Genomic DNA, 285,778 nt, shown 5'->3' on the forward strand with positions numbered 1-285,778 from the left:
AAAAATGTACATGCACTGAGTTGTATGTATGCATAAAATCCACAAGCTTAGAGTGTATTTCTTTATTTTACCTCCAGTGAAAGAGGCAGTCACACACCTCTGTTTTACTTAGAATGCTTTTTACTGAAGTCATTTCTCTCTTCAGGATCATATTAAAGCCTGTATTTCCAAACTCTTGACCTAAGTAAAAAAGCATTAGCTGCTTGCCACAGTTACCAATCTCACTGAAATGCTTGAGATCTGGGAATAAAAGGCCTCAACACAGCTGTGGTGAAAACAGCACAGTGGCTTTTTCAAAGGGCTTCACCTGCAAAACTGGTGCTCTCGTGACCTCTGAGATCTGGCTGCTATTTACTGAGTTCAACTCAAGGTTTTTTATGTTGTTCCTAAAAGGTTTTAGTAATACAGGGTCTGATCCTCAGTTTTGTTCTCCTTTTGCACTGTATAACAAGAGAGGCTCTGAAGAACAGGATGCCCTGGGAGGGGGAGGCTGTGACCTGCAAGATGACAATCGATGGCACCTGACAGTCAGCTGGGGCCCCAAGTCCCTTGGGTGACTTGCTGTCACTGGTGAGGCTCCAGCCTCAGATTTCCTACCCAGGACCTCTCTAGTCAAAATGCTACTCACCTCATTTAATCACCAAATCCCACTGCCATGCTGCTGATGTGGGTAAAGCAAAAGGAGTTTATTTATGTGCTTGGAGGTAGTTTTTGCCTAGTTTGAAGACTGTGGCTTTCTTTCCCAGGAATCACTAAGGAGTTTTGAGAAATAAGTTTTAAAATGCCTGTTGATATTTCAAGGATGTTTGCGCTACACTGATGCTGAGTTTCTGCTTAACATAAAACTCTGTGTTAATACCTTGTGACTTCTGAAATGTGGTAAATCTGCCACCTGGAGAAACCATTCTGTCGCTGTTCCTGTTGGTGTCATTAGGTGAGCTCAGCGGGGCGGGTGACACCCAGTGGCGCTTGGTGTTTCCCAAGTGAGAACCTGATGGAACATGCTGTCAGGCAGGAGGCAGCGTCAGGGCGAGCATTAGGCAATGAGATGTGACAGTGGCTGTAATGCCAGGATATCCCTGTGCTGGGCACTGGGCTGACAGCCTGACCTGACCAGTGGTCTGTTTCCTGACAGCCTTTCTCTGCATACATAAAAAAAGCTTCAATGTAAATAGGCAGGAGCAGAGCTTTCTCAAAAACTTTCACAAATTTTAATGCCAGTGGGTTTTTTTTTCAATCTTCTCTCACTCTTCAGTAAGTTCCAGGGTTGATTTGTCTTTTGATCAATCAGAAGAGACAAGGGAACAAAATTAATAATTAAAAAACCTGTGGAAAGTACCTTGACATTGTAAGTAAAGGGGAAACATGATTGCAAGCTATCTCCCAATTCTAAGACTCCCCCTAAAGAAAATAAAAAATCTTTATTTGCAAATTTAGGATACTTGGAAGCTCTGCAGATGTTGCAAAGAATGGTGAAGAAAACAGCAGTACTGTCCAGCAGGATTCTTTTGCACCTTTTAATTGCCTGACATAATGTGGATAGCAGACACTGCTGCTCAGGGAAGCATCTCTTGCACATCCACAGTTTCCTCCCTGTTTGCCTGACTGTGTGTGGGAGGGGGGATTAGTGCACGGCCATATGGGAGGGAGCTCATGCAGAGCAGTTTCTTACTGAGCCCTGCTGCAGGAGCCATGGAGAGCAAAAGGAGCAGGAAATGATGGAGGAGGGGACAAGGCTCCAATGGCACTTAATGGAAGGGATGCAGGAATCCCCTGAGGAGATGAAGGGCTGAGGACATGGAGGCTTTGACCCTTCCATATGCCTCACAGACCGCAACTGGAGAGGCAGCCTAAGTAATTTATCAATGTGAACTGCTTTTTTCTACTCCATGGGATTTTCCACTGGACATGAAGGAGAAGTATGTGTATTACTTAATAGGAAACTGAAATAAAGGTTTATGGTTAATAGTTCTTGTGTAAATCAGTAGGCTGGATCACAGCTTTATGTTCATAAAGTATTAAAGTGGGGAATCAGCTACTTTTAACAACATCGATCCTCCTTCCTGGGTACCAAGAGCCTGGAAACTCCAAATATGAAGGGTCGGGGAGGGGGTGGGTTGTGTGGGAGCAAGCCACAGCAGGACTTTATACTCTCCTTGTTTCATTTATCCAGAATCAAATCCTCTTCCACATTTCTGAGGCAACCGCAGACTTACTGACCTTGCATTTAAACAGTGACCCATCAGTACTGCTAGCTTTAAGAGAGCTGTCCTTAAATCAGCATTCATCCTTCTGGCCAAAACTTCCCCATGGAAAAACCCCAATGCTCGAATGAGCCCCAGCTTTTCATCTATAGAAGGAAATCTCAGAGAATTCTTCAGATTGTCTCAGATCAACAAGAGAGAGAGGTCCTGCTGAAATCTGACATATCCTCTGGGATCTGTGGGAGTGAAGGACAGTTTTCCCCAGGCAGGCAGCTTTTCCAGCCAGCTCCCTAGCTGCATGGTCTTTCTCTGAGACACTACATGGGAACTGTGCAGAAGAGATAATATGGTCCTCTGCCAGTTAATTTTTCCTGGCATGTTTCCATGGGCCTGAAGAGCAGAAAAGATGTGAAGAAGTAGGAGGGAAGATCTGGCCCTGTGTATTTTCCTGAAAAGCTAGCTCTGTTCCACACAGCTGCTAGTGGTTCTCCCCCTTTATATCCTTCCTAATACAAAGAGAAGCATAAAGTTACTAAATTATTTCCCTAAGGATGTTTTCTGAGCTATTATGCATATTTTGTTATAGCTTTGCAAGTCTTGCCTGTTTTATCACACAGTGGCATTTTTATTCCTTTTATTCTCAAGGGTCAGTAGACCAGCTAGGAAGTCAAGTTGCCCTCATTCTGTTCTGCTTACCAAGATAAGAGCTGGGAACTGGGTAATATCTTCCAGTGTACTCCTGCAAGCATCCTTCCAGCCTGCTGCCTTTCCTCATGGCTCATTGTGCAGCAATTGCTTTAAATACCTGTCTCCAGTTACTTAATAGAAAGAAACCAGCAGATGAGATTTATTGAATTGAAAGGGAAAAGTCTTGAACGATGTTTCCTACCTGTAGGGATCCAAATAAGCTGTTAACTCAAATGGGATTAGAGGATTCAGTGGAGAAACAGATGACCTTTTTTCTAAGATCCTGTCTTAATGTTCTTTTTCCAAATATGCAGTGACATAAATTTCACATATGCACGTGCTTATTCCCTCTGCCTCCAAGCAAAACTGATGCAGTCTGACTTTTTAATAATCTTTTATAAATAATGGGTGATAAAAACCCCAGCTAGAAGAACCAAGGCATAATGAGCCTGAACTTTATGCAAAATAGATAAAGGAGAGAAATTTCTCTAGTGAGGGATCAGTTTATGCTGTGAAGTATCACCAGCAGTAAGGCTTGCACTGTCAGCACATTGTTATTATACATGTATGTGTCAAGCCATTATAAAAATCTTCCGAGCTCTCTGTTTCCTTTGCTGAACTATTTGTTCTCTGGCACACAGTCCCAGAGCCAATGTTGCATTAATATGCAACTAAAGAGACTAGAAACTGTCACTACCTGCAGATGTGTGTACCTATAAGTGCATTGGCCTCCTGGTGTCACTGGAGGATGATGATGATAATGGAGGGAAGAAATTTGTCTCTTATTCTCAGTAACATCAATAGAACAAAGCAGTTGAACACACTATTTCTAGTTTCTCTTGTTTTACAGTCTTCACTTATAGCTCTTTTAAATTTTTCTTCATAATCCTCTTTTATTTTTTGATATGGATTTTAAGCCAGAAGGCAGAATGCAAAATAGTGTTTAAGGTAAGGATCTATTGCTAAAAATATTATCACATTTTTTATGTTTTCCATATGCTCTGTTTAATTATATAGTACTTGTATCCTATTCAATTTTTATTGTCATATGACCATAATTAAGCAAACTGCTTGATTTTAAGTTCATCTTCTAAAATCTGCTCCCAACACCAAACCTATATTATCTCATACTTCTCTTATCTCCACAAACCCCACCTGAGCTGTTGTTCATTGAGGCAGAGGTTTCCAAATTCAGTTTGTTTGAACAGTATTCAGAAGTCCAGAAAAATAGTCCTTATGAAGGACCATTGGAAAACTCTAATTTCTGATTCATGTTCAGGATGTGCTTCTTCAATCTTATCTTCTCTACTGAAAACTAAGGGTATGTTGAGGTACATCTAAAACACAAAGCACTGCAAAACAGTGTAGCTTATTTACCCTTCTCCTCCAGGGAGAACAAGACAATAAATTGGTCCAATTTTAGTTGCTATTCATAACATGCTGAAAAGTGTTCAGATCACATGTTGACAAAAGCCATGTCATAAACTGTGGTATAGAATAAACTACTCTAGTCCCACATTATGTCAGAATAATTGGTGGGAAAGTATTTTCTCCTGCAGCTCTCAAAGAATAATTTATAATGAATGTCTAGTTTTTCAGGGTGTAACAATGCTCCTTTGAGTCTCAGGTATGTGTTTTTTCTAATATTACATGACATACAGAAGAAGCTGGAGAGGACATTTTAAAGTAATGAACTTAGATTGTAGTAGTGTTGAATGTTTACTTCTAATGTATTTGTAGAAAGTATTAACCACAAACTGTCAGAAACTCTCTTTTCAAATCAGTATAATGGATTAGGTTCCTTGTCCTCATGATGGATGGGTCCTCTCTTGAAAAGTAAAAGAAAACTGGAAACAGACATTTCATCCTCTTACAGAGTTAGCATGTGTCTTGTTTAGGTTTGTAAGACTCAGATTTCTGTATTTAAATAAATCTTTTCATCTTTCCAAGGATTGCAGCGGGAAAGGATTATATGCAAATGATAATTATACATGTCAGGTTTGGCCACAGACTCAGACTGCAGTAAAACTTTAAGGTGAACACCAGCTAAAGTACAGCCATTGTATTTTTGAAATTTGCTTGCTGAGTGTACTTTGAAGCCTTTCCAGAGTATACAGGAAAAATCTCTTCAAAATTTCAGAAGTTCAGACACCATCTCCAGCTGAGTCACATTTATAAACACTGGACCATCTAGTCCAAGTGCTCCAGGTCAGATTTTTCTCAAGAAACAGGCCTTGTTTCCATACACACTGACTTATTTACTTTAAAAATATATTTATTGGTGTGGTTTTTTCATCTATCAGAAGCTATTCTGACGAATGTTAAAGTGACTTTTCAGCATGGGTATTATAAGAATGTGACAATGTCATTATTATCCTTTCTATTTAAAATGAAATTTTGAAAACTCTCTACTTTCCCCATAGTATTTGTATTGGTAACAAAAGTCTTTCATGCCTTAACACAGAATTTGGATCTAGAAAACTAGATTAATTTTATACATGGATTTCTTAGTTTGGGTGGAGAATACTGAAACCTTATGCAGGTGTTTTCCTAAATGTTTTCTTTTCCTTTTAATGTAAATTGTCTAGAACAGTGTTTGCAAAATCCTAACATTCAACATTTTCCCCATGTCCTGACTCTTTAACTGAACCCAGTCATCCTGACATTACCTGAGAGACTCAGGAAAAAATGCAGTATTTGGAGTAGCTGAGGCATTACTTTTTTTGTTCGTTTGAAAATGAATTAGTATACTGTAACTTGGCTTTCTAACTTTCACTGAGGCAGGTATGGAGCAAAACATCATCCATCCACCTAAAAACAACATTCACTGAATTCCAGCTGCCAGCAAAGCCCTGGGGCACACAGCAGCACAGTACCAAACGGATTACCAGCAGCTCAGACTTACAGACAAGATGCACAGACTGCAGCAGATAATGGCTGGCTGCTCTGCTCATCCCAAAGGCATTCCCAAGACAATTGTGTAAGTTACTCTAAAAATGCTGGCTGTAAAACAATGTGGGGCTTGTCTATTTTAGTAATTTAAGCAATGGTGTTTATTGAATCTAAAGCTGAACTGCCTGAACTCTCCACATCTTTCATAGCAAAGCCCTCCAGTAGTGCATGGCAAGGCCTTTAATGGAGCTGCACCTAGTTATTTATACCAGCAGAAATTATAGGCCTAGATTTTCAGACAAGAATTATTACCTGTGGATAAAAAGCCACGGTAAATTTGCCTTGTTACACATTATTTCTGAAAATACTTCACAATGTTTTACAAACAGTACAAAAAAATCTGGTTTCCCATCTTTGCAAGCAGTAACAATTATAATGGTAGGGGATAGAAGCAGCAGAGTAAACCAGCCAAAGGAGAAAAGACTGAAAAGCAGAGGTACCAAGTCCAGTTACTTCCTATAAAGCTCAAGGGAATGATTAGGTGATATCCATAATTTATTCTATATAGGAGAAAGCAACAGCCCAAGAAAATAAAATAAAGTTTGACAAAATTCTTAGAGAAGGGATGAGGCAATTTTTTAGTATGACAGTATTGTCATTGCATCAAGCCTCTCCTGTAACAAGATGCTCAGTGCATCTCTAATGCCTTCCAAGGATTTTCAGGCTCCAAATAAACACTAAGAGATGGATTATGACTGCCCATTCTATGGCTACAGAGGGTGATGGATGCAGAGCAGAGTGCTCCCCTAATTAATGTGGCCCACATGAGGACCAGCAGGCTGCAGTCTTGCCCAGGAGGCAGGAGCACAGGATCTGTGGAATTGCTCTTCTTTGGTCCTTCTCACACAGAGAGGAAAGCGAGCTGCAGCTCTGTCCTTCCTGCTCCTCCATGTCTGGACAAGGAGAGGTAAGTACAAAGCACATCTCAAAGGAACACAACTATCAAGGCTTCCCACAGTGCAAATAAAGAATTCTAGGAAGTTTCCTTCTTTTTAAAGAAAAATGCTTCCTGATCTCCCCATGTAACATTACCTCTCAGTGACAATTTACCTAATTAACTGAATGGTAGTTTAATCTGCTCCAAATTTATTACATTCCATAACAAAACTATCTTCATCTATGGCTGCAGTGTTTCCTGTTGTACAATGAGATGTAAAGATTCCTGGAAACTTCACCAGACCATCTCACTAGTAACATTTCTAACGACAGAAAACAATTGAGACCCAAAGGGGTTGTAGGTTTGGTTTTCCAGTTTTTTTTCAGTTGTTAAACATTTTGCTCAAAAATTGAAAAATACTGTTTTTCTTTTCCAGATAGTTGTTTAATCACTGCTTTAGGGTGAAAAGAAGTGCATAGGAGCAGATGGCAAGAACACAGGATTTAAGGAGGGGACAGATGTAACCGTATTAGGGAGCCTGGAAGATAAATCTCTTGAAATCTTGTGGCAGACATGATCATTACTTTGTTTGCATAGATGAAATATTACTTGTTTCAATTAGCAGTTGCTGTTGACCATATTTGGTATCTTTCCCCTTCAGATGGTCATTAAAACCTGTTGTAAATCATCGTGTTTGTGCTACTTCCATACTGTGCATAAATCATGTAGGCATCTCAGCATCTCCATACTTTTTGGAAAATGTGAAGATAGATATTTATACAACATAAAAATGGTGCTTGCTTCCTTTTAAGCAGTCTACCAGTAGTGATGTCTGTCTCTGGTGATGTAGCAGGGAAGCAGAAAAAGAAGGACATCTGCATTCAGCCTCTATGCTGCCAATCTGGGCTTTGCCTCTGGCTCCCTCCCCGGCGCTGCCAGCAGCGTCCCTGTCGCAAACGGCTCAAACAGAAAGCACGGTTTGAGTTCCTACATCTGCAGCGTGGGAAGGCAGCACAGACAGAACAGCCTTCTCTTTCTGCGGAAAAATCCATAGGTTGTGTGAGAGACAGTGAGGAAATAACATGTTATCCGTGGGCAGCTTCCTCGCTGCCGAGACGGGTGCAAGAGCCTTTGCTGACCTCGGGAAAAGAATGATTTGCAGATGTAGAGGAAGTCCTCTTAAAGCAGCTGCGAGTATATACTGATTTTACACGTAAATATATATATATATATTTACATGTATGCTTGGGCGAGTTCAGAAGCTGCTCCTTGGATACACTCTTTTTAAAGTTGTGATTTTTAAAATATTGAGAAAAACCCCAAGCTGGTTCAGAGTGCTCTTGTGTTGTTCTAATTCCAGCTCCTCACTTCATGGTGTGGGAAATGAGAAACAAGCAGAGGTGTAAGCCTAAGGTGGTGTTCTAGCGTTAATCACAACACCTTTGGGAACAAATATCAGCATATCAACTGAAGACACTGAGTGAGAGGAGCTGTGAAACATCCATCTACTCTCCAGAATAGCATTCCTAGTAATATTTTTCTCCCCCAGCTCTAAACTCTAAATACATAGGGTGTCTAGTGTCTATTTGAACCAGATTTCTCTGGTACAGACATTTTTATCAATAAAAATATTTTTTTATGCTTGGTTTCAAATTTAACTGAATGGACTGAAAATTTCATTTGGTTATGATTGAAGCAAGAAGATCATCCTCTTTATAGAGGGGTAGAAGCTAATATATGTGTATTATGTATTAAGCAAAAAACATCCTCCAAAAGGAAAGAGGAAGAAGGTGGTAGTTACAGCAATGTTATATTTATCCAATTCTGACTCCTATTTTCTCTGTAATGAAGACAAGGACATCACACAGGATCATAGATCAAAAAGTAGGAGTATGTAGGTGTAAATGTCACAGATTGTGCGCCTTACTAGAACCTGGATATTAATTACACAATTAATATTAATGGCACTGCATTTATAAATGACCTGTATAGGTAAGCACCCTAAAATAAGGAAATAACAGAATTAAGGTGGCAGATACCAGAACTGTGGTGCAATTGTTAGAAATTATTACGCAGTTTCAACAAAAAATTAAACCATTTTCTTTTCATAGGTTGACAAGTAAATTTAGCAATATTTTGCATTTCTTTAGTGTTTCTCACCCTGATGTACTTGTGTGAATTAAGTGCAGTCAGACTCACGGAATAACTTAGTCTAAGAGTAAGAATAGGAAATAACATTCACTGGTTATATAAATAAAGTATTTTCTACTATATTCTCATTTCTTAGGGAACTAAATACTTTTGCAGACATCCAGCTGGGACATCTTATACCAAATTGATTTTAAATGATGATTTTTTATGACAGTAACTATGTTTCTAGATTCAGGCAATGATAGAAGAACTTTACTTAGTACCAAGCAATTAGTAATTAATTAACCAAAATGTAAGATATACTATTTCAACTCATTTGTTACAAGATTAAAAAGGTACTTCCTAAGTACTTTTCTGCAGTGCTGAGGAAGCTTGGATGAAAGGCAGCAAAATTGATTTGATTTTTTATGAATGTATAGTTTTAATCCCAGAGCATGGTATGTGCACCCATAATAAAGTACTATTTCTCCTCTTTTCTTAAATGGTGGAGAAAAATCTGCATTATAACTTATACTAGTAAAGCCGATTACATTCAAGTAACTTACATTAGGAATGTTCTATTCTAAATTGCTTATGCTACCTTTTGTTAATGAAAAAGTATAATAAACTATACTCTGCTGGCATTTTTATAGACTTAAAATTTACATCAACAAGTGCCCTGGATTGCAACGTCAACATTTCAGTACAGCCACTCCTGCAGGCACATTGCAGTTTGTGTGTAAAAGCACACGCCTTCAGTGCTGCCTAATGGAAAAATGGTTTTCATGTGTGAAATTAAAAATAGATAAATTTCCTCCTCTCATTTGGAAGATTATGTTGAAGATGCAAGATATTGCTTTCAAAAGGAAATGTTATATCCTTTATAATTTGGGAGGGTTGGATACAGTGAAGTCTTGTAGGGAGATGCAGCTTGTTGGGCAGTGAATTATAAAAATAATCATTCCTAATAAAATCTAGAACACATATGTCCAAAAAAGAACCTATGAGATCCATAGTAAATAATTATTTTCTACTAGAAGAATACTGCAAGCTGGCCAGACAAATACCATCCCTAAATTTGCTTTCTTGGGTGAGGGTTGGCTATGGCAAGTGTGGCATCCTGTGGGCTGTAAGATTTCCAGCTGTGTTCACTGGGAGCAATTCCCATGGCTGTGTTGGATCAGGTTTGGCCTCTGCACCCATTCCCTCACAAGCTGCCAGTCACAAGGGACACTGGTTTCCTGTTATTTTTGACAGCAGCTTTCTTCATTATAACTGACTATTTTGCCACATATTTTCATCTAGTCATTTCCTCCTTTCACTGCTTCTTGTGATTTGAACATCTAACAGCACAGCTGCAACATTCAGCTAATAATGTATTTAAAATGGATTATTTAAGGAAATGGGGAAGATCTGTACCTGTAAGTAAGGAACATCAGCTGTGTGTATAGAGTTGGCAAGTGAGTATTGGAAGGTGGTTTCTTGGAAAAGATTCTGGAATTGTAGGTGAAAAGCAGCTAAATGTGGGGCTCTGGTGTAAAACTTGAGTGGAATTGGGCATTTCAGTTTCACAGTCTAATGTACATTCTCCTCCCTGCTCATTCTCTAAAACTTTTTTATATGAAACGATGGTAAGACAGACAACATTTTCTTGTTTTCTCATTTTATCTCTTGATGTGTTGTGTGCATGACTGTGTTCATAAACTGAGGAGAGATTTCTACTGAAGCACTGCCTAGGATGCCTGACCATTTCTTAAACTATTTCCTTTGGTTTGGACCCCTCTGTGATGCCTACTCAGAATTCTTTCCTCCAGTATCCACTGCATTGTACTGATGATTATTTATCAATATTGAACGTCACTATATTTTCTTCCTACACAGCTGGGTCACTCCAAGTATCTTCACCATCTGCCCCAAAATTCAGAGTAATGTTGTGTCTCCTATAAATGTTATCTCCTTCTGTACCACTTTTTTCCAGATTATTTTAAGGGTATTTACAACAAAATTAAAAACACCTTACTCTTTTGGATTTTCATCACAATTATGAATGACTACATGTTCAATCTCTGTTAATTTGGGGTCTATGACATTGATTTTTTTCCTCACAACCCACTATGCTTTTTTTTTTTTTTTCTGGAAGCATTTTAGTGAGAGGATTGTAAAATGTCTTTGAAAATTTGTCACCTAATCCATATATATACCCCTAAGCTTGTTCTACAAGATAGTTTGTCTCCTGCTTTAGTGAAGGAGAATAGCTTACCAAAAATATCCCATTGTTTCCTCCTTCTGAGGTGTTTTTACTACTACTTCTTTTCTCTTATTCCTCGATTATTTTAGAGCTCTTTTTCAATCTAAACGATTCTATGATTTTCTATGATTCTATGATTTTCCTAATATTTTCTTATTTCTACATTACAGATTGTTGTGTTTCCAAATGTGGTGAAATATTCTTTGCATCCACTGACTCACCATGTTGAAAATCTTGCAGCAGGATGGCATTTGGCATTTTATTTTCCTTTCATTTATTCTGTTTCAGAATGAATTTGATACTGTGCTAGATTACCATGGCAAAAAAAAAAAAAAAAAAAAAAAAGAAAAAAAAAAGGAAAAAAAAAGGAAAAAACCCCAAAACAAGAGAAAATAGTGTGAACGGTGTTCTCATTCTAGGCACAAAGCTTTTAAAAACTGGGGAAATGGCACTTTACCTAAAAGTAATGCTGTTTTTTGCTTATTGTCAAATTTGTGCCTGTAGTTTCACAAATCCTGCCTGCCTTATTCCCCTGTCACAGATTTAAAACCTGGTACCCTCTTTCCAGCCTGCTGGACTTGTTTAATCTGTATCATAGTACCTGTATTCTCACCAGACTAAAAGTCTAATAAAAATCAGGCATTCTGCATAGCAGGTGGCTCTATGTTTCATTAAAACCCATAGCAGGGGGCATAGATCCAATGGCAGCAGTTCCCGTATAGGAGCAAACTTCCAACTCCATCTCCCATGGATGTGAAGGAAGCAGTGACTGTCATAAAACTCCACAACAGGATGAAAACAAGTCAATTCCCAATTTAACGAGATTAGGCATTGCTTTCAAAGCACTCAGAATACATATAAATGTTAGCTATTAATTATTGCAATAACTCACTGGGGCTGCAGACTGCCTGGCTGTGAATGGGAAGGTGGTGATGCCAGCTCCTGTCCCCACGACGGTAGCACTGCCAGCTCTGCTGATTGTAGAGCAGCTCTTGCAAAACCTTGTGGTTTTCTGAGGGTTTTCACTCCAGAAATTATGCCAACACCTTGAAGGCCTTGTTTTCCCCTCATAAACTGATTATTCCCTAACGACTGTGAGAGTAGAGAAGGAAATCATAAAACTCATTGCACTGCATCCCTTCAGAACGGAGCTCTTGTCAATGTCATAGTTTTTATTTTGGGACCAACTCCTTTCTTTGCCCCCCGGTCTCTTTTCACTCGTTAGGGAGCGACGCCTCACGGAGAGATCAGCCTAGATTACAGGAGCTTCAGGAGGAGACTTCTCGCTCTCCAAGGGCCCTCGCAGGAGCGGGGCCAGGTGGGGTCGGGCTCTGCTCCCAGGGCACAAGGGACAGGACGAGGGGGAATGGTGCTGAGCTGCGCCAGGGGAGGTTTGGGTTGGACAGCAGCAGAATTTCCCCCACAGAAAGGGCGACGATGTATATATAAATTAACTTTGCAGCGAGAGTGGCAGACCACTGAACAGCTGCCCAGGGAAGGCGTGGAGCCTCCCTTCTAGGAGACATTCCAAACCCGCCTGGACGCGTTCCTGTGTCACCTGCTCCGCCGGGCTGGATAACGTCCAGAGGTCCCTTCCAACCTCAACAACACTAGGATTCTGTAATCAGATGCCCAGGGAGGCGACGGAGTCACGGTCCCTGCAGGTGTTTCGGGACGTGGCAGGGCAAACCCTGCTGTGGTTTGACACCGCGGTGCCGCTCACAGCCGGGCCTCGCTGTTCTTTCCCAGACCCACCGATGCCATGAGGGAGCGAGCGCGCATCTCCCCGCCCTCAGCACCGGCTGGGGGCGGCACGGGAGGCGCTGAGGCGGCGCGTGCGCAGCCTGCGCGCGGCGCCGGCAGGAGGCGGGCCGGGGGGGTGTCTACGCGCATGCGCAGGCGGGGTGGACGCCCCCCCCCCCCCCCCACCACCCCACGCCGTGTGTCTGTATGTGTGTGAGTGTGAGTGAGAGTGTGTGAGTGAGTGCGTGAGTGAGTGCGTGTGTGTGGGGCACTGTGGCCGCGGCCGCCCCGCGCCTGCGGAGCCGGCGGCGCGCAGGGACCCGCGCAGACACCGCAGCCCCTCCGAGCGGCCGCCCCGCCGTCATCCATTCCCCCTCTCGCAGGTGAGCTGCGCTGTCGCGGCGGGGAGTAGGAGTAGGAGGAGGAGAAGGGAGCCGGCGCCCGCCTCCGCGGGGCTCATTGTCCGGCTCCTCTGAGGAGGAGGAGGAGAAAAGAAAGGAGGCTTCACCTCGGCTCGCACGCCGGGCCTTGCAGGGCTGTTGCCGGCCGGGGATTGGAGGCGCTCCGTCCCCTCCCAGATCCGGGGAGGGTCCCGGCCCCTCGGGGCTCCGCCGCCCACCTGCCGCCCTCTCCTCATCCTCCTCCTCCGCCTCACGCGGGGGGGGCGAGGAGTGGAGCCTCCTCTGGCCGGTGTGTACGCGGCGGGGCACCAGCCTGGCTGCGGGACGGAGGGTTGCGGGGCTTCGGGAGAGATGTTCGCCCCCCCCGGTGCCTGCTTGCGGGGCTGAAGAGTGGGTTATAACGTGGACACCCCACCCTTGCTGTCTGTGGAGCCCTCAGGGACGGGGTTGTTGGTGCGTGGGGACGGGCAGAGCCGCGTCCGCATGTGGGGCACCGCGGCGGCCGGAGGGTGGCCGGGGCGGAGCGGAGCGGAGGCTGTGGCGGAGAGATACCGCTATCCATCGGTGCTGCCCCAGGGATGGGCCCCGCGACCGGGACACGAGGAACGGGGCAGCACGAAGGGATGGGGACACAAGGAACGGGGCAGCACGAAGGGATGGGGACACAAGGAACGGGGCAGCACGAAGGGACGGGGATACGAGGGACGGGGCAGCGCACAGGGCTGCGGACACGAGCGACAGGGCAGTGCCCAGGGATGGGGATACGACAGACAACGTGGACAGCCGCTGTAAGCAGGGGATGAACACCACGTCGCACCACTTTCATGTAAACCAGGGTCATTTCAGAGCATGTTACCTTCCAGTAGACGGGAATGTGCTTTAGAGAATGGACAAATAGATGCTGTTTATTAGACGTGAGGCGTGTTTAGCGTTATGTCTTTCCTGGCAGCAGATGCTGGAAAGGCAGTTCTGTAGATATATTTCAAACCACGATGAGTGGTGATGACAGGTAATATTTTGGAGTTACTTGCCCTGTGGGTTTAATAGTAGTTGCAGGCCTGGTGAAATTCTGCGGATGTGTATCTCTATTTGCAGGTTTCCTATACTGACACTACTGGAGTGATTTCTCTACTGAAAAAAGGTGCTTTTGCACAGGTCTTATTCCTGCACCCCTCCTTCTGTGCCTTTGCTGAATTAAAGAGCTTGGCAATCACAGATAGCTAGAAGAGGTGGAGTCTGTTTATATTCCAATAGGATCGGTAGATAACCAGGCAATCAAATGTTTGATAGTCCTACAGCTTTTTGGGTTTTCTCAGGATTGGAAAATATGGGATGCACAATGATTATTTCCTATTTTTCTTTAATCACTGCTTGCTTCTGCAGCTGACTTCATTTTAGTTGTACTATGGTGGTGTTTAGTTCTATACAAAATGGTTATAACATTCTGTTCATGCCACCTGGTGGTTTGAGACCCTTTTTGGTATATAGATCTATTGCATGTTTTATTGGTTGTGCATAATTTTATTTAATGAACTTCAACTTATCAGGTGTTTGTTTTAAAACATTATTAACTCTCAACAGGGCAATAGAAATAATACATGGACCAAAGCATGAGAACTACTCATGCATTTTTTTTGTGTATTATTGTAAGGAGTAGTATCTGATAGCAGAGTCAAAGGATTTCCATAGGCACTTCTGCATAAGCTGTACTGCCTTGGACCCTGCTTTTGGGAGCTGATATGACCTACATGGTTTCCAAAACAGCTGGACTGAGTTGGCACCATCAACTGGTACAGCATAATGTTGTACAGAAGTTGATAATAGTGATTTTTTTCTAGCAATGTCTCTGATTATTCTGGAAAATTTTATGCTTGTGGCCACATAAGTAATTTTTTTTTTTTTTTACTTTCGATTAATTTAATTTCGGCGGGCTTTTTTTAAAGGGAATTCCTTGTAGAAGCAGAATTATTCCTGCTTTCCACAGCCTCTGCACATCCCTGCTTGTGGGCTGTCTGTAGTCCTGCTCAGAAGTTGGCTGAAGCTGGGTCACTGGAATTGAGAGGGTGCCCTCTGGTGACATCTGTGTTTGGAGTTTGGGCTGCATGTAAAGGAGCGCTCCGGCTAGTCTGGAATGAAACATTCCTCCCAGCACAGCTGTTGTGGCTTGGCTGAGATGGGGGACGAGCACTTGGGAATCCGTGTGGAGGATGTACAGCAGTCCCTTGGTGTCTGGGAGCCCCCTTGGGAAATATTCTACCTTGTCATTTATTTTTCTGCATTTTAATATGAAATGTTTAACTCAGTCCAGTGGAGACAAGCCCCCCCCCCCCCCAGAAAAAAACCTTTCATTAGGTTATCCTGTTTACTCACCAGTGGGTTTTGTTTGGGTTTTTTTTTTTTTTTCCCTGTAGAATTCTGGGAGTTTTCCTGCAGAATTTTGAAGCTATCTTTTCCTTTTTAAACTTCTATCTTGCCTTGTGGCTGTAGATTAAAAATGTCAGTGTTTAGATGTTTTATTGATCTTTATGCTGCTCAGCACTAAGGAACAAGAATAAAGATACAGGGCTAACTTTAACTACAACCACTTGTGTAAACTTTGTTTTTTGAAATTGACTGTGATTTTTGAATGACTGGAATTTTTTTTGAAATTGACTGAAATTGACAAGATTACTTTTGTACAGAAAAGTAATGCAGTCATAGTGTGCTAATGTTCTGCTAGATGTCTTTGAATATTAAAAGATCTGAATTGACAAGCCACACCTCCATCTTAATCAGTTTGTTCCACTATTTATTTTTTTCATTGAGATTAGGGGTTAATCTTTTCCTTTTTATTTGCTTGAAGCTGAGTCATTTGAGCTCCTCCTTTCATTCAATAACTAAAGCTGAGTTGAAAATATTCTTTGGGGTGGGGAGTGTAATTGGTTGCATTTTTTCAAAGTGTAAGCCACCAAAGGCATGATATATTTCTCTTCTAAGTATTGGTTTACAGCTCTTGTTAGAAAACAGACTTAGAAATGTATTTTCAAAATAATGAAAGATTTCTGTTAAAAATCTTTGCATTTATATACCTGGAACTGCTGCAGTAGGAATCATCTTTTAATATAAGTGTATGTGTCATAGTTACTGCATGAAGCTTTGTGGGCTTCATGTTTGGTCTGTTTATGAATTAATCACCTTAAAAGACTGCTGAAGTGAGTGTGTCTTAATGCTGCAGTTGGGCATTTTAAGTAGATTCTCTGTATGCTCAGTCCCCTGGAATGTATGGATGTGTGACTGCAACTCCTTTTGTTTTTCAAAGATCCATAAAAGCCTTGTAGGATTCCAGGGAGAATGGCATTGGAGTCCTAGCTGTGGGCAAGCTGGTCCCATCTGGGCTTCTGCCCAGCAGGATGGGGCCATCCGAGATGGGAGCTGGAGCAGGGAAGGATGGGAGGGCTCCCAGTGCTGACTCTGCAGTCAGGAGAAGGTGGGGAGCAGGGAGAGGGTGGCCCAAAGTCAGGGAGGGTGTATCCTGCATCGTGGTGTGTTGTGAGCACTGGAGCTGCTGGCTGTGACTCAGGAGTTAGAATGGCACAAATGATGGGCATTGGAGCTGCTTGTGGCCAAGGGAGGCTGTTCCCAGTCTGTGTTTCAGTTTATAGGAGAATTGTCTCAAAAGGGACCTGTTTGGTAAATCTTACAGTACAGCATATAAAACACTGGGACGTCTAGTGAGTCACCGTAAAGTATTTTAAAATGCAGTGTTCCTGACCTGCATATAAGGTTGATCTTTACTCTCTTGGACTCACTGCTGTGAGGTGTGCCACTCTCAGCTGGAGTTTTCAGAACTCCCCAGGGGCTTCCAGATGGGTTGTAGACTGTCATGTGGCACTAGTGGTGTCTGCCTTGAACCCATGGAGATCCCCTGAGTTTGCTCACAGAGTGCTTCCTACCCCAGCCTTATTGTCACTGTAACATTTTACATGTCAGTAACTTCAGCGCAGACAAACAACAGCTGGGTGGTAAGGTGTACTTTTCCATAACGGTAGGATTCCCTTTCTCTTCCCATGGCTTTGTTGTCCTGCAGTCCTGACTTACAAGAATGACAGTTTAGGTAAAACTGGGAAAAAAAGCAGCTGTGTACCTTGCAGGGCCTAGAGGCTTTGCTGTTATTTCAGTAGGTCTGCATTGTTTAGGTGTGTTTTGGCTCTTTGTATCAACAGCATCAGCAAGTCAAGGTTTCCTTCCCCAGAAACTCCCTGGCTGTGCTTCAGGCACACCTTTGGCTGGCACTGAGAAGTTCTAGAGCTGCTTGGTCAGAATATCAAGAAACTCTCTTATCAGCCCCTCCTGAGCATCATATTTGTGGTTTAAAAACCTGCCTGTTTCTCAGTGGTAAAGAGCAGCCTCCTGTGTTAAAGATTAAGGCTGTAACATGGCAGTTGATTTGATGCCAGACTTGAGAGAATAACACATCCATTGCTGCTTCGTGGTCAAGGGGAAGCCTTTTCCTTTTCTCTTCTGCAGCCTGATGCTGCTTGCGGTCCCCTGTGTTAGGACAGATCTTGATTCAAACTGCTAAGAATAGTTTTTTATTCTGTTTCTTTGAGATGCAGGACTTGTGGCCTGTTCTCCATGCGTGTTTCAGAATTCCATTTGTATTTAAAGGTACACATACATTCTGTAGGCACAGGAAGCTTGAGCTGGCGTGTGAACATGTGCCTGCCCTATTTTCCCTGGTCTGTCTGAGGAGACTGTGAGTCTGTCCCATGTATTTCAAGTGTGACCACAACAGTTAATGTAGCTCAGTGCCTCATCAGTTTGTAGTTGAGATTTGAACATGGATTAGAACAAGCTGGCTGAAGTTCAATCCAGATAAAATATACATGATGATGTGGATGTAATTATCAGCCTCCCTAATTGAAGGGCTGCATTTGCCATTTGGTAGAAGCATTAATACCCTCTGGTGACTCACGTTTATTACTTGTTCTTAGCAGTCATATTGAAGCAGTAAAATCAGGCTTTTTTAAGTCTTTGACTAGAAGACTGAGACTCCCCTCCCCCAGCTGATTTGACCTGGAAAGTTTGACTGGAAGTTGTCTTTGCCCTTCCTCCCATAGGTTTTAGATTGTAGTGTAGTTCCTAGTGTAAGTAAGGAACTGTAACAAGCCTGGGTCAGTTAAGGAGTTGAAACCAGCATGGCCAAGGCATAAGCAGAACTACCAGCGAGGGAATTTGATTGTGGGGCTTGCTATGAGCTCCTCTGCCAAAAAGTGGTTGGCCCAATTTATTAATTTCTTGGAGGTCTTGAATCTCTTGACTTACACTGCTTGTCCTGATTGTCCATCAGCTGTCTGAGGGCTGAAGTGCTCAGAGCAGAAATGGGTAACAGGCTTTGCAGAGGAGAATCTTGAGGTACCCTGGCTCTCAGGCTGTAATTCCATTTTAAAGCAATTTGGATGCAGAAGGCTTTGCTAGCTTTGGAGCTGCCTCAGTGGCACTTGGGCTTTGGGATATGTATGTGTCACCTCTTTTCCTCTTTAATGGAGCTGTGCTATTGGCAGCAATCAATTAAGTCTGAAGTGACCTAGGTCTGGTTGTCCATGCTCTGACCATTGCTGTAGTAGTGTGGCATTAAAAGTTGTTTGATTTGTGCCTCCCTCATTATTCATTAAGGGGCAGCTTGGAGACTGTAATCAGCTCTCATTGAAATGGGCTCAGATTGATTGTGCTGGGGAAGAAGGATATTGATCTTTTTCAGAAGCTGAAGGTGTATTTCTTAGATAATAGTGGCTAGATAAAACTGGCAGAGATCCTGAAAAAAGTGATCTTAATGCAGTTTGTAAATTGGATTGCTTTTATCACATTATTAATGTGCCCAGGGTTTGGGATAATTGTCTAGACTCTAGTATTATATTTTCATTTAGATCTAGAATTAGTGGTATAGTGTCACAGAGTGACTGGACTCAGACTCAGACTAATAAGTGAATAAACAGGAGTAGTCCAAAACACATTTTCTGCTGTGATACATAATTTTCAGATTAATGTGTAGGCAGGCAGAAGCCTCCAGTGAAAAGCTGAAGGTCTCATCTCTACTGTTTTTCTTTATTAGCTTCATATATTATTTTTTTTGAGGAGGTGTGTAAGCACAGATAGACTTGTGAGTTCTGTGAAAAACTCAAATCTATAAACTCTGTAAATTGTTGTTTCTAGTCCACTTGTTTTATTGCCAGGTTGTTTGTGTAATCTTCTAATTGCTCTGAATTTCTGTTGCTTGCTTGATAACTTTGGGGTCCTCCACAGCTGTAACTCATCTAAGTTGGTTTGTAATTGAGCTAGGTTGTGACCCCATGTGCAGTGAGACAGCTAATTTATTGACTACTCACTTCTCTCCCTGTATTGGCAGAAATAGATAATACAGCAGAGAGAACTGCAGGAAACTTACCCAGCTAAGAAATTAAGCTTTCCCCCCCACCCTTGTCTTGTTTTTCAGTTTGATCTTCCCCCAAACTGTTCACTTCAGCTATGCAAACTCTTGGGCTAATGTCACGGCAGAGAAAGGAACATGAAAAAGCATTAGTGCTGGAGATGACTGGCAGGTATAAAATCAAGTTCCCATAAACCAGCTGAAATCAAAAGTGGATCAAATGTCAGTTGTTTATTAGCTGAACTTGTGGAGTGGTTGTCTTGAATCCCTAGCTGGGTGTGCAAATCTGGGAGCTTGAAATAAAGTTGAAACTTTGTTTCAGATTTTATGCAGGAAAATTTGAGGCACTTAAGGATCCTGGTGGCACTTCTGAAAATCCATTTTGCATAGAGCTAAACTCTACCATTGTTGCATCTTTTACAGTAGGCTGGTGAAGTGAGTTGGCAGTGATGATAGTATTGGTGGAAATTTGGTCATGTAGCTGATCATGTCCAGAGGTCTGTAAAGTATTTTGGGCATCCCAAAAGCATCTGCAGTTAGCAGATGTGAGGTGTTAGAATGCTGGAAGCATTGCATAGTTTCCTACGTGTTTGTTGTGGGTTTCAAAATGCACATAAATTCTAAGTGCCAGACCAGTAAAAGATAAAAAGGTCCAAAGTTTCAAGCTGCTCACTTTCCCATTACTGCATCACTGTTTTGTGCTGTCACTAATTAATAACTTCAGTATTATGAAGTGTATTGATAAAGCACAGAGTTACCTGGATGACTCATAATTGTTGTTCTTCCTCTCCCACAGTAGTGTAATTAACTTTCCCTGTGTGGTTAAAGGGCACCTGAACAGTGCTGCTGTTGCTGGCAGGTCCAGACCACTCTGCCAACAGCCACTTTTCCCATGTGCTTTATTGGTAAGCCTACCTGAGAAGGGGCAGCTATCTCGTGTATTTTTAGAATATTAGTCATGTACTTTTAGACTGACCAGTTTGTTTAGGCATTAGTCATCAGGCTTGTCTGGTAAGTGCCTCTAAAGAATTTTGATAGAATTATTGATCAGACTTTTACAGAACTATGCCAACAGGCATTTTGGAAAAGAATAATGTGTAAGAGTAGAATCCATCGACTTCAGTCCTTCTATGCAGCTGAAGTGATTTGTAAGTATTTTCTGGAGCTCAGAGTGCAAAATTACTGAAGTACTAGCAAGATTTCTGCTTAGCTACACATGAACCCTCTGCTTCTGAGAGACATGAGTGTGGTGGACAGTGAGCAGCCTGAAACTTGGGGCATTTGTTAGGGTGGGTAAAACCTGGCCCTTGCAGGTCTGCCTCAAGATAAGATGAGGTTAAACATTACCTAGCTATGAGGCTTTATTATTATTACCTTTTAATATGTCATTCACTGATGGTGTCAGGTGGGTGGTTTCTTAGGAAACTGTTTCCTGTGTTCTTTATATCAGAGCAAATGTCCCTCTGTGGCAGAAATGTTTTTGCTACTTCGTGTTTGAAAAAGGCTTTGCTCACCACTCATTCCTGGTTGTTTGCTCTGTTGATGATACGTAATTTCTTATAATCCTCCTTTGGGGATTTTTTTCCCTCCTAGGCTGGGCATATTTTGCATTTATTTTGAACAGATTTTGCCAGGTAGCTCTTTGATAATAGATTTTGGTATTCGCAGTGATATGCCTTGCTGTGTTTTTAATGGTGCTTTAAACAAGTGCATATTGTGTTACATTGGACAAAGGAAAGTAGCAGTACCAAATCTAATCACAGTGTGAAACTGTGATTCTTTGATTATCTTTTGTACCCTTAGGTAGCTGTAGGTATGCTGGCAAAAGATGATTTTGTTTGTGGAGGTTGTTCAGCTCTACTGCCAATATCTATTAAAATGGCTGAGCGTCCCCCTGGAATAATTTAAAGGAATTTAGAGAGGAAAATGATGTTAACCAAATTGTAGTCAGGAGATGAAACAAAAAAGCAAGCTTGGTAAGTTTTCACTATTGATGTGTGCCAGAGGTACTGTGTTTTATAAAGCTGAAGGCCCATTAAAGCAATATGAAGTAAAATAAGCTACTCTTGAGGTACAGTATTTCTATACCTTTGAGGAATGGCACGTAAACAGATGGAGTGCTCTAGGACCTGCTTCTGAGCAGCTTCATCAGTGCCTGCATGTAATGACTTGCCCTTGTACCTAATTAACTCACTGGCTTTTTTTTTTTTAATGTGGATAGGGTCTATGTGATGACAGAACTTGAACTGTATTTCATGCTGTGACTTGCCTTTAATACTTCTGAAAAGTCAATCTTAACTCTTTCTGAAGCTGTCTTGGTGGGAAGGCTTCTTCAATTAGGACCTAGTTCATGTTTCAGATAAGGCAATTTAATTTATCTTCAAAGAGGTATTTCTATAGCTGTGTATAAGCTGGTATTCAGGGACATGGGTTTGTTAAGAAGAGAGGTCTAAAACTGTTCAAGACCAGCAGCTGGAGCTGTTTTAATTTCTTCTGGTTTTGGTCATGAATGCCATGTGACTGGGAGGGAAAGGGGAAAGAAATATCCACGTATGTGTTGTTGCATGTAGCTTTTTTTTTTTTGTATGTACAATGGAAAGTTTTAAAGTATTTAAGGTGACATTATGTCATATTGTGTTATAGAAAAACTTAGCAAGTGTATAAAACAGGTATGAAATTTTTGAGCATGTTTAGACTGAAAGCAGTTGACAATATGCACTATTGATTTGAGGCTGATGCAGTTTTGTTGAAGAATAATTCTTGATCTGAATTGTATCACTCATAAGACAGTAAAGATGTTCATTGAAAGGACATTGTTGAGGCCAAAATCATTTATAAAGGGTAGGTTTGGAAGATGTGAAATCTGTTGTGCAGATCTGTGTGTTGATACAATTCAGAGGTGTGTTGTAGTTGTGTTGCACTGTTAGACAGACATAGAAATCCAGCTGGCATCTGTTAAGTGATACTGCTAAAAAGGGAAGATAGCTCTTTGCATTATTTATCAGACAAACATAAGAGATGTCTTGCTAAGCTATGGCACCCACAAAACTTCTGTTAAATCCCTCATTTGTAAACAAAGATGTATTGTAGAACAGTTTAGACCTTTACTTCAGCTGTACCTGGGAGTTTTTTTAAAGGTAGCTCTTATTTTCCTGACTTAGGAAATGAATTTTACTTACTTTTTCTTCAGCTGTTTTTATGAGGTAATAATCTTAAATGGAAAACAGAATCCAGCCGTGGCAGAGTTAAAGGACACAGACAGAGGTGAGATCTCTGCAGGGACCAGGAAAAGACAGGCTTCCCTTGCTGCCTTGGGATTTGCCCAAGTTCTGTGCTGCTTTCTTTCAGGTGTCAGATTTCTGTGTCTGGTACTGAATGTCATGGATATCTTCTTGATTTTACTTGAAGTGAGGGAGGGAAGATGAGGAGAAGTGATGGACTTCAGCAACTGAAGTTTTTGTTGCTTGTCTCTTTCTCTGGTGTCATCTTTCCCTATTATGTTCCAGCCTGTTAATGGAATTGGATATCTTTTTTTCCCCCAGGGTAGTAGGGTGTGTTTCTATGATCTTATCATTAGACTTGCTGATCACTGTTTCTTTGTTGCTTTTTCTGTATTTCAGATTCTCCTAAAGTTGGTAGAAGTGCTTTGCTTACAGGAAAAAAATTGCTGTCTTTTGGAATTCATAATCAGCATCTTCTCAGATGATGATGAGGCTGATGATTTTTAATGTAACAATACTTAAAATCAGAGAACATATCATGGAAGAGGTAAAGGAGTCTTGCCTAGGTTGGAAATGCCACTTGGGAATTGTGTTCTCTTTTGGGTATGGGGCTTTTGGGCATGTGCTTGGGTCCCAGGATGAGCTGATGTTGAATTGGCTTCATTTGTCAGTGAGAGGGGCTGGTTTATGCAGCAGTCTCTGGTAGAGCAGCCCTGCTGTCTGATGGTTGCCAGCTCTGTCAGATTAATGGTGTTTATTAGCCGCACACAACTCTCCTGGAAAGCCCTGCTCTCTTGTTTGTGAACAAACTAGATTCATCTGTCAGAAAGACCCTGTAAATCTCTATATGAATATTGCATTTAAGTTAGTAGTTGTGATGCCTGTTTTTGCTTAGCTAGTTTTTGTTGGCTGACTCAGAGGTAGTGAAAGATAAATTTGTATAGGTCATTAAAATTGTTTTGCTTTTAAGTGATAAAGCTGTTTCAAAAGTATCACCTGCCAAAACACACTAACCGTGTTGTGGCTGGTGACTTCAGGGTATTTCAACAGTAAGGTACTAACACCCTATTTATGATGTGGCCGGTTCTCTTTTATGTTTAAATAACATCAGGACCAGCATGAACCTCCCCTACTTGGCAAGCTGAACATGAAACTAAAAGATTAAAGTGTTTTCAAAGGGCAGCCAAGGTATTGACTTTTTCAGCCATTCTTTCAGCAGGTAAGAGGCAACTTGCTTCCTGCTAGTTTAGAATGGGGAAATGCATTACTAATTTGTGTTTTGCTTTGGTTTTTTAGTTTAATGATATGGATGATCTTAACTTTGAGATAATACTGAAAGCTCTTAATTAGTTTAGTTTATATATACACACACATGCACACACACATATATTTAATTGGGTTCCCTGTTGAGCTCTCCCAGCTGAGTTTGTTTCTCAGCACAGCTTTCTCTTCACTGCAGCTTTTTTTGTTGCTCAGGCAAGGCTGCTCCCTCTTTCATGTGCAGCATCCACTCATCCTTCTAATGTTAACAGATTTCCTTGTACCTCCAGAACAAGGACAGTTTAATGACAGTAATGACAAAGCAGTATCAAATCCTTGTCCAAGCTGTAACTTGGGCTACTCATTCCAAATACTTAGAACCAATTGCTCAGACCCTTTCAGTTCTCTGTGTTAGTCATGGGCATTTCTTTCATGTTTTTTCCTCCTGTTCAAGGTGAATCTTGCATGAGAGCAAAAATGCTTGTCTTAGCTAAGCTACATGTTTAGGTGACTGGATTTTTGTTTGAAGGCAGCAATGCAGGGCATGGCAGGGCTCAAAGAAATGCTGTATTTTCATTTAGATGAGGTGAAGAATTAGCTTCTATTGGTTTGTCCACAATGACCAATGTCTGTTGCTTTAGAAAAAGCCAGTGTTGTTGGTTATTCTGGGCCAGAGGATGTCCTCTCTGCAGAAGGGGAAAAAAATGTTTGTGCAAAATATAGGTCAGAATTCCTGCAGGATTCCTGCCAGAAATTGACACGGAATCCTTACCTGGTAGATGTCTTAGGATCTGAGGATCTTTGTTTTAGTTCTAATTGTGGTTTCCCTGAGCTTTGTGCTGCTTTATTGCTGTGATGGTTTTGGTGAACCTAGAAAGGAAGCAAAGCAATTTCCAATAATTTTCCTAAGATCAGAGATTTTGGCTATTAGTATTAGTGAAGTAGCAGATAGGGGGTTCTTTTGGAAGGTTCTCGTCTGTGAGCTTTTTAAAGATAAAGTTACCATCACCTCGTGGTCCCATGACAATGGGTTTTATATCCCTACTTGTGATAGCTTGCTCTGTCATGCCATGTACTTTCTTGCATTATGGCATTCTAGTTTTACTTTTATCAGTTAAAAGATTAACAAAAAGCTGGATATAATTATCTTTTTAGTTAAATGAAATGTTAAATGGCATGGTTTCCTTAAAAGCAAAGTGTTATCTGCTGTAAATCAGTAGTTTACATTCAAAACACCATTTTCCTTCAAATCCATCATAACTATATTGTGTACAGAGTACCTCTGTCATTACTCTTGGACCCAAGTTTCCAGCTTGCACAGATGTGCACTTAAATCAATCTTTAATGTCTGCTTTCATTGATTTGGCAGAAATGGACACAGCTGTGTTTCATAAGCTTAAGGATATGTTTGAGTGATAATTATCCAGTCATCCACCGAATAGCTCAAATATCCAAGTAGCTGGGTAGGATATCACTTGTGAACATACTGTGCTGGATTCATAGTGCTAGAATAATCTTAAAAATCCTTCTTGACAGTCTGTATCGAAGGCATGTCATTAATCTTACCCCTGCAGTGTCTTTCTCTTGGTTTTGTAACAAGAATTTAAGGCTTGCCTTTACAGCCCTTAGAGGTATACAAATGATTCTGTATAGCTGGTTCTTACTCTTTGCCAGCTGGGATCTTCAAATTAATGCTTGTGCTGCTACATCTCAGTGTCTTTTTGGTGTCTTCTGGAAAGCATTGTATTCTACATCAGTTACACAAGTTCTGTAGATATTTATTATGTCATTCCCTCTTTAGGGCACATCCTTTCATCAATAATGTAGATAGATGGCTTAGAAATGGCTCCAGCAGGGCTCTTGTTTATAATGCCCATTTTCCTGAAATCACATTGAGATTTTTCTGGTGACTGGAGGGTTGTTGTTAGTGAACAGACAATAAATGGGTTTACCAGAATTTCAGGCCTTCAAATAAATTCCTGTCTATCTTGAGTGTCTAAAGAGACACCCTGTGGCTACTATAAGTTTCTATTTTGGTAACAAGAAAAAAGTCTGATACCATCTTAAAAATACATTGTCCTCCTTCATGAAAACATTTACTCTGAATTAGTTGAAGCAAACATATTCTTGGTCAATAGTTTCAAGCACTTTGAGTGGGTCACTGATAAATGGTCAGGCCATCTGACTGTTGGAGTCCTGTACTTGAATTAACTTGGTTTCTAGGTTTCTGTGTAACTTGGTTTCTGTCATGTTTTATTAGGCTAATGCTTTGGTGGTCACTGGTTGCTGACTGGTCTTGGGTGGAGAAAGGTATTTAACTTTAAGTGATGGGTATTTGGCCCTTTATCTCTTCTCTCCTGAGTTGGCTGATTTACTGAGGCCTTTCCAAAGGGAGGTAGAAATATGGAAAAGAGGTGAATGGGATGCTTAGGTTGATAAATAACTGGTTTGTGTGTTGTTTGCTTGTTGAAATTGTCTACCCTGGGCTTGACACACTTCCATAGATGAATGCAGGGGATGGTGACACAGGCAGAAAATCCAGCTCTCTTCCCAAATGCCTGTGGTAGTTTCCCATAGCAGTCATCATACCAAACAGGAAATTCATAGGCTGATAGATTTTCTCCTGTTAGCACCATTTCTATAGCAACAGTGCATATCAATTCATGATGTTCAGAAAGGAATAATTATAGAGAACATGGCTGACACGTTGCTGTCCCAGGTTTTACTGATAAAGGCTGTACTCATCTCTCCAAAAGCTGAATTTCAAACCAGACTAAGATATTGTGTCCTCTTTGAGAAAGGTCCTAAGTGTTTATTAGTGGCTTAATAAAGAAATACAGTAAAATGTTCTCTCAACAGTATTTTCTTCTTAGTGAAAAACTCAGGTGTTCAACAGGGGAGGAGTTTTGACTTTTTTTCCTTTTTTGCCTTACTGTAGAAACCAAGGGTGCATCCAAGGCTGGTGGATGTACCAAGTCCTTAATTCTGTGGATTTGGAAGCTGTTATTCAGCAACAGTTGGGACTTTCTCATTTCTCTCTTGTTAAAAATCTGTCCTAGGATGGTTTGATCATCTTAATTTTGGTTTGGCTGTTTGCAGTTTTTGCCTCCAGGAGCAGGCATGGAAATTTGAGTTTTCTTGACATCCCTGTGTGATGTGTAGGTTTACACAGGAAATTCGGTGTGGATCCTCGGGCTTAGATTATGTCACGTTTTTTCGTACATGTGCTTTTGGCATGTGAGGCTGGTGACTCCTGGTGTCAGAGTTCCTGAAGTCTGTTTGCAGTAACAAAACTCAGGCTGTCAGTTGTCATTCCTGTACATAAAATTATTTTCAAGTGTTTTTCCCAAATCTTCTTCCTTCTGAGAGAAGGCATGCCACTTGCATGGATCCATTTGCAGATCATTACAATAATTTTCTTCGCATCTGCCTATTGCTGAAATTTTTTGTGCTGCCTTATTGAAAATAATAATAAAGAAGCTAGGAATACAGAAGGCAGTTCTAGAGACTGTTCACTGTGAGATGTGATATTTTTGCTGATGCACAGTCCTAATAATTCTTCCCCATTTGTGTGTTACTTGTATTATCCTCAAACAAAGCAAAACTGGATCTAACTACCTCTGAAAAGAGGTTTTGGATCCTGAAGTCCATGTTAGCAGCATTCAGTGCTCCACTGTTACATGCTCTCAAGTATGATATCCCTGTTCACAAGGGTGTCCACAGGTGTGTTCTTCATTAATTCTACTGATGTTGTGCCTGCACTTCTTAGTCAGAATAACACTTTGCAAACTGAGCATCACTTAATCAAGGGGACATTAATCATTAACTGCTCCTCTTGTTTGCAAACAAAACTGACAACTGTATGGCTAAGTGGTGGAGGTCTTGAAAATCCAATTGGGGAAAGATTATCATCTTACAGAACTGCCTAATTAATTAAAGATATTTACTTCTAGTTTAAATCCTATTTATTTTCTTTGCAATCTTTTTACTTCTTATTCTTGAAAATAAATATTTCCTTCAGAAATGTCTCTAGGTTATGTTTTCTCCTGTTGTGTCTTTGGGGCAAGGATGGATTCTCCTCCAGTTCCTTACTGAGCAAACCTGGATTTCTTCTTCAGGATGAAAACAAATTTTGCTCCAGGAGGTTAAACTTTGGGTTGGCTTTAGTTCTGGGAGGGAGGTGAGGAAGGTAGAACCTTACACTCTTGATGTACTTTCTGTGCTAAAAGAATTCCCTGCTGCTTACTCTTTTGGCATATGGGAGGGAAAACAATGTCTCATAAATTCAGGAGTTTCACTCTTCTGGTAACAATTGCAAAGAAAAAAAAATTGCAGATCCAAAGAAATAAAGCTTTGTTCTATGCTCTTTGTTCAAGAACTATAAACAGAGACTTCTTGGTGATCTCTGAAGGAAGAAGTGCCAGGGACCTGATGATTTGAAAGCAGTTTGTGAGCAGAAAGTTCTTCAGGTTTTGTGCAGTTATTGTCTTAGTGTGCCTACATTTTGTCTGTTGACACTCAGACACTGCTGGAGAGACCTTTTGGTAGCAGAAGGCCAACCTCTTAGGACCTCAGGCTAAGCCTAAATAGCATGTACACGTGTTCACATTTTTGGCTTATTCCATTTGTTGCCTGCAGTGATCCTTTTCCTTCTGCTTGATTCGTGCCTTTGTGAGGGCCCAGATCTGCCACTGCTTGCAGCTGTGTACCAGTTCTCATACTCAAATTTGTTGCCTTCTGCTAGAATATCTCCCATTTAAGTCTTGGCCCTGAGTCAGTCCACTGAGGAAAGCTGCTTTTGAGTGGTGGAAGTCAGAGTGGTAAGAATCTCCTTCCTATTTGTGTGTAACTAACGTGGAAAAGTTTCCATTTTGAGCTGAACCTCTTGATTGTTGTTGCAAGTTGATGACAGACTGAGATAATGGTTTGATTTTTGTAATAGGATTTGGTAAATGACTAACTTGTGCCCTGGAGAAGGATATTCTGGCTTTCAGTTTTGGTTTTTCTTTCTTTATCTCATCCAAGGACATGGGAGCTACAAGTTGTACCAGTTTTTGAGATTAAGAAGGGAGAGCATGGGTACTGGAGAACCATGGAGAAGAGGCCTAGATAGCTGGAAACCAAGATATGAATGAGACAGAGCCTTGTTGTTACCTTGCTGTAATCTCTCTCTCTTTCTTTATTTCTCCCCCAGCCTCCTTCCATTCCCTAAGTTGGGGGATGAGGTGCATAAAGGAAGCAATAGGATTTATTCAGAACAAATTATAGTGAAAGTGCTCAGTGAATAGTGTCTTAAAGAGTAATAATTTTATCTAATTGACAGCTAAAGCCTTTTTCTAAGGTAGAAAAAGAGACTCTAAATTTAAATGAACATATTTAAATGAAGCTTCTTTTTTATTTAAAACTTCAGTGTCAAACCTAATGAAAGAACTTTTTGTTCCCTTTCTTGCTATTCCATGGATTCTAATTTCATCTGTCTTGGAGCTTAACCAGCTGATACTGCTGTGACTGTTGGGCAACAGATGCTTGGGGAAAGAATGTGTGTGTGACAGAGGTGAGCTGTGTGAGCACAGAAGTGCTTTGAGTTTCCAGCAGGAGTCTGTGTCACTGGGTCAGCTGTGCTGCTCCTCAGCACCGTGTGACAGTTTCTGTCAGGAGGGAGTCCAGCATGAACTTAAGCAGCTGTGAGATATTTGCTGTTAGTGGTGGTATCTGAAAACTGTTCAAGAACCCAGTTGCTGTTACTGAGATTTTGAGCATAAATTTGCATTTTATTCTTCTGGTTTATCTGCTTTATATACTTCTGGTTTATCTTCCTGATAGTTAAATATGGCAAGTGTGTCCTCGTGCAGATCTCAGTTTCATACCATAAGCAAGCTGAGGTCTCGTGGGTTCCACTTAGGAAAGAAGTTTCACTGCCTTCAGAATATCTGGAAGCCCTTCTGTGCGTGCATTTCATGGAAAAAAATTTTTGGGAACAAGGTGACCAGAACTACATAGAGTACAGCATCAGTGTCCCTTTTGCAATGTTTTGCAGGTAGTGTTGGTTCATAACTAATGTAAATATCTGGGTCTCATGTGGCTTCTTCATGCTTACAGCTTTAGTGGCATAATTTCCAGCTGAAATTCACAGCAGAAATTTTACAGGAGTCAGCTACAAGAGTCCTTTAATGATTGACTTTGTTTTCTTTTCAGTCTTCTGTCCCTCAGATAGTTTTATTTCTCCTTTATTACATTGCTTTCCTGTATTTCTAAATGTTTTTTGTTATAATATTTGAAGTGGTACTGTGTATTTAATAACTCTTAGTAATCTGGTTTTTTAATATTATGCTGCCCTATCTCGTTTTGTCATGTCTCTACCCAGCGTGTGTCTTCTCTCTTTTATCTCAGTCTTCACTAGTGGTAAATTAGGCAGTGCTTTGCTAAGATTCACATGTCTGGGGATTTCATAGTGTGTTAGATTTTAGGTCTGGGATTTTATTATTTTCAGTGATGATAATACAACTGCATTCTCCTGCAGGAAATTTAAGTTGCTTGAGCTTTTATTTTATGTCTTTTATGGAAGTTACTATTTTTATCAGTTTTACTATCTTAATATCATCCTGCCTACTGAAAACTGAATTAAAGCATGGCCTTAAGTGATTTTCATTTCTCTTCTTTAAGGATATTTACATACTGTCTTTATTTGTACAGTGCAGTAACTTGGGCGGGTTTCTGCCTTGGTGGCTGGAATGTAAAATGAGGGATATAGTTTGGAAGGTGCAGTTTGTTTTTTTTCTTTGTTGTTCTTTGCCTGTTCCTTGGTGACTCTGCTTCATTGTGGGGCTTTTATGTTCGTTAGGTCTTCTCATTTTGGTGTGGAGTGTGTGCTTTGGTTTTTTTTAGTGTGTTTGCTTTCTTAGTTTTTTTCGTTTTGGGTTATGTTGGTTCTTAGCAGTTGTCTCAGCTTTTACCTTTTAGACCAAAAGTTTTCCTGCGCTCTCTAGTTTCCACAAGATCAGGAGCTCAGGTTCATTGTGTCTGGAACAGATTTTTTTGGTCCCTAAAGTCTTGGGTAGTGACTCTGCATTTGTAGTTAATGATGATCCGTGCAAGGCACTTTTGTTTTCTTCATGGGCTCTGTGATCCAAACAAATGACACTTTGTACTCACATTATGCATAAGAATAAAGAGGATATTGGTCATCTTGACTCTTGAGCTATTCCTAAAACTTCAGTGTTTGTTTTCTCAAAGCTTTTGTAAGTTCTGGGCAGGAAGTTTCAAATGTAATTTTAGGGTTGTCTTTTAATATGCTGTTTATACAGTATTTTGGGGACAGTTTGACCCAAACTGAGCCAAGAACGTCTGCTGTGGAAGGGAGTCAAGCGTCAGTGTTCTGTTAGACGTCTCTGAGAGTCCAGTACTCTCTGCTCAGGTTCTGTCAGATATTCCATGGAAGGTGTAATGCTTAATGCTAGATTAACCATTGCATATAGCTGATTTCTGATTTAGCAGTGTGATACAAAATACACTGAAATCGCGATACAAATGCAAGTTCCACTTAGCAAACTCTAGCAGTTGCAGTGTACAGATTCAACACAATGCTGGTGAGATCCCCATGTGTGATCTGGAGTGTGCTCACTGTCACGATGCTGGTGACAGCAGGAAAGAGTGCGTGGGTTGAAGCCAGCTGAAGCTCTCTGAAATTCCTTGGTTCTGTGGTTTTGTAGAGACACGTCTCGGCTGCCCCATGAGAAGCATTTCCAGCACCAGTTGATTAACTCAGCTGGGATGCAGTCCGTGGGTCTGACAGAGCTGTTTGTCTGAAGCAAAGGGCACTCTCTGCTCCCCTTGGTGCTGAGATCAGGTCGGCTCTGCAGCAGCTGTGCTCGGGCACACCCTGCTGCTGCCCTTGCTTATAGCTGCCTTCCCTTTGGGGGGATCTGCAGGTCAGTCCCTGCGTGGGAATGAGCACCAGCACAGCCTTGCGTGAATTTACAGAAAAACTTACTGAAGGCAATAGACCCTGCTTAGCTGTGCTGGCTTTGGCTGGGATAAAGTTCATTTTCTCTGCAGTATCTGGTGTGGGGCTGTGTTTTGGATTTGTGCTGAGAATAGTGTTGATACCACAGCAATATTTTGGTTACTCTGAGCAGGGCTTACACAGAGTCAAGGCATTTTCTGCTTCTCATCCCACCAGCAAAGAAGCTGAGGTGCACAACAAATTGGGATGGGGTTTAGCCAGGACAGCTGACCTCAACAGGGTTATTCTACGTCATATATATATATATATAATAATATAAATCTTGAGGACAAAGATGGAAGGGATGACATTTGGAGTGGCTTTTGCCTCTCCAAGTCACTGTTACACAGGATGGAGCCCTGCTTTCCTGGGGCTGGCTGAACACCTGCCTGCTTATGGGAAGCAGTGAATTAATTCCTTGCTATGCTTGAGCACACAGGTCTTGCTTTCCCTACTGAACAGTCTTAGTCTCAACCCTTGAGATTTTTCGCTTCTATTCTGCTGATTCTCTCCCCCATCCACTGTGGGGGAGTGACTGAGTGGCTGCATGGGACTGAATTGCTGGCTGGGGATAAACCACAACAATAGTCTAGATATTTTCATTGTTTGGGTGTGATGAACATTTGTATCAGTATTTTTAGTTGACTGTACAGTATGAACAGCATGGTAGGAAGATACCACACAGTGTGTCAAGGCTTCAAGCTGGCATAAATGCTTAGGTGTTTATGCATCGTAGGAAAAACTCTCAGTTCCACATGTAATTCATTTCTGAGCACAAAGGCATTTATTGAATTGGAGAGGAGAAACTGACTGGAAGTTCAAATTACTCAGTGTAATTCAGTTTTGGTAATTGGATATAGAAGGTAAGCAGTGAACACTGTGACTCACTATAGCAGTGTGGTGACAGTCATTCCACAGACCCAGCTGTGCTGCTCTGAACTTCTCTGCTCTTGATCACTTTCTGATATTGCTGTTCACAGATTATTTGGGTTTTGAGCAGAAGGATAGTATAGGCAGCAAATTATTTAGTTATTCCAGTGTGAGGATTTTTTCAATATTTGTCTCAAGTGGTATATTGTCCAAAACTCTTGCTGTGACTGTTCCTGTTATGGGAGTGGTGATGTACTTTTGAAAGCTGTTAGACATGAGAACATTGTGAATGTTGCCAATTCTGGAACTTTAAGGTTGATAAATAAATATTTATAGCAGTTCAGTACTAATTTAGCTCCTTAGTGTATCCATGAAGTGTAAAAAAGTATAAATGTATTCAGGCATACCCTAGTAATGCAGCAATGGACACAAAATTATCATTGTGTGGACAGCTTTGTTAGGATACAGCTTGATGGCAGATGCTATATTTTGTAAACTCCATTTCCTTTGCATGGAGGGTTTTTTCCTAAATGATTTTCTGCTTATTAAAAAAATAAATTGAGAAAACCAATGTTTGTGTGCTTCATAGAAGTCACTTCTCAGCATAGTGGCCCACACCTAAGAGACAGAATTCTCTCAGCTCCCATCACAGTAACCAGGTAGAAGAGGAAAACCTGGATCAGTGAGCAGCACTGCTGTCCCTTCCAGGCAGATCCTGTGAGGTGGACAGTCTGTCAGGAAATATGGGGAGGAAGTTCCTGTGAGTGGCTGTGGGTTGTGTGAGAGGAGTCATTGGGGAAACTGGGCTTGAACATTTGCTGATAGAGGAATTAATTTGCTCTTGTTGATGTGAGGCTGAGCTGCCAACTCCATAGACTTCTATGACAGCTGTAATTCTTTTAATTAGCACCATCCAAATACTGCCACAAAAAGCTCTTAGAGCTCAGGTTTTTATTTTTCCTTGCACAGAAGGACATCCCTAATTCCTTCTTTTTTGCCTTCCATTGATATGGGGAAGGGGAACAGTTGAAGCTGATGTGAGCCAAAGGTCAAATATGTAACCTTTATTTAAGATTACACAATTTCCTCATACTCTCCATAACTATATCATACAAAGCCAAAGTGCCAACTTTCCTTAAAATTTTTTAAACCCAAATTTTTAAAGGATAGAGTTTTATTTTTCTTAGCAGAGGAGATTACTTTGGGATAAATGTACCATTTTGAGCATGTGGGGGGCCTGCAGCTGGTGTTGAAGATGTGATACCTCTGTCCTCTACTGTCACTACATAAGTGAAACTTGTAGCACATCAGAGTTTTATTTCTGTGCTTTTCCCTTCTGTAAAGGGAACAAGCTGTTGGAGAGAGGCTTTGGGAAGCTGTGCATTTGGCAATATTCCACAAGACAATCTGAAGGGTAATTGAGATGAGGAAGGACAGGACAGCAGTGACACTCAGAAGCCAGAGATGAGATTTTTTCCTTTATGTGGTCTGTCATTTAAAGCTTAAGTGCAGTTGAATGCATTTTTAGTGGAGGAATCAGTGTTAATTAAAGCACATGCACTGGGAATATAACATTAAAGTGGAATGTAGCATCCTCTCTCCTGTGAATGAGAGAGTTGTGTCAGTTTTCCCAAAACAACAAAGGGTAAAATGTGGGTGGCTGTCCTGGAAGCTGTAGTGTTTGACTGACATTTGCCACATTGCTCTCTTTCATTGCTTTCCTTTCTGGATTGCATTCTTATGGTGACACTTTAAAATTTGAGGATATTTTATTGCTTAAATATTGCTTTTTTTTTAAATGATATTTTCTTATTTAAGTATTGCAGTTTCTTGCTTTCCAAGGTTGTCTGTCTGACATACTTGGTTTAGGTCACTTGGAGATACAGCTTTTCAGATTATTTTATTGCATTCCTTAGAGGCATTAAGTATGAGCTGCTGTAAAACTGTTTTGTCATGTGGAATTACCCAGTTACCTGTCACTGTCCATTTGTTTTCAGAGCATGCAATAGCTCTGAATTAAACTACAAACCAAAAGTGAATTTAATAAACAGCAGCAACTTTGGAAGCAGTCACCTGTGCTATAGACATAGATCCATGGAAGCTGATTTATAATAGTTTTCACACTAGAGGGCACTAACAGCTCATTAATTTAAGCACAAACCAATTTTTACTCTGTAACACTGTGGTTGGGTAGTCTTACTGTTTTTATAGTGGGATGCCAAAGGGTTCCATTTCTTTGCAGCCTTTTCTCTGCAGAAATGAAAGTCATAGTATTCATGCAAGGATGAATTAAAAGTCAGTGTGTGGAGTTTTCCTTTGTGTGTTTTTCTGTTTGGGTTTTTTTGGGTTTTGTTTGTTTGTTTTTTTTACTAACAAATAGTTTGGGTAGTTTGTGGAGAAAAGTATAAATTCCATTCTGACTTTTTATTGCTTTCAATGTAATAATTTTTGCTTAAAGCTAGTGAAGAGTCCTATAAGACAGGAAGTGATAATCCTTAAAGTTACCTAATAGAGTTAACATACATACTGGAATACACTTTTTAAAGCTGCTAATAAAAGGAAGAACAGAGTATTTGAACTGATCTTGCAGACCTCAATTTGTTAGGGCTACTGCATATATTTACATATTGATTCTGGCATAGAGAAAACAATAGGGGAAAAGAGTATGGTAAGTCAATGCTGCCAGAGACTGATGGATCTTAATGGAACCTTCAGTATATGTTGGTTTTAAGTATGTTGGTAATCTTAAAATGTGGCTTAGAATCCAAAGTCTGGACCTCAGAGTTGTGTAGCCATTTTGGAAGTAGTTTATTTTTGTTAAAGATTTTGGGCACTGCATCTTGATGAAAACCCCTGCAGAAAGTGGTTTCTGACACCTCTTTGCTCTTTGTAGGAATGGTTATTGGGTTGCCTTGGAGATGATCCTGCTGCTGTAAATGTAGGGCTGAAGATTAATGGTGTGGGCAGTATGGAGCTAATGAACGGACAGTCCAGTGGTGTTAACATTGCAGCTACTGCTTCAGAGGTAAGGACTGGAAACCTCAGTTACTGGCTAACTATGTTCTCAATTTTTGCTTTTAAGTGCACTAAAATGTGAGTTTTTCTTTTAACAGCTGTCATCCAACAGATTCTTGTTCTATCTGCTGGTTTCATACACTCCGGTTTAGTGTGAATAAAATGTAAAGTCCTGAACTTGGCATACCAAAATAGAGCATGAACCTGCATATACCATAGCCAAAGCTGACTTTTTCCATGTTCTCTTCCATCACATCTAGACAAGGAAGCTTTTCTTTTCAAGTTTTAACAAGAATTGACCCTCTTAGCACATTAAGCTGGCTTGGCAAGGCTGGTGGGAAATGTTCTTTTCTTTGACAGGTACTTGTGTGTGTGTACTGAGGGGCAGTCTGACACAGCAGCAGTGGAATAAAGTTGTTCCCTTTGTCTCTTGGACTATATTCTGGCATAGGTGGGGGTCCCTCCTGCCCATCAAACCTTCTGCCCTCTAGAAATGAACAGCTTATGAGCTGAGTGTGTGCATCAGCCAAGCAATGGAGATTGGCCTCATCTGCTGATGCCTCTTAGTTTGAAGTGAATGTAGTTTTCCATTTGTCATCTGCTTCTTAAGGAAGAGGCTTGGGCTGAAATTAGAACACTACAAAGTCAAAAGGGAGGAAAGCCACAAAATCCTGACTGAACTTGCTTCCTTCCATGAATCTCTGCACTGTAGCAAAGATGTTTTATTTATGTATTTACAGATGAGTTTCGATAGCAGCCATGTGTGTATGCACTTACCTATGGAAATGGGGAGTACCACAAATAAGAGGAAAGGAAAATTGGAGTCTTGTGTTACCAAAAGGAACCAAATAATCTCCACCACAATTTCACAACTATTGTCAGCAAAGCCGGATATCGGTCTCCAAGACCGTTGTTTGTTTTTATGTAGATCTTGTACTCCCCTTATAATTGCTTCATGAATCATTGACTGTTTTTTGGCATGCACCTGAAAAATTTTCTTGGAGGAAAGCAACCTTTTTACTCAGCAAAATAGTCTTGAATGTTTATGTGATGTCTGATAAAATTGAGTAAAATATATTTTGGCAAAATTACATGAATTTACTTTAAGCAAGTGGTTTTTTTTTTCTAACTTGACTAAGAAGTAGAGAAGAGGACTTGTAACTGAAATGTTTCTGTAAGCATACTGGTTACTGAAAATGTATGTCTGGTTTGGAGTTTTTGTTGGTGTTTTCAAAGGCAGATTTTTCAGAGAGATTATAATGTCAGAATCTAATTAAACGTGGACATTGTTATTAAATAAGCATTTTCTTTATAATGTGGCCTTACAACAAAAGTGCTTGAAAATGGCCATGAATTTATTTCAACTGGCTGAATTCTTAAGGACCCATGTCCAAAAGCTTGCAATGGTAGCAGTAAAATGGCACAGGGTGTCGCAAAGAGCCTTGGTTGTGTTGGCCACCCCAGCAATCCCATCCTGTGCATCCCTGGGAGCAGTGTCCAAACCCTCCTGGAGCTCTGGCAGCCATAGGGCTGTGCCCATTCCCTGGGCAGCCTGGGCAGTGCCCAGCACCCTCTGAAGGAGGAACCTTTCCCTGATACCCAAGCCTGACTTCCCCTGGCACAGCTTCAGGGATGAATAAATAGAATGTAGGTCTGCATCTCTGTGCTAGAGTAAGTGATTGCTCATAACACAGATGTATTGCTTTAATGTGAAAACTGTATGAAACATATGAAACCAATATGAAGTGTTTATTTTTTGAGCCACATTTATATTTTGCAGGGAAGGAAAATAGTTATTTTGTAGGTAAATGTTCATAGAATGATATCCTAGGATCTGGTTTTTTGCAAATGTGAATTACTGTAATTTTAAAACACCAGTAAAATTCCTTCTGCTAAATGTCTTCAACAGGAACACATGAAGCTCAGTGTCATTTTTGTAAGCTTCCTTGTTTTTAAGAGAAAGAGAATTAATAACTATTCCCTTGAGGCAGACCCTTTTTCCTTATCTTTGTGATATTCTTTCTGTTTGAAATTCAGTGTGATTGTATTGCTTTTATTGATATAGTTGCTCTTATTACCTTTCTTGTCAATAAAAATGGAATTTAATTATTAATTGAAATATAACTGTTGTGTATTGAAGAATTCCTTTGAAATCATAGAATTATTGGGATTGGAAGGGATGGTAAAGCCCATGCAGTGTCCCATGCAGGGTCATCTTCCACTATCCCAGGTTGCCCCAAGCCCCATCCAGCCTGGCCTTGGACACTTCCAGGGATCCAGGGGCAGCCACAGCTTCTCTGGGCATCCTGTGCCAGGGCCTGCCCACCCTCACAGGGAAGAACTTCTTCCTAATATCTAATCTAACCCTGCCCTCCTTCAGCTAGAAGGAAATCCATAGAAATCCAGATGTTACTTTGAGGGTCTGATTTTTTGCAGTCCACATCAGGAAAAAGTCTATTCTGTGACTGAATTTGAATTGATAATTTACCCAATGGAAAAATTATGTGAACAATTACATTTGGACAGAAATTTTGCTTTTGGAAGTGTAAAAAAGGGGAAGACAAGAAGAAGAGGACAGGTCCAAAACATCCTCAGTGGTTTTTTTGTTTCTGCAGAAGAGTAGCAGCTCCGAGTCCTTGAGTGACAAGGGTTCAGCTGAACTGAAGAAGAGCTTTGATGCAGTGGTATTTGATGTTCTAAAGGTCACACCAGAGGAATATGCGGTAAGCAAGTCCAGGAATTCTAATTACTTTGTGTGTGACTCTCCTTTGCAGCTTTTCCTCTGCTTCTCTATTGCTGCACTTTCTTTGCCTAATTTCTGTCATCCATGGATTTTAAAAACAGATCCTGTTCTTTAGTTCTTCATTGTCTTTATTCTGTTTGAAATTTGAATTGAAATTATTTATCTTTTTGGACTCTGCTGTCCAGGTTTTTTTCATACTCTTATATGTAGCATAGACCAAAGATTGTTCATTTATGTGATGCAGTTTAATTCTGACATGCGTTTTTTAGTTGCAAGGCTATACTTGATCTGTACTTGGGATTTTTTCTTGAGCTGGTTTAATTCTTAACTCTTCTAGTTCTTGCTCTTGGAAGCTTTTCTAATTTTCTTCTTTTGGCTGCACAGAATAATGAGATGTTTAACCAAAACGTTGGGTGATTGTTTTGTTTTGTTTTTACTCCCTGTGGAGGTGAGAACAACAGATGGTCCCTCTAAGTGATTCAAGTATGTTGCTAGAAAGATTGCTAAGCTCTTAATGTATTTCCAGTTCAAGTGATGAGATTCATGAGGAGTTGTCCTGGGGAGATTATTGATATGGAGTAATAAATGTCACAGAATTTTCCCATTTAGTTTGTTCTGGTTTGTAATTGTTAATAACTATTTCAGTTAATTATTAATGGCACAATTGATTTTAATGAGAACACTGAAAATTTAAAGCAGCTGGATTATGAAGTGGTACTTACACATTAAATTCTTCTTGGCTAAGGATCGTAATTAATTATGGGATTTATTCCTCACTGAGGCTCAAGTCATGTGGTTTGGGCCTCTTTTTGCACTGTTGTCAGGAACAGCTGGGCAATGCATCACCTACTTTCCATGAGAAGATATTTTTTCTTCCAGTTTTATCTTATGATTCCTGTGCATAAAGTAAAGCTAACTTAGGGAATCTGGGGCTAGGGACATGAATTCCAGTGGAATTATGCATTCAGGCCAGAATGAGTTTGTTGAATTGCTTTACTATTTACCAGTGGTAGATGCTGTTGGGCAGCAGAATAGATCAGTCAGTCTCTGTGGAGTTGCTGTCACTCCCTTGGACAGCAGAATATACAGAGGTGCCTTGTCACAGAATCACATTTCATAATTCTTTTGCTCCACCATCAAATCCTTCTTCTCTCAAATGCAGCAACCTTTGACTCTGTGTGTTCTAAATGTTACCCACTTAAGAAATCTTGGTTAGGAAAAAAATCTATTCAAATACAGTGTTTTTCCTGTTTTCATGTTATGCCTCAAAGTGGGTCGAGTTCTACTCACCAACAGGAATCTTTTAATTAAGCATTTCACATTACAGTTATGAAGCTGTGCCTGTATTTTTGGTTTCTATTACTAAGTATAATTTTGCTGTGTTCTCAGTCCCTCAAAAGAAACATTTTTGCTTTTAACCTTTTTCCTTTTAAAGTATCTAGATCTTCATACCAGGTTTGATTTACTGTAAATCAATATGAAACATCTTGCATGTAGAATTCTGAACAATTGAACAAAATCATCAGTATTCAGTCCTTTGGCAAGGAAATAGTGGATTTAATTTCTTTTTCAGTGTTTCTTTACGCAGCTGCACTTCTTTGTTAATGTTTGTTTCCCCAGGCATGTATCTGCTTTTCCAGTAGCACCTTTTTGCTTTGAATACTGTTTTTTTCTGATCATTCTTGCTGAAGGTTGTAGAAATAAGTAAATTTGCCAAAAACTTAGATACCCTGGAGGAAAAGTATCTTTGACCCTTGTTTTTATTTTCTTGGCCACTTCCTTACCCTTCCTGGGTTTAATCCTGCTATAGCAGAGAGGTGTAAAATCTTCATCTGGGTTTCAGTGTGGATGTGAAGATCACCAGACTGATGCAGTAGGGCCAAACTCTCAAGGATGCAAAAGTGTGTGAGGTTTCCTGCTGGTGGGTATTACCTCTTGGGTTGGACATGATTATGCTGCCAGTTGCTTTTTCAAAGGATGAGAAAGCTTCTCATTTATTGAAAGCTCTTATAAAATGGATGCAGTGCGGGCTGCAGACATGTCTCTGTGACAGCTGAGTGAATACTGTTTAAAATAATGTAATTTATTTTGAAGTGGTAAACTGATGAAATAATTTGTGGGCTACCCAAGTAGTTTATTGATTGAGAGGAAAGATAACATGAAAAAGCCAGTCAAACAGCAATAAAAGTAAGTTGTTGCACAAAGAGGTAGTTAGGCAGCTGTCTAAATAATGGTAGGAGGCCTTGGCTCCAATGGAAAAGAGTTCCTGAACAGAGGTAGTGTAAAGGTGTGAGTTCACTGATCAAGTCAACACAGACATTGTGAGGTCCCATCCTGTACCTTTGGGATCTTTTTTGATCAGAACAGGTCCCTGTGCACACATGGGAGATGTACAGTTATGAAGAAGAACAAAAATCTGAAAGATAATGAAGTTTGAGATACGCTGGAAATAAGATCCATGCTAGTGATTTCAGTGCCAATGAGACACAGATGTATTTTCAGTTCCCACTGTCTCAAAGACATCGTTATCCTTTCAAAACTCTCTGTTTAGTCGTTTAGTGGGTAAGAGACAGGTTGGACAACAAAAGGTATTGCTTATAATCCTGTATTTTCAAGAAGCTGCTACCAAGCCAAAGAGAAATCTGAGTGCAGATATTTTTGGTGATTTTATTTCCATATTCTCCCCTTTGGCAGTCATCTAACACTGTCCTGAGTACACAGGAGGAGTGCTGTTTCATGTAATGGTCCTTTGTCTCATCAGCAAAAGTCTCCCAGCCCTTCAAGGGGGCCAGTTGGAGCAGTAATGGAAATTCTTGTTGTAATAGAGGTGGAAGAGTCAGTTATAACTTTGTTAGCATCTGGGTGGTTTTAATTCTTCCTAAGGTTGAAGGCTGCTTTAGAAAGGACTGAGTTACAGAAATGAGTGAGATCTTCAGGCCCTGCTGCTGCTGTTGCAAATTTATAGTTTGCTTTATCACCTTGCAGCTTACAGAGAGCTTCCAGGATTTTGGGGAAGAAGAATCCCATTCAATGAGTATGAAGTAGGACACATTTAAGGATTCAATGGCCAGCTTTGTAGATGTAACTAGGAAGGAGACCATCTCTGATTTAAAGCCCTGCTTTTAGGCTGATCACTGCTCAGTTCTTTATTCCTGGGCTGGAAGCCACAGCCAGGCTGGTGCCAGGCTTGCCCCGTGGTGTCTGGCCCTGCTGGGGGGGCCCTTGTGTGTCCAGGGTCGGCATGGTCGCAGTGAATGCTCCCCATTTTCATCCCAGGGAGAAGTGTGGTTTTGAGCACACAGGGCACAATTTGTGGGGGAGGGATCTGTTAGTGGAGCAGTGGCAGTGGAAAGGGGAGGCTGGTGAGGCTGAAGGAAAGAAGGAGAATGCTTGGGGACATGAGCTCCAAATTAAGGTGCTGGCCAACCTCAGGTTGAGGAAATATTTATTTTGCTTTACAGTAAATTCTTATTCCTTAGACAGCTACTGTTTAATTATTAGACTGTTTATTACTTTTTGACTCACTTTTCCATTTTATACTTCGACCTAGCCACGGTGGTGTAAATATTTGAGGTAGAATTAAGGGAAGCACAGCTGTATAAATCCATTGCTTTTTTTTTTTCCACCTAGTTATCTAAGAGGGATTCTTTATTCTTTGCCCTAGTCCCTGGAAGTGCTATGGAGTAAGCTCATGCTAAAATGTATGTGTATTTCTTTCTTTTTAATTCCAGTGAAGCTTTGTCAAGTGGTTGTTGGAAGAAAATACTGCTTATTTTGGAAACAATGTGGAAATAGAGTTTATTTTTAAATGGTTTCAATGAAACAAGGAGGAGTTCTTATGACAATGAAATATCAGGTTATCTACATCCTGTTAGCTTTACTTCACAGAAGAATATTTGAGTAAATATGTTCCCAATGAGAGCAAGAAGCAGCAACTTAATTACAGCGTGTGGAGGAACTATTAATGATAGAAGTTTTGGAGTGGACTTTGTGAGAAAATAAGTAGAGCTTCAACACAGGAACTGGACTCCCCTGGTGTTCTTTCTGGACAGCAGAATCATTCTCCTACTGATGCTGTGCTTAACAGAGGCTTAGCTATTTTTTCAGTGAGGAAAATATCCTGGCCGCCTAGAGAGACAACACTAAGCCAAGTTGGAAGGCTTAAATATAATTCCTTCTAGAAATTCAGATTAAGGAACAATTTATGAAGTGCTGCCTCAACCAACATGGCTTCAAGTAAAATCAGGTGATGGCAGTATTCTTCAAAGACCAGAATGCAGACATTTGACTTTTTAAAAAATTTCAAACAGAAACTGAATTTCTTTTTAGACTAAGGGTTTTCTGTCTGGGAGGGAGCAGTGGGGGAAGTGCCCTGTCCTTAGGGTAGGTACATGGCAGGAAAACTTAGAGTACATACAGCAAGTGGCCTGATAGAAAGAGTTCATGCTTGAGAAGGTCTAAAAACGTGGGAATATAGCTCAGGTCCAATGAGAACTTTCATATAGAAATGTGGAGAAGAGCTTAATGTAGTGATCTTAACTGGAACTAGGAGTTCTTAAGTTATAGGTCTTTGTGAAAGGAGGGTAATCCATGTATCCTCATAGAAAAGAGAGAGAATCAGGAAATATTTTTGAATTTTATTTCATTAAGTTTCTTCATATTCCTCGAAGAAGCAGCACACAGAAATGTAGTTCTGAGTTGTTTGAATATAAAATTTCTGACCCGGCAGACCTCCCCAAGAGAGGGGTAAAACCTCTTTATATGAAGCTGCGTGGTAATAATTTTAGTATTTTGAAGTACTTAATTGTTAACAAGTCCAACTTCTCAACACCCATGAGAGCTAAAATATTTTTACACTTGGCTGTTGGAAACTCCCCAGGCAAGGTCTTTTCTATACATGCAGAACTCCTGTGGCTGTGAAGGGGTGGGGAGGTGTCTTCCAGCAGCCATTTCAGTGTGTTAATTGGAAAATGATCATGCACCGCTTTTAAAAAATGGTTTTGCCTTGTACAGCTGTTCAAGTGGTTGAGAATTGGGAAATATAATTGTGATATATTAAAAACATACCTTTTCTACTCGTATTCTAGAACTGTTATCTAGGATCTAGGGCAAACAGAAACAAAACCTCCATTCAGCTCACCCTGTGCAATGATGAAATAATTATCTAAATTAACTTGGTAGAAATATCACTTCTGGAAAGAGAGAAAACACCATGTTTTCCTATCTCTACATAATCAGAATGCTTATTTAAATGATAAGTAAGTTCACAATTTTGTATCGCACATGTAATTATTTTTATTTTTTTTAAATCTGCAGCTGGCAGCTCTAAAACCAGAGAAGTTATGGTTGGCGTGCTTCATGTAACAAGCTGATTTGAACACTTATAATTTTTGGTTTGAATATTAAAGCATTAAACCACATTTGGGAGAGGGAAGCCCTCCAAGAATTTGTATTGGCTGGGTTAAGGAGCTGGAGTGAGAAAAGTTAGTGCATTGTATCCCTCTCACTTGCAGAAACCAAATTAAGGGCTTTGTTTATTGGGGTTCAAATTCCCCTTGAGATGGTCAAGGCAGAAGTTCTTTGTTGCTGTTAGAGTTGAGCAATGGCACATAACATAAAACTCAGAAATTATTTTTGAAGTTTGTAATTTCAAGTGCTATTAATTAGACTGCCAGCCTTTCAGTCTGCTTTATTTACTTACTTAGCAGTGAGCAAGCACGTTTTAAAAGAATAAAACTTCAGTCATTAGACTTACAAATATAGACTTAGAAATATGAGCAAGTTAATGTTTCAAAAATCTGTTTTGTTAAATGTAGTTTTAGACTCTGATGTGAGTTACTGTCATATCTATAAACTCAAATGGCTTTTTAGCAATCAGCTTAGATATTCAGCTCTCAGTGGCTTGGTTCATTTGAGTTATGAGCAATTTACTATGCCCTGGGAACTCATAATGGAATTTCAAGCTCTCTAAGAAGGGAACTGCAATAAAGGATGTTTCTTGAACAAGTGGTTCTGTGATACAGTGTTACTTAAGGTTTTAATAAAAGCAAAAATGTGTCAACCAAGCAAGGAAAAAAAACCCATCAGCCTAATATCAACATGGTGCTAGAAGAGGTTTCTCTGTTAAAAGTTCCAGAGGTTTTTAAATTGTCAGACTTTTCACAGTATTGTAATGTATTTAATAGCAATTTCAAATATTTTTAATAATGACCGCTAATCCTGAACCCTGACACGTGTGTGTTTTTTCAGTGCTAAAATGTCCTTTTTAATACCCCTGTTTAAAATGTATGCATTTACTTTGATATATGAATTCTGGTGTGAAGTTCTAATAACACTTTTTATTTCATAAGTATTTTGTATTGATCCTATCTTAAAGTAGTAATTTGGGAGTTTAGGAGTCACTACTGAAGCAAGCCAAGTTTAGCTAAGGCAGTTCAGGGTGATGAAGAGGATGGATTCTGGAGGGCTAGCAAGAAAGGCAACAATTATTTTTAAGTCTTCTCTCTTCATAGTGAACAAATAATCAGTTTCCTGGCTTATTTTTGTTGTGCTGTTATTGCAGTCTTGTTTTAGTGAGGGGGATTTGCAGTGAAATGTTAAAAACTATTGAAATGCCCATGTCTTTTGTAAGGATCTTTTAATGTGCCTTCTACTTGAATTTTATTGAACTGCCCATTCTTTTCATTTCATCTTCCCAAACCAAACCAATTTTGCTATTAATTTGCTTTACTGATAAGCATAATGATGCACCCACTCAGCCACACATTCACCAAAAATAATGTGTTTCTGAGAAAGCTTGATAAACTGAAGCACTCAAACTGGAGGCTGGAGGTGGAGTTCTGTGGCTGCTGTTCCAGGACTGGGTTCCTCACTTTCCAGCCAGTCTCATCACAGGCTGTAGCTCTGCCTGGGGTTGTTGTGATCCAAGGGAAGGACCCAGACCTTGGCCTTGTTGACCCTCATGCCCCTGGCCATCGATCCAACCTGTCCAGATCCCTCTGCAGAGATTTCCTGCCCTCTAGCACATCGACATTGCAGCCCCATGCTGGGGTGTCTGGGGGAAAGAGCAGCCCACTAGAGCATAGACCAGGAAAGAGAGTGTGTAAAAATAAAAAATATTGAAATATATAAAGGGCTTGTTACTTCTCAGGTGTTGTACTGCAAAGTAGCAGATGATTGTGTCAGGGTGTTGGTTACAGACAAATGATATGTATAGGTTTTTAATGTTTATCGTTGTTTGTCAGAATTCCTATCTAAAAACACATTTAGAGGTCAAGATGTGCTACCAAATATAGTTTGAGTTGTCTTTGCAAAACACAAAATCTTGCCTCATTAGAACAGGTACATCTCTGTAGTTGCTGACTTTTACTTAGAGCATCCCAGTTAAAATTTTCCTGCAAGGCTGGCTTTCTCTGAGGAGCTGTTCCACCATCCCCGGTGGCATCCAGTGGCAGTTGTAATTTGTGGGAGTCACAAAGCTGTCACTGTGTACCTTGGAGTGTATATATGGGGCACTGCTGTTTTCAAGTAAATGGGAATAGAGCCATGCAGCTGACAGCTGAGGGAACAGAACAAGGTCCCTGGATTCATTATTAAAAGAAAATTTGTGATACCTAACTTGGATGGCACTGGTATTTCTGGGCTACCTTTGAAAGAAATGGTCTTTTTTTTCTAGATGTCTAGGCTGTGCAAGATTAATAAACTTAAAACAAGGCTCTGTGAATATATTTCAAAATTCAAAACCTGGTCTTTGACTTGACTCTTTTCAAAGCTGAGCAAACATCCCAGAATGAAAATGCACTTATTGACTCTGCCTTGCTGGAAAAGAGATGACTGTGTTGAATTTTAACTGTTGCTGAGCAACTGAACAATTGCTTTGCTTTGTTACTCAAATATGGTTCAAGTATTGATTGAAAAGTGTAGGGATGTTTCAGTAGAACTGTGTAGCTGGGCTAACATTCAGAGTTTGGAGAGAAGCTACCCTTGAGCAACTGCAGTCAGCTCCTTGTCTTTTTGGGGAGGCTTTTATATTGTGCTTCTGAGTTCAAGCTCTTACTACCCTATGTAACTGCAGGACTATGCTCCTGAGAATAAGTTCTCATAATTTGTTTATTATTTGTGCATGTAAAGCTGGGAGCATGGGGTTTTTTATGGTTTTGCAGGATGACCCTGTGGTAGAAGCTGAAACTTCTGAAATTAGATGTCAAATGAAAGCCAAATAAGAAAAGGAAACAGAACAAATGCAGTTCTTAAGCAGCACAGCACCTAAATGGAATGCAAGGTTAATTTTGATCTTAACTTATGTTTCTTTGTAATTTTTATTCCAGGGTCAAATAACACTAATGGATGTGCCTGTATTTAAAGCAATTCAGCCAGAGGTAAGTATTTCCTTAGCTTTGTTTTTCAGTTTAAATAAGAAAAGTGATGCCAGAGTATAAATTCTGGAATTGCCAAGTGTATTTCTATAAATCTTAATTTTTGTCCCAGTTCATACATTTCTGAAGCAGATGGTTTTTTAACAGAAAAATATTTGGAACTAATAGCCTGTTTGGGGATTGATATTGGTATTTAATTCAGCTTGTGCTGGAGATGAAGCATATGGGATTTAGTGTTTCTGAATGACAAACATCCTGATTTAATAATTCTGATTATAATGTTTCAGCTACTGATATGTGTTTTAATACTCCATCCTGTCCCATGTTTCCATAACTGCTTCACTTCTCCTTTGGCAAAGTGAAAATGGTTGTAGTGGCATTCAAGAAGTGTGTGATCTGTTGGGATAATACATGGATGATTTGTGTTCTCTCATTTGTTTTTATGTAATGCCATATTCCTTTCAGATTTTAGCTGACTTGAGCTCATTTCAGCATCTTCACAGTGACTATAATAATTGATGAATTTGTTTTCCTCATTTCTGTACCATCAGCATTTTCCTGTGGGCATTGTTTTGCACTTTGAGGGTTTATTTTTCAGTTTGTTGTGCATTTTATCAGTGCTGTGGAAGTCTTTCTCAGATCATCAGTCACTTCAGTCCATCACAAACTATTTCACTGGCAGCAGGTTTGTTATGTCACTCTTGTGACTGTTGAGGAATATTTTGCTTCAAGTGGAGAAACCAGCTCAATCTCTTGGCTGTGATTATTGATTTCATCATTTGTGTTACTGGGAATTTTTTTGAAGGCTGCTGTTTGATCTGTACTTGAAGATGTCAGGATTCAGCTTTCATAGTATTTCAGCAAGGTACTTCCCGGCACTTGTGGATCCATGTGTGATTTTTGGTTCATCTCTTAGTTTGTTGGTTTGGGTTTTTGGAGTTTTTTGTTGGTTTAATCCTTCAGGGAGTTTTCCATTTGATCTGTTTTGAACCTACATCACAGCAGTACTTAACATTAGCAAAAGTAGTGCACAGACATACATATGAGAAAAACATTTAGAAAGGCAAAAACATTCAAAAAGGCAAAATGCTTTAAAGCTTTGGAGAAGAGCTTTAAAAAAAGAGACATCCTATCGGGATGAAGATCAGGATAAACATATTCTGCCAGTTAAAGGCACTCCAAGGCTATTCAGGAAAAATATGAGAGTGTAGGCAGATATACCTGCAAAGTAATTATTTTTAAGAAATCTCTGTAAGAATAAGAAAAAATTAATAAGAAAAATTGGTGTGATGCCTTCATTGGGAAATATCCATGAGGGAGGGTGGCTGTGTGAGTCTTTGGAATATTTGCACACAAGCAGCTGAAGGCTCTGACAGTGTGCAGGTGTTACCTGTGCATCAGTGCTCCTTCACTGTACTCAGAAGCTGGTGGCTGATGTGTCTCTAAACTGTGTTCATCCCCTGAGGAAAAGGGCTGTAGAGATCAGCTCTCACATCAGAAAAGGCTAAACACAATTAAATTGCTTTTCTCTTGGTTTGCAGAAGGGAATATCAGATGTGGAAGGCTTAGTTTGCCTCAAGGCATCTTGACAGCAGGTTAATGAAGTGGTGTAGATTTCTGAGCTTCCTTCAAGTTTCTACAAGCCTCTGCCATATCCATGTCTTGATTCAACTTGTAGATCTTTATCCATCCCTTGACATGTACACTCAAACATTGTGGAGTTTGTAATTAGAAAACAAAACACCATTGAGCTGATTTCACCTGCATGAAAGGGCTCCTAAACTGAGTGTTCAGTGAGTGACTGAAAAGCATTGATAGACTTGGGGGTTTTCATTCTGAATACTGATACTGAATTTCACAGCTCTCATCTGTGTGCATGGTGGGAGATGATGAGCAATGTTTTTCCCCAGTGTGCTATGATTTAAAAACAGGATGTTTATTGCAATTTGTAATTCAGCAGCAAATCTTTGTTATGCAGGTTGTGAATCTCCCTTTGCTTCCCAAACTGCAGAATGGTATCTGAATGAAATTTTTTAGCCTTTAATATGTGTTCATTTATTTTCTCAAATAAGATTTTTGAAAGATGTACTCAGTGATGCTTTATTTTTTTAATTGCTGGAGATGAATTTTAATTTTTAGGCTGTGTGAGCAGTATTTTTTAATATCTTTTATTTTGTTGCACCTTCCTCATTGTGTTAAAATATATATTAAATTATTACAGGTGGCTTTTTTAAATAAAAAGCAACACCAGAATTCATCTTGGTTATTTTAACAAGGAAAAAAAAAAAAAAAGGCAAAAAAAAGCTGAATAACACTTTCCAAAGCAATATGTAGTAGTTTTTCTTTTAGCATCAAAATCAATGAACGTGCTCACAGCACACATGCATACTTTGGCAGCCTTTTGCCTCTATCTGTAGCAAGTAAATAGAATTATTTCTGTTTATAATCAAATTGCTTAGCAATATTGTGGGTTCACACATGTGCTCAAGTTCCTGCACTCCACCCACTACGACTCACCATTTCATGCTTGGTGGAAAAACAGACTGGAAGCTCAGTGTTGCCCACAGAATCTGGGATTAAGGGAAGTGGTGGATCCCTTTACATTTGGGGTGAGCCAGAAGCAGGGACTTGAACCATTACCATGATTAGATGCTCTTTAGTGACATGATCCTCTGCCTGAGCTGTGTACAGGCTGTATCACTCCTAGGCTTTGGAAGCCACCTTCCTTCTTCATTAAAAACACCTGCAAGTTTCTTCTGAGAAAGGAGAAGGAATTACTAGTTGTTTGTTAATTAATAGTTAATGGGCTGCAGTATAAGAAATAAAGATTATAAAGAGCACATCTCTCTGACATAAACTTCTGTCTGTATGAAAGCAGCCAATTTGCATTTTAATTTTAAGGGGGAAAAAAGAAATTACAGAGTTCCCCCAGTCAGTCATAAGATTTCCTTCTCTTCCCTGAGAATGGTGAGTGGTATGTTGGTTTTTGTTCTCTCTTTCTTGTAGTGGTTGTGGCTTTCTAGAGAGCAGTGACTGCAAAGCTCTGCTTTACTGTGAAAAAAGGGGAGCCTTAGACTTGCTTGGCTATGCTGCTGGTAGTTGTTTTAACATTAAATAACAGCCACAGACCCCTTGCAGAACACATCAGCTTGCTCTTTTTGGAAAATCTGATTACTTGCTTTACATGTTTTAGTATGTCATCCAAAATTATTTGCCCATGTGTTCATATTGAAAATCTCTGTTGGGTTATTGTCTTTAACCTCTTCATCCCCTTTGCTTCACCAGACTAGGCAGTGGGAAAAAAAATGCTTATTGAGTATTTTTAATCTCTGCTTACTCTGAAGGTGTGGAATAGTTCCACTATTAATCCTTGCTTCTTCTCTCCTCTTTTTGAAACTTCCCCTTTGACCTAAATAAAGGTTTTTGTGAGAAACACGGTCTCGCTCTCTGCTGTGTAGTACAGGTTATAATTTAAATGTTCCCACTGTATTTTGTTAAGGAAAATAAAATTCTATGTATTCGAAAGGGAATAAAAACCAGAATGAGTTACAGAGAAAGTTCAGTTTTTGTGCTCTTGATCCTATGTCTTTCAGTTTTTCAGATCAGTTTAAATGTACCACATTAAGTAAGAAATTGGTGGTTGTAGTGATGTAGCTCATGTTCCTGAACTGACTGGCAGACTAAGGAAATAATCCTGGGGAATACTTCAGGTTTGAAAATTCTGGTGGAAAAAGTAGAATCCTAGAGGAAGATCAAGAAATAGAGTAAGTAAGAAATAGGCAGCACAGCCTATTTAGCAGAGAAGTGAGTATTTTTATAGAAGATTTATAGAGGGTATAGAAGAGTGGTTTTTCAGTTCCATTGTGGTGTGTGTTTCATTGCCATCATGAGTGCAGTCAGATGTGTCCTTGTTGGGACTGTATGGGACTGCTCCAGGCCAAATCCAGGGAGGGCTAACACCTTGGTGGCTGCTCTTCTGCTGGTGGCATCTTGGGGCAGTGCCAAGGGCAGTGAGGTCACACAGGCAGGTTCTGGCAAGGGGCAAGAGGGTTCTGAGCAGGGGTCCCCTGAGGCAGAAAGGTCAGGTGGTCATCTGGGAAACATGACAGCAAAGGGAATCCACTCTTTTATTCTGAAGGTGAGAGGAAAGGAAGTTGGCTGCCCAAGGGTGAGGGGTTTTGTAAGTGAGATGAGGAAGTGTTTCCTACACTTCTTAAAGGGAGGGGGAAATGCTTTTGGAATTCCCAAAGCTTTGGTTCTCCTGTGTCTGTCCCTGCACAGTGGTGTGGATGTCACCCGAGGCTGTTAAAGAATCAGAAAGGATGGCACAGGTCCTGAATGCCTATGTGACTGTGCCTCAACACCTCTGGGAAAAGCTTTGGATGTGTGTCTTCCCAGGCAGGAGCAGAATCTTCTGCTTTGCAGTATTCTCAAATCTGTTTCCACTGATGTCTGTACCCTGTGGGTCTGTACAGGGCCAGGGCAGTGGGGAGCTTCTGCCTAGAATCATTGAGATTTTCACTCTGTGATTAGAATTGCAATTGAGGGACATGGCCTGAATTTGTAAGAAATTCACATATTTTCCCTGAACCTGAGGTGACAACTAATTTTTTCCTGCTATTAAGGAAGGGTTATCAAATGGCAGTGAATGAGTTCCGTTGTGTTCCTCCAAGTGCAGAGCTGTGATTCCAGTGGAAACTGAAGATACTGAGGGATAGAGAATTGAATCAAGAGTCTCTTGAATGGCTCCCTTCTCCAGTAGCCTGCTCTCCTTTGGAGCAGGAGTAATTCAGGGCTGTGTGGTTGTCTCATGCATACTCATTGAAGTGGAGGTGTAAGGACAGGGGCATGTGCTTTCCTGTGCTGAACGTGCCAGATCTTCCAGGGTGGATGTAGGTGGCACAACTTTCTAGTGAAATTTGAAGGAATAGCTCTAAATACAAAGCCAGAAATTCTGCATTCTTTCCAGTGCCTGGCCAAGAATCTCTGGGTCTTCTCTAACAAATACCAGCACACAAACTTCAAGTAGAAGAATTCAGAGTCCCTCTTAACTGACATGAGATTCTTTAGTAGTTTTGGGTCATTGGTTAGAAAGATGCTGATAAGGTTTTGATTTTAAAAAGTCAAAAAAATTAGAATTTATACTAGCCAGATACCAAATTCTTAAACTCTGTCTTAAATGGCACAATTATTGGTTACATGCTGAGTCATCTTATCTCAGTTATGTGGTAGCTGGATGTGTAGTGTGAATCTGGCTTCAGTGAGGAGTTTACAGCATGGTAATAAAACTGAGAGCACTTCAGAGTGGATGATCTGGAAGGAAGACATGAATAAGTAAAAAGGAAGGGCTGTACTTTGTTATTATGCCACTTGAATAATTAAGCTGTGTCTATTTTAATTATTTTTCTTGGTAGCACTGTGGAACAGGTTGTGTGCTGAATGCTGTATTTGCATCTATTCATGTGCTGTTGTATACAAATGGAAGAGCTCATTTTAGTACATTTAGTTATTTATGATTTTAATGAAAACTTCTTTGTTGAAATTAAGTGATAGTAAATAATAAGATGATGCAGTTCCCCAAAATAGGCTCCTTTGGAAGGGAAATCTAAAAATAGTGTTTCTTTTATTGTTATTGCAAATGATGACATTTCTTGGGTATTTCTTTAATGCAACATGCCAAGTTAAAAACATGTCTTAGATTGAGTTAACTAGGTGTAACATCTCTGTAAGTATCTTGAGAAAGTGATTAAAAACAAAAGGGCATTTGGCTCTCTAGCTCAGATTCATGTTTGAAGTAGGATCTTCTGTGGTAACAAAAGTAGGAAAGCTCTAATTCAGCAAAAGATGAATTGTAATAATCACTAACTCAACACAATTCAGAAATGACACTTGTGGAATCTCAATTTTCAGAAGGAGTCAGAACAAGTGTAACTGTATTACTTCAATGTGTTGTTGCTCTGTTATTTTAAAACTTCTAAGATTTGTGTCTCTATATGCCTTTGGCTCTGAACATGTGTTATGCACTAAATTAAAGAAGTGAATTTTCATCCTTGTTCTCCCAGGAGCTGGCAAGCTGTGGCTGGAATAAAAAAGAGAAATACAGTTCTGCACCAAACGCTGTTGCTTTCACCAGAAGATTCAATCATGTGAGTTATTTTTTTCCAGCATTATTACATGTACACATTTGAGAAAGTCTGTGGGATTAAGTGTTCTGGCACATCACTTTTTATTTTGGATCACAGCTGATTACTTGACAACTTAAGGAACTCCTTTTAGCAAATACTTTATCTGTAGGATATGCAGAAAGACCAAACCAGTGTTGAAGAAATATTCTGTTTTCAATAGCAGCAATCAATGAAAAGTGCACATTTTCCCCAGAACTGCTGGCTGTCTTTTATATTAAGACAGAATCATAATTACAGGTTAAAGGCTTGCCATACAGGATTTCTGGACTTGTAATTAGATGTAATTTCCTTCTGTGTTAGTTGAATGCCTTTATGCTTCACAAAGATATTTTTGTCCCTAGAAATAGAAGCCTCTTATCAGCATAGGTACCTTTTTAAGGTGATTCGAGGCAAACTTTTTAAAATTCCAAACAATTTTTCTGTAAAAAATTTGTTCTTTAACTCTCTATTTCACATAATTTTTAGGTAGTATATTTGAGATTTATTTTTTTTAACTCAACAATTTCTCTGTATAAAATCAACTGTTAAAAGAAGAACAGAATTCTCCCTTTCTCCACAATTAAAGTTGGAGGAGTCCAGCTGTGGGGTTACTCAATCCTGTCTCAAAACTGTGATGCTCTTTTTAAGTAATGCCATATTTTCTCTTTCAGATGAAGTAATTCTATTACTCTCATCTCTCATCTTGTAAATGTTTAATAATGTCTCAAATATACAGGCTGTCTTGCCGAATTAACCTCTGTACCCAGTCTCAGACTTAGAGATCTTTGTTAATCGTCTGAAACTCAGACCAAACCTCTCAACTTTTCAGGGTTTTTTTCCAATCAATTCTTGTGTACTCAAACTTTGTCACTTTTCATGGTTGCTCTCATTGAGGATGTGATCAAATCCTATTACTTTTCACTGATAACACTTAGAATATTTCTTAACCTACTGACTCAAATGCTTGTCTGGTGTTGGGTTTTGGACATGTGCCTGATTCTGCACTGGACTGAAGAGAAAATGTTACACTGCAAACTTTCTGTGACTGTACCATCTTTTGACATCCTGGGGGGTTTGGTCAAGAATTTGGGAATTTTTTTGTGGTATTTTGGTTTTTGGTGGGCTTTTTGTTTGTTGGTTTGGTTTGGCTTTTTTTGTTTTTTGTTGTTGTTGCTGCTGTTCTGCATTTAGTTGAAATTTCCTGATCTAGCTTTTGAAGTTGCTCCTGTTAGAATGTATAGGCTGCTATAAAAACATTCATGATTTTGACACTAATCTCACTGATTCCAACATTAGCTGCCTTGCTTATTCATGGAAGTTGACTCTTCCATGAGATGTTTAGTTTTGCTGAATATTATGGAATGTTTCTGTTGTTAAAACCATGTTAGGCAATGTAAGTCATCAAGGACTTCACTTCTCAGTTGTTATTATGTGCTCTACTGAAGAATTGCAGGAACTGCCTGAAGTCAGCTTCAGACATACTAAAGAATTGGTAAAATATGCTCAGTAGTCAGAAGGAAGGAGGGTAAAACTTATCATGGAATAAAGACTTCCATAAAGTTTATATCAGCCTTTCTTCTGGCATCAAGGAAGCCCTCAGTAGAGGAGTAGAGAGGGAAAAGTACAGATTGTTGATTATTTATTTTAGGACTAAGCATTAGAACACCCCAGGTAAGTGAAGCAGAAACAAAGTCACAGGGAGTTGTGGCCTTGTCAGGCAGGAATACATCAGCAAAATTTTGTTAACCTTTGAAATTTCACTGGGGTTAAATTAAGCATTATGCATCTGTCTCTTCTCCTTTGCCCCCAGCTTGCCAAAGGAAAAACATGAACAGATCTCACTTCTTAAATAAAGAGAATATGAAATTACTAACGGCTGCTTCACAGCAAAGTGATGTGCAGGTAGCCTTTTGGAAGCAGTGATGATTCTGTGCAGTTGATTACATTCCACTGAGGGTGAAGTCAGGCTGTTCCAGCATTAGTTATGGGATAATTGGATGTGCCTGTGAAAACAGATTGACTTCAGGAAACAGAAATCAGCTGAATCCTTCCATGCCAGGACTCTCCTATTCTTGGAGAAGTCATTGTTTAGTGGTACCCCATATACATCTACATATCTGATATAATTTTTTTTTAAATATGCAACTTAATGTGCTAGTTTTGCATTAGTTTATATTTATTAAAGAAGGAAGAATCTTTTTTTTTTTTCCCTAAACTCTGATCTGATCTCTCATTTTCAGCTTTCTTCTGAAAGTGAGCTGTAGACTTGCTGTTACTGGTAAACCTGTCAGAGTGCACAATTGCCAGGTCCACTTACTAGATCATTGTCTTACCTTTTGAAAATAAACTTTTATCATTTGTTTCAAATAAACCATTTTTTGAAGGTGAATGTGTAAAGGTCACTATTGGTCTCCTGGTTATCAGAGTCCCTCAACTGAAAACGTCTTTCTTGAGATTTTTGTTTAAATGGGAGTGGAACTGTGCTGCCAGACAGCTTAAGATATTAGAGAAACTTGTCAGCTAGATTCAGTACATTGGAACAATTTTCAAGGAAGAGAACCCACTTGCCAAAGGAAAATTTTATGTTTTACTGACTGTATTTATAGGTATTTTTCACGTGTTTTTTTTGCATCCTTTTTTAACCTGAATGCAAACATTGTATGAAGAACTTTTTCTTGAATATTGTAGTGTTGCTGAATTGCAGTGGATTTAACTGGGATTATGGGAAACTAAGGAGTGGAGTGGTTGGTATGCATGGAAGAGACCTGAAAGGAAAAGCCAGAAACTATTAAAGGGGTATTCTTCAATTTCCCTATTTTTTTGATTAGCACAGAAAGCAAAGATAGTTTTGGAAGCAATGACTATGATCATAAAAGCACCAGTATAACAGAGCTGGTATTTCAGATAGGGCAAACATAGGATAATTTCAAAATCTTTAGATGTGACTCAAGAACAGATATGTTCAAAGTTGAGCCTGTTATTCTCAGTTGACCTTAATAGGGAAGAATATAAATATACAATTATATGTCAAGGCTTTAAATGCTGCATTGAACTGGTACCAAAGGCTGTCAGTCATGTTGCTGATTGCTGGTGGTGTAATAACATTTAAATGTAGCAAGAGAGGACTATATGGAACAAATATGTATTATTTATGCAAAGAATGAAACAAAAATATTTCTTTAAATTATTGCTTTTCCAATATGTGCAAGTGCATTAGGTTATGGTGCTGTCTAAAGATACCAGTTAATAGACATGACCAGCCAAACCCCAGTGTTTGTGTCAGTAAAAACACATCAGAGAGGATTGGAAGTGGTTGAAGTGGAAGTGATTAAATGTGTTTGGTTCTGTATCTCCTGCCTGCTCTGTCACTAGAGGGATTGGGGGGCTCAAAGCTTCCAAGGAAATTTTGTTCTGGTTTGTTTGGGTTTTTTTCTTTTCCTGCAAGAGCTTGGAAGTGTTGAGCTGAGGTCTGGCTGGGACTGGGACAGAAACCAAGCTTCCTTGGGCAAACAAGAGTGTTTGTGTCTCTGTGATGCCAGGGAACTTCCACAGAAGTCAGGACAGACAGAGGAAATCGGGGGAATTTTGTCCTGCTGAAAATGCTGGAGTGTTGCTCTGTGCTCTGAGCGAGTGTGTCAGTCTGGCCCATCACAGGCATTTTCCTGTTACATCAGCACTCTCTGAACTTCAAATCAAAGAGATTTTGGATCTTAAGGTGTAGTACTGTGTGTGTTGTCCTTACCTGATTCTCTATGATACAGAAATCTGTGTTAAAAATTTAAATTCCCTTGATCTTCAGTGGGAAAGCATCTCCTTAAAAACTCATTGATCAATCAGAGAAAAAAAGTTCTTTTTCTCAAGCTGTGTAACTACAGCAGAGCACCAAACTGAGGTCAAGCTTTTTAAGACAAAATTTTGAAGTACTGCCAAATATTTTATGTATTCAGAACTTCTGTATTTGATAGGGTCATAGAATATCTCGAGTTGGAAGGGGCCCATAAGGATCAGTGAGTGCAAATCCCTCCTCCTGGCAGGACTCAGAAAGGACACCTTCAGAATATTTAATTAAAGAAAATACTGGAGAAGACCTGGCAACAATCCAACATGTATTTTTGTTTTCTAAACAATGAAGAAGGTGCAAGAATTTCCATTCTTTTTTAATCTCACTACCCCTGAGATTGTCTCAGGACTTGGAACCCTGTCCTTAAAGGAAAATTATTCTCTAAGCAGACAAAGGGAATGGCAATCTCTGTCATTTAAATACAGATACTGTCACTATGACTTTCAGATTATTACAATTTGATGATGTACCATCATAAAAGGAGACGATTTTCCATATTTTCTCCTTTTGACTTTAAACAGTGGCTTCAAAACTTTGCTATTTTTGAGCATGGCAACATATTGTGATTTTTTTTTAATCAATTGGAACCACTTTTTGTTTGTGAATAGATATTTTGCTTTGCAAAAAAGAAAAAGAGGAAAGAAAATGAAGAAAAATGAAAGGAAATAGAAACCTGAGCTCCATGTTTAATTCTTTCCTGGCTAATACAATCTTAGACAAGCAGACCAAAGGAAAGTGATTCTTATGCAAGATGTTTGTGGGGATTTTTTGTGGGTTTTCTTGTCAATCTTCCATTTCTCAGTTCCAAAGAGCTGTTGTGATTTAACATCCCAGTTTTCATTAGTTCCCTATAGCTTCACTGCAAATGTAATCACTTTAGAGATGTGGGTCTTCTTGTGCTCTTCTTTGTTAGGAGCTGTCGTACTGAGCAAAGTGGAACAGGATATTTCATTTTTCCAATTGAGATTTTGGCCAGGAACCTGTTTACAAGAAGTAGTTCAGCATCACTTAAAAATCAAAGCATCATGACATGTTTCATGTATAAGAGTAAACTTACAGTAAATTTGTTCATACACTGTTTTCAGTAGTTTTGTAAATACCAGTCATGCTGTATCTTGATGATAATTAATTTTTTCCTAACTCATAGCAAATACATGAATAAAAGCTGCAGTATTTGTTACCCTTTGCTAATTCTTTACTACTGCTTTATTGCAGTTACAAAATTTATAATTTTTATCATTCTTTGTGAGGGCAGGGAGTGGCAGGGAGCAGAGAAAACAGGGGAGTTTAGACATATTGCCAAACACTTTTAGAGTACAGCCTTTATGAGACATTCATGTAAGTATGAAATGCAGCAACCATTCTTTATACTGAATTTAGCAGGCATCTTACACAGCAGAGAAATCAGTCCTGGAGAGCTTAACCAAGAGTATGATACTGTGCTGTACATCAGCAGGTAATTGGCATAGCCAGAAATTAGAGTATAAACTAGAAGCTAGGTTATGGCAGAGCTTCCTACCTTGCATTCTAATTTTGTTCAAGGTTAATTTTTGTCTGAGGTGTTGGAAATGTCAGTGAACTGTAGTTGGAGGTCTTCATGTAAGAGTTGAGTAATGCAGCATTGATGTTGTGGGAAAGCAAACCAGTGGGTATGATTCAATGTTAGTGTTTATATTCCTTCATTTTGTAGGCTTTTCATAACATTTCTTCATGATTTTATTTTCCTGGGAGAGCACTGCTGGAAGTTTGAGTGTTTTGCCATTTGCTTTGTGTGTGATCTCACCCTCAGCCTTACACTGAACTCAAGTCAGTTTCCATAGACCATACTTCCATAAAAATAAATAAAACTTTAAAAGTATAGTGTTGAAACTCTGTATTTTTAAAAGGCTTTTTTTCCTACATTTTAGGTAAGCTTCTGGGTTGTTAGAGAGATTCTGCATGCACAGACTTTAAAAATACGAGCTGAGGTTTTGAGCCACTACATTAAAACTGCAAAGGTAAGAATTTGTATTGTGAAGGGAATGTGGAATCCACCATGATCAAAGGTTTTCTACCCAGTTTGGTCAGTTCAAAAATACACATGGGGAAAAATCTGTCTGATACCTGACTAAGCTGTGGTTTTTTTCTGTTGACATCTGTGTAACTGTTTGGCTTCTGTGTTGTCACAAAGTGTACAGTCATTTTCAACAGCTTTAGTCAGAACAGAAATGGTTTATTTGCCTTTACCATTGGAAGGAAAGGATCTTTTATCTCTTACTCAAATAATATCAACTTTAAAAATGTGGTTTGAAAAAGAGACTTTGATTCAGAAGACATTTTGGAGCTCTCAGTCTTTCCTAGAGCCTTTTGGACTGACATTCATAAGAAAAAGGTCAGCAAATCTGGAGTGACATATAGCCCTTCAAAGAGAGTGAAACTTCTTCACAGTAGTGAGAAAAAGGGGATGTTTTTCAAGTTTCTCCTGTCAGATGGTGGCTGCCTTTTACTATAGCTGACTGCTGTGACCACCCCAGGTTACCTGCAAAAAAAAGATGTAAAATATTTGTTAATTAATTCATTTTGTATTCAAGTGCATTCCCTGTCTTGACAAGCCCTTTTTTAATGAAGCAATATTTTACTCCTGGGGGATTTGACTCTCAACTTTGGGCAAAGCAAGAGGTAATTTTGTAGGATAGCACAGGCTCTGCTCAATCATGCTATGGTCATAAAGTGTTAATGATCTCTCTTAGACATCCTTTGATATCTGGTGAGTTAATGTATCTTCATCTCATGTATTTTTAAAAGTCAATGCTTGTGGTTTTGTTTGAAATACAAACATAAAAGAATTGGCTTCATGATCCATGTCCTTGCATAGGAGGGGGAGGTCCAGCTCTGTGTGGCCATGGTGCAGAACAGATGTGGGAGCCAGAGGTGGGCTCAGTCTGGTTCATACTGGGATGGGACTGGGCAGTGCTGGGTTTTACAGGCTCAGCTTTGGGCACAGCACCCTGAGCATGCCTGACCTCACCAGTGCTCTGCAGGCTGCAGTGTCTGATGGGCTGCTGCTGGCTTGGAGGCAGTTATGTGCTCTAACAATCAGATAATTGAGCTTTGCTTACCTGTCAGCTGTAAAAATCAGAGTTACAAAAAGCAAGCAGCTCTGTATGGGGTGTTTTTATATCAGTTCAATTATTTCTGTGCTTGTTAACCTTGGCTTTGCTTACCTATGGCTGCTGACATGAAGTTACTGCAGTGGGGGCTGTTGGAAGGAGTTTCTGTTATCCAGAGCTATTATCAAAGCAGCTTGATGCCAGGGGTCACACTAATTACCTTTAGAGGAGCTGTAAATCCACTCCACAGTGAATTCCTTGTGCTGGCAACCTATTGTATGGCTTAAATGGTATCTCACCTACACTGCTTAATGCATGAGGTAATTAGACCTAACAGTTCCCCTGAAGTTCCCAGGCTGTCTTGGGTGGTGACTCCTGTTTCACTGCAGGCAGCAGCTGGGAAAGCCCTTCTTTTCATTTCTGATCAGCTCCACTGTCCTTTGGGACAGTGAGCCTTATTACCTTGCTTGGGATGTGTGTGTGAGGAAAAAGGGTTCTTGTGTAAGTGGAGGGACGAACTTCAGCAGGACTGCTTGGAAGGATAACAGGACTGTGGTGTATGACAAACATCCAACCCCTTCCACCTCACCCCACCAAATACTGATTGCCCTTTACACTGGTTACTGAACAATCCTCCCAAAAGAGGATGAGGAGAGGGAAGCACTTCACAAGGTGTGGGCAAACTTCCACTGTCAGCAGGACCTGCTAGAATCATGGGGGTCTGAGCACCCAGAGTGGAAATGCTACTGGGGTGCCATTAAAAGTGGCATTTCTGACTAATACATGTGAGGACTTTGTTCCATAAAAGGCTGTAAGCTTCCTGGCAGTGGGTTAAGTGGAGAATCATTTGCCCTGTTCCAAAACTGCTAGCCAGAAAACCATCCTTGGGTTTTGGCTTTCATCCTTCCAAATAGAGGCTTTCCTTTGATGTTCAGCATTTAGTCAGTATTCTATTGGTATTGTTTTGTTGTCCTTTTGCCTCATGAAAGGCTTCCTAAGCAAGAAGTAAGCTGAGTTTCAAGTAGGAAAAAGGGATTTCCACCATTTTTTGAATAGGAAGGGTTCCTTATTTTTTTCTTGCTGGAATCCTAACCTACCTTGGTGAATATTCCAAATGGATTGAACAAGATTTGCAATACTGTGATTGAGTATCATTTCTCCTTAGCGAAGTCTCTTTGTTAGGGACCTCAGTTTGGGGTCACTGCACCAAAATTGAGTGTAGGTTGGATCTCTGGGAGCTCACAGCTATCAGAACAGTTGATGTTGCAGGAGAGCTTCAGGAAGAACATTTTCCTCCAGACTGTTTTTAAGCTTTCATGACAGTAGTACCTGTAGTTATTGGCCAAGGCAGTGGATAGTTTTGGAGACAGAGGGAAAGGAAAAAGAAAAGGCAAGGAAATTCCAAATGTGTGAGAAAATGCACTTAAACACAATATTTTGTATAGAGTTTTTAAGGGAATTCTTTTACCCTAACGTTTTTGCTGTTCGATTTTGATTGGGTTGTTGCTTTCCTCTAGTTAGTTGTCATACCCCAGCAATGGCCTTTCAGTGAGAAGAGTACTCCAGGGATGTGGCTTTTGAAATTTACCTCCTTGATTTCATCCTGCTAAGATATTTTTTGGGTGCTTTGATGTAGCCTTGGTCATTGCATAAACTCTAGGTACTGTAATGATTACATCATTCACCACTGGGTTGTCCTTTCTGGTTTGTGTTGTTTTAAAGTACTGTTGAATGCTATGAAAGGAATTTGTTAGGTTTGAATGTCAGAAAATATCTGGCACTTCTAATGTATTCCCGAAGATGTGTGTCTATATAGATGTTTTTATGGGTTCTCTATGGGCTATGAAACAGCTAGTTAGTCTAATCCAAAACCATAGAGATGCAGTAATGAAAAATTAGGAGGTGCCATAAAAGTGGTCTGTGTGCACAGCAGTTCACTGTAACACATCATTTTAGACCATGTGAGATTTCTCCATCTGTATATTATTTCTTCTGTATTCACTATTAACAGCACTTGGAATGTTGTTTATTGTTAGTTTTTTTCTCTTTTCTTTGTCCTCAGAAGCTGTATGAGCTGAATAACCTCCATGCCCTCATGGCAGTGGTGTCAGGCCTCCAGAGTGCTCCCATCTTCAGGCTGACCAAGACATGGGCGGTAAGTGAGGAGCAGCAGGACAGGGGGAGAGGGGTTCACTTGTTCTCAGGTAAATACAACATCCTGAAGCTTCTTTTCAAGGATGCAGCAGTTACTACAGAGAGCTTTAACTTTGTTCTGCTGTGTGCATAATGCTTCTAGTTCCTCTGAAATCTATGGTTTCCTCTTAATTTTTTTTTTCCGTTCTGCTGTAGAAATATTTTCCTCTGAAAAATAGTTCCCTGCAGATTCTGCTAAATGCAGAGGCTTCTCATTTGGCCAGAAGCTATTTTGTATTTAGTTGCTGGAAAATTCTGAATGCCAAAGTGGGTCTTACTTTAATCATTTAGGAGTTTATACTGTTGGAATTCTTTTTTTTTTGCTATGGAGAGCAGATGTTCAGAAACTCTTGATTCAGTTTCCATAAAGAGATTTGTTGGTTCTCTGACTGATAACTAGCTCTCGCACTTTGCATTATCATTTCATACTTAGAACTCCATTACACAGTGTATTTGTAGTTCTGCCTTTGTACAGTTGTGAAAGGACAGTATTCTTTGGCATCATTTTTATTTGTCGTCTGTTTTTTTTACTGGCATTAATATTGTTTATCATTGTATCCTTGATAAGAAGAATATTAGGAATTACTTTTGCTTATTGATACTTTAGAGCTTAGAAAACAGTCTTTATTCAGCCATATATTGTGTAGTTTTTCAGCTGTTTCAGATAAATGTGACATTCAGTGTGACAGAAAAAATGAGGTGATCGAGATCCTCCTGTGCACAGGATACATATCACTAAAAAAAGCTGAAACCTTTCCCTGAACACACATCAGTGCATCCTTAGATGTTGCAAAAAGTTTATTTGTCTGATAACTGCATGAAAATGTCATTCAGTTGATAAATATTCCCAAAATTGAATATAATTCACTTCTGCCAAGATACTCCTCTAGAATTCTGGTCACATTTTGCAAATGCACAATTAAGTTAGACATTGCTTTCAAATACCAAAAATCTCTCTGAGGAAATTTTAGTGAAATTAACACTTCAAAATTATCTTGAGGGAAACTCCTGGGTTTCAGATTTTATGTTTGGAATTGTTGCCTCAACAGTTTTATGTAACTATGAGGCTGAGTCGATTTTTAAATCTCTTTTTGTGCACAGCTCAAATTAAATGTAACTGTTAATAGCAACCACATTAATTACTACCATGATAATGCCATTCAGAACTGGGAGTCCCCAGTCTCTTTTGATGCTTGGTTATGCACTAGTATGCACTTACAAGGTTTATTTGTGTGCTCTTGATACATGTATCAGTCATTAAAGCTCATTCCTCTTCCAACCTCTGAAATTCCAGGTAACTTCTCCCACATTTCTGCAGGTGTTTGATTCCTCACACAATCCCAAGTGGGTCTCTGCTTTTCATCATCATACATGAGCCTTTGCAAATGCAAGTTGCAGAATAGCTCCCAGCAATGTGCACTGCAAACTGATTTAGTTGTCCTTCTCTTGAAGTTCAGCTTATAAATTCCTAAAGATAATTCGAAGCCTTTGGCTTTCTGTATATTAAAAGCAAGGAAAGGCACACCAAGCCTTTATTTGAATCACAAAGGCAGTTGGGTAAGTTGCACAGGAGCCCTCCAAAACCTTCAACAAGGAAGAATTTCTTCTCCATTTCTGAGATGGTTTGTAGCAGCCCTCAATCAACTCGATTTATAAAGTCAGGAAAATAGCTGCAAGTATATTCATTCCCTTAAAAAAAAAGCCACCTTAAATGATTGGAATCTAGAGTTTAAAGGAGCCATTAAATACTTGCTTGGTAATCTAATGTTCCTAAAAAAGATGAAATTCATGTCTTCTGACGGTATGTCTGCATTTGTCTGAAATTTGTCTCGCTCGTTGCCTGCACACACTCTGAACTCTGGAGAATAATAAGTGCTACTTTTAATGTGTGATTTGCCCCATTCAAAACTTGAGGAGAATTGTGAGCCTTTCCAAGAAAGTTCACAGAATAGAATATTCAGCTTTTCTCCATTAATTTGGAGAAAAGCTGAATAATTCAGCTTTTTAATTCAGCTTTTCTCTATCTCTTCTTGCTGGCATTTCAAAAAGGTTGTATTCAGTGTTGGCACACTACAGCTAGAAAGCCAAGAGCAATTTAGAAGGCTCCAAATCCTTCCCTGCTGCTATAAACTCTCAGCCTTAGCTTTTATTGTCTCTGCGTATGTACAACTCTTTATTGTTCTTTTCATCCCAGAGACAGAAGAAGAAACATTATTTAAAAAAGAAGCAGCTGCAAAACTGAAGGACTAAAAAATGGGTCCTTACTTGGCCCTCACAGAAACACTTGCAAGGTTCTTGGCTTGTCTGGACTTCTCTCCTTGAGTGCAGGAGGTGGAGGCATGGCATGGATTGGCCTAGGAGCACCATGGAAGTCATGCAGGATCAGCTTGTTATGACATGATCCAAAGAACTTGAAAAGATACATCAGACTTGAATAAGAGTGTGCAAATCAGCGTGGTTTGAGGAGAATACAGTTCATTTCATTCAAGTTTGAAAAGTGTTATATGTTAGTCTTATCTCACCTTTCAGACATTAAATGATGGCAGAATGTTTTAGGATATTAGAAGCAAGCTAGTCCAGGCTGATAAAACTGGAACCAGCTTTAAGATGAATTTCACAAGTAAAATGTCACATTTGGGTGGTTGGAGTCATGTCAGTCTGTTGCTTCCTTCTCCTGGAAGAGTCTCCAGTTCTCATTTGAGTATTGGAATCAAACCTAAATTAAAGATGCAAATTAATTGCTGGAATGTCAATGATGAGTATGTCTTGGGAGACAATTCACTTTCAGCTAGTGGCTTTCTCCTGAGATCCAGTGTTCAGTTTGTCTGACCTCATAAAGAGTTGGATATAGGAAATGGAAGTAAAAATTAATTATTTCAACAGTGAATTTACAGAAAGGAAACTTCACTTCTGTCAGGCTCACAGGTTGATCTGTAACTGAAGTGAAAAGGGAATAGGTGTAGAAATTCAGTGGTCTGACCCTTGTCATTGCATTGTAGGGGAAAAATTGTGACTGGAACTTGAAACACTGAATCTCCTGCCAAAATGTTTGGTGGGAACATCTTATACCCTTTGTTAAATTCTGTCTCTGAGTTCAAGTGAAAATTTTGAGGCAGTTTTGCAGCAGCAGTTCAGCAAGATGTTTGGAAAATATCTTGACTTACTTTCCCCATCTTACAAAGAGAGCCTGGTTGCTGTTAATTCTGTCAAAGGAAGGGATTGGAGGCAGGAGGAATGGATAATGAAGGAGAGCCATGACTTTTAAGTTTTCTGTTCTGTGATATTAAGAGCCAGTAAAATTGCCAGTTGGCAGACAAATACAACTCCATGAGCTTTCTGTAAAAAACCATAGATAAAATCCTTACTCAGATGCAATATACAGCCCATACTGGCCACTGTGAAGAGAATTGACTCCATCCCATTCCAAGCCAGCACACTTATGGATAATCAGAGTGAAAATGTTACTGGTATGAATACTGCTGAAGTGGACTGCACACAAAGTTTGATGTGTGTTACCTAGATTTGTTTTTTGGTAACTTACATTGTTTCAGAAGGACACCAGCATTTTTACCTGCTTAATTTTTAGAAGTATTTTTAAATTTAACACCCAGAATTGTTGCTTTTCTTTGTAAACTTTCAAAGTGCTCCTCTTTAAGGAGTAAATGATGTCATTTTGAAGCAGTTGAATTAAAAAAAAAAAAACAAAACAGAAAAAAACAGCTCACCAATAACAGCCACAACAATGGGGAAGAAGAAATCATAATGATCAAACTTAAACTCATCTGGTTTTGCCTCCTTTATCCTTTGCCTAGTTACTGAGTCGGAAGGATAAAGCCACCTTTGACAAGCTGGAATATGTTATGAGTAAAGAAGATAATTACAAAAGGCTCAGAGACTATATCAGCAGCTTGAAGATGACTCCTTGTATTCCCTACTTAGGTAAGTAGCTTTTTTTCTCCAGTAATTACACAAGCTAACCACCATCTTTTAAGCTTTCAGGAAACTCTGAGTACTTCAGTGGAGAATCTGCAACCCAAGGTGATTCTGAAAACTCTGTATGTGGCAGGACAGAACCTCAAAAAGAAAATACCTCTTAAAGCACACAAACACTGCAGGTTTTACATCCAGTATCAGTTTTCTGAAACAGGAAACTGGAAACAGGAAACTGTTTTGCCACGTGTTGTACAATGACTTCTGGAGAAGTGCTTCCTTTGTTATGCCTGCTAGCCCTCCTAAATCCTAAACACTTGACTGTTCTAGTAGTGATGGCCTTTAATTTATGAGAAGCTATAAATCACAAGCCTCTGAGAGAGATAAATATAGATCTTAGAGTTTGGAACATGGTAAAATGTGGAGATACTGCTGCATTTAATATACACCAATGTGACAAGAGAAACTAGGCTGTTATAACTGACTCAGCCTTCTGGAATAATTATTAGTAAATCATAATTCTATGTATCTAAAAACTAGATAAATGCATTTAATATGTGTTGGTTTTGTTGTCAGGCTAATTTAGTGCTACTTAAACTAAACAGGCATTAAAATGATAAGTGTGCTGCTTTTAATGTAGCTTTTGTTTCATGAGATGTTGGTAATCACACAAAATTAAGGCACCGTGTATCCAATTCTTTGTATTTTTGCAGATAATAAGTTGCTCTTATACCTGAATTCAAGATGAGCTCTTGTGGTCATTAAGGCCTATTAAACTTCAATTTCTGTTCCTGAATTTTGGTACTTTACTCTGCTGGGCTGTTAACTTTTCCAGGATTAATTGGTTGAATTTTACATGCTTGCTATAGAAACAGAAAAAAAATATTTCACTGTGGGGGGAACCAGATTTTAATGCCCTGTAGTGTTTAGGACAAACACTAAGGCATAAAAAGGAAGCCAAGCATTATGTAATGTGATGAGCCATGCAGCTTTCCCATCTTGTGTACATGGACAATATAGACACTTGATATATAGTTCTGAAATGCTTCTTAAACTAATGCTTTTTACCTGTATGCCATGATTTTTGAAACATGAAGCCAGCATCAAATTGTTTTCTTGCTGGTTGTAAAAATCCCAAGCCAAATATTGGGAAGTTTTTAAGTTTTATTCAGTTATAGATGTTTTCCCCAATAAGTTGCAGCTTCTTGTCTAACTTTTGCATTAGAATAGGCTTTGGGCTTGACTTGATAGTTTGAAGTGAAATATATAATTCTTTTCTATTTAGAAGGAAATGCTCTTTACTGTGACCTGCTGTAGTTAAAGCATGTGTTGTGACCTGGTTTCATGTGATACCAGTTCTTATTGGTGACATAAGGAATGTCCTCAAGCCTTTTATAATTCTCCAAAGGAATAGCGAATTCCCACTGGTGCACTCCCTCTAGAATTAATTTTGTGCAGTTTAAAAAAGTGGCAAAAAGAAAACCATTGCCTTGAACACACAGTCATGCTAAATCTGGATCCACTTTGGAGGATTGACAGCTGAGTCCAAGTTTTCTCATTTGATAAAAGCTTTAATCTCTGCTAAGACCTGAGTAAATTTGTTATTTCTTCCATTTTCTTCCCAAGGCATTTTTACTAATAAAAGAGTCATTTGAAACAGAAGTGACTTAAATTGCTTGTTTAACTTGCTGTTTTAAGCTTATCAGTTACAGGTTACAATTCCTAAAAGGAATACTGCTATAAGATTCTGTAAGGGAGTAGTGCTGCTCCTGGTTTAAAACACGTAGGAAAGCCTGCCTAGAAGTCTGCAGATGGAAATGGTGATCATGGCATGTGCATGGAAGGGATTCCTCAGGAGGACCATTCCCTCTCATGGTAAAAGGAGGAGTGGGGGCTTCTTCTCTCCTGTTGGGGAGAGCCAGCAGCTGCCACACTCCTTCAAAATGCTCTCTGGAAGAGTGTAGAGCATCAGACTTGCCATACAATTAAATTGCCTCTAGAGGAACGCTGGTCATGGACACCGCTCTTTGGAAGGTCACAGGGAAAGTGAGCATATAAAGGAATTTCAGCTGCAATTTCAAGGATGAATGTTTTGCTCTTACGCAGCCAAATACCAGATGTGGGTATAGATTTTTTTTTTTTTTTAAATGCCCATCTTGGCATTATAAGAAAAAGATGAAATGCTTTCTTGGTGTAGGAGTGGAGTCACAGAAGTACAGATTGGTGTCTTATTTCCACAGCTCATCCTCTGTGGGCAAGATAATTGCGTGCTTCCACATTTAGCTGGGGGTAGGAAATAAAAATGTTTCTCAGCTCCTTGCAGCAGTGATTGTGATATGATTCCAGAATTCTAGAAATGCAGGTGAGAGCAGCACATCATCAGTGTGGACTCACCTACTTAAATGTGAGTGTGAAAAGCTGTGCAACACCAATAAATATGTTCAGCAGCAGGCCCTTGATACACAGTGTGGGATATGTCATCAGTGTTGCATCATCCAGACAGCTGAGGCAGCCAAAACAAATGGGAGCTGTGTATGTAATGTTATATTTCACCTTAGAGTAAAACCCTCTTCTCCAAGGGAGTCTCATTCCAGAGTTCTGATCCATTTGAGATTGTGCAATGAAACAATGGAGCCATATCTTGAGAAGTAAGGTTTTTATTTAACTAAGCAGTACTACCTTGTGAGATATTTTTCTTATAGCTGTCTTTGAGGAGTGATATCCAGAAAGAGAAAAGCTGACAACAGGTTATTAATTATTCATCTGAGGAGTATTCAGCTGCTTCAGTGATAGTGTTTGCAATAGATTTTGGAAATAGATGTGAAAACAGTGTTTCAGGTTTCGTACAAGTTGAACTTCTTGAGGTCTGCCTGGTTAAATTTGGACTGATGGTAGAGGAATGGTGGAGGCTTTATCCTTCCCAGACAGACTGCTTCTGAATGCCCAGGGCAAGAAGCCTGATGGATGCTACAGGCTCTTTTGAAAATGTTTCGAAAGAAAAGATGTGAGAGAAAACATTGAACTTTTAAAGTCATTCACCCTGCTTAGAAAATTCAGCCCAAAAGCTACAAAGTAATGGAGTTACAAGCACTTGAAAGTGAATTATTATGCAGAGTATAAACCAACCTGAAGAAGACATGCTATGCTTTCCTTCCACATAATCTTAAATTGGCAACTTAATTAACTCTTTCCTTTCAGAGCACAGCCTTTGTAGAGTCTGAAGTTTCTGGGTGGATTTTGTAGTAATGATTAATTAATGTCATCCTGCAGCTTTAAGTTGGGGAAGGCTCACTTTTTAGGTGTCTAATATATAAGATTTAATTAAAAGGCTGAGTGCGAGCTAATTTTACTTTGGGGTTTCTGCAAAGTACACCTTACACTGACTGCACTGAATAAGCAAACACTGTTTTTGTAGCAGGCAAGAGATTCATGGGGTAAAATACACTCTCTGCCAAGGAGAGGAAATCTGCCTGTTGAATGAACTAAAAGCTGTCAGAAGTGATCATTAAAGGAATGTTTTGGATGGCATTTTCCTTTTTTTAAGTTTACCTGAACTGCTCTTCTATCCAGCTATCATAGAGAAAAAAGGACAGGCTATAGAGAGTCAGAATTTTAAGCATTTGCAATTAAGAAATGTTTTGCAGGACACTCAATCAATGAGGTCTGTATGATATTTGTAACAAACAAATATTCCTTATATGAAGAACAATTTCAGAATTGTAATCATAAACATTTGTGTCAGTTAAAATTCTTGGAATGTAGGGATGGAATATGCTGGGGCTGATTCCCCACCACTGCCAACCCCAATTAAATATTGGTGGAACTGGTTGGCTTTGATCTCTGACCAAACATTTAACTACAAGCCTTGCAGCCATACATTATCAATGAAGCTTTATCTCTGCTCCAGAGGGTGTGTTCTGAAAGCAAAATGCTGGGTTTTCTCCTCTGAATTACATCTGAGGCTTAGCATAGTAATTGATATTGACTAATTTAACATAACAATAATACTAGATTATAGTTTCTTATTTTAAATAGGGACAAAGTTCCTTACCGTCCTGAAGGCACCTATGGGTTGCTAAACAAACACATTGATTACAGTTCAGAACAGCATATTCAGTTTTACATAATATAAAATTAAATTAAGCAACCTGTGTGGCTATAAGTGCAGTTATAAAATCATTTTATATAACAGGAAGAAAGATTCTGGTACCTAAAGCGAATGTTTGGTTGGATCTGATTTTGGAACGATCTTGTTGTGAATCAGTGTGTGGTATAGTTTTTGTTAAATTTAGGGAAAGTATTTTCTATTTAATTTCTAAGTTCCAGTGAAAATCTGATATCTAGAAGCTAAAATTTAGTCTAAACAGTATCAAAAGTTGTATAGGTGTAAGGGAAGGGAAATGGGTGTGTCATAAGAGCAGCCCAAGTTTGGGATATCAGGGAGAACATACTCAGAGCTGATTTCTAAGCTTTGTTTTACTGTGGGACCAGAAAGCTGTGTTGGAGGAAAACTTCTAATATTCAGAGACTTATCTGGATGACTGTGTGTGAATGCTTGGTCAGCCCTCATCACTCCTAAGTGGAGCAGGGAAGTGTCAGGTCGTGATTTTAATACCAGGACTTTCAGTTTTGCCGTTTAAGTTCAAAGTTTAATTTGAAAGCTTAAAGGTAAAAAAGGTACCAAGTAATTTGATTGTCTCAGGTTTATCAAAAGTTTCATACAATTAATTTTCTTACGTAAGGAACGTTTTGCCTAAATTTTTTAAGAAGATAGAACTTGCAGATCTTAGCAGTGTAGAGAATTCCCTAAGAAATTTTGTATTTTGTGTTAAATTTGCCTCTTCATTTTGAAATAATTATTTGTTGCAAAAATCTTTCTCTGCTGGCAAAGCTAAAATGTCTCCAATTTTTTATGTAGGTTCTTGGAGTAAATATCAAACAGTAATGTGAAGTCATATTTTTCATCGAAAGTAATACCAACATTTTTAAATAAATTGTTAAATAACTAATCAATTTCACATTAAAGCAAGACAATGTCATTTCACATATTTACATTTAAGGGTTGAGCTAACCTGAAAAAGCATAAGCTTTTTGAACTGGAAAAGCTTATATCTTGTCAAAGACCTGGCATTTTTTACCAGTTTTGACTGTTTACATCAAACATGTTGATCTTCAAAAAAAAAAAGATAAATATGCTTTGCAAGCACAAACATCTGCTTTTGTGAATGTGTGTTTAAAAAAAAAACACTGTCTGTCACAGTAGAGAAGGGTCCTAATAAAGGAGAGGGGAACATGACAGGGGAAAGAAGACAGGAAAACTGTAGACCTGCTTTTTGCAGGGGCAGATTGTGCAAAATAATGATTAAAAAGTAATTTTTTTTCTGGAGCTCAAACACTAAGAATTTTATATGGGAGCACTGTGGGGTTTTCCTCCTCAGTCTATAGGTCTGATCATCATCTGAACTGCTTTCAAGGAGTAGGAACCTCCCCGGTACTCAGCCCAAAAGATTCCATCCTGGTACTTGCTCCTGTAGTGCCCCCCTCGGTACCAGACCCCGTTGAGGTTGGAGTGGGCACAGGCGTTGTACCACCAGCCACCCTTGTGGAAGTGGGCACAGTTTCCTGTGGAACAGAAGGACATGGGTGAGCTTCAGCTTTAAGCAGTACAAAAGGAGATTTGCTAAGTGTTTTCATATTGTGGCTTATTCACAGAGGCAGCTTGGAAGTGCTTCATAGCCTGTGGTCGCATCTTGCTGTTCTTGCTAAATTATAAATTCTGGTGTAACAGCAACCATTGCTGGAGGGGGGTTATTGACATGGTCTTTAATGTGACAGCTGAAAATGAAGGAGAGACAAGCAGCCTGCCAGCACTGCTTGTCCATGAGCTAACACCCAAGGAACTTGGGCTATGTGCCGTTTAGAAATACTCCAGCGGAAGCAACGGGAGTTGATACAGCCCCGAGCAGCACACGGGGCCAGGGTTCCATAAAGAGTTGCTTGTAACTTGTGTTTTTACTGTTACAGGCTTATCTAAGAGTTTGCAGGATTTGTCCAGCTTTATGGTTATTGACAGCTGAGGAAAGGCAGTTGAAGTATTGCACTCCCCAAGCTTCCTGTTACTGCAAGGGAAAAACTGGCGGAAATGAGAGGGAGCTTTAAGGAGTGCAAAAACCAAATGATGGGCCCCTTTCTAAAGTATTGCTACACAGCTAAACCTCTGCACACTTGCAGTTCCTTTCATGCTTTTCAGAGGCTTTAGTTCCTGGTGATTCTGAGGCAGCAGCACTACTCAGAGATCACCTGGACAGAGACACTGATTGCAGTCACATGCAAGTGATGAACTAAACAGAAAATTGCTGCAGTGTGTTGTCAGTGAGGGTGACAGATTTCAAATTTCTGACAGGTGTAGGGACTCAAAGGGGGCCCTGCCAATGTGGTTTTATCATCAGTGATTCGAAGCATCACCCAATCGGGTTATTTTACCAGAATTTACACCCTTTTTTTGTCCTATGCTGTATTTTTTGAGGCGGTGTCACTGGTGGAACACACTTAACTCACTTTTCACAGCCACACTGCTTTGCTTACCTGAATACATGTCCCTGTCCCTGTCCAGTGTTGTGAATTGCTTTCCATTGTGCCATATCATGGAGTCTCCGGCATTGCCCTGGTACGTGCCCAGGCGCAGGCGGTAGAATTCGCTCTCGGGCTCCAGGCGGAAGCTGCTGTACTCTGCGTACACCTTCTTGTTGCTCCAGTCCTCCAGCTCAATCAAGAGTCTGTAATTATCCTGATTGGTGAGCATGTAGATGTTTTCCAGTCCCAGCCAGTACTCTCCATCAATGTTCCCAAATCCTTTCTGTGCAAAAGAAGATGGGAAGGTGCTGTTAGCTTAGTTCTCTGTCAACTCATCCAACTCATCTCCACAGCCACAACGCCCTCTTTTCCACAATACCAGCAGTTTCACTCCTGACCTTCTTAGTCCTCTTCTTACTAACCATCCTAGAGGTAGCAGTACCAATAATCCAAGCCTATGTCTTCGTGCTTCTACTGAACCTTTATCTACAAGAAAACATCTAACCCACACAATGGCACACCAAAGACGTTCTTACCACATACTAGACCCCTGCCCCTGGAAAAACACTCATGAGCAGGAGTGTGATAAAGCAGTAGAACTTGGGTACTGAAAGCCTCTAAACTTCTGAATGACTTCAAACCATGCATTTAAGTGCTTTATTTTGCTGCACTGGGACTGCTAAGCTGCATGAGATGCTGCCAGCATCATTAATGGTGGCAAAGCATCTCTGTTCTTGTTGTCCTTCTCTTTTTAAGGTAAAGGGAGGGAGAATAAGGAAACAGAAGCAATATTTCTTGACAAAGCTAAGGGGATTTGTAATAATGGGTGAATAATGGAATTTTAGGTTATAATTCCAGGTTGAAAAAAGTGTTTATGATTGCACAGTCTCAGCGTTCAAGGCAAATAACTTCTTGTTGCTTCTGTATTGCAGCTGGTGGGGTTTTTTTACTGTGAATTTAATCACACTATTCCTCTGTGTTCTTTACAGGATTTATTAGAAATTAAATATAAAGACATATTTTCTCTCAAATCACTACCAGCACAGTAGCTGTGAAGTGAAATTTCCTATCTGCTGTCTGCTTTCCCCAAATAAACCAGTATTGTTAATGTTCGGTGTTGCATTAGGTTCAGAATGTTTGTGATTGCTTTATAAGGCACTCCATAACTGCCTTAAAACACTTTAGAACATTTAACAACACCAAAACCAACCATGGACTGCTTTGAGAAGTAAAGGCTTTGCATAATTATTTGACTGATTATTGAATTGGTCAAATAATTATGCAATTATATGAATAATCAGTTTGTTTGACTGATTATTGAATAATTGTTTTAGTTATTATTGATTTAGGGATTAATATTTGAATCACAAATTTCCAAAAATGCAAGAAGCTAAAATCCTCGTGTTGTGTCCCATATGTAATTATTATTAATAATACTAGTACTATTTTTATTATTACCCTAACAAAATGATTTTCAAATTTCCCATTTAGCATATAATTCCTCCAAAGCAGCATCCTCTTGTCATCCTAGAGATTCTGCCTGCTCGTGCACAATATCACAGCAACACACAGCAAAGTGTTTCCTTTCACCAGCCTGACATCTTTAGGTTTCTAACCTAAATTAGTGGGTGGAAATTACTTCCTTTAATTCATTATTAGAACTGTTTTTAAGTTGAGCCCCCAATCCAGCAAATCTCTTAGTGTGTTCAATTGAATCATTTCACTGGCTGAGTTTGCTTATTCATAAGGGAGACAAATGAAGCTTTACAAATACTCACTGTAGTTCTCAGTGTGTTAACACACTGTAGTTCTCAGTGTGTTAATAAAAATCATGTGTTCAGTTAGAACTTCTTCCCAGCCACTGTCTAGAATAACCTGTCTCCCAGTTGTGTTGTGCATTACAAACCCAGGCTGTCTCAGCCAGGTTGGTTCATACAAAGTTTTTTTTTTAACTGTGCATGAAGGGAAGTAGGACATTCTCACTGAAATGTGTTTGCCTCTAAGGGATGATCACTCTTTTCAATTATCTTTCTTTGCCCACTGATGTTCTGCATTCTAGAATTTACCTTGTAACTGTCCCAGTTCCTGAAAAAGTTGACAGATCCATCTGTCCTCTTCTGGATAACTGCCCATCCTCCAGGGTCCAGGCTGTTCTCACACCAGAGTTGCATTGGCTCGTTGCTGTTTTTGGGTTTGATCATGTAAATCCCACTGTTGGCATGCCCAGCTTCCCTGGCTTGTTGGCAGTCTTTGAATGGACCTTTTGGAAAAGAAATACTGTAAGCCTTCAAGCTTGGCTGTGCAGTGCCCATTGTCCAGGAATATTTTGTAATGGAAAGTCAGGAACTCAGCTAAGGTATAAACCTACTATGGAGAACAGTGCAAAAAGGTACTGTCTGAGATTAATTGTATATATAAATAAACATGTCAATATCCTCGCTCCATGGATTTTGGAACAAAAATTTCATTTTGGTAAATAAATAATGGACTTTGGTTACCAGCAGCTGATTTTTTTTGTCTGCTGTGGCAAAGATTTATACTCCAGCTCTTGATACTGAGAAACAATATGATTTTTTTTTCATTAATTATTTTTTTTCTCTTGTGCAAAAGGCAGACATCAATTTCCTTCATTTTCTGGCACACCAGTTTGAAACTGGTGGAAGTAAAAACCAAAACAAACCCAGGATACCCGACCAACCCTACCTATTTCTGAATATATAAGTAGTTTGAGAGCTACTATAAGAAATATCTACTGCCAGAGTCTACAGACATTGAATTTAGAGAGAATTTTATGCTGCATTATTTTCTGCTGTTATGTACTTAGGCAGTTTGAGGATTAGGATGTCACCTGAGGATAGGACTCTTCTTAAGTTTGCTGTGTTATCCTGGTGAGATGTGTGCAGATGGATGCTGGTGAAGGAAATAAGCAAGCAATGGAGAAGGATTTCTGAGCAGCTAAAAGGACTCATGTATTTGTTCTCAGGGCTGTGGCTGCACAAAATTCCTGTTGCTGTTGTGAATGCTGCTTGAAAGCTCTGTTTTAGTCCATGTGAATGGTGGTTTTACAAATATTACTTAGAGAAGACCATCTGGTGATTCTCTGATGCAGCTTACATGTCTCTGAAAACCTTGCCTAGTTTGCCTTTCAGTTTTTGGTAATGTTTTTATTTTCTGCTTTTAAGAAAAAAAATTTGTTTGTGTGTCATTACTTCAGTTGGTTTCAAGAAACTGGTAATTTACTAATGAAAAGCAAAGTGTGTTCTGATGACTAGTTAGTGGTGGATGCCCTAAATGTATTTGAAAACTCATTTATCTGAAAATAAATTAGCTACAGCTTTCCTCTCCTTCTAGAGGGTTTATTTTCTCAAATCTCCTTGGAAATTCAGAGAGAACCCATCAGTCACAGAAACAGCTCATGTGCAAAGCAGCATAGAATAAATTTGTTGAGGTTATTCTTTAATCAAAAGTAGAGGCTGAGGGAAAGGGACTTCACTACAGATTAAGCTTATGTGACAAAAGCAAGCTGAAAATTGCACTTCTCTTAGATTTTCAGGTAGTAATTGTCAGTTGGACAAGTATGTAATTAGCAAGAAATCTGTAAAGCATAATTAGAGTGCATGAAGCTTGTGTGTCTAATGAGGAGTACTCAGAGCTTGCGGCTGTGACAGGAATGTCACAGACACTGAGCCATTGCTATAAGTATTGCTGCACTGTCAGGATTGGGATGGCTTTGTCATTTTTCCAGTGCAAGCAGTGGCACCTCAGGAAATAAATCCTGTAGCTTTGGTATACAAGTGCTTTTATCCCCTCTTGTTCACAATTAAAATTCCCAGAGTTTGTCCAGGAAATAGATAATTTCCTGGACTAAGCTGGGTCTCATCCCCATCCCTTGATCTCTCTGAAGTAAATTGGGGTGCTCTGTAACTGAACAGGGATGTTGTTCCAGAAGTATTTTTGTAAAACAGTCACTGCTTTAGGAACAGTATAAACAAATAAACCTTATCTTTTGTAATGTTGATTGAACACTAAGAATGGCTTAATTAGATCTGCTGTTATCTGGGTGTCATCCCACATGATTATTGTTGAAGGAGGACTTGAGCATTTGTTTTTTTCCATGAGAGACCCAGGGAGATGTTTGGGGTCATTTTAAGCAGTTTTTAGGGCAGACAGAATTGTACCAGTCTGTTTATGTAGTTTTTGGATCACTTCTGGAGTTCAGCTGGCTTTAAGTTCTCAGGATGCAACTCATCTGCTTTGATGCTCAGCTTTGTCTGCATGTATTAACATAAATTAATGTTGTGGTAGAGGTAAGAGACTTCTGCTCTGAATTTAAGGAATTCTAACATATCCCATAATTTTTGGTGTATAGCTTTGAATCTTTTTACTGAATTAAATTCTTTGTTAGGTATAATTATTTCATGTTCACGTTATAAGAACTGATCTTGTTCAGGAAATGCTGAGGTTTGTGAGAGATTCTCCACAGTGCTGGTGGAGGTCTGATTGATGAAAAAAGCATAATTTTCAGTTTATAATCTTACAGGTTTTATAGTTGATATAAGGACTAAGTATCTCATGCACATCTAGTCTTTTGTAACAGTCTGTGTACATAAGTCATTGAGACAGTGATAAGTCAGAAATACTCTGAGAAGATGATCTGTTAAATATTTCACTTCCAAAATTGTGGCTTAGCTGTATGATTTAGTGCAGATCATATTCCCTGCTAACTTAAAAGAAGTAGAGAAGGGAAGAGATTAAATATTTTAAGTTGAAAGCTTGATAACTTGATGGCTGAATCCCATTTTGAGATGCCAAATGTTATCTTATCAGATGATACAGAACTTGTATAAGCTTCATGGAGAGGATTTTGGGGGCATTAGTAGAGGAAAAGTCCAAATAAAATTGGACACATTTAAAAAAAAGAAGGTATATTGTTAATCAAGAGGTATTAGAAATTATTATATGGGGCAGTGTCTAATTTTCAAGTACTCAACTAACTTGAAACTACTTTTTGCAAAAATAGTGGCAGTAATTTTGGGGGTCACTGGTTATTATTCCAAATATTAAAGGAATTGTGACAACTACAGTTCACAGGTATGTCCACATCCAGGCTCATAATCCTGTCTGTGACCACGTTAACCTTCCTCCAGGAAGGTTAGAGCAATTTTTGTACAAAATAACCACTGTACTCAGAGAACAGAACTTCATCCCTTTGTTCCCCATATATTTTGCAATTTACTCTCCACTCACAAGAATCAGATGCACACTGACTTTCTGACCCATCTGCTGCATGCAAGTATTTGTCAGGAGGTGCAGGTATTTATTCTGACATCAGTCTTTGCCTGGCCTATTTCTAGTTGGGACTGCCTGGTTTTCATTGGTCTTTTTTGACATCTTTATACGTTCTAAAAAATCTGTATCTTTTAACCCTAATGATGTTTCTCTATGACATAGTTTTGATTCTGTGAACCATGGAATCTGTTTACCTTAATTTTAAAAATCAGGGATAGTAACTGGGCATTGTGTTGGAATGTCCAAATTTTGGTTGTGATAACTGATGCTCTACCAGCTGTAGCAATTCTCAACCCTCCCTTTCCCAAGCACTGCAAGAAACACTTAAACTTCCAACTCAAGAATCTAGTTTTAAAGGAAGGTGAATAATGTTACAATAAGTGTCCTAAAATTTCTTTGTGTTTTCTTCCAAAAATGGATTCAAACTCTCAACTTCTTGGGGTGGAGGGGTCAGTGAACACCAGGGTAGATAATTCAGAGGATAATACTTAGTGCTGTTGCCTCTTTTTGTATGTGCAGCAGGCGTGAATTGTGAAAAAGATGTGTTGAGAGCAGAACCTGGAAGGGAGGCTTTGCTGGGAAGCAGGATGTCGTGCCTTTTTTTAGAATTATACTTGTGCTGTCTGACCAGACATGAACACAGTGCTTTGATATGAACTGTTTCCTTTCTGTCATGATGTGCCACTGAAATTCACATGACATCTGGCATTTTGCTTGGGCTCATGCCTGAATTTTCTGCAGACCTTGAATAAAAATAGTTGTTCTTTACATCAGCAGCTGGTTGGGTGTAATGCTGCAGAACAGTCACAAATGAATGTTTGGCTTCATCTTAGGAACCAAGTTCAACTTTCAGCTGTGACTAAAGGCAATTTGAAAGAAACAAAAACAAAACAGCCACCTAAACCCAAAACCCCCCACCAAACCCTTTTGCTGTGCTAACAGAAGCCAAGAGCAAGCACTCAAAAAGAAGTCTGAGAAAAAATTGTTTTTCTGAATCCTTGAATTTTTTTTAAATAGCAGTTCTGTCAAAATTTCAATAAAGGGAGAAATGTGATAGAGTTCAGGGCAGCTCAGAGGTAGTTAAATGACTTGTCACTTATTTTGATTCCTAGTGATACATGAATTTATCTAATGACCTAAAGAGTGTGAACATGTGAAGATGTGATACAGTCTCCTGAATGCATTTTCATAATATTTATGGTTTTAGTTTAACTTGCCATCCCCCACTGACAACAGGTTACTGGGAGTGTAGTTACTGATTTTATATTTTCAAGCTGAGTGCCTCTAATTGGATCCAGCCTCAATTCAATTATCCTTTCAAACTTACCACTCTTGAATATTTCAGCTAAACACTTAGAGACTCATTGCAGGACTATGTCGGTGGATTTAGATGTTCATTTTAAAGTAGGTCAGAACAGAAGGATGAAAATTCTTCTAATAGAATAAAGGACAAAAACTTGAAATTATATAATTTGTTTATGATAAATTAGTTCCTCTTATTCAGTGTTGCCAACTACTGTAACATGTAGATGGCAAGCATCATCAAAGAAATGGGTAAATATTAGAAAGTTTATGCTAATACTGAATTTTCATATTTTCATAACTCAAATCCAGCAGAGAGAAACCCCAACACTTTGTGACTTGAAGGTGAGTATTGTTCAGATTGAATTTCTGAGTATTGGCCTTTTCAACAAATTCATCTTAGGGAGGTTTAGGCCATTTGGGAAACTAAAGCTTTCCCTGGGAGGTAGAAGGGGGAGAGAAAATCAGGAGCAAGAGCAAGCTGTACCAGTACTTTAAATTCTTCCTTCTATTTCTATGGTCAGGTGCTGGAACCCTGGTTTACTGAGAATTTGAGACTTTCTGAGCTGACAGGCACTGACCCCCAAGAGAGCACTGCATTTGACCTGAGGCCGTGGAGAAGGCTTCCAAAATGGAATGGTAGAACTGGGATGGTGGGTGTGGAGTTGGAATAGAAGTGTGTAATATCGCATGTCTATAAAGCAAGATGGAGGTTTTAGGACAGAGGCTGGTCCTTCCTCTTCACCTTCTTCTCCATGGGTTTGGGTGGTTTTGTGTAATTGGATAAAAAAGTCCACATTGTGGGCCACGGGTGTTTGGTTATTGGGTTAAAAGTAAAAATAATTTAGGTGTCATTTCTTCATTGGACAGTTGATCCTTAAAAAGCCTTGTAGAGGGAGAAACACAGCTCCATTTTTCGTTTGTTAGAGTGAAGTGCTGCAGAACTCACACTTAATAATAGAATATAGATAAGAACTGATAGTAAAAGCAGGGCAACCCTGACAATGGGGGAGATGATGAGGAGGACTCAATCTTATCAGAAGGCTAATTAATTACTTTATTACATTATATAACACTATATTACACTGAATCTGCCAAGCACCCAACTCAACTGCAGTCAACTGCCCAGAATCTTGTGACTGTCAGCCAACAGTCCCCACACACACACATGGATTCAATTGCTCAATGAATCAAAACACCATCACCAGAATCCAATTACCAATTCCCTTCAGGTAAACAACCTTCCGCAATGCATTCCGCTTGTGAACAACAAGAGGAGCAGCAATTGAGATAAGAATTGTTTTTTCTCTCTCTGAGGTTCAGAGAATGTAAATCCCAGAAAATATCCTTGGGAAGTTGTGCCTTTTCTCTGTGAAGAGAAATACGGCTACAAGAACTAATTAACATCTGAGTCCAAACAAGAAATACCGTCTCGCGCTTTTAATCCCTACCATGGCAAAAAAGAAGCAAAGATTCAGCAGTGATGACAGTTTCCCTCAGAAGTGGAGAGATCTCAGGTTAGATAAATAGTGACAGGTAACTCACCCTCGTTAATCAGAGCCAGAGGTGGCACTCTGAAAGGACTCTTTGTGGGAGAAGTGGCGGGGTCGGGCGGTGGCCGTACATCTCTGTCCCGGGGGTAGCCCGGGTCTCGCTGGATCTCGTTGCCTCCCAGCAGGACAGGAGTGTAGGGCTGGCTGTTGGGGATGTGCTGGGGCACCACCTGCACCAGGGGCGGGGACCCGTGGGGGTCCTGGCGCGAGAAGATCCTCAGGCACTGCTCCTCCAGCAGCGAGATTGTCACAGACTGGTTGTTTACCAGGTCGGTTAGCGCCGCATATTTTACTTCCAGCTCTTTGTATTTTGTTGCCATCTTCAGCATTTCTGTGGTAACATTAAGGACTTTGTTTTCCAGCTGGGAAAGCTCAAGCGAGTTGTCGCGCTTGCGAATGATCTCGTGCAGGAGTTGCATGTACAGTTGGGTCACACGAGAGTTCATGTTCCGACTTTCTTTCCTCAGTAGTTTGACTTCGTTCACGATGTTTCCGTCCACATCCACCACCAGCTGCAAAATGTCGATCTCCCGCTTCTGCTTGGACAGCACATCCTTCAGGTTCTCGATGTCCATCCTGGTGACTTCATCTTTCCTGTTCCCGGTGCCCGGGCCGTTCGTGTTCACGCAGATTGGCCCTGTGATTTTTTGTTCTGGGACCAGGAAGGTGTAACCACATTTCTTCCCTTCCTCTGCCCCGTCTGCTGAGCGAGGCTGCCTCTGCTGGGGCGTCTTACTCGGCGTGGACTGTTCCGTACAGCGCCCGATAGACAGCAGCAGGAACAGCAGGACACCCAAAGTCCACTTCAGGATCTTCATTGTAGAGCAGGTGTGATCACTGTCAGGAGCCTGTTGAACAGATAAAAGATAAAGTCATAAACCAGAGGAGTAACTAAAGCTCCTGGACTTTTAAACTGCCTCAACTGTTGGGTTTGCCGTGCTTGCATTTATGTAGCCAAGCCTTTGGCATCTCTTCCTTGGAGTTAGATTCCATTAGATTGGCTGGCTGTTTTGAGCAGGAAGCACTAGAATTAAGGTACAGGATTTAGTAAAGGAGTTGTTGCAATGGGTAGCTTTTCAGAAACGTTGCTGTGCTTAGATCCTCTGTTACACTCTGTTATCAGATTGCTCTGATCTGTGCTCACTGCAATTACCTGCACAAGGTTATGGAGCATGGAGTGCTTAGGAAATACCTTCCTGGAAGGGAAGGAGGGAGATGAAATGATTTATATAAATGTTGGAATTTGGATTATAAAAGCTTTTCTGCTCCCCCTTTAGCTTTATATATAGATATATATGTATAATTTGTTAAATACTATATACATACTGATTCATATATACACCCATTTTTCAAGTTTATATATACAGAGTTTTAGTAGACTTGAAAAACACATCTTTAAGACTATTTTTGGACATAAGTGTTAGGCAGGAGATTAGATATTGTTGCAAACATCAAAAATTACTTATTCAAGTGACTTTGAATTTGTAAAGAAAGCTTAGAAGACAGCATATGTGTCCTTATTTAGTTGCCTTGAGATGAACATCTAGAATTCTTGTCGCACTATTTTTGTATCTCCAAGAACATCTTTATCCAAATAATGCTGAAGTATCAGGTATGTTGTCATTATAAATACCATACTGAAGTATTTCATTCCTCTTTTAAAGAAAACTAGGAATTTCTTTTAACTCTAAAGATTTAAAGTGCAATGATAAAGATCTAGGAATGTTTTTTGAGACCTGTTTTTTTGCTTTAAATATACTTAAACAAAGGTAGCACTTAAATAAAGAAAAAACCTTCATTTTTTATGGTTTGTTTGCTTTGTGAAGCAGATCACTCTTATTATCTCAGCTGTTGATCTGTCTTTCCTTTCCAGCCTCCTTTTGCCAGCCTTTGGATAGCTTTTCTACAGTGGTCTTTGGATAATTACAAAGAGTAATACAGTAAGAGCAGGCAAAGTTAATTATCCTTCTGTTCCTGCTGGGTCCAAGTTGAAGTGCATTTGGTAATCCTGACACAGTGATCCCAGAGGAGAAACAGAGCTCTGCTGCTTCCTTTACATTCACATTACAAATGATAAGGTGACTTTTGGGTCGAGTCCCTTTTCCCAGTTCTGTTACTGGCTTTAATATTATTGTAACAAATGGTGTCTGCTCAGGCACAGGAAACCTGTCGAGTCTTTGTTTTTTGGCTTCACTAAGAGCAGTGATTACAAGCTTTAAACCAAGATGTACATGCAATTAGGAGTTAGAGCTAGGAATTCTGCTTAAATGTTTAATAAATTTTTGTTTGTCTGATGGTTGTGTTGCAAGCCCAGCTCCTGGAAGGGGAAGAAAACATATTTAACACATACTAAAAATCCTTTCTTACCCTGCATAAATGGAGGGAGCACCATAAGTTTGAGGAGTTTATTTTAAAATACTTAACTTAGTTTGCAGGAATAGGTATTTTTGTGTCTACTATCAAAACCAAAACTTAATAATTTTGTAAATATTTCTCTGCTGAAACTGTAACTTCTGTTTAAAGAAAAAAAGTTAGGAAAAAGTATCACTTTTCTCCAGAGCTGGTTGTGTGTTTTTCTTTGGTAATTTCAGACATTTAAAATATTAATCACTTGTACAGTGCTCAGATTTGGTAGTTCATTAGGTTAAATGTTCACATGCATCATGGGAAGCGCATGGGAAACTGGTCTGTGTGTGGTTTTTAATTTGACAAAGATGAGCTGAATTAATTGTCTGAAGTTTAAAACCTCTTTGCATCTCCTAACTCATTTTTTTATACTTTTGCATTTACTATTTGCAGATTGAGGGAAAGAGACTTCATGGCATTTGTTGAGGATGAAGCCATAGTACAAGTCCAGTATTTTGCTGTTTTCACAGGGTGTAATAGGTACTTCATAGTCCAAGAAAATGAATTACTTTTTACTTCTTGGGAGCTTTTAAAGACCCTACAGAGTTATTGAAATAATGAATGGCTGGGGATTTTTCCCCACAGCAGCAGCACATTTTCCCCTGGAAATACATAGAACTTAAATTAATCTTTCAAAACAAATCACTTTGCAACACAGTCCACATTCTAGTCATGTATTCTGCTGCAGTCTGCTTTCTGCATTTCTTTTAATATTAAATGTGTTCATTTTGAACTTTTACCCTTAGGTATTAAAGTTTCAAGCTCTGTGTCTATACATGTGCTGTCAGACTATTAAATTAATTAAAGGGTCGAATACAGCATAGCCAAATCCAGCAGCTGCATAAGACTATGCCCTAGAATTTGAAATTCAGAAATATCTTGTAGTAAACTGAGACATTCAGATAAGCAGGGATGAATTCCTTCTGAGAATCTACCTGGTAGGGAATGTGTATGCTTCCATGGAAATGCTGATGTTGAAAAAATTAGGTGTTTTAAAATATTGCTTGTCAAATTTGAGCAGCTTAATGCCTAACTTGTTATACAATAATAGGCTCTGAGCAAGATATTTACCTGGAGTTTTAATCAGCTTAGAAGGAAATGAAAATACTGTTTCAGAAATTTCCTGATGTTCTGGGCAAGCAGCTTAAAAAAATAGGAGCTGTTTATCCAAAGTGTCCCAGAATGATAGCCTAATATGCGAGACCCAAATGACAAATTAAAATTAGAGTTGGGAAATAGGTTTAGAGTTTTTAGACCAGACACATTTTGTGCTGGGTTCCCAGGTTTAGGTGTTTAGGTAGTGGCAGAACTGTTAGCTGATCCCCGAGGTTCAGGGATCAGCTCAGGCAGAGCCAGTCTCCCACCCTCCCTGCAGGTTTGGAGTCACCTCTGCTGAGTGGGGCTGCTGGTGCAGACCTTGGAAGTGCAGCAAGTATCTTGTGATTACAGATACCATTGCTTTGAAATATGTTGTCTAACTCTTTATTAAGTGTCATGGTTTTTAGATTAGAGCAAACTGTCATTTCAGCTGGTTCTGTCGTGTTTCTGTGCCACCCAGTTTCGGGCCTCAGATTTCTGTAGAAGTTTCATTATGTATGTTCTGGCCTGCTGATGTTTTATAGCTTCTGCAGAAGAAAATGTGCAGTTATTCACAGCAATACAAGCTTCTTCATCAGCTTGTCAGAAACACTCAGAGCTGTAGACAGGGCTTCAATACTATTTTAAATTTAATGCCATTTCTTCTGATTTCTTTCTTTTTCCACAGTGATCCCTGTGCAAAAAAAAAAAAAAAAAAAACCACTTGCTTTCAAAATTAGTTTTTGATTTATTACTTTAAAAAGTGTTTAAAGGTCCAAAATTCCAATTTAAAAGAGCAAAACAAGTCAGTAACTTCTGTTTTTAACTGCTGTAACACAGACTGTGTTACCCCCCCTAGAAATATTGTAATCACAAGTACAGAGTTGCATGGATCAGGATGTGGGGAAGCTGGTATATATTTGGCATTTTTTAGCTTTCTGCACAACAAACTATTTGTTCTTTGTTGTACTGCTGTGAGTCATGTTCAGCAGGATGTAAAATTTGGAAACCCACAACACAAATTGGAATCTGTTCTTCCAGAGCTGACAAGGCTCGTTCTCCCTGGGCAGTGTAGGGTGATATGGGTGAATATAACAAAGCTGTTGCAGATAAATGAGAATACAGGGTTCCTTTCATATGAAAAATGCAGTATCAGTACTTATCTTTATTCCAAATATTTATGAAGAGATTATGGTCAAGTGATAAATGCCAGCAGTGCCCTATTACTTGTGACAGGAAGAGAAACAGACCGGGTTCTTGAAGAAGGTAAATTGCAATGCTGAGACTAAAGATGCTCTGCCCACGATACCAGCTAATCAGGGAGCTCAGTTATTGATGTTACACAGGCTTCATTTTCTGTTGAACTTTGCCTTAGCAGCTGAAATCAATAAACCCAGCTGTGTTCCCCTATGTCTGCACAGGCTAAGTGAGGATTTTTGTAGATTTTTTTAGCTTAAAACTGGGTCCATGACATTAGAAGTAATACTAAGGTGGGGAAACCCCTCTTCTTATAGGAGAAATGTTCTCAAGGATTTCAGTATATCTCTGTATTTAAGTTACTTCTCCCTATATAAACAAGTGTTTTTCCCTCTGCCTCTGCTGAAATAACAGGATTACTTACAATTGTATTGACTGGGATCCAGGAATAATATGTTCTTGGGTTTTGTTCATCAGATATGTGATGTATTGAGTCACATAATTCTGTTTCAGAGATTGCCATCAATCTGATTCCTTTTAGGAAATGCAATCTAAAAATCTTCAAGGGGTTTTGAGGTTGTCATTGAAAACGTGTCCCTTTTAAAAATGATAACTTCTTAGAAATTCTCTGCAGGAGAGATTTGTTAATCTTGTCACAGTAGATATTCTGAAAGCACTGCAAAATTTCATGGCATTTCCAGATTTTTTTGTGAAGTTTTTTAGCATGAGGGTTCCTTTGCATTTGTTGGCAGCCACTGTGTGTGCTTGCATTTTTTGAACAGGCAGGTACAATGCAGTTTTGCATTTTGTTGGAAATGTGTAATTTTGGGGCTCTGCTTAGAACAGATACTGAAGATATTAAGCATCCAGTTATGCTTGCTGTAGGAAATTGTACTTCATTCATTGGTGTATAAATTTTAAGGACCAAACCAATAGGGCACTTTGCAAAAAACAAAGCCCAATAAAACAATAACTAAAACTCGACAGAGTCATGTAATTACTGCTAAAGTTTAAATGTTCAGAATTTCCATTCTTTTTAGTGAGTTCCTTTAAAACTTCAAATAGTATATTTTTTTCACTGTACTTCAGATCATTCTTTTGGCAGCAACTTAATATTAGTATTGCATTATTTGTTTTAAAACAAACATTTCAAAATTTGAACTCTAAAGCTGGAAGGCAGCAAAGGAGAGAGAGTTAAACCCTTGTATACAGCCAGTTTATTGCTTTAAAATTATTGACTCAGCTGTTTTCATTTGTGGAAAGTTTAGGAATTGTTCTAAGCAGTGTAAATCAAGCCCTTGGCTGATGATGAATGAATGGAGCCTGGTGTCCAAAGCACATTATGTGCTTCAAAGGGGGGTTGTGTTGTTGTTTAGGATATTTTCTCCTCCTTATGTAAATCAGCACAAAAGGATAGTAAGGAAGAGGGCTCAAGAATTTGGAAAAGATCCATCTTGCTTGTTCATCAAGGCTGCTTCAGACCTTTTTCCTCTGGTAGCTACTAAATCTTAATTAAGTTTGTCTTCTGTAACACTTTGTCTGTCCTTTTAGCATCAGCCCCTTCATTCTCTCTTACCGTATTAGGCAGCTCGGAGTTTGTAAATGCAAATACATCACTGAAGTTCATTTGCATTGTTCTGTATTATTTACTGTATTTTAATTTCCAAGTCAGCATGAAGAAAGTTTTCTATGCTTTTCCTATGTATAAGCAAGTATTTTTTGGGTTTCATCTGTACTTTTGTCTTCTGTTTGTAAACAACTTTCTTGTTTTAATCATCGATTAGCAGCAGCATTCTTCTCCCTTTCTTCCACTAGTGAACTGTAAAAAACCCCTCAATTTTCCACTTAATGTAGTGTTGCTTAGTACGCTACATTTCATGTTTATGAAATGGATCTTTATTTAGAAACAAACTGCAGTTCAATTGAGGTACAAAAAAGGAAGGTATTGGTGCCTGTTGCAGCAATGTCTTTGGATTTTCAGCTGCACAATTGATTGTGCTACAAACTCGATTATGTTCTGAATCAGTGTTTGACGCTGGTTTCTTGGTTGGCTCTAGGCTCAGCAACTTCAGCTTCTCAGAAGTGCCATAAATAAAAACATACTTGAAACGATATACAATGATTGCTACTTACAGATGTGCATTGATTTGCTTGGGACTTTTCACAGTGGTTTTATTGAGGTATCCATTTTCTAGTTCTAGTAATGCTAGGTCTATGCTCTGGTGTTGGGTGAAATCCAGCTGCCCTGAAATCGATAGGATTTTTGGCTTTTGCCTTCTGGTAGGAGCAGAATTTCACATGAGTATGTTCACAGTACCCAAATTACATGCTTAGCAAAGAGTCTGGTAGTGCTAATTTTCTGTAACTGTAGATAACAATACAGCTAAACAACCGAAACTTGTTCATCCCTACAACTGGAACAAGTTAGTCTGTGCTCTTATGCAGTGCCTTTTTTAATTCTTTCCAAAGTCTACCAAATGCCACAAAAATGACTCTTAATGTTAGTTGTCAAATGTTTCTCAGGCTGAGAGGGATTTGTTTCTTCCCAATTGTATGTTGACGGAGATGCATGTAGCATTCAGAAATAGCTCAAAATTAAATTTGTAAGTAAGAATAACTTTAAAACTTACCAAGAAATAAAGTCTTCCAGCTGGTTTGCTTCTGTGGCAGATGGAAAATCCAGAGGCCAAATTGCTTTTGCTTCCTATATTACCCGATGGTGTGGAGTGTTAATCTGCAGCTGGAGCTGAAAACTGCTTTTGTCTTTCTCTGTTAGATCCAAGCTGTATTGAGGAATTGGGTTTCTCCATACGATAACCAAGCTAACTAATCAGTTTTAAAAAAAGAAAAAAAAAAGTAATGCTCCAATATGCGTTATTCCAGGAGAGAGAGAGAGATGTTTTTTGAAACTGCAGTGTTTAATTCTCACATGCAGAAGTGCTCTAACCAGCTACAGCTGACCCAGATTCCATATACATCACTTTTGGACAGTGTTTTTTTAAACAAACACACACTCGGCTCAGCCGTTCAGCCCACCTATGATGTCACCGCGAGCACTCGGAGAGCAGAAGAAACTCCTCCTTCGGATTTCCTATCCATACCCTCCAGAAAAGGAGGGGGTAGGGAGGCTGAGAAGTTAGGAACAAGGAAAGATTGTTTGCCAGTAGAAGGGAGGTACCATATGGCAACGGACTGTGCAAGAGTTCAGCAAGCAATTACAAATCAAACATTTTTACTATGCTGCCTAAAGATGCCTTTCAAGTTATTACAGTACTGGGCTTCATTTAGAAGAAAGATTCTTTCAGGCTGATAAAACTCAATTTGTGTTGCTGGGAATAAAAGGGGCAGCCTGGCTGGATACAACAGGAAAAATGAAGCATTTGTAGTCTAGAAGAATGTTCAACAGAATGTCGCATTCTTGACGTTCACTTAATAAGAAACAGTTCCAGTTGTTAAAGGCATGAATTCTCCAATACATGTGGAAAACGTTAAAACTCTGTGTGTGATGGTTTTGGGTAGGTATCAGAATATTTGATAACATCTGACTGGTGTTAGAAGTAGCAAAAGCCACAGAGATTATGCTCTACAAGAAATACAGGATCTGGGATTGGTCCATGCTCAGCCAGCACGTGAGTGCATTTAATTTGCTGCCATTGATCTTTCTGGTTTCTTCACAATGGCAGTGCCAATTACATTTGAAAGCTTGGATGCTTTCAAAATTATTTTAGATTTCATAGAAATGCATCCAAGAGGTTTGGAGAACTGCTCTTTACAGAAGACTTAGAAGGCTAAAAGAAAAGATCTGTACAGTCATTCAGAGGTAATTCTACAAATACAGTGGTTTATAAAATCCTGCATAAGAGTGCAGGTGCCTGTTACAGGGAATTTCCTTAAATATAGTTAATAAGTATGATTTACTTCCTTCTGTGGAAGATTGAGTGGGTTTGGAATTTTTAAGGCTTGTTGGGACATGGGTTAGTAAATTCAGATTCAGGACAGCTTATGCACTTTAGCTAGCATGGCAATTAAATGCCACTACCTGATGTTTCTGATCATCCTTTCTGTTTTTTAGAAAACTGTTTCTAGCAGAACAGAAAATTGAGAGATTTAGTAGTATATCAGGTCATGTATAATACCTTTTTATTCACTTTTTTATGTGTCACCTTTCAACCACAAGTATTTTAATTTGTTTCTGTGTGCGCACACACACACGTGTGTGTGTGTGTGTGAGCGTGTGTTGGTTTTGGAGGGATGCCCAGAGTTTCCCAGCTCACATTTGAGGACTGTACTGGTTAGGTGCTATACAAACACAACTGCTGTTCTTGTGAGGTTGTATTAATAGTCTTCCACCTGTAAAGCCAAAGTCCTTGTTATGATTTTGGTTGTACAAGGCTGAGAGGTGAAGTAAAATATAATTTAAAAATTTCCCTGTTACTGAAACAAGTTTCTTAAGTAAAATTATTTAAGTTTGTGTAATTTTTTAAATTGGGATATCTGTGAAAGATGCAAGGGATGCAGGCCAATTCCTTTGAACAGCAGAGTTGGTCAGGATATGCTTTGCTTAGTTGAGACAAACAGGTGAAGTTCAAGAAATGGAGTTGTGGTTGGAAATAAAATAAACATTTTATCTACAGCATTAGTGTGTAAGGAGGAGGATTTTTCTCTCTACATGATCAGGGGATTGAAGGAGCAGTGCAGGGGAAGAAGGCAGGCAGGGAATATGAATTGACTTACCTTAGAAGGCTCTTGGCTCTTTGAAGCTGTGGTTATTACAAACTGCAAGATTCATTCATTTCAGTCTGGTTGCCCATTTTATCTAAGTTAATGTTTCCCATGTTGCTGAGCTTGAGTTTTTATTCAGCTTGAAGTGTTTTGGGTATAATTTATCCTTCTATTGTTTTTTAATTGTTGCTTTGGAGGAAGGAAGTAGTAGATTTCCTAAACAATTAATTTTGATGGTGTATTTTGGTATTGTGTGTTTAGTATGCTTCATATTTGTCAAGAGAGTAGTAAATTGGTGCTGTTGAGAAGATGAGCTTTATGAGTACCTGTGCATGTCCTTGTACTTACTTTTAGATTTCTAAAATTATTTTCCAGGTAGATCCAAAATCCTATTCTGAGACAGTGCTTTTATCAACCTGCTTTAATGTTAGTGCAAGCAAAAATTCTTCACAAAATTCTTGATGACAGGTTTTTTTCCTGCTCAGTGAAAGACATTAAACAAAGAAACTTCTCATTCTAATCTCATTTCAGGTATTTATCTGTCAGACTTGACATATATTGACTCTGCCTACCCCTCAACAGCAAGCATTCTGGAAAGTGAGCAAAGAACAAATTTAATGAACAACATTCTTCGAATTATCTCAGATTTGCAGCAGTCGTGTGAATATGGTAAGCTAGTGTGTAAATATCAGAGTGTTAAAGAGAATAATTTAAAAGCTTTAATTTTTATCTGCTGTGATTCAATTTAAGTAAGGCTGGACCCCTGAGAATGGCATTAACACTCTCCCTCATCCTCTTAGCCCAGAAGTCTGGGTTTATTCTAGTATTGTAGACAGAGCATCAGGGTGAGGAGACAGAATAAAATTGCCTTTCTCTTGCATTGAGCAAACTGTAGTATATATTTTCTGATTATAAATGTGTAGTAGTACATCATACTCAAGAGTAGTTCTACTGGTATTTATAAGCTTGTATCCCTGTTTTCATAATTTTATGACTGAATTTTAAAAGTAGGATTTCTTTTGGAATAGTACTTTTACTAGAGATAATAAAATACATTCAGCTTGTCTTTTGGACATTTATAGTTCTGTCCATGTATCAGATAATGTATTTATTTCTTCAAAGGTGGTTTCCCTCACAGTCCTCTTCCCATTTTATTAAAGTCCTAATGCTGAGTTTGTGATGGTGGAATGTGAGTTAGCACAGGATTGTGGCTTCCTTGAAAGCTCAGTGTAAAGAGAATGTGGGCTGTGAAGGAGTCCTCAGACTCCATGTTCCAGTTCTGGGCCTTTGGTTTGGCCAAGGATGTTGTCTTACCTTTCCCTTATGTATGCTCTGATGAGCAGCTCTGGGGTTTGTGGGGGGGGGAGTGTCAGCTCAATGCATGAGAATTGCTATGAAGTTCTAAACTTTCAGTATCATTGGGGCCTGTAGTTTGTACCTCCATCTCACGTAAGAAGGCAAGAGATCTGAATCTGTTCAAATAGTTTCTCGAAAAAAACTTTGTTTACCAATGAGCGTCACAGTGTCAATGAATGCTGTCTGTTTTCCAGATATTCCTATGTTGCCTCATGTCCAAAAATACCTAAACTCAGTTCAGTACATAGAAGAACTACAAAAGTTTGTAGAAGATGACAATTACAAGTAAGTACAAAATGCTATAAACTGACCATAACTTATTACAATATTACTTCTTTAAATCAAAGCCTGTCACTTGTGAGATTGCACTTGCATTGGGGAATTGTATTATATTATGTGGGTGTCCCTGCCCATGGCAGGGAGCTGGAACTAGATGAGATTTAGGGTTCCTTCTGACCCCCACTATTCTGTGATTCTATGATGATGCACCTCAGACACAGCAGCTGTACGCAGCTGTGGTTCCAGCAGGATGTTGTGCTCAGGGCACTTTCCCACATGCTGAATGGCAGATCTGCTCCCTTTTCTGTGCCAGACTGCAATAGCCCTTGCTTCAGATGGGTTTGGTCTGCTGAGAAAGACTTTGTACACGTGGCTCACCTGTAACACTGTTCTGTCATTAAGAGGAATCCTGTGGTTGGAGATGGCTTAAGTCATTCTTCATCGGAACAAATCCATCTGTGCATCCAGTCCCAGGTTTTTACTGAGGGTGACTTAGAGCTTTCACTTGCAGATAATATTTAATTTTATACTTTCCTCTTTGATTAGGTTATAAAGTGTGAGTAAAATGTAAGCACTTGGTTTTTGAGAGGCAAGTTCTCTCCCTGTTCCTCCCAGCCTCCCACCCAAGGTTTTTATGTCCTTAATTAAAAGATTATTACTGTAATAAGTGATTTGGCATCCAGCAAAACTGGGGGAGGGAAATCTCAGGCAAGAGACAGGAACTGAGGATAGGAAACACCCTAAGGCAAATCTGTTGCCTATGAAGGAGGGTTTTGTTCATTGGCTGATGTGCTCGAGGAGGTTCCCCACCCATTCCCATCCTGCCCGCCCGGGAAGTTTGTCACCTCAGAGGGCTTGAATTGGTTGCTTGTGCAGCTCCCTTGGAATGGCAGGAGGGGGATGCACACTTCAGGAACAGCTGGGCTTTGCCATTTAATAGCCCTGACTTGGATTTACTGAAAGGCAGCAAATGGGGACCCTTCTGTTTATGTCAGAGAACAGCTAACGAGGACTCAGACCCGTGGCTTCTCTTCTCAGCTTTGTAAATTGTTCTCTTCATGTCCCTGAAGATCCAGCTTCACCTTTTTCCTGTCATGTTCTACAGCCTGATTTGGGAAGTGTCACTTGTCTGTCGCTGAAAGTAAAGCTCTGTGGTCAAACATTTGAAGGAAGGAAAAAAAAGGCTAACCCAAACCCAAGCTTCTTATCTGCAATGTCTCCTTAGGACACTGTATTCATGAATTCCACTCTCCATCTTCCTTCACCTTCATTGGGTAGGACTCACTAGCAGTGGGAATTTGATTTATGAAGGAGCTGCAGTCTCTTCAATCCATGTTTTGGTAGCAGGGCAATGACTGGAGACAATGGCACATAAATCAGAAGTGTGGCTGCTGTTCACAATGTCTGGTTTTGCACTGATGGGTTTTCTACATCTCCAGACTGAATGTTTTTATGGTCAAGGAGTGTGTTTGAAGAATTGTTCTTACTTAAAGTGGCTCTTCTACTTTTCATCCCCTAAGGTGTCTATTAGCAAAAAGGTTGAAGTTAGAGAACAGCAACTTCAATACATGGTTTTTCTTCGTAAATGATTTTATTTGAAAAAATTAGATTATAAAATTGTCATGAATCATTGCTATACTGTCTGGAATGGGAGGAGAGGAGCTGTCAAACTTTAAACTTTTTCTCCCCAAAATTAAATGGATGCTTTTTCAGTGTTAGTTTCAAAGATTTTAGTTCTGAAATCTGTGTGGACAAGATACACTTCATCTTCCTGGAGTTATCTGCCCCTATAGTCTGCCTTCTTTGTGGGCCTGCTGGAAATGGCATTACAAAGTTACAGAAGAAGCTTGAATTATGGCTGAAATCAAGTTTATAATGTATTTTCCAAAACACAGAAGAGGATTTTGGCTTCTGGGCCAGTAAAGACAAAAGGCTTGGTGCTTGGCACACTAGTGCACTTCATAAAAAAATTTAAAATATGAAGTGTTCCAAGAATAAATATTTTAGCCAAGGTAGGGGGAGAAGTTGTGTATTATTTTCAGTTTTATTTTTTCCAGGTTTTAGCTGGAGTAGCAGTTTCATGTGTTTGCTAGCCATCCCAGGGCACTTAAGGTCCTGGTGGTCTGTGTGAACCAAAGCAATAGGCAGGAAAAATCAAGTTTGGAAATAGTGTGTGCTAAAGATAACTCTGCACTGTTTGTATTACCTTCATAGTATTCCTTGCAATCAGGGAATCGGGCAGCTTGCAATCATAAATTTTAAAAATTCTTCTACATACATTCTTCTTTTTATTTCCTGATAAAGTAATTTTTAATGTTTCTTTAATGCAGACTTTCATTAAAGATAGAACCAGGGACCAGCACCCCCCACTCTGCTGCTTCCAGAGAAGATTTAGTAGGTAAATAATTAATAAATGTGAGAAGACTTGAGGTTGTCATGTGCATTATTTTAGAATTGCAGATGTGGAAAATATTTGCCTGAGGCTATAAAGAAGTGTGAAGTTTAAACACTGCATGTTTGTAATAAAAAGTCTAAAGGTGATCTGTAAAGAAGGAATTGAGTCATTTTTTTAGGTTCTTGTATGTATTGTGGTACTAAGTTGTTAATGTCATTTGGGGTGAAGAGCTATTAAATATTCATTCTTTGTTGTGTCTAGACAGAAGGGCCTTCATCTAAACTTTTCATGGCATGATATGCTTCCAAAAATGAACATTCTTCTTGATCAATGCCAAAAGTGGTTGAAGGCAGGAGTTTGAAAATGTAGAATCAGTGGGACGTGCCCAGTGCTGGTATAGTAAATGCAGCCACCTTTAGGACTTGCAAAATACTTCCACTGGATGGTCTATTTGAAAGAAATGTTTTTGGTTTTAATCCTGTGCAAAAATCCTGAAGTGCAGGGGGTTTAATTATCAATAGATCAATGAGCTTAATGAAGCTCTCTCTTATAAAGGGAGTTCAGGAAGTTTTGTGCAATTTTTCCATGATTTTCTGATAAGTGACCCTGACAGTAATTCTGAAATGACTTGGGAGTAATGTCTTTTGTCTTCCCAGGCTCTGAAGTCGGAGCATCTCCACAAAGTGGAAGGAAAAATGTTGCAGCTGAAGGAGCCTTGCTACCACCAACACCCCCTTCACCTCGGAACCTGATACCCCATGGACATAGGAAATGTCACAGTCTGGGATACAAGTCAGCATTTTGCCTAACCTAAAAATCCTGAGCTTTTTTTTTTTTTTTGAAGTGATGTGTCATCTTTCAATACAAAATCTTTGCTTGTAAAAAGTAGCATGACCTGTACACAGTACTTCACTTACAGAGCAATTTGTGGCTAGGGAGCAAGCTCAGAACAGTAATGCTGGTATCCCAACCAAAGAGAACTAATCAAAATAGGAAGGCTGAAGTTTTGATGATAAGACTAGTCAGTGAGTTAACCAGAATGGCTGTCTCTGAATGACAAAACTATCCCTTTTTAGTAACTCAATGCCACTGTAATTATTTCAAATTCAAAATTATATCACTGCTTGATTGGTATTTTTACAGGAAGACCTCCTTTATGGACTTTCTTTGTAGACTAACTCTGTTTAGTAATGGCTTCAGGCTTTTTCCATATAAGTGTACTTCTAATAATATCTTGATCATTATCTCATCATTTCCCTTGTCATGTCTTCAAAATGCAAGACTGTAGCTACTCAGTAATAAAAAACTTCTATTAAGTTTACCTTTAATGAGCTGGAATGCAACGCTGCAGTTCAATTACAGAAGTGTTACAGAAGACAAAAATAAGTGCTATAGAAGACAAAAATACAGTGCTATTGAAGATAAAAATAGCATAAGACATTGAAAGTAATTGTTAATGTACTCCTGACTTCATCTTTGTTACACGAGTTCCGTGCAGTTTTAAAACTGGCAATTCGTACCAGTAATTTAGGTAAATTAATTTACCAGTTTGTGCTTAATTACTTATGGCTTGGTCATGATTTAATTTGGCACACAGTCCTTCAGGATGTTAAAGCAACTCCTGGGAGGTATCAAAGGCGAGGTTGTAACGTCGTGTCCTCGTTGGTTTCTAGTTTCATCCACAAAATGAACACGGCGGAGTTTAAAAGCGCGACGTTCCCCAACGCAGGACCGCGGCACCTGCTGGATGACAGTGTCATGGAGCCCCACATCCCCTCCCGAGGGCAGGCTGAGAGCTCCACCCTGTCCAGTGGGATTTCAATAGGTAGGAGCTGCAAACACACTCAGGCACTGCCTGGGCTTTTCAGAAAGGTTTTAGCACACATAGCTGGTGATTGGGCCTGCAGCAGTGCTGTTCCAAATTACTGCTTCTGTTGTCAAACAAATCTGAGAAATGAAGGGGAAGGAGGGTGACTTTATCTACACACCATGAACTGAGAAATTATGAAAAAGACTTTTGTTTTGGTTTGTTGTTGTTGTTGTTTGGGTTTTTGGTTGTTTGTTTGTTTGTTTGTCCCTGTTAGTGATAACGGCTTCCAATACTCATCTTCCTCAATGGGGGTGGAAGTAAGTATGGGACATGATTTCCTATTATCTTCCCCTCCCCCCCCCCCAATCAATTCAAGTTTTATAATGGCATTTCTATTTAAAATTCCATATTGATTTGACAGTGTAAATTGCTGACAGTTTTAAGAGCATAATTTCTAAATGCTTCTGACTTTGACAGAAGATAGAAATCTAACTTTCAAATTCCTCAAAATGTCAGAGTCTACTAAATTTTGATAAATTATTTATTTTCATATATTCAGGGTGGTGCTTTTTTTTGAGAAGTTCTGCTTCCTGAGTTTCCTCTGTGAGAAGAACTCTTTTTTTCTGTTGCACGCAGATCTTTTAGGTGGAGGGAGGACAGGACACAATTGCCTCTAAAAACCACCTGTTTGCAGCCAGGGCTGACAAGTGGAACCTCTCACTGCAGTCCTTTTCCTCAGAATTATTTGTTTGATAGAATTCAATGGTGTTAAATTTTAATGCGTCTATGATGATGAAAGATCCTTGTAGTGCTACACATTTCTTTGGATAACTGAATATCAAAAGCAGTTTTGCTTTTTAGCCTTTGTGGAAGGAAACAAGGTCACAGATTGTCAGATGATGCTGCTTTCAGGAACTGTACCTGTATTTTCTTGAGAAGAAGGCCATATAGAGTTAGACCAAAGTAGCTGGTCTAAGTGAACCTGTTCACATCAGGCAGCTTCCACTATTTAATGTGCATTGCTTGTCTCTGTTCCCTGCAGGTTCTCTGCTGTGGCAAAGTTTTCCACTTCAAAGCCATCCATCAGGAATGGTGTTTCTCCTCAGCATCCAGGCAGTTTCCATTCCCAGGGTTTGCATGGTGCAGGAGAACCAAGCTTTTGTCACCATTGCTGAAATGTAGCATTGCCCTTTTCTCAGGGCAATGTTTTATGGATGTTTTCTACCTAAATTCCTAAGAAATTTTCTGCATTTGATCCTTTTTTTTTACTTCTGTGCCTCCATTAGAGCCTAGCAGGGAAGGTTTGCCAGAGCTGACAGGCAGTTTCTCATAAGGTACAATTGAGACCAGTCACCATTTTTATATTTTGGAGAATATAGGATTTTCCTACTTTGTCTCCTCTCTGAATTTTTCAGTTCTGTTCTCTAGCTCAAGCATGACCTGACAAGCTGGAACAAAATTGCCACTTTGGAAGACTTGTATAAATGACTTGTAAAACAGCAACCTTTGGCATTTTGTGCAAAATCAGCATTTGTTGTTAGAAATTCCCCTCTCCCATTCTCTTTCATCTCCAGCCTCCCCATACTGTTTTATCACAGTTTTGACAGTCCAGCAGTGGTGTTATTTTTGCTGGTCCCTGATGATGAAAATTTCAATGACAGAAAAGTTTGATAGAGGTGCTAGAAATACAAATGGAAGAAGAGGGTAGGTTCTGGAGGTTTGCAGTATCTATTACTGCAGAATTCTTGGAAATGTAAGTTGTCTGGCATCCTGTGCTGCTGCCTCAGCAGGATTTAAGGAAGTTGATTGAAGCTGCTGAGTTCCTCCATCATGTTTGAAGTAGTCTGTTTACTCAGGACTTGGAATTAGTACAGTCACTGCAGCAGAGAGGAGGTTTATGGTATTCTACAACACAGCTTCAAAAGACTGTCAGGAAAATGTCTCCTGAATGTGTGTACTGAAAGGAGTGTTATTCTTCACTTTGCCCATAAACGTGGATTTAAACTGTTGCTCTAGAAACTGGACTACCTTTTTTACATATAAGCCTATATAGGACTTTACTTTTTGGGTAAATGATCCTTCTTCAAAACATGGACAGAGTTTCTGCTATGTCAGCACCTTGAATGTGCCTTTAAAGACAGCTGTAATGCTGCTTTAAATCACTCCTGTGTTTTGAGGGCTCTGAGGTGATTAGACCTTTCCAGTCCTTTCATATTGGAGGATCTGATAGGATCTGCCTCTGTTAAATATCAAAACACCACCAGTGTAACAACACTGTCCACAGGAATCCATCAGCAAGTCTGTAACCTAAAGCACACATTGAAGTGGTGATGGACATTTTGGTTATGCCCTGCTGGGAAAGGCTGACAGTCCACTCTGGGTATGGTACAGAGCATGCCACAGTTTTTACACCCATGTCATTAAGCTTTCACAGATGAAGAATATACTAACTGGCTGGTTTTTATTGCAATGAATGATTCCTAAAGCAGTAGCAGTGCAGTAAGTGAGACAGGTACAGGTTTTGCTCAAAACAGGCTGATCTGTGATGTGATAGCCATGGTCAGAGAACTTTATCAGATTATTTTCTTAATTTCAGCTATTGGAGGCTGAGTGTGCCTCAACATTCAACTCATTCTGAAAACAAACTCAAAAATACTAAAGATAAAGCCTCTTTTATATTGGTTTCTTGTGCTTGGGTCAAAGCAGTTTTTGTTCCTAGAGCTGTGGGAAGGTGTTCCATAGCTGATGGTTATGTGTTATGCTGGAATCAGGGAGCTGTACCTCTGGTTCTGTTGCCATCCTCCTATATTATAAATAAGTGCTTGTTATCTGGGCAGAAGATTTTAAAAAGTGAGAAATCTTTTTCCAGCAGTGCCAGGGCTATCCTAATAAGAAGGAATAAACACTTGTCCAGTCCCATATACAGTGTTAGATGAGAAATGTTCTCTTGAATTCAGGAGTGTAAGAAGAGAAAGTAGTCTCTTTAAGTTTCAGGTATTTATAAAGTAGATGGCTATATTTGAGCTGGTTACTATTGGAACTCTTTATAATCACATACAGAATTGAAATCCTCAAGGATGTAATTCATCTCATTCTTAGCTGGGTGGCTAAAAAGAGGTTATATGGCTTGAGTCCTTAAAACCCCACTGTATTTCTGTTGATTGCAGACACTTTTGAGAGACAGCACAAGCATCGTGCTGAAAATGTCTGTTTTGTGCAGACAGCCCAGAATATGTGCTGCTTTTACTTTGCAGTAAAGGAAGTTCATTGAGAACCCCCACTCACTGCTATCAGCCAAGCCTAAAGCTACAACGTGGTTTTGTTCTTGGAGGGCTGTGTTTGGATGAGGTCACTGTTTTGGTGAGGTCACTGTGTACACTCTGCCCTCCTGAGGTGTGAGCATTGCTCTTGGCTGGCTTCAAGGAACCACCTGCACACTTGTACCACCTGTTCTCTTGCCTGTATTTGCCTCCTGTCACCTCCTCACCTAAAAGTAGGTTAAATTAAGATGATTTTACTAGATCCTGGTTCCACTCAGAAATACCGTGAAACTTCCTTTAATTCATAAGATATTTTTCTAAAGAATACACGGTTCTCTATTAATTCCTAATTTTCTTACATTTTCTAAGTATTTATTGTTAAAGTGTGCTCTTAAGTATCTTTGCAGGAATGTTCAGCTTGTTTCATTAATGTGTTCAGAAGCTTTGGATTTCCACCATTTCTTTCCCCCAATTTGGCTCTGCTATGTTACTGAATTTCTTAAGCTGAGTTTGTTTACAATGGCAAATTGTTCAGATAATTCCTAAGAAGTAAAGGGAGCTGTATAAAATAGGCCCTTCTTTTCATATACTGCTTCTGTGTGGCCTTTCTCCTCTTAGAGCATCTAACCTGAAGATGCAAAGTCATTTTACTAAGGAAGTTATTCTCTGAGAGTGCTGTCTCATGTATACCACTTCAAAACAGATGTCAAGGTATGAACACAGGAGCACTGCTGAAACTGAGATTGAAACTTGAGGTGTTTAAAAATTCAAAGGAAACAATAATGGGTTGTGTTTGTAGCAGTGTTGGATGGAAATTCTTTTTAAGCTATTTATTTTTCCCCACTTACTTTTCCTGATCTGCAATGATATGGGTGAAAGCTCTGGAAAAACTAGGACTCTTGAACATTTGCCTTTGTGTGTTGCAATCACTGGAGAATAACTTCAGCCTTTGTTCTAATGCAATTGGAGCAATTAATGTTGCAGAGTCAAAGAAAGGTATTCTAAATCAGTGTGAATTAATGTAAGAAAGTGCCTTTGTAAGAACAGTACATTTCCAAACCTAAACTGGCATGAAATACATATGAGGAATCAGCATTTTAATGAATTCCTGTATTAAGTCACCACCTTGAAGTTACTGAATTCTACAAGGGATTATATTTCTCTTTAAATAAATGAAGTATAGGTGTAGGTATACAGTGTGTGCATTTACTTTCAGGGGTCTTGGCAGCCTGTAGAGTAGGGAAGACCTTTACACAGCCAGTGTTTGTTTGATTCTTTAACCTGTACTGTGCTATTCAGGTAGGTAGGACTGAGTCATCAGATCAGATTTCAGGTAGGGTTTCAGGCAGAAGAAATATGTCAGGTTTATTTATATATTTTCTTTGTATGAGTGTATGGATGCCTGTCTTTTGCCTTAATAATGGATACCCAGTCTTGCTATTGTGAACTACTGCTTCTTTAGTGATAGGATAAATTAAGAAACTGTGTAATATTAGAGGTTAAAAATGCCAGGATTTGAGAGAAGATACAGTTTAGCACTCCAGTTCTGCCCCAAACTTTCTTGGTACTGTTTGCTCCAAGGCTCATTCTCTGGATGTGTTTACATCAATGTAGTTATACGACCCCCTGTTTCTGCCCATCTTTATCCATTTGGTTATTTGCTTTTGCTGATTTTTCACAATGAAACTCAGTGATGGTATTAAAAGTTTCTCTCAGTTCTCTCGTGTGATATTGCCAGAGTTCCTGCCATCTGCATTTGGTGAACTGGGGAGCCAGAGCTGAGCTGCTTAAACTGAACTAAAATAGTTAAATAGTCATGAACTACATATGAGGATTTGCAGTGTGGTTGTGAACTCACCAGAGCAGAGCTTTCAGGGCGTGGAGCCCATCTCTGTGGTGCTGTCTGGGCTGGGCTGTGCTGCAGCCATGGGTGTTCAGGCCTCTTGACCAGTTCTGTGTGGTAGAATTTTTCAGTTTTCATGGTAGAATTTCAAGCTGGGCCGGGTCCGTCCCCAGCTCTGGAAACATGGTGTAACCAGAGCCAAGAGAGTGTCGATGACAGATTTGGGAAGGGGAAAGAATTTTTAGTCTGAAGACTTTTTAAACTCTTTGGAGTTGGTTTGTTTATATTAACACCTGTTTAACTTTGGGGACTAACTTCTGCATAAAGAAAGCCTGTGTTAAGTGTTCAATACCCCCAGACTTGGGGCAGCGAGTGGGTGCCGTGACCAGGGGAGTGGATATGGGATAGCACAGGCATTCCCTATCCCATAACTGGGAACCTCATGCTGTTTGTCTGCCTGGAGCACAGACATCTCACTGACATCCATCTGCCTGTGCACATCTGCAGATGTGAGCAGAAAATTCACATCTGAGCAGAGCTGCAGTGCTGGGGCTCTGAAGACAATCCTGAGCCTTCTCAGGTAATCACCAGCACAGTTAGCAAAAAAGCCATCTTGCCAAATGCTGTTATTCCTAAGATAGGGAAAAAACCTTCATAAATATTTTATTTTATTTCAGCCCTGCATCAGAAGTTTATTAGCAATGAAGAAAACTAGGGAGATGGTGTTTTGTGTTAAGTGGCTTCTTACATAAAGCCAAAATTTGTTTAGAGCATTAGCTAACAGAAAGGGCTTATACAACCTAGGATTTGTTAAGTTTAACCTGAAGAACTTGCTTGAGGTTGTTGGAAAAACTCAAATATTGAGTACATACTTGAGAAGAATTTAAGAAGGTGATATATTTTTAGAGTACTGAATGAATGAAATATTTCCAGTTGAGGTGACACTCAAATAGTTCACTTAATATTTAAACAGAACTTGGCTAGACATCTGACTTTTATTAAGTTTAAAACAGCCCCTTTTACCTCTGTTTTGTTTTGGAAGGAGGGATTTTGTTTTGCTTTTCAGGAAAGCCGTGTTTTTTAGTATCAGAACTTGTGTCTAGCAAAGTATCTCCTAGAGAGTTTTAGAATCTAAAAAAATCCTGTTGGAGATGTTTTTATATGGATGTTAGAGGAATAGTCAAACACTAAAATTCAATCTTTTCTGGTTTTTGTTACAATTTTTACAACCCCTGTAGGCATCAATGTAAATGTTAAATCAATTGTTATGATGTTTTGTCCAATTTTTTTACAAATTGATGTTCCTTTTAAGTGTAATTGGTAATTGCTGTATAGATTTAACTTTTTAAGTGAAACTTTTGGTTTACAAAGCCCCCAAATTCGTGTAGGTTTTCTCATACTGTACCAAGGATTGTCACTTTGTGATAGGTGACATTTTAGCTCTTGATCTAGATTGCTTTGCATTTTTACAAAGCAACACTAGCTTTTAAATCTTTCTGTAGTGTACTTAGCACAGCAGTTGAATATAACTTTATTGGCAAAGCTGATACAGTTGCCATCAAAATGTCATTTCAGGTAGAATTTTAGTGTATCAGCCTACTTTAAATGCAAACAATAACTTCATAATACTGACTTATTAGAGAGTTTTAATTGTGTGGATCTATCACGTGGGCCTAAATTAAGTAGAGCTCTAGTCATATTAAATCTGTGCTTCTTGCTAATATAAAGCTAAATCTAAGCAGTAGTAAGAAAATAAATAAGATTCTAAGTATCCCTAATGCTTTCAGTGCTGGCTGAATGACTTGACAGAAATTGCTGCACCATTTTGCAGGACAGATTGCTCCAAGTAACCACAAAGAAAACTTCCATTATATGCGAGGAAAAGTATTTTCATGTTGGGGTTGAACTCTACCATCCTAATTGTCATTCCAACTGCTAAAAGGGTTTCAGCACCTTAAGGTCTTACTGTGAGAGATTGTACCACAAACAGCCTTCTTCAAAGACAGTCAGCTGGGAGGTCTTACCCAAAATGCCTGCCTAAAGTTGTCTCTGAATTGTTACATCTGATTCTGTCTCCTCATCCCCAAACCATGCTACTTATAAAGTAGAAAAAACTTCATGTATTGCCTTACAGAGAATGCAGCTGTGGTTTCATTAGGATGAAATAAATCACTGAGCTTTTCACTGTGATGGGAATTGTAGAATTTACTGAAAGTGACAGTTGTTTCTTCCAGGAAATGGTAAGGACTTTGCAATGACTTCTTCTGTAAGAGCAGGCTCCACCTGGATACGTTACTCCACTGGTTTCTCCTTTTTTTTCTGGGATAGTTCATGATTTACCTGGTAGTCTTTCTGTATAGAAGTGCCTGGAATAATGTGGAGCTCAACCCACACATGGAATAATGTGGAGCTCAACCCACACATTCTCTTTTCCACATTGCAAGTCAGGTGTAAATTGTGCTGAGCAGAACTTCTGATTATTTTTATGGCCACTCCTTTGCTCACCTGCCCTGTGTGGCACCTGAATGTTTGCTGATTGATTCAGTCTGAGAGGGTCACTTGAAGTGCCAGCACTTACTCAGCCATAGTTACTGGGTCTCTTTGGTCACTTGTCCCCACAGCTCAGAAGAAGTGTAACTCACAGGAGGAGTAACTGCTACTCCTCTGTGCCCAGTGCTACCTGCTGCTGTCACCCTCCCAGCAGCTGGCTGCTTAAGGATCAATGATCTGCAAATGGAAGCACTAAAAACTTAAAGACACTTCTAGAAAGTAATGCAAGTTACCTGCTGAATATTTTACCTCCCTGCTTGCAGCCCTTTATGCCTCCACTGTAACATCACTTCTGTATTTCATAGCTCTATCCACCACACAAATGGCTCTTATTGTAGTGTTGGTGTGACAAGTCAGGTTAAGACTTGCCTTTAGGAAAAATTCAGAATAAGCTGAGACCAAATGATCTGGTATCCCATAGAGATGGTGTTAATATGTGGATGTTGAGCTAAAGTTTGCAGAAGAGGCATCTCAGTTGAATTGGCTGGCAGATAAAGACTTGTATTTTCTCTTAAATTTTGCATAGAGGGAACTTGAGCCCATGCTGAGATTTTCATGGCTCTTGGCTGGAATTACCCCTGCTGTGTGTAAATCTTTATTGCCTCCATCTTTATTCTGTGTTTACTCAGTGAAGATCCAGACCTACTTTATACACATGATTTTTCAGAGCACCGCTTTTCCCTGCTGATTTTCTGTGTAAAATTCCAGGGAACTGGGTCCCATTTTCAGCCTCTGTTTCTTTGAGGGAACTCTTGAGTAAGGAGCATTGATTCAGATTTTTTGTTTGTTTGTTTTCTTGTGTATTTCAAAATAATTGTATTATTTTATTGCTTCCATTTTTATATGGGTGTTCAGGCAGCAGAGCAAGCAAGGTGGCAAGTTTGTTTACCAGAAGGTGGCTTCAAGCATTAACTGACATTGAATTGCACTGATATTTAGGCTTTGGGATTATCTGGAGCCAAAAATGTTGGTTTGAATTAGTGAACAAGGATAATGACTCCTGTGGGCAGCTGGACTGCTGTGAAAGGTGGAGAGCAGCAAGGCAACAGCTCGGAATTGTGAATAGAAGCTACTCATTTCTCTTAACAGCATATCTACTGATAATTATGTACTGATTTTTAACATTAGAGCCAACACTCACCTTGTATCTATATTTAAATGCTCATTTTCAGGCTGATGGGATGTAGTGGAATTTTTAGTGGAATAAACAAGACAGTAAAGTTACTGTCTTATGTATGGGACTGCCATAAGTGGATCCATCAGACATTTGGGGTTTGGGATTTTCCTCTATTTTCAGTGTTTAAAATAAAATGTTTCTGGATTAGTTTACAAAGCACAGAAGGAAATAATATTGTTGTGATCTGATAGAGTAAGTGGAACATAGCTTAAAAAAAATGTTTAAGGCTTCTCAAATCATGTGTTGGAGATTCAGCAATGAATTTGCACCTCTGTGTCATGACTGTGTGACTTGATAAGAAATTATTTAAATAAGTGACCTGTTTTTCTAAATGCAGACAAATCTGTGTTTAGGGTGTTCTTTATATTTTGAGAATAAGGTTCCCAATTTTTAGTGCTCATTTTCTTCAACTTCTTAATGTGGAACTAGACCCTGTCCCTTCAATCTCCATCTCAGTGTATGTGCAATTCCTGAAGCAAATCACAGTGTGTTCCTTGTAGTATTCTAATGAAGTATTTTTTTTTAATTTCATCTTAAATATTATGATATTCAGAATCTCAAATATTCTGATTTGTTTAGATTCAATTGACAGAGATGGTTTGTAGATGAAGAAATAATGTATCATCTGTTGTTATATTTCTCTAGGTAGCAGTGATGGTTCTGAACTCAGTGAAGAGACTTCCTGGCCAGCATTTGAAAGGTAAGAAAAACCTGTGTTTCTCTATTCACATTGTTACTTAGAGGCTCTCACTCAGTCCTGAAAATGATGCTTTTTTCGCTGAACTAGAGATCTTCTGCCTGTCAGAACACTAAAAAGCTGTAGTAAGTTCACTGGATCTGTTAAAGCAGCATAGCAACACCTTCTGCTCACTAATAGTTATTAGGGCTTTTACCTAATTGGGTGCTTACTCAGTGCACACATCCTTGAAGAGCTCAGCCAGAGAACCATTAGGCCCCAAAGGTTTTATGTATGTGGATATCACATGTGCTGTTTGTGTTTGTCTGATTTTCATTTTCACTTTCCCTGAGACAATTCATCTGTTCATAGTCCCTTTGCTCTCATCTCATTGACATTGTCACCTCTTTTGTCTTTCTCATCCTCTTTTCCCTTCACTGTTACACAACAATGCCCCTTGCTAATGGCTGACTTCATGGTCCAGAGTTAACAAGTTGTTCCTTTTCCAGCACCTGTGAGTGCTCAGGTGGCATTGACCACTTCAGCCCATTCCCATGTTGCATTTGAGAATGTGGAAAAAGACAAAGAGCTGTAGTTTAACCCAGAAAAAGGTGCAATATTCACCTTCCCACAGCTGAATAAGATGCATGATACAGTGCATTGCTTGCTTCTATAACACAGTTTCAGGTAATCCATCAGCTTCAGAGTTGCCATTGACTTTTTCTACCATGCTTTTACATTTTTCATAGGAATTTTTGTCAAAAAACTTTGTCTATTTAGTTGGGAGCTGTAGCCACAAACATTCTGATTGAACTCATTGAAGCATGAGTTCCATGTTAATTTTGGAAGAAGTCTTTGAAAATCTCTGTGCCAAAGGTGAACTCCTGGATGCCTCATGCCTTAAATATGAATACATACATGAGGAAAGGCCCTTAACAATTTCATCGGATAACATTCTACATGAGCAGAGAGCACAAATGGGGTCAGAAAGGCAATCTCATAACTTGCAAGCTGCATCACAAAGCACATACAACATTCAAAAGGTTTTCTTTCTTTCCCTTCCCTGCTGCCTTAGGGAATTGTGTGTTGGTATTAAGTTGTTTCTCAAAGATAAAAAGTCATTAAGCTAGAAACAATGGGAGTTGAGTGTTGTTACCCAGAGCAGCATAAGAAACTTTGAAATTTAGGTTTAAACTTATGATAACATTCTTCAAAATTGTTGTGTGGGCTTCTGGGACAAAGCAGGGGCTTTTCAAGCCTGTGCTAATGAGAGCTGACAGCCCTAGGCTCCCCCAATTAAAATGTTTGTTCCATGTCAAACAGAAGATTCCTCCTCCAAATTCCACTTGCCTTCTGTACTTGCTTCTCTCCTGAGAGAGCTTTTGGGAGCCCTGTTGGAAGTTTCTTGTGTTTCAGGGTGAGTTCTCTTGTCTGTTTCCAGGGTCAGGGATAGGGTTCCTTACAGACATTCCCAACACCACGTGTGAAATTCCTAGAGATCTGCAGCAACCTTGAGTCTCTTCCTTGCTTTATAAGATGATGAGGCATGTTTTAAAATTTTGTAGGTAATACACTGACATGCAAGTGTCAAAATTTAAGGTAACTAGAGAAGGTCTCTCTCTGGTTTTGGTCTGTACAGTGAAGCTCAGTGGTTTTAATTCTTTATAAAGATATTTAAGTGAGGGAGAGGCATTAGTTGCCTGGAATTATCAACTCTAGCAAAACTGGGATACATCCAGTGTTAATGAATGTTTTCTATGCAGTGCAAGTAGGAATACAGTATTTCTCTGTGTTTTAGGAGCATCTTTGGTAGGAAGGCTTAAATCTGCATCGTATGCCTTAAGAGGATGAAAACAATTCCTCCACACACAGATTCCCCAAGTAACAGAAGGAAATGTAAAATGTATTCTTGTTTTTCCTGGCTTTTCTGCTTGTAGCTGAGGAATGCAGAAGGGGTGAGAATGAGAGCCACTGATTGTTTTAAGTGCAACAGAATCTTAGTTTGAAACTTGAGAAAGAGTTTTCAGCATTGGAGTGTCCCTTCAGGCCAATCAAAATTACTGGAAAGACTAAAATTTCAAGTCCTTACAGTTATATCCTGTTAAGGGCAGTGTATTAAGTGACACTTCAGTCTCACTGGTTGTCGTCCTGAGTGTGTCTGGATAGATTTCCCTGAAATAGCAGGATTCCAAGAGTGGTATGCAATAAAAACAAGCTTAAAGGTAAGAAGAAAAAATACTTAATTTGCATGCCATATGTTTACAGAAATAAACAGCTCATTTTACTTTTTTTTCTTTAATTGTTTTATTTGCCTATATCTTGAGTGTGTTCTGAAAAATAATTCATAAGTTCAAAGATATCTGTTATGTTGAGAAACAAATGATGGCAAATTGTGGAACAATTTTAGGTTAGTAGATGGTGATTTATTAATATCTTTTTGATAATAAGGCTTGTACTTAACTGCCTGCTCCCAAAGAATTGCTGATCTTCAGTCTTTCAACAGAATACAGGCAGCTAGAAAAATAGGACATGAGGACAAAGTGCCTCAACAATGCTTGTGTTGACTTAAATGGAATTCAGTCAATTAAGAGGACCTGATTCAGAAAAACAAAGTTCAGTGAAGCAAAGAAGTGTTCAAAAGGCAGGTCTGGGGCACAGTTCCTGACTAGGGATAACAGTATGGATCAGGTAAATGAATTTACAATGTGGAGCTTACAGGTAAAGTGTACAGCATAGATGAGCTGGAAAACTGAAATATGATTTCCATGTTACTTAGCACAACAGGATTTTGTCAGGGGTATTTTGACAGAGCTTGTAGTTCCTTGCAGCCCAAGAGCTTCTGTGTTTTCATACTCGTAGAAGTGAAACTGTTTTTGTAGTAACATCTAAAGTCAGATTTCAAGTTTTATCAATATGGTTCCTTTGCATTTATGTGGTCTAAGCTAAATGCAAACTCTGCTCTAAAATGTGTTAATCTTCAGTGCCAGTAAAACACTTCAGTATTGTGAGTTCTGACAAAGAGAACATCTGATGAAATGAAAAACCATATTATTTACTTGTGCATGCCTTTTTCTAAATAAAATTATTCGCTTTTTCTTACGTGGAAGAAGTGGCTTTGTGATATGCACACAAGAAAAGTTCTGTGCTGTTGTAGCAGTGGTGCTGTTTGTGTGAATGACAGTATATGTAACACATACAATTTATAATGGAATCCAACAGGAACAGGTTGTACCATTCTCTCGGCCCGGGGACAAGAGTGTCACGAAATGGCCATCGAGGCCTCATGAAGGCCAGCAGGTACAATCCCACTGCACACAGAGGTGTCAAACCTTCCCTCTGCTGTTGGTGATTTGGTTTGGTTTAATAATTAGGTGGGTGTTTTCTGATGTTCCCTTTCTAACTTATGTGTCAGAATAAAGGTAGAGACCTTTTTCTTCAGACTCAAAACTTTTCCCTTCCATGACTTACTCTATATCAGCATGAGGACTGTTCATTCCAGTCTGCAAATCCAAATTCTGAACCATTGGATCTTTCTATTGAGGCTAAAGATGTTTTGCCTGGGTAGCTTTTGAACTGCCTGCCACTGTGGAGCAGTGCTGGTAGTTCTCATGGGGAAACAAAGCTGCTCCTGGTGCTAATGGATGGCATTCCAGATGTTTTCTTTGCTGGCAGTTCTGTAGTGAATTTCTTTGCTCCTCTTCCCTGATATCAGAGAGATGCCTAAAATGAGTAACACATTCAAATTGCCCCCAATTTAGTATACATAATATTTGCAAGCTGGCAGAGTAACATCACTGATTATTCGGATTCCTTATGGCTACAGATTCTGTCTCCAGCTGTGTCACTGTAGTTGGGAAAGAAATTGCTATTAACTGTGAAACCTCTGTCATGTTAAGAAGCAAGCATTGTCTCACTGAATTAAACCCATGTTCACATCTGTCAGTGTCCAAAATTGTCTCCATATCATCATCCTCAGTAGGTGCTGCAGTGAAAGTGTTTGTCACATTTCCAGTTTACTTTGGACATAGGATGGATGAAACAACAAATCCTGGCTTCCTTCACAATGATTTTTGGGTGCTGTTCAATCTCTTGGCTTTTCTAGAAAGCTGCTGGGTTCAGCACTTTATTTACATGCTCTGATTGACATTCACTGAAATGATTCCTGGTGTAACTTTTCTCTGATTGGAAATGTTTTTGAAGCCAGTCAGCTTTGTCATTTTAATCAAGCTCAGTTTTCTTTCCTCAGTGCTGTACCTGGCCTTTGTTTCAGCCCATTGCTCTCCAATCCTTTGTAGGGCAGATGATCAGTAGAGCACCAGTTGCATTAAAACACCTTAAAGCTGTGGTTTGGGTTTCTACTCTTTATTCCTGCTCCCTCCCACTCTCCTTGCTTTTGGATATTTTAAGGATTGTGCATGTTTGAGCTGTGCTTTGGTTTTGATGTGCTAATGGTTCTGGTGTTTCTAACCAAAAAAGAGTCAAATCTTTCCTGCCAGGGCTGAAGGAGAGGTTTAACACATACAGCAATGTACTTCAAATGTTTACTTTTTTAAATTAATTTTTCTTGTCTTTCAGTCGTGTTTTGAGTTTTAATTTTTTAATTAAGGATTACCTGCTTGGCTAATTAATTTTTCTGATCACTTTTGCTTGCGAGTGTTAATTCCACAACAGCAATTCCTTGTAACGGCCAAAGTCATTGTCCACATGAAGTCAAATCAATAGAAAGTTGACTTTTTCAAATTACAATAAAGGTATTTGCATTAGTTTTTGGTAATGGTTGGAAGACTACTTTAGGAAAAGTATTTTTTCACACAACTCTTCACATGCTCCTTTCAGCTCCCTAGAATCTGAAGATTTGGCTGTTCATTTGTATCCAGGAGCAGTTACTATTCAAGGTGTTCTCAGGAGGAAGACTTTGCTGAAAGAAGGCAAAAAACCTACAGTAAGATTTTTTTTTTTTAAATAAAATAATTTTCTCACCTTCTTCCTTTGCCCAGTTATAAGCACAGAATGGCCATTGAGCAACTAGTTCAAGTGTCCGAGATCTCCTCTGCCTTGCTGATTAAGATTTAGGGTCATTGCCAGAGTTTCAATCCTTCTGTTTGGTGCATTTATTCAATTTGTAAGGCTATACACATAATCTAGAAAGTAGAAGAGAAGAGGATGCTGCATAAAATTTTCTACAGTTACAGATGACTTTAAAATGGAGAGAATCATGTTTTGTCTTCCTTAACACTAGGTAAATCCCAGCAATCTGTCAATAGATGACAACTCTTAGCATTTGCATTGCAAATACTTGATGAATAATTATAAATCAAAATACATATTCAGGACAATGGGGGATACCTTATGGCAGCACCTGAGATGGAAAAGGAAAGGGACAGATGTACTCTGAATCCACAAAATGTTCTGTAGGGATTGCAGGAAGTATAGAGCAAGATGCAGAACATTTTTCTCAGATTAGAGAGGAAAGGCACATGATCTTTCTGCTTTCTGGAGTTTTCCTGCATTCATAGGCCTGCATGAGTAACAAACAGCAGCTTTGGAAACGTGGCTGATGCTTGGCTGGACAGTCATTGCTCTCATGTTCTTGCAGGATGGTGCCTCCTCTTTCACAGCTCAATGTTATGAAGCATTTCACTTACCAATTGCACTTTTGGGTTTATTTGTTTGTTTTTTCTGCAGGTAGCATCTTGGACAAAATACTGGGTAGCACTGTGTGGAACCCAACTCTTCTACTACGCTGCAAAATCCCTGAAGGCTACAGAGAGAAAACATGTATGTAAACCAGGCATGTTCCAGTATCACCTGCCAAAACTAAAATGTGATTTCCTGATGTAAACACTGAGAGTACTTCATGCCTTGCCTGATTTTTAGTCAGCACTATCCTGTGTCCCAGTCAGTCAGTCACCTCATATGGATATACCCCAGGGAAATATCATTTACATTTGTATGCTACACCAAAAACATCTGCTTTGCATCTGCCGTGTGTCTCTGACTTTGCTGGCCTTTTAGGAGAGGAGCTATGTCTTTGGTCTGTCCATTTTCAAAGCTCTGTCTTTGGATGATTTCAGTCTTGCAGCAGTTTGTCATGGTTTGAAATCCAAACAAGCACTGATGAGGAAAAATTGAGCAGTCACAAGACAGAACAATTAAACATGCACTGATTTCATCTATGTGGTAAAATTAGACCATTTGATTTTTCTGTTTAATCCTGTAAACCATTAACTGCAGTGGAGTACCAAACACTTCATCTGCTCAGCAGAGAGCTGCAGTGGCAGATGATGCTCGGGTTCCTTTTATTTGTTGCAGCTTGATCTGAAAGAAGCTAAAAATGCTTTGCTTGTGTGGGGAAGGAGCAAGAGGATTTTCTGTATGGATGTTAAGGTGTGCATTGTTTTGTTTGATGTCCCTAGTGAATTGTAATGATTCTCTTAAGAAACTGGGTAAAATTTGAGACACTTGAATCTGAGTTCATTCACTACTCAGAATCATTACTTGGTTGCCTTGGTAGGTGTTTCAGGTTAATTTATGCCAATTGTCACTGTAGAACACTTGCTTTGCATAGAGTTTATGGAATTTTGCAGACTGAGTTCTGCTTTTGGAATCCTCGTAAAGGGGACTTGGATACAAAATGCTTTTTTCTTATCCTAACATTTCTATGTTAGGCAGAGGGTGGAGATTTGAAGCTAAACATTTCTGGTTTGCAGGCTCCTGGATATTTGAAGCTTCTGTGTGGAAAGTTTGTGTATAAAGTTCCCTTAATCTAAGAGATTATTTTCCACTTTTTATTGGAAGTTCATTAGGAAACAGTATTCTAATATTCATTACTTTCAGGACTGTTTATGTGGTTTCTTGGCCATCTACCCCTACTAGCTTTGCTTAGGTAAGATTCAAACTGATCCTACTTAATTTGAACCTTCAGGCTGAAGGTTCATTAGCCAACCCTTCTGTCTTCTAGATGTCTTGGGAGAAGTGTGTGTGTTTGGATGCATTTGTTTCTGGCTTCAGTGAAAACTTTAGGGAAGGATTCCACCTCATTAAAAGGAAAGAGCAGACTTGTAAGCTCTTATGAGTAGAAATGCAAAGTATTAAAAAAAAGAAGGAACCAGGAGAGAACTTTTACTGGCATTATGTCACTCACAGCTAGTTGCCTATTTTTTCTGGAAACACTGAGAAATGGAAAATAAATTTTTGTGGTAATGTCAGACTTTGTGTTCCTGTTACTGCTGTGATTCCTTCAGGCTTTGTGCCAAAATTGCATTTTGTTTTCTTTTAGGAATAGAATGTGTATTTGTAAGGCTCCCTGGTTCGCCGTTCTTTACAAAACTATGGAGGACTTTACCAGACTTGTATCTATTTATTCAGAAGCTTTTTCACTCTTCTGTGTTAGCATTTTGAAACAATCTAAATAGTATGCAGGTTTAGAGAATTTGAAAAAAATGGTTAGCAAGGAATGGTATTGATTGAAAATTAAGTATATTAAATTCGTGTTGCTTACTCATTTCTTCAGAATAACAATTTCAATAATTTAAATAGTCTTGCCCTTTCTTTAGCAAAAGTAAATGAAGGAAAAAGGTAAACAGTCTGGTACCTGATCCTTCTGAGTCTCTGTTCATGCAAAAGCCTTTGCTTTGCCTGGAAATACAGTCACATCCATTTACAGTGCTCTTTCAGAGATTATTTTCTAAACCTCTTGAATTGACTTCTGATATTCCCCAAGTCACTGATAATGTTGTGACACCTACAACATCTAGACTGCTGGTCAACAGAGGCTTGAGAAGCCAAAATCTGTCTCACATGCTTGTGTGCTCGTGTTTCTTTGTCCAAGGGAAAAAAAAGTGGCTTGTTGTTCCAGCAAACCACTGAGGGAGTTTGCAGAGAGAGGTGAGGAGGTGTTGGGTTCCAGGGTGCTTGCAGGATTTCCCATCTAGAGCCTACCAGCCTTGTGGCTTGCAGATACTGAGAGGAGTTTGAGCAAGGCAATTCCCAGGAAAAGGAGGAAGAGGAGTCATAGTCAAAAGCAATGACTGCTGAAGAACATTAATTCCTTTTTGATAGTTGGCTCTATGACGTTGGGCTGAACTGTCCAGCACAGCCTTGGAAGTGGCTGTACACAGCTCATGTCTTGCTTTCAGCTTTTTGGGGCAGCAGACAGGCTCTGTTTCTTTTTGTGGATGCCAAGCCTCTTGTGGAGTTCAGTCTCTGATTTGGTTTCCCAGGTGCAGTTGAGGTTTATCTATTGTAATAACTATTTACTACAGTTTGGGTTGTCTTTTATTTAAACAAATAGTTGGCAGTGAGTAGTCACAGCAAACCTCTGCTTCAGAGGTTGCTATATCACAGGGCATGACCATTGTGTTGAAATTAGGATGGGAAACCTGGTAACTGCTGCTGAGACAGAGGGGTTGGTTGATGGATTCCAGTTCATTAAACAGGCTAATAATAGGGGGTCAGTAACTTGTTCAGCTGCCCTGCCTGTGTTGTACCTTGATGGCTATTGATGGCTTAGGTTTCCATCCATTTCACTATGTATTGTACAGAGCCTCTGCTTTGGTTCTGGAGTCTGTGGAGATGACTTGTCAAGGGTCATGCTTCAGTTCACGTTTGGTTGCATTTTCAGGAAAAGTTAATCAGGAGAGAATGAACTGCAGAGAGTCAATCATCCCTAGATAGCTAGAGCATGAGTAAATGCTCCACATACTGTCCAGTGATATTCCCAGGAGGTTCACTCTGCAAAATGAGGAGATCCAAGGCTAGGTTTAGGCTTTGGGATTGTTTACTTACCAGATAAAAAGGATGATGCCATCTACTTTGAAGCAGGTTTCTTTTTCAGAGTTTGATACATTGGAGATTTACCTCAGCAAAATATTCCAGGCATCTTCTGGAGCCATTTAAACATCTGTCTTTTCTGCTTCCTTTCTCAAGCCCTCTGTGACATGGAAAGGAACGCTGGCAACAAAAGGCTCAGTCTGCTATATAAAGTTTCCTGGCTGGAGCTCTCATGGTAAACGTGTCTTGATTACAGGCATGCTTTTGACCATTCTGCTGCTGCAATTGCTCCAGGCAGCTTGGAATGCATCGACACTCAAAGCTCTTCCAGGCTTATAATAGCCAGCCTCTTTGGAAAATTACCTCATAAAAATCCCAGAGTAATTTCAGCAAAAGGGGCAAGAAATCCCCTCCCTTTTAGACACAGACAAGCCAGCTCTTCTCCTGCCTGTGGTCAAAGGCCAAGGAGTGCATCCAGTATTGTATGCTGCATCTCCTAAGAGTAACAACATAAAATCAGCATTGAGTTTAAATAGTGAACAGGTTTCAATTATTAATGCAGTAATGGAGAATTGTCTATAAATAAGCATGTGAACTTGAGAGCCCAGAAATGTAGTGCAGCACAATCTGAGAGGAATGTGTGGACAATGGTTTTATCTTGTATGCTGAAATGGAACTCAGAGAGTGAAAAACTGCAGCACTTATGCACATTTAGAAAGGGGCAACAGTAAGAATAGCCCCTTGAACTTAGATTTCAAATAAGCACTTTGAAAAATGTGAATAAACCTGTAAAATAACTGTTTATAGTGATTGGACTGAGAGCCTTGCCAATTTCTGTGACAACATAGCATGCATGAGAGATTTTTCTGTGTTTGTAGGTGCTTGAAAAGCAACAGAGACTTTTATGCTTCATGCTTGAGCACAAACCCTGGTTAGTTCTAAGCCTTCCATTGCATGCTATAATCAAAATTAGATTGATTTATTTGTGGGGTAGAAAACCTGGTAATTGTGGCTCAGGCACTTTGACTGAAATACCCTGATGAAGAATGCTGTCATTCTGGGAAGGATGTTCAGCCACCAACAAAATTATTTGAATATTATAAATCTGTAGAATCTCAACAGGAGATGTGGAGGAAGAGATTTGTAGGTGCCAAATGTTGGAGTGAAAAGTCTGTTCACATATTAATTCAGAGTTTTTGATTCAAAGATATACTTGTAAAAGCCTTTGAGCTCAGAACAAAAACAACAACAGCAAAAATCAAGTATGTGAAGCCTAGTGCCAGAGCTGTGCAGTTTTCCATGTGTATAATAAGAGTCATTCCAGTGGCCTGTATTACAAAAAGCAAATAGGAACCAGGAACATTAAATTACAATGAAGCTTTCATTCCCTTCATGTTAACAAAGCAGACTTGCTGTTAGCAAGGCTCTGTGCATCAGCAGAGAATGAGCTGCCCTGGGGACTGTGTAAACATGGAATACAAATCCAGCTGAGCACAGGGATGGAAGGCTGACATGTGTTTCTAGAGATGACGGATTGATGCTGGCAGGAAACACTTTCCTTGTGTGGAGCTTTTCATTTTATGGAGAAGCACCATGATTAACTGATGGTTTGGAGTGAAAAGAAAAGGCAAGGAGCTCTAGCAGTTTGGATTGCATGGCAGTGTCACATTCTGGATACCTGTTGGGATATACAACTAAGATAGGAAAGCCCAATGTGCTGTTCCTATGAAACTCTAGAAATGAGTGTTGTTCAAAAGGTACATTTTGATCTATAATCCATTAAAACTGCTTTGTGTCTCAAATTTCCATCTCTTTGAAAAAGACCCGTTAATGCTTTAGGACTACTTGAAAGTTTACATTTTGCATTTTGAGTGTTAAATTGTGTCACCATACTTTTTGAGGCAGTGTTGTCAGTGAATCCATAACAAATCTTTTATATACACTTCCTTTTTTTGAAAGAATCATGAGCTGTATCCTTAACTTTATTTTCTTTCCTTGTCTTTATTACTTCTTTCAGATAAAATGCCATAATTTTTACTTCAGACTGACATTACTTAATCCTTTCTCAAAGAAATTTCAGTTTCTGTTTGAATAGGAGTTACAGCCCTCACTGTAATGAAATCTTATCTGATAGAGTTTTATAATTTACCTGCTCCTCTTTGGAGGCTTTACCACATCGGTAACTCTGTGAGTTACTTAACTTTAGTGTGTGTATACAAAGAGCCTGGACTCTTAAACTATTTTGAACTTGGTTTAAATAACTTTTCTTTCACCTTCTGTTCTAACATTTGTTCATTCCGAGTTCTAATGGATTTTAAACTAGGGTTTAAAATGCAGCCAGTTGTGCAGGTCCCAGACAGATAATCTTACCTAGACAATGGCTTCACAGGGTTAGATGGGACATTAGGGAGAAATTCCTCCCTGTGGGGGTGGTGAGGCCCTGGCACAGGGTGCCCAGAGCAGCTGTGGCTGCCCCATCCCTGGAAGTGTTCAAGGCCAGGTTAGACAGGGCTTGGAGCAACCTGGTCTAGAGAAAGGTGTCCCTGCCTGTGGCAGAGGGATTGAATGAGATGATCCTTAATGTCCCTTCCAACCCAAAACATTCTGTAATTTTGTGATGATTCTGTGACCTTCCAGGTCTTCAGTTAATCTGTGGCAGAGATTAGAATAACTGACATTAGACTTGCTGTGGGATTTTATTTATAAAGCAACTGTATTCCCATGCAGAGAACATTCTTATAAACTCTTACTTTGCTCATGTTACCTTCAAACTTATTACCAATAACTCTTTCCTTGGCTGAACCAGAGTTCCAGGATTGTAATACTAAAGCAGGAATTCTAAAATAATCAAAAGTAACTTGATGCTTAGTGTTGTGCATCTGCCTTATGGCATTATGTAGTGGGTTGACACGACACATTAACAAGAAAAATAAAAGTATTTTAGAGCTATAGATTACTTTTAATGACTTCAAGCCACAACAATCTCAAGGATGTTTTATTTTTTCTAATAATTCAATTAAAGACACATCAAAATTGATGTGTTAAAAAAGAGGTTGGAATGGGAATTCACAGGATAGGAGGAGGATGCATCTGATGAGGAGAGCATACACCAGAATTAGACTTTCTGGGCAGAGAAGTTGGGTAGAGCACTGCAGAGGGTGAGAGTGCAGGGATTGATGGAGGAGTCTCTGTTGGACCCAAGAACATGGGAAGAGGAGAGCTGGCAGCCAAAGACATGAGAGAAACTGAATGAATTGGGAGCTGGGGTGTGGATGGGACTGCCTCAGCAAGCAAGGAGAAGTGAATTGGGTGGGTCTACTAAAAGGTAAAAAGAAGGTCAGGGAGAAAAGAGGCTTATGTTTTAGAGATAAGTTGGATTGAATGGGTGAGTAGAGCCTGGGACTGAGAGAGGCATGAGAAGAAAATATACTGTGACCAGGTGAATGAAAAACAGTGAGGTCAGGGAGTTGTCAGGAATGGGACTGGTGTAGCAAAGACAAGTATTGTGCTTAGGCCTAAGTTACCTGTCAGTCCATGAATAACAGCTGGAGCAGGAAAACACCATCATTTTGAGCATCTTGTTGATAAATGAGCATGACTGCTCATTTCTGGGCACTTGTTTATTGAATTTACATCCTCACTTCATCCATTTATTTCATCAGATCATCATTTTTAATTACACAGTTGTGTTGTCTTGTCCCCAGGACTCATGTTATGTGTAATTACAGAGTGCTGTAATAATTACTGCATGCTAACTGTGAATAGTTACAGCAGGCAAGTTCAAGTCTTCTGTTTGTGAACAGTGGAGGGAATAGTTTTGCATTTATTAATATGCTTTAGAACTATACTGTACATTGAAATGTGAACTAATGTGGTGAGGAATGCTGCTGTAATCATGCAGTGCAGATTAGATGTCTAACAAGCTTTTGCAGATTGTGATATTCCTTTTGTTTTGAATATCTTGTCTGAAGTTCTGTTTGCACTAATTTCATATAACCTTTGTTAATTTTCTTAATCTTGTGAAGTGCTCTGCTTTGTTTGAAGTTACCCACTCTTTAACAGTGAGAGGAAGTGCCCTGCTGGGTGCTTTTCTGGGCAGATCTGGCCTCTTGTTTTAATTCCATTTTCATCCCTGTTTGTGTTTCCAGTTCAAATCCACACCAAGTAAGAGTGTCTCAGTGGTGGGCTGGATGGTGATGATGGCAGATGACCCTGAGCATCCAGATCTCTTCTTATTGACCGATTCTGAGAAGGGTAAGCAGTGCACAGAATAAACATTTTCTTTGCTGAGGTCATTTGTCAGCCACTAAACCATCAGGTGAAAGGTGGTATCCTTCCAGTTTCAGCTCTCTCCAACATGTCATCTTCTCCTTTAGAATGCTGTGGGAGCAACAGCCCATGGAGAATCCTTACGGTCTTAATTGAGTTATAAGAACTCTCCAAACTCTTGACAACCCCAGATGTGATTTTAATTGGAAGTATTCATCTGTATTCTTTTAAAGTATATTTAAAACACTTAGAGGCATTTTTACATGTGTGGAATCTAAGTAACAATAAAAAAAAAAAAGATTCAGCAAAGACTAGCTGCTTGAGCAGTCCCTTCTCTCCAAGTGAAAACCAAAACCCAAACCATCTGTTCAAATGTGGTGCTATTACCAGGAAAAAGCCCCTCAGAGATCCTGACTGTGATGTGAAGAAGCCTGTGGATGTCCATTACTCCAACACAGTGGCTGCTTTCAGCTGAAACTCTGAAGAAAATGTTATTTTTCCATAGCACTGCAAATTGTGCAGAAAGAACATTATTAGAAGTTCTGATAAAGGAGCTTAAAATTATTTATTGCTTTGTCTGCTTCAGGTCTTAGTACATTTTATTTCCAAATATCTCTCCTAGCACTGCTGATTTGAAGTATAAATTGTGAGTGCTTGTCAGCTTAAACTCTGCTACAGCAATCTGAAATGTTTTTGTAATACTTGACCTTCCTGAACCCAAACAAGCTCTGTGAAACTCCAGCCACTGAAAATACTGGTCTGAAATGTATCAATACATTTAGGAGTGATTTTCAGATATTTTCAAATGTAGCTTTCCAGGGTGCATTTCAGTGATACTTTGCACTTTGTTAAAAAAAATCATGATATTATAAACCAGTTACAGTAATGGCAGTGAACAAAACCACCTCTGTTTTAAGGGATATTTTGTTCTTTCCTAGTTGAGACAGGCATTATCTAGAATGTTGGAAAGGAAGAGGCAAGCTGAAACTTCTCTTCAATAGGTCAAGCAATTGCACCTATTCCAGACAAAGTGTAAAGTTATATGGACCCTCTATTAGTAAATCTTCCCATAAAATTTCAATTTAGAGGTACTTGAATATGGGTAGGATTTAAGTGTTTAAAAAGGAGCACTGTTTATGTTTCTTTATAATTTTTTTTCTCTTTCTTAGGAAATTCATATAAATTTCAAGCTGGGAACAGAATGAATGCAATGCTCTGGTTTAAACACCTGAGTGCTGCCTGCCAAAGCAACAGACAACAGGTGAGAGCAAGGCAGTGAAAAAGAATGTTTTTTAGGAGCTCAGAAGTGATGGATCTTCAGGGTGACCAAGCTGTCACTGAGGGCTCTGTGTGTTCCCTGAGCAGCCTCTCCACCCCTTTCACATGTTGATAGATTTGCCTTAGCTTTTCTGTTTGGCCCTTTGCAAACAAGTCCTCAGAGCTTCTGGAGTAATGAGGAAAGATTTGGGGCTACCTTGAGACTAATTTAAAGCAAGTGGGGAAATGCAAGGAATGCTCTGAAATATCTGAGTGCAGTATTTTTGTCTTGCCCATTTGAAAAAGGCTATTGCACAGTTATATAACAAGCTGTAAACTGCAGCATTCAATATCAACTCCAGATAACTCTCCTGAAGTGCCTTTTTTCAGGTCATGGGCATACATATTTTCTGCTGTGTATGTATTTTGTATTCCTAAAATGTACAGAAAGTAGTTCAGCCCTTGGTACATTTTCCAGTCTTTGAAAGCAAAAGTAGCATTTTCTGTTAATCAAAAAGGAAGATAAGACTCCAACGCCTATAAAATGCAGTTGTTGTATAAATTCTTACTGACCTTTTTCACCAACAAAATCCTTTTTAAGTTACTTTGTCTCCCTGAACTCTTCGTTCTCTTTGCCCATTTGTTTATGGAGTTCCCAGAGCAGAAATCTTACTGAATTTCAAGGGGAAACAAAAAGGCTTTTCCTGATCCTTCTGTGCTTTCTTGTTCAATTCTGCTTTTGAGAGAGATCTTAAGAAGTAAGGAGGGTTGCAGAAGCTCCTGTGAAGGTATTTGAGACAGTGCAAAGGAGAGGAATTGTGTTCCTGGCTGGAGAAAGTGGGGAAGGTAGCAAATAGTCGCAGAGTTTGCAAGTAAGTGGTGAAAAACTGTCCTCTAAAGACAGCTCTGGTTCAGTAAGGGTTGGCAATACTGTTTATTACTGTTAACAGTGTAACTGCCTTAGAAAAATTGGATGTTCAAATGTGTTTTCAATGGAATATAAACACCTAGTCTGTTTAATAGTAATAGCTGAATAATAGTAAGAACTATTTTAATAAATACTATTTGTGATTTTAATGGTGCAGCTTCAGCCCAGTTGAGCATTCTTGCTTCTACAAGAAATGCTTGATTCATATCTGACCAAACTATTTATTGACAGTTGTCAGGAATCTGGTGGCTCTTTAATATCCTGACTAAATGAGAGATGTTGGTGTCAGACAGATTCCTGATGGAGGGAAGATGGGGATATAAACTAATATATTGCAATAATCTTCATGAAGGGGAGTGATATCTGCAATGGGCATTCAGGTTTGCTGTGGGAAAAACCCAAGCAAGTGTTTATGCCTCAATTTTTTTAAAATTCGTCTTAAAAAGACTAAGGGATCTACAGCAATCACTGATGGGCCAAGAATTGTCTAGCTGGGGCTGAGGTGAGAGGGTTCTCCTTGTCTAGCAGAGCTGAGATTTATCATGTTAAGGTTGTTTTGATGACAAATCTTAAATGTCATCAAAATTAAGAAGTTCTACAGCCATCTAAGAAAATTGTAACCTTCACAGGAGTTGAACATTTTTTATATACCTGGGGTTTCTGTAGCTCTAAATATATTTTTCCTGCTGGATGATAGTTACATTCTTTCTCCCTCTTTTTTGAAGACAGAATGATGTGCATTTCAACAAGGTGTCTAGTCTGTGAAATAGTTGAATGCAAGTAGCTACTACCTGAAGTAAATTCTTCTATCATTCATGTTTTTGTTTTCAGGTTCCTGCCAACTTGATGACCTTTGAATAACAAGCAAATTCAGAACAATAAAAAAGGACAATTTGAACCATCTCATAATTGAGAACAAGGTCCTAATGAAAAATGTGCCAGCTATATTCTGTGCCAGAACAGAACCTGTCAACTCAATCTCTGAACTCTGGAGCCCTGAACAAAACCTCTAAAGGTTGGGGAGTGGAGTCCCCCAAATTAAAAATGGAGTTGCAACATGAATTGCCATGGACCATGCTTCATTATGTTCTGAGAACTGACCTGTGAAAACCACTGCCTTAAAGAGTGAAAGGAAAACCAACATGAAACACCAAATAGTGTGTGTGAAACTTCTGGCGGTGCTGTGCTTGAGTTAAATAGATTGTAGCTAGTTTTGAGTTTCTTTTAACTTTATACTAATTTTGAAAATAACTCACCTTTTTAGGCATTCTTAAGAAAACAGGTAAACTGGTATTTAAGAGTTGTATCAAAAGCTGTGTATGAACCAGGTAAAAGGTACTACATGTTCTGGAGATGTTGTTTAGGCCATCCCAGGAGTCCTGGAGGGGAGCTTGTCCCAGGCACACGTCCTGGAGCAGTGTTATTTCTCTCAGACCTGTAAGAAATGTAACACAACTGCAAGTTCAGAGCAGCACTGAGCTTGCAAACCTTGGTCCTGTATGGGAGCCACACTCCAACAGGGGCATGGAGCTGAGCCAAAAATCAGTTTGGTACGTTTAGCCCTAATTCCTGGTGAAAAACACATGTTTGGGGCAGTCAGGGGGGGTGTGTGTACGAGACAAAACTGAAAGCACTGTTGGGTCAGAACTGAGTGTTTTCATCCCATGTGTTTCTGTGCCTGTGACTGTCCTGCACAGAAAAGCTGAATGACAAAACACCAACACCTGGGTACAGCTCACTGAGATGTTTGACTTTGGGTATCTGCTAATTATCAGTTAGGGACCACTGTTAGTATGTGGTGTTTCATAATATCACTTCAGATGGACATTTTAAAAAGATAGAGGCACAATTTCAAGCTTTCATGTTCTCATTTGGCAATAATTGATTTTAGTATCTGTCTCGTCTCGGTCAAAGTAGTTGACGTTGTGTGGTGTTGATAACATGGCCTAAAGCAGACCTTGCATACAGAGGCTCTCTTGATCTTCAGGCAATTAACTAATTTATTAGAAGGTAGGATAACCTAAGGAGAGAAAAGGTGTGGGGCCATCAAAATTCCATGCTTGACAGGAATCATTCGTGGTCACTGAAATTACTCACAGAGAAAATCATAATGGTTGTAAAAAGGGAGCTGTGCTTTATGTGTGTGTTTGATGCTTAAGACTTTGATTCTTGCTTTATTGGGGTTTCCTTGACGTCACCTAGTTTCCTGGATGATTGGTCTTTCTTTAATCTTCAGAAATATGATCTTTGTAAAGCAAGGAAACATTGTCCAAAATATGACTCTGATATTGGAGCTTTGAAGTCTGTAAAATAGTAACTGTTCCATTGACATTGTGGTTTAGTGACCGTAAATATGTTTGCAGATTCCACCATGAATTCTCCTTTTTAAACAGAAACAAGCTACCTACCAGTCTGTTTCAGAGTTCTCTGACTATCTAATAAAGGTTTCTACTAGTAGTTGTTATTTTGAAAATGTATAGTTTGTTTATTGCATCTGAGTAGAAGCCTATAAATTTACATTTGAGGGGATTTTTTCCAGAGTCAAATTAATCATGTAGTGGAAATGATTAATATTTGATTTCTGGCAGGCAAAAAGAAGGGTAATCCAGTCTCACAGTAAACAAAACAAAACACAAAAACCCCAACCACTGGGTAATGTAAAAGGTAATAGGGTGGTTTATGTTTCCAAGAATTGTTCTGACTTGGCTCTTGGTAGAAACAGAAGGAGGATGCTTCTGTTGGAATTACACCACGAGGACTATGAGAATTTGGCTGCCCTTGCAGTTCTTTTGTTGCTGTTTGTTTATATAGGTGATGAAGTCTGTTCTGAAGTCATGAATTTTGGGAAGGTGTTGCTTGTGCTGAATCCCTCTGCAATTCACACATCTCCCAGGTTTACCCACTTTGTGTGCATAGTAAAGGCAACATCCTGACAGCCAGCAGTGTTACTTTAGTTGACTTTGCACAACTTGAGTTTGTTTTTTTTTCTGTTTTCAGACTTACCTAATGTGTGTTTCTTCTCAATGACTAAGTGTTTGTTTGGGGTTTTTTTTTTTAACAATTTGTTCCCCCTTCTTTTAAGCATTGTGGATAATAGCCTGTGGATTTTGAATTTTTAAATAAGCTATTCTAGGTTCATTGCAGCATAACTGTGTCTGTTCTTTTGTTAGTGAAAGGAAACATACAACTGGGAGCCAAAGCCTGACAGCCCTCAGCTTTGCTAAGGACAGAGCCAGGTCAGGACGTGTCATTTATCACTGGATTTTTGCATTTTCCCAGCTGTTTTCAGTTAGGTTTTTATGGTAGGAGGATGGTGGGGGAAAGAATTCACAAATTATCCTTTAATGAATTGCTGTTACCAGCTTGCATTGTCCTTGGGCCTCCTACTTTTCCTTTTTTTCTGCCCTCAGATCTACTGGGGTTTTGTGGGAGAGATTGAATACTATGGGAGGAGTTTCTTTCAATGTGTAACCAGAATAACTGGAGTGAGTAATGACAACACAGGGAGTATTTTTGGCACTTGTCACAGTGAGTAGTTGAGTACTTTCCCTTTGTTTGTGGCCACGTAGTCCTACACAAACACTGACATTTCTAGAGCTTGAGCTAAATGGTGCTCAGAAAGAGGTGCTGGGTTGGCTCCTTCAGGGAAAGCTGCCTCAGCTCAGCTGTGGAAAGACTCAGCCAAGTTAAATGACACACTGTAAAGAACGTACTAATGCTCTTTTTTATTAAAAAAAAAAAAGGAGTTAAAAAAGTTAAATAACTGAAAGTATTGCTGAGAGAACAAGGAGAGCAGCGAGCTCATGGTGTTCAGGTAAGGCTGTCATCCAGACTGCTTCAGACAGTTGGCAGTTTAATTTTCTTTTTTAATGTTTTGCTCTAATTGTTTATCTTGTTAATAACTGCTGAATCACTTCAGCTAACATTTGTCACTTTAACCCTTAATATTTTGATTTTGAAGCTAAAGATGCCCCTTGCAATTCCTTATTTGGGCTGTATTTGAGCAAAAATTATTTAGAGTAGCTCTTCTAGCAAGACTTCAGATATGAATATTAATTATCTACTGACTGACAACCAGCCTTTTAGCTAAACTAAAAGTTTTTGGGAAAGACTAAGGAACGGGGAATGTCTGGTTTATGAAATTGGTGCATTGCATTAAAAATATATAACACTGCACTGCTTAGTGTTAGCTTTTATCTAATTAATCTCTGCTACTTTTGGCTAGGATTTTCAAACCTGTTTTCTATTCCAGCGCCCTTTAAAGCAAATAATTTTTTTAACTTTTATTTTTAAAACATTCTGGTAGTTTGAATAAACATAGCTCAGCTCAGACACTTTTTTAATTTTAGATGTCTGTTTTATGCCAGAGGAATATTACTCTAGCTGTTATGATTCAATAAGTATTTAGGTGCACATTATAGGCATTAAAACTACAAATACTAAATGAGTCACCTAAATACTTAATGAATGAGCTTTAGTACCCTGCTTTAAAATTATGTTTAGAGAATCATGCACATTGGAAAACATATTGGAAACAAAAGGAAGCATAAAAAAACACAGCAGGGTTTTATTACTTATCTACTCATCACTAGGAATAAACTCATCAAATTTAATGCTTCTTGCAACATCAGCCTCCTGTATTTGCATTTCTGTATTTTCAACACTAGTCCTCCTCTATTGGTATCAGACATAACACATGGTGACTGCAAAGCTCTCTCTCCCAGCAGAAGCAGTTGCAGGTTTTTGTGCTGCTGGGGCACATGAGAAGCAGAGGTCTCTTTTGACAAAAGGCAAGTTGATCTTATGGTTTTGATTAACTGTAACAAATACTGTCCAAATGAAAGTAAAAAATGGGATGCTTTTCTTTCTGGCTCTGTCAGTGGCCTTTTTCTTCATTACTTGTCCATTTTAATTGTTTGGTATTCTAACTCACCAACACAAGGAGTTCCAACCTTATTTGTGGCCAGCTCTTAGTGCTGCCTGCTGTATAAAACCCCCAAGACTGCTCCTAAATCACATCAGTGAATTGTCTGTTCATCCTGCGAGGAGACAGCTGTGAAAGTTTTTGTATTATTCTTTAATATTAGCCTTTTCCTTTATTTTTTCTCTAAAAGCAGCTTGCTCACAAGGTGCTTTGGCTTGGGAAAGTTGCCATCAAAAGGATCTGTATGAGTGGCCATGGAATTCTTTGCAAAGGGTTATCCCTACTTTTAAAATCCATCATTCTGATTTGTAGTGCATGAAGAGGAGGGTGAGTGCTTGGATTGGAGCAGGACTTCTGTCAGTGCCTTATTATGAACTTAAAGACCAATTCCTTTATTTTAGTGGTGAGTCCCACCGTGGCAGACTTGCAGGCTGTGTCCTCAGTGTTCCAAGGGGTGACATTCCTGACAGCCACTGCATTTCTGCAGCAGTCACTTGTTTTGGTCAGTGTAAAATAGCTGTGGCTTGAGTTGCTTTAGTATTATTTCTGTATTTAAATAGGAAAAAATGCAGAAGTTTTTGGTAGCTTGGGCTTGTTCAGCTTTTATCAGAAGTAGCTCAGACCTCTTAAAAATTAACTTATTTTTATTTTGGTATGTCTCTGGAGTAGATTTAGTGGGGGGATGAAGAGCATAGTCCAAGTCATGGTCTAGACCACATGAACTCAGGAGCTCACATTATTAGAAAGGAGCTTGCTTTTGTCTGTCCCACTTCGATGTAAACACTGAGGAGCATTCTTAGGAGACAATTTATCTTGCAAGCTTTTTGTTACAAATAAACACAGGAAAAAACCGTTTGGGGAAAGAGGAGGCTTGGCTAAATCTTATTCTTCATATCCCAAAAGCTCAGTGTTGTGTATTGTATTTCTAGTGCCAGCACTGTGTAGGGAGCACTGTCCTTCACTGAAACAACTGCTAGAGACTGTTTTAGCAGCAAAGACTTCAGAAGCTTTGGAAGGGGAAATGAAAGAAAGAATGTGTTGTTCTTAAGCAAGTAAATATTTGTTTTCCTGGAATATATCCTTATAAAAACACAGCAGTTTTACTATAGTCTTTTTATAAATTCAGATGTTGGAAGACTAATTTGAAAACTAATCTTGCTCTTCTAAGAATACTCATAGAGAGCAGAAAAGTCAGAAGAGAAAATACAAATTACTTGGTGTAGCTCTGGCTGTTGCAGAGCTGAGCTGACAAGTTTTCTCCAAGTTACTGAGTTGCTAAGGAAAAGAAGGTGTATAAAATGTAATGAAATGCAAGTCCTGCAGATCATGGCACGGTTCTGGCTGCTAGCCTGGTCTTGCTCTTGAGTGACTAAAACCACCATAAATATTTTGTTTCCTTTGTGTGTTTGACTATTATTATTTCTCTTTATTTGGGTGGGTTCTGGCCTTCATGTGTGTTTGCTGAAGTAATTTCTTACCATTCCAAAGCTGTTCACAGCTGAAACTGCAAAGCAGACAAGCAGTATAAATCAATTCAATGTTGAAATAAAGGGTTCTGGGGTGCCTGGTTTACTGGCACTTCTGGCTCCTTGTGTGCAGGAGTGTATCCATTCAAAAACTGGAGTGGGAGAAGCACCAGGAAACATAGATGTGTTTTAGAATAATCCTGTAAGGACCAGCCATCACTGGAAGGGGGATCAAGGTGTCATGCAGTAAACACAAGCCATTTTTAATGTTCCCTGCTGGCTGAGGCATTCCCGGGATGGAGGGATTGCACTATGATCTCTCTGAGTGATGTGCAGTTTGGCTGTCCTCAAGCCTCTCTTCCTTCACCTTTTTTAATACTTTGTTCTCTGTGTGTGTGTGTGTGAAAATTGTGTGTTTGCATAAGCTAGTTTAATTGAATTTAAGAACAGGTTTCAAAAATCTTTCCTACTGAAATAAATGATTTAAAAGATGGCCTGTGTCTGAAGTTTTAATTTCTCATTTAAAAAACTGCATCCAAACTCCAGCTAGGTGGAATTTGACTTTTGGAATGGTGCTGAGATCAGCTGGAATTTTAGTGGCATTTTTCAATGAACCTTTGAAATGAAGCATGTAAAGATACCATTGTCCACTGGTGCAAAAGAAATCTAAAGACTGGCAGGGAGGTACAGTTCATTGAAGAGATGTATGTCTGGTCTCAGAGATCATTCTGTTAAATGATGTGGTTTTTCTCTCCTTGGTAGTTTATCAGATTTTTTTTGTCTGTTGTTTCTATACTTAAAGCTGTGGTAAATTCAAACTCACTGAAAGCAATCATCAGGCAGATTGGCTCTTAAGGAGCAACTGCATGGAAGATAAATTGAAACTGAAGAATGAATGAATAGCATGCAAAGCCTTGTATTTCCTTAGCTCTTTGTTTGGTGTTGCTTCCCTACTCTCTGTGCCTTTGTAATGCTGTGAAGCCTTACTGATCATACAGCCCTGGGGGAAATGCTGTGAAATGCTTGTCAGAATGTGAGCCTTGGGCTCCTTCACCTCTTCTCCTAAATGGAACCATTCATTTGAAATGTATTTACAAAGAGAGAAGGAATAAAGTAGATTTTTGTAACCCACTCCTTTTTCTTATTTCCAGATTACTGAGTTTGAGAAATGCTTTCTGCTCAATAGTGTGAAAAGAAATACAAAATTAATGAGGTGGTGACCTCCTCTCTCTCCTCTCTCTCCTCTCTCTCCTCTCTCTCCTCTCTCTCCTCTCTCTCCTCTCTCTCCTCTCTCTCCTCTCTCTCCTCTCTCTCCTCTCTCTCCTCTCTCTCCTCTCTCTCCTCTCTCTCCTCTCCTCTCCTTCTGAAAGATGCTCATTTCATAGCAGACATTTCCAGGTAAACTCAAAAGCTGACTCCAGACTCTGCAAGGTGGGAGGCACAGAGCAAAGAGGTTCTTGGTTCAGATCTTTCTTGGAAAAGACTTCCTCTCCCTTGTTTGAACTGCATCTCTGACCACAGCAAAGATTCCAAGTCAGGCTCTGTCTTCATCTTTGGTTTTGTCAGTCAGGTTCTCCTTTGCCTTTAGATATTGAAAGGCTGTAGCAGCTCTGCAGATCCTGATAGAAGTGGCTGGAGTGAGTGTCTTCAGTGTATTTTTTAATTTATCTTTTTTCCAAGTCAAGGACCGTGTCAAGGACTCCTTTTGCCCCTTTCCTTATGTTCTTGCCTCTCAGGCTGCTGTTTACATTTGGAGATGGCCTCCTAATCCACAGAATGAGAAGAGAGGTGGGGGAAAGGCACCTGATCCCTTCCTTGCTTCCCAACTGGAATGATTTTAATTCCAGATACACTTCTGCTCTTTCCTCGAGTGTGTCTGTTGAATCCACCAACTGAATGTTCTTTCTGAAACTGTAAGATTTGAAAGAATTGAAATTGCCTTGGTTTTGTAATTTCATCTTCAGTTTGCCTTTTTTTCCCTTTTGCATGGGAAGAAACCACAGTGCTGGGGGAGGGATTCACATCTGTGGGAAAAACAGAGAAACCAGACCAGAAGTATGAAATAACCCAGCTGGAAGAAGGTGATCTTTTCCCCTTTTTTTTAATATTGGTTTTTGTAAGTGAGAATGTTAGGTAACAGAAATGTGAGCAGAAGACAGCCAGATGTAAACAGACGATACTGTTTTGGCATAGCCTACATGCTTTCACAGAACAGAGCAGGGTTATGGTTTTTATATCAACAAGTAAATTGAATACAGAAGATTGAATCCGTGCTTCTAACTTGTGAGTAATGTTGTTCTTAGTTTTATTAGGTTTTTGCTTTAATTGAGCATTAATACTGAAACATACATCCTTACATGGGTAATACTTATCTTTGCCTCATTCAGTTGCTCATTTTTAGTTCAATTTGGTGCCTAAGGACAAAATGCAGATCTAAAATAAAACCTTCTGCTTGTCTCCCTGAGCTGATACAAGACACTGTGCAAAACTTGCCTTTTCTGCATGTGTTTATCTTGCTCTGTTAAAGAAGTGTTTTTTCTATGATGTGTATAGTCTGATAGAGCATGTCAAGCACCTGATGAATAATTCCAGTGTATAAGATGATATTGTTTTAATTGTAAAACATTGGAAAGGGCCTGCTCAAAGGAGATCTGCAAAGAGCAAAATAAAAGCATATTTTTTTCAGGTTAAAAAAGTGTGGGGTTTATGTGTTTCAAAACACGAAGTGAGTCCAAGCCATTTATTAAGCTAAAGAGAAAACTCATACAAGAACACAGCCAGTAGCAACGTGCTAATCTCTCTTTCATTTTCTTTTCAGGTAGGAAAATGTGTCACTTTAATTGTGGAAAAGGGATAAGGAGCTGAATTGTGCTAAGGTCAGATAATACAGCAGCTAAACCTTTTACCAAATCATTGCTTCTTGGAAATGGCACAAGACAGCCAAGGGTAAACTGTGGCCTGTATTTCTCACTGCCTGACTCTGCAGATCTGCTGCAGTGTTCCAGAGTGACTGGAATATGAAACAGCTCATGAGAGGAGGGAGCCATGCCCTCATTCAGGAGCAGTCCCAAAGCAGTGGCTCAGAGACAAACTGATGGTGGTGTGAGTAGCTCAGTAATGTGTCATGGTAGAGCTGGGAAAAGCAAATGCAAACCCTGAGTCCTTGGTGCTGGAACAGCAGGATTCTCTTTAATGAGTCTAAACATGAATCTAAGACTTACTCAAAGCAAGACAGTCAAAATGGGCTAATTATGATCTATTATAATTTCTTGATTTAGGGATATTTGGTGTTGGCATTTTATGAACTTCTGATTAGAATTACATATCCAAAATATTGTGTATAGGAGTTAGTTACCCAACCTGAGTCACTCTGACCTCAGTAATCAGGTCTCCATCAGTATTAAATTCTATGCTGTTACACCAGTGCTGCTTTTGTTCTAATTCCCTGTCTCTGACACCTGTATCAGAGGCTTCAGAGGAAAGAGCAAACATACAGTGTGTGAATTTTTAGCCAGGTAAGTAAGTTTTGACTCCTAATGACTTCTGTGTATTGAAAGCTTTACAGTTTTATTTTCTCAATTTCATTCAATAGGATAATGGCTCAATAGTGAAAATGTTCCTGCAGATCTTTTGGTTTCTTTGAAGAGAAGCTGTAAGATGATAAAGAGCAGAACTAATGTGGTATGAACACACCAACACAGAGCCAATGTGAAATACACCCCAGACTGTGTTAAATCTTGGTTCACATCTTGTCAGACACATCTGTGTATTATTACTTTAGGAGTTAAAATAGTTCATGCAATGTCAATGACACATAGGGTTCTTGCACACAACTTTGCATTTAACTTTCTACAGAATCACAGAATGGTTTGGATTTGAAGGTACCTTAAAGCTCATCTCATTCAAGCCCTGCCATGGGCAGGACACATTCCACTAGCCCAGGTTGCCCCAAGCCCTGTCCAGCCTGGCCTTGGACACTTCCAGGGATCCAGGGACAGCCACAGCTTCTCTGGGCACCCTGTGCCTGGGCTTCCCCACCCTCACAGGGAAGAATTTCCTCCCAATATCCCATCCAACCCTGCCCCCTTACCAGTTTGAAGCTGTTCTCCCTTGTCCTGTCACTCCACACCCTTGTGAAAAGTCTCTCTCCATCTGTCTTGTGGGCTCCCTTCAGGTTCTGAAGAACATTTGTGAGGTTCCTTCAGAGACCTTAAATGGAATGAGGAAACTCTTTCAGGATTGATGGCCATTTTGGTTATCTATCTCCTAGCCATTGTACATGGATACACCATGCTTGCTGCTCTGGTATCTAATGAATATTTACTAAACAGCATCTTGCTTAAATCCTCTCTGTTGTGCTGCTCTGCTTCCAGTCCTATTTGTCCAAATCAAAGCTGAAAAGTTCAGTACCTTGTTGGTTATAAGATTCCAGGGGAAGCTGTTCCTCTAGAATGTGGTGATGCCTTACTGCCCAGTTCAGAACAGCAGCAAGCAGTTCATATGTTTGCTCTTGCCATGGGATTCATCCATCAGTCTGAGTGCCTTCCAGGGAGGGAGCTGCTATCATCCTGTCCTTGTGCTGCAGTGGAGAAACTGAGGCACAGCAGAGTAGTAATGTTGTGTTCATTGTGCAGCACTAACAGAATGATACCCAGTGCACTTTCCAATGGGTCATAAATGCATAAAATAATCAAGAACTTGTCACAGCAGGTCTGCTGTGGTGTTCCTAGCCAAAATCCATCAGCTACCCTGATTTAAATCACTTTTTGACACTGATGATGTGTGGAGGTAGAGCCCATCAGTGACCTTGCTGTGTCTCTCAGACAGTCAGCCCAAGAAAAATTCAGGGCAAGGTAAATCATTTAAATCCTGGTAGTGCCAGGGCTGTAGGGGGGATGTCTGTGGATGTGGAACCTCAGGGATTTTGTGAGGCTCTGTGCAGACAGAACCATCTCTTGCACTCAAAGAAGCTTAAAGTATCAAAAATAAAAACAATTCTCTAGACAAAGCTCACTGAGCTGTAGGGTTTCCAATAGCTCATCAGCAATGCTCCCAAGGTTAATGATGCATTTGGACGACTGAGCTCCTGCCAGTCTCAGAAGGGGTAGCTCTGTGTTCCTCTTGCCATTCTGTCTGTATAAAAGTGGCCAGGGAAAATATGAGTAAAATAGTTTATTCAGATAAAACAGTAAGGGAAAAACTATTTATTAGGTCCAAGTTTAAAAGGGAAAGTATGCAAAACTCTCAATTCACCCCCATATTCTGATCCTTTTCAAGAGTAAAAGCAGGTCACAAATTTATTATTTTCTCTAATTCAGTGCTTTGTGTTGCCATTTGATCCTTGAAGTGCTGCTTTTTCAGTGCTGAATGTAAACAAGCAAATACAGGGGGTTTTTTTCCCTCCTGCCATGCATGAACATGCCTCTTGCCAAGCAAGAACTTCCAAAGGAGACTTTTGGGATGCATCAGACTGATTCATCTTGAGCTCATCCAGTCCTTTAGTTAAGCAAGAGTTCTTTAATATATTGTGCTGCCTGTCCCTTCTAGTTAGATAATAACATTGAATGCTCTGATAATATCAACCCAGCATTTGTTCCTTCATTGTCAAGGATAGGCAATGAAAATGTAATAGGCAGTAAGATTAAAGTAAAAATCTGCTGCTGGCAAGGAAATAAATTGGATTAAGTCAATGCTGTTTTGAATGTTGGTAACTAGATGAATTTTAATTTCTCATGGTTCTTTAAAAGAGCACTTTAGGCAAACACAACACTTCATATTTTAAGGTTTTGTTACTGTTTTAAATCTACTTCCTAATTCACTTTAGTATTTCAAAAACGTATTATTCCCACATTGTAAAACTCAATGCTGCTCCTTATGCATATCCTGGAATGCAAGAAATGGAAAAGAAACAATAAATAAGAGAATATTGTCACATGAGCAGCAAATCTGTATAATCTGTCTGTAGATTAAAAAGAGGTTTCACACCAGTAAGGAGGGCAAGTTTCTGTTACAGCTCCTCAAAGGAACAGTGGGGAGCAAACCCATAAGTGTGGGGGTTTTTGTGGGGCTTAATCAGGTCATGAGAGAAATGCCACTCTTAGGTGTCTGCAGTGCCACGAGGCACAGCTTGGCAATGTGAGAAGGCTTCTCTGGGCTTTGGTCTCTTATGAGCAGTCTCAGACTGTTAAATATCAAAGCAAAACCAATCTTCTAAAAGTTCTTTTTAAAATAATTTATTAGTGCAAAATACCGAGTCCTGTTGTACTGCAGGGGCAAAATGGTGCAACTCTGAAACCTGCCATTTAGTGAGAGTAGGCCAGAAATTCCTTTGGTCACACCTGTCAAAATCTGAGCTTGCAAGATGAGAATTCAGATTATGATATCTAACATCAAAGAATCTGAGATTTCAAATACCTGTGAGCCTTTGTTTATCCTAATTTAAATCATGGGGGTCGCAGCTGTGCTAAAAATTACCTGATACAGTTTCTCCAGAGCTGGACTCTAGTTCCTTTGTTGATATTAAGGATTAATCAGAACAATGAAAAACAGATATTTTGTACTATTAACTTTGTATAATTAGTTACAAGCTACAGAAAAATGCTCTTTTAATTTTCCCTAAAAGATCAGGCTGAAGATTTGAAGTCGTAACACATTTCTTGTGGTAACTCAAATTGAAGTCATGTGAATCGAGAACTGCAAGGGTTCCATTAGCACACATGGAAAGTGGGATTGGATCTGGAAAAGTATTGACAGTATGTCCTGTTCCTGTATTATTTTTTAAATTAAAAATTAAACAAAGCTTTCAAGTGGTTTACAGTAAGTTGACAGTGCCAACACACTTTAATTTCCATTAAACTGGAGCTGCCACGCTCTTCATTTTAAATGGAAATAGTATTTTGCTGGTGTGACTAGTGAGCTTTTTTCCCTTCTGCCACTAAAATATGTTTGTCTTGAGTGATTTTTGAAAGGAAATCCCTGTGAATATGTTTGTCCTGGTAATCTGCTGCTGCTTTAGATGAAAATTGCTATAGCAGTCAACTTGTGGGAGGATAAAACTTCTTTATTTCTGTCAACTTAAATCCAATGTATGCTGCTAGATATTGGAATAAATGTGGTTAGTTTCTGCTGGGAAGCCTGGTTTAGGAAGAGGTGTCTCATCCCAATGCACAAAGGCTGTTTCTCATTTTATTGTGGGTTTTTTTAAGCAATGTCTTTTCTGCTGAAATGTGTCCAATAATAGATGTGCATAAACAAAGCTGGGAAACTCTCACTAGTACCTCAGACTTGTGCTTCTCTGTTTCCTTCCCCAGCCCTCAAGGAAGTGCCTGGCTGTGCCAGGCTTCCCTCAGGGCTGCTTTTGGGGATCCTTCTGCTCCTTGTCTTCCAGCCTGCTTCAAAACCTGCCCCTTCCATCTGCTCCATAGCAGCCTTTTAGGCAGAACCAGTCCAGGCACCCAGGGAGCAGAATAAAGTCTGTCTGTCTGTTGCCACCAGAGTTAACAGCTTCATCAGCCTGCAGCAGTGCTCAGTAGGACCATTGGTACCTGTGTTTTCCAGCATTGTAAAAAAAAAAAAAAAAAAAAAATCAAGTTTAGCACTTAGGTGATCTTAGTTAGCACTCTCAGACTCCAGAGAGTCTGATACTTGAGTACAGAATGATTTTTTTTTTTTTCCCCCTTGATACAGCTTTCATCCAAAAGAGATTGCCAAATGCTTTCTGGATCACACAGCAAAAGAGAAAATGTTTCTGGCACCTACTGGATCAGCCAACAATAAGCAACCTGTTTACCCAACTCATAAAATGCAGAACCTTATTTTCTTAGGACAACATCAACAAAAAACCCTATCCAGTTCAACCTGCTGCTTACCAAGTTTGCTTCTCTTCTACAAAAATGGCCATTGGGTTTTTAGCTCTTCCAGTGGGCATGAGTTAATCATTTGTGTTTCTGGTGGAAGGTGGTGGTGCCTGGGGTGTGTTTCCACCCTGACTGAGTCAGTGATTTAGGAGGCACCTCTCTAGCAAAGTGTTTGGAGATGCAGGACATCTGTGAGAAAGGAAGGGCTGGAAAGGACAAACTCCAGAAATGCATTTTCATAGAAGCCACTTGGGGCGTGTGTCTGAATTGGTGCAGCATTAAAACTCACACAAGCTTTTTCTAGAGCTGTGCTTCTGTGGCAGATGGCAAAATTACCTCCTTTCTTTTGAATTGGAACCCTAGGAAAAAGCAGTAACATACTTCCAAGTGGGGCTGGTGCCAGTGAGGCACAGCTTCTGTGGGATCTGCTAGCTCTTCTCCAGGGAAGATTTTCTCTTTGCCTCCTGTTTGAGCACCATTTCTGTCCCACTGGGAGTTCCTGGTGGCTGAGCACAGTTTGCCACGTGTGGGGGTGCAGCTGGGGCAGGGCAGTTGCACATGGTGGGCTGTGATAGTGAAGACTCTGAAAGCCCAGGCCAAACACACTTCTGTTTTGTTATCTTTTCCTAGCTTTCTTCCTCCTGCTCTTTTTCTTCTTGTCTCTTTTTTTTTTTTTTTTTTTTTTTTTTTTTTTTTTTTGAGGCTGGTTTAATGTTGTAATCATTTCAGATTGACACAATTAAGCAAAATTCCACTTCAGATTGCTGGTGATCCCCCCTCTGTTTTATATTAACACTGAGAATTTGTCTGGTTGAGAGACTTTTTGGGTTTTTTCCCCTCCCCTGCCTGAGATTGTTCAAGAAATGTTGAACAGAGTGCTTAATGATTTCCAGGGCTTTCTCTTGACGTTTTAGTTTTGGAGAATGAGCGATGCCTCCGCTGGGGACTTCCCTGGCAGATCCATGTCTGAACAGTCAGGGCTGGCTTCCAAGAACATTAAATTCCAGCTGCTTTTCCATCCAAGGCAAGGTTAGTTTAGTATCCCCCTTCCTCCTGTGTCTTTACAGCAGGAGATATTCCAGCCAACGTATTCGTAATGTTTCTGAGCCTCCCTGCTGCTTGATTTATGCAGAGAGGGCTGAGGAGAGAGATTCCAGAGCTGTGGGCTGAGTGTGGAGTCCCTGCAGGTGTGTGGTGGGCTGGGATGGCCGGCTGGGCTGCTCCAGGCTGCTCCATCCCACACAGACACAGAGCTGGGCTTGTGCCCTGCACGCTCAGACACACCAAACACGGCCCTGCCCGTGCCATCCCACTTTGGGGTGAATGTTGTGGAATCCTGGAGGCCTGGAGAGGCTGAGGTGGGGTGAGAGATGCTGAGACAGGGCTGGGAATCCCATCTGAGGTTGTTCTCCTTGTTTATGAATGGCAGTATAGGGAGATAGTGAGTTACACGTAGATAACAGGATGTAAAGCTTCAAGAAAATTCACATTTTCAGTTCTATAATGGATTGTTTAAGTCTCTCTCGTCAGCTGGGAGTTTGAGTATGTGGCACAATTGGAATTTCAGCCCATGCTGACCTAACAACTGAAAAACTGAAATCTAAACTGTTCAGTTGCTGTTTATACCTGAGATGTGTGCTTGCCTGGGTCTCACCTGAGCAGGGTAAGGTGGATGGACCTGGTGTGATCTCTCAGAGCTGGTTTTACACGTGCAGCTGTCTGATAAAAGGCACCGCAGCAAACCCCGAATGCAGCCAGTCTCCAGCTGGTAAAATTGTCATCATCCACAGCCTAATTGAGCTGGAAATTTACCCAAGTGGAGGATCAGGTCCAGTGTACACAGCTGGGAACCAAGCTGAGCTCAATAACTATCTGTGCTCAGTCCTCAGCCCAAGCCAGCTGGGCTGCATGCAGATATTTCTCCTAGGCACAGCACATGGATCAATGTCCTCTTGTTTGCTTGTATCCTTGTTGTCCCCTGCTCTCCTTATCCTTCTAACTCAGCAGTCCTCACACCAAAAGGAAAAGGCATTGTAGGTGAAAACTGATCACCTTTTCCTGATGATTCAGAGGAAAACTTTACTGCCTTTACACATTAACTTCTCCAACAGTGCTCATCATTTGCTGCAGACCTTTTCACAGAATCCCAGGAAGGTTTGTGTTGGAAGAGACCTTAGAGCTCATCTCCTCCCAGCCCCCTGCTATGGGCAGAGACACCTTCCACTATCCCAGACTGCTCCAAGCCCCATCCAGCATTTCCAGGGATGGGGCAGCCGCAGCTTCTCTGGACAACCAGGGCCTGCCCACTCTCACAGGGAAGAATTTCTTCCCAATATCCCATCTAAACCTGCCCTCTGCCAGTGTGAAGCCATTCCCCCTTTGTCCTGTCACTCTGTTCTTGTAAATAGTCCCTCTTTTCCTTGTTTCAGACAGCAGTATGAGTTAAGCTTGATGAGGGTTGGGGAGAGAACAACAGCAGTAGATATTTAGGGGTAGTTATTCCTCATTGTTTCATAGACTGCACCATTACAGAAGAGAAAACTTAGAGAAGGTTTTGCTTAGCTCTGATTTTTCTCTGTGACTTTGTGGTCGTAATTTTTCCCCACACTTCTCTGCAGATTTGTACTAGGACCCAGACCACTAAAATGCTTTCATTTTGGTCCTTTTCTGCCCCTGTGTATTCAGTTAGTATGGTAAAATGTTTTGGTTTTCTTTTTTTTTTTTTTTTTCCAGAGTCTATGAGATCATTCAAGTATGGAGACTTGGCAGCTTCTCCATACGTACAAAGACGGCTGTTTGAATGTCTGAGTGTCTTTCTGGCTAAGGATAAATTATTTGGTGTGTTAAATTAGGATTTGTTGCTTTATCTGGCATGAATAAGGTTCGTTTATTATCAGTGTTCCATCATGATTTATGCTGGACTGCATCTTTGGGGTTTTGCTTTTTCACATTTTATTGCACAAAAACATAGGTATTTCTTTTAAACAATTTGCTCATAGAAGGGACTGCAGGAGCAAGTTAATGTGGTTGTAAGGCCAAGAAAAGGCATTGCAAGACAGCAGATGAACAAGAGTAAATGCAAAAGTAGTGGTAGGATTGGAAAAACAAGGTGGATGTTTACCCAGGCTTAACTGGTCATTTACATAGTGGTCTGTGTAGAATTTAATGGTCACTATAAACAGAGTAATCCATGGAAAAGATGTATAGGCAGTTTTGTAAACATGAAGAATTCTTGGTGAAGGTACAATTTACAAAGAGAAGAAAAAAAAGAAGAAAAATGGTTAATACTTTAAAGATTCCATTTTGGTTCTCAAAATGCCTTGTAACTCTCTGTTGAGAGGAAAAAAATGTATTTTGTTCAAAAAAGATGTACCTTAGTGGTCCAGTACTTGTGGCTGTTGTCAGCTTAGAAACGGGGTGCATTTTACACCCACCAGTGACTCCTGGTCTGGAGGTCTCACTCTTGGCTGCAGGAGCCACTGCTGGAACTGTGTTCCCTTGCCAGAGTCAAGTATGCCATGTGCAATCCTTGATCAGCATGGGTGCTCTGCCCTCCTGAACTGCTTGGAATGCTGAAGGGATGGAATAAATGCTTTTTTTGAAAATATCTTTAATGAGCATTAGAGCTTGATTTACACCATCTGGGTTTAACTTGAAATAGTGTTACAAAAAGTGAAACATCTGTACTTACAAGCTAGAAAAGATTAATAGAGCTTTATTTGCTTCTAAATCCTCCAGTATAGATTAACAGCATAGATCACCTCTCTCTCCCCATTTTTGTTTAAGTTACACAGGCAGCCTGTCCATCTCTACTGATGCTGCAGCACAAAACTGCCCTGGCCTGGGCCTCTTTATTTTCACCCAGGACAAACAAGTGTCAGTCAATATTCGCTTACATTTCTTAATCTTTTGTCTCCCACAGTGATTGTGCAAGTGTTAATCACAGTGCAAGTCTGAACTTCTATTTTGGGCAGTATTTGAAAAATGCTAAAAGCAGAAGGATATGGTAAATATACACAGTTTCTAACACTGTTTGGTCTTCGTGTCAGGAGAATCAAGAAACCCAGACATTACTGTTAATCACAAGGTGGGGCATGTCATTAAAGCCCTGTGCTTACCAAAGGAAAATCATCCATGTTCATCCTTTGGCCATGTTTCAAACCAGAAAATAGGAATGTCAAAATCTGTGCAAAAAAGCTTTCTGCCTTTACTGGTGACTCATTTAAAAGAACTCAAGAACTCATCTTCTGTTTGCACAACCAGTGTTGTTATAAAGTGCTGGAGCAGCGTCCTGGCCTCTGTGTGTGTCAGGTACTTGACCTGCTGCCTTTTTTTCTTTTTTATTTTTCTTTTCTAGCAGCAGAACTTCTTTAGCATTTGTGCAGATTAATTTCCAACATGAAATTGAGTTAATATTAGAGACTGGAAGATGAAAGATAAGTGAGTGGGAGGGGGAAAGAAAAATACAGCAATAGCCTAGAGGGTTGCCAATAAGAACTAAAGGAGTAACACCAAACAGTTGGCAAAGTAGCCTGTGGCTTCTTTGATAGTCCCTCATCACAAGTAATAAAACACCTTTGGAGTTGTTCTTTACCTACTGGTTGTAAATCCTGGTGTAAAGTTGCCTGTGTTTCCAGGAGTCATGGGGACCTCACAAAAGCTTTTGCTCCCCTGCAGTCCAGCCTGGCCTGCGCATGGAAAAGCAGAAATATCAAGGTGGGGAAGGTGGGAATCACTGAATATTAAGGTGGGGAAGGGAATCACTGAATTTCTCACTCTCTCCTTCAGGTTTTGGTGTTGTAGAGATCTCTCTGAATGTGAGGGCCATATTTTAAAACAAAACACTAGCACATTCAACCTTCCTTACTTTTGCTGCGAGTCACTGCAGCTGTGGTATGTATGAAGCTGGTACTGTCCTATCCTTTTTAATGTGTTTTAAAATGTGCCTGGAGGCTTGGGGAATTTCTCATTTCTTTTATTTGTATTTTTTTAATTCCGGCTGAAATGCTCTGCTGTTTATATTTAAGCAAAACCTCCAGCAGGAATGAATAAAATCAAAGAGCATCATAATGTTGAAAGGCAGGTCAGAGGCTGACAGATAGGTCTGCCTGAAGGGGCCTTTTCAGGAGGGATGAGGCAGGCACTGGGCTGGGAACAAGGCAGCTCCTTTCCCCTCCTATCTCTCTCCGTGCTCTTTTGCCCTGTCATCTCTCCTGCCCCACATCTATCTCCTCTGCCTGAAGCTCATGTCAAAGCCAGGGTTTCACCAACAGTGGCAAGTCTCAGCAGCCTGCAGAGAAGTGAGTCTTATTCAGCAGGGCAGGCCTGCCCAGCCCCTTGGCTCTTGCTGCCTCCGGTGCTCCAAAAGCAGCAGCGCTGCCTCGTGCTTGGAGAAGCTGCTCCTTCTGTTTTCCAGTGGAAGATCTGATGAGATTTCAGTTTCCACATCACAATGCACTTTAATTCCAGTGCAGTTTTTAGCAGCCTGTTTTCAGCCAAGAGCAGGAGTAAACTCTGAGGGCTTTTTCCCTTTGTTAAGCTCCCTGTGTCGAGTGACCTGGTGTCACATCCTTGGCTAGGGGAACCTTCTGGGCACAAACAGTGGGGTTTGCTAGGAACTCCTGCCTTTATCCAGGAAAGAATCCAACAAAGCAAAGCTCACTTTTCACTGGGCCTTCTCTTATGCCACTTGCTTCCAAAAAAATGCAAGCCAAGCTGGGCAGCAGTGCTGCAGCAGGCCAGTCTCACAACAGATCTGTGAGGGAAACATGACAGGAAGTTTCATAGCAAGGAAAAGCAGCTGGCAAAAGGGAAATAATGAATTTGTGTTTCATTTTGCTTTCCATGTTGTGCATTGAATACCCATGAGAATTTTGCAGAGAGTACAATAAAGGAAATTATAAGGGCTTTTTTTATGGTGTAAGATGCCAGGCTTCCTTGCCTTTTTAATCCTGGAAAACTAGACCCTTATCTATCCAAGGGAATTTTGGAAAATTTTCCAGCCAATGTTACCCCAGATTAGGGGTGGTACCAGCAGCAGCAGGGAGTCTATGCTTAGCTGAGACCATCAGTTTCTGGCATGTATTTACCTTCTCGACAAGCAGTTTAACTGATTTTAGAAAAACCTCCTGGGAGCTGCTGGGGCCTTGTTTAAGGTCATCTGCTGGTGCTGTCCACCAAGTGATTTTTTTTTCAGTAGGTATTTTCTCAAATTAGGTCTGGTAAATGAGATCTGTGGGTGATTTAATAACCTAGTATATAATTCAGGGACTGGAAAAATACCCCTTCACTTTTTCAGTCTGCAAAGCAAAACAAAAAAACAAAACACAAAAAAAAAAAAAAGCCTTGCAAGGACTGTGGAGAAATGATGTCTTGATAGTCCTATGCCAAGGGTTTGAATAGGGAGATGGGAAAATGGAACATGAGAGAAGGGAACACTCACCCACCACATACACTGTTTCTACCATCACCCTGCCTGTGGTCTCTGCTCCTGTCCCTGGCCAAGCTAAAAGCATCCATCTAAAATCCCTCCTGGTGCAGATTTTCATCCATGCCTCTTCTGGCCCAAGATCAAGGTGTTTCCCAAAAGCCTCTGTTCCAGGCATGGCTTAGTGCTGACTTTAGGCAGGTGTACAGACAGCATACACTGCTGATTTACACCATCATTGTGGCATGCCCACAAAACAGTGTTCAGTTGCATTTTGGACATCTCTTGCTGCCAGGATCCAACACAGCTGGAGTTGGATCTTTGAGTTTTCTCCATGGTCTTTACCTCTGGTAATTTCAGCTGATGTAGTGCTGCTTATAAACTGCTGAGGGTCTGTACAGAAATACTTCCCCCACTGCAGAGCTGCCTCCAGCCCTGGGGAAGAAGTGCCTGGTGGAGTATCCAGAGGCACCAGGATGATCACGGGGATGGGGCAGCTCTGTGTGAGGAAAGGCTGAGGGAATTGGGATTGTTCAGCCTGGAGAAGAGAAGGCTTTGGGGTGACCTCGTGGTGGAGGAAAGGTGGGGAGAGACTATTTACAAAGGTGTGGAGGGACAGGATAAGGGGAAATGGATTCAAACTAACAGAGTAGATTTTAACTGGGTGTTAGGAAGAAATTTTTCCCTGTGAGCGTGGTGAGGCTCTGGCACAGGGTGCCCAGAGAAGCTGTGGATGCCTCATCTCTGGAAGTGTCCAAGGCCAGGCTGGACAAAGCCTGGAGCACCCTGGTCTAGTGGAAGGTGTCCACTAGGATTGAGATGGCTTAGATTACATCTTTAGGGTCCCTTCCAACCCAAACCATTCCATGATTCTATGTCAGAATGCCTTTTCTCTTAGTGCTCTTTGCTCTCCATATTTCTGGTCATGAGATTAAGCAAGATGTGTCCATTACGCTTCTAGTTTTTTCAGTGATTTTGAAGTTTAAGTATTTCTATGAACAGCTGGTTTTATTGGCCTGGAATTCTAAGCCACTGAGGAGCTTTTCTACTGATTTTAACTCTTGCAAGCATTAGTTATTTCAGGTTATTTATGGTTGGGCTTCTGTGCTTGGCTTTTTTCAGATTTTAAAAAAAAAAAAAAAAAAAAAAAAGAAAGCCTCCAAAACTGTGGGCCTGCCATATCCCTTCTTGCTCAAGCAGCAAAACCAAGTGGGAATGTCTGGGTTATTTCTGAACTCCACTGATGTGGCCCTCCTTCATGAAAGCAGCAGGATGATGTCACGTTCAGCAGCTCAGGAGAGGATCAGTGCATGCTGCATCCAGCTCAGCACAGCCCAGAGGTAACATCATGGGCTGATGCCCCAGAATAAGGCAAAGAACTCCCTGATGTTTGCTTTTTTTTTTTTTTTTTTGTATTTAAAAATGTATGTATGTGTTTGAAGAACTGCTTTTACAGGCTCTGAGAAGAGAAGAATTTTTGAAAGGAGTTTTGGTTCCTTGGGAATTTCTTTTTTAATCTTTCACGAATTTTTCCTTCATGTTTTGCTGCAGAAGGTGAGGCTTTGGCCACAGGCTTGTTCAGAAGCTTCATACTTTTCTTTACTTGGTATCTCCACTGTTTCAGTAGATGAAAAAATAAAACAAAAAAAGGCCAAAACTAATATTTGACCTTTCAAGTCTGGTAATGTATTTTTTGTTGTTGTTTCTCCTCCCCTCTTACCCTTTTTGTGGTGAAGAAATAGTGTAAAAAGTTCAACATTTGTTTCCAGGTGATCTGTTCTTTTTCATCCTTCTCCTTCTCTCCCTGGAGATGGAGGCCCCTGCCATCCTTTGAGATGTCAGGAGTTTTAGGAGATGATTTATGCAGCAGCATAAAATGGCATTGGACCATCTAGTGAGGGTCAGACATATGGTAGCAATGATCATATACAATATATACATGCCCAATAAAGCAGCTTCCCTGCCTGTATTTGAACATGTTATGCTATCCTTTCCTGGGCAGCAAAATGCTTAAAATGTCATTGTTTATTCTGATCTTATTCAGGTTTGTACCACACAAAACGGGAGCAGGAACAAACAAATAACTGTTTTCCTGGACCAAAATAAATTATGGACATTTTGGTGTGGAAATGAGATTACAGGCCTCATTTTCTTTTTGACTTGACTGTAGCTGTTGAGAATAGCAGCCCCTCAGGTCTCTGGTAATGTAGTCTTCAGCTCAAACAGGGATTTTAAAATATTTAAGCATCTCTCTCATGAGGCTTCTTGTTTCCTATTTGTTTTGTGTTGCTAAGCAATGCATTTAAACCCCCAAAGTTAAAATTTACAACTCTCAAATTGTCCCTCAGCCTTATTCTCCAAACCTCACATCTGTAATGGGTTTTCCATCTGCCAGTTTTCCCAGGTCGCCCCATCCATCCTCAGGTCTGCAAAGGAAAAAGCCTTGTGGTTGAGAGGTGGGGGATGGGGGGGGGGGGGTTTCCCCTTTTTTTTTTAAGCCTCCATCTGTAATTAATTTCTTGCAAAGCCACATCTGTCCATTTGGGGCAGAGGAAGTGGGGAAGGGGAGGTAAAGAGTGAAGTCACTCTCTTCCAGTAAAATGCAGGATTTGCCATGTGTGACTGTAGTTCCTCGGGGCATTTTAGGCTCTCCCTTCCACCCTGCAGCCCTGCCACCCCCAGCTCCAGTGCATGCCTTGCAGAGGGCAGAGTGCTGGAAGTTCTCCTGCCTCTGTGGAGCTTGTGGGCTTGCTTGTGCTGCTGCCCACATCTGACACCGCAGTGTTTCGACTACTGGGGTTCCTGCAAAAGCTGCTGGCATCCTTTGGAAAACTTCCTTCTGTCAATATTTGAATTTTCAAAAGCCATACTAAATAGCTGCCATGATGTGTCGTTTTTAAAGACTTAAGAAACAGCCGCAGCAGTCCCAGTCAATATTCCTTCTCTGCCATCATCCAGGGCAGCTGTTCCAAAATATTTTTATGTTCTGCAGACCACCAGGTAGCTTTGAGCAGGAGCTGGGCTTGCTGTGAGGCTGGTCCCCTGCCTGGTGCCCTGCTCTCTGTGGTGGGGGAAAGCAGAAAGAGCCAGCTGTTTTAGAGTCATGGAATTGCTAAGGTTGGAAAAGACCTCTAAGATCACCAAGTCCAACTGTTCCTCCAACGCCACCACAGTGTTCACCTCTGAACTGTGTCCTCAAGTGCCACATACAGGGTTTTTGAACAGTTTCAGGGATGGTGATTCTACCACTCCCCTGGGCAGCCTGGTCCATGGCTTGACAACCCTTTCCATGAGGAAATTTTTCCTAATACCCAATGGAAACCTCCCCTAGTGCAACATTTCCTCTTGTCCCATCACTTGTTGACCTGGGAGAAGAGCCTGACCTCCCCATGGCTATAACTGTCTGTCAGGTGATTGTAGAGGGTACCAGGGTGTCCTCTGAGCCTCCTTTTCTCCAGACTTAACTGCCCCAGCTCCCTCGTGCTCCAGCTCTGTTCCCCTCCTCTGGACATGATGCTGTTTGTTGCCCTTCTTTGCTTATGTAGGACATAAAAAATGTTGGAACAAGAAAATCCTGAAATCTGCGAAGAAATTCTTCCCTCTAAGGGTGGGGAGGCCCTGGCACAGGGTGCCCAGAGAAGCTGTGGCTGCCCCATCCCTGAAAGTGTTCAAGGCCAAGGCTCTATGGCACTTGGAGCAGCCTGGGACAGTGGAAGGTATCTCTGCTCATGTCAGGGGGGTGGAATGAGAGGATCTTTAAGGTCCCTTCCAACCCAAACCATTTTGTGCCCTATGGAAAGCTGAATTTTTAGGCGTTTTCAGAGATCTGGGGTTTCATCTCTTTGTTACTTTAAGGCAAGTCAGACTCCAGAACTGCTCTGATTTAAATGCCCAGCACCTCCTTCCCACCCAGTGCTCCTCCCACACTTGGTCCTGGTGGCACAACTACTGGGCAGTTGGTGAATTGGATGGGATCATTAACCTGGGTTAAAAATACATACTGATTTTGATGCCAGATTATTTTTAATTTAGGTCAGTTCTGCAATTCAACCTCACAGGCCATGGTATTGGCACATCTGAAAGGCTGGCAGAGGGATAAATAGTGAGGAGAGTGGCAGGGGCAGCTTAAATTGATGGTCCTGCTGAAAACCACCCCTGTTTGTCCAACTGCTGCCTGATATGTGAGGCAGAACATGTTCTGTGCAGGGCTGACACAATGTGCTGCTTGTTTGCTGCCTGTTACAGGCATGTTCCTGAGTGTTGCTTTCAGGACAAGTTCTTTGGGATGATGCCTCTAACACTGATAACAAATGGCAAATTTTAGAATAATAAGATAAAGAACTGAAATGCTGAGTAGTAAGTTGTTGTAGAATGTTCCTGACCCAGGATTTATCCCTGTTGGACATCCAGCAGTGCTTCCAATAACTCTCAAAATTCCAGGTTAGAAGGGGAGCTGTTATAGGAGCACTGTAGAAAGCTGGACCACTGGAAGATGATGAAAGCTGCTGGGAAAGAGGAGTGTTGGATCAAAACCAAGGATCTATGAGAGCTCAGGGCATCCCAGCAGAGCCCTGCAGAGGCACTGGAGCTGGCTGTGCTGTCACTTGGGGCACCCACGTTGGGGGGATATTGTGTGTCACAGACACATCTGCCACAGCTGCCAGAGCACAGTGGAACCTTGTTCCAGCACAGCCACGGTAGTAACATGTCTGGAAAATAATTTTTGGCTAGGGTCAACTTAAACAGCTTTGTTCTGCCTCAGAGTCAGCTCTCCAATGGCTCTCAAACACTGAATAGGTCGGGGCAGACTCTTGAAGTGCCAGAGATGCTTGTGGTGGTCTCCCAGGGAAAAGACATGGAGCCCTGGGCTGGTGCCTCTGGAAGGGCTCTGGATCAGCTGCTAGAAGATCACTGCCCAGCAGCATTTGAGAATGCCACCAGCAAACTGGGAGCAGATTTATAATGGTGATCCCATTGCAGATTCCTCTGAAATCTCCTGTTGTCCCCAGACCACGGTGAGTATGTGTTTCCATCTCCCCGTTTTGAGATGTTTTCCTTGAATTAAATTAATTTAATTTAAATAGCATGAAAAATATGGGCAAAATTCTGTGGTGGCAGCTGCTCTCTGAGGAACAGATTCATAAAAATAATGTGCTGAGAAATTAGTGTGATTCCAGCATAAAATGACCCAAATTTGAAATAACACTGACACCCTGTGGAGATGTTTGGAGGGACCTTCTCCAGGTCTTGCTGATTTTTGTTTCTGGTAATGTAGGCCAGTAATTAGATTCATTCATGCCATCTTTTAGAGAAACTTTTATTTTTTCCAATGAAGGTTTTGTTGTCTTCAAAGTCAGATTAAAAGTGAAAATCCTTTGTATCTTTTCTATTAGAAATATTTCTTTAGTCCAGTGGCTAAACCACAAAAGCTCATTTACCAAAAAGAGGATGATGAGGAATGTTCTAACAAGATCTGAAGAATGCACCTGCAGTGGGTTGAGTTTCCTGAAGGACTTTCTTCTGCACAGCTGGAAGCATTAGAGGGAGCTGCTCCATAGCAAGGTGAAGTCAGGGTGGTAATCATTTCCTTTCCAGTCTGGACTCTTGTTTAAAAATGTAAGAGCTGCAAAGTTTAGTGGTAAATGTACACTGTGAATATGCAGAGCAGCAGCTTTGTGTTTGTTCTTGCTGCAGAGGATGGTCTGGCTCTTTGGAACATCTTCTGGATACCTTCCTGTGCTTCTTTTCTGGACTGACCCTGGGCAGAGAGCATCACAGTTAAAAAGGGATCAGTTTCCCTTCTCACTCCAGGTTGAGCACAGGATCCCCTTCCCATGCAAGTTTAAAGGTCAGAAAGAGGAGGGGGGTGTTTGAGGAGGCTCCTGGTGATGTGAGAGCAGCCAGCACTGCAGGGGAAGGCATGGCAGCCTGGGAGCTGTCCTATTCCTCACCTGCTGGCTGGAGCACCTGAGTGCTGCAAGTACACTCTTCACCTTGAGAATTGCCTGGTCTAATTGATTTCCTCCAAGGGTGACAGGATGTTTAATTCCCAGATATTTACATTGTCTGCAGAAGGGGAAAGTCAGACAAATGGGGCTGAGCAGTGCCAGAATGTGCAGTAGAAATGAGTTGTCATATAAACTCAGTTTGCTAGAGCTGGACTTGTTGATCTTTGTGGGTGAGCAAGGTTGGATATCATTAGTCTTACACTTCAGGAACGTTTTCCCAGGAGCCATTTTCCCACTGGAGGAATGGTGCTGGTTCATCAGCCTCAGTTCTAGACCCTCACTCCATCCTAGAGGAAGTTGAGCTCCAGTGTATCAGTGACATAAAGACACCATCTCCTCTCACAGCAGTTTCAGACTGTGGTATGGTTTTTCTTCACCTCCAGCCATGTCACCCCTCCCTGAGCTCTGTGCTTTCATCCTGCTGAGATCAGTGAGCAGAGCTGCAGCCCTGGGAACAGGGAGCTGGCCAGGCAGTCCCCCCTGTAGATCCCATCCCAGTCACCAAGGAAGGGATTTCTGCACAGAGCCAGTGTGCCCATTCAGAAAAACCTTTGAGATTAAAAGTATTTATAGACACTGAAAAAATTCTTACAGAAAGATCCAGCTTTCAAGACAGGGGGTGTTCATGGAAATAGAATTAGGTTAACATGTGAATAGCTTAGCTCCAAAAAGGCTGGGCTTGCTCTCTCCTTGTCCTTACCCCACTGAAAGCTCTCCTGGTTGTGCTCCAGATGCAATATCCACAACAATATCCACAGCTGTGCATGGGACTGTGCATGCACACAAGCTGCCCCTCTCACAAACCACCTTTGGTCCTGAGGATTGCTGTTCACAGAGCATTTCTTTTCAGTTGTCTCTGGAATTTGCTGCCACTGAACAATACCACAACCTTCTGAGCAAAAGGGAAATTCACCCTGCATTCTGCAGCAGTTGCCTACAGCCCTGAAGGGAAACCATCAAGGGGGTTGTCCGTAAGGAAGTGGCAGCTGGGTAGCCATGGAGGACACTCAGCATCAATTACTCCTTTAGTAAGGTTGGTTAAATTTGAGTGATGTCTTGAATAACCAGGAGAGGAATTAGAAGCCTTTTTCATGAAAGCAGTGCTCATTCTGTAGCTGTTGTATTAGCAGCCAAGTTGGGGTCAAGGTTAAATGACTTAGAAGTTCTCCAGGTCAGTTCTCAAGGCTGTGTTCAGGATCCTTGCTGTGACCCCTCTCTTTCATAAGGCTCATATGAAGAAGGAAGGACTTTCATTCCAGGAATCTGATAAAGGCCAGACATTAAGGATAAATCCCCATGTTCTGGTAGCAGCCTGAGAAAGTGACAGGAAGAACCATAAGAGTCTCTGCACAGCTTACTTGGTTTGCTCTGAAGTCAGCTAGTTGTGATTTATATATCTTATTTTGGGCTAATACCCACATACAAGAGAAGATGCACAACAGCCTGGCTGACATGTTGTCACAGCACAGTGACTTGTTTCAACCCCCCAGCTCAACAGAGCTTGATTTGTTGTGAGAAGCCTGAGAATTGCTTTAATCCAGTATCTCCAACACTTCTATTATTTCTAGAGTGAAAGAAAGGTAAAATCTTGGTACTGTGGGTACTGCCCCTTTTCCTTGGCAGCATCTGTCTCTGTGGAGTTTGTTTTCCAAGCAAGGCAGTCTCTCTTCTCCCTTTTTCCCAGGCTTTGCTGAACCCTAATATTTTAGAGAAGGCTCAGAACAAATGCCCACTGCTTTTATTCATAGAATCACAGAATGGTTTCAGTTGGAAAAGGACCTAAAGGATCCTCTAGTTCCAGCTCCTTGCCATGGGAAGGGATTCTACTTTCCAAAAGTTGATTTTGGGCACTGATGCTTCATGAAATTGCCAAACTAGTCTTGCATTTAAACTTGAAATGACTCTTAATTTTAAAAAGAGATTTTTAAATTTATTTATTATTTTATCCAATTTCAGTCCATTTGAAATGGCCACTCCAGTGCCCTTGTCAGGTTTCCAGTATGTGTAGCTCTGATGAGATATTAATAACCCCCAAATTCTCTGTCTTCTCCTGGCACAGCCTCTGGTGAAAGGATGCAGAGAGGAGTTAGTTGTCTTTCAGGGGACCCCAACAAACATCTGGGCTTTGTTTAACTGCTATTGGTTTCCTTCTCCCAAGGGACCAGGACTCTTCCCCCTCTCCACGAGAAGACCTGCTCTGTAGTGAGCTGGTGGAGCTCCTCCAGTGAATGAAGCTGGGATTATCAGCTCTCAGGCAGGAGAACAGGCAGGAGGAGGCACAGGGCCATCAAAGGTACAAAGAGGTGCTGATGAGGAGGCAGGGAGAATAAAATCAGCTTTGTGCAATGCAAATGTGCATTGCTGTTCCCTTAAAGCCTTTGTGCTCAAGTGGAGAGGTGATGTCTCTGTGGTGCTGTCAATTAAACTGAGAATAAACACTGTTTAATTTGTGGGGACATTTAAAAGCAATTAAGGAAGTTTAAATGTTAAATGTGTGGGTTTTGTCTTTCCAATTAAACACAGTTTTGGAGGGAAAAAAACCTCACAAATATTTAATTACACACTTACAACTGTATAAATAAGCCTGACAGTTTTAAAGAGGTTTTTAATGCCTCGCATAACTGCTTTAACTTCATGTTCAGGGTGTGGTGCTCTGTTAAAATACTGACACATGTAGTTTCTTATTGTAACTCCTGTATCCAGCATTGTCTGGGAGCCACTGGGTGTACATTTCCTAATCTGCTCCAGGCAAAATCACCCAGGTGGCTCAAAGCACCTATACAAATGAACTCTGTTGATTTTTCCCTGAAACAGATTAAGGAGTCATAAGGCAGAAATGCTCAGCAGCAGACATTTAGTGCTACTGACTTCATATGCTCACTGATGGAATGATGGAGCTCCAGCAGCTGGAGGCTGCAGTGCCACGGGCTGGATCTGCAGAGGGAAGTGTCTTGATGTCCTTCTCTCTGGACAGGTGCAGGAGAGAGGAGCCAGCCTGACCTGGCCTGTCTGCTCCTCAGGTGCAGGCAGAGCTGCTGTCAGCTGATTGTGAGGTCACCTGGATTCAGTCAGCACAGCCACACTTGGGGTTTTGTGCTTGGGGGACTCCTGAGGGTTTACACATTGTCCAAACCTGGTTCCACCCATCTAACCCCAGCACCAAGGATCTGGCCTTTTTGACCATGTGCTGAGGGACCCCTTTGCCACTCTGTAGTCCCAGGGAAAGCTTTCCTGTGGCATGTTTCCACTGAGCAATGTCCTTGTGGCCCTTCCTTCTCCCCACAGGTCACAGGGAAGGCAGGGGAAGGTGGGCACTGAGTTGGGTTCTGAGTTGAGTGAACTCTCACACTGCTGTGAGAAGCCTTGGTGCACATTAAGTGCTCCTCAGCTCACCTGCCCTGTCCTTCCCTGGTGTCTGTCTCATGTCTCTTGTGTTCTTTCCCATTTCACAGGATCTAAGGACTCCTCCTCCTGGGTGAGTCAAGGCAATGACTCCTGTTTGTCTCTCCACTGCCTGGCAGGGAGGAAGAGAGTTGAGGGTGGCACCTTTTCAGCTGAAGAGTTTCCATCCAAGAGTCAGTGCTTGATACCTGACCTCAGAGGCACTCTGCCTCAAATTATTTCTGTGCCTTCAGCTTATTGACACATGGCTTTATTTTTTACAGGTATCTTCTGCAAAGCCATGCTTAACATGCTTTGCTAGGTCTAAGTGCCATCCTTGACTCAGGAATTTCTTTTGTATTGTACAAACCTGATTTCAGCCTGCTGCCACGATCACATAGCTCTTTGAACAGGAAGATCTGTGCAGTATCTGGTGAGAGCATATGTTGATTTAAAGCTTTCTCCTTTTGAGCATGGAGAGTTTTTCCTGGAGCAGATAGAACTATTTCACAGCCTCCATGGCTTCCTTCCCACCCCAGCCTCAGCTTTTGAGATGGCCCTTTGACTGCTGTTCTTCCCCAGCCAGACCTTGTTCTCCAGCCTGAGACAGTCCTTATTCTTTATTCCAGCTCTTTCTCTTGATCTTCCTGGGCTCTGCTCTTGGCAAGGGATAACAAAGCTCTTCTGCCTGTCACCTTTCGGAAGATGGTGGCCCTTCATGACCACCCTGTGTCCTGCTGGTCCCCTGTCCATCCCACATCCCCAGCCCCATGCCTTTTCTGTAACCTGATGCACTTGGCCACTTCTTAGCCCTCAATGTTTCTATAGCTGTAGGCAATTGCTCAGCACTTAAATATTAACGTGCTAATTAATAATGAAAGCTGAGATTGTAGTTAGGTTTAAAACTTTAATTGGGTGAGGAGCTGACAGAGGATCAGTCCATAACAGTGAAACTGTGTTACTAATAGCTATATATCTATATCTATATGTTTAAATATCTTTCCTTCTAGCAATAGCATTGCACAAGAGAAGTAGCCTGAGTGTGGATGTCTGCAAAGATGTTTGCTTGAGGCACTTGGAACCTTGCAGCAGGAAGTCATAAAGCACTAGGTATGATTTTTTTTTCAAAGGGGTTTTTAAAAGTCCCATTAAAAGTTTTTGTTCCAAGTCCTAAAAATGGAGGAGGGAAAGGGAAAATTCCTGGAAAGAAATGCATTTATTTTCCACTTCAGGCCAGTCTGCAAGTGCAGTATTTGTTGCACTGTTAAAGTAGCCCAAGATACTGTGTTGGATGCAATGATCTGAGAGGTCTTTTCCAACCTAAATGATTTTGTGGGGACCAAAAAGGGACAGGGAACAGCAAGTGGAGCAGAAACAATGGAGAAAACGTCCTGGACAGTGAGGAGCTGTGGAGGAAGGGGATGCACGGGCTGTAGCTGTGGTGGGATGTCCAGGACTGGACCATCCGTGAGCCCTGCTCGGCTCTGCTCTCCTTGCCGTGCTGTTCCTCCGAGCACATTTCGGTGCTGCTGGGTGGTGGCTCCTGCTGAGCCAGCCGGGCATTGCACCGGCGGCGCCTTCCCTGCCAAACTTCCAGCGCTGCCTGCCAGATGGAATTGACACTGGAGCGTTATTTTATATTGGGAGTGTGTGAGCGTAGAGGGGAAATTTAAATTAATATGTTATTTGTAGTTGAACGGGGGAAATTTTTTAAATTAGTACGTTATTTGTAGTTGAACGGGGAGAGATAAAATTCTATTGATTGAATAGCATCCAATTTATTGGTGCCAGATAATAAAAGGAGGTGTATTGCTCAGGACTGCACATAGTCATAATGTGTAGTATAATAGTGCTCTATAGTATAATAATACTGTTTAAGAGGGCTGTAATTCTAAACTATAATTCTGTAATTCCAAAGTCCGAGCAACCAAGTGCCTCTGACGGCGGCGCGCGTTGTTACAGGACCCGTTGCCACAGCATCCTGCTCACGCCGAGCGCTGCTGCGCGCAGCCCCAGCTCGGTATTTTCCATAAGCACTTGAAAAACGTGTGTGACAAATGTGTATTCGCCCGCTTTCACCCTAAAGCCGGGGATCTTCCCCGCACCCGTGCAGCGGCACCGGCCGGGCCAGGGTTAACCCCGCCGCCACTGCCACCGCCCCATTGACAGCCCCCCCCCTCCTCGCCGTTCCCATTGGAGGCGCCCGGTCGCGTCTCCCCGGCCGGGGTAGCGCTGGCGGCTGATTGGCGGGCGGGCGGCGCGCGGCGGGCGGGGCGGGCGCCATTGGCTGGGGGGCGGGAGCGGGGCGCTGGGCGGCACCATGTTGTGGGGCTGGCGGGGGCCGGCGGTGGCCGGGCCATGGCGGGCGGGCGGCGGGCGCGGTGAGTGCGGCGGGCGCGAGCGGGCGGGCGCGGGCGGGCGGGCCGGGCCGGCGGCGCCTGAGGGACGGGAGCGAGACGGGACGCGACGCGGCGCTGCTGTGGCCCGGGGCGGGTACAGCAGGGGCTCCTGGGCCTGGCGGCGGGAGGGAGGGGGGGCGGAGGGGCGGCTGCGCCCCGCGGAGCGCCGGAGGGGCCCCTGCGGCCGGACCGCGGCGGGAGAATCGCAGGATCCGGGAGTCAGTGAGGCTGGAAAAGACCTCCGAGATCGTCGAGTCCAGACGGTGACCCAGCAGCACCTTGTCAAGCAGACCATGGCACCAAGTGCCACGTCCAGGCTTTCCTTACCCACCTCTGGGGACGGTGACTCCACCGCCTCCCTGGGCAGCCCGTTCCAATGTCTCATCACCCTTACCGTGAAAAAATTCCTCCCTGTGTCCGACCCGAACCTACTCTGGCGCAGGTTGAGGTTCTGTACTCTTGTCCTGTCGCTTTTTACCTGAGGGAAGAGCCCACCCTCACCTGGCCGCATCCTCCTGTCAGGGAGTTGTGCAGAGCAGTAAGGTCCTCCTGAGCATCCTTTTCTCCAGGCTGAGCCCCCCAAGCTCCCTCAGCACCAGACTGTGTTCCAGACCCTTCCCCAGCTCTGTTCCCTTCTCTGGACTCGCTCCAGCTCCTCCACGTCCTTCCTGACAGGTCCGGCCTGAGCCGCGGCTCCAGCCCCCGGACACCCCCCGGCTTCGCCCGTGGTCGGCCGGGGCTGCACGGACGCAGCTCTGGCAGATGGGAGTTTGTATCTGCACTCCTGCGGTTCATTCCTCTTCTGGATGCTCGCTTTGAGCTGGGGACGGAGCCCCGTACAGCTGTGAAGCCTCTCTGGCCATCTGTTAACCCTTGGGAGCAGCCGTCTGCACCGTGGGCTCTCACCCAGTGCCAGTCACAGCTTGGCGAAGGTCATTGTCCACTGATGGAAAAATACAATGTGTGCGTCCATAGAAGCGTGCTGACTGTGGTTGTCAAAGGCATGGGTTTAGCCCTTTGTAAAAGATATCTCTCTTTGGATCCTTTCTGGATACAGATGTGCATAAGCACTGCAGCTGTTTGGTTGTACCTTCTGAGGCCCTACAACATCCATAGTGCTTTAGGGGCTGAGCAAACAGAGTAAACAGTAAAATGTAGATCCTAGGTTTGCAGTGGATTCATTGTGAGTAGATTCCACCTTGTATTTATTACAGAACAGATGTTCTTGTGTGTTGTTTTAATTTGAAAATTACTCCATGCACCCGTCGTCGTGTCCTTAAGTCTGACCTACATAGTCACTACAAGATTTGCCTCCATTTGAGGTACAAAGTTTATTTTGCTTCATGGTACAAAGTTGTCAGCTTGGTTCTGACACCAGAATCCCACTGCCTCTCCTCAGGAGTGGGGGAGGCTGATTGGCACCATCCTACAGCAGAGACAGGCTCATCACTGCTAAAATCCAGATGGGTACATGGACCCTCGTTAAATTTTTAATGTCAGTCTTATGTAGGAGATGAATAAACATGTCAAGTGGAGAAGGGAAACTGCAGAATTTTCTCACTGCCTTGGCTCCATTTCCAAATGGAGCAAGGCTCCCTAAAGCATTTCCAGCTGGCTTTATTGACCTGTAGTGGTCAGGGGGAATGTCAGTAACTGCATTGGGAACAAGGGAGAGTTGTTCTGGCCGTCTTCTGACCAGGTCCCAGCACTGTCTGTATCAGTACCCTTGGCTCCAGCCCCTGTCCTGTACCATTCCCCATTTCAGTGCTCCCAATTCCTCCCTGCCCCTACCAGCTCTGTGCCTGTGGGTTGCCCACATGGCCAAGTCAAGCAGACAACTGTTGAGCCAATGCTGCAGCCCTTCCTGCAGCACCCTCAGCTGCCAGCTTCCAATAAACGCATAAACCCTGTCTTCAAAACATCTACTGTCCTCTCAGATGCATTTGGAATTAGCTGGTGGATCTAAGTGAAAAGTGTGTTTATATAAACTTTGTTTCCATAGCAAACAGTGCTTGGTGGAAAGTCATTCTGCAAGGAGGATTCATGCAGCCTGGTTTCCTGAGGAGCTGTTTGCCACATCCTACCCCAGCAGCTCCTGCCTGGCTCCCACGGGCCTCAGTGCCTGGTGGCTTCTCCTTCCCCAGGGCTGCACCCAGGAGCTGCCTGTATCTCAGCCCACCCTGTCCTTATTTGTGCAGCCATCTGAGTCAGGTGTTCCTGTTTGCTGTGCCGGCAGCTGGGAAAGATTCAGGATATTTACCCAGTTGTCCTTGGCTTCTCAAGGCTTCTGTCCTCTATCTGGCCTGTGTTTTTTGTAAAGCTCATGCAAATAGTCCTCTGATAAATTTGACAGAAATGCCGGTGACAGATTCTTAAGTTACTAAGGGATATAACAGGCCATGGTGGGCAGAGAGAGTGACAAAATTATTTTGTTTCTTTCCAAAGCTGTGTAAAAATATTTCAGGCAGTTACTGATTGTTGCAGCTGCAGGCAGAGATACTGCAGTGGTTAAAATGCTCGTGGTCTTTCATATATATCAGTATTGTAGCTCTCAAGCAGGGGTGCAGTTGTGTCTGTGGAAAGTTTGAGTGTAGACTGTCACAGATTTTGCCTGTAGATAACAAGGGTTTTAAGAGGAAAGGAGATGGAGAAACAGCAGACAAGTAAATACGTGGGAAGCCTTGAGCACTAGATGACTAAACATGTACACAAGGCAGGCAGCATGCAGAGAGTGGAAGTGACAGAATGAGTCTGAGAAATCCAAGGAAAGGTCTGTGGGAGCCTGCCTGTGGAAACTGGAATAACAAGGCTCACACAGAGAAGGGAGGCATGAGCCACCAAGGAGCTGGCCAGAGAGGGGAGGATGGGGAGGAAGATTGATCTGGTGAGACTGAAGGATGTTTTGGGAAGAGGAAAATGTCACTACTGTGTACGATGTTTCTTCAAGGCGTTTTCTGGGATTTACTGGAGAACTTCTAAAGGCCTTTTGATAGGTGATCCCAAAAGGTATAGTGTATATAAGAAAACCCCCTTGCATTAAACAGGAATTAGACTCTACTTTCACCATATCCATTTCAGATCAGTGTCTGTTTGAGCTACGATTTTTTGTGTACTTATGTTGCCAAACTAAACCTTTGCCTGCCCCCGGACCTGATTTGTGACTTGGAGCATAATGAAATCCTGGCAAATTGTGCACACAAGTATTTTTGACATAGCAGCTAAAAAGCTTTATGATATAAAAATAATATTGTGATATGAGGCATGCCATTGATTTTGTGACTCTAATAAAAAATGTCTGGTGGGATTTTTCTGGTAACTTTGCAGGCTGCTTATAGTATCTGTAATTTTTGTAACAGGCAAATTGCATGTTGTTTTTTGAACTAGGAGTGAAGTGGTCTGATATTGGTATTTAATGCCAGAAGACATGCTTTAGTTCGTGTGTTTGTGTGCACAGTGACCCCACCATGATACTGAGGAGATGCTGTTATTTGTATACTGAGTTGGAAGACTCATACTTGCTGAGAATACAGACCTGGTTGTAATAAGAGAAAGAATTGATCAGGAAATTTCCCAAAGAGGTAGTGAAAAAACAAAAAGCATTTCTTATGCAAACCTTGCAGTTGACTACAGCATTAAAAAGCTGCTAGGGCTGTTTATTTCTGGCTGTTTTCTCTTTTTGGCTTAGTTTACTTTTGTCATTGTCCAAGACCCTTTTGCTGTTCGTTTCAGAGTTCTGCTCACACTCACCTTATTTTTTCCTTTTTAAAATTTTGGTGGTGTATTGTTATTTCACTTTTCTCATCTCAGACCTCATTCCAGGGCCAGCTTGACACTTCTGGAGTTCTCATAATCTTCCTTTCCAATCCAAGACTTTGCCAAAGACTTGTCTTTTTCAAATTACTTTCTTCCAAAATGGCATAAATATTTTCTTACATTGCCTTGACACTGTCACCCTTTCCATCTTCAATTTAGAACAGTAAACTCAAGTTCTTGCTGTCCGTGGTAAACTTGTTCATAAAAGGATTCAATTCCCTTGGCTTGCAGAGCAGAGAGTGTAATGTTGGCACCAAGGAGCAAAGTGCAGGCTGTGGGTGGAGCATTGGGAAATTGATTGCATGGCAACCTCGGGGGGGGTGCTTTGGTGTTTGTTGGAGGAAAGCAGCCAATGACTCATGTCCTCAGATGTCACTAAAAAGTGAGAGCCAACTCACCAGCAAATAGTTAATATTGAATTTTATGTATTTTTGTAAATTCTGTTTACCTCATTGGAGGGTTTCAGCCAAAATTAGTTTCAAAGCTGTCACAAAAGTAAATTACCTTTAATTTAAGTGACTGTAGTTGTATTCTCCCCCTGAGTCCTAGGAAGAGTATCTCTGGAGAAACTCAGCATTCCTGGAAATCGGTGTAGAAAAGTGAGAGCTCCAGAGGTGTGGAACACCCTGCCCTGAGCTTTAGTCAGCCAGCACTGTACTGAGAGGCTTTCTTTAAATGTGAGTGTACACATACACATATCCCACAGCGAGGAGTAACTGTTCTGAGATGACCTCTGTTCTTCTGCCTAACTCCTTACAAACTAATGGATTTTAGAAATGAATGGAAGCAGTACTCAAAATGTTTCAGAATTAGTAGTTTTAAAGAGTTGAATTATGCTGTTAAAATGAGAGGGTGCAGGTGCAACCAATCCACTTTGCTTGTCTGCTTAAGTTAAGAATAATGTGATTGTTATTTAAGGATCTCTTCCTGGGTGAATCTGTATCTGCAGGAGTGAGAGCTCTTGGGTCAGGTGCATCTTCCTTGTCTGTGCTTCACATTCTTGTGCTTGCAGTGGGTAATGTGCAGGTGGCAGTGCTGTCTAGAGAAGGACAGGCTGCCAAAACAGAACTAGATGAAGAATAATAATATGCTCTAATTTTCATATAAACGTGTGATTTGTTCTCTTTCAGCATGAGCACAAGCACTTATTTTCCAACAGATTAAAATCAGTATTACACAGTTAACAGGAGACGATAATTCTAGTTTGAAGCATCCCAGAGGCTTCTACCCTCTGTCCTTGCTGGGGTCTCTGTCCTGCTGTGAGGGCTGACAGGAATGTGGGAGAGCTGTGTGGCTGGGTGGGTCTGCTCTAGACCTCATGTAAATTTGTTCTGGGTGCTGTGGAGTCCTCTGTGGCTTTGCGTGTCCTTTTTTACTGACACTTACACCGTGCCAGCCTGATTCTGCACTGATGGCTGTGACCTGTGTGTGCCTCACCAGGCATGGCCTGGCTGTCCTGTGGTTGCTGCTGGTGAAGGAGCCTGTGGCAGCTCATTTTTTCCAGTGCCATGATTAATTATGGCTGATTTATACACTTACTGTTAAATTGCATGAGAAGGCTTTTCTGTATCAGTCCTCCCCCAGCTCGGGGTGTTCTTTGGGGTTTGCATGATCACTGTGGCTGGTGAAGAGAAATTCCTGCTGGCTCCCAGTGCCCTCAGAGGTGTGCCTCATGTCCCCTTTCTCTTTGGCTTTTGACTGCATTCAGCTAATACTAGGAAGGTAATTCTGTCTTTATAACCCAATACAGATGATGGTGCATTCTCTGGTCCTTACAGCCAAACACTGCCCTGGACAAGGCTTCTTGAGGGGCCAGATGTGTCTTGGAGCCCACTGTAAATCTAGAAACAGATGTGGTTTTAACTGTTGTAGGTGAGGATGTGAGAACAGGCAAGTGGTCTGGAATATTTTTTCTAGTTAATTTGGTTGAGATTGCAGACACTTTGTATATTTTCTGTGGTTGTGGGTTTTACAGTTGAGCGCAGAAGGAACTTAGTTAACTGTGAGGAAGTAAAGATGTCACCCCCTACCTCAGCTCATATTTTTTTAAGAATGGAAAAAAAGTCGAGTAAATTATAGTGGCAGCAAATGAAAGGCAATAAACAATTCAGTCTATTCTGTCCTTATGTCTTGTACCTTCAAGAAAGAAGGTTGTGCAGCTGTTCTCACTGTTGTGAGCTGTCTTAAAATCTACCTGGGAGCTTTTCTGAGGGATTGGTCTTTAGGACACCAGCAATTATGGGATCTCGCACCAGTGGAAGAGTGCATGTGAAATTGGAGCAATCATGTTAAACTACAGTTCCCTGCAAAAGTCTTGCCCGTGGTGGTTGCAGCTGCTATGATTTCAGCTGTGCAGAGATGCTATCTGGCAATTTCCTCTTCCGTGCAGATCACAGACAGGCTGCAGAAGGGCAGCAAAGCCAGTGTGTTTTAACACAAGTGTTCAGGCTTTAGGATACAGGTTTCCACTAATGCAGGCTTACATTCCAAGCATAAACTTGATTTTGAGTTTGGTGGGGTCTGCGGGATTGTAAGTTTGTGTTTTGTTTATTTTTAGGGGTACCAGGAGATGCTTCAGTGGTGAGACATCTTTTACAATGCAAGTTAGGCATGAAATTCATCAACTAACATCCCCTTCCTCACCCTGATCTCCAACAGACTTCCCGTAACACTTGGAAGAAAGGATCAGGGGAGAAGGGCTGAAAGGCACCATGAAGCTGAAGCAGCGAGTTGTGCTGTTGGCCATCCTCCTCGTCATCTTCATCTTCACCAAGGTTTTCCTCATCGACAACCTGGACACCTCGGCTGCCAACCGGGAGGACCAGCGTGCGTTCCAGCGGATGCTGTCGGGGCTGCGCGTGGCGCTGGACCCGCGCCTGGAGCACACGCTGCAGTCGCCCTGGGAGATCGCGGCGCAGTGGGTGGTGCCCCGCGAGGTGTACCCCGAGGACACCCCCGAGCTGGGCGCTGTCATGCACGCCATGACCACCAAGAAGATCATCAAAGCTGATGTGGGCTACAAAGGGACTCAACTGAAAGCTTTGCTGATACTTGAAGGAGGACAGAAGGTTGTCTTCAAGCCCAAGAGGTAAATACTACTTTTGATGCTTTAACAACTGCTTCATTTACATATACTATTCTTCTCCATGCTGTCACATTAACATTTAAGTTACGAATTTTTCTGTAAGTGGAAAGACCATCCTGTTATTTTTTAGGCAGAACAGAACCTTGCTGGTGCTCTAGTAACATTAGCTGTCTCTCAGGCTGTACAGCCTTGATTCAGCCTGTCTTTAGATTAAAAGAACAATCCCTGTGTTCAATCCTGAAGGGATGTTGGTTACACCCCCGGTTGGTTTCTGAGCCGTATCTTCCTGACCGTGGAAGTGCAGCTTCTGGCAGTTTGGAGATGAGTTTTGCCTCCTTGTTGTGTCAGACTATCAGGAGAGGGTGCAGTTCAGGAGCAGGGAAGGAGGGAAGGAAACTCAGCAGTGGTCTTAAAAGTACATCTGTGTGTCTGGTGTAGTTGAATGTAGGCTGTAAAAATGGTTTGGGTAGGTCAGAGTGAGGGCCCCTGAGCCTTCTGTCTGCCAGCACAGAGTACTGGAGGAGCTACATAAGAATGGAGGGTAGTGATACTTCCTTGGTATGGCCTCGGTTTACAGTGATCCTCAGAAAAAAACTGACATGATTAAATGTTTCTGAAGAATCTTGGCTATAAAGCTGTTTGAACTGTTTGTCTTTGGGGAAAAGGAGAAGGAAGATGTTAAAAAGTAAGTCCAGGTGTGTTTTAGGAGATTTCACTGCAAATGAGAAGTGTCATCACAGAAAAAGATTTTGCGTTAAGCAGGTATTAAGGTTTCCTGTCCTGTTAATGAGTGAGTGCAGAGGCCACAAAGATGCTCTGAGGGTGGGAGCACCTCTGCTTTGAATCGGGCTGAGAGAGCTAGAGCTGTTTACCTGGAAAACAGAAGACTCCAGGGAGACTTTAGAGCCCCTTCCTGTGCATAAAGGGGCTCAAGAGAGATAGAGAGGGACTTAGCACAGGGGCCTGCAGTGACAAGACCAAGGGGAATGGCTTCACATTAACAGAGGGCAGGGATAGATATGATATTGGGAAGAAATTCTGCCCTGTGAGGGTGGTGAGGCCCTGGCACAGGTTGTCCAGAGGAAGATCCCTGGAAGTGTTCAAAGGCCAGGTTGGACAGGGCTTGGAACAGCCTGGTCTAGTGGAAAGTGTCCCTGCCCATGGCAGCAGAATTGGAATGAAAGGTTTTTCCACCCCAAACCAGTCTGTGATTCTATGATTAGAGAATGAGAAAAAAAATCTCTGTACAGCCAATTCCTGCCCTGGCTGGAGCTCCCCTGCAGGCCCAGGTAGTGCCAGCCTTGCACACAAAGTCCTGGTGGTACAAGAGCCATCTCCTCCAGTGGAAGCACTGGGGATTCACAGCATTCCCATAGAGCTTTCTGTGTCAGGGAGTGCAGTCGAGCATTAACTGAGAGTTAAACTGCATTCTGTAATGCCCTGTCTGTGCAGGCAAACACAGGCTCTGAGCTCCAGCAAGGATATGTGCAGTTGGGAATGTTTAGGGTGGCCTTGGCCATCCTGGTAGACCCATGTTTTGTTTGTGACTGCTGAATAGCCAGGCTTTTGGGCAGAGTCCTGTTCTGGCACTGCAAGAGAGTCTATTTAACCAGCTTTGGACCTGAAAGCTCTGTCAAAGTTACTGCTAAAAACAGTTCTGAGCAAACTTAACAGCAGGGAGAGAAGGAATTCCCTCATTACTTTTGCTCTAGAAAGGACTAGATGCCAACTTGGGATGGAAACAAAGAGTTTGGTCAGGATTTACTAATAAATTTTAGCTCTGCAGCTTTCAAAATATGACCATGTTTCCAAAAGCCAGCTGTAAGCACATAGCAAAGACCTGCCTTCGAGGACCTGTTCTGAGGATTCGCTGTCTCACTTCAAATTTACTTGAAATTCAGCCTTATTTACCAACATATAATACTTGCTGTCATCACATCTGGTGGTATATGTAAGAGAAGATGCTGGTTTGGTGAAAGCTCCCATTTGGCAGGAATCCTGCGCTGGTGAATTCTCTTTTGAGCTGCCCTGCAGAGAAGCTGGAGCATTTGCTCAGCCTGGGGGAGTGGGCTGTCTTATCTGTCTTCTCACCCCGCATCCTCCCTGAGCAAGGCTAAAACACCGAGGTCCAGCTCTGTGCCTCCTCCTACACTGTTGTTGCTACTGCTTGAACACAAATTCTGCTGGAAAGACTCCAGTTTACACGATTTGATATATAGATGGAAATAAGAAAATGAGTAACCTCATTTGGCCTTATTTTATTTGAAAACATGTTGCATTTCACCCGTTTGCTCAGTATTGATTGTGGTGTTTCACACTCAGCTGCAGTGTGGTGCTAGAGCAGTAACTACACTGATACAAATGTCAGGCCTCTGAGAAATTGGTGTTTGCCTTGACTAAGTACCATCTACTAAAAGATAAAAAGGGGAGCAAAAAGCCTTGCACTTCACCAAAATACACCATTGTTGTTGCAATGAGTGCCTAATTTCTATTTTTTGCTGTTTGTTATGTCTCTTCTCTGCCAGAATAAAGGCTCTGTTTATACCCAGTATTGTCCTCAGGTTCCTGCTTGTGATTTTCTGTCTACTAAAGATTGCATTTGCCCCCTCTTCCACAATATAAGATTATATTTGAGAATTGTTAATGTGCAATTCTTTCTAACCCCAAAATCATCTGTGGAGTTGCTGCTTTCCAGTATAAATAGCCCCCTGTTCCATAGCAGGGTCTGTGCTCTTTGTTCTAAGATGTGACTTGGCATATGGTTGGATTAAAATTTATTAGTTGGAATGTGAGCTGCTTCCCAAGCTCTGGAGACCACTGTACATCACTGACCTTTCCTCCTTATTTACCCCTTCAACAGTCTGGACACTTCAATCTCATTGATGTTTTTCCACTCTCCCATTGGCAGCCAATTGCAAAGTGACCCAGAGACTCTTTATTATTAAATTGTTACTCTGAACAGCAAAATTGACAGGGATTCTACACAGACTCACTTCATTTGACTTATTTCAATTGCAGATATGCCAGGGATTATATAGTGGAAGGAGAACCCTACGCTGGCTATGACAGACACAATGCAGAAGTGGCAGCCTTTCACTTGGATAGGTATGGAATTACTGCTTTACCTGGTTTTATTGTCTGTGGAAAATACCAGAAAAAAGGGGTTCTTTGAAGAATGCAAAGAGGGTAGCACCCTCAGATGGGAGCTACCTCTGACCTGCCTATTTACTGCATTGAAGTCAAAATAAGAATTAGCTAATTCTGTGAAACTTTGTTTCTTAAGATCTGTTCAAGAGTGTAACATTTTAGATATTTGTGTAAAGTTTGGAAAGGAGAATGAGCCCTGCAACCACTCTAGTTAATATTACAGGGAAGAAAGAGCTGTGGAAGAGTCTGAAATAGTAAATGTATGTGCTAAATTCATGTCCAGTTCACTAAAAAGTCAAGACTAATGTCTAGAATAACAATTTAGTCTAGAGTAAATAGGAATCAGTGCATCCTAGAGGAAATCCAGTTATTCATGTCCTAATTGTGCTTGGGGTACCCAGGTGGTTTTGTGGACCTGTGCTGGAGGTGCAATTACAGGAAAAAATTAAAATTACAGGATGTTCAAAGAATGGGACAGAAAACACCAGACACTGAATGTCAATAGTTATGAAATGCTGTTAGAGCTGCAATTTCACATAACATAAATGAGCACAATCTCTCTTTCCTCATAGGAAGATTTGGAGGTGAAAACACATAAAATCCTGAGAAAAGGAATAAGGAGGGACAAATATAACAAAGGATAGAATGGTTAAACTGAAACTGAGCCTTCTCAGTACATAGATAAGAGCCTTATCACTCTGACTAAACTCATAGGTGGTGACAGAGATGTCTGTTAGTCCTGATTCACCTGTGGAACTCATTGCACAGGCAGTAGAAATCAGTAATTCTAGGAAGAAATAGAATATCTAGGATGATAACTAGTTGAGTAACGCCCATTGCTGCTACAGCCAGCTTGTGCTGGTGGGCCAAAATCAGGGTATATTAAGAAGATAAAAGATAATGGAGCCAGATGTCAGTCCATTTGTGCTTTCAAGTAGCATACAGGCTTCAGGGTCCCTGAAAAAGTAGTGATTGAACATTCAATTAAAGCCTCTTTCAAGTGTCCAAATCTCACTTAACTCTTCTTTGCTGTCCATTTGGTCATGATTGTGTGCTTTTTTTCTCTGGTCTTTCTCCATGGCTCTGCACCTCTTTATTCTTTAGGAATACCTTTTCAGGATCTTTCTCTGAGATGCAAAGACTATCCAGAGGGTGTCAAAAGTGCATTAAGAGAGTTGGGGCTGACACTCCTTTGATCTTTTTACTTCTTTAAGCCCTTTTAAAATTCCATTACAAACACCCAGGTCACTTGTGGTCACAGAGCAAAGGCTGTGGCAGACATGGGAGTGGAACCTGGATCTTGTAACTGCGAGTTTTATTTTTGTTCTTCCCACCTCTGTTTTTCCAGGCACTGCTCAGGCATTCACTTTTGTTCTACCATTCTCTCTTCCCTTCTCCTTCGGTGTGCCAAACAAAACAACTCTTGGATTGGTTGCTTTCAAGTGTAATTGAATTGGGCTTAAGCATAACATTTTAATAGATAGTGGCTCCCACAAATTAGAAATGATCTTTCCAGGTGACCAGCCCATGGGCCGTGTGGTTTTACTGCTTCAGCCTGCTTCAGACACATGATGGATATTTCTGGTGTGAGGTCTGAGTTCTGAGAGTTGGAGCATGGTGCATCCTCTGTTGCTCTGCTGCAAATGCTTTAATAAAGGAGTGTCACTGATGGCCTATAAAGTAAGTTTAACATCCAGGCACATAAGAAAAATGTGTTTCCTTTGTCTCAGAGAAGAGAGGAGGTCGCTGCAGGGCTTCAGCTTTACTCTTTGGTCTCTATAATCTCTGACAGAGACAGTGAGGGTTTTTTGTTTTAATTTTGAACTGCTGCCTATGTTACAAATTCTCAGGCAGTGTTTTTTCACCCCAAATCAGAATCCTGGGTTTTCGCCGAGCCCCGCTGGTGGTTGGCAGGTTCGTGAATCTGCGCACGGAGATCAAACCCGTGGCCACGGAGCAGCTCCTGGGCACCTTCATGACTGTGGGTGAGTGCATCCCATGGGCTGTACTGCCCAGGGAAGGAAAAATGCTTAATGGGAGAAAAGAGCCGTGGGAGCCTGACACAGCTATAGAGCAGTTAACCATGATGCAGGAAGCTCTTTCAGTGCCAGGAGAGATCTTGGATAACCCCGTTTGGAGGGGGAGGAGGACTTGGTTTTCTTCGAGTAATGTTCCCTCATGCTGCTGTTACAGATGGGATTTTTATTTTTTGAGTAAGAATTTTCTGTCTGCTGTCAAAAGTGGTTAGAAAAGTCTGTGATTAGGCCTGAAAAGAAAAGAATAAAGTTGTATTTAATGTGAAGAGAGTGGTGATTTGGGATAATTTATAGACCTGACACACTGGTTGGTATTAGATGTTGTTTGTGCTGCATCAGAGCCTGCAGAGCATTTACAACCAATGGCAGAACTTCCCTGTGTTGTTTACAGTAATCATGCTGTGAAGGACACATAATAGAAGCTATTAATGTGAACTCCTACCAGGTGGTCATTAAGCACCAAGAAATTACTTATGCTGCAGCCTTAACTCCCTCAGGCTTTCAAAAACCATCCAATTATTACTCTTTTGTTTGTTTGTTTCATTTCCTGATCAGAAGGCTCCAGAGATGATTGTTCCTTACCACTGTTAATGTTTCTGTTAGCAGCCCTGCTGGCAGTCTCACCTGCTGCCTGACACTACCACTTACAAGGTGCAACTTCCAGATGAAAGTTTCAGCTCAGCCTCATCAGCCTCTCCTGGCATTCACATGGGGTTCCTGCCTCAGGCAGGCTTTACATTTTCCAGTTTCAGCCAAGATAGCCCAGCTGTTTGCTAGCAGCAGTGGTGACTTGAGAAGTAAGGCTCCAGAAATTTTCATTGCTCCTCCTTAGATTCCTTGGAACTGCTGTTCTGCAAAGCAGGAACTAAAGAAATGGGTGGATCTGTGGAGGAGGTTATGATCTTTTGTCAGGCCAAATTTTGCCAAGTTCCTGAGATTTTGAAGAAGAGAGAATTCATTCATACTCAGTGCATGTTTACTGGAGTTACAGCTAGAATCTCAAAGAATTCTGTCTCTTGCTAGATCTGCTGCAGCCCCTGGATGGGAGGAGAGACTTGCAGGCTTTCCGTACCAATAAGAGATCTGGTCTGCAAGCTCTATGTTGGTGATGATCTGTGACATCCTCATGTTGTCTGACAGGTTACTGGGAGCACAGGGTGTTCATGGAGGGCTCCAAAGGAGTGCTGGCTGAGAGGCAGGGATGTATGAGGGTGAAAAAAGAAGAACATGGCATTTAGAGAGCTGAGCCTGCTCTGGGGATGATATTGGATGTAGAACCAAAGGAAGAAAGGACAGAGGGTAATCACAACTAAGTGAGACATAGCTAAAGAATATTTTGGAGCAACATCTGTGAGCATGGACCTGGATTTAACTTGGCATGGTTCAAGCAAAGGTGGGTTAAGAAGGGGAGGATAGAAAAGGTTAAACTGAAACTACTAATGCAGGCTGTTCCAGATTACTTGATAATACAGGATGCATCAGTGTTAGTGGACTAAAGGCTGGAGCATTTTGCTGCTCCTCTCCTGGCAGAAGATGCTGATGAAGCTTTGACAGATCTGCATTGCTAGATCATGTGAGAATGATACTTGTTTCTGTCTCCTCTGCCAGTCAGCTCAAGTAGCTGAGATGTGTGGCAGGTCTCAGGACACCAAATCCCTTTGAGTTCTGCTGTGTCTCTTTTCACTTACCTCTTTTTGGTCAGCTTTTTCAAGTAAGTGGGAAATCTGACACATGAAGTATGAAATGTGAAAAACAAGCAGTGTTAACATTGCAAAGTCAGGGTCCTCAGGACTAGGAAAGGATCACAAAAATTTGTTGAGAGTGTAATGTTTCTCAGAATGATAAAGTCATTAGAAATTACAATTGCTCTCTCCTTTTCATATTATTCTTTAATTGCTCTGAATTAATGGATGTCTGTGTAATCTCTTTCGAGCCTCTCCCTCTCAGAGACAGGAACCACGAAGACAAGCGCAGTGAAATCCTGTCACGGGGAAGCCTCTGCTGCAACAACACGCTCCTGAATTTCAGTTGGATTTCTTGGATTAATACCTCTTAATTTGATAACTCTTCATTTTTCTTTTTAAGGCAATAACACCTGCTTCTATGGGAAGTGCTACTACTGTCGGGAGACAGAGCCAGCCTGTGCAGATGGGGACATCATGGAGGGCTCAGTGACCCTGTGGCTGCCGGACGTTTGGCCCCTCCAGAAACACCGGCACCCCTGGGGCAGGACCTACCGGGAGGGCAAACTTGCCAGGTATGAGAAGGTGGCAGTGTCATTCCTTATAGATGATCATTTGCACTAAAATGACCCTTGGTTAATTAAAGAGCTCTAAGTGCTTTCAAAACCTACAGTTGTGTTGACAGCTTTCTTAGCACAACAGTAGAAGCCAAGCACACATCTAATAGCCAAGCCATTAGCACACCTCTAATACCAACAGTAGAAGCCGAGAAGTCCAGAATAAAATGTAAATTAAAATGAGGAAGAAAAAAAAATCTTCATTGCTTTCCACAGTACTAAACACTGTCCTTTTCCTATATCTTGGCTGGAACAGAACTCCACAATGCAGTCACTCCAAGCTCTGAAAATCTTGTCTGTGGGCAAGCTAAGATTCTTCTCTTGTGCCACTGGACCTTCTGTTGATGCTGTGGCCCCTGAAATGTGGCAGCACTGTCCCATACCTAATTTCATTATCCTTGTAGTCAGTTTTCAGAGTTGTGGAACTGGTTTAACTTAAGCTAGGCCCTGTGTCGTGGTTTGACACTGGCCAAACACCAGGCACTCTCAAAAGTTGTTCACTTACCCTCTTCTGTTACAGTTGGGCAGAGGAGACGGAAGAAAATTAACAAAGGGCTCATGAGTTGAGATAATGACTAGGAGAAAAAAAAACACTCTAAGGGCAAACCAGGTCCAAATTTAAAGATATAAAGTAGATTTATTATTAACAGAGTCAGAGGAGAATAATGAGAAGTAAAATAAGCCTTTAAAACACCTTTTTCCCCCCCCAGCCCCTCCTCCTTCCCACCAACAGTGCAGGAAGACAGGGCGTGGGAGTTTTGGTCAGTTCATCATTGGAGATCTTTTCCTGTTCACTCAGGGAGAGGAGCCTTTTCTCTGCTATGCCATGGGGTCTCTTCCACAGGCAAACAGTTATCCTAAAACTGTTGTGGTGTGGATCACTTGTCCATCGGGTGTAGTCTTTTAAGGATAGGCTGCTCCAGTCTGGGAGCAAGGAGAGAGCAAGCAAGCTCTCTCTCTCTCTCTCTGGAAGCAGGGACCCTCTTTCTCTATTCAGGTCTCTCACTAGACCACAGCTTTCTCATCCACCCACTCAGCCATGAGCCCTTTTCCCATGGGCTATGCCTGGATCTCTGCATCCCCCATGGACTTCATGCATTAGAAGGGAACAGTTTATTTTATCAAAGTCCTCACCACAGCCTGCAGAGGAATCTTGGCTCTGATGCCTGGAGCACCATCTCCCCTTCTTTCTTTTCCACTGGCCTTGGTGTCTCCATATTGTTTTCACTCACATGTCTTCACTTCCTCCTCTTCTCTGACTAGAAGAAAAGCTGCTGCTTGTAGGTACCATTGTCAACTTCCACCAGTTCAAAGACTGTTGCAAGATCCCACAGTGCCCAGAGGTCAATCCCATCTAGGTTCTGTGCTGGGGACTCACTTGTCATGCTTCCACTGCTAGCCATCAGAGATTGTCTCTGCCAGACATGGTGGAAGCTTCCAGCAGCTTCTCACAGAAGCCAAACCTGTGGCCTTCCCCTGTTACCAAAGCTCAGGCAGTGCCACATTAACACACCCTGGAAAGTCCTTTGCTTTGAATGACATCAGTATTTGGTGAGTATGCTCAGCATGTAAAGAATGCTAAATCCCACATTTGTCCTTCTTTAAGCAGCATTCTACAACAGATGTAACACATCTGAGTTCCTCAGGTGGGGATGTTTTTGCCATGACCAAAACAAATGGGTTTGAGCTTAGTAAATTTTTCTGAATCTGTCTTGAAGTTGAAAGTGATTAGAAGAGATTTTGAGTACTTTATCTAAAGTATCCATTGATTTTCAATGATGTGATTGCTCTCAGAAAGAATCTCATCCAAAGGCTCTGTTGAATTGTTTTAGGGTATAAAATGCACAGATTGAATTTTGAGCAGCAGGTGTTTTTTCTTTCCCAGCAGGACAAAATCAGCTGTGTTCAGTGCATGATATATTGCAGTGATGAACAGGATGAGTTTCTTGGAGGTGCTCCTCCTGTTGAGAGGCTCCTTTTCATCACACCCTGCCTGCTTACACAGGGGTTTACCTTGATTCCTGTGCTGATTTGATATTTGGTGTATTTAAACTCACACTTGCCTCCTTCAGATGAGGTTACAAGGTTCTGGTGTTTTTCACTATGTCATGCTGCACATTTCACTTTAAGAGATCAGAATTAAACGTTCTTGGTGTCATGCTCTCCTTTTTCTGTGCCTGGTAATTGTGAAAAAAATAACTCTGTAAGAATTTTTTCCTGCTCTAGCTGCTGTTTTGAGTTGACCTTTTGAACATAATTCACACAGGCACATTAGTGTGTGTAATTTTTAATGGAGGTGTAATAGACAAAATCCCTGACCTTCCAAGGCCTGTGCTAATACAATATAAATTATCAGAAATGAGTGTTGGATAAAAGTCTCTCTTGAAAGACTGCATGGAAAATGAGAGAGAGCATAGTATATCTGAAAAATTGTGGCAAGGAGATTAAGCACTGCTCTGAAGTAAAATGAGAGAAAATGAAACACTTGAGGGAGAGTGGGATGCAGCATAAGAAATGTATCCAGAACAAGGAGAAGAGGTTCTGAGACAGTTGCTGTGTGGATTTGTGCTACACCTTGAGTGTGAGTTGGACCTTGGTGCAAAGATCCCTCTTCCTAGGGGGATTTAGGCGCAGTGTTTGAGGAGCATGTGTGACCTGTTATTAGGAACATTGAGAAGATAAATTTTTAAGATGTCTGATTTGGATACCTGGAAGAAAGGTGGGATATTGGGATATCTGGTTCCAGACCACTAGAAGATGAAGTGGGATATGTGGCAGTTGTAGTCATTAAATTCTGATCTTCCTGCTTTTATGACTATCTGCAGTTTTGAGCATGTCAGAAAGTCTCTCCAGCTTCTGTTTCTTCCATCCCTGTTTCCAAATCACAGATGGTTTAAGGCATTTCCAATTTAACTGCTATTTTGTGAAGGATTGTTTCAGTCCTTACGTGGAAGATGTCCTTGTTATTTAGGTTGACAGATGGAAAGGATATACACCAGAGATTTGGTTGTTTTGGTGGTGGTGTTGAATGGCTTTGAAAGCTGTAAAGAAGAAAATGAGGAAATTTAAAATCCTAGCTTTGGAAAATTGAAACATGACACCCAATGTTATGAGATTACGTGGAGAAGGAGATAAGAGGGAAGCTTGAAATCATGTCAGTGGAGAAGAAGGTGAGATAGATACTCTGCAAAGGAGGAGGGGAGGAAAAGAGACAGCTGTGAGTGAGGGAGAGTGACCACTGTGAAGCCCTTCTGTGCACAGAGGGTCCCATTAAAAATGAAAAAGAAAGGGGATGGCTGGAAAGCTAGATGGAAGCAGCTCAAGGCAATGGAAGCACACACAGAACTGAAGTGTTCCTTGGGAAGTTGAGGGAGGCAAGGCATGGCAGTAATCTTCCCATAACATAGCCCGGCCACTGTGGAGTTGTGAGGAAGCAAACTCTGACTATGTTTTCCACAGGAAGATGATTTTGTGTATCTTTGAACTGAAGCTTGCTCCATAGGCTGGGATGTTAATGCAGGCTTTACTCTGCTCATAAACACTGCTGGCAGCTCTTCTTGGTCTAGCCTGGGCTGCTGCCCTTTCTTGGTGCACTTGAAGTGACCCAGGGCAGCTGTAGCTGCTGCTGCTGTGTCGGGCTGGTTCCCTGAAGCTGCTTGGTTCCCTCTGGCTGCAGGTGGGAGTATGACGAGAGCTACTGTGACGCCGTGAAGAAAACATCCCCGTACGACTCGGGCCCGCGCCTGCTGGACATCATCGACACGGCCGTCTTCGACTACCTGATCGGCAACGCCGACCGGCACCACTACGAGAGCTTCCAGGACGATGAGGGAGCCAGCATGCTCATCCTGCTGGACAATGCCAAAAGGTGAGCCTGGCCACGCTCCTGCTGGCCTGCCAGTGCTGGCTGCAAGAGCATTTATCTGCTTCGGCGCTCTCTCTCTCTAATTTATTCTTTAGTATTGTTTGTAATAGTCTATTCCCTTTTTATCAGAAATTACCAAATCTTAGGGTCCTTCAAGGGCTGTGGTGCTGACAGGACAAGGGGGAATGAATTCAGACTGAAAGAAAGTGGATTTAGATCAGATATTAGGAAGAAATTCTTCCTTGTGAGGGTGGGGAGGCCCTGGCATAGGTTGCCCAGAGAAGCTGTGGCTGCCCCTGGATCCCTGGAAGTGTCCAAGGCCAGGCTGGACAGGGCTTGGAGCACCTTGGTCTAGTGGGAAGTGTCCCTTCCTATGGCAGGGTGGTGGAACAAGATGAGCTTTAACCCAACTCTTCCAACACAAACCATTTTAGGACTCTGTGATTCTGCTCTGTGCTCCAGGTACTCTTCTCTCTTGGCAAAGTCCTACTCAAGCTACAGAAACTCCCCAATTAACACATATTTCCCAAAGCAACTTTCAAAGGTTTGCTCAAGTCTCTCCTCCTATCCGTAGAAGTGCCCTTTCCTTTTAGGCTTTTAATTAATGGAAGATTGAAAAGTTTGCTTTTTTATTTATCACCAGTCAGTATAAGTGAGTGCTGTAATAAAAGCAGATCTTTCTAAAATATGTTTCTGAATAATTTGGCATTCCCTGCCTTCTGGATATGCCTACCCTGGCTTTGAAAGGTTAAAGTTTAGAATGGAGGTAGAAGTGATACCAAACACAAAAATGATGATGTTCTAAATGTGGGCATTAACTCTTACCTGAAAAAATGTTTTAAAACTGTGTTTAGAATATGAGTTCTTCTGTCCTTGCTATAGTTTTTTTTTTGTTTGTTTATTGTCCACTATAATTCAGTTTAAAAATCATATTGAAGACACAACCTTGTTTAAATCATAACAATTTGATTAATTTTTCTTAAACATATAAAGGTTGTCTATTTGCCTTTCTCATAATTTAGTCCAGCAGTTCTGGATTATTTATTTTTCTGGTGGGCACTCCCATGTGCAGTGGCAGTGAGTTTCCCTTCTGTGAAGGACCAGCAGTTCCTGTGGCAGGCTCTGCTCTGGCTTTGCACACCACTTGTACCAAGTGTACATTGCACTTGGGACCTTGGAGGTCCTTGGAAGGCTTGGAGTTACCTTTCTTTTCCCATTTATCTTTTGTACAGTGGTTCTTGTTCCTTCCGTCTTTCCATCCATCCTTCCTGTCATCAGCCTGTTCTAGTATGACAGCAGGATGCATTCCACCTTGGGACTGCTTAATTACTGCTGCTTTAGGTGAATTTGGCAATAATGCTCTTTCTGTTCCTCACTGACAATGTGCTAGGAGGAAGGAAAGTAATGGATTAGTCACTGGAAATTAATATGGGGTCAAGTCCTTTTGTTATGGTCCTTTCCTATAGCATTATGAAAATATTTGTGGTGGGGCTTTGCAGGCTGACAGTAAATTGTTTTCTTGAAAATTTAAGTGATTTATTTATAATAAAATTTTAAATTACTTTCAGTGCCTTTGAAATAATGAGTAGGGGACAGTTTTTCATAGAACCATGGTAGATCTCAATTTGGAAGGGACCCATAAGGATCACTGACCCCAACTCCTTGTTTCTTACAGGGCTACCTAAAACTAAACCATGTGAGTAAGAGCAGATGCTTCTTGGTGCCATGACCACTTCCCTGGGAGCTTATTGAGTTTTGAAGCTATGAATAACAAAATTATTTGGGCAGCATAAGGTCAGGCCCCTGCAGCAACTTATCTTTATTGAAGGGGAAGTTCTTAGTTGAAAACAGTATTATGAGGAAGGTGAAGCTCTATGAAAAATAAATCCAGCATGTGTTTGGATGAAGCTTGAAATACTACGGAAGCCTTCTGGCTTGAAATGTTTAAGTTGATCACCTTGTTAGTGAACTGTTGCTGTTTGGTTCCTTCTCTGCCCAGCTGTGTCAGACAGGCAAAGCTCCCATTCTGCATGCCCAGAATAGCAGTTATTCCCTACCCCTGCATCATTTCTAAACTCCTCTGAGATGCCTTTCTAAGGTGCCTTGGTTTGATAAAGAACTGGGTATACTGTGCTGCTTCTGTTTAACCTGCTTAGCTGAATGCTGATGAAAGTTATATCTGTGACTGGTCTTGGACTGTTTATATTGTTATTTAAATTATTTGATCTCTTGGAGCATGAAATTGCCTAGTATTGATTTCTCTGAATTCTTTACAAAGCTCTTTATGTTGAGAACAACCTTAGGAGTTCAGCTGGTTCACTTGGTTTGCATTTTGCTTTTCAGCTTTGGAAACCCTGCCCTGGATGAAAGAAGCATCCTGGCTCCTCTCTATCAGTGCTGCATGTAAGTGAAACACAGGGGTGCTGTTCACTTTACTTATGTAATTGCTGTCCTTAGGTTTGCAGTATCATTAACTTGGGAGCCTTCTGGCAACCTGAAAAGGTTTGCTCAGGTCCACAGTGCTGTACTTTTTTGAGATACTGTCTGTTTGATGGATGGGCTCTGCCCAAGAAGCTGAGGAATCCATTTTCATGGAGGCAGAGGGTTGGCTGCAGAAAGTGCTCTCACCTCCAGGTCACTGGTTCAGCTCCACCCACAGTCAGTGTGACAGGCACGTTGCATCTGCAGCTGTCCCATCCAGCTCCTGACAAATCAACATTCACATCCCAGCTGGAGTTCTTCCTGATAGTAGTGAAGGATGGCAATTTCATAAAGGCAATTTACTAATTTCAAACATGGCTTCTAAAGAAACCTTCAGCCTGCTCAGGGGGCTCCTCCCAAGTAAAATGTGTAGTTTCTTTGCAAAGTTTTGTTTCTGCTTTGGCCTTGTGAGCTGTGGTTTTATTTTCAGAGGCTGTGACTTTTTGATTTCTCTTCTGCATCCACTCTCTTACCAGGCAATTGCTACTTCTCATTAGGAAATAGATGCTCCAAGGGGGTGGAGTACCTCTCCTCTGGAACAGCCTGAGAGAGCTGAGGTGTTCAACCTGGAGAAGAGCAGGCCTTGAGGAGAGCTCAGAGCACCTTCCAGTGTCTAAGGGGCCTCCAGGAAAGAACAGAGAGGAACCTGGGACAAGGGCCTACAGTGACAGTACAAGGGGGAATGGCTTCACACTGACAGAGGGCAGGGTTAGATGGGATATTGGGAAGAAATAATTCCCTCTGAAGAGGCCCTAGCACAAGTTGCCCAGAGAAGCTGTGGCTGCCCCATCCCTGGAAATGTCCAAGGCCAGGTAAGACAGGGCCTGGAACAACCTGATCTAGTAGAGGGTGTCCCTGCCTGTGGCAGAGGGGGTGGAATGAGATGTTCTTTAAGGTCCCTTCCAGTCCAAGCCATTCTGGGCTTCTGTGAAAATTTCCAGGAAGAAAAATACTGAGATATCAATTTCCTGACTCTGATACTTCAACATGAACTCCTTCAAACCTTCCAAATGCAGCTTGTCTGTGAAGCTTGTCCTTGAAAGGTCCTGTCTTCCAAATTCTCTGGGACCTTTGAAACCTGGGACCTTTGCAGAAAGCTTGAGCCCTCATCTTGCTTGCACTAAGCACAGCTCCCTGCATGTTGCAGTACACCTGGCCCATGTTCTGCAAGATCCTTTTAGAAGTCTTATGGAGAACAGTTAAAGAACTTTTAAATTCTTTTGTTTTCCTACATTAATTTTAAATGTATGCTTAATTTCGTGCTTTATTGAAATTCTTCTGGAGTCTTTGTCATCTTGATTCCCCCAAATGCAACCAGAGGAGAAGTTTTTTCTCTGTAAGAGACTTTGCAATTTCCTGCTTTTCCAATTGTCCTTCTTTCTGGTACTGGGCAAATGCCACATGATAATTAATTTGCATAATTGTTTTAACAACAACAAACACTTTCTTATTTTGCTGGTTTTATTGGAAGCCATCACACCCAAGAGCTTAGATCAGGGATGCTAAAGATTTGGCCCTGAAAGGTTTGGGGGAGAATCCCAGGAGGCTTCACAGAACATGAGAACTGAGATGGGCTGACACAAACGAGCTCAGTGACCAGTGAAGAGGAAAGGTCACTGCTGTGTTCTCTTTCTTGGAAGTTGGGTCAACTGCCTTTTGTCCTTTGTGATTCATTATTGGTCAGTGATGCTCTTCCTGAGGTGGCCTTTGTTGAATTTGTTGATTTTCCTTTCTTTTCTCTCCTTTCCAAACTGCGTCTGGGAGGCCTCAGGACTGAAGACCTTCTGTGCTCTCAGCTGGAAGCATTCTGTGTAACATCAGAGTTATGTCACATCAGATTGACTCTTCATCACCTTTAATTTTCAAATTTCATTAGATCCTGTCTATGATGCAGTTCCACCTAGACCCTGCCATCCCAAACCCACTTCTGCAATGAGTCTCCATTCTTGATGAGCAGCAGGAGCCTGGTGTGGTGATGTCTGTTTGTTTCTTTTGCAGCATCCGGGTTTCTACCTGGAACAGGCTGAATTACCTGAAGAATGGAGTCCTGAAGTCTGCCTTAAAAACTGCCATGTCACATGACCCCATCTCACCTGTGCTCTCCACCCCTCACCTGGACGCCCTGGACCAGCGGCTCCTCAGCATCTTGGCTACAGTGAAGCAGTGCACAGACCAGTTTGGGCCGGATGTTGTGCTGGTGGAAGACAGGATGACTCTGTCTCACTTGTAATCCTAGCGGAACACGAGATTAAACTCCTTTTTTAAAAAACAAACAAACAAGCAAGTGATAGAAAAACAGCACAATCAGTTCAGAAGGGCTGTGGCCAAGATGGACTGACATGAACAGGAAAGTTCCCGAGCCAGAGGAAAGGAGGTGACCCTGGCTGTTTCCTTGGGCTGGTGGCAGTGAGAGGTGGGAAGGAGCCTGGGATGGCTCAGCCCACTGTGGCGTGTCCATTGCCGGCAGTGGGCATCGCGCTGGACGAACCCGGCTCCGGGTGCTGTGCAGAGTGTGGAATACTGAACTCCTTTGTGGACTGGATTGGAGGGGACCCTCAGAGATGAACAGTACAGTCCCCTCCCCTTCTCTTTCCCCTTTACTCTGGCAAGTTTGTTCATTCAGGGTTGTACACAATCAGCTCTGAGCTGGTTGGGCATTTTACTGCTTCTCTAGAGAACGAGCAGGGGCGAATAAAATAACTATTGGACTGAAGAGTTGTGCCACCCCCCGGGGTGGGATGTTCTTCTGATTTTCTGAGGGGTGGGAGAGGGGACCTCTGCTGCTCACTTGGCTTTTCTTTGATAAAAGGCTGGGAAAGGGAGCTGCCTCATATGTGAAAATGCTTCAGTGTTTTTGCTGAAGTCCTATCAAAGGTTTATCCACAGGGTTGGAGATTTAGGAGAGGACAGGGTGGTTATACAGCACTTGATAATTAAGGGGTTGTAGTAAGTTTCCATGTGTCTTGCCCCTCTTTTTTTAAATTAATCTGGTCTGAGTAGAGAAAACATCGTTGCAATCCTGTGTCCATTATAACCAAATGTTCATTCTCTTGTAGCTGAGGAGGACAGAATCTGTCCTTGGCAGCAGTTCTGTGTAGTGAGGTCAGGCTGCTTTACTATGAGCCCTGAGTGCTGTGGAGCCTCTGGGCATGTGGGACTGGGGGAAGAGGTGTTTGCTGGACTTCCCGTCACCAGCAGTAGCCTGAGGTGTGCAGACATCCCTGAGCTGTGGTCTGTCTTCTTCATCTCACCTGAGAGAGCTTTCTGCTGCTCCCTGTGACCACAGCTCAGCACTGCTGTTCTGGGGACACCAGTGTTGGGGTCCCACATTCACCTGGTTTGGCTGTGGCTGAGCTCAGAAGCTGTGACCACTTCCAGGAGGTTTTCTGCCTTCCTCAGTTGCTTCCTGCAACCCCCACTGCTATGCTCTGCCTGGGATGGTCATCCAGGAGTCCTCACTAATGGTTTTGCCATAGATAGAGAAAAGCTGGCTTTTCAGAACAGACTTGCAGCACTCATCTTGTGCTAGTCCTGTTGTCTTTCAGCACTACAGCCTGTGCTCAGTTTGTGTCATAAAACTGATCACCTTGGGGCAAGTCTTAGTTTATGTCTCAAGAAGAGAAGAAGCTTCATCACTGTTTGAAAAATGGACAGCTTTGCATCAGTGTTCAGCCAGCATGGTCCTTATTGTAAGGAAGGAGCTCCCTTCCCCTGGTGATTACAGGTTACTGAACTTGAGAGCAAGAGCACCAAAATGTCAGTTTGAATCCTTTTCTTAGATTTTCCTGTCACTGTCACTGACTGCAGTGTGGCAGGCAGGTAAAGAGCTGTTTTCTGTTCCTGCACCTTGGCCACACCTGATCCAGGAGGTGTCAGGGAAAGAGTTTATCTGAAAAATGCAGGCATTGGTTTATTTTGTTGAAGTCATTTTCTCATTGCATGAGCAGAGTATCTTGAAAGTAGAATGTGACTGTTTACCTGGGATTGAATTCTCTGTTATTCTTGCTCTCTTCTGGACTTGGCCACAGTCACAGATGCCATAGAGCAATGAGATGATGGGATGGGATCTGGAGTTTTTTACTGGAGTTCTTAGTCAGGGTGGTGACACACAGCCAGCTTTGCGGACACTGGGAAGCTCCTGCCTCTGTCACCTGATAACAGAACACGCTTTGGGTGATGCCTGTGGGGCAGGAGCAAGTGCTGGTTTAAGCTGTTTCCCAGGAAATTTCAGATGATTTAACCAAAGGAAAGATAGGGAAGCACATGATTGGTGGCTTGTAGCATTTCTAAAAGCATATTCTTCTCTTTGAGCTTAAACATGAGCTCTTAATATTTTGGGAGGGATCTACCAAAATTTAATTTTTGACTTCTATATGATCACTCTTGATATTTACATTTGATTTAATAATGGGCTCAAAAAAAGGTCTTTCAGTCTTTAAAATTAAATTAATGTTGAGGACTTAGATATTGCTCTAAGCTAAAGCTTTTGCTGTCAGATGGAACTTGGGGATGAGTTTTGGATGAGTTTTTCCCCAGTATAAATGTCAAAGATTTAAAGCAGGGTATTGGTTTATTTTGGTTTACTTGTGGACAAAGGGCATGAAGTCCAGCATTATCAGTAGAAGGAAGCAGGAAATGGTTGTTTTTTGGGATTGGTTTTTTATTTGTGATATTGATGCTTCTTGTTGCTGTAAACACTACTGGAGGTTGGTGTGCTGCAGCAGGAAAGAAAAATAAATTCCTCTCTTAAACAAAATCGGGAAGATCTGGTTTTGGCCTTGTGACAATTTCTGCCCTTTTGGCAGTGCTGGTGGTTTTGCTTGAACACAGAACCCTGAGAGAGTTTAAATTGTAACCAATGCAAAGGAAATGAGGAGCAGCACCCACGTGCCTACAGGGTCTGCTTGAATCTCTGAAAATAACATTGTTTGCAAGGCAGGTGCTCTGGGGAGGAGCTTTTCCAGACACCTTCTGATTCTTGTTCACTGTGCATGTGTCACCCACTGGCCCCAGCTGTTACACACTGGTTGTGTCGTGGTTGTCAATGATATCAGAGCACTGGAAGCACAGAAATCAAGAACTAATTAAAGAGCCTCATCAGCCATCTGCTATTTACCTCTTCCTTCCCAAGTCAGCCATCAGGGGGAGGAGACACTCAAGTCAGCTCCCCTTCCAGCAGCTGATGAACTGGAGTGTGTCTTGCCAAACAAACTTCAACTCAAAAGTACTAATTTATTAAGAAGGTAATTTATTTAGTGCAGCAGCTGGAGCAGGATGCTGGAAACAGACCCCCCTCTTGGATGTGCCAAAGGAGGCCCCTGGGAGCTGCTGCACAAATGGAGTTGCTAATAAGCAAACAGAATGCAATCATGACTTTCTACTCCTATCCCCCGGGGTCAGATCCCACATAAAGCAACATTGTGTGAATAAAGATTTTAATAAAGCAACATTGATGGATTGCCTAAGTGTCTCTCTCCCTCCCCTGCCTGTCTCTCTGGAGTTCCATCATGTGGTGGGCTGAATGTGTGAAGTGTTTTGCTGCTGCTGGGAACTGTTCTCCCAGTTCCTCCTCTGCTAATGGCTGTCCATGGCATTTACTCCAGTCATGTATATCCAGAAAATGCAGTTTGTTTGCCAGAGCCTTGTTGGTGAGGAAAGAAGAGTGTCCCAAAGGGATACAGAAATAAAACACACCTAGACTGAGATGTGGTTTTGCCCATGCATCCCATGGCCTTGCATCTGCTGGGCACACGGGCTGAGCCCTTGGCAGTGTCCCAGGAGCCAGGGATGACTCCTGAGTTGTGAGGGGCATCTGTAGAGCTGGCAGGTGCTGTGGCTGCCTTTCTGAGCTTTTACTGGGATGGGCAGGTCACTGCTCCCCCAAGAGCAGAGCTGCACTCAGGCTGCAGCAGAGCTTCTCTTAGTGCCCCAACAGGGAGTGTTTCAGAGGCAGGAGAGGAGGTACTTCTGAATCCAGGGATCTTTGACCTGCTCTGTAGCAACAAGTGGTGGTGTGAAACCTGTTTTTCTTTAAACTAGAGTTTCTCACTGAAACTTCAGATTTCAGCATTGTTGAATTCTGTAAGAACTGCTTTCTGGGATTTATTTTGAGGCTTTTGTGGGGGAGGATGTTCTGGGATTTTTTTGTTTCCTAGCATTGTGTGCTGACAGTAACTTTTCCTTTCCTCCATCTCTATTTCTGAGGTGCCAATTGCTCAGGGAGCTGGACAGGATTCTTTCTTGGGTATGAACAGTTCAACAGCTACAGATGCTTTTAAGTTCTGACAGGCAGAAATTGGCAGTTGAGAGCTGTTGTTCCAAGCACTTTGTTGTGCTGCTGCTCTGTATTTTTGGAGTGGTTTGCCGTAGTAACAGAGTGAGAATTTGTGTAACTGGGAGATTTTAGTGTTTCTGATTATGTAATAAATGTACTTTTACAAAAGAATGAATACAAACAGCTTTGAGCCAATGCAGAACCAAAGGGGGTTGAAAATAAGCATTTTCTCTGAAGTCCTCAAATCCTTTCCCTACAATTTTTTTTAAAATTGAATCTAAAAATTAGAAAAAGAAGTCCTTAGTTCATATATCCCAAGTGTGGGACTGGTGATTGGTTCTTTGTAGAATCTCAATATTTTTAAGAGACTGGGGATAGATAGGACTTTGTGGGGGAAAAAGGAAGGAGGAAAAAGGACTCTTCTCATACCCTACTTAGTGATCTAATCCATAACTGTGTTATACTGAGCTCTGGAGAGAGGCTCTTCTCGTCCTGCCTTCTGTCAGAGTGCAGAGATGGATGTGCAGAAGAAATTGCTGTATGGAAATGGGAAAAAACCTGAAAGATGGGTGCATGGCATTTCCCTGGAGAGCCTGTAAATGAAATTCTGGACTGTGAGGTTCCCTCTGAATGTTTGCTTGTCCCAGGCTGCACTGGGGTTTGGAATAAGCCAGGCATAACTATTTCTTGTGGTGCTGTTTTCTCTTCAGGTGGCAGGAGCTGAGCTGAGCTGAGGTGGTGGAGCCTTAATCAGGAGCTGCTGCTCACCAGGACCGACTGCCTGGAATAACCAGCTGTGAGTGACAAGCTGAGCATCCTCCCATCAGCTCCAGGGCTGTGCAGGTCTCTGCAGCTGCCTCTGCCTCCAGCTTCACCTCACAATCAGCAAACTGCAGTTTGGGTTTCAGCAGAGCAAGGGAAAAACCCGAGTGCTTCCTAGCCCCCTTCAGAGAATCCCAGAATGCCTGGTCTTGGAAGGGACCTTAAAGATCCTCCTGTTCCAAGCCCCTGCCATGGGCAGGGACATCTTCCATCAGACCAGGTTGCTCCAAGGCCCATCCAGCCTGGCCTTGGACACTTCCAGGGGTGAGGCAGGCACAGCTTCTCTGGGCGTCCTGTGCCAGGGCCTCCTAAAGAACTGGTTTTCCTTCTGGCTCTGACTGTGTGCTGCACTTGGGCAGGGCTGACATCCCAGCAATTATACCATGAGCTGGTGCAGTGTTGGACGATCAGTTTATCCTTAAAAATTTCCTTTTCTCCTTTGGAACACGTAACCATCTATTTTTATGGCATCTGTCCCTTTTAATAAAGCCCTTTTCAGGTAGAGCAGTTATCCTGGGTGGGCAAAGTTGAATGTTCCAGCTATGAACTTTTTTTATAAATCTGTATAAATGCTTGAGGTACCTCAACTAGTTTTTAGAAAGGCTGACAGCAGTTTTGGTTTGGGTGGGTTTTTTTGCTATGGCTACAGCAAGTTTGATTTTTAAATTATTTCTTTAATGCACTAGTTTTAGCACTGTTTAAGTTGTTGCAAGTGGCGTTCAGGTTTCGGCCTCACTGTTTTTGTAGCTGAAGGGGCCGTTTTGTTAGCCCCAGTGTGAGAAATGCTGCTGTGTAATATTTGCAGGCACCTGTAGATGGTGATGCGCTCTGCTCCACGCCTGCATCCCCCCTCCCATCCACCTGGACCAGGCAACTACCAGGCTGGATTAATTCTGTTTATGATCCTCCTTACTTTTATTTTTCTGAAAGTGTGGGATAACCTTGATATCCTTTCCATTTCCAAAGCATTTTGGCCTTGGGCTCAGTTGGGATATCAGGACAGCAGGCAGCAAACGCAGCCTGGACAGCCGTGCTGCTCCCCCGCTGCTCCCTTGTTTTTATTTCATTACCTCTTATTTTTGTGTCTCCTTTGAAAGGACACTGAGAAACAGCTGCCATTTGCTCTTGTGTCTGCGGCCGCAAAACCTCAGCCGCCGAGCCGCTGGGCTATTTAAAATCCAGATTATTTTCCTCCCCGGGCGCTCGCTGCCGGTGCCGCAGCCCTGCGGGAGGCGGTGGCCGGGAGCCTCCCCGGGCCTCTCTCCAGCCCTTCCCCTCCCAGCCCTGGCTGGCCGGGCCCGGGGCGGAGCCGCAGCCTCCGCTGGCCCCGGCCTTGGCTTTTGTCGCGTCCCCGTGGCTGCGACGGCGACAGGGAAGCCACGTCTGGCCGGGGCCGGCACCGCCCACGGCTGCTGCCCAGCAACGCCTCAGGGAGTGAGATCGGCTCGGGCCGGGGCGGCCGCGGGGCCCAGCGGGGCCGGGCCGGGCCCGCTCCATTCCCGATCCCGCATCGCTGCCATGGGCCCGGCCAGGCTCCCGGCTCCCCGCGGGCTCGGCTGCATTGTGCTGGTGCTGCTGCTGCTCCTGGGCGGCTCGGGCAGCCCCGGGACAACGCCACCGCCCCGGGCGCCCTGGGCGGAGGAGCAGGGAGCCGTCCCGGAGGGGGGACCGTGGGGCAGGGTGAGGTACGACGCCGTGAAGAAGCATTTGGGAGCTCTCTCCAAGCAGTACTGGCAGTACCTGGCGTGCAAGGTGTGGCAGGAGGGCTGCGAGGAGGAGGAGAATCAGCAAGGAGAACGAGAGGCCAGTCCCATCCCAGGTAAGCGCCTTGCTCTGCTCTCTCCCGTGCCCGGGAAGGAGCAGCAGGTCCGGACACTGCTGCGGCCCCGGCTCCGGTGGCGCTGCCCTTCCTTCCCGAGGTGGCTGCCCCGGGCATCTCCCTCCTTGGCACACCCCGGGATGAGGCTCTTGCACTTCTTGGGCACTCGGAGCCATCTCGAGCTGCTGCCAATTCCGAGCTCAGTGTTCCTCCCCACAGCCAGGGCTGCCCGCAGGGACAGGGCTGAGTCCGTCCCACCTGGGACAGAATTGCCGTAACAGGGCTCAGCTGAGCGGCTACTCAAAATGTAAAAAACCCCTTTCCTGGAACCTCTCCGCTCATTCTCCTCCCGTTTCCAGGCTGGGGCTTCCCTCTGGTGGGCCAGGAATACCTGGAGATCTTCTCTGCCTGGTACTGCAGCTTCGGCAAATGCTGTGAGACAGGAGACTGCAGGATCATCAACAACATCACAGGTAGGGGCTGTGCTGCTTTGTGGCTTGTTTTGAGGCTTTTTTCCTGTTAAAGTGTATTCTAGAAAGTGATGTTAGTAAAGGGCTTTTCTGAGTGGGGTGCTGAGCTGTGGGAGGGTGAGAGGCTGAGCTCAGTTCTGTGTCCCATTTGAAGTTCTGAGACCGAAGAGAGTTTGTTCCTTACTGTACAGCGCATCTGCTCTAGCTTGCCATGAGCCCTGCCTGCATCCCATAGTTTGCAGGCACATGCAGTGGGATCCAGACTGGCCCAGGACCCTGCTGTAGGTCGGGAGGGCACGCTGAGACCTGTGTGTAAGCCATGAGTGGGTGTCTTTGTGTTTTGCTGTCCCTAAGACTGCTGGTGTGCAAGCCCTGCCCTGGGAGCTTGGGAGGGCCTTGGGGCATCGGTGCTCTCTGCAGCTGCCGAGCATCCCTGCCTTTTCCCAAAGGAAAAAAGGGGTCAGTGGAAGATTTGTGACTTTTTGGGCCAGAGGCTGATGTAGGCAGGGCACAGGCAGCCTGTGGCTTTAAGGCCACTTCACAGTCCTTTGGTCAGGCAGCCCTGCCATGTTTTCTCCTTTTACTCCCACCTGCAGTAGCTGTGCTGGCAGGTGGAGCTGAGCTCGTGCTCTCTCTGTGCAGGGCTTGAGGCAGACCTCAATGGGCAGCTCCACGGGCAACACCTGGCCAAGGACGTGGTGGTGCGGGCGGTGCAGGGGTTCCTGCAGAGCCCATGGCCCCCCAAGGCTCTGGTCCTGTCCTTCCATGGCTGGTCTGGCACGGGGAAGAACTTTGTGGCTCGGATGGTGGCCACTCACCTGTACCGGGACGGGCTGAGGAGTGACTGTGTCAGGCTGTTCGTCTCCCTGCTCCACTTCCCACACCACAACTACGTGGACTCCTACAAGGTGAGAGCCAACAATAGGGGATGGTTTTGTGGGATGGGCTGGAGTTCATGTCCTTCCCAGCAGCCCCTGTGGGGCTGTGTCTTGGGTTTGTGAGGGAAACTGGGTCCCACAGCACTGGCTGGTTACTGCTGAGCAGTGCTTGCACAGCCTCAGGGCTTCCCCCCTCTTCCACTCAGCCCCTGAGCTGAGTTCTAGAAGTTTGGGACATGCCAAAGAGCTGAGTCCTAGTGCCAGAGAGATATTCCATGTCCTTTACTGTCTTGCTCAGGAATAAAAGATGCAGGGAGGGGGTTCAGGGGCAGGCATTGCTCAGAGACAGGCTGGGCATCAGTCTGTTTGTGGCAGGGTGGGCAGCTGCCTTTGCACCACTTGATGTCTTTCTTTCCTCTTTCCTTCACTTATTAAACTATTGTATCTCACCTCACTCGTTTTCCTGCCTTTGCTCTTCCTGTTCTCTGCCCTGTCCCGCTGGGTGGGAGGGCATGGAGCAGCTGTGGTGCTTGGCTGGGTGATGCCAGGGGCTCCTGACTCCCCTCCCTGCTGTGCAGGCCCAGCTGCAGAGGCAGATCAGCGAGACCCTGCAGCGCTGCAGGCAGGCCCTGCTCATCTTCGACGAGGCCGAGAAGCTGCACTCCAACCTCCTGGATGCCATCAAACCCTTCATGGCTCAGCACGGCAGCAAGGGCCAGGCAGATCAGCAGAGATCCATCTTCCTCTTCCTCAGGTGATTTCTGGTCACCAAGTAGTGTTGTTTGTCCCCAGAGGTGTGTGGTACAAGGGGCTGAGGCGGCAGGGGAGGGCACAGGTACCTCGTTCCCTCGTGGTGGTTGCCTCCATGTTCAGTTTTACCTGTGGATGCTGGGCATCCTCCCTGGGAATATCTGCAGGAGGAGATGAGGTCCAGCTGAGTTGGGACACCTGGGCCTGAGTCTAGATTTGGAAGCAAGGAAGCACAGTCAATAAAAATAGTGTCACCCTGCCCAGATGTCACACTCCAGGGAGCAGAGCGGGGGCTGAAGGTCTTGGTAGGAAGTTCCCATGCATTTTCAGGAGCTGGGGAGTTCCCACTGCCTGGCTGTGGCTGCAGACTGAGGTGCTGTGAGGCTGATCCTGGCATCAGCACAGTCTGGTTTAATTGGTTCCTTCCCCAGGAGTCGGGCATGTGTGCACCCCAGCACTGTCTCTGTGTGGGATGCAGCTGGAGGGAGAAATGGGACATCTCAGAACCAGGATGTGAGGCAGGCACCTGACTGCAGTGCCCCTAAAGAGTGAGAGATCAGCATCTTGGGCCCCCTTCAGTTTGGGAATTGCAGTCGTGGGCTTGGCTCTGGCATGAGCTGTTCTAGTGCATTCCTCCTCCACCTCCCACCATCCAGGCAAGGGTTCCAACCTCCAAGCTTGGTGCTTCCCTCAGAGAGGTTTCCCTGCCTGTGGAGGACCTGTGTGTGTGCCCAGTGCCTGTGGAACTCCCCTCACTCTGGTCCCACCTGTGTGGAAGGAGCTGTGGTGGAAGGGGCAGGTCCTGCCCTGTTGCTCAGCACAGGGTGGACGTGCTGTCAGCTGCACAGGGCTGGCCTGGTGTCCTGCTTGGCAGCCATGAAGGTCAGGAATGGACACTGTCAGCAAGCAGAGGGGAGCAGGGTGCCTTGAACTGCAGCAGTGTGTCACCCCAGGGGTTTCATCACTCCTGGTGGCAGTGTGACACTGACCTGCTTTAGGAGGGATGGCTTTGCCCCAGGCCTCCCGTGGACACTGGCAGGGTGCTACAGATGGGGTGGGGCTGGCTGCCTGTCCAGCCAAAAGGGGCTCTTTGGGTTGGGAGCAGGATCAGCACAAGCTGTTTTCTCCCTGACAATGGGTGGGGGCATGGTGGGAAACAGAGGTGGCTTTTTAATTTTCCCTGCCTTCAGTTTGGGGTCCAGAGCCTCTGACATGAAGATGGGGTGCAAGATGTGTGGCTCCCACTGCCTCTCTGCCTCCCACCCACACAAGCTCTGCACCCACTGGTTCCCAGTCCACTGGGGCATTTGGGGCTGGGGCAAGCCCCTCACCAGCACTTGGGGAGGGTGACATCTTTCCTGGACCTGCTTTCCAGGGTGAAGGGCTGTCCTGGGACCCTGAAGAGCTGCAGGACCTTGCAAACCCCACCACAGAGCTGCCCCCATGGGTGTCCAGAGGAGCCCTTAGGTGGAAGCTGCGTTGCTGCTTTGTCCCATGGGCAGAGGATGCTTTGCCAAGTCCTGAGCTGCCACTTGAATCCCTGCCCTGGACCTTTACTTCCAATGGGACTCCTGCCACGTGCTCTGCCCTTTAACCTGGACTTTGTGGTGGCTTGTTCAGCGTTTGGTGTGGAGCCAAGTGTCACCTGCAAGGTTGATGGCTTTCCAAGCCAGGACAGGGGACTGAGGGAGATGGAGAATTCTGCTGCCCCTGGCAGGATGGCAGACAGCTGCATGGATGCCTGTGGAAAGGGGCTCTTTGGGAAGAAGGCTGGCTCTCCGTGTGCTGATCCTAGACAGCACATCCTCTGTTGTCAACAGAACTGCTGGGGCCTGTCTGCAGGGAAGGTGCTGGCAGCTCTCAGCATTTCAGCTCTGGGAGAAATCTTGAGTGACTTCCCTCTTTGTCCACAGCAATCTTGGTGGCAATACCATCAATGAGGTGGCCCTGGACTTCTGGCGAGCCGGCCGGGCACGGGAGGAGATCCCCTTGGAGCTGCTGGAGCAGCAGCTGCGGCTGGAGCTGCAGGAGGCTGCAGGTAAGAGCTGGGCTTGCTGGGGGGGCTGTGGGCAGGCTGCTGCAAGGCTGCCCCTCTGCAGTGTCCCATCCAATGTGTGCCACACAGGGCTGTGCCTGGGGGAACAGACCCTCGCTCCAGGGGCTGTTGACAATGAGAGCCCCATCCTTGGTCCCTGTGAGCCAAGAGGCCTTCAGGCCCCCTTCAGCCCTGAAAAGGGCTGGGGGCAAGAGGCAGCTCAACCTCACAGGGCAGTGCTGAGGCTTCTCTGGGGCTCTAGGCATCTTTTGGTGTGACTCATAGAAACGCTCTGTGCTCAGAGTGCTGAGCAGCTCTGCACAAGTGGGTCCCACTGGATGAGTCCCTCGGAGCCAAGCCTGGCCTCGCAGAGAGATGATGCTCTCAGGTGAAGCTTCTGAGCTTGCCTTGTCTTGTGCTCTGCTCCAGAGAACAGTTATGCCCACAGCCAGCTCCTCAGAGAGAACCTGATCGATTTCGTGGTGCCGTTCCTGCCTCTGGAGTATCAGCACGTGAAGCTCTGCGCTCGGGACGCCTTCCTGGCCCGAGGCCTTCCCTACACCGAGGCAACGCTCGACCAGGTGGCCCAGATGATGGTGTTTGTCCCTAAAGAGGAGAAGCTTTTCTCTGCACAGGGCTGCAAATCTGTCCCCCAGCACATCAATTATTTCCTTCCTTGAACATCAGGGGGACCAGACCTGCTGAGATTCTTGTGCTGAAGGTGGTTCTGCATTCCAGGAGCTGCTCTCTTTGCACAGGGTCAGAGGCAGATGACCCAGCCAGGCACTTGCCCAGGGACTTAACAGAGACTTAAGCCCCCCAGAGCTGTTGCAGGGAAGGAGGTGCATCCCTTACTCCTGGGATGTGAGGACAGCCTATGCTTGGCTGTTTTTGGAGCCTGTCTGGTGTTCTAAGTCCCTTCTTTTAGCTGGAGGGGTGATATGGTTCTGCTGACAGATGCTCTTCCATGTGAGTAGGGACTGGGAATGTCCAAATCCTTGGTTTGTTGCTGTGTGGTGAAGGGAGGCCTTGGACAGGCTGGTCCTGTTGAGACTGTGTGGTCAAAGCCACATCCCTGTCCCCAATTTTCTCTGTCATTTTACAACATCACACAGAACTGCTTTGCTGGAGTAGAGTTTTTCCCCTCTGTTGCTCTCATGCCTTTCTAAGGTGTCTGCTGCTCAGGGACACATGTGCCAGGATTGTAGTCTGTGCAGGGAAAAAAGGACTGAATAATCTCCTCTGGAGATGCCAAATCCATAGCTCTCACCTTGGAGTATACACCTCTCACTGGAGTCTTCCGTTGTATGGAAGCAGCTGCCAGGGTGAGGGGAACTTCTGCTGCAATTATTCTACTAAGCAGGTTGGTGCAGAGCCTATTTCCTTCACTGCAAAACCAAACAGGAGAGAGAACTCTTCTGCCCAAGGGCAAAGGGCAGGTGAGGAGGATGGTGGCTGAAGCATCAGGCTGCAGCTGAATGTCAGTTTTCATGGATGCAGTAAAAGCTTGGGGTTTTTTCCTTCCTTTTTTCGTTTTTGTCTTCAGTACATTTCATGCTGTGGCTTTTTGGCTGGCATCAGCATTATTATTATTATTATTATTACTACTGCAAGGGGCTGTTTGCTGTCTGGGTACTGGCCAGGTGATAAGTGTGTTGCAGCAGCTCCAAAACATTTCATCAGTGTTACGGGAATCGCTCTGTGACCTCTGGGTCAAAACTCCCTTCCAACAGGGCTGTGCTGGCGAGGAGTGCAACAGCCCCTGCCAAGGACAGGGTTTGGCTTCCCAGCCACCCCCACGAGGGACCTTTAGTCTATTTTAAGCTCTGACCCATTTTGTGGTGCCAGTGATGAGCAGTGTGACCTCTGGGGAAGACTGACCAGACAGACTCGTCCAGGCCCTGCAGACTTTGAGTCCCTGCTTCCCTCGGGCATGCTGGCTCTGTTACCTAAGGAGGTGTCACAGTCCCAGTCAGAGACGAGCCAGCTGCTCTCCCACTGCTCAGCCAGTGCAGGTGCCTTAACCCAGCTGTGTGGAATGGACCCTGGGGCTGTGCCAGCGGGGGTGATCAGGCATTTCTGAGACTTGGTTTATGGTTAATCCCAGGTGTCAGAAACCTGGGAACCATTGGAGTGATGGTTCCACTCAGCTGGGGCAGGGAGGCTGCTGCCTCACAGGACACAGCCTGGGTTGTGTTTGGTCACCTGGGCAGGAAGTTTAGCAAGCTGTGTGCTGAAGGTTAGTGGCCTAAAGGTTGTGTGTGCAAGCCAGGATAACCCAGGATTTTTCCTGAGTATCAAGAAGTGTTCAGCTGGGTTAGGCTGCCACAGGCTGTGGTGGCAGGAGGTCGCTGGGGGACTGGTTTGAGGTGGGCATGGAGCAGCTCTGGCTGTGGCTGCTGAGGGAGGTGCTGGTGACATTGACAAGGGCGAGGCCAGAGCTGCACTCTGCTTGGTCACCAGTGTGTGTGTCACACCTGGGTGAGCTCTGATCAGCCCCACAGCAGCAACAGCTGCTCTCTGACCACGCCACGGGCAACAGTTTGGTTATAAATAGATACCACATAAATAAAGATACTGCTTTTCTTGCAACCTGGTAGAATTAAACTGTCTCTCTTTTTTAACAATTTTTTCTACCCAAATGAAAGAGCTTCTGCTTAGGACTGAGCAGTTTCAAATATTCATTAAGGGGGAAAAATCCCCCAGCATCTACTCAAGTGGTTTTTGCCAATAAAATATTGCAACCTTTATTTAAAACAAAATGCAAATTGGCAAAACTTTGTGGAACAACAGGCAAAGAGGCCCTTCCAAGGGCCTTATTGACATCAAGTTTAACACTGTTCGCAGTTCACAGTCAGACGATAGTGAGAGAATTAAATTAGAAAAACAACCAAAATATATTACAATAACAATTAAAAAACAAAAACAGTTGACAACACTGCTAAGAGTGATTGGTGATTAACGTGATTCATTTCAATCCATTCCTGCCCTCAACGAGTTCACTACCAATACAAACAGTGCCACGTGAGCCGAGCAGGCTCCACCTCCCGTGCACAACAGACACATGGGGAAGAACGACCTCCTTTGGTACAGACTGCTTAGCCTGGAGCTGGGAGAAACAAGTCCGTGTCCCAGAACCTCCTGGGACCTGCTACCAGAGAGTGGGCTGAGGGCTTTGTTCCACACTCCAGGGATGTGCAGCACCACCCCAGCAGCCTCCACACATGCTGCAGTTCCCTTTAAGTCTCCGTGCCTGCTCCTGGTGAGCAGCAGGGCTGAGCTGAATGTGTCCCAGAGAAGGCAGCAGGGCTGAGCTGAGTGTGTCCCAGAGAAGGCAGCAGCCTGATGGCTTTGGGACCACCATCCTGTGGAGTCACTGGTGCCCGTGGATGCCCTGGAGGACAAGCCTGCCTCAGGGAAAGGTAGGACATGAGGGCTGGGATTGCTCTGTGGCTGCAGGGTGACCCACCCACACCTCTGCCTGATGGGGAGGGGCTGCTCTGGCTCCACTGTGGGGTTTGGCTCCCTGTGCCCCACAGCTCCTCCAAAGCACCCTGACAGATGTCAGCCCTCGTGTTTGGCCGTGTCTCACAGACACAAGGCCAGTGGCAGCCAGGATAAGTCCTGAGGAGGACAAGCACAGCCTCTCCTCTCTCCCTCCCTGCTGTGTTCTGCATCAGCCACACTGCTCCCTTCAATTCCCCTTTTCCCACTGGCTGAATCTGGTGCAGTCCCAAGACCCAGACTCCTAGCTCAGGTTCAGCCCTGCCCACACTAATGAAGAACATGACTAAACCAAGTGCACTACTTTGGGGTTAAGAAGGGTGTGCAGTGCAGGAAGAAGAGAGAATTGCACCTGTGAGTCAGCTAATTCCCACAGTGGTAGGAAGAGAAAGTGCCCCCCTGAGCTCACTCTGTGCTTTGTGCTTGGCAGTACCAGGCCCACAGGTGCCTTCCCCATGGCAAAGACAACTGCTTTAAATTCTAGCCCACAGCAGTGCAAGAGAGCCAGCCCAGCTCCAGCTGTGCCCCACAGCTGTCTGACAGTGCTGAGGAGAAGCAACAGGCCTTCTGCCTTGTCCCCTGCCCCAAACCATGGAGCATGAAGTGCTCTTCACTGGGACAAATAAAGGGGTGTCAGCACCCACATTTGTTCCTTTGCACATCTGGTGCCAGGCTGAAAACAGAGAATTGGCCACAATGGAGACCTTTAAGGCTGAAGAGAAAGGCAGACCTAGCTAAAGGGAGAGGGAATGATAGAAGTTTTAGAAGCAGCAGTGGAAGGAAAGACAAGTGGATGGTAATTTACAGCAGAACCAGCTTTCCCAGATTCCTTTTGCTATCCTGCCAGAGGGCAGGGGAGCATTGCAGTTTGGGAATAAAACACTCTAGGGCAGCAGAAGTCCCACCAATTCCACAGCCTTCAGTTTAGGGGGAAAAAAAAACCTGACAAGTCAGCACCACCTCTGCCACAATCTGCTTACCTGATGTTAGATGATAGGTAAAGGCAGGGAAAAACACTTCCCATGAGAGTGACAATCCCCAAATTCCACCAGCCTTCGATTTTTTTGACCCGGAGGAGGGGTCAGCACTAAAGGGGCTCCTGTGTTGGGCACAGGGGTTGTAGAGTCTCTGTGCTTGGAGATGCCCAAAAGCTGCCTGGACATTGTCCTCAAAGGTGACTCTTGGTGGCCCTGCTTGGTAAGAGTGTTTGGACCAGGTGACCTCCAAAGTTCCCTCCAACCTCAGCCATTCTGTGACTCTGGAAAAGCAGTTGGATGCTGGCCTGTCCCACTGCCCATCTCTGCTGCAGGGCAAGGAGAAAATGGGGCACCTGAAAGGAAGTGGGGATGGCCCACAGTGTCCATTGGGACACAGCCGCTTTCTTCAGAGAGGACTGCAAGAGGGGAGTTCTAGTAGTGAGAAATTCCATATTGCTATTCTACCACTTTTGCTGTAGCTTTTCTGGAAGACTGGCATTTAGGAAAAAAAAAAAAAAAAAAGGCTTCTTTCAAAATGTTCATCAGAATTGGGTTAAACTTTAAAATGTTCTGGTTAAAATTCCTTTCCCCTGGAATCCCTTCAGTTCCAGCCCATTTGTCCCAGGCTGAGCAGCAGTACAATCATGGAACCATGTCATGGTCTGCCATGCTAAGCAAGACCTGCCCTTCTGCCCCCAAGAAGAGAACCCCCCACCTTCTAAATCCTTCTGATTGTTTGACAGGCCATGTGAAGCAATGCCACAAGCCACCTTCCCTTTGCAGGTCACCTTTCCAAAGGCAGTCAGTTTGGATGCACACCTTCCACAGAGATGACTGAAAGAGATAAGGTAAACCACAAAAGCCCTCAGTAAAGTCTAGGAGATAAGGGGTTGGTACTCTGCCTGTGGAAGAGCTCTGGGACAGCCCCAGGGCTGCAGGGGATCAGGACTTGCCAGCACAAGGGGTTGCTTGGTTCTTTCCCACCCCAGCACTTCAGTTCTGAGCCACAGAAGCTCAGTGGTCCGTTGTACCTCACATGCTGCTCCTCTGCTGTGCCTCCACACACCCTGAAACAACTTTGCTTAGCTCAGACCAGTAATGAAATGAGGATTCTCAGCCCATTTCTAAAGATTTTTCCAGGCCTGTCTTGCTATGCTCTGTGGATAAAACAGGGACACTTGCTGAGACACACAGCTTGCTCCCAAGCACCACCATGTGCTTCTAGACAGAAACAAAGTGCCCATCTTCTAAAGTCACACCTGTGCCACAGCTCCACTCTAGATGCTCACACTAAAAGCAGCACAGCCAGGCTTGAAAAACAAGTTTAGAAAGCGTTTTAACCAAAAAAATAAAGGCTTAAGGTGGAAAGCAAGCAAGGTCCTCATCACCAGCAGTGTGAAGTGAGCAGCAGCATGCAGGTAAGGTGTATCTGGAGCCAGGTTTCAGGCCTGTTTCCTTTCCTCTCACAAACCAGCAACTGAGCTCTTCCTACTTGCCAGTACATTTACACCTTGGGGAGTTGTGCATAGACACAGACCAGCTTTTTGAGGCCACAACAGTCTGCAAACAGCACCAGGACCAAGGATGACAATGCCAACCACTCAGCTGCTCTCATTCTGGGATTGTTAGAAGGCATCAGAGACTCACTGGGAGCCCTTCAAGGCAGAGCCACAGCTTTTGTTGCCACACCTCAGGCACAGCAGTGCACAGGTTACGAGCACATTCCCTACCACCACAGTGTAGGATTCTGGTCTAGCCTTTAAAATATGGGAACAAATCCATGGAGATGCCTGTGGTGTTTCCTGTGTGCTGCCATACTTTATCACCTTGGGATGCAGTGAAGCTGGAAGCCTGTGAGACAGGTAAACAGTAGAACAAATCCCAGGAATCTGGCAGTGTGAAGGGTAAGGGACAGGTCCAGGGAATCCTGCAGCAGTAAGGACATGTGGTGGGCAGGCTGGGCTGTACTTTCTGGTTCTCCAGCTGGCCCTGCAGTGCTGTGACTGCCAAAGGAATGTGGAGAGCAGCCAGGGAGGCAGAGGCTCTGCCTTACCTACCACGGGTCCTCATGGTGATCACACTGAACTGGGGGTTAAACGTGGTAACAAGTTAAAAACAATCTAGAGCTTAAAAAAAAGGAAGAACCCACCCACCCCAACAACAACACTGGCAAGTTGTGCAAGAGCCCCAAACTACTCAAAAATCACCATCAAGCAGCACCTGTGCTAGACCACTAGAAATCAGCTGAGTGAAGGCTGTGTGGTGGGAAGAGGGAATTCCAGTGGTAAGTCTGCCCAGCATCCCTGACACTTCCAATACAATGATGATGAGAACATGGTGGATGAGGTGGACAGGAGGGGAAAAAGGACAGTTTCATATATTAACCAATCTTGCAGTTCTCATTACAGCAGCAACAGTGCTGTGGAAGTTAAGCCATCCAGACCAGTGCATCCACCTTCAGCAGCTCTGAATACTGTCAGTGCATTAGACCTTTCCCCCAGCTATACATGACCCCCCTCCGGAGCTGCTCCGGCTGCTCTGCCCTTGGTACCAGCAGAGCCCCAGTGCCTCTCCTTGGCCTTGTCAGGACAGCAAAGCACAGGTGAGTGCAGCAGGGTGGGATCTGTGCAGCCAGGCAGCTGCAGCCAGCCTAGGGCTCCGGCTGTCACCACCATCCTGCCCAGAGGGAGAACCTGCCCTTGGTTCTCCTGCCTCTCCAGGGGAGGAGAAGGAACTTTCTTTCCCTTGCCATACCAAACAGATCAGCCTGACTAGGTAGGGACAGATCCTTGATGTTCTGCCCCTTACAGCTTTAATCTACCCTCTCCATCCCCAGTTTTTTGAGATGAACCTGTAAACGTGAGGAGAACTCAGTGATCTGAGGTACTTCACATACTCAAGTATCAGTCTTTCCTTTTGAAAGCATCAGTACAGAAAAACAGTCCCGCCCTCCCCATGTGTGTTTCTCTTACCCAGATTGACAGTAGCTACCTTTGCACCACATCACTGATTTCTTGGACACATGACAATAAGTTATTAAGGACGGGGTTCACCCCATGGACGCCAGCAGCTGTCGAGGACACCTGCAGCTCCTGCAGGCTGAGTTCCAGTTTGCTCACGGCTTCCCGGAAGGCGAATTTGTTGCGCGTGTGGGGGATGCAGTCCACGTAGCCTGAGCAGTAATCCAGCAGCTGGTGCCCCGTGTCCACCAGCTGGCTGTTGGGTGTGGGCTCGGCGATGGCGCTGGACAGGAGATCCGCGCACTCCAGCAGCGCCTCTTTACTGATCTTGTCTGCGGGGATTTTCTCAGCCGCCTGTTTGGTCTTTCTCAGCGCTACCTTGGCGCCGGCCGTGCCATTGGCCATTTTCACTGGGGAGGTGGAAGACGATGACAGAGGCACTTGGGGCGGAGGCATCACGGGCCTCCCGGATTTTCCACCAACAGGTGCTGCTGCTGCTGCTGCCTTCTTACTCCCTTCGTTGGATTCCAGTCCGTGCTGCGCTCCCGCCGCGCTGCTCAGCTCTTCTGCTGCATCCGAGCAGGCAGCTGGCTGCTGGAGGAGCCGCATCACCGGTGGTGGAGGTGGAGCACACTTTGGTTTTACCCGTCTAGGCCGGTCCCTGTCGCCGGAAGAAGTGACCTGATGCTCAGATAAGAGCTTAAATTTATTACCCTGAGAGTCTGTGCCAATGAGCTGCACGTCTGCTGGAGTGTGTTTTAGAGTGGGTGAGATTAGGACTGGCACTTTGTGGTTATGAGTGGTTGGAAGTATTGCTGCAGCCTTTACCGGAGATGACCACCCCGGCCTCTCGCCATCCTCAAGGGCCCCTTGTCGTGGGCCGCTGTTTTTTTCCTTGCCCTTAGGAGCTGCCACTAGCCCTGGACCCTCCTTTTCTTCCAACGCGGAGGGAGTTCGAAAAGGGAGTGCTGTGGCACCCCTTGGCAAGAGTTTTGCTTTTGGTCTCTCTCTGGTCAAAGCAGGGCCTTCTTCAAACCTTTTGGGAATCAGGTCACTGGCCCTCTCTGTGCTCTCATCGGGCTGGGAGGAGGTGGACACAGTCCGTTCTAGCTGAATTTTTGACCTCTGGGAATTTCTGGGAAGGGTCATTGCCATCCTATCCTGCTCTGGAAGCCCTGAGGACATGGAAGATGTAGAGTTTGACCTTGGAAAAGGCTTTGAAGCTTCTTCGTTGCCAGCGGGTTTTCCTGCTCGTAAACCCAGCGTCTTTTTAATCAAGCGTGGCGTGAAGAAGCCAGTGATGCCCGACCACCCTCCACCAGTGCTCACACCCCCAGCACTGCTGGGCCCAGTGCCCTCCTCGTTGTAAAAGGTCCTCTGCACAAAGCCCCCTCCATAGCACTTGGGGGGTGCCAGGCTCATGTCCTGCTGCGCGGGAGCAAAGGAGAACCCGTCCACGTGCTGCAAGGAAGCGACAGAGGAAAAGTTACCCGTCAGCTCGTATTTCTTATGGGGCTGGTTCTCCATCTCCCGGAAGGAGCTGCTGCGCTTGGGAGGCGTGGGAGCATTCCTCTTCTTCATGAAGGAGCTGAAGAAGCCCCCTTTCCTGTCCCTGGTGAACGTGGTCTCTTTGGCATCCTCCAGGAGGCTGCTGGGGGACTTGTCCCTCTGCTTGCGGGGCAGCGCGGGGGACCCACCTGTTGGCTGTGTGCTTCTGATGAAACCTAGGCAGGAGAGACAGGTGTCAATGTGGACAATCCATTTCTATTTCCACCTCCCTGTCCTGCAGTGGATTTTATAGGCCTGGTGTATTTACCTGCCCAGGTGCTGCAGAGATAGAGTGAGGGAAGTAGCCAGAACTTGTATTTTACTTTTTCTTTACTTTTTTTCTGTATGTGACCTGTCTGTTGTCTATACTGAGAAGGCCACTTTGGAGAGAGAGCAGAAAAGAGCTGCTCTTTCAGTTTATTGCTTCCTTCCCATAATTTTCTGATCCTTTCCAAACACCCAAAGTATAGGAGAAAATCTCTTGCTGCATTGTTAACTTAAGTTTTGAAGCTGTCACTTAAAAAAGAGCAGCAAAACTGAACTCGGAAGAAAAAATACAATTGGATTTACTAAAAGAACATTGAAAAAACTACTTGCTAGTAAATAATTGACACAGCAGCACAAAGCATGCCCATGTCACATTGTTCTTTGTTTCTCTGGGAATTTACACCCTGTGCCCACACCTGGTGCTGAGCTGGATGCTGAGTGCTCCACAGTGTCCTGTGTTCCCTCAATGTTCTCCTTGTTCTCTGCCTGTTTCTTCAGGGTTCTTGTCTTGGAGGGAAGCATGGGTAAGCGGGGCAGATAAGGAACTATGGATGAGGATGAGGCTGTTCTTCCAAGCTCCTCTGCTACCTCTGTAAGGAAAAAAGGGAATAGTCAAAACAGAGACCAGCAAAGGAAGAGGAAAAAAAAAAACTGGGTCTTTCCAGCAAACACAGACTGGCAGCAAGAGATCCATGACTGAGAAATACATAATTTATGGATTTAGTCTTTGTTCAAGTCTAGAGGTATTCAGGGTCAGATATTTTTCCTAACGATTTCAAACTTATTTACATCTTTATAAATTCAGAAAAAAAAAAAAAATAGCAGTGGTAGGATCTGTACAAGGGGTCTATTAAAGGCTGGCTCAAGAGACAAAGGCAGCACTGGATGCATTTGCCTGTCTTTAATCAAGGTGCCTCCTACTGATTCACCCCCAAAGTTGTGTTCTCCCTGGAATCTGAGTCTAAGCTGCTTTGCTTAGCAAACCACTGCATCCCCCCAGATGAAGAAATGAAGATTACATGTCAACAAGAGGTCAACAAAAACAAAAAGAAAACAAACACAGAGAAAAACCCACAACCTCCTGGCCACACCCAGCTTGGCATTTGTGTGGCCACTGGATGTGTCTATTATAGATCCTCACTGGTAAAATTCCATCTGGTGTCTTTTTTCTATAGCACGGAAGTTGATGGATCAGTTGCATATTTAATTTAAAAACTAAGCAGAATGCTCTGACATTTCTGCTTGTCTGCTGAATAGTATCACATTCCTCACCAGTATTTACCTCCTGGTAGATAATATTTCAGACTTGAGCTGCACAGATTTGCTCCTAGAAGTAGCTAAGCAGAAAATCCAGAGATTAAAGCACACTTTGGTAGAATAATATTTCATGACCTAATTGCTGCAGTCAGCAAGGGACTGTGATATGCATACATCTGTCTCTCTCTCCATCACTTACTATTCCTCACTCTTCAGCCTGGAAAACAAGAGATTTCCTCTGATAGAAGAGACAATATTCTTTAAATCAGCTCTTTGGCATTTACTGCTCAAATGAAATTACACTGTTCCCTGCACTGGAATGTGTCTGAACTTTTTTCAATATTTGTGAAACAAGTTATTTATCCCAATTATGGCTAAAAGAACAAGGGATGGAGCTCCATTCCAACCCCACTGCCAGCAGATGACCCTTAAGGGCCCATCCATGAGACACAGCACTCTGGGGATAACCTCCAGTGCTTTTTCAGGAGGAAAACAACAGCAGCTCTCACCCTCTGAGATGCTTGAGTCATGGAACATGGTTTCAAAAGCCTGGTGGGTCTCAGCAAAGGAAGGTCGGTCTGGTGGGTTCCACTTCCAGCCTGCAATGCCACAAAGCAGAGTAAGTCTCAGTGCCTGAAACAGGGAGATGAATTTTTCTTCTGTACAAGCAGACAGAAAGTTGTCACACTCTGACCCACTGATAAACAGGCTTTAGAGTCATCACAAGTACTGATTCATGGCAGCAGTTAGTACCTTACTATATCCTCACAAACAAATCATGAGAAGAAGGAACCAAGTCTAGAAATCCCAGCTCTCTGCCACCTCTACAAGTTTTTCTGATCTCCCTATCCCCCTTTCCGAATTGTCTGGGCAAAGGACAATTCTGTATTTGCTACCTTGGCTGCTTGGACTGAACACATCCAGCCCAGCCACAGATAACTGAGTGTGCAAAGCTTCAGACACCATGCTGCTCCCATGCTCTTAATACTGAATTTCAGGCAGACCCTTCCAAAAGAATGATGTGTAGACCCTCTGGGGGAAGGAGGAGGAGAGGGCCTTGATCCTAGATGGAGCTTGGGAAGTTACAGGAGAGTATCATGACGAAAAGTGTAATTTCTGCAGTTAGAAATTTGCACTAGAAAGATGTATTCTGGAAGCACTGTCTGCTGGTATCACCACAGGCTCTGGAAAGTTATTGCCATTCTGCTTGTTTTGCATTATGATCATATGAATTACCAGCTTTTGGGCTTTTGTCAGCTTCCTTAAGGTTTTTCAAGCAGTAATCATCATTCCCCACCTTCTTTGTTTCATGACTGAAACCCAAGCTCACTGTGACATGCTGAGGATCGGTATTGCTGTTAATTCCAGATTCCTCCCACCTTCCCAGGCTTTGTCCCCACAACTGGAAGAAGATACTCACATGCCCTCATCAGTTCATACACCTTGGGAGGGCACCCCTCTGGCTGCTCCATCCGATAGCCCTTTTCCAGCAGATCATACACCTGAGAGAGGTCAATGCCTGGGTATGGTGACATCCCATAGGTAGCAATTTCCCATAACAGCACCCCAAAGGCTGCAAAAGGAGGAAAACAAAATTCCTGATCATTGTGCTGTTCATCACTCTGTGGCCTTCATTGCAGCTTGAGACAGCATTGTTTCCTTGCGGGTATTTCAGGCCAGTCTATATGGAGATATCACATGCTAAAAATGTTATTGATTCATGAAGTTCTGGCCTGGCATGTGATTGTCTTCACAAGGGTTTCTGCCCACCCAGAAAGCAAGTTAATTGTCTCGGCTGGCAGAAAAAAAACAAAATAAATAAGAAAAGGACACTGAAGGTGAGTTTTCTTACCCCACACATCTGATTTGATTGAAAAGGTGTTGTAGGCCAGGCTCTCAGGAGCTGTCCATTTGATTGGGAACTTGGCCCCAGCATGGGCTGTGTAGGTATCACCAGTCATGAGTCGACTTAAGCCAAAGTCAGCCACCTTCACCACGTGGTTTTCTCCAACTAAGCAGTTCCGTGCTGCCAGGTCTCTGTATGAAGGAACAAAGGACACCACTGCAGCACGAGCAGGGCTTTTGAATGCAGTTCTGGGGCCCTGCTCCCCGGGATCAGGAAGCGCTCTCTGTATGCAGCAGGCAGAAGCAAGGTGAGCTTTGCCCTGATCAGTCTCAGAAACTGAGCGGACTAATTCTTAGGAGCAATAAGGTAAATCTGGATTAGGATTAACTTTTTTAATTCTATTAAGTTTTCAGTAATGGTGGCTGTTACAGTGCCAAGGATAGGATGGGACAGGATGGGATCAGCAGCTCATCACACACTGGTAACAGGTTTATTGCACGGCTTTATCTGCACTTAAACAGGACTTTGGGTGGGCACTGTCTGCACACAGGTGTAGCCAGGCAGTTGGTCACAAGATTGCTATGAAAGTCCTGGGGAAAAGCTACTGCAAGACAGTACTGAAGCCAGCAGAGCCAATGGATAAGCCAGTGTGAATCCCAGCTGTGGAAGAGACCTCCCCAAAAGCTGGAATTCCAAGCCCATCATTCTGTTTATCACTGCCATCTGAAGCTGCACCAGCTGAACATGACTTCACCCACCTGTGGATGAAGTTCTTCTTCTCCAGGTACTCCATGGCAGAGGAGATCTGGGTGGCCATGTAGAGCAGCACGACAGCGCTGACCTCCTCGCGGTTGCACTCGCGCAGGTAGTCCAGCAGGTTCCCGTAGGGCATGTACTCCGTCACGATGTAAAACGGGGGCTCCAGGGTGCACACACCTGCCAGGGAGCAGCAGGCAGCATGTGAATAAAGCTTCCCTTTCTCACCACTGTTCCTCATTTAACATTGCATTTTGTACCACTGAGTGTTCCTCTGGGAAAGTGAAGACTTCTATGTACAACACCCAGGTCAGTGCAGCCCAGACTCAGGGCTTCTGTCTGTTTTTCTCTCCATCCACTTTATGGATAGAGAGAAACATGTCTATAAAAGCACCACTATTCCTATCTAATATTCATGAAGCAGTAGTTCTGTTCTTTGAAAGGTTACAGAATGAAAAAAGAGGAATTATGAACACACAGTTTGCTTTTCTTCCCCTCTTTGCCTTCACAGAGCTGAAGAGTGGCCAACTGGAAGCAGGTACCTGTCAGCTGGCAAGATTTCCAGACTGAAATGTCACTACAGAGTAATGTGAGGCACTCCCATGTGCTGGGTAAGGAATAAGCACGGTGGGACCCACTCCTAGAGCATCATTCCCACACATTCCTGGGATGACTCCTTGCTACAGTCACTCTATGTAAAGGAGGAGGAGGAGGGCAACAGGATACTCTTGTCACAGCTCTGGGATCCCCCCTGCAGCTCTTTACACATTCAGGAGTAAAGCACTGTGCACCAAAGAGCAAAAATGCACCTCTCTGATGACTAATCTCTGAGTTGCTGCTCCTGGAACCAGAGAGGCCTGGCACAAAATTTCATCTGTGCCCTTTTTTAAAATGGGTACAGAACAGTTGCCATTAGTAAAACCCTTCACATTCCTCACATTTCTCCTTTCATCCTAGGCTTGGCTTGACAGCTCTACTTCTGAAAGTGCCAGAAATCCAGAGGCAATTAAACACTAGTAAAGGTTTAGGGTGTCTCCTTAAGAATCTTTGTGCACGTGGATTTAACAGCTATGCAAACTATTTAATAATGATCATCATATCATGCATCTGCCAGCAAGACAATAGGGCACAGTCACAATGTAAAGCCTGTGGATTTTTTTTCAGTCCTGGGTTGTTTGATCTCATGTACTTATTTGGTGATACACAGAGTTCCTCACAGCAGCAGCAATCTGGTGTCTTCTGCCTAATTATGGACTAATTTGTTCTTTTCAATACAGCCTTTTCTGTAAATATCTCTGATTTGAGAAGTATGTAGAATGGTATTTGCTGTGCTTCCAACAGAATTTTTCCTTTCACTTTGAATTTTCTTACAATTTTTCCTGTTCTCTCAGAAAAATAAGCCACAGAAAATTATTCTGTAAATTTGATTTAAGAGAGCAGAGAAGGAATCTGAACCTGATCACTGAACCCTGGAGCATGTTAAGGCCAAGGACACAAACCAGCAGGAGGCTGATATTACAAACTTTTATGTAACAGTCGTGCCTCAACAGCAAAGTTGTCTACTAATGTAAGTGACTGTATTTGATGTTTTATTTAAAATTAGTGTCTCTTAGCTCCAGTATTACATAAAGCTGTCAAAAATACCACCCCATAACCTGACCTGATTCATAAAGTTATATAAATACAGAAAAGCTGCCACTGCATTTAAACCAGGCAAGTTTCTGCCAAAATGAAGACTAAGTAAGAACACAAAGAGCAAGGCATTCCACTCACCTAACAACTGCACTAGATTTGGGTGCTTGATCTCCTTCATCACAGCAGCTTCTTTCAAGAACTCTTCCACCTCCATGGTATCTTCCTAGATAGACAGAGAGGCAAAAGAAGGGAACATTTACCTTCATGACCAAGGTCTGGCTAACACCACACATCCTGGCTGAATATAAATGATGGCATCTTTGTCTCCATTCTGTTGTTTTGGCTTTTACCAAAGCAAACTGTACCAGCCCTGAACAGCTGCATGGCTGTCCTGCAGATGATCTGCAGTACCCTGGCAGGGCCAGGCTTGCCCATTTGGTAGCTGTTGTTGCTGATGAGAGGAAGACTCTCAGGATCACTGACTTAGTTCCCTTGTATAGCTATAAAAAAATTAACCTATTCAGGGGCCACTTAGTTGGAACTGCAGAATTGCAGTTGTTAATGTTGAAACAAATGAAGTTTTGAAAACGAAGAGAAATGGAGAGGCTGAATTTTTTTCAGGAGTAGAGGACAGCTTATAGAAGGTATTTTCTACATCTTTGATTTCTTAAAGCCTCCATAGCTCCTCTGGAGGAAGAGAAGTTGGGTTTGTAACCATTTCTATTGGTCTGACTTGGACATGCAGCTCCTGCTGGGCCAAAATTCCAATTTGTTTCCAAGCCACGTGCACTGGTGTAAGTTTGATGGGGTCACTTTGATCTGCAAAGCTACTCCCAAGCAGGGATTTTATGCAGAGCAGCACACTCCATTTTCTGATGTTCGTATCACAAGGTGTAGTTGAGAACATTCCAATTTCCTTACTCATGTCATAAACAGTGACCAAATGAACAGTGCCCAGAATCTGAAAACTCACCTTTAACGTTTTCACAGCCACTGTGAGATTGTATTTCTTCCAGACCCCCACGTAGACCTCTCCATACTGCCCTCCCCCGAGCTTGTGCTTCATGGTGATGTCGGTGCGCTCCATCTCCCACTTGTCATGGATGGGGGACACTCCGTACACGGTGGGCTTATTGCACTTGGGGGCTGGGTAATGCAGAGTTGTCACCAGGCCATCTGCCACCGTCGAGTGATGGTGCACCAGCTCTGCCAGGGTGCTGAAACGGCTTTCTGCTGTCACATAGACCTGTAAAGCAAGGAAGAGGAACCTGCTTAAATGAAGGCAGCTGCAAGTTTTCAATAATGTTGGAAAAAAATCAGAAAACCAGGACTAAAATATTTGTTTTCCTCCTGTTGGGCAAATAACTATTAATCTATGGGAGTTTTACCTGCAGAAGGCAACTACATGTAAGCCATCACTGAAGAGCTGTGTCAGTTCTTGTGACAATTAAACACCTCCTGCCTTGTGCTTTACAGGACTAGAAGCTGGAATTCTTATGCCTCTCAACACAACATGCCACTACTTCATCTTGGTTAAAAATGCTGACTTACCAAAGCTCTGCTGCTTTTAAGGGGATCAGTGGAAGGCTACCCCCACCTCCAACCACAGCAGCCTTGCTACCCAGCTACTTTCAGCCCCAACAAGAACTGTCTGCACTTCTTCCAAAGCGCTTTTTGGGGAGTCACCACCAAACACTTGGCACACATGTTCTTTTATATTAATACAGGATCTCCAGCTTGAGATTCTGCAAGATGATATCTTCATCTCCTCTCCCCACAGCACTGTCCAGAGGTCCTCACCTTGCCATCTGAGGTGGTGTTGATCCTGTAGTGGTAAACACGTCCTTCGTACCTGAGCGAGATGGACAGCTGCCCTGGGCTGCTCTCGCTCTCCCGGACCAGGAAGCTGCCATTGATGAGGCTGCTGAGCAGATACTCTGCTGCGCTGCGGGACACGGGCCCGTGGTACCACGAGTGCTTCTCCAGGCTGTTCACTGGGGTGATGTAGTTGCTTGGTACCCAGCCCTGCCCATTCTTCGAACGTACCTCACTCCATTCACCATTCTGGTTGTAACCCAGGACTCGCAACTTCTCACCTGGGACCAGAAAGAAAAACACAAAATAAGCACAGTGCAAGCTGCTGGGTCTCCTTGAGGGAGAAACTCAGCATCAGTTGAGCCTGGGTTTGCAGCTTAACAAAAGAAACCATCTTATCAATAAACTGCCACATATAAGGCATTTATGAAGCAAAGGCTTAGACAGAATACCTAGGATACTGTTCACTGATTTAGTGCAGTGAGATGAACTCAAAAAGTATCTCATATCCAGCTTATTAGAATAAGAAGACTATATTTTCTTAGAGGGCTGAGGTTTGTTTTGTTGAAGCTATAAATGCCATATGATTTAACAGTTCTGACACATGTAGTGACCAGAATCAGAAAGTGTCTGTGCAAGCTTAATTCTTGATTCTGCCCCCAGCTGAAATTGCTGAGTTCTGTTACCATCTATGATGTACCCATTTCCCTTTGCCCTTCCTACAGCAGGTACCTCACAGGGACAGTGATGCGGGGAGCCCGGCACAGGAGAGGGCTGGACTGTGCCTGTCCCAGCAGAACTGCCCAGCAGGTGTCCCTCCAGCACCATGAGGGACGGGCTGTCTGCTTCCCACCACTGCTGTAGGGAACCACCTTCTCTAAGTGCACTATTCCCATTCCTATCCAGGCAGGGATTCCATTTCCACATTTCTGTTGCTAAGTTTTCAAGCCCACAGGTGCTCTGCACCCCCGGTGTTACCTTTGGTGATGCTGAGTGTGTTGTCACCACTTGCTACAAAATCATAAAGTGCAACAAAGAGATTGGGATCGCTCTCAGTGGCTCCAAGCAGGTTCTCCTTGGAGCTCCACCTGATGGCTTCATTCAGTGCCTGGGGCTCAATGTCGCAGCCGTAGGGGCGGTGCAGGGCCTCTGAGGAAAGGACAGGAGAGGCAATCACTTTGTGTACAGCTCTAATCATTTCCCTTCCTGAGCTGGAAGAGAGCCACAAGGATCATCCAGTCCAACTCCTGAAGAAGGAGATTTAACTGCTATAAGCCAGACAGCAAGTTATGTATATAAAATTTCTACTTAATATTTATTATATCTCTACACCTGTATTCGAAATTATTTAAGCATTCATAGATTAAAAAATAGGTGCACAACTAAAAGCACTTTTTAAAATTACATGAAGTAGTGAAGAAAACCTTTCAATCACAAAATGTTATTGTTTCTGTGGTGGACACAGCGTGGATCTGAAACCAACATTACAAATACAAGTAAGAGTGAATTATGGCACAAATGAGATGTATAAGTTGGGATAGTAACTGGTTCAGTACTAACAGGAATGACAGTGATTTGTAATACATTTCAAGACTGTGCAAACATAGGTGGAAAACTGACAGGAGCAGGGACAGAAGTCAGTACAGGTGATGCTGGGTATTTAGCAGCAGCATTTCTGTTTTGCTGTTTCAATGGACAACTGATGCAAACTTGTCACTACAAGGGAGTGGAGGGAGGAATCAGACATGTTTTATAAACAAAAAAAAAGAAGTCCCTACAGTTCTTGTAATGATTAAAACTAAATCCACAGGATTTTAGGAAGAATTGTAGTAAGAAGCAAAACTGTGAACACTTCATGCTAGTGCTATGTCAACACCATCACTGGCTTTCTAACTCATGGAGAGGTTTTCCAGGAACATGTAGTAGAGTAAATCTCAATATTAAGAAAAGAAAGAGTGATGCTGTGGTTTCATACATGAGGACTACTCAAGGGAACAAAACCACATGAAGGTGTAAAGTTATATAAACTTTTTCTGACAGCACAGATCTAAGTCCCTGTCCCAATATCTATTTCTGAATTCTCTAGTTGAACTTAGTTAGAGAAATGTATACTGCAAAGAGATTTCATAAAATGCACTAAACATAAAAAGTTCTCTCTAAAAACATCTGAGGCTTTCTTTGCTTTACAGTCATTGGTTTGGCCCATTTCTGATGGGCTGAGAAGTCAGGTTTGGGATGTTTTAAGCAGACACTGCCAGAGAATGTGTGTGTGGCTACACCTACCCCCTTCTCCACAGGCCCCTGAGATTTACACTCATGAGCAAGAGCTGGTCTATAAGGCACTTGAAAAAGGAACAAAGAGCTCAAATGCAGCACAAGTGGGAAGTCAGTCAGACACAAAACAGGAAGAAGCCTGTGCCATGCAATAGGCACAGTAATATACCATATCCGTGTCACAGGACAGAGCTCAGGCCTAGAAAATGAGGACTATGGGGGGTTTCCAGCCTATAATGTAATTTTTTAACTGTACTGTAGGTATATGGGAAAGTAAGTGGTTGAGGTTTGTTCTGTTTTCATTTTAAGCTTAGCTAAGTGGCTTTTGACTGCATTTCTGGTAATTATTCAGAGTTCTATTTCTTGCATAACCTGCTCATCTTGCAATTACTTAATAACCTCAAAGTAGCCTTCTGTCAAGGTTCTCCTAGCACAAAAAGAAGAGCCTACAGACTAAGGCACCAAAATGTCAGTTCCTTGATTGCACTGCCTGCAGATGCAATATTTACATACACTTCTTATTCCTAACTTTCAACTGCAATTAGTTTTACAAGATGTTAATCCATCAGACTGGAAGCTATCATGGAAAATAAGAAATCCCAATGCTCAGCCACCTACATTACAGCATGGCTGCCAACATCCCACTGTATTTTCTTGGGGCTGGATGTGTGCATACTGAGTATGCTCCATGAAAGAACACCAGTTCCTAAATCCAGCTCTCTTTATGGAGTAAAAATACTATTTAATTAAAGAATGCATTCTTTATGCACCTACAGTGACTTGTGTTATGAGTGTTTCAATGCTTTAAGCAGTCAAATGTGCTGTATGAGAACCCTGACTTACACATCTCTACTAGAGAGCAAACACAAAAGTAGGCAGCTTCCAAAAAATACCCAACCTTTCAGCTCCAAAATCCCTTAGTGGTGGTAATTACCTCCTTACTTTCAATTATGTATCTGCCAAGCAGTGAAAGGCTTTAAACAAAAATATAGCATTTATTCTAAGTCATAAAGCATCCTTTAAGTTTCTTTCTCCAGCCAGAAGAGCTCACACACCGAGCAGCCAAGCCCTGCTCCACAGACAGCACAAAGTTAAGTGTTCATCCATGCACCCATGGATAGCCTGAAGCAGCCCAGGGCCAGCCCAGCTGCAGAGGTGCTGCAGCAAGCCCTGTGCCAGGCTGAGCCCACTGCAGGCAAGGTGAAGCCAGCAGAAATGCCACCTGGTCAGCACCAAGAGTTCTGCCCATATGGAAACATGTGGGGCTGTGCTGGACTGGCAGAGGGGAGTCAAAGCAGATGTGGGACTCCTACCACTTTCTTGGGAATGCCTGGGAGACTGGCACAGGTTCTTAAAACCTATTTGATGAACAAAAAAGCCAGCAGAAGTTAATGTTTGATGAGAAGCTTCAATCACTTGGCTACAGTGCTTAGCTAAAAATCTTATTACCTAAAAATCAATTGCTTTTAAGAGTTCACGTCTCACTAACTTCCTTTACTTGTTAAAGTGACCTGAATGCTTAAATAACTGTAAAGGTTACCCAACACCTACAGGGGTTTTACCAGAATACAAAAGTATTTCTTGCAGGTTATAATTCCATAACAGCCTACACTATTCCATATGGTGTGGGATCTACACCATCCAACACAGAAGAGAAATATGATCATAACCAAAGCATATCACCAATGGTGCCCCTGCAGCTGAACAGTTTGTGAGCTAAGTCCGCACCAAAAGTCAGGAAATGAGCTGGGAAATTCCATTTTATATCAGCTCCTTTTCAAGGCTAACCATAAATCTTGTATTATCACCTTCATTTCCTATGCAATGGAAAACTTACATCATCACTTAGTGAACAAGTAATACACAGTCACACAAGGAGGTTATGCTTCATCCATCTCCTTCCTTTTCTTTATTCCCACAATACAATTTGCTTCTCTCCGGATATGAAAGCTTTCCTATCCAGCCACCATGTAAGGGGTGCTTTGTCCCCCACCTTTGCTGCAAACAGAATAATTACCAATCTCTTTGGTCTCAGAGCAGGAGGTAGAATATGCTAAATTTTAAATTTCAGAGTCACATTAAGTGCTGAAGTGGTCTCTATTTCTGAAATACTATGTAACTGCTCATAGAAAAGAAGGATTTCACTAATCCTAAAATGCCAATAAAAGCTGGCAGTCTCACACCTACCTGTAGCTGGCCTCATACTACAAGACAAAGACAAACTTGAAAGGACCTCATCCTCCTTGAAGCACTTGGAAAAACACAGGAAAGGGACAGGACAGGATTACACCCCAAGCATCCTACCTGTGAAGCTCACAGCGGGTTCAGAGGTGCCCTCGCTGAGGCAGCAAAGCAGTCTGCCCTCCTTGCCATAGCTGCTGGACTGGAAGAGGACTGTCCCCACACTCATGTTCTGGGCTTCCCAGAGAGCAAAGAGGCTGCTTGGCACCACAAGGCTGAGCACAAGGGCTCCACACACAGCAGTCACTCCTCACAAGGCCGGGGGCCAAGGGGAAAGGAAACGCTGCTGGGCAGGCAGAGCAGAGACTGGGAAAATCAGACCCTGGGCTAACTGGTTATTAACTGGATGGGAGGGTGGAGCTTTCCAGGTACTGCTGAACACACAGAGGATGTGGGGACTGGACTGCAAGTTAAAACAACTTTGAGATGAGTGGAGAGACAGAGTTTTGTTCAACTATGAGTTAGGTAACAAAGTGTTTGGGAAGAAAGCAAACAGTTTCCTTGGAGAAATTCCTTTGCACAAATTACAAAACAGATCACCCATTAAGGGGACCGCCCAGATTGATTCACTTTTCCACTCCACATACCACTGTTGGAGCACTACTTACAGGAATCAACGGGAAAGGATGTTGGTGAAAATCCACATCTTGGAGAGGTACAAACACTGAGCACATGAACGCATTTGGACGTGTCAGGAATTCAGAAAGACAGAATGCAAGGCCAGCACAGTGCACCCAGTCTGAGCTGCACATTTGCTGATTTTATAATCACTTGAGACAGTTTCCACAAGGGCCCTATCAAATTACCTCTCAAAAGTCCCAGATTTGTTGATGAATTCTTCAAAAGTCCTGGTTTTCTAGTAGAGCTGCCTTGTGGCAGGACAGGCTCCTCCTGTCAGGTGGCCACGGAAGGGTTAACAAAACAGCACTCACCATGGCATTCTCACACTTAGGAGGGTGGTGGGCCTGCAGAGGGGTATAAAAGGGAGCAGGGAAAGGGAAGTCTGTGGTTTAGGCTTTTGTAGGGTGAGAGGAGTTGCTGCAGTCCAGTGAGGCAAGAAAGCAGCACTTCCATGATCTGTGAACTTCACCGTTCTGTGAGAAGGGCAGCTGCACTGTGTGATGATGATTCAAACCAGACTAAAGGTAAGCAAGCAGGCTTATTCCAAATGTCTGTGTTTGTAAGGCTGTGAATGTAGAAAAAGTGTATACAGAACTGTGGAGATGCTGTGATGATGAGGAGTTGCCTTTCCCATATTGCTTCTGACAAGAGTAATTTCCCCTGCAACCAACAACTGACATTTCTGGAAAACTACCTAGGCAAAGAATTAACTTAGGACACCTGAATACTGCTGTTCCTAAAGTTCTGACAAGGGGGGTGACCTCTTTTTCTTTCTCTTCCTCTTCCAAAACCAAGCTCAGTAAATCCTGCAGCATGCTACCCAGTGGTCAGAGGCTAAGACACCTTTACTTGAGAGCTCCTAGGCTTTCTCTCTTTTCCTCTTTGTTTTGCTTCTTGCAGTTTACTCTTTTCTCAGCTTACATTTGCTTCAAGTACTCTGAATTACACTGGCATTTGTACTAAGCTTAGCATATCTGTTAATACACAAAGAATAATCAGAATTTGTGGAGAAAGCCAGCACAGTTTCAGAAAGACATGGATGAGCTTTGTGACAATCACCCTCACCAAAAATGGTACCAGGAAAGGGCAAGTTATGTATGGATTTGTGGCTAGATTAGTCTCAGCCATGACAGTTACTAACCTTAGCTAAAATAACACATTTAACTTCTTAGTTAAAGTACAACGGATGAGTAATTGGTATTTCAAACAAAGAAGGATTGGCAGGAAGTTAAGTTGGATTAATAATGTATTTTGCACATATCCCTACTTACCCCATCAATTTTAGCCTCTGTCAGAAGAGTCTGTAGCCAAAGCCTAATGGCTGGCTGGTGTGTTAAGAGTTCCTTATGGGAACCATGCAGTTGCCAGCAGTGGCATTATTGGTGAGAAACATTTTGCCTGTAAGACTCCTGCAGCAGAGTAATTTTGTGCCTACACTCTTTCCAGGCACCCTCCTGAAGGTGCTCTCCAGTAGAAAGGACACACAGTAAACAGCAGTTCATAAGGTCCTATCAAATGCATCCAGCCAGAATAAAACCAAGCATCTTTCTGACTTCTCTTCTAGATGGGCATTCTCTCTCTTAAAACTGATTTTCCTAGATAGATATTTTACACAACAGGCCATCACTTTGACACCTGCATCCACCACATCTGCATCCTGTTCCTGTGCTCTTCACAGTAAGTGTATGACATAAAATCTTAATTCTGGTACACTCAACTTCCTCAGTGGAAGCATCCACCTTTCAGGCACATCAGTTCTTCCCAGCTCTTTACCCTATTCCCTGTGGTGCCCTTCAAAGCTTTCCTGAGAGTGTTTACCCTTCCTGTACAACTTAAGTCATCCATTTAGAAGCATTTTTCTAGTTCTTCCAGCAGTGTGGAAAAGTTGAATAAAAGGAAATCTTGCTGACTATGCTACTTGGTAATGTATAGTTCAGGGAGCTTCTAAAAAACTTGCTATACTCTGAATTTCAATGTCTCTTAATCAAAGAAAAGAATGTGTTAATGAAAATACAGCCCTGAAATTGATTTGGTGTTGTCTGCCATAGGCCAAAGTGACTGGTTTATCAATGGAAGGAGAGAGGCAAGGAGGTTCATGGGGTAAATATTGGTTCTTGCATACAGTCTTAATCTGATATACTATACAACAAAACCCACAGGGTGTAGACATGAGTGTATTTTTTCACATAAGGACAACTCAAACACAAAGCCACCAAGATCCCTGCACATGCCACATATTTTATTTTCACTCTTGAGTCCTTAAACTAAACACCAATAAATTACCTATGATGCTGTTTTACAGACAGGCTCATTTTATTTGCTTACTTTTAAGACCACCAAAGAACAGGCACTGGTCATCAACTCATGGAAAGTAGACCATCAGGTACCTAATGAGTGCTGGTACAATTGGTATTTTCCACTGCATCTTCAAAACATACATCACATACAAAACATTACACCACTGGACCTTCAGATCTTTAACAGGCTTCTTAGTGGGAGGATTTCTGCCTTAATGAATACAAGGAAACAAAACTGATAACACAGCAGCAAGTGGGTTTCCTATTTTGCTGACATTATTGGAACAGTATCAAGTTCTACAGCAGCTTTGTTTCTGAAGCCAAGTCTCAGTGCTTCCTGCTAATCAAAAATACTCAAGACAAGCTACACTCTGAAAAGCAACCAGTGCTGAACAGGCCAAGTTTCTGCTGTCTAATAACGTGGTAGTATTGAAGCAGACCTATGAACTTCCTTTACCCTGTAACAGACTGCAGCCTCTACCTAAATGGACCACCTAGACTCTCTGCTGACATCCATGCGGCCATGCAAAACACCAGTTTGAAGGGCTCAGACAGCTCACATATGGCCTTGGTAAAACGCAGGCACTACCTAAATGCCATTCCTAGGTGTTCCTCTCCTGCAAGCAACCAGACTCTTAATAATGTGGTTTGCTAGAGCCAAGCACAGACCCATCGTTAGTCCTTGGGCCTCCCACAGAGTGGGGCAAGGTTTAAGTATTGTAAACAACCCACTGAGGAAAGCCAAGAAATACAGCTCCAAGCCAAGAACTCGGGATGGGCAAGGAGTAGGTTTCTATTTATGGTACCAGGCTGGGAGAGACAGAAAGGGAGGAGATTTCAGAGTCAGTGACAAAATTGCATCATGAACAGCTCACAGCATATAAAAGGAAATATTTCAAGTTGGCACCACTGTCATGCCTCAATTATCCAAATATATCTGACATAGATAAAAGTGAGCTTTGGTTTCAGGTGAGAAATACAGGGAGAAAGAGTTCTCTATATGCTTCATCCCTTGCAAACAGATTAATTTTGCAACATGATGAAGTGCTGATATAAAAGAGGGGTTAAAGTGGTGGATCTTTGCCTAGGAGAGGGGCTCCTTGGCTAGCTTAATACAAAAATCCAAGGGAAGACAAGGTTTTGGGATCTGGTGTTACTGAATCTAATCGGTAAAAGGAGAGGGAGATATTGATCTCAATTGATTTAGTTCCACCCATGTATGAAGAATTCAAGACATTGTCTGTCTAACTGAATGCTACAATCTGTGTTAAGATTTTAGAAAAGCTGTCTGTCTTCTGTTTCCCTGGTACCAGTTATCCCCTTCATTTGTTATTAATGCAATCAGAGGTGTCCCTCAGCCCATTTCTTTGCTTAGATGTCAGTGACACATTTCTCCCATTATCAACATAATGAAGTGCTTCCCTATTTCTTCCCCAACTAATTTCTGGTGAAGTAGCTTTTTGTTGCAGAATCCAGTATGAAATAAATCAAGATTAAACTCCCAAGCCTTCATTTGAAAATCTTCATTCCTTGAAACCAAGATGCAAAAATTTCTTCATAGATCAAAATGTAGGCTGTGACTGAACCATCCACAGCAGCATTTGGTAGCTCTGCTGTTTTAAGAGAGAATTTTGAAGTAGATTAAATATTGATCATGTTCAGTACAATACTGTTAACCAAATAGTCTGGCTCTCATCACCTCTAAGATTTTCAAAGAACTCTGTCAGGAAAGCCATTCTGGTAAGTGCAGCCAGCAAAATGATGCAGGGGTTTAGAAGTATTTACAAAGCACTTTACGGTGAGGTACCCATGTGAGCACAAGAGAGCTGGACCTAGCAGCTGTTAGAAGGTACAACAGATGTATCTTGGCAGAGGTACTGGGAGTGGTCAGAAGCACCAGAACAGACACAGTCCAAGCCTGACTTCTTTAAATGGGCCTCTGGGTGAGGAACCAAAACCCAACAGCACAGCAGATAAGGGAAAAACCCTTTCCCTCCCTGAAGAGAGATTTTAAAGTAATTAAAATTAAATACAAAGAGGTTCTTAGAACAAAAAACTACAAATGTAACCCTTTTGCAAAATCATGAATACTGTATCCAAGTGTTTGTTCCCTTAATTCCCAAGGATTTGCTCAGCTCCTATAGAGGCAGTCAGCTTTGCTACTGCAAGAGTCTAGAAACAAGCAGAGAGCAGCAAGTGTAAATGCTCTGTATCACATACCTCCTTCCATTGAGTACTGAAGCTCCAGTCTATCCTCCTCTGAATGCTGCCCACAGCAGACAGCAACTACTCCCACAATGTCAGCTTTAGGAAAGGAGTGCTATGAAGGGACACAGATTTCGAAGGTAACTGGGAAACTGTAGATCAAAAGTGTGTCTGACATTCTTCCTCTGTCCTCTGTCCTGGCAAGTAAACCTCTCCAGTGTGAAGGGTGAGGAGGATTAGGTCACCCAGTCCTGCTCCAGGAAAGGTGGGATGGCCAAATACACACAGCTTACAGCAAGTCGTTTAGCACTTTTTTAAATCAGTACCTTGGGAGAGAAGTTGCTTAATGGGGGTTACACTACACTGCAACAGAATTCCTGGGGAGTTGCTACTACTGGCCACATCAAAGCCAGATATTATCTACTTCTAAGCAAATCAAATGGGTACTTATTTACTCACAGTGTAACACAAACACTTGAAGTAAGAGCTCTTCTGCAAAAAGGCTACTTGAGAAATCACAGCTCAGCCCATCCCTGAATAAACCAGAAATACCCACACTCACAAAGTCTAGCTGGAGAGAGGTTTATTTTGCAGCTGTAAAGCACTAACTGATCAGACCTTTGAGCTAACATGATATAAATGTCCAAGCTGCTTTCCCAGTGACATAATTACATCTTATTAGATACCTTACAGTATTAGGTACTCTCCTTAGACTCAGCACTTGGATCAACGACCACATTAAACTGTTTCTCAGCTGCCTTTTTGAAATTTATTTTTAGCCTTTTTAGTTAGAGGAAAAACTTGGAAGGAGAGGGTAGAGATTAACTCATTGACCTGTAATCTCAGGAAAGAAAGAAAATGTCACTCTAATAGCCCAAATCTGAGTTGATGTCACATCTTGAGGCCCAAGTATTTTTGCAAGTGCCTTGGGCAGGCAGCACTGCTTACCTTGTGGAGGATATTCGGAGGGCAGAGCTCCCCAGGTGAGCTGGTACAGCTTCAGTTTCCAGTACATGAGTTTAATTTTTTAATGGAATCCCAGAACGCTTGTTTAGCACAGATGCGATTTCTCAGTTCCATCCACCCACACCGAATATGCAGCAACTGCCAAGGCTACACAGTACTTCTGTTTTTAAAAAAAATTCTCCAGCTAAAAATAAATCACAAAACTCTCAAACTCATTTGTCAGCAACCAATATGCTGTTCAAACCATCGTCCACAGCCATTTTCTTCTCTTGAACAAAGGAGGGGGTTCCTTTTTAGAATATTTACTTCATTTGACTAAAATACCCTTGTGATCGTGCCTCCTTTGAAACCTTTGTCTTAGAAAACAAACAAGTGTTTCCTTTCCTCCAAGAAAAGCAGAGCTTTAGCGTGAATACTTGCCCAAAAATTGCATGCTGTGTTGTGAACTTCAGAACCAGGGAAAACTCCTAAGATGGAAAGCCCCTGACATCCAGCTGAGCCCTGGCTGAGGGAGGTTTACTTGTCCTGCTCCTTCTCAGCCCTCTGGGCTGATTTCCTCTGGGGGGGACAGCAGGAATGTGAAGTCAGAGGAACAAATCCACGGCACTAAACTTAGCTCCGGCTGCGGAACCGCTTCCCGTTGGTGAAAGCCAGACACTTGTCATTGGCTCCACCGAGCAGACAAGGGGCTCCATTCACCAGCACCAGCCCAGCAGCTGCTCAGGGACCAGGGTAACACGAGCCCCAGCCTCTCCAGAGGGAGAATTCCAAGCCCCAGCCTCCCCAGAGGGAGAATTCCAAGCCCCAGCCTCTCCAGAGGGAGAATTCCAAGCCCCAGCCTCCCCAGAGGGAGAATTCCGAGCCCAGTGCTGCCACAGCTTTGTAGCTTAAGGCTGTGTCACCACGTTTGCTTTTCCAAATCTATCTGCAGTGTTTGGACCCCACACATCTGAATTTAGTATTAAGTCAAGAATGTACTCACTGAAATAATGTCTTTGGAAAATCCTTCCTGGGTTATGGAAGAATTAATACAGCTTTGAAAGAAAAGAAGCCATTGTAAGACTGAGCAGGTTCAGTACTCCTAAAAGTACTTAAAAATATAAAAGGTTTGACTTGCTGATGTTGAAATGAAATCAGTTTTATTAAAAAGAAAGATAACAGCAAGCAAATAGACAAAATTGTGCATAAGTTAAGAGGAGCTGGGTTGAAAATGTTTATATAATTTAGTATGTTTGTAATGTATATTATTCAGTAGATGAGACATTTTAAGACAGAATAATAGAAGAAACAATACTTTTTTTAATTATTTCAAGAGAGGTAAGACTAGCCAATGTATTGGCTAGTCTTGATGAACTTTATGCAATTAAGATATAAACACACATTTTATCTGTCTGCTACTTGTGGATCATCTTTTAGGGAGTACAGCACTTTTTGACTGTTAACATCAAAACTATAGAAGATTTAAAGGAAGATATGACAGGAAAAACAAGTCCTGCCCCTCATTTTTAGCAGAACACTTAAAAATGTCAAAAGCAAGTCAGCCAGCTGACAACTGGGATTCTTCAGGCACACAACAACCACTGTCCTGGGTCACTTAGAGCCCAGCATCCTGCCTGGCAAAAGGTAATCATATTATTCCAGAATACTTTCCAAGCCTCCAACATGTTGTAGTCAAGGTATTTCTGAGCCAGAGCTTGTGTTGTTGCAGTTAAACTTCCTGACAGGCTTTATTCTGTCCAGCTGCTGTCTGAAGCATTGCAAACTAACCTCACACACAAACAAAATCCCTCTGCCACAGTACCAAGAGCTCACACCACCCTGAAGAACAAGGAACAGGCTCTGACTGTTCAGGACATCTCTTAATTTCATTAGATGAACCTCACTCTCTACAAGGCAAATCCCAAATGATCAGTACCTGTAGGTGCTTTCTTTGCTACTCATGATTTTTATAAGCCCTAATCTCATTCTACCTCAGCCACCTCTCCTCCAGGCTGAAGAGAGTCTATAAATGTTGTCATGATATGTCTTATTACAGCTCAGAAATGGATTCCTGTTGTTACAGGGGCAGCTCAGAACTTAATACCTCACATGCAAAGGCAGAACCATTTTCCTCTGTGTCCCACCTTCTACATGATCACACTGAATCCTGTTCTGCTTCTTCAACCTCCTGCAAGCAAGTTTATCATCTGACATTTGCTTTCCTCTTCACATCATTTGTCATAGCTGCTTTTAATTAAAAAAACCCAACAAACAGCTGAATTTAAGGAAAGTTAGAAGCTGAGTGAAAGTCAAACCCTGTTTGAGTTTCTTCATTTCTAAACCCTATTCACAAAAAAAAAAAAATTGAGGTCTTCTAACAAGGAATATACTACAAGCAGTGGTTGGTAGTGTATGGTCTGGTTAAGTCAGCAAATATTGCTATCCTAAGGTGAGGAGCACTTAAAAAATATATATATATAAAAATTACCTTGCAAAGGAAACTAGAAAACTGCTGAACTAAAAGACTGGTTAAAGAAAGCATCATTTGCTCTGGGAGAAATAACCCAGGAGGAGGAAAACTTGACCATCTCTGGATGCCAACAGAGCAAAACCAGCCTGCAGATGATGTTTTTTTCTACTAATTTGTTTTCAGAGCAGTAAAGAAAAGCTAACAAAGTACAACAGTGTGGAAATGAGTGACTTAATTCCCCAGACACATTAGGCCAAATCTTTTGCCTAGGTTCATGACTGCCATTTCAAAAAGCAGAAACTGCATGGAAAATACTTAGATTAACCTTCAATTTGACTAGCAAGGACAGAATCTGGTCTACAGACAAACAAACAATCATAAGAGAGGTAGCTACAGTTTCAGATTTATCCAACAATTTGTCAAGACAAATCCCCAAAAGAGCTGAGATCTGTTGCCAATTTACAATGCTAACCTGAATACCAATGGTTTGTTTTTCTATACCACTGCCAACATCCCCTCCTGGTGCTGAGGAAATATGAAAGAGGAAAACAGTTGTTTGGAATTATCTAGGATTGTAACGGGCTGTGAGACAATATTAATTAAATAAAATCCTATTTTATTGACTTGGCACCACAACATTTGCTATTCACCTGGAATAAGAAGAGGTAGACAGTGTAAGGTATATTAAGAGTAAGGCTTTTCAAGAATGGATTATGAACTGTAATTTAACTACCTGCAACGATGAACAATGATGGGGAGGGCACCAATGCTGCCTCACCCCCTCAAAATGCAGGTATTCCAAACCCAAAACCTAGATAAGTGTTCTTTTGGAGCAGTCAGTGATGAGGTTCAATAGAATGCTACTCCCCTGATTTTACCCAAATCTATTCCTTTTCTGTTCTGGTTCCACTGTTTGGAGATTTTTTAATCGAAATGCAAAATGACAAGGAAAGTATCTGCTGTGTGCTAAAACAGATCCAGCAGCTAGAAAAAGCAAAAAACATTATTTCATTTCTGTCACTTGCTTGCCACACAATGACTTGACTAATTTTTCCTGTTCAGAGAATAAAACAACAACTTAATGTTGACACACTGAGGGAATAGGAGCCACTGGTGGTTATTTAAGGAGCTTTCCTCCCACTCAATACCAGCATAGCTGTCTGAGACATCTCCCCTGCTGCCAGGACGGGTGGTATGACTGGGATGCTCACAGGATTGGCCATGGTATTGTCAGCTACTTTTAACTGGGGCCACTCAGCCTCTGCTACAGCTCCTGCCTTTGGGTGCCACCTCCCCCAGTGCTTAATTTAGTGTGTTTACTATATATATTCTGAGGGAGGAAGGAAGAGGGAAAGGGCTGGAAATTCCCAGTGGGAGGTGTAACATCGTGGCTCACTCAGCAGTTGGTTTCCTCTTGCTCTGGAAAGCACTGCTTAGTTCCTAAACTGCATCCATCCACAACAGCAGTTTGGGTGGATTTCACTGGGCATAGCAAGATGTTTTTCCACAGCCAATAAAAGGCTCTGACAGAAGGACACTGCTACATTCATGGCAAGACTTTTGCCAGTTGTGCCATACAGCTGCTCCAGGGAGCTATGTAAGACTGCTTCATTTAGGAGTGTTGTTTTATGAAATGTCCATTTGGTACTGAAACTGAGACCAAAGTCTGGCTGTGCCAACCTGCAGCATCCCCACATCTTCTGGTTTGAAATGCCAAGAAAGGTCCCTTTCTCTTGTTCAATTGAGATATTTTCTTTTTTCTAATTCGACAGAGTTTCACCTCATTCTTTCTTCCTCCCACTCCACAGAAAAACATTCCCAGTTGTTGCTGGCCTGTACTGGCTGTCAGACAGCTGACTGCTTGGATTACACAGGGCTGTATTGTACCCCTGCAGGACCCAGCCACACAAAGTGGGATCAGGGCTCACTACTGGGCTCTACCAGCACACCAGGTGCTGTCTTGAAGTTGGAAATCCCAAGACAACAGGCAGTCCTCCATATGCTCCTCTCAAAACATTCTCTCTTGAGCCTCTCAAAGTACAAACCTACTCCAAATCAGCTACTCAAGCTACCAAAACTCATGGTGAACTTGTACTCACTCCGACTCAGCCTCTTCCAGCAAAGGAATCCTGTCTTCCATCTTTTGTCCAGGTACTGGAAATTAAAGCCACTCCAAAGCCTTTGGCAGCTTGGGAGACCTTTCAGTTTCATTTCTACTATTAACAGCAGTTACCTATGGCAATCCTGTATTTTGAAGATATTTAAATGACCATAGCTCTCCTCAATACAGTAGTTAGAAAGCAGAACATTTACCATCCCATGCAGATCCTGTTTCCAGCCAAGGGCTTCTCTACCCCATCCTTATGGACACCCCTTATTTACTACAAGCCAGTCAGCCACTGCCAGCTTCTGGAGATGCCACTGAACCTGCCTTTCAGGGCAGTTCTCTTTTGGAATTCCAAGCTGCTGTGACTGTTACTTAACTTGCAAATTTCTTTGGAAAAAGTACCCTTGAGGCAAACTCCAAGACATGCCCCAGCACAGGAGCTGCTCCTTGGCAAGCCATGGAGCATCCAGAGGCAGATCCTGTTAACTCCTGATTGAAAGCTGCTGTGCTTCAGGTTTAAAATGGGTTTTCAGCTTAGAAGGACTTTGCTTAGAAGAATCAGGAGCTAATTAATATTTGAAAGTGATTTGAAGGGTCTTTAGAATTAATGACATGTTTCCTGTTCATCTACATCACTGCCAGAAACTGTCTTCCCACAATTTTCAAGCTACTTTAAGCACTTAAAAGTCAATATAACAGAGCTGCTGCTGCTTAGAAATAACCTGGATAGGTTATAGAGCTGAGCAAGTGCCAAAACTGTCAAAAACAGCGAGGCAAGGAAATATGGACTTCTTATTGCTTTGGGAGCTAAGTCTCTAAATCTAAAACAAACCACACATGCATAACCACGTTAAATTTTTTAAAAGCCTGTATGATCAGTCCCTGAAAAACTGACCCAAGAGCTGTAAACTGGAAGCACCCAGCACACTAAGTTCTTCCAGCAAGGATGTTGAAGTTCCAACACGATGCATCAGCAGATGCTGTGGGACCAACACCCCTTAAGGTCATGCTTTCATCATGAATAGTGCCCCAAAAAGGGAAAGCCTCTGAACAGCACCCAAATCAGTGACTGATATAAAAAAAATGAGAGCCTGGAGAACATCCAGGAGGGACCTGCATAGAGCAAGATTTTTTTTTTTTTTTTTCCCCCCTCTAAAAAGATCAGTGACTTAAACATACAGGGTCACACCTTGTGCTCTGACGCCAGAGACTGAGTAATGGCAAACATCAAATAGTTGTGAGCAAATGCAGTAAGTGGAATCAGCCCTCAGAAGGACTGACTAATCTGGGATGGTGTCCCCTCTTCCCAGCAACATCAAACGTGCCTGCTCAGTAAAACCTCCACATCTGAATTGGGTCTAATGAAAATGCAGTCAAAGATTACCAGGGTAAGAACTTCATTCCTAATTACTACAAAACTAGACTAACAGATTCATTGGCAGAACCAGACTCTTTGGGCATAAATACTGGTCTCTTTTGGCAAGTTTCCATCCATTCAGCCTTATCACATTGCCATTCAGATGACCAGGATACAAGTAGGCTGTATCCTGTAAAACTTTACTTTGAGATCAGGTACTTCCTAGATCAACTTGTAACTCCTCCCTATCATAGAGGAAAGAAAAAAGCCAAAGGAAAAAAAAAACCCAAAACCCAAAACAAACAAACAAACCCCCCAACCCAAACAAAAAACCAAAACAAGAAACCACAAAAAAAAAAAAAAACCAAACAAAAAACCCACCAAAAAAAACAAACTACTCCTCTTATTTTGAAAATTCCTAGTCAATCTTTTAGAAATTATGTATTGTGATGTATTGTGAATACTGCAGGCAGATAATTTAGAACAAACTTCATACAAGAGATACATCCTGCAGAAGCAGGGTTGAAACTAAGTTACTCAAAATATATGAAGTCTAATGATTCTAAAGCAAGGGTAGGGCATCCTACATAATCACAGGTAAAAGAGAATAACAGGGAAACTGACAGTCTTGTCTTTGTTTTTACTGCATGAAGGTGGCCGCTGTAATCTAAGACAAATACATAAAATACAGGTCTTTCCTTTAAACTGATGAGGAAAAATAACCAGGTCTGGGTGTGGAGGACTCAAACCAGTTTTTGTGGGAGCTTTGCCAATGTCATAAGAGCTGCAAGGGTGGTACCCTCCTCTCAAAGAAAAAAACAAAACTGGAAAAATCAGGCTGTGACAAAAACGTGTAACTTGGGCAGGGGAAAAAAGGAAGGAGAACTAAGAGCACCCTGGTAGGGCACAGAAAAACACTATGGTCCATAGAAGCATTCTTTATTTTTAGAGGGATGTGGCACTCACACAGGCTCAGATCACCAGAAACTCCTCCCCTGTGAACAGCATTACCCTGACAACCTGAACTAGGATATGGAGCCCTCCCAACCATCACTAGACAATTATGAAAAGAAACACCTCCACCAACTCCTCACCTTAAGATTCATAAACTGAACCTTCTGCAGCTGTTGAGATTCCTCTCCTGGTTTTGTCTGGAGCTTTGGGGTGGGGATCATGGTGCAGACACATGTGCTAGCTGTGCAGCTGTCTCTGGAAGCAAGGACCAGGCATTCCTCCTCGCAATGAGGTGTGCAGGCACATTTTTTTCAGCTTTAAAGTTGCATGAGGGCTACCATACAAAGTTGAGAGGGCTCACCTGCCACCCACTGATTTTCTTTTAGTCAACAGGCAGTCAGGAAACAGCAGCATGAGTATTTCATCCCAAACTGTGAGGTTTTTCTAAATCTGGATCATTGCTTTCTAGATTTGTCACAAGAGGCAATGATGTTTTCCCACTGAGGATATGAATTCTAGAAAGATTTATTTCTAAAACCTCTAGTAGGTAACCATCTCCCCTGCTCAGGTAACTAAATAGTAAGATCCACAATTTTTGCTGAAATGTTTTATGAGCAATTAAAGGATGGAAGGGCAAGAGGATGTATTAAATCCTAGACTTCTGCTGGGCTGTACCTGCTTTGTGGGTGACTCCTCTCACTACTGCTAACCATGCTCTACCCAGCAGTAAATGCCTATTCTCAGACACATTAAATTCACAGCCTACACAACATTCTCAGTCAGGGCATGCTAATATTATGGCTTGATACTACACAGGATATTTTTGTAGCACTCGATATATCCAGTGTCTTGCAGTTTTGGTATTTTATTCTTTTGACAGCCCTATAGAGTAGTAGGATAAATTCATGCTATGAAGGAGGTCTAAAGCAAAGCAAAAGTAATTTCCTAAATATCTTGAAGCTATGGCAGAGCAGGACTCAAGTTGGTGTTGATCAGTGATCCTTCCTAAAGCGCAATACTCAGAGCTTTCATTACAAAACCTTCACACTATCTAATAAGTAACACTATCAAAGTCATGAAAGACTCTGAAAACAGCTACTGTCCCGACTACTGATGCTGCCTACACAGAAACTCCTACTCTTACTCACACTAATGAAGTAGGATTAAAATAAATATCTTTGAGTTCAAGCATCAAAAAAGGTAAAAAAAACCTGCCATGGGGTAAAGCATAATAGAAAGCCTCTACAGTCAAACTTGGAAAAAAGAACATGGGCCTGTGGAAAGGGTGTTGCATCCATAGTCCTGCTAGAGATGTGCTGCATAAACCATCTCGTGTGCTCATGTCTCACTTATCTGTGTGACAAAACAGTCTTCCTTTTATAAGCTGACTACTCTGCCAGTGCAGAAAAAAATTAAATAGCTAACTACAGTGGAAAATAATTTTCCTAACTGCAGAGATTTTTACTCATGTCAGTATCTTCATAGAGTATAGATAGATGATATAGATATATAGATATATATAGATATAGATGATATAGATATAGATATAGATATAGATATAGATATAGATATAGATATAGATATAGATGGTACCTTCATAAGGAGAAACTTTTCTCCAGCTCCTGCAGGTCTGTGTTCCTGGTTCTAGAGCTGACATCCTTTGTCAGCAAAGGCAAAGAATTTGGGAACAAACTAGGAGCACAGTCAGAGAGAAAGACATTATGCATCACTTGTCTCATTTTCAGAATGGATATGGCTCCAAACAAGACACCAGCTGAGTAAGAATGCTAAATGCTCTAAGGAAAGGGAATTTTTCTTCCTACTTAGTCACCAGCATCAATTCCTGGACATTCAATTCTGTTTCTCCTTAAACCTCAAACACCCTCATTTCACACAGTATTGTCCATGGAATGACACTTGTTCCCAACACAGGGCCACTATCTAATTTCTAAAAACACATGAGCAATCCTTGGAGTTGCAGCCTTAACTTTGGTGTATGAAAACAGTAAATTCTATGTACTAAAGCCTACTTCCCTACTAACTGTGAACAGAGGTGTTGTTTGCCTAATAGCTTTTATAAGGTTTCAAAAATTACAAGCCCACCTCCCTGCAGCTCAGGGGCTAACTGTGTGATGAAGAGTATTTTTCTGTGAGAGGAAGAATAGATGGGAGGATGTAACAAAGCAGAGGCCAAGGCCAGAAATGCACCTAAGATCTCAACTTTGTAGCAAGTTAGGAGAGTTCGTGGGAGAATAAAAGGGCATCTACAGCATACCAAAAGTCATGCCTTTGCTTTTGCATGACAGTATGCAAGACAGGAAGTCTGCCTGGGTTGCATTTTAAACAGGTTTTTGTATCTCCTTTGTAGGAGTCTGGTTTAGGACTCATTAAGGTGTTTCGTTCAGCACAGCCTTTCACTGGCTTGTATTAATACATGACTTTTAGAAAAACACAAATGCATCCCAATTTAGTGTAACAACTGAGCAGTCAATGGCTAACACCACTGATTTTTTGGTAATTACCTGCCCTTAACAACAGGTTTGGGATCTCCTTGCAGAGATCCTGTTTCCCAGCCACCAGCCCAAGTGCATGAATGCTTACAGCAATTCCCTTTGCATTGCTCTACTGCTGGGCAGCCAAAGACATTACTCTACAGTTCTCTCTCTGTTTTAATTCACTGTAGCTTCAGTCTCTTTATGGATATTTGAGAGATAACACTGAGCAAAGCACAGTGCTTTGAGATTCCTTTTCAAGCCCCACAATTAACACAAACATTACCCTTCCCTTGGACCTATTACCACACCACAAATGTTTTGAAATACAGGCTAGAGCCACAACAAACACATTTTTCCAAAGCCTACAGGATGAGACAAGAGTGCATGACTGCACATTTAATTTAGCCTGCAGACAGCTTTCCTGGGTTTGTTTGTGCCAAAATTAAGTCTAAACAGCTCCATAAACCAAGTAAGCATAATTGTAATTTTACAGATGAGAAGTGCACAGAAGCAATGAGAAGTGATTCTTAATTTGAGTGCTCAGATTACCTAGCAAAAGTATCAGATTTAATGTCCTTCCATGCACGAAAGCTGTCTGCATACTTGCACATAAACAAGTTGGGAAACTTCCCTTGCTGGCAGATGAAGTTAACTTAGGATAAAGCCCAACAGAAACAAAACAACTAAAAGGGAAACATCCAAGCTCTTAATGGCAAAAGCAAAACAAACGTGTATTGTTACATCTTAATACAGCCACATCTGCCTTTTGCTGTGTGGATCCTGCCTGCTTTCATAACCCAACGCTTACTTCAAGCACTGCACTGTAACACAGCAATGTTAAGTAACACACCCCACTTTTCCTTAGTGGAAAAAACCTTTTAGCGAGGGATAAATGAAGGCATTGGAGCACCCTCTCGTGGCAGGCTGGAAACAGCGTTCGGCACGAGCAGCTGCGATCAATCCTATTACCTTTTTAGCTGAAATTTTCAAAGTTTACACTGAGTCCCCACCTGGGACAGAGCAGGCACCAGGAGCCCGGCTGAGCTTCGTTCCAGAGTCACCTAGGAGCAGTTCCAGGCTTTGCCACCGAGCAGGAAATGAGAACCAAGGTGTTATATTGAGCAGAAATGCTGCCATGCACACAGAAAATGTCCCTGTGCTTCTGCTGTCACAGCGCTTGTGTGTGGATGGAAAGAAAGACACGTGCCAAGTGTCTCGTCCAAATTTAGCTCAACCCTTTGACAACAAAGTAGATGGAAGCTATACAGGCATATTCAAAATAAGAATTTGAATTTCTGCACAAAACTACAGCCAACCTCAGCTTTGACAGACATAAGCCCTGTGGTCTATTTCAACTTTTTAAAGCACATCTAAGTATTTCTAACTAAGTGCAAGAATTACAACATAAACAATGAATCTGATCTAGAGGACAGTGCCTTCTTTATGTACATTTTATCTCTAAAGAAGTCAAATATATTTATTTATAATGACCTAAAAGTGAAAACATTTTCTAACAAAGAGATGCAACAAGGGTTCAACCTGCTGGACTTCTATTTCCTAGGATAGCTATGGCAGGCCAAGCCACTCCAATCAGCATTTGGGCACCTACTGAGTTTGCAAATCAATCCCAAGGCATCTAATGCACCTCTGGAAGAAAAAAAAAATAAAAAATGGGCTTGTTGCTCTTCTGTAGTTCATATCGGACTCAAATTTATTAATTAGTAAAAAAATAATTTAAATGATAGTTTATTCTAACATGAAAAATCAGCTCCTTCCCCAAATCTATGTTGCAAACCTTATATCCCCAGGGTTAAGATCCTGAATTTAAAAAAAAGACTAAATATAACTTGAAACACTATCATTACAAAACCCTACCATTTTCCTATTTATTCTAAGGATCTTCTGTAGATAAAGCCTTTTTAATCTCATAAAGTACCTCTGCTTTCCCTATTTATTCCAACATAAAATTATGTAAACCAAACAAACATAACCCCAAACAATGAGCATACAATTGATGACTAGTGAAAAGTATTTTGCTGTGCTTCAGTGAGTAATCAGGCCAGAGCACAGGTTTCACAGTGGTATTGATCACACAAGCTCTGTTCATCCCTCCCCAAGCTCAGACATCTCCCTGCCTCAGAAACAGATGCCAAAACCTCCCCAAACCCTACTCATCTTCTGAGGCAGGAGAGGAGAGCACAGGAATCCTGCAGAGGGGTGGCTCTCACTATTTTATTTTTAATTTATATTTTACTGCCACAAATGATAAAGCTCATCAGGCTTACTTGATTCCAACCAAGTCAGTGAAAAGCAGGTTTGAAAACAAACAAGAATTGAGAGATATATCACAAAATGATCAAAGAATTCACTTTCAGAGCACCTGTTCAAGGTTCCACCTCCACGCCAGACTTTATGCCTTGATCAAGCTGTCACTGGGAGAGCAATTTTACCAACACTCTGCTTATTAAAATCAACAATATTCCAAAGAGCACACAAAGGACACTCAGCAATTCACAGTTCAAGTTGTAAAAACTTCCTATTTTAACTTTAGTATCCAGGAACTGAGCCTGAGAGCTGCCACTCATTAGACTGAAATTTTTTATTTGTCAGTTTATAGATGAAAAACTAAATTTGCAAGACAAAATGAACCATAAATCAGCTCTCAGACAATGGATGCTGTTTCTTTTTCACTTGTACTGAAGGGAATGGTGAACATAGAAAAAGCCTTATAATTCATATTTGTCTTTAAAGAAAAAATTGCATTAAACACAAGCATTAAGTCCATGTTTATGCAAATCAGTCAGGCCTGTATAACCTTGAGTTCTGCGGCACCCAGTGACCTAATGGAGGAAGGAAGCTAGGTCACTATTCAAAACATCTTCAAGGTTATTCAGATTTCTTAGAGTGCATTTCCTCCTTCCTAGATACCCAAGTTATATCAATTTTTAAAAGATGGCATAAAAAGGCTTTCTTACTGCTAAAGAGCAGTACACTTTCATTAATTGGCCAGTTTTGACAGATTGCTGGGTGGGAAATAACACTTTAAAATTTCTTTTTTTAAAAACCCTTTAAGGCTAATCTAAATAATCTTTCCAGTTTCCTTCTATTATTAAGCAATTTTCAGAAATACCATTACAGCTGTACCTTAGCTCTGCTTCTGCTCTTGGCTTTCCTAAGCAGCAACCCAAAATTGATATTCTCATCAGTCGTGCAGCCTCCCACGGGTTTTTGAATAGCAGCAGTAAAACTGAACAGTCTTGTTAACTCTGTGACACTGCTGGTTAGCAAAACCAATCCTGAGCAGCAAAGGCTTGGAAATCATGAGAAACTGAGCTGACCTTGCAGGCTAAGGAAAGCCTCATTATATTAATTTACACTCCAGCTTAAGATTGAAGGGTTATCTTCACAATCCAGGGGCTATGGAATTCGAATGTACAAATATTTTGGGGTTTTGTCTAGAAAGCAGATCTGTGCTCTGTAAACACCTTTTAGATCTCTGATATTTAGGGTTACTGTAGGAGGTAATACCAATCTACTGGGATATGATAATGTTTAAACAAGCTCCTACCCCAGGCCATGTTGGAGTGTACACAGATTTGTGATGGGGAAATGTCTCTTCACTTTGCAGTTCCTGTAGGTTTTGGTGTGTTTCCTGAGGAGCACCACTCTCTGCAGCTAACTTTTTGAAAAAAAATGAGTCTAGCTGAAAACAGAATCTGAAAAACGGGAACGCCTCATGATCTATGCTACATGTTCCAAAATGTATAATATTCATATAATTTAGCCAATAGTCACACAATTTCTTTCAACCAGAGACAAGCCTGAAACATGTTTCAAAATTAGCCACAGTGCTGATCTCAGCTGAGATGACAACAAATAGGAATAGCCAAGACTTGCTTGATACTTTGTTGTTGGAATTATCACTAGAGAAACAAAGGAGAAATGGACATGGAGGTGCACAGGGTCACAAATCCAGAATGTTCTCATCCTCTTATCCTATAATTCAATTGCTAACTTGACCCAAAAGCAGTAGGAGATGGTTCCTATGCCTTTGCTATATATAGCTTATAACAAGAAGCAGCTACTTCCATTTCACCTCAATAGTAAACAATAAAATCAAGAAAACACCAAAGCAGGAAAGAGACCAAGATCCAACCCAGCAGCATTATAAATTAAAGGATGAGGCATGCTGTCCTATAGAAAACTGAGTGTTCCTTCATTTAAGAGCTACTTTTCTTACATAACTGTAGTCCCAATTCTTGCATCCCTATTGTCACAGAAAACTTTCAAATTAATGTAAGTGAAGCTCCAAGTTTATTAATACATGTAGTTATTTTTAATTGGAGTCTCTTAGTAAGATTAAGATTCTAAGGTTAATGTTTGGCTATAGAAGGAGAAGAGGGGAAATTCTTGAAAAAGAAGAAGTATGTTTAACAGACCTCTTAAGAGCACCAGAAGATTGAAATAAAACTAATTTAATTTTTAGTGAAGTACTTCTGTACATCTTTGTCTCCTGTTCAAAAAAGGCAAAGTGATTTCAGGGCTGTTTTTTTAATTGTTCTGCTGAATTAGCTGCTACTGAAAGCCACCTATTAAAAAGTTAATTTACACCCAGCTGCAGACAAGTACTCATAGTGAGAGATGCTCATGTCTCTATAGAGCCCACAAAGCACAGGCAACTTCATAAGCAGATATGGGTAATAGAAGTAAGCTTTGTTGTTGTGGTTTGCAGCGTTACCAACAGGAAGCCTCAATGGTTTTGTAAGTGTCACTTATTCCAGAGAGAACAATCTCTATGGGTAATACCAAGAAATACTTTAAAATAAAGTATTTCATAACCACAAAGCCAGAGAAATGTGAAGGATGATGCAGTAAGGTGAGAAAACCGTGACCTCAGACCCAGCAAGTCAATGCTGCTGCACCTCAGTACAAGTTTTCTTTCCTGCTGTGGGAAGAGAAAGACGCTGCCAGGGGCCCAAACAACTCAGAGAAGTATTTCTTTACCAGTCAATACTGTGCTGAAGGCTGTTAAGGAGGAAACTCTATGCCTACATTGCAGATTGACCTGCAAAGCCAGCCCTGGGACCATTTGCACTGCAAGCTGTGTGTCATCCCTAATTGCAGGCTGCTGGAAGCACTGCTAACGGACTGGGGATTTGGGAGATCAGGTTGGAAACAGGATGTACCTGAGGCTTTGGTCTGTGGTCATCCATCCATCCATCCCTGGCTTTCTGAAACACAACCAGGTGAAAAAGAGCTCTGCAAGCCACCACACAAAACCCAGCTGTGTTACTTTTAACAACCTCCCCACGCATCCCTACTGGAGTGAGTACAAAGTGCTGGTTCTTGGTTTGTATTAACTGGATTTTGATAGTTTCTTATGACTGTAAGTTAGCCAGCTGTCAGCAGTACTTAGAAGGCAGTTTATGGATAGTAAGTATCCTGGAAACACTAAGTTGTGACAACTAAGAGAAATGAGCTAGAATAAATCATGGGAAGGATCGTCTGGCTTTAGCTATAAAACAAAGATCTACAAAGTACAGTTTGACTTGGGCAAGGACTGGCCCGCTTTAGGAACAAACAAACATGATATATGCTGAAGTGGGTCACAGAGCAGGTCACTCCTCCTGAACACCAGAGAAAACATGGTTTCAGGCTTACTGTCCCAGAATCTGTAATAAGCACCAGCCATAAAATATTCCTGAAGCCAAGCCTGTTAGAGCTTCTCCAGGAGACAGTCCAACTTTCCCCACTCTAATTATGTAAGCTGGTGATCCCACTAGATTAAAAAAGGATGGTTTAAGACACTTGTAACAATTTGCTTGTGTGTCCCTGTTCATTTCCCACCAATTTGTTCACTTGGCCATGTCCTTAATTCCAAAAAAAATCCCCCCAAAATTTTTTTTTTTTTTTTGCAAAACATTGCACTTGCAAGCAATAGCAAGTTTGTGAAATATTGCTAGAACAACTTGTACCACACCATCTGCTGCATGGGGAGAACTGAGAAGTTAGAGCTATGTCTGGGCTTTGAAATTTGATTTTTAAGTTGGTTCTGAGTAAAAACCTTTTGAGGTAACTTCATTTCAGTTTTACCTTCTTCAGACTGTGTTCCCTGTCTATGTGAAAAGAATTAGATCAGTAGTCAGTATTGTCCCTTAAATAGAGTTGGTAGCCTCCTCTCTTTTGCAAAATTCATGATGCAAAAATCCCAGCTTAACACAAGGTATAAAAATCAATTTTTAATGCAATGGATCCGCAGGAATAATTTAGATATCATGGAGAAGGATGCAATAGAGAACACGCCTACAAATTCATGTTCTACAAGGGATGTTCCCCTAGACACTCAGCTGAACTGTCCTTTATTCCCCAAATAATTAGTTAAGAGTTATTTATATATTGTGGTCCCACAAGATTTCTGATGCACAGTACAAAAAGCCAGGCACTGAATACAGTGATTATATTCCATCTGCACGGGGCACTTACTGACAGGAAAGTCTGTGGGCAAGCAGCTTTGGCCTGAGCTTGCTGCATTTCACTGCGATGAAGAATAAAGAACATTTTAGGCAGCCCACAAAGTGCAGTTGTTAAACTGACCCTATTTTCTCTCCTTCTTTCCATTTTCCTGCATCCAGCTTTTCAGTTTCAGAATTTCAAAGGGACAGTGTTATTTATGCTTCTTCCTATTTTAGAATGTTTTTATCATGTGTCATAGCACTCTGACTGCCTTAGGGGAGCTTTAATGATAATTTTATTTTTAAAAGTATAGGCTTATCTAGCCTGACCTTGATGCACATAATAAAAGGTTGCTAAACTCCTCCTCAAGAAAACAAAACAGGGAACAAATGTCCTGTGCCTGCTGGATCAAAAGCTCAAGTGTGGCAGAGCCTTCCACTACCCCAAAATATATCACCAAGGCAACTGTAGCAGTATTGCAAACAGGTATTGCAAAGGCTTCCCAGCCAGGATTTAAATAATCTGATTTTTCTGCAGTATGTGCTCTACAACACTCAGCAAGTCTTTCTGGAGATGAAAAGCATGCTAACACCATTCCAAAGAGTATGTTTGTACAGTAGGCTGTTATCAGTGCTCTTCTGAAAGAAAATTATAAGTGTCACTGTTCAAAAGTCAAACCAGCTCAGTAGAGTCCATGCAGCTTGGAAGTTGTTGGTTGCTGTTGCTTGTTCCCCTTTCCTCAAACAAATTTCTGAAAGGATAAGGAGATAACTGACTTCCCTCTTCACTCTCCTGTTCCTTCTCTGGAAGGGAAAGCTCATCCTGTAATGCAAGCACTTCTTGTCTTTGCTGGTTGCGCTCATCTGTAAGAACTTGGTTGTACCTACTGCTCACTGCAGCTCTTCCCTCTCGAGTTGTGGTGCTCATGAATTGCAGTGGAGTGCACATGGGAACACCAGTGTTTGAACAATCCTCGTGTTCACACTCGTCCTTTCTGCTACACCAACAGCAACCAGCATGCTTACAATCCACAGCCTGCTTTTATAAGTCACTGACAACATGCCAGGAATGCTCACAAAGAGGTGTTTTGAAGGGCTAATTGCAGAAGGCTGAAAATTCCATTATTATCTTCTTGCATCCTGGAGAACTCTGCTCCATAACTAATGGAATCACACAAGTGTATCAGCTTGCTTAGGACTTTTCTGCTCAATGTCACACACAGAACTCAACACCACAGAGAGATGAAAGCCCCAGCAGTCCAGGTGTCTGTTCTCATGATGGAATAGTGGGGTGCCACAATGCAGATCCTTTGCTTTTTCCATAAAACATCTTCAAATTCTTTGTCCCAAAAGTACATCCTGAAGTAGGCAGTGCATCTCTGAAGTAGGCAGTCTCTCTCTCCTCTCCTGTAGAGCTTCTGACACACAAACTATAACCCAGCAAATAATCATGGGACAAACTGGCTCTACTCAATCTCTTGATTTTCAAGGACATCTATGGTTCAAGTCAGCTGGATGAAAATGTTTGTCTCAGATTTTCAGTAGCAAAAAGGGTTTTACACTTCATCCATTTGACTCAAAATGCTCTTCAAAATCCTGCAGCAAATCAGGTCTGAGGCTGAAAACATTGTTTATTTCCACCCTTTTCATGAACAATCCAGAAGAAGCAACCCCTCAAAATGAACCTTGGCAGGAGTACTCAGCAAGGTTTGCTGCAGGCACAACATGGCAGGAAAGCTGCCAACACAAGGTAGGGATTAATAAACAGGTTGTCTTCTTCACATCCATGACTGCATCAAGGAAAGCCAAGGAAGGGAGATAATCCAGCCCCATCCTGTGACTGGTTGGTTTAGCCACTGGTCCAAGGGTGCTAACCCACAATCCTGTGCTTTTGCCATCACTTTTCATAAACTGTGAATACATGTCCCAGAAAAAGGATGGAAGCTGGAGTTCAGAAAGAAATGACTAGAAAAGAGGCATCTGGATCAAGTAATACCACCAGCAATCAGAGCATCTCAGCAGCAGAAGCATATGACTCACTTAAAGAAAACCTGGCTTGCTGCTGGCCAAGTAAAACAGGAGAGCAATGTCATGAAATGAAAAATAAGAATACACGGTGATGATAAAAAATTCCCTTGGACAAGGAGAGTCAGGATCACAGGAAACAGTTTCTCTGACAAAGGAAGTGAACTCCAGATTTAGGAACACTACATGCGTTCGCTACAGATTATTAATATTGACTTGTTAACTCATTCCTAGTAAAATGTGAATGGAATCAGGGAACAATTTAACATAGCTGAGGCATTCACCAAGATGGAAGAGAAGTTTGAAACCTGCTTTGAAACTCTCAAAACCTGGGTTGCCAAAAAGTCCCACCCCTCCTACATAATCTAACAGAATAAAAAGCTGTTTCTTGTTTTTAAGACACACCTTCTTTTACAGTCTACAAGGAAAATAACAAAAACAATCCTAAGTAAAGACCCTAAGTCAAGCTACATCCATTACCTTACCACTGAAGCAGATAACCTAAGCAATATAAATAGTAGAGAAATTATTTTGAAAGATACCATCCCTCTTATCCCAGAGCAATGTTCTTTATATGTGGCACTGAAAAGTTTTATTCAGTGTGTTGGCCTTCCAGGCTCATTCTTGTTTCTCATTCTATGGAAGACAGAGCAGAAGGGCTGGCAGGGCACATAATTTGTCTTCTTGGTGTGCATTATGCTTTAGAAAGCTTTTCCTCTCCATTTCCCTGCTACTACATGTAAATAATTCTCCCTACTGTCTACCTTTAAAATCTAGTAGGGTGTGGGGAGGAGTTAGAAGGAATTGTTCAGGATGCTGAACTCAATTACTATCAAAACATGCACCAATAACAAAAAGAAGTGCTTGAGTCAGAGTCAAATGTGTTATTGGGAAGTCACTACACATCCCCACATGCTGTAATGCACTTCCCACAAACGTCCTTTCTGTCCTTGCCTTGTAAGAGCAGAAACCAAAGAGTCATCCTGGTACCAAAGCATGAGAGGACAGTTTGACATTAGCAGGAGTGTACCCAGCAGTCTCTACCAGCATTCTTGCTCTGCTGCTAAAGACTTAGACACACCCCACAGAAAGAAGTAGGGTATGTGCATAACTTCTGAGATGTCCTTAACACTGTGAGCTGCAGTCTGTGCAAGCAATGTTTTAGCCAAAGTGCCTTTTAACGTACAAAAATACAAAGAGTAAAACGTGAAGTTGTAATAAAATAACAACTCTTAGTTTAACTGTGGGCCAGGCACTCGGCAAGCATGTTCTGTTTTGATACTGCTGATACTGCTCCCTGAACTCAAAAGCTGTGATAACACGGAGATTTTTAGGAACCAGATTTAGTGCAGTGCTCTTGTTTTGATAGATACTTACATGTCAGCAGTCACAGAAGATGATATTTACTTTTAGACTGCTGGTTGCACGTTCCTTAATCTTTTTGCCTGAGCTCATTCTATTGAGCAAAAGAAAATGTGTATTGTCAGAAGCAGCCTTGCTTTATAAACACTGTAAACTCTCTCCACTTAAAGGCAAGCCAGCCAAGCTCTCCAGAGCTGATTCAGGTCTTTAAGATTTGAGATGCATCCACTCTCAACATGCTTGTCAAGGCAGACAGGTTTCAGTTGATCTTACATTCCAAAACTTGGCAACATCTTAACATAATGCACAAATAAGTGTGTATGTATATATATCTATATCTCTCTCTCTCTCTCTCTATATATATATATAAAGAAACATGGTTACAAAGGAGATTTAAAGGTGTGTGGGTCCTTCTAAGAGAGAGTACAGAGACACGTGCATGAAACATTTCTGGTCCGGGTTATAGCAGTAAGAATGAAGTGGACAGGCAAAAACTTCAACCTAGAATCAGATGGCAGCTATAATGCCACAGTCAAAACGAAATTGTTCGCTCTGTCAGGACCGAGACAGTCTCACAGATCTATAACGGCAAGTCACAAACGCCTCGGCAAACAGTTGGACAAGGCACATGTTACCTTTACCTTTGTAAACAAAACCAGAGTTCGGAATCGCCGCGGTGACAGCGACTGAACCCCGCAGGTCCCGATCCCTGGCGGTGCCACCTCGCTCCCGCTGGGGCTGGCGGGCAGTCCCAATCCCCAGCTCCAGCGGGTGGGCGGGGGGAAACTCCTCCGAAGGCGAGCATCCCCCAGGACGTGGCGGCCGGGACGAGCATCCCCCGGGACGTGGCTGCCCCGCTCCCCCGCCTGCCCCTCCCCTCCCCCAGTAAACCCACCACAACAAAAGAGGGAGGGGAGGAAGGCCGATCGCGCCCCTTCCCCCTCGCCCCGGCCGCTCACCGTGCTGGGTGAAGACATTGAATCCTCCCTCTGCGGAGCGCCCGGCCGCCTCCCGCCGGCGGCCCGCCGGCCTGGCCGCGCTGCTCCCCCGCAGACCCCGCGGCTGCTGCTGCTGCTGCTGCTGCGGCGGCGGCTGGTGCTGGAGCCCCGCGCCCGGCTCCCCGACGCGGCCCACCTGCTGCCCCATGGCGGGCCGCGCTCACATCCCACCGCTCCCAGCCCGGCAGGCGCGTCCCGGTCCTCCCGCGGCCGGTCCCGGCGGCTCCCGCGGAGCTCCGGGCTGGGGCTCACGGGCTCGCCCCCGCAGCCCCCGCCGCCATCTTAAACCACAGAGCGCCGGCGGAGCGGGGACGGAGCGGCTCCCGCAGCCGCCTCCGGTCCGCCCAGGGAGGGGAGGGAGCGAGGGAGGAAAGGAGGGAGGGAGGAAGGGAAGCTGGGATAGAGGGAGGGCGGCTGCCCCCCCCCCCCCCCCCCCCCCAGCCAGACCGCCCTCCTGCGGCACGCAGAATCCCAGGATTGTTTGGGTTGGAAGGGACTTCTGTGGATCACCCAGGCCCAAGGCAGGGTCACCTGGAGCAGGTGACAGGAACACGATCGTTCAGGCGCGTTTTGAATTTCTCCAGAGAGGGAGACTCCACGCCCTCCCTGGGTAGCCTGTTCCAGTGCTCTGCCACCTTCAACGTAAAGAATTCTTACTCATGCTGAGGTGGAATGTCTTGAGCTTTAGTTTATGGCCATTGCTCCTTCTCCTGTCTCTGGGCACCACTGAAGAGTCTGGCACCATCCTCTTGGCACTGCCACAAGCAGGCACATTAGGGGGGACCGGCACATGAGGGAGTGCACATGGGCATGGGCTAAGGTGCAAGAGCCACCCGGGTGACTCGCCATATCATACTCCAGGAGAGGCCTCCCATCTGGGTCGTGAGCAACAGCCCAGGAGAATCACAGAATGTCCTGAGATGGAAGGGACCTCTCAAGTCCATCTCTCGGTCCTGCACAGGACAGCCCCAAGAACCAAACCTGAGACTGTTGTCCAAAATACTTCTTGAACTTTGTCAAGCAATGGCTGTGGCCTCAAGGCTGCCCCAGCCCAAGCAACACTGTCCCTTTAGGCTACAGCTGGGCTGGTTTGCCTACAAACCTGAGCAGGCATGAGGGTAAAGCCAGGGCTGTGTGCCCAGCTGTGGAACAGAGCAGCAGTGGGCTTGTCCTAAGCTGTGCACAAGGAGGTTGCTGTAGCCAGGTGAGGGTCAACCTCTTCTCCCCAACAACCAGGGACAGGACAACAAGACACAGCCTTGAAGCTGTGCCAGGGGAAGGTCAGGTTGGACATTAGGACAAGTTTCTTCACAGAAAGGATGATTAGACATTGGAATGGACTGCCCGGGGAGATGGTGGAGTCACTGTCAGGAGGTGTTTATGAAAAGACTGGATGTGGCACTCACCACTCACTGGTTGACATGGTGGTGTCAGGTCACAGGTTGAACTTGATGAGCTCAGGGGTCATTTCCCACTTAATTGATTCTGTGATCTCCATGGGTTACCAAGCTCCAGGTTGATTCCTTGGGCTCCCATCAAGACTTGTTGTCCTGGCCAAGGGCATGGAGGAGGAGGAAAGCACTGCTGTGTGAAAACACCAGGAGTGGTTGGCAGCAGCATCTTGTTGTTGGGTGGTTGAAACATACACTCAATTCTGTAACTAATTAGTAAACCAACTTCTTTCACCTTCTGTAATATTAGCATGAGGCACTCCAATCAAAGCAGAAAGCAGGAAGTTTTGTCCTGAAAGATAATGGTGCTCGTCACATTTTATAGGAGCTGGGCTGTTGGGATTATTTCTCTCTCCACGCTAGCAACTATTCCAGCAATGTCTTGGTAATGTTGCTTCATCCTGGATGAGCCGCAGTGCCACTCCCCTCAGATGCCTTTACCACTGAGAACTGATGTGACAGTGACAAATTGGCTTGGTAACACTCAGAGCCAACCAGCTTCCAACCTCTGTCACTGTCCTATGGTGGGAAGATGAGGAGACCTTTCTCTCAGAGCTTTGTGAAAGCCAGCTTTCAGTGACAGGAATCTAAGCTCATGTTCTGCCTTCCAGGGAGTTCACAGTGGTGCATGTACCCAAACTGAGCCCTGCTGCAATAATAATTCTGCCTAAAATAGGGGTGGCTCATCCCACTGGACTGATGTGTACTCTGACAGGCTGGATGGAGTAAATGGGAATGAGGAGCACGAGGAGCCAGAAATGCCTTAACTCGCTAAATTAATGGACTAAGAACATTTGGGAGATCAGGACTTCCAAACAGACCTGCTAATAACACACAACAAAACAGTTCTTAAAATAGTGCTGGGAACATCCAGGGTGCAGCATGGGGTACATGGTGCCAAGTCCAGGACCTTGTATGGACATCATTATGTGGAAATGAGCAGAGGGTGTCCTACAGAATGGGCAGTCTCAGGCAGAACCACCCCATGGTAAACTCTGCAGCGGAGCTATTTCCTGGTCTCATTCCAGCTAGAATTTGCAGGATTTGGCATGTATAAATGGTTTGCCTTGTAAACAAAATATATGTTCTCTGGAGACTGTAGAGACAACAAACACAGAACTCCCTCATGCCATTTGCAGTTGCCACGTAGCATAGAGCCACTCTTTAAAAATCAACAGAAACAGTGTTTTTCTTTCCTAATGCTTTTTACTTGCTGATCATGAAGTACTATCCAGAGGAAGGGTATTAGTATTTTAAAAGAAGATACAAGTGTCAAGAGACTGTTATATGCAAGTGCACCAAGGAGAATTGGATTTAAGCAGTGTTCTTATTCCTCAGATCTCATAAAATCCCTCCTTTTCTTTCCCAGCACCTTCTGCACATAGAACAGCTTGATGTGGGTTTCATTAATGTCCAACTGCAGGAAACTAGTCTGACACACAAAACCATCTTTCCTGGGGATGGGGTCAGGCAGGGCCTTTTTAAGAAGGCCTGTTGCAAGGAGAAGAGGGCAGCAGCATGGGGTTTTTGCTGTTGTATAATAGTTTTTAAAGATCATGCTCTACCCTGTAAAAAGAGCAAACCCAGAGCTCCAGCCATTTCTTGATGTGTGCCAAAGAAGCCAGACCCTCAGACTGTGCCTCACGTGGTCCCCTTGGTGCACTTGTCCCCTCATCAACTTTGTTTTTATGGTGTCATGTAAACAGGGAATGCCCTGGTTGGTGACAGCTCTTCTAGTCCCTGCTAGAAGAGCAACGGGGATATAAACAAGAAACTCCCCAAACTGAAAAGAAGTCTGTGCTGCTGAGTTACTGATGACACCTTTGCTCATTGTTAAAATGGAGGCTAAAATAAGTATTTACTTCACAGAGTGTCATGGTTATTAACCATGCAAAGCCAAGAGGTAAAACCTGCACCAATACTATCTATTTTTATCAGCTATGATGTTATCAGCCTCATGAAGCACTAGGAACAGGTTGTTTTTCAAGGGTAATTTCTTGTGAAGAGGTCTGGCACTATGTGTTAATGAGGCATCAGTAACAGTTACTGTCCTGGTGATTTTGGGTTTCCAGTCAATCTGCCATTCATGAGCTGTGCAAGCAAGGGGTAAAAAGGACTAAGGCAGCACTGTGGTTACAGTCATGTGCCTGACAAGAAATGTGGTATTTCTAGAAACACTTTTGAACTGACTTTAAATATTAATGGTATATTCATTTCTTGAAGCTTCTTATAAGCACTGACAATGCATTTGCTCCTCATCCACAGAATGCTCCAAAAATCACACACTGAAAAAATTGCTGGCTGAGCAGTCTTACGTCATACTGGGCATGACAGTCTAACTGTCATCTGCCTGAAGTGTGGGTTCTGTGCCAGAAGGAGCCTGTGGACAAGTTGGAGACTCCAGAGCCTGAGTGTTGAGTTAACTGAGCAGTTTCTATTTGTAACTTAGGAAAAATTAGCTAGAAGGATACTGGTGACAGCTTAAAAATTAATTCTAGCAGTAATATTTGCTCTTCTTCCAGATCATATACCTTCTGTATATTAAAGCTGTACAGAGAAACAGATGTGTATGAAATATTTGACTGGTATTTAGGACACAGATGAATTAGTTAAGGTATTTGCTAAGTGAGTAGAAGAGCAGAAGCCTGATTGAAGGATACCTGTGTACAGCATGTAGAGATTTTTGTGCCTTTATTCAGTGCCAGAACAAGTTGTGGAGCTCAGGACAGCTGCAGCTCCTCTGGGGTGTCTGCAAGGCAATGGGTACTGCCCACCACATGGCCCAGAGCAGTGCTGCTCTGTGTCCCTCTACCACTCTGGGCTGCACCCGCCTGATACCAGGCAGCCACCTGGTTCCTGGGGTTCAGTCACCATGGGGTTCTGGGGAAAGGCTTTAAAACAAAAAAGAAAGATTTAAGAATCTGATAAAGGCACTGTGACACAAGGTTAGTTACTCTGCAGTAAATGTTGAAAGCTTGTAAGTGCTGAGCTGTATCAAAGGAGGATATTATTTCTTGGTGTAACCTGTTCAAACGCTCACCCTTTCATCTCTGATGGACAGCTCTTAAAATGTCTGCACAGATCTGTCCTGGCACAATAGGTAGTGCTTAAGTGTTGTCTTAAAAGTTATTTTGAATCACTACTATGTGATAAATAAAATAATTAGCATATATGTACAGTGCATGCAGGATAGCTTGGGGTACTCTCATGCCTGTTCAGTGAGAGTCCGAAGATAAAACCTTTCTGGGGAAGTAACAGTTTTTGCCCAACAGTACAGAAAGGTTCACAGGCAGCTCTTGGCAGATGAAATTTCCTCTGTCAATAACTCTCTTCCACCCTAGACAAAAAAACCTACACATACACACTCCCACACATGTGTATCCCACCACTCAAATCATCCTCCTCCTCTGTGGAAGCAGCCTTTTGTTCTGTCTTTTCTGCTGCTTCAGCATTGTCTTCATTCAAACCATTCTTCTGACACTGCCACAAGTCTAAACATTGATGCCAGCCAGGAGAGCCAGCAAAGGAAGGGCTCTATGCACAGGAGGGAAAGGGACTGGGCACACAGTGTTGTAGTGGAAAAGATGAGTGTATAGAGACAGCCAGCTCACCACAGCATCTCAGGCATCCCCATTCTTCTTTTATTTGGCCCTGTGTTTTGGGGTTAGGTATGCTGGGTAACTAAGCACCCTCACGGATCAGAACTGTGTAGCTTGTGCATGTATCTGTCAGCTGTCAACAGCAGCACATTACCCCTGCTGAGGTTTTGCAGGAGCTGTACCCATCAGGGTATAACACATAACCTCACACAGCCTCCAGCTGAGTGGAGCCAGAGGTGGAGAGAGATGGAATTAAGGAGATTATAGGACTTCTTCAGGAATTTCTTTCCTGTCCAATATATTTTTCTAAGTACTACAGCTGCACCACCCTTCCCAAGCATCTGTTCCAGGCACCAAAGGCTGTAGAAGACTATGCTAATAAGAACATTAAGAATGTTGTTTGTTTGCCTTTTTCTGTGGAACATGTTGCCTCTACCAAACAAAAATGATGACATGTCTCTGCATCTGCAGGGAATTGCAAATTAGTACTAAGCTTGCACAATGATCACTGATAAAGTACATTTGCTGAGGTAATATGAGGTCCCTTGACTGTGCTGATGATGATTCAGGCTTTTAGGCATTCAGCTGCAGGTGGGTCAATAGGAATGTTTTGCCACCAGAGTTCTAGCGCTGCCTTAATTTATGTTTAGAAGCCGATTTTTTTATGATTCCTAATTTAAAATCTTAGCTCATTGGACAGTGAGGGGGTTCTCTTGATTTGCAGATGGAAGCTTTTCTTCATGTGCTTTCTGTTTCCTCTCGTTGAGAGATTTGTATCCAGAGAGCTGACATTTAGTTAAGGGATAGCAAATGCTTCAGAGCACAGTGCTGTACTGCAGTTCCTCCACCAGTGCCTCAGAGAGCAGCCTCGTCCCAGCACAAGATTCCTCTGATAACTGCTGTGCTGGGTTTGCATTAGCATAACCTCTGTGGCAGTCCAAAACAAAATAAAGATACATTAAAAACAAGATGTGAAGCTAAAATAAGATGGAATTAGAATCATAGAGTCATTTAGGCAGGAAGAGATCATTAGACTCTGGAATCAGCAGTGCTTCCTCTCCATGTTCTTTGCTTCTTGTTTCTCCCCTAATATCTCCCTCCCCTCCATCTTCCCCAGCACCTTCACTTCCCTTTTCTAAGTTGTGCTGAAAACCACATCTTCAGAAGATGCCTTTGTTACAATAAGGAATCCCATAGTGACCTCACTCCTGGTATTGTTTTCAGTTGTAGACACTCCTGAGTATAACCTTTGATCTCATAAGGAAGCCTGAGGCTACAGCTTCTTGCAGGATTGCTGTTCTGTGTTACACATTTAGGATGGTAGGGATCCAGCCTTGCTCTGGACCACTTGTGCCCTGGCCATGGATGGTGCCATGCTCTATGCAATGTTCCTAAACAGTTAAATCACTTTGAAAGTCAGAGTTTGTTCTGAAATGTTGTTATTGTTTCATTCCACAAAGTCTGGAGAGATTCTTCCTTGACAGGCTTTTTCATTTGATTATGTAAGAATTGTAAATGCTTATCTTTCAAATGACACTGTGTTCCTTCCTCAAACAGTTGTTACATAGCCATGCTTTGCAGCTTCCAACTTTAATGTTAATCCTGTAAAAAATGCTTACTAGTGTGAAACTCTAAAAAAAAAATAATAGTAGGCGCTGAAGCAGGAGAAGGCACTAGAGTTTTGTAAGATGTTTCTGTGAATGCATTTGTGTGTATGTGTGTGTGCATGTGTGCGTACAGAATAGACTGGTACTCAAGAGAGCAGAATTTATGTTTATAATCAAATCTCACTTAAATCTAAAACTTGTTCCGTCTGTTAAACATGCAAATATTTCCATTTTCCTTGCAAATTCTGCCTCTCTGCTCATTACCAAACCTTTCAGAAAAGACATAAGCCCAAATTTTCCTCTGATCAGGCTCCTAATGTGTTCTGTGTGGTCTTTATTTAGACTGTAAACTTGCTGAAATAGGAAATGTCTTATAAAAAACCCAACTACACTGTCTCATTTCACATCCAAATTCTTCTCCCATACCAGCTGTGTGTGTTTGCCTAGCAGCAAGTCTCCTGTTAATGAATGACTTGTTCTCATTAGCTTGTCAGGCTGGAGGTGTAGCTTGTAGTTCCCACTCATACAGAGCAGCACTGCTTCCCTTGTAGCTTCTGGTAAATCAAACAATGGGATACACAAAGCCTTGTGTCTCTGAGTCTGACCTTTGTACTTGGAATCATTAACTATCTGAGAATGCCAAAATAAAGTAAGTAGCTGCTGCTTAAATATATTTAACATAAGCAGAGCCTTATGGACTGCCTGGTGTGGGGATTGTCATAGGCTTTACCATGGGCTGCCACTTCTATACCTCCTTTAAAAGGGGGGGAAACTAATTCTCTGATTGGCAGAGCCAAAGGTTTTGCTCTCAGCATATTTGTTTTGTGAAGCTGAGGTCCAGAGTAGATTCCTGACGCCTCAGAGGTTTTCAAAATGAGGTCCTGAGCAGCCTCATCTGACTTTGAAGCTGGCTGTGCTTTCAGCAGGAGACTGGACTAGCAATTGCTGCCAACTGAAATTCTTATTCCAAAAAAAGTTTCCTCCATTTGAGGCATTAATTAAGACTCTGTCCTCTAACTAGGCTGAATTTTTTGCAAAAGCCATTGGAACTGAATATTTCTTGAACCTTCAACTCTTCATCCAATTTGCATAAAACTGGCCAAGAAGTTCAAAAGTTACTGGGAGAAAAAAAGACAGCTGGGGCAGAGACAGACACACCTTTCCTCATACACATAGGACAACGGTACAAGCCTTGTTTTGTTAAGGAAACCTTTCTTCCCTTTATCTTAGTGCAGAAAACTTGTCAAGTGTGCATCTAATGAGGCCTGAAGTCATGCTACATACTCCCAGCTGCAGCCAACCTGAAATAATGCCTCCCCAGAGCCAACAGCACATCTCATGCAGCCGACGCATTTACTGTGCAATCCAAACTATGCAGAGAAGTTGAGACATTCAGGAGCATTCCTAAAACCCGGGCATCATCTTTCTGATGGCAGAGATTGCATGGTTGTGCTCACAGGAGGGGCGTGTGTTTCAGTCTGCCTGGGGCCTCACCCATCTCTGCCAGCAGACACCGGAGTGTGTCTGGTACCTCTCAGTTGTCCTCAGCTTTCCCATAGCCGAGAGTGACAGAAAGGGGAATTTGACCTCAGCGTGCTAGAGACCGCCTGGCTGTCTGCCTTTCCCTTTTTGTCTGCTCTTTCTGAGGACGCAGTCACACTACCAAATTACCTTGAGTCATCTGTCCTAGAAGTTTTTCCCATGGGTTGCTTGTGATCAAGTGTGATTGTGTTGTAGGTACGCAGTTTGTGGTAACTGGGAGTGGGGCTGCGGCTGAGCCTCATCTCTAATAGGCTACAGCTGTGCCAGACAGGTGACCAGCATTAAAGGTAATGAGACATGGAGTGCCAAGTGTACTGACCAATCACCAAAGGGTACAGAGGGCACACAGGTGTAATGCATGAACATGAGAGGTATAAAAAGTTGTACTGTAGAACAATAAAGAGCTGCAGATGCTTGAAGTCTTCTTTGGTGTTGTCTGTGCCTCCACTGTCATCCTGAAATGAATGTACTAGAAGAATTTAAATCTGTGCTGTGAGGGGAGGCACTGGTGTGGTGTCAATCCACTGCAGACCCTATGTGCTTCTGAGATAGCCATCTACCCGAGCCAACATTACACACCTCCCCAAAATCTTTTCTGAAATCTTTTCTACATATTCCATAGCTTCAGTCTACACAGCTTGCTGATCAGGCACGAGCCTCCTTTAGCAGCCAGAGCAGCAGATTATTCTGTTTCCCTTTCTTCCAGATTGCAGAAAACACACCTATCTTCCTCTGCTTTTGATGGCTTTGGAAAACATTACTTCTGTGTTCCTGGGAAAGAGCTTCAGAGCACTTCTATTTTCTGCCTCAGAGGGAAGCAGAAACTGTGAAATTATCAGCATCCTCTGGTTGTATGTTCCCTGGAGCTGTTATAGTGTGCACTCTGAAATAGGCATCCAGCCCCAGGGAATTGCTAATGATGCATTCAGTCTCAGCATGGCACATGCTCATTCCTGGGGAGTTACTGAGTTAGCATTTATAGTTCTAATGTTTTCTTCAGAGTAGATGAAACCTTCTGATTTTCCCTAAGCACTGAGGTCTTGGGTGTTGGATTCTCTTCTCATGACAGCTTACTTGGAATGTCACCAGAAAGCTTTCAGCCTGGTTCCTTGCTCTGAAAATCATAGACTACAGTAGCATCATGCCAGAGATTCTTCCATAACTTGGTGTCTGATCAGCAGGCAACAGGAAACCGAGGTCTTGCTAGACACAGTTGCAGAATAATAAACCCAAGATTTCTGTGCTGAAGATGGGTGACTTGTAGTAGGGACACTGGAAGCTTTTTGCACCTGGGGGTATAAGCTCACAAATAGAAAGCAGAGTCAGCAGCCCCTAAGGAAAGCACAAGTGGAAAAACTGTGGGGAGTGAGCACTGCTGGATGTTTTGATGGTGGTCCTTAGTCTACTGTAGAGAAACAGTAGTAGTAAAGGACTAAGTGAATTCACTCAAGGTTTACCTTGTTCTCTGGTTGCTCTGTCAGTTTATGTCTCTCCAGCCACTTTTTGCAATGAGGGATTTTTTTGTGTGGGCAAGGACTGAACTAACAGGAACACTTTTACTATATTTCACATTAACTTTCTGGTGAAGACAAGACCTCTCTTGCATGACCTACATGCCTGAACTCAGAATCCCTCTCCTGGGCCTGCCATCTTCAGATTTAAATCCTTTAAACAAGCTCAAGTTTTCATCTCCTCATCCATATTTCCAAAGCTTGTAAGCCTCAAGGCACTAGGCCAACAACGGAATAGTGCTGAGCACAAAGATGTTTTTGTAACCACATCAACTCAGCCCAAGGCAGATCAACTGCAGCAAACCCTGCAGATTGCTTCACCTCCTGGTGCAGTGCTGTTAGAACCTCCCATTTCTGCCAGTCCTCAGCTGATAGCAAAAATGCCTCTTTCAGCTTTGTAACTCCTATGTTCTCCACTTTCAGCAAAATGCTGTTGAGAGTTGCCAGAGACTCAGCTGTGACACAGATCTATCTGAATTCAGAGGTTTGGAAGTGTTCCTTCACGCTTGTCATCTCCTTCAATAAGCACTGCCTTGTACCAAGTCTGTACATTCTTTACTGCTCTATTTGTTGCTATGGCCTGTGGTGCCAAGTTTCAGTGAGATTCTTTTGGGAGACTATTCTGGATTTTCCTTCCTTCTGCTTTGTTTATGCTCCTGGCCCATGCAGTGCTCTCCCTTACTGTCATCCAAAACTTCTTCCCAAACAGGAAAGCACTGCCTTCTCCAGTCCCTCCTTGGCCTGAATCATTCAGCAGAGAATGAATGGATGGATTCCCCCTCTAGCCAGGTGTTTCTAAAATTGGGGAGAAGCAGGAAGGAACGGATGGGACAGGGCTTAAGCAGAGAAAAGGGAGGGTTTTGGCAGGGAAGCTACAAAGGCACAGTGTTGTCAGTCCGTGTCAAACTTGGGAAAGGCACCCACAGAAGGGAGAGCAGCAGGATGTGCTGCCTCATTGCCATGGAGACAACCAAAGAGCTGGCTGGGCAGATTTAGAAATGTGTCCTGCTTGAGACGACTTTTGGTACATGTCATCTGTTTTTGCAGAGATTAAAACAAGGTGGAAAAGAGGAAATGTCTGACACTGGGAGTAAAAAACTTAGTTTACAGCAGGGAGTCAATCTTTTGTGGCTTAATGGAGATGTTTGTTCTTCTCTGAGAAATATATCCTGGTTTTGATGGGGATTATTTTTTCCCCCTGTCCTTATACTTTTTTCATCAATCACTTTTGGCATTATGATTCTAGCTGCCATTTCAATGCTCTTGGACTTCTCCATGGTGTTCCCCACGTGACATTCCTCTGCAAGGTCTCTCCTTGATGACCCCATGGATCTCATACCCAAAAAGGCTGATCTAGTCTCACCATAGCACCTCAGTGGTTTTTGTCTCACAACTTTCCCACTTGATTACTGAAAACAGAAAGTTATTAGTCCCCAGGACCTGCACTTTACAAAGTACAGAACAGGTAGAACTTCATGACTACCTGCAAACAGCTGTCTTGGGAATCATCCTGGATGTCTCATTCCATAAGGATTCTCTTCCATGTCCATCAGCAGTCAGCACATTTGTACTGTAGCAAATAAATGGGAGACAAGGAATTGATACGAAATACTGGCAATACACTGTTTTCTCCACCTCAGCAGCTGTGTAGAGGGCAATAGCAAACTGGTTTGCATTTATTTAGGAAAAAAGAGAAAGGACGCACATGCTTATGAAAAATGGAGAGGCAGAGATTACCACAAGAGCAGTAAGCCATCATTAAATTAGGTATAAAATGTCTGACCTTCACAAGGAAGGGTCCCAGGCGTGTAACACAGCTGGCAGTCTGTGGAGTCACAAGGAACACAAACAGTTGCTGCTGTAGGAGTGGGAAGAAGATGCTGGCCAAGTTCAGTGCCCTGTTTCCACAAAAATATTTAGAAAGTCATTATATGCAGGAGAGTCAATACTGGTAACTAGATCTGTTTGTTCTGGAATGCATCTCTCTGAAGTCACCCTTCCAGGGTTGACTGCATATTTAATTCCATGTATTCCTGCTGAAACAACTTCAGAGACCCTCTCATTGAGGCAGTTCAATATTTTCATGCATTTTTAATAAGCAGCAGAGTATGCTGCAGAATAAATCTGAGGTTGATTTGAGCTGGTGACACAAGGAGAACAATGATATTATATAATGTGGTTGGGACCCAGGTGAAGTTGTTTCTGAGGCAAGCAGAAAGAGAAAGCTGGTGTGTCAGAGAGAGTAAAGAACAGCTTCAGAAAACACAGTTCAGCTTAGTGGGGTGAGACAGTATTTATACATGTTCAATACATCTCATAGTTTGATGTTTAGCCAGACTAGAAGGATCACCTCCTTTTTAAACATACTGAGGAAATAACCTCCTCAACTTAAACAAATATAACCCCAGCTATTACACCATCCCAGCTGGCAAGATTCATTCTATTACCTAAAATGGTAGGGAAAGGCAAAATTAATTACTCCTCAAAAAAACAATGCAGGTTTCCCTTTCAGCAATGGAATCACTGCAATTAAATTGGCTGTTGCGCCTCCTGCTTGGTCATGGCAAGTTTATCACTTGAATTTCTGAGCTGGGAGAGGAAGCCAGGAGCTCACTGGTTTGCAGTAGGGCTTCCCTTTTTTTTTTTTCTTTTTTTTTTTTTTTTCTTTTTTTCTTTTTTTTTTTTTTTTTTCCCCCAAGGCTGATTTCAGTTCAGTAGCAAAAAGCAATGTGACTCCGAGTAAGGTTACCACTGCCCTCTGCTGAGAGGGATGGGGACATTTCTTTCTAATTCATCTGCCAGCAAAACCAGCACCTTTGTGGCTTGGAAAGTGAGTGTAACTGCTGCTGCTTCTGCCTTTCCTCCAAAATTTGCTGCTCTGAATCTCTCACACCAAATATTTTGAAAACTCTATGCCTCACACAGAGTAAAAAGGAGCAAGGCTATTTATGCACAAAATCTTGACATGACGATAGCAGAAACTGTGAAAGCTTGAGCTGGAGTTTTTAAAAAGCAAACTTTATGATTTATAAACACTTCAGGCATCCTCAAAAATGTGATATCTGCTGGAGCTACTTTTTGGCTTTCCTGCCAAAATTCAGTCATGCATTATCAGATCAGGCTGAAGTCCTCCACAGGTTCTTAAATTATTTCCTTTTTAACTGTAGCACTTGCCTGACTGAGTTCAGGCCTCAGTCTTACATGCACACCATTATTTCTGGTTATGTAAAAATGGAAGTTCATTCAATGCTACATTTATAACTGGCTTTGCATTCTAAATCTGACATTGCTGTCCTTCTCTTAATGTTTTTAAAAGGAAAACATCTAAGTGGAACAGGTAACAATATTTTTCACCACTTGAGGGAGCTCCTTCATTTATCTATCAGGTTGTTCCCATTGCCTCTGCACATTGGGAACTTCTAAACCACACTTTTAAGCAGTTAATTGTAGGATCTGCTGACATATGAGAAAGCCATTGAGGATCTCAAGTGACTGACTTTAAAGCTAAGATAGAAGTCTTAAAGGAATTAATCATCCTGGTCAATAAATGTGGGCATCAGAAAGAGCCATAGCTGCTCACTTCCTAGGCTGACTGATACCAAAATTCTTAAAATAGAAAATAAATTAGAGTGACTCAGAATTAAAAGTAGGCAGTATTAATCACATCTATTTTACAGTAGTGCCAAAAAAATGACAGGAGGACCCAGGACAGGAATAAAGAGAAGGAAAGAAGGAAAGAGAATATCCTGAGTTAGAAGGGACCCTCAAGCATCATCGAGTCCAACTCCTGGCCCTGCACAGAAGATCCCCAAAAATCACACCTTGTGCCTGAGAGGGGAGGGGAGGGGAGGGGAGGGGAGGGGAGGGGAAGGGAAGGGAAGGGAAGGGAAGGGAAGGGAAGGGAAGGGAAGGGAAGGGAAGGGAAGGGAAGGGAAGGGAAGGGAAGGGAAGGGAAGGGAAGGGAAGGGAAGGGAAGGGAAGGGAAGGGAAGGGAAGGGAAGGGAAGGGAAGGGAAGGGAAGGGAAGGGAAGGGAAGGGAAGGGAAGGGAAGGGAAGGGAAGGGAAGGGAAGGGAAGGGAAGGGAAGGGAAGGGAAGGGAAGGGAAGGGAAGGGAAGGGAAGGGAAGGGAAGGGAAGGGAAGGGGAAAAAAAAAAGAAAAAAGAAAAGAAACAAGCAGCGCTGCTAAAGTCAAGTTGCTGCCTGGAGCCGGGAAGGTGAAAGCCAGTGGAGCTGAGGGAGGAAATTGGGGTATCAGGGCCAAGGTTCCCGTGTCAACAATGGGAACGACCACGTGGTGATTCAGGCAGGAGTGCTGAGGTACAGCTGTGCTTGGGTAATCATTGAGCAATGTCCCGGAGGATTAATGTACAACACTCCAGAAAATCAGGATTACAGGATTACAAGCACCGTGGTGACAAGTGGGGTAAATTATGCCACTGATGAAACAATGCAGCAATTTAGAGTGGGAAAGACAATAGCAGATGATGGGCGTGAGTGGCAGGAAGCAGAGGAGGCAGAGCTTCTTCCAGTTGCTTGTAAATAGTGGGAAGGAAGGTAAGGAGAGCAGCCACTTTGTTTTTCGGTGAGCTGCAGGTAAACAGCCTCTAAAGAAAAGGGAAGGAAGGCTGTGACAAAGCTCTTCCAAGGAAAAACCCAGAGACCAGGGAGGGAGCTCAGTGCTTGTCACACGGTGCTGCTTTGGCCTGAGAGATTTGTCAAGAGCTGCCAATAAAATCTGTACAGCCTCTTTGGGGCAAAATAAGCAAAGCAAATTTATTCTGAAGGTTAGCTGCACTTTTCTTTCCATTAAAGGAAACTCATTTTTCTACCACCCAGAGTCAGGCTTTTACTAATTGGATGAAACAGTTTAAACAAGAAATTGTTGAACCTTAGGATATTTTTGTACATTGTGCATTGAGTATTTTGTTGGGTTTTGATTTTTATTTTGTTTATTCTTGCATGCTCAGCCAATGCTGGCCCCACAACTTCATTGTAAATAGCTGGCACAGCATTTTTGGAGTGAGGGCACCACAGATCACCCTGACCTGAAAATATCTCTAAGCAGCACTGTGTTAAAGTCAACTTCTTAAGAACAGGGACGAGTTTATGTGAAAATTCCTGCTGCTGTCACCCATTGCATTTCAGCAATGACAAGGCTTTTAGGTTTTTCTTTTCATTTTTACAAGTTTTCTTATTAAGCAGCATGAGAATGAGTGATGGGATAATAGTGTGAGCACACATTGCAAAATAAATCTGTTTTGGACTTTTTCACTCAGTGGCTGTGCTCAAGAGTCCCCACAGATATTTAAAACAACTTCTGAAAGTTTCAGCAGCTACAATTTAAATGTGTGTCTGAGGTGTGTTACTTAAAATAAATTTTAGTAACAGGTGTGACACACCTGTCAAAAGTGACAGAAATGTTTTATTAATTACCCCATTGTAACTTTGTACCTTGTTTTGAGGTGACCTTTCAAGGTGCACCTGGGGGGCATATCATGCATAGCACAGCCCTGATGTCGTGAGGAGGAAGAGGAGAGAGTGTACTTGCCAGTAAGAGATTAGTGGATAAGTTCTCCTGGCTTTGGGAAAACTTTCCCGTTTGCAGTGTGAAATGCAGCTCACAGGAGGTTACTTGAGTTTGTTTGCTGGTGACGTGTTGTGTGACTCACCCTCCATCATGAGCCTGTGTCTGTCTGGGGACAGAGAGAAAGCAAGGTACAAACCTCAGCCTTTGTCCCATTTTTGGCCCTGTGGAGCAGCCTTTGTCCCAGTTTTTGTCCCTGTGGAGCACAGCTGGGACTAAAAGGAGAGGTCTCCACCCAAGCCCGTTCTCAGCTCCCCCAAACTGGAGAGCTGAGCTCCCACTCCCCAGGGCAACATTTGTGAGGGAGAACACCCCCTTTATACAAAACACCAGTTCTTGGAGGATTACTCAAATTGGGGGGCACTCCATTTTTGCTTCCCTGTAAAAATACCTACCTTGGCTACCTTTTGGAAGAACCTCAGAGGTAGGACAAACATTGGTGCTAAGCCTGGGTGCTGGGGGAAGCACTTGTTGAGCAACCTGTGTGTTCCCACTGAAGGACAAGGAGCAATAACACCACTGGGACGTCCCAGCCTTGACTTTGGTGTCCTCCCGGTTCCTTTAAATAAGTTTTCCTTGTGCCTGGGATATGGGGAGTGGAGTGTGGGGCCCTCAGGGCAAGGACAGGCATTGCCCTTGGGGGTGACTGAGCCCACCTGGACCTTGGGCTGGGTGGTAACAGCTGGGATCAACACTCTGGAACCAGGACTGACATTCCCTCAGCTGGATTGAGGCCAGAACCGAGATATCTTTTTCTTTCTTCTCTCTTTCTTTCTCTGTTTCTCTCTCTCTCTTTAATTAATCTCTTTCTCTCTCTCTTCTCTTTTCCCCTACCCCTTTATCTAAAACCCACTCTCAACTGCTTTATCCAGAACCCACTGTTCCTATAGCAGGTCAGGTACCAGCATACCAATTTCCACGCCATGTGTGTAGCTTACTGATACAACTTTGATTACTCGCGGCCCCTCTGACTTCCGAGCTTTTACCAACCTCGGGTGTTCCCTCATGCTTAACGCAGGGTCACCACATTTTTAGCGCCTCTCTTCCCTCACTTGACTTCCCGCTTCAGGAGCGCCGGGAGCAGGCGGCGATACCTGAGGGGGTGGGGGGGGGGGGGGGGGGCGAAGGCGGAAAACTGAGGGGAAAAGGGGGGGGGGGGGGGCATCCCCCACGTGCGCCTCACGTGCGCCTCACGTGCCGCCCCCCTCCCGGCGCGCGCCTCCCGCTTCGCCCCCGCGGGGCCGCCTCCCCGGCCAATGGGCGGTGCCGCCTCCCCGGCCAATGGGCGGTGCCGCCTCTCGCCCCGCCCCCTGCGCCGTGACGTGCGCGAGCCCCGGGAAGAGGCGGCGGCGCGCGCGGCGGGAGGAGCGGGCGGGAGCGGGGAAGAGCGGAGCGGCGGCGCGCGGAGGAGGCAGCGGCTCGGCCGCCCCTGAGGTGACGCTCCGCGGGCTGGCGGCCGCGGCACCGGCCACGGGAACGTGTCCGCGCCGTCCCGGCCCGCCCCCGCGGAAAACGGCTCCCGCAGCCGCTCGGGGCTGGGGCTCGGAGGAGGCGCGGGGGTGTGCCGGGAGGTAGCGGGTCAGGGGCTGGCTCGGAGCCTCGGCAGGGCTTTGGGCAGCTCCCAGCGATGTCCTCAGGCTTCGGATAAAAAACCTTTTCCTGCCGGGTGTCGTGCGCGTTGCGGATGAGCTGTGGAGTGACCTTAACTTTGGTTTGTGGAGTGACCTTAACTTTGTTTTGGTCCCTGTCTGGTTTGCTCTGCAGGTACCGAGGTCCGGGTCTGCGAGATGGAGCTATGCCCGAGGGCCAAGAGTTTTCGAAGGAAAACTTTAGAGAGCTGAAAATCTTTGGGATAAGGTTGTTATCTAGTGTGATTAGTATTGGTGGCAGGGGTTTGAATTAGGTGATCTTGAAGGTCCCTTCCAGCCTAAACCATTCCATGATTCTTAGCTATTCCTCACCAAGCCTTTTGAAATGCAAAGATGAGCTTCCTGTAAAGTTTTGCTTTTCTCCCGAGGTATCTTTTGATCAATTACCTGTTTGTCCAAAGGGAAGACGGAGAAGTTCAAGGTCTCTGAGCCCTTTGCGGGTACCGTAAACCAGGTACCAGTGAAATCAGGGAGTCTCTGCTAGGAAATTTGTTCATGGGTTTGTAGCACTACAAACTTCATCTGCAGTTGTGGATGTCCTCAGAGTGGGGTGAAAGGAGTGTTTACTATTGCGAGGAGCGATTTCCTCTTGTGAGGGGGGTGATGAACATCTTGGAGTTATCCTGGCATTGTGTCACGAATGTTTCGGTTCTAGTAGAGATGGGCGGGAAGGGCTGATGTCCTCTTTAGGCTCTGATGTGCTGATAATTGCTTAGGTACTGTAATGCTGCACCTCTGTTCATATGGGGACTAGAAAGATGTTTGTTTGCATAGATTTCCCCTAGCAGACTTCGTGTTTCGGTGTGAAAAAGGCTGTGCTGTGATAACTTAGCCTATCTGAATTATTAACTCTTTAAGTTAATTGTTTTAAAGTTCATGCCACACATGACTTTTCCTTCTCCCCACCCCAAGATTGGTTGTTTTTAACTCCTTTCTGTTAAGCTTTCAGTTAGATACTGTAACCACTCTGCACCGGTGAGGAAGAAAAGCCTTCCTAAGCTCTTCAAGAAAGTGAAAAGTGTCCTGAGACAAGAATTAAACTTTTGGTCCTGTGTTTGAGCTGGAAAACTCACCTAGCTATTGATTTGTTGTTTGGTGGTGGCTGGTGTTTCTCCCCAGTATACTGTGTAGCCTGAAAGGAGAACAGGAGACTCTCCTACTAGAGGGACAAACACAGGAAGTTGAGTTCTGAAAAGCTCTGGTCATACTTTTATTTCCCTTTTGCAGATGTGCCAGACTCCTTATTCTGAAGTAATCCATCCTTAATTTACTTTTTCACCAGTTCCTGAGTTTTCCTGGCCTGTTTGTAACAGCTCATATGTGCTGGTGCACGTATGCTGTTCACTAGCAGCTAAACACATCTGCTGCAGAGTTTGTGCCAAGATGAAAAAATATATCAAGCTTGAAAATGTGGTTACATACATGCCTGTGAGGTTTTCTGGAAAAAAATCTGCAAATTGTCCCTGGTTGCAGCTGCACGGCCAAGAGGTTCTTGAGATTAATTTTATGGGAAGTGTTCTGGGATAGCACTTTGTGACCAAATTAGTGTCTCCTTGTCCACTTTTCATTAACTGAGAATTTTGTTTTCATCCTGCATGTGGTGCTTCAGGTCTTCCCTACTGGCAGCTCTGTCCCCAGCAGTGACCTTTGTCATTGGAACTGGTGTAGTTCAAACCTGATTCTCTTCCTTTTTTTCCTTGGTTTGTAACACAAACATTGTCTGGCCAAGCAGAACAGAAGGATCCATTGAGGAAGCTGCTCCTGCAGCAACAGCTGAGAACTTGACAGGGAAGGGGCTTGGCTCAGCTTAAATATTGCTGGTGATTCCACAAAGTAAACTTTCCACAACTTACAGAAGACAAGTCTTGATGTCCACCTGGCTTTTATGATTTTATGATTTTAAAGATTTACAAATGCTGAAGTTATTTTAAGTAGTTTTACAATCAGTAGGAAAAAGAGGGTGGTGTAAGGAGATGTTTTGGTTGTAGAAACAAGTTTGGTAGGGGAAACTTACTTGGTTACTTTGTTCCTGTACTGCTTGTAGTAAGGGAAAGGAAGTGTGGTCAATAGTAAATGACTAATTCAAGTGTGTGCTGAATTTCCTCTGTCCTCGCTCTGAATTCACAACGAAGGGAAGAAAGTCCAACTTTATGTAAACATATTATTGAATAATAAATGAGATTTTTGTCATTCATTATTTCTCTCCTTTTCTGATCCAGCTAGGTAACCATGGCAGGTGATGATTGTGTAAGGAAACGCCAGGCTGGCTCCACTGCAACCTCCAAGACCCCTGAGAATGAAGAAACACAGAGGAGACCTGAGAGTGAGAGGTCCTTTCAAAACTCAAGCAATGGTGAGACTCAGTGGCTCAGCACTGGTTGAGGGCTGAAGGTGGAGCTCCCTGTGTCCCAGCTGCACCCCTTCAGCAGGTGTGGGTTGTTTGGGGTGCTGTCCTGCAGAGCTTTCCCTCAGGAGCTGTGCACTGCAGTGCTTGCAGGGATCTAAAACAGTGATTAACTGTCACAGGAGGAAGAGATTCATTAGTGCTGTAAATGGTGCAAATGCCTCCTGGCAACACTTTTGAGTAATCCTGGTAAATGCTGGTTTTGGGACTTCATCTCACTTCCTTTACAACCTTTAAGTATGTGACTTCTCAAGATGGAAGAAAATGGTCTTTAACACGCCAGGCTAAGGTGCTGTGTCCACCTGACAGACAGGTGGAGGTAGGGTGCACAGAGAATGATGCTCTGGGATTCTGTTCATGTCAGGACAGCTCCTTTTTATTCAGACTAAATCTTGGCTACTAGAAAACTGAATAATGCACAGTTGTGTCTGTTCATTTGTTTTGTGGTCACCTTAGAAGTTATGTGGCTTAAAGTTGGCTTTGTGGAAGGATCAATGCTGCCATGCCCTGTCCCTTGGTTTGCAGGGACAGTTGTGTGGCACTATGAGTGGTTTTGCCTGTGACCCTCTGTAATTCCTGGTTCATGCTGTACCACATTCCAGCCCCTGATAAGGAGGTTAGAGATGAAACAGCTTGTTTCCTTTCTCTTTGTGAGATAGATTAAGCAAAGAGCTAAAGTAGGTTATCACAATGTGCTGTATAAGATCCAAAATCCTGGTGCCAGTGACTCAAGGAGATAATTCTCACTGATGTTTCTGGATCTCATCACAATTTCAATAGTACTTCTTTCAACTGTAATGAAAGTTGGAGCATGTTTAAGTTTAGGACAAGTCAGATTTCCTATTGAAAATAAAATGCATTGGAACGAAAGCCATCCTACAAACTGCTTGAAAAACTGGGATTTTAAGATTTTGGTGGCACATAATTTTAATTGGATCAAATGGGACTGTATTAGAAAATTGCAGGGAGTTGGTGTCTATTGGAATCCAGTGATGCTGGGCTTGGGAGTAGAGTTCTACCACTTTAACCTTTTCATGTGTGGAAACTCCTTAATTGTAATAAATGAAGGGTAAGTAATAAATAGAGCAGTGATAATTAGGACTTGATGGGTGGGTGTGTCTGTCTTTACAGGCCATTCATTTTAACACCTCTGAGATATGACAAAACCTCACTGCAGGTGAGATACTGTGAGTGTGGAATAAACATCTTGGGGTAGATCTCTTGAAAGTGTCCATGTGCCTGGTGGGTTGGCTTGGAACAGTGCAGTGTGGTTTAAATCCCACACAAACTGCAGTGAAGGACAGCAGGGAGGGGAATCCTGGTTAGTCAAGACTTGAGTGCATCTTACCTGCCAAGGTTGCTGCCAACTGAGCAGAGGTGTCACAAAGTGTTTCTTAGCTCAGTGTTGGTGACAACAGGAATAACACAGGGTGGTAGGAGGAATGAATCTGATGCCTTGAGGCATGGGAGACAGATGCATTCCTCTGGTCAGGAATTCCTCTGTACAGGGGAGTTAAATCAGTAGCTCTGTGACCCAAAGGTTGAAGATTTATGAAGGTGAAGTGTTCCTGAGTTGCACACAGTGGCCTCTTCAGGTACTCCAGGGTGCCTGTGTAACTAGGTAGGACTTTCATGAGTGAGGTGGGAGGATTTCTCAGAAGAAGCAGGCATAGATGTTTTTCTCTTTCTTTTGTCCTGGCCATTCTCTCCTGAATTGCTGTTTCTAAGGCATTAGTGCTGATGTGCACAAAGGCAGTGTGAGGCTAATGGTCTGCTGTCTGGCAACAGCTTTTTTGTATTGTAACAACTTAATGCTGGGCGTTGTGAGGAATTTTAGACAAAATCCATGTTTGTTGCAGTCAAGGGATTCTAGCCAAGCCAAGAATGTACAGAAGTAAATATTGTAGCATATTTGTGGCAGTTATTGCCATAGAAAAACTAAACCTTTAACGTGATTACCCACCCTTGATCCTCTCTGATTATAGCAAACACTGTCTGCTTCCTACAGTAAGAGTGGAGGTGTCAAGGGCCAGCTGACTTGTTTCCAGAAGTGTGTGAACTTTCTACAGAAACTTTTGGGCCCTTAATCTTTTCTTTATTAAAACTCAAATCCATTGGCTGATCTGAAATTGCTTAGAGGAATAATTTTAATACATGTATTGGCTTTAGAGCTACAGCAGGTCTGACACTTCCTTTAGTGCAGTTGGGGTTATTTTCTTTTTCTTGGTTCTGCAGTGCTTCTGAAGGCTGTCTCATTGTTTGGATTCCAAGATTCAAATAGTTTTTACTCAGGTACACCCAATTTTATAAAAGTGTGGAAATATTCATAACTTGGAGATTGCCAGAAGATTTCTTCTGTGCCTTGATTTGTTTCTATCTTGTAATTATTCAGCCTGCAATTTTACTTTGACAGAGTAGCTGAACTTCAGTCTTATATATATTTCTCTTCCTTGAATTAGCTCCAGAGTTGTAATTAAACAACTAATTTGGTCCTGGCTTAGAGTCAGCAGATGATCTAGGTGGCAATAATCCCCTGTCAAAAGCTAGGCTTCCTTAATAAGATTAGTCTTGTATGTTTTCAGCAGGAGATACATAAAGAAATGGAAAACTGCTTTGCCTAATGGGATATTGGTATCAGACTGTACCAGTCACCTGGAATGAGCATAACAGGAACTGCATGGACACATCTTAAAAGGCTAGAGAGGACATGGATCATAAGTGTGCACATGAGTGCCTCTAAAATGCTCAGATAGTGTGTTCAGAGCAGTAAAAAGGTGGGTTTGGAGTCTATTCTTGTTTGCCCAGATATCAGGCAAGGACTGGAAATGTCTCTGGAGGCTGATCTGCAAACAATCTGTATGGCATATCTGTTTGGTGTGAGTAAGCCTGACTGGTAATGCTGATCTCAAAAAGGGGCTGTTATCTTTCAGTGAGGTTACTATCGATCATCCCTGGTGCAAAAGTTCATGGTGATGCACAAATTGTGTGCCTACAGAGGGATGGAGGAGAGAGAGCTCTCCAAGGGGGAGCAATTTGGAAAGATTCAGCCTTTGCTGTATGACTCACAGCAATGAGTGTTCAGTGTTTCAACAGGCTTCTTTTTGAGGGTTCAGCTGCTTGAATTGAGTATCTGGGATGTGTTTCTGAGAGATAGATCAAAAAGCTGTTTTGTCTAGGTGGATTCTGGTAATTCTAGGGGCTGTCATGTTTTGCAACCTGTGGTTTGGGTGAAGGCTCAGCAGTTTCTTGTGAAGAGCCTGTGGACATGGTACTATAATATAGAGAATGCTGGTTTTCCTTCCTGCTAGTGAAGAGGCTGGGTTCCATGTCCCTGCAGAACTGAATTTTTAAGTTAAATGCTTGCCCAGCAGTGCAGTGACCTATGGCCTGTGAATTCTTTAAACAGATCATCTGAGTCTAGTCATAACTTGCCTCTAATTGCTGAGTGGCCACATAAATTACCATAAGTAAGAATAAGGGCTCATTAGCTCAAATTATTAATGTGTGTTGTATTTTAGCATTATGGAACTCCTCCCCTCTTTAGAGTAGCCCTGCACTAGATTGGCTTTAATACTGCTTTTGCTTCTGATAACATCTTCAGTGTTTTTGGAGGAGGAGCCTTTAAATCCAGGTGACTGACAGTAATAAAATCCTTCTGCCTATGTTTCTTTAACCTCTTGAATGGGAAGTTGTCTTATCAAGAAATGACAAAGTTGGTTTTTTTTTTGGATCCCAAGCTGCAGCCCCAACATCATGGGAGTGATTCTCTGCTCTACCCATTTCAAATGTCACTTATCTGTAAAATGTGCAAGAGTGGGTTGGAAAAGGGACAACAAGATCCTTTAGAAGAGGTACTTTGTCAATCTTGTGAAATTTTAGTTGCTCAACTTCTCAACAATTAAGAAGCTTTCTCAATCTTCAGGTAATTTTTTATTGGCTTGGTTTTCAAAGAGAAACAAAGCTTACAATTAAATTGTTCCATGATATTTTTCTTCTGACTTTTGAACCTGCTCGGAATTTGGTCTGTACAGAGGAATCACATTCTAAAAGATCAAGCTCAAGACCAGCCGGCCTCTAAAGATCTTGTTAATGTCCTTGCTGATGTGAAGGGAACCCAAGGCCATTAAATAAAAAACTTCTTCCTGTGAACAAAGCTCTTCCAAAGCAAACCCAGCTTAAGCCTCCTCTGAAATTGGCCACTTTGATACCTGTCTTCAAGACAACTTTCTCATGACTTTAAATATATTTTCTGTCTTCTTAAGGCATATCTCAACTTCTTTTAAATGCAAAGATGTGCTTCCTTGTGTAGTGCAGCCTTGAGTCCATTTTTCTATAATGCTGTTGCAATCCCAAAGTGATACAGAGGGATCCAGGCTTCATTTGCAGGGTCAAAGCAAAGTGAAGATTTGGACTTCTCAGCAGTGCACATTTCCTTTTAGACTCAAAATCATGTGATAAATCTCTTTTCCAGTGACCTGACAGAACATAAGTGGTGTCTTGTGCAAGGGAAGTTGAGTGATTAAAGATGATGTGCTTTTTCTCTGGTATCTGCCTTGTGACACAGCTGGGTTTATGGGGTGATGCAATACAGCAGAATGGGTTGGTTTGGGGTGAGTTTTCTTCTGTGGAAGATTTTGTGTTGAGAAAGACAATCTCACAGGTGAGTTTACTTTGTCATAGGAGTTGCTTTGGCTGAAGCCATGGAGATCTTGATTTTAAAACCTATTAAAAGAGGCTGTGTTTCTCCTATTTTCTGTGCATGCACACTAGTATGAGGCCAACAAAAGTGACAGGAGGACACTTTAAATTCCAATTTAGCAATTTCAGCATCAGCAGGTCAGAGATTGTCCTCATTTCTTGTACAACCATTAAAGCTGGACATTTGGTATATGTAAAGCTATACCCAGTTTTAAGGCCTTGTAGTCTAAAAGGGTGTTTTATTTCCAAAGTTAGCCATGCCTGGGTAGTTTTTAGTGTGAGCTTTTAATGACTGAGGCTTTGAAGGCAAGATCTGACAGGAAATATATGGTCAAAGAACTGGTTATTTTATTTTTAGTTTATCTTTAAAAGGAGATAATGCAATTCCTTGAGTCCCATGTGTCCTGTTGTCTTTGGCTGTTGTTGGGTGGCTTCAAGCAAACTTGATATCATCTTGAAGACTGGCAGCTGGGTAAGGGACACAAATTCTTAGTTTTTTTGAAAGGAAAAGTTGGTTGTTCTTTGAGCTCAGCAGCTCTCTTCTGCTTTCTAGCAGGTCAGCAGAAGGTGGTTCTTCCCATAGTAGTAATAGAAGGAGTGGGCCAGGAATACAATTGCGGAATGGCACAGTGAGGGAGTAGAGCCCCTGAGAACATCTGAAGGGAATACAGTTCTGCTGCTTGTGGAACAATTTATTTTTTTTTAGTATGCTGGGGGAGAACCTATTTGAGACCAGCAAAGTGCATGAGGTGAGTGGTCAAAGGTATCTTACATTATTCAATTTGAAAAATTGTTTTCCAAACTGCTGTTGTTCTGCAAATGTAACAGCACAATGAGTTTAAATGCTGAGGTGTTTGGTTGTTTTTTGTTTTTGTCTTGGAGGTGAGATGCTTAGCAACCAGGAGTTCTATTTTTATAAAAATGGATCTTGGATGCAGCCAAAATCAATGGTGTTAAGCAGTTTCCTTGTAGTTAGGCAGTTATTGTTGGTCTGTCCTTAAATCTACAGCTTGTGTAGCAGATAGGAAAAAACCAAAATCCTGCAGACAGACAAAAATCAAAATTCCTGGTTGATCAGTGGGAAGGGGGATTAATGCTTACAACTGATCATAGCTGCACTGAAGATAAAGTTTCTTGTATTATTGTACTCTCTTCCAGTACTGGAATTGGAGTCACTTCTCAAGCAAGCCTACCTAAAATACTTAAAAGCAGTTGCTCTGACAGGCTGACTGAGGCTCCTGAGCAGCACAGAAGCACTTCCTGCTCTGAAAATGAAACTGCTTGGTGTGTAGAGGCTGTGCTCATACAAGGAGGCCAAGTTATGCACTGTGGTAGTGCTCTCACTCTGTTTTCTTAGTCTCACAGTAGCACAACTTTGGCACCTCTACAGCAAATCTGTTAGCTCATGCTTCTCTGGAATCTTCTTAGGGAATCACTTCAGTTCCTTTTTTTTCTAAAAGTGGTAATGTTGTCTTAGAAACCAAACATGCAAGTTGTAATGCTGGCTGTATGTTGGTGTGTAAGGTTGTGCTGCAGCCATAAATGCCAAAGGATAAGAACAAGGCAAGATTTGCTGCTGTCTTTTCACTCTGACTGGTATTTTAGGGAGATGGATGCTGCTGCTTCCATCTTGATTTTCCTTCATGTGCAAGACTCTGTTTTAAGTAACTTTATCTTCTCTGTTGTTGTTTTTGGAGAAGTGAAACACCAGCTGGTGCTTGTCCTAAAACACAACTAGTCTGAAATGTCTGACCTGTGGGTGTTGTTCCTCTTGATGTCACAGAGGCATCTCAGATGTGTAGCTTTTGATGTAAAAAAAAGGTGGCATTTGAGGCTTTACCTATTGGCCAATGGTGTTAGTAATGACATAAGTCAGATTATACTGATGGCATGTTAAACTTGACTGTTTACTCAAACAGCCAAACATCTTAAGGAATACACTCACACTGATATCTAGCACTTCTCCTGAGGGATAAAAGGAGTGGGAATAGCCAGGTTTGAGCACAGGATAACTGTCCAACTTGCCATTCAGCCTGTCTCAGATCATGGTATGGTACTAATAGCTGACTGCCTTGTCTGTTGGCAATGTAGAGGCCTCCAGACAAACTAAGGCTTGTGTCTGCTTAAGATAAAACCCTGATAAAAAATCAGCACACTTGGAAATGACCTTCTGAGGGTCATTCTAATTGCTGCTTCAAGGCTGAATATGTTTAGGGACCTTGGAAATATTTGCAGAGTTGCTGATGAAAAATAAAATCCAGCATGTTTTCAGCTGTTGACTACCTTACAGTGCTGTGATCCTAAAATACATGGTCAATGTTTATGAACTTCCTGCAGCTTTGATTTGAGTTTAGTGGGACCCTATTAGAAGTCAGAAATGCTATTGAAAAATTGGTCTCTGAACTACTGTATGCTGTGCTTTTTGTGTTTTCAGACATGAAACAAAAATATTGAATATTTGCTTTCCTTCCTTAGGCTGGGTTGATGTGGACCACGTGATAACGAGGAAAATGCAGCTCATAGCAGAAGCTGAGGTAAACACAATACTTGCTTGTGGTGGGGAGCAGGACAATTGACCTTGGAAGTCTTTTGGAGAGTCACTAGCTCTGGAACACAAATAGCCCTATTCAGTCCTAGATTGAGTGCAGTGACTTTTCCCCTGCCCTCTTTCTCTCTCCCACTTAGCACAAGAGGGGTAATCTTATGTAATGGGGTTCTGTCTTACTTGACCCAAATAGGTTGAAGTCCAAAGATAAGAATGAACTTTGAAACCTGTAAATAAAATGGAAATTGCCTTACCACTAACTTTTGGCAGTGTGATGATTAGCCAGCCTGCTTGCATATTGAGCCTTTAAAATGCTCTGTGTCCTGCTATCCATTGAATAAAGGGCAGCATGGAGCATGCACCTCTCAGCTTCTGCTGCCCTGGCTGTGGAGGTGACCTTCCTGAGCTTTGGTCTCATTCTTTTTGTCAGTGAACAATATCCTCATAGAAAATAGCACTGGGTGTTTCTGGCACCATCTGCATCTGTGTGGGCTGCCTTTGTCTTAGGTTATATTAAGGTGATTTATGCCTAAATTAAATGAAATTGGCTAATGATGAACTGCACCCTCCTTGTTAACCATTGTTTTGTGGCACCTGTATTCTTCAGGGCAAATTGCCCTGCACTCTTGCATAATTTTATTGCAGAAAATTCTGTGGTAAATCCGAAGTAATCTAATTGTGCCAGCTTGACATCAATAGTAGGGAGTGGATACTTAGAAGACAGAGAAAAATACCTTGCACCTTTGAGATATTTTCCTGTTTCACTCTTTTTTTTTTTCCTTTTTCTCCCTACCTTTTTAGGTGGTGTGTCATTTGTAACAGGTATAACTAAGGTGTATTTAAATAGTCTTCTGCAAAAGGTGTGCTGGTTTTTTTGCTGAAACTCCTTAAATTCAGCCCTTTAGAGGGGTAGTCAGCTCTGAATTTTATTTTGGATGTTGTCTTATCCTGTTTATCCTAACTGAGAACAGGAGATCAAACCTGGTAACTTCTCTGCAGACAGAACAGTCGTTGCTAATCACTGTGTTGGCAGTGGGTGTTTGCAGGAGAAGGCTTTCCCTGTAAAACACAAGTAGCTTTGGGAGTTCCAGGGAGCACTAGCTGGTTGCAAGGGGACAACTTGACCTTGGATTTCTTTCTTCAGGAGTGTCTCTTGTTCCTTTTTTTTTTTTTTTTCTGGTTACCAGCTTTGAGACATGATTCATAGAAAAAGTTTTCTTACCCACAGAGAGAATCCTAGAAAACCAGTGGTGTTTTAATTGCTGAAGTTTCTCCCAAAGCACTGGGAGTTCAAATTTTAAGCTTTGAGTTATGCAGCTTGCAGTTTTATTTCAGGTGCCTCAAGGCTGAGGAAAAAAAAAAACACCCTACTGTAAAATACCTGAGAATTCCTGTTGTTCTGGGCCCTTTTGTTGTGGGAACCACTGAACAGAGGCTGGGATTGCAGTTTACCTTTTCTGTGATGGGTACCTAAATCCTAGGCAGATGCTTGACTTGTGAAAAGCCTGGCCAAGGTGTAAAGGGGATTTGTAGGAGCTGGGTGTTACTTATGTATAGGAGGTGTTCAAGCATCTGCAGTCTGAAAGTCCAGTCCTTTATTCATTCTAAAGGGAGCTGAGAATGGTGTGTTCTGTCACTAGGTCAGGGCTATCAGGTGTCAGTGACAAAAATTACTAAATCTGTTAGAATGAGTAAAGTTCTGGGGAACTGTTGCAACTTTATAAGTAAAGGGTTACTTCCCTCAACTTTCTGACTTGCCATCAATTTTTTACTATTGGCCAGCTTCTGCTTTTGATGGCATAGCATTCTTTCAAGGGTTTTTGGTTTGTAATTACAGTTAGTTACAATTACTGTAGGGTCTTTACTCCAGTTTGTATTTGATTTAATCTATTAAGACCTCATGCCCTGCTCTCCCAATCCCAACATGCACGAGTTGGAATCAGCCTTGGAGGGCTGTGTTAGGAGGAGGCAATCTCAGCAGAGTGCTAGCCAAAGGGAAGAGGTACTTTAAGGAAATATCATCTCACTTGAGGAGAGATTAGGCTACAAATGGGGAAACACTATTAAAAAATATATCTATTTTGATGGGAATTAATAGTGCTTTGTTTAGCATGGGAACTTGAGCCCTCCAGCAGAAGTAGGAATTTCTATTTGACTTTTTTGTAGAGATGTGTGCAGGTATGCTGTAAAATGAGGCTGTACCAGAGAGCACCAGTGTCTTCTCTTACAGGTTATATTCACAAGTACTCAGTATTTGTTGTTTATATTTTTTCTCCTGTTTTTCAAGGAACAAGTTCATATCTCTTGCAGAGACAATCCTCTGCCTCTCAGGAAAGCAATATCTAAAAGTGGCCAGATCCTAAGAATTTTGTTAAGCACTGGGAAAGCTTATTTATTCTATTCTGGAAGCTGCCAAATAGGAGAAAAATGGTTTTTAAAGTTAAATATTAATTTGCTCCTTCTCCTACTGCAGCTTTTGTTTCAAGAGATCTCTCTGGATCTGACTACTATAAAATGGGAGGAATGTAGAATTCTGATCCACTGTGACTTCAAGGTCTTCTGTTTGTATGTGGTCTCACTTCAGATTCTCTTGTATTTTCTGCCAGAGAGTTAAACTTACTTGGCTGTTGTCACATTAAATAGGAGCATTTTGTAAGAATACATCACCTGTTCATGTATTTTATAGGATCATGGAATAGTTTGGGTTGGAAAGGACCTTAAAGATCATCCTGTTCCACCCTCTGCCATGGGCAGGGACACCTTCCACTACCCCAGATTGCTCAGCGCCCCATCCAGCCTGGCCTTGGTCACTTCCAGGGATCCAGGGGCAGCCACAGCTTCTCTGGGCATCCTGTTCCAGGGCCTCCCCACCCTCACAGGGAAGAATTTTTTCCTAACATCTGATTTAAACTTACCCTCTGCCAGTTTGAAGCCATTGTCCCTTGTCCTCTCACTTCAGTTCCTCACGAGGAGTCCCTCTCCAACTTCCCTGTAGGTCCCCTTCAGACCCTGGCAGGTGCTGTGAGGCCTCCACACAACCCTCTCTCCTCCACAAAGCTCCTTGAAAACAGGTGGTTTTTTTTCCTTTTCAACCTTCAAGATGAGAAAGTAGATAGGAGTTGGGTATTCTGATCTGTGATATCATGTAGGAAGACTTGCACCTCGAATCTGGAGGCAAACTGGAAAAATCCCAGGCAAAGGATGGTCAGACAAACATGGCTAGTAAACACTTGCATTAAGAAACCAAAGCATAATGTGCAATTAGATTTTAAATAATTTCTTGAAACTTGCCTTTTGCCTGTGCTCAAGGTTCTGGCTGGCTGGCAGAGTGTTCAGGAGCTCAGGGGTTGGCTCCCAGCTCTGCTTCATCACTTGGCTCCATCACATTTAGTGTTTGAGGACTAAACATTAAGGAACTAAATTCTCAGAACTCTGATAAGTCTTCTAAAAGGCCAGAGCAATTCTGTGTTGAATCTGATGGAGAAGATAAATGTTATTCAAAGTCCTCTGGCCTGAGGTGTGTTAACTGAGCAAGCTAAGCCCCAGGTTATCCAAGCAGGCTCCAACTGTTGGTACATGGTACAGAAATGTTTTCTTGATGCCTTGCTCTGTCCTGCTCTAGGATAAAAAGGAATATAAATATTTTATGAAAGTGTATCCAGCAAGTTAAACAGTTTGCTGCTGTGTTTTTGCTCTGTCAGCAACTGAAGCCAGCTTTCATGAAGGAGGTGGACAGTCACTTCACAGAGTTTGTGAACAGCTTGGTGGCAAAATCGGCACTCCTGGATTCCTCATCTCCAGCTTCCCTTTTCCCAGCCTCCTGTGCAGAGAAGGAACTGCACAAAGCCAAGTAAGTTCCTTTTAAGCTGTTGCTATAACAAGGTTATGTTTCCTGGAAGCTTTATTTCCTTTTTTGTCTCAAATGTCAAACAAATATTCTTTGCTTGCAGGAATTCAAGGGCCCCTCCAGAACACGGGAAAATCTTTACTGCCAGGAGGTCCCTCTTGGAGTGAGTAACTTAACTTCATCAAAGTAATTTCATCAAATTCACTGAAAATACCCTTGATTGCAAACTAATGAACCTTTGCTTTGAGGTACTTTCCCTGCCACCACCCACAGTCTATTGTTCAAATCCATGGGGATTAATCTGTTCAAGCTTCTCTCTTTCTATAATATCTGTACTACATCTTGCAAATGTAAATCTTAATTACAGCCATCTCAGTACCACTGGGATCATGGCTAATTATCCTTTGTCTGAGGATAAGCTGAGGAAGTGTCTGTGTCTGTGGCACCCCAGTTGTACCTTAACTCTGGTGTCTCCCTTAGTGAGCTGTTTGAAGTGAGTCACATCAGGACAATCTACCACATGTTCATCGCTCTTCTCATCGTCTTCATCCTCAGTACACTTTTAGTAGACTTCATTGATGAAGGAAGGTAAGAATGCCTTGGAAAGACAGGGATAAGGGCTGGGAATAGCTCTTCCAGAGTGCCAGATGCACATGAAACTGCAGAATGATGCAGAAAGAAGGGGGAGTCCTTCTTGGGATGTTGCTGGAAGTGTGGGTTTCAAGTTGGCATACTTAGAATATGTGCTGGAATTCCTGTTGAGAAGGTATGACCATTCCAAATTGGAAATTTGGATATTAGGAAAAAACTGCTAAGTGATGTGTTACATGAGAATTGTGGCCACACAGTTCAGCCTAACGTGCTTAGTTCATCACGAGGCTGGCAAAAGGGAATGTGGAATGCTTTGGTTGAGTATCTTTAATGAGACAGCAGCTTTCAGCTGCTTGTGTTGCTTGAAGAAGGACTCTGCTTAGAAAAACTTTAAATACTTCAGCAGTCCTTCCTCTGTTTAAAAATGACAGTTCTGGAACATTGTACTTGTACTCAAATAAAAATAGAACTTTGTTTTTCCTGGGGAAAAATCTCAAGGATGTTGGCAGAGCCTCTGCTAAGATAGTGCTTTGCAGGTAGCCAGTTGTGAATAATATTGTGAAAGACTGCTTTCCTCACTTGTTGCTAAATAGTATTTTGGCAAGCTGTATCTCATGTACACAAGTAGGATTACATGTTTATCTTGCTGATTATCTGCTCTTCAGTGTACAAAACCAGAGCTGTATCTTGATTATAATTATTGTCCCTTTAGTCTGGGTATAAGAACAGTCTTGTGTGCTATTGAATGTTGTTTAGCTGATCTTAACTTACCCATTCTCCCCCACTGTCCATGCACTAGTATTTACCTTAAAATCATCTGGGGCTGGATGCCCTGATTACTTTAAAAATGTCTATGGTTTTAGCAAGATCTGATAAATTGGATCCAGTTTGCAATTGAGTCTCCACCTGAGAAGGCATAACTTTTATTGGTGTATTCTGTACTGTCATCTTCTTTGGTCTTAGTTTAGAAGAGCTTATTGTAGGAGTAAGCTCTGATGAGTGTGACAGGCAGTAAAGTTGATCAACCTTTTGTTTATGTCCTTATGTTTTAAGCTTGATTAATGGACTAAAGCACCTGGTGCACACCAGTTGGTCTTATTTGGACTGACCTTCTAATGACCCTGAGTCTTTTGCATTACTTCTAAACTGAATCTGTGTGGAATGCCCACAGAAAAGGATTAAACTAGCTTTGAGTGCTGGATGTTAAAATACCCCATGCCTATAGAGGCAGGGAAGAAGCCTCTTTAGGCTTAACCCCCTGGGAAGAGCTGAGTTTCAGTGCAGTAGTGATAATGTCCTGGGAGTGTTCCCCAAAAGCTCTCGTGGACCCTTGTCCAGAAGTGGATTGTTCAGTCACATGTTTGTTCTTGGGAGGGATGAGCTTGAGCCTACTCTTAAAAGCACATGCTGATCTTAGAGATGTGCTTAAGCCCTGTGGGATTTGAAGGTAAGCTGTGCCTGCCAGCACTGATGGCATCAGTCCTTCTCTTAATTTCTGGGATACTTGAGTGGCCATTTGAAGCTGCCACAGACAGCCCTGAGCTGAAATTGCCATGATCCCATCTATCCAGACTGTTAAACAGTTATGATCTGGAAGCTTTGTGTTTCGTGGCCACTTAGTGATGTAGAAGTATTTCTAATCAAAGAATGGACACTCAAAAATTGTCTCTTTCCTTGTGCCTTCTAGGCTGGTGCTTGGATTTGATCTCCTGGTCTTTGTTTTTGGAAAGTTCCCAGTTGTCTTCTGTACTTGGCTGTGCATGTTCAGTGCCACAGTAGTTGTTCCATACAACCTTTTTGTATGGTGGGCCCAAGGCTATTCCAGTTCCTCCCATCGTGCAATCCACTCTTTCTTCTATGGGATGCTGTTCACACTCTTCCAAATAGCTGGGCTTGGGTTTGGACCAACCTATGTTGCTGTAGCCTATGCCCTGCCTCCAGCTTCCCGCTTCATTGTAATCCTGGAACAGGTAAGTCCCTACCCTGCATCCTCTGGATCCTAGGATACACTGAATTGCATTTTATTTTCAAAGTAGAAAGGGTTGTTTTTCCTAAAGGAGTCAAATGTTGGTTTTATTCATTAAATTAAGCCAAGGCCGTGGATGCAGCATCTCTGAGACTTGAGGACAGTTACATGCAGCAAATCTAATAAGAAAGAGTAGAGAATAAACTTCATTTTCACCTGGAAACCACTTGTGGGTTTTTACCCAGTATTTAAGATTTTACTGTGGGTTTTACTGAAATTCCATTTGTTTCTGGTTGTCTTATGGATGCTTAAGTGCTTAAAACAAATTTTAAGAACGTGTTGTGCTGTAGTCCACAAGGAAGCTGTAATGTTTTTGGAAAGTTCCCAATGTTTTTGGAAAGTGCTCTTTAAAAAACAAAACCCAAAAAAGCAAGTACATGGTCAAGAAGTGATTCCTGTTGGCATTTCTGTTCTCAAGAAGCAAGTGTCTTGGCTCTGTAATCAGGACTTGTTTGGAAGTGGATTTTTTTTGTGGAGGGGAACAGAAAAGTGCAAGAATGGAGGCCTGGTCAGTCCATCAGGTTAAAACAAGGATGGTCAGGGATGAGTTTTAAGAATTAACTTTGGACTGGCCCTACTTTTGGTTCTTCAGTATTAAAACAAAATTAAAACCTGCTTGACAGCTGTGGACTGTTAATGTGGGGGCACCACCTTATACCCAGGTGGTGATAATTGCTGTTCAACACATGTAACTTCAAGGACACACCTAGACTCTGAAACATCCTGGCCTGCTGAAATGGAGAGGGGTTTCCCTTCAGTTTTAAGTTAATGTTAGCTGATTAGTGACTTGCTGGTGTTATTCAGAGTCCTTGTGTATGTGGTGGTCTTGCAAGTGTATATGAGATGTGTTTTGACTCTCCTGAGCAATAGTTGCTGCTGCATGTTTCCCCTTACAGAGTTTGGAATTGATGTCAGTTAAACAGGCTTGTGGGTGGAGGAAGCAGCCCCTTTCCTTGTCAAAGGGCTAAATGGGAAAGACACCAAGATGCTGAAGGTGTTGCTGTAAAATGCTTGATCCAGTCTTCACTGGAAGGTTGTGAAAATGAGAGTGCTGAGCTGCTCTTCTCTTGGCCTTTCAGGTTCGTCTTGTTATGAAGGCTCATTCCTTCATCCGGGAGAACGTACCCAGAGTCCTGTCCTCAGTGAAGGACAAGTCTGGTGAGTAACTTGCCCTGCTTCATTTTACATAGCTAGCTCTAGCTTTCCTTCCATTGCTTTGAGCTGCTCTCATGAGCTGGAGATGTGGGATTTGAATTGGTGTCTTTGGATGGGGAGGTCGAAGGTTTTGCATCATAATTTCAGCCTGAACCTTTTCATTTGTTTTCAGTTGTATTAGACAACAGGCTAGACTGTTGTTCAGGTCGAATTCCTTTCTGGATCTTAAATCTTTGTTCTCCAGGATTCCCTATTTCTACTTTTAGGAGTAAAAGTTGTCTAGATGTTGCCTGCAGACCTCCAGCTTAGTGCTCTAGTTGAAATGTCAGCAATCATAGAACAAAAGGCCTTTTAAGCAAGGCATGCTAGAGCTGACTGGACTGAACCCAGTGTTGATAGGAAAGGAAATGTGATACCAAGGTGTTAGCAGATAGTTGGTTACCCTCACTTACTAATTGTCTTTCATGCACACCATCTAAAAGGTTGAGTTTGTTTTATTCTCTGCAAATCCCATACCTTTCATTCCAGACTGAGGTTTCTGAGATGAGGAGGGTTCTGTGTTTTGAAAGGGTACTGGGGGAAACTGAACTGTCAGTAAAAAGATTGCTTTTGTTTTTTATTTCTCCCTCTTCCCAGGCACAGTACATATTCCCAGAATTTCTCAGTACCTGTACTTCCTCTTTGCTCCCACCCTCATCTACAGAGACAACTATCCCAGGTAATGTGAGCAACAACAGAACACTAAAGCAGTCTGAAAACTGAAGCCAACATTAAGCACCCCTGGGTGTGATCGATTTATGAGTTAGAGTTTCAGAAAGATGTGGTTAAGCTGGCATGGGCAGGACTTGCTCATGGAGTTCTGCTTTTATTTCTTTAGGAAACTCTCACTTGAAATCAAACTAATTAACAGCTTGCTACAGATCATGTAGTGATAGACAGTTCCTGTAATAGGAACCTGTGTGTTTTATGTGGTGCTAATAAGCAGCCCTGTCTCTGAGTTTGAGGCTGAAGCCTTTATGAGTGGGAACTCCCAGACTCTTCTTACATTGCTGGGTGGCACTTTGGCTGTGTGAAGTCAGCAGTCCTTCACACAACTGTCTGCAGATCCCCACCTCCTACAGAACTTTACAGTGCTGCCTTCCAGATTCCTTCCCATTTATGGAATTGCTGGAGTTCTGCTGTAGCTGAAAGTGGGGAACCAGCAATTTGGGCAGACATCCCTTGGATGTCAGGAGATTAAGAATTCTGGAATTCAGAAGCCATTTTTTTTCAGAGAATCTGTCAGTAAAATTGTAAAATCCTTCAAGTAATTGAAGGGAGGGGTTTGCTGCTTTGAGGTCCTATTTAGCTGTGATATCCTGTTCTTTTTCCTAGGAATCCCACAATAAGATGGGGCTATGTAGCTACGAAGTTTGCACAGGTGAGTGGTGCAGCTTTCTGCAGAATACACTCTTGGAGATCATCTAAGATGTGTTGCTCAACAGCTTTCTTTGGCATTAAATCACTCTACTTGGCATGGCCTTACCAATAAAAAATACTTCTCAGTGACTAACAAACTGTGATCTTGCTGCACTAATGGTTGTACCAAAGAAAGAAAAAAAATTAAAACCTTTGCTTAAACAAGCCTCCAAATCAAAAAACGTCTCTTGTGTTTGTATAGAGCAACACCCATGCTCTCTTTCTTCACCCTGATTGTAGTGCAGTAGCAGAGCTTCTTCTCTGCAGTTATTCAAAGCAATTTTGAAATAATGAGGCCTGGAGTCCAAATCTCCAGTGCCTGAGTTCAAGATTGATTGGTTCTTCACATTTGTGGCTGTGAGCTCCAGTAGCTTCTTGTGGATGTGTTTCCAAGTAATGGATTTGTGTGACTGAAACCTTTGCTGTCACACAATGCATTTATGGTTTAAAAAGCAAAACAATTAAGAAAAAAAAAGGCAGCACGAACAGGCTTTGGCTGCTTGCTGTTGGACAAAGAGGATGACAGACCACGTACCTGCCTTACATCTGAGTATTTCAACAATGATTGGCATTTTGAACTCAACATCCACAGCATCATGAGCCAGAGAAAGCCTGAGGTGCTTGGGCCTGTAAATGTCAACTTTGGAATCAAATAAAAGTAAGCTTTAATATTAGATTTAACTACAGTAAGTATTTTTCAATTATTTCTGCTCTTACCTTGGATGCAGATCAAGGGTATTTTCCTCACTTTGGCAGTGGCATGGATTTTTTGTGTCAAAACGTGTGAGTTGATAGGACTGGGAAAAACTAACAGCTGCTGTAGTAGAAAAGAGAAGTTGATTTTGCTGCTGGCTGTTCAGCGTGCTCCAGGGATTGCTGTGGCTTTCTTTCTGCCTGGATCCTTAGGGAGGTTTATTGGCAGCAATGTAAAATAAATTATTTTGGCTTGTGTTGGCAGCTGCTGTTCTCTCCTAGAGCTGGCAAGTGGTGATGTGTTAATTGTGCATTCCTGTTATGAAGTCAGGTTTTGGGGTATTTTTGTTCCAGGTGCTTGGCTCACTTTTCTATGCCTACTACATCTTTGTGAGACTCTGCATTCCTCAGTTTCGCAACAGTAGTCAGGAAACCTTCAACCTTCGAGGGCTGGTCCTCTGTATCTTCAACTCCATCCTGCCAGGTAAGGCCCAGATCCATGAGTGACTTTCATCTTTGTGGAAGGGAGAAGTGCTTCATTTGAGATGAATTCATGACAGGCAGAGATCAACAAAGGAGATCTTGGGGGCAGCATTAAGGGGTAAAACTTCAAAATCAGCAATACAAAATAAAAGCTGGGTTTGAATTTAACTGTCTTCAAATCAAGCTGCGGGCTCTGGGGCAGCCTTGCTGTTGCTCTCTGGGGCAAGCAGGGCCTGGTGTGGTGAGAAACTGAAATATTGTTGTGCTACCTGTACAAAAGAGTAGAGCCCATCTGTCTCAGTGCCTATAAGAACAATTTTTGGCTGTGTTAGGTGCTCTTGTTTGTGGCTGAGAGAAAACGCTGCAAAACTGCTGTGGCTGTCCCTTGTTTCCAGGTGTCCTGATTCTCTTCCTGGTGTTCTTTGCATTCCTTCACTGTTGGCTCAACGCGTTTGCCGAGATGCTGCGCTTTGCAGACAGGATGTTCTACAAGGTGAGAAGCAGGAGCTGTAGTTGATAAAGCTTCTGAAAGTCATTGTCATAATGAAAAAAAAAAAAGGAGGAAACTGAAGATTGTTTTACCAAACAAAACCATGGGATTTTGCTTGGTTTATGCTGTTAAGGCTTAAATTTGTTTGCATGCTGTAGAACAGATTTGGTTTCTGTTGGCAGTCTGAGTTGCTTTAAGATGAAACACCCTGTGCACAAACAGAAGCAGCCACCAGACCTACCCAATAGCTCCATTAGCCCTCTTTTTGTTCTTTTATCAAGTCAGCCACTGCAGTCTGGAATAAAACCAGACCTTGATAATCCAGGTAGAACGTTGGAAGTGTGATAGAAAGCTTGGTCAAATTGTCATGTTAGCTTGGTATTATTTTGTTTAATATTTTTCAATTTGATATCCTAGAAAAGCCCTCTAGAATGTTTTATAATTAATTAGATTTATAGTCTTTCCATTGTGCTTTCAGGACTGGTGGAATTCCACATCCTATGCAAACTACTACAGAACCTGGAATGTGGTGGTACATGACTGGCTCTATTATTATGCCTACAGGGACTTCCTTTGGGTGAGTAACAAGCAGATGTATTCTTTTGTTAATTAAACATTCAGCTACTGGGCAAAACATTTGTCAAGATGCAGCATCCCTGTCTGTTTAGAAGCATAAAAATGTTTCATGTCAGCTGTTGCGGGGAGCCTCTGTGCTCTTAGAGAGATCCATTGCTCATTTCCTAGTCCTTAATGTGTGCAAAACGTGGGGCTGAGATGTAGGAATGCAGAGACTGCCTGAGCAGTCAGAACTCATGTTGCACTGTTTCCATGAGCTGTGGTAGGTATTTAATGAGTGAGATCAGCACAAGTACAAATGCAGAAATGTACCTGAAGAGAAACACCTAAAGCTCTGCAAGGCACTTAGCATTTCACAAGTGCCTCTTGGCTGGAGGAGAGCCTTCTTACCTCAGGGAAGAAAATTCACTGTGTTGCAGCAACCAAACAAAAACCACAGCAGAATAGCTCCTAATATTTGGCATTCTTGTCTCTCCCAGTTTTTTGGGAAGAAGTTCAGAGCAGCAGCCATGCTGTCTGTCTTCACCGTGTCAGCTGCTGTGCACGAGTATGTCCTCAGCATCTGCTTTGGCTTCTTCTATCCAGTTCTCTTCTGCCTGTTTTCATGCTTTGGAGGTAAGCTCCAAGGAAGAGAGTGTGGGAGTGGCTGTGGGGTTTGTGGCTTTTTTTAGAGAAGCATGCTTTGTGCTTTTGATAATGATACCAGCTGTTCCCTCAGCACTAACACACAGTATTGTTGCTCAAGGGTTGCAATTGTGAGTCCAAGCTTTGTGAATGGATTTTTGCAGCTCGGGAGATACACACCTATATACATACAGAGGATGTGGAAGCTTGGGGCTTAGATGATCAAGGTCTTGGTGGCAAGGAAGAGAGATCTGTGCTATACACTGCTGTTCCTGTGACACTGCACAGAGTTCAACAGCACTGCTTCCTCTTTGCCAAGCTGTAGTTGAATTGCTGTGTGTCAGCAGCTTGTAAGTCTTCCTCTATTCACAGTATAAGGAATCTATTAGTTCACTACTGCAGCGAGGAAGAGTGTGGGAAGTGGATTTATGATGGCATGAATTGTAATATCTGTATTGTCTCACCCTTCTCATGAGACTGAAAGTAGAATAAAAGTTTTTAAAACACTTCTGTTACCCCATATCTGGGTCAGAAAAGAGTATAATCTAACAGAAGAGCCCATTTAGAAGTCAGAGCTCTTAGATTTCTTTTTGTGTTTTGAGTTAGAAGGCTCTAATAAACTCTAGGCCACCCCTGCCATGCCTTAGTGACCAGTGTAACACAAATAATTTTGATTCCCCAGAGGCACACAGCTTGTTGGCAAACTTGCTGGAAGGAAATGTGAGAATCAGCTCAGAGTATTTGCTCTATTGCCAAGCATAACCAGATTGTCATGCAGTAGCCTTGTTGTTCCAGAGGTGAAGTGAAAAGAGGGGAAGATCTAGTAAAATCAGTTGATCTTTGATTCTTGGATCTTGAGTGTGTTTCTGAATAATTCTTCTCATTCCTCCCCTTTTCAGTGGTCTTCAACTTCACCCTGAATGACCGTCGGAAAGGGCCCTTCTGGAATGTGATCATGTGGACTTCCCTCTTCCTGGGCCAAGGTGTCATCATCTGCCTCTACAGCCAGGAGTGGTACGCCCGCCAGTACTGCCCCACGGAAAATGTGAGTGCCTGGTTACTCCCCTGGGATAACCAGCTCTGGGAGTGGCTGTTCTGTCTTGCTGTGCAGGAAGAGTGGAAGTTAAAGGGCATGAGCCTTTCTGGCAGTGTGCTACATCCATTCCTTAGGAGTTATTTAGCCTAGAGGCTGCCTAACAGAAGTGTGTTCAGTAATGCTCCTTCTGTGCTTGGTAGGATTTCACTGCTTGAAACTGAGGGTGGTGTTACCCCATTTCTGAGGATATGCTAGACCTCATTTAGGCTGTGGCAATGAAACTGCAGCACTTGGCCAGTGAAGTCAGGAGAAATTTTGTAGAAGGCTCACAGAAACTGTGCCCCAGAGTGGGTGGTGGTGAGAAGTGGCTACCTGTAGATAGTTTGGGGTTTAGGTGGTGTTTTCTCTAACTCATTTTCTTGGTACCAGATTATGTTCTAGACAAAACTTCCTGCTGTCCCAGGTGATTTCAGTTTTAACCAAAGGTATCCTTTGGCAGCCTCTATTTTAAGTTTGATTCTCCTCAATTAAGAGTTTGCCATCATGAATTACTTGGCTTCTTGATACAACAGGTTACTAGGCACAGTGTTTGCCTGATGTAACAGAATTTGTGGCTGTACTTAACCTTCCAGGCATCTGCTTAGTGAAGGCAAGAACAGGGTTGTAGGGTGCAGAATGTGGTATCTTTCCTGTTAGAGAAGTTTGATTTCAGCAGCTTGTACCACAGCTTGTGCTGTTGGCTTGTGATTAATTTACTGCCTCTCCATGTTTTGTAGCCCACATTCCTGGACTACTTAAAGCCACGCTCGTGGTCCTGTCATGTGAAGATGTGAAAATCCGTGCTCTGGCCATGATATCACAGAAAAAGAGGTGTCCTCCAAGTATTTGGACCAATGATCTAACTTACTACAGACTTTTTCTAAGGGAAGTTGGGCCTCCTCATTATTGGGGAGAAACTGTAATTTTTTTAAACATTGCTGGAGCAAACCAGTTGACCTGGATTGCAACAGACTTCAAAGGCAGCATCTATAACATGCTGTCCCACTTTGAGCCATCTCCATGCCAGTAAAACATTGAGCTGAAGGTGGAGTCTACTGGAATCCTACTCATCCAGGGATCCCTCCAAGTTGCTGCTTTTCTGGACAAGAGGCAAGCTAGTCAGATTTGCTGGTAGCTGATTGTTGGTATCCGTCCATCTTTCTTAGCCATCATTTGTAATTTTTTTTCTCCTTTTTGGTAATGGGATGTCTACAAAACTTCTGTTCTTCATGATCCTGCCTGCCATTATGACATGGACAAGTGGCAGAGCAATAGGGTGTTTGCCTCCTTGCTCTGAAGATGGCCAAAGTTTTCTTGGCTGGCTTCAAACTGCATCCTGTGTATGCCAACAGATATAAAATGGGCAGAGGGAAGAGGGATTTGTCATCATGTTGAGTCAGGTTCAGAAGCAGGGCATGGTGTGTGCAGTCTTTATATGACTTTTTACACCAAAAATTTGATTCTCTGTATTCGTTTAGTTCCCAACTGCCTTACAGCATTTTTGTTCTCTGAAGGCCCTTGTGACTTGAGGAGTACTTTTTCTTCTTGTTCTTCCTTTCTCCTGTTCTAGGTAATCAGTTCTTTTAACATGATTAACTTGTAAAAGAGCTTGTGCTTTAATTTGGCAGGTGCTTTAAGGTACACAGGTTCTTAAGGGTTTCTTTACTAAGAAAAACTTGAAATAATATGACCAAACTGTAAGAAAATGGGATCAACGTCACAGGTACAGAGCATGATTTTGTTTGAAATGGCCACGTGCAGTTCAGTGTGCCAGCACACCGTGCCATGTGTATTGGAGAAGTTTCTAATGCTGCTGGAGAAAGAGGATTGTCCCAAAGCTGCTTTGTCACCTGCCTTTGTCTGCCCTGACATCAGAGGGGGCTTCAGGTGGAGATTAGCCTCCTGGGTACTGCCTTCTTGGTGAAGAGGTAGGACATCCTCCCACCCACACCAATAAAGGCAGGGGCCCTGTGTGAGTTTGGTGTTTCCATAGCAATGAATCAGTCAGAGTTCCTTCAGCTCCCTTGTTCTGTCAGGTGCTAAACAGAACAGGGAACTTGCAGAGTGTCTGGGTACAGATCACTCTAGTTTTACTGGAACTGTAGCTCCTATTATTAGAGACAGGGTCACCTGATGGACATACCTTAACTGTGGTGAAAAGGGCCACCTGATAGAGATACCAGAACTTTGGTGACAGGTATGTTAGAATTACTCAAATGTTATCAGAAACTGCCAATGGAGAACAGCATATCCTTACTACCTACAGCCCTGGGTATTTCATACCAGCAGTATTGGGACCATTGGTGGACTTGTCTCCCAAGCCTCCTTTGGGCTTCTGCTTTCACTAACCTCAGTCAGAAGTAATTTTATGAAAGCTAGGGAGTACTTCAACTCCCCCAAGTCTTCAGTAAGATGGAATCATGCTCTTGAGAAAGGACATTGTACCAGGTCAAATTTGCCAAATAGTGTTTCTGTGTGAGGTTCTCCTCTGACAACACTTCCTGCTAAAAATTGTTTGATGAAACTGTTGAAGTAATTTCAGAGGAACTATATGCTCAAATTTGGCAGTATTCATATATAAAATCCTGAGAATTAAATTGATTACTTTATCATCATTCAGATTGAGTAATCTGAAATCTTTCACCATACCTTTTGTGGGAGGAGAGAATAAAAGTTCTGGAACAACTAAGCTTCCTTATTGAGAAAACAGTCAAAAAAAAAACCAAAAAAGCACCTTTTGGCCGAACAGCTTTGTCACCTGTACAGGATGACAAAGTACAGGATGAGATTCAGTCCAATTCTTTTTTGTTTGGTGCTCAGAACACTTACAGAGGTAACTGCACTCAAAGAGGGTGGGATGGATTAGGGACTTGGTTTGCTATGTTGAAACCCATGGCAGGACTTGATGCAGTTTCAGTGTTTTCAAAAAGAGACCAAAGGATGGCACTTTGTGCCCTGTTTTGGTGTTTCCCTCACACCTGGCACTGTCATGTGCCCAGAAGGAATATCAGCATTTACTGTGTCAGCATCATCACTGTTTGAAGCCTGAGGGCTTGAGCATCTGGCAAGCTAAAGGCAACCAGAAAGGGATGCTCAGCTGTTGGAACTAGTCTTAGTTTTTGACAAGTTGAGGTTATCAGCCTTGTAGATCAAGGCATCTGGCAACCATGCTGTCAGGGCATTAACAATTTGGATTACTTTCAATTTTGTGGGTTTTTTAAATTGCTTTTGAATGTGGGCTTATTTTCATTTTTCTCAAGAGTGCTGGAGGGGAAATACTAAGTCTTTTGCACGTTGCTTATTTAATTAAATTACACCACGTTTTTGTTTCTTAGACTGCAAGTGCCAGAGCACTTGACCAGAACAGTGCAATGTTCTGGTCAGTGGTGAGGATGTGAAGGTTCCCAACCTGCCCTTTACAAGCTCTTAATATAATATAATATAATATATACTGTTTTCTGTGGTTCTTTCCAACACAAGAACTGTGCAGCTTGCTTCCATGGTAACTCCTTGAGTTGTGAGGTGGGAAGCCTCCAGCTTTTGAATGGCAGCCAGTACAGCTGCAGCTTCTTGCTCAATAACCTCATGAAAATCAATGTTACTCCATCAAAATGCGTCCTGGGGTTTTCATGCAGAAAACTGTTTGTTCCTGGGAAGACCAAAGCTCTGTGGAGTCCTCATGCCTAGTTTGTTCTTTCTGTTGGGGTGTGTGGCTGCCAGCTGTGGGGGTGAAGCAGTCCTGGGTCTGAGCTGTAAGCTCTGTGCTCTCCTGTGCCAGCTGTCTGAGTACAATGTGTGCTGGGAGCTGGGGGAGTTCCTGCTGGATTTGTTCAATAAGATATTGTATGGATTGCACCTGGCCTACCTGCTGAAGGCAAACTCAACTGGTTGAGCTCCTGCTTCTGAACACAGACGTGCCAGAGGGACAGCAGATTCCAGAAGTTCATGTGCTCTGCAGCATCAGAAACAGCTCCCCAACTACCTCCCAGCCAGCCTCACCATGTCCCTCCTCCAGGTGCCCCCAGCTGTTGTGGCCCGGCCCTGGCTGTGGCAGGGGACACCCCAGCATTAGCCCTGGCGCTGGCACCAGCTGTTTCAAGATGTAACCTGTACATGTTCTGTCACGTACAAGAGCTGTTTATAATCTACTGTATTACAGCATTAAAAAATATTTTGCTATTAGGGGAGGAAAAAAAATGGCTTTGGCCTATTTTTTCTTTGAGGTGCCTGGTTTGGGGGGGAGTTACAAGAGGGCACAGAGGATGGCATTGGGAGCAGAGTAAGATAGGTGGGGTTTCTCTCCTGGGAAAGGTGGCTGCTATGGGGAGATGTTGGGAAGAGCCTTGTGAAGGAAGGGAAGCCTGAAGCTGCCTGTGCCCACAGCTATGTCCTGAGTGGGGCTGTAAGTGTCCCTTATTTTCCAAGGAGGGGAGGGGGATGGAGACATTCATACCATAGCAGACCCAGACTTAGAAGCACGAGGCATGATCACAGGATGGTAGAGGATAGATCTTGGCTGGGTGTATGGGGAGAAACTTTTACACAAGCCCTTCCTGAGGTCCTGGAAACCAGTATGAAATATCCAAGGGAAAACACCAGGTGAGAAGGGAAGTTGGGGTTTTCTAAACTTTGTATCATCACTGAGAGGGGAAAGGATATCCTTGATTTGCAGGACAGTAGCACAGGGAAGGAGTCAACAGCTCCAGGAACAGACCAGAGTTTCTCACCTTTCCTAGTTTAATACACATCAAATCAGAGCAGCTGCCAAATGATGTTGGTGACTTCTGCCTTTACTTTGGGCCTGAAAAGGGTTTGTGAGCCAAGAACTTAATGTTATATTTTTCTAGCTGTGTACCACATGCTCTAAAGTCCTGTCTGTGTCCTTAAGCTGTAACAGCTACAGAACAAGGCCTTTAATATTCCTGTTCTTTCTGGTGGGAATATCAAGTACTGCCAAAGAGGCACGAGATGGAAAAATCAAACTTCTGTCAAGATTTTTTTGCAATTTTTTGTATTTTCTTTCCAAGGAACCATTTGCACAGCAAGACAAGAAACTACCTGTCAGGGCTACTCCTAGATTATACCTACACCCTCAAACATGTATCTGACAGTAAAGAAATGTAATTAATGTCATTAAAACCCACAGTACAGGGATAGAGCTGATTATGAGGATGCTTATAAATGCTTCATAGCAGAAGCATTTATAAAAACTTACACATTTGGCAAGGTTGGTGGGGGAGAAAGGCTTCAGAAGAGAATTCATGGGGATTATGAGACCAGTGGAAATATATTTCTTTTTCATTAGTAAAATACACCTCCAAGGAGAAAAATGGTAAGATTAACAATTGGTGACAAATTCTATTAAATCTCTGGCCCAGTAAGATCTATGAAAGAAGCAGTTGTGCTTTAGGCAGCTTGTAGGTGGAAACCAAGCAAGTGTCCCTTTGGAGGGTACAGCAAAGCACTGGGGGCTCCTGAACAGATGCACAGTGTCTGGTGTAAGGGGGGATCTCCACAATAAATAAGAGCAAAAAAAAAAAAAACCCTAACCCTATGAAGTACAAATGTGGGTTTAATTCTGCTACTGGATTCATTACTGCAAATTTTCTTGGCTAAGTGTTAAAAAAAACCCATTCACAATGCCTGCAAGTAGAGTGCCTGTTCCTGGACCAAAAGGCAATGGAGGGAAGATGAGAGGAGCCATATGGTGAAGACTTGTCAGGTAGCTCTGGGCTGGAGGCTGTGGGGTTCTGCATCTGACTCTCCATCTTTCCAGCTTCCCTTTAGTAATGGGATCGTTCTCTGCATTACATTTTGCCTTTATTTATGCACTTGCTGGTGTTTTAGGCCTCTCCCAACTCTGCAGGAAGCTGACTGCTAGCAGTCCACCAGAAGAAAAATGGCTTTATAGACACACACAAGTTGATTTAGAATATCCCTTGGTGTCCATGCAGCTGGAGCTTTATCTCCTGCAGGTAACTTGTCCTAGGCTTCACCAAAGACCTAACAACCACTAAACATGGGATTAGCTGCCTGTGGTTTAGATCCTGCTTTGGGGTAAGGTACCAGGAATTTTGCCTCAGATTTTCTCAGCCCTATATTTTATCATCAGTTTTGCTCTCTCTTTTCACCAGCAGAGTAAATGCTGTTGAAGTGGTTCTGATGTGTTATTCTCCAGAGATCCCTAAGCTGAGGGATACCTCCAGGGTGCTTAACCACATCAGGGTTTTCTTTCTCTCTGGAGAGTCATTTTGTTCCAGAGGAGGTTTCCAAAGCCTGACCTGTACTAGTGCTTCTCTCCATAGCCCAGGGTACTTACAGTCCCCACAAACCACCAGAGCCCCAGGGGGTTTTGGGGTGAGTGTTTCCATCTCCTGTCTTTTCTGTGTAGAATAATCTTCTCTAGGGCATTTGTTTGTCCCCTGGGCAAAAGTTTGCTGACCTCCTAAGATAAATTTCTCCTATATTGCATCGCTTTGCTGACCACACCATTTGACTCAGATTTGAAGTGCTACCTTCAAGTCCCTGCAAACATGCTCAGAAATGCCCTGTGCTGTGTCAATCCCTTGCTGAGGTTTTGTCCACACTGGTTCCTTTAGCCTCAAGAAATAACAACACAGAGCTTGTCTAGATGGTCACCCTGACCTCTCCCACTCCCTGACACGTTTCTTGCTCAATAGTGGCAGCCACGTGTGCCTTGTCTGCAGAGCTGCCTGCAAATGCAAGATCAGCTTTGGCATTATCCTAATCGCTGGAGCAAATTCAGGTACCTGACAGACCACCCTGTCAGTTTGATGGGTGCTGGAAGGTAGGCAAAGAAGGGATAAGGAGCCCAGGGCAGTGGAAAGACAGAGCTGGGAACACACAGCAACGTCTCTCCCTTCGTCTTTTCTGGTAGGTGGCTGTGCTGCCTGATGTGGCTGGATGGACAGACCGGCTGTCCTGTCAGACTGCGGGCCAAGGAATCTGAGGGAAAGGCATTTTGGGATTAATAAATGAAACAGTTGCTAAATGACAACTTCTTAGAACCATCCTTCCAAAGGATGCCAGGCTGGCAGGGATGCTCTGTGATCCATGATTAAGGAAAGAAGCTCTCCTGGCTTTAATTGACTTAGCAGGGAATAGCTTTACACTTCTTTGTACATAAGTGACGCTTAACGGTGCTAGGAAGGGAGGAATGGTTTGGTTTGTAGGCAATAGGGCATTGGCAGCAGACTGAAAAATGCTCTTTGGCCAAGCACAGGCAGTGCAAGTTTTAATCTGCCTAAAAAACATGATCTCATCCATCTTTCTTGACCCAAGGGAGGGAGCCTTGGCTGTAAGGCTCAGACTGAGTGCAGACTGGTGCGTGGTTTAGGTTGCAGTAAGGCAGTGCTGGGCTGCTGCAGAGTCACACTTACTCCCATCAGTGCTGTCATTCAGCTCTTTCTCTGGGTCTGTCACTAGCTGGGAGAAGGAACAGCCTCATTCATGTGTCCCAGTGTTACCCTGATCCTAAAACTCATCAGCTTCCCTGGCACAGTTCAGGGTTGGCTGTTTCCATCTGCTTTCAGATGTAGATTGTTCCTGTCAGGTTCTGAATTGTGTAGTGGGAAAGGTAAAAGCGGAGTGAAAAAACACTATATGAGCTTCCCTCTCCAGCTGCCAAACCTGTGTCCTCTTTGAGAGGGAACCAGGAGTATGTGCACATCTTTAATGTTTTTCCAAGGGTATGAAGTGACAGGACAAGGGGGAATGGCTTCAAACTGAATGAGAGTAGGTTCAGGTTAGATATTAGAAAGAAATTCTTCCCTGTGAGGGTGGTGAGGCACTGGCACAGGTTGCCCAGAGAAGCTGTGGCTGCCCCATCCTTGAAAGAGTCCTTGACTACTAACAGAGTTTTTCCTCAGCTGTATCCCTTCTTTCCCTCTGCTTTAGCTACCCTTTGATGATGAAAAGGCACTGGATGAAATCCTACAAGACATCAAGGAGTTGATAAATGCAAGATTTTGGGGGTTGAACATATCAAGCAGTGTTTGACCTCTGTTAGCCTAGCCCCAGGGGGCATCTAAGTTTGTCACCAGTATGAATAAAACCATTTCAGCTCAAACCTTTTGTGCAGAAGCTCAAGAGTCTCCTCATGAGAAGCAATGATTGACCAACGCCATAGTTCAGGCAGTGCAAAAAACTCAGTCCCATTTGAGCACTATCTGATCAAAAGCTCTGGTGACTGATAAATTACATTAATCTGTAGAAATGCTCAGAACTGTCATCAGCAGATTTTCAATTTATTGTGCTACCTACTCACTGTGGCATCTTTTTGCTCATGGATTCCTCATATTTCTCTTACCCGATTTCCATCACCTTTCTGTCACGGCCAAAGGCTGGTCCAGCTTTTGGGGGCACAGCAGGCTTGAGCTCTTCTTTCAGATGCAGTGGAGAGGCATTGTCTCCATGGCAGCCTGCCCTGGAAGAAACAAACCAAAGGGCATGTAAACTACTGGGATTCCAAGAGAAGGAAAAGTGGGGGGAATGGTAAGGCATGACCAATTTTGCAGCTCAGTCTTTGGGGATGTCAGCAAAGTAGCAGGTAAATAAAGGACCAGTTGACATAATGTGTACTGGCCTTTTCCAAAGCTAAAGTATGACCCTCAGATATGTGCTGAGAATCAAGAGCATTCCAGGGATAAACTCCAAGAAACTTGACTCTCAGTCAAAGTCGAAATGAATTCCTGTAATTTTAAATTTGATACAGTGCAAAGAACATGCAATGCAGATATGACACAGGAAAGTCATATGTTCAGTGGGAGAGTGTGTGGTTTGTGATTATGTGGATGATTTATGGAAAATAAAATAAAAGGAAAGGATGGCTATTTAAAATGCATCACTTTGAAGATCATTAACCAGACAGTACTCTCTGAGGGTAATATTTTTTTTACCTTATCAGTAATGCAAGTTATCTTCATTTCGATCCTGAATTATCCTGATAATAAAGTATGTCAATAAATGTTTCTTTGTTTATCATCTTTATCATCTACTTATCTTTATCAAATGTATCATCTACTGTGTAAGATAACAAACAATTGAGTAATTTGCAACTAACCTTCTCAACCTTTGCCTCTGCAAGACCTTGACTTATTCCTGATTTCCAAAGTGTTTCATCTGTACTCATTTCCTTTATTCAGACTAAAACTAAATTGCATGTGTGTTACTCAGGTTTGCTGAGCTGCTTCTCACATTGTCATCTTATTCTTTCACTCAGGGTTATCCTCTCCTTTTCCCTGCATTAGCCTATGCTACATACCATATTTCAGCCTACACAAGGAGATGAGACAGCTAAAGGAAAGAAATAAGTTGTCCTAAGAAAGGGAGAGCAAGATGAAGGAATGGGGCCAGAATTGGCCAGACACCAGCATGGCAAAAGGTTAAGAGCAGATTGTCATAGTTAGCCATGTTCTGAGCACAGGCACAGCATGGATATCTGATCCAAACTTGCTTCAGCCTGTAGAGCCCAGATAAAGAAATCTTAGCTCACTTTCACAAAGACTTCGGGAACTGGGCCACAGGAAAGGTATTTTCTTGATCCATACAAGGACACGAGTTTTGAATGGCCTGGGTTCATTTTTGCATTGTAATGTAATGAATGGCCTTTCAGCAGAAAACACAAGGTATCCTTTCTTTTCACATGGCTCTTTGGTAAGAAACAGTGAAAATGAGAGAGATTATAAAGAATAGGTAAGGGACAATACTGAGAACATGGTAATTTTGTCCTGTAAGGCAAGAGCACTCAGTTACCTGAAGTATTTATTATCTTCTATGATCCAATTACCTGGTCTCAAGCAGCATGTGACAGAAATACAAATGTTTTGATGACAAGGATGAGAGAGGGAGAGAGAACAATGACAGATGAGATTGTTTTAGAAAGGACATGTAAGAAAGTACTTACAGGAAATTTAAAAGGTTTGGCTTGATGTCTGAGCTTTTATTCTGAGCTATTGTTTTATTCCTTGATCACTTCTTAAAGCCTTCACAGAGTACCTTCATTGTGAGAACAAGGTGTGGTTTTACTCTGAAATTTGCACTTGGGACTAGAGTGACGTCTCCAGCGAACTTTATTGAGGTCTCTCTTGTGTTGGGCTTTAATTAAGTGCTAAGACCAATGCAATCACACAGACAGCCTTCCCAAAGCTAGCTGCTATTTAGTAAGGATAACAAAATACTTGTTAGGATTAATATGGCCAAAACCCATGGAAGTGTTCCCAAGTGACTGTTCTCCCTCATCCCATGCCCTCATGGCACCTACCTTATCTTAAACAAAAATCACTCCTACTGCTTCTCATGGCCGCCTGATAATTAAAAGCTAATGCCTGATTGTGGAGCTCCCATTGTGCATTCTAAAAAGTTCCATCCTACAGAGGGTAAATGACTCAATTTGTTACCAGCCTGGACATCCCAACTCTGCTTCATTGCCCTTCTCCCAAACTAGGGAAGTTAACCAGCCCTACTCCACAGCTGTGCAGAGGGGAAACCAAGCCATGCATCAAAATCACTGAAATATAAAAGAATTGCCCCTACCACCGTGTGCTTAATGTGTCAACTTTGCTACAAGACCTCACTGGGACCAAGACCTCCCCAGGACTTTAACTAAGGTTAAACATTGGGTATCAAGAGCAGGCATTGTTACATTTCCAGCATATTCCCCAAGAAACAGGGAATGTCCATCAGCATGGCTAGATAAGTGAATGAACAAGTAATTTACTGCCTCATCCAGGCATTTTGCACATCTGCATCACCTGCATCTTTGAAGAATGTGATTGTAACTGCAAGGCTCTTTCAAAAAGAATTATATTAAGCCTTTGTGCAATGAGGGAGCCAAATCTGCCAAGACAAGAAGTCAGGGCTTTATATCAAGCCTAATTTCTTTCAGTTTGCTTTGTATCCAGTGTTTATTAAACAGCTCATTCTTAATCCTGAGTGTAGCCAGTTCCCACACAGACTGTTCATCCCTCTTGGCATCCCTCACAGAATCCAGTTTTATTTTTGTTGGCTGAAGGAATTATAAGTAAAGGTTGTATTTTCTTCCCCTGCAGGCACAGCTAGGTTTTTGACAGCACTGGGTAGAAATATTCAAGGTGTGAAAGTTGAAGTGAGGTCCTGGCATGCACAAAGCCAAGCTCCCAGCATTTATCACAAGGTTCCTGCCTGACTGGCCCAGGTGGATGCAGCGAGGATCTGTACAGGCTCCGGCCCATTTCAGGAAGCTGAGAGTGATGATAAACCACACTTCCAAAGAGGTGTTAATTGGATCTGGGCTGGCCTTGTACAGAAAACTACACCTGAAAAATGTCCTTTTGAGAGGCCCCTGGTGCAGTGGGATAAATGTGATCAGCTAAAGTGTTAAAGTGATTGGTGACTGCCTTTCATTTGCTTCGGTTTGGCAACACCTGTGGAAACAGTTGGAGATTTCAATATCCTTCCTGGAACACCCCCTTCTCCCTCAGAACTGCCACCTGCTTTGGAAATCTTGACATTTGAAAAAAAAACCC

General features: G+C 42.4%; 6 protein-coding genes across 20 annotated transcripts; 4 read left to right on the forward strand and 2 right to left on the reverse strand.

Moving 5' to 3' along the window:
• Nucleotides 1–13,012: 13,012 nt before the first annotated feature.
• Nucleotides 13,013–127,925, forward strand: RALGPS2 (Ral GEF with PH domain and SH3 binding motif 2). Of its 6 annotated transcripts, none has more exons than XM_059854626.1 (20): nucleotides 13,013–13,224; nucleotides 35,895–36,026; nucleotides 38,632–38,739; nucleotides 47,087–47,137; nucleotides 53,197–53,280; nucleotides 59,047–59,136; nucleotides 62,291–62,383; nucleotides 66,234–66,360; nucleotides 91,002–91,139; nucleotides 92,021–92,111; nucleotides 94,436–94,503; nucleotides 95,157–95,292; nucleotides 96,174–96,325; nucleotides 105,786–105,840; nucleotides 109,036–109,113; nucleotides 110,653–110,758; nucleotides 111,502–111,594; nucleotides 118,737–118,842; nucleotides 120,027–120,118; nucleotides 121,874–127,925. In XM_059854626.1, exons 2-20 carry the CDS (start codon nucleotides 35,970–35,972, stop codon nucleotides 121,901–121,903), a joined length of 1,755 nt encoding a protein of 584 aa, XP_059710609.1. In that variant the 5' UTR covers nucleotides 13,013–13,224; nucleotides 35,895–35,969; the 3' UTR covers nucleotides 121,904–127,925. The 6 variants fall into 6 exon arrangements, with proteins under 6 accessions (XP_059710609.1, XP_059710611.1, XP_059710610.1 ...); XM_059854628.1 differs by lacking the exon at nucleotides 13,013–13,224 and adding an exon at nucleotides 13,405–13,531; XM_059854627.1 differs by lacking the exon at nucleotides 13,013–13,224 and adding an exon at nucleotides 13,540–13,695.
• Nucleotides 68,993–89,027, reverse strand: ANGPTL1 (angiopoietin like 1). The gene is made up of 5 exons (XM_059854623.1): nucleotides 88,379–89,027; nucleotides 81,061–81,916; nucleotides 74,991–75,184; nucleotides 72,937–73,207; nucleotides 68,993–71,973 (listed from the first exon to the last, which is right to left on the reverse strand). Exons 2-5 carry the CDS (start codon nucleotides 81,884–81,886, stop codon nucleotides 71,786–71,788), a joined length of 1,479 nt encoding a protein of 492 aa, XP_059710606.1. The 5' UTR covers nucleotides 81,887–81,916; nucleotides 88,379–89,027; the 3' UTR covers nucleotides 68,993–71,785.
• A 25,485-nt stretch (nucleotides 127,926–153,410) lies between the features above and the next one.
• Nucleotides 153,411–179,694, forward strand: FAM20B (FAM20B glycosaminoglycan xylosylkinase). Of its 5 annotated transcripts, none has more exons than XM_059854637.1 (8): nucleotides 153,411–153,485; nucleotides 159,975–160,404; nucleotides 163,420–163,506; nucleotides 165,424–165,533; nucleotides 167,670–167,841; nucleotides 171,560–171,751; nucleotides 174,092–174,151; nucleotides 176,228–179,694. In XM_059854637.1, exons 2-8 carry the CDS (start codon nucleotides 160,028–160,030, stop codon nucleotides 176,457–176,459), a joined length of 1,230 nt encoding a protein of 409 aa, XP_059710620.1. In that variant the 5' UTR covers nucleotides 153,411–153,485; nucleotides 159,975–160,027; the 3' UTR covers nucleotides 176,460–179,694. The 5 variants fall into 5 exon arrangements, with proteins under 5 accessions (XP_059710620.1, XP_059710619.1, XP_059710622.1 ...); XM_059854636.1 differs by having other exon boundaries at nucleotides 153,436–153,485; nucleotides 159,874–160,404; XM_059854638.1 differs by lacking the exon at nucleotides 153,411–153,485 and adding an exon at nucleotides 153,768–154,435.
• A 3,006-nt stretch (nucleotides 179,695–182,700) lies between these two features.
• On the forward strand, nucleotides 182,701–189,869 carry TOR3A (torsin family 3 member A). Its single transcript, XM_059854634.1, has 6 exons — nucleotides 182,701–183,144; nucleotides 183,504–183,617; nucleotides 184,257–184,522; nucleotides 185,071–185,246; nucleotides 187,156–187,280; nucleotides 187,707–189,869. Exons 1-6 carry the CDS (start codon nucleotides 182,844–182,846, stop codon nucleotides 187,955–187,957), a joined length of 1,233 nt encoding a protein of 410 aa, XP_059710617.1. The 5' UTR covers nucleotides 182,701–182,843; the 3' UTR covers nucleotides 187,958–189,869.
• Nucleotides 189,870–189,995: 126 nt separating this feature from the next.
• On the reverse strand, nucleotides 189,996–234,977 carry ABL2 (ABL proto-oncogene 2, non-receptor tyrosine kinase). 3 transcript variants are annotated; one of them, XM_059854630.1, is made up of 11 exons: nucleotides 234,607–234,977; nucleotides 204,821–204,991; nucleotides 203,828–204,123; nucleotides 203,001–203,273; nucleotides 202,166–202,250; nucleotides 200,395–200,572; nucleotides 199,643–199,827; nucleotides 199,211–199,363; nucleotides 198,300–198,389; nucleotides 196,950–197,123; nucleotides 189,996–196,442 (listed from the first exon to the last, which is right to left on the reverse strand). In XM_059854630.1, the coding sequence occupies exons 1-11, from the start codon at nucleotides 234,791–234,793 to the stop codon at nucleotides 194,746–194,748; spliced, it is 3,489 nt and encodes a 1,162-aa protein (XP_059710613.1). In that variant the 5' UTR covers nucleotides 234,794–234,977; the 3' UTR covers nucleotides 189,996–194,745. The 3 variants fall into 3 exon arrangements, with proteins under 3 accessions (XP_059710613.1, XP_059710616.1, XP_059710615.1); XM_059854633.1 differs by lacking the exon at nucleotides 234,607–234,977 and adding an exon at nucleotides 214,429–214,751; XM_059854632.1 differs by lacking the exon at nucleotides 234,607–234,977 and adding an exon at nucleotides 208,421–208,577.
• A 16,295-nt stretch (nucleotides 234,978–251,272) lies between these two features.
• On the forward strand, nucleotides 251,273–277,865 carry SOAT1 (sterol O-acyltransferase 1). 4 transcript variants are annotated; one of them, XM_059854640.1, is made up of 17 exons: nucleotides 251,298–251,373; nucleotides 251,704–251,796; nucleotides 253,808–253,941; nucleotides 261,166–261,224; nucleotides 264,937–265,085; nucleotides 265,186–265,245; nucleotides 265,563–265,670; nucleotides 267,361–267,643; nucleotides 268,779–268,857; nucleotides 269,491–269,572; nucleotides 270,229–270,274; nucleotides 271,360–271,489; nucleotides 271,884–271,981; nucleotides 272,457–272,555; nucleotides 273,034–273,169; nucleotides 274,078–274,223; nucleotides 274,991–277,865. In XM_059854640.1, exons 3-17 carry the CDS (start codon nucleotides 253,818–253,820, stop codon nucleotides 275,045–275,047), a joined length of 1,656 nt encoding a protein of 551 aa, XP_059710623.1. In that variant the 5' UTR covers nucleotides 251,298–251,373; nucleotides 251,704–251,796; nucleotides 253,808–253,817; the 3' UTR covers nucleotides 275,048–277,865. The 4 variants fall into 4 exon arrangements, with proteins under 4 accessions (XP_059710624.1, XP_059710623.1, XP_059710625.1 ...); XM_059854641.1 differs by lacking the exon at nucleotides 251,704–251,796 and having other exon boundaries at nucleotides 251,273–251,373; XM_059854642.1 differs by lacking the exons at nucleotides 251,298–251,373; nucleotides 251,704–251,796 and adding an exon at nucleotides 251,494–251,650.
• Nucleotides 277,866–285,778: the final 7,913 nt, after the last annotated feature.

This window comes from Haemorhous mexicanus, chromosome 9 (genome assembly GCF_027477595.1).
Source record: "Haemorhous mexicanus isolate bHaeMex1 chromosome 9, bHaeMex1.pri, whole genome shotgun sequence".
Taxonomy (NCBI): Eukaryota; Metazoa; Chordata; class Aves; order Passeriformes; family Fringillidae; genus Haemorhous; species Haemorhous mexicanus.

Coding starts and splice junctions, on each gene's coding strand:
- RALGPS2 (XM_059854624.1), top strand. CDS start 13,998: ATGGGGATACGACAGACAACGTGGACAGCCGCT. Junction 38,740..47,086: donor TCACACCAGAGGAATATGCG/GTAAGCAAGTCC, acceptor TTTTTATTCCAG/GGTCAAATAACACTAATGGA. Junction 95,293..96,173: donor TGTCACAGTCTGGGATACAA/GTCAGCATTTTG, acceptor GTTGGTTTCTAG/TTTCATCCACAAAATGAACA.
- ANGPTL1 (XM_059854623.1), bottom strand. CDS start 81,886: ATGAAGATCCTGAAGTGGACTTTGGGTGTCCTGCTGTTCCTGCTGCTG. Junction 75,185..81,060: donor TCTGGCTCTGATTAACGAGG/GTGAGTTACCTG, acceptor CTTTTCCAAAAG/GTCCATTCAAAGACTGCCAA. Junction 71,974..72,936: donor GGACAGGGACATGTATTCAG/GTAAGCAAAGCA, acceptor TCTGTTCCACAG/GAAACTGTGCCCACTTCCAC.
- FAM20B (XM_059854637.1), top strand. CDS start 160,028: ATGAAGCTGAAGCAGCGAGTTGTGCTGTTGGCCATCCTCCTCGTCATC. Junction 167,842..171,559: donor CGGGAGGGCAAACTTGCCAG/GTATGAGAAGGT, acceptor CTCTGGCTGCAG/GTGGGAGTATGACGAGAGCT. Junction 174,152..176,227: donor CCTCTCTATCAGTGCTGCAT/GTAAGTGAAACA, acceptor TTTCTTTTGCAG/CATCCGGGTTTCTACCTGGA.
- TOR3A (XM_059854634.1), top strand. CDS start 182,844: ATGGGCCCGGCCAGGCTCCCGGCTCCCCGCGGGCTCGGCTGCATTGTG. Junction 183,618..184,256: donor GATCATCAACAACATCACAG/GTAGGGGCTGTG, acceptor CTCTCTGTGCAG/GGCTTGAGGCAGACCTCAAT. Junction 187,281..187,706: donor GGAGCTGCAGGAGGCTGCAG/GTAAGAGCTGGG, acceptor GCTCTGCTCCAG/AGAACAGTTATGCCCACAGC.
- ABL2 (XM_059854630.1), bottom strand. CDS start 234,793: ATGGGGCAGCAGGTGGGCCGCGTCGGGGAGCCGGGCGCGGGGCTCCAG. Junction 204,124..204,820: donor CACACTCAGCATCACCAAAG/GTAACACCGGGG, acceptor TTCTGGTCCCAG/GTGAGAAGTTGCGAGTCCTG. Junction 199,828..200,394: donor AAGAAGAACTTCATCCACAG/GTGGGTGAAGTC, acceptor TCCTTCATACAG/AGACCTGGCAGCACGGAACT.
- SOAT1 (XM_059854641.1), top strand. CDS start 253,818: ATGGCAGGTGATGATTGTGTAAGGAAACGCCAGGCTGGCTCCACTGCA. Junction 261,225..264,936: donor AGCTCATAGCAGAAGCTGAG/GTAAACACAATA, acceptor TTGCTCTGTCAG/CAACTGAAGCCAGCTTTCAT. Junction 272,556..273,033: donor CCTACAGGGACTTCCTTTGG/GTGAGTAACAAG, acceptor TGTCTCTCCCAG/TTTTTTGGGAAGAAGTTCAG.